The 253233-nt window shown below is 41.6% G+C and overlaps 4 protein-coding genes across 8 annotated transcripts in view; 1 reads left to right on the top strand and 3 right to left on the bottom strand.

The window, feature by feature from the left end:
• tmem258 (transmembrane protein 258) overlaps positions 1-5138 on the bottom strand; it is an 8069-nt gene extending 2931 nt beyond the window's left edge. Inside the window, exons 1-2 of the mRNA XM_043706028.2 lie at positions 5111-5138; positions 2521-2630 (exon numbers count right to left, since the gene is read on the bottom strand). Of these exons, the coding sequence (XP_043561963.1) occupies positions 2521-2630; positions 5111-5113 (113 nt within the window). The 5' untranslated portion in view covers positions 5114-5138. The remainder of the gene's footprint in view (positions 1-2520; positions 2631-5110) is intronic.
• Positions 5139-26355: 21217 nt separating this feature from the next.
• On the bottom strand, positions 26356-73704 carry LOC122557874 (acyl-CoA (8-3)-desaturase-like). Of its 4 annotated transcripts, XM_043706023.2 has the most exons (12): positions 73456-73704; positions 65675-65785; positions 64917-65114; positions 63320-63421; positions 61987-62115; positions 60190-60250; positions 53185-53261; positions 42923-43020; positions 38431-38527; positions 36633-36712; positions 33088-33213; positions 26356-29572 (listed from the first exon to the last, which is right to left on the bottom strand). In XM_043706023.2, the coding sequence occupies exons 1-12, from the start codon at positions 73624-73626 to the stop codon at positions 29521-29523; spliced, it is 1302 nt and encodes a 433-aa protein (XP_043561958.1). In that variant the 5' UTR covers positions 73627-73704; the 3' UTR covers positions 26356-29520. The 4 variants fall into 4 exon arrangements, with proteins under 4 accessions (XP_043561958.1, XP_043561960.1, XP_043561959.1 ...); XM_043706025.2 differs by lacking the exon at positions 33088-33213 and having other exon boundaries at positions 36606-36712; XM_043706024.2 differs by lacking the exon at positions 33088-33213.
• A 14187-nt stretch (positions 73705-87891) lies between these two features.
• fads2 (fatty acid desaturase 2) lies at positions 87892-142311 on the top strand. Of its 2 annotated transcripts, XM_043706019.2 has the most exons (12): positions 87900-88435; positions 104738-104848; positions 111366-111563; positions 120254-120355; positions 121933-122058; positions 123241-123301; positions 123395-123471; positions 125142-125239; positions 126583-126679; positions 134683-134762; positions 137869-137994; positions 140496-142311. In XM_043706019.2, the coding sequence occupies exons 1-12, from the start codon at positions 88229-88231 to the stop codon at positions 140545-140547; spliced, it is 1335 nt and encodes a 444-aa protein (XP_043561954.1). In that variant the 5' UTR covers positions 87900-88228; the 3' UTR covers positions 140548-142311. The 2 variants fall into 2 exon arrangements, with proteins under 2 accessions (XP_043561956.1, XP_043561954.1); XM_043706021.2 differs by lacking the exon at positions 111366-111563 and having other exon boundaries at positions 87892-88435.
• A 33581-nt stretch (positions 142312-175892) lies between these two features.
• Positions 175893-215287, bottom strand: spty2d1 (SPT2 chromatin protein domain containing 1). Its single transcript, XM_087996623.1, has 6 exons — positions 215155-215287; positions 193815-193929; positions 188608-190314; positions 186960-187116; positions 179117-179194; positions 175893-177281 (listed from the first exon to the last, which is right to left on the bottom strand). The coding sequence occupies exons 1-6, from the start codon at positions 215212-215214 to the stop codon at positions 177188-177190; spliced, it is 2211 nt and encodes a 736-aa protein (XP_087852749.1). The 5' UTR covers positions 215215-215287; the 3' UTR covers positions 175893-177187.
• Between the last annotated feature and the right edge of the window lie 37946 nt (positions 215288-253233).

Here is a 253233-nt window from a genome sequence, read left to right as displayed (position 1 = left end):
TAGAGTCAAAGCCTGATCCTACAACCCACCCAAAGCCAACATGAGCACTGCCAGACATGGATATGCTGATTGTGCCTTCATCCCCTTCTACAGCCCAAGTCCAGAGGTCAAATGTGGCAAGCCACTCCAAACACCAGCTGAAATAGGGAATCTAGGAACCATTCTATACTTGAGACCTTTACATCCTGTGACTTAATACTTCTGAAAATAATTTCGACACTATCTGCATAGAAACGTACTACTACTAATGATGAGAGGGAGGAACTATTGAGGAGTAGAATCAACTTTCACTTTAGCATTGAACACTTCCAAAAATAGCTTATAATTTTATAGCATCCTGAACATGAAGTGTCCCAGGGTGTTTCACAGGAACATCATGAAATCATCTTTGGCACTGAGTCACCATAAAACTATACCAAGACAGAGTATCAATTATCAGGGAGGCATTGGCCTAGTGGTATTAATTGTTAATCCAGAGACTCAGAATGTTGTGTGGACCCAGGTATCCCAATCTAATGACAACCATTGTCGATGATTGGAAAAACCCATCTGGTTCTCTAATGCACTTCAGAGAGGAAAATGCCATCCTTAGGGTCTGGCCTACAAGTGACTACATTGTGACAGCAACGTGGTGAACTCTTAACTGTGCTCTGGGCAATTAGGCATGGGCGATAAATGCTGGCCTAGCCGGGGGTATCCTCATCCCATAAGAGTAAAAAAAATCTTGGACACAGATGGAGGTTTAAGGAATGCCTTATATAAGGAAAGAACAGCTGACACATTTTCAGAAGAAAATGGAACAGGGCTGAGGCAGCTGATGAGACTGCTTGAAATGATGAAACACTTAAAAATTGTGATGCTCAAAAGGTCAGAATTAGAAAAATGCAGATAAGAATTTATATCGCTAAATCAGAGTTAGGGCAAGGCCCCTTTGATATTTAAAATTCTTGTTTTCACACCCAAAGTGTGGCTTTATCAGGAGCCAATGTAGGTAATCAAGCACAGGATGATGGGTGAACAGGATTTGACATTAGTAAGGACACAGACAGCAGAATTTGGACTATCCCAAATTTACAGAAGGTAGAATTTGGGAGGCTGATGGGGAGTGCATTTAAATAGCTCAGTGTAATAAAGATCTGCACAATGGTTTCAGCTACAGATGAGCAGGATGTTCCAGGTGTGGACAAAAGCAGCTTTGGTGATGGTATAGATGTGGTCAATAGCTCATCTCAGCGTCAAACATGAGAAGGTTGTAAATAGACTGGTTCAGCCTCAACCAGTTGCCAGGGAGAAAGATGAAGTTGGTAGCTTGTGTTATGAAGAGATGGGTATACTGTACCTTTAAGAGAATTATAAGCTAACAGAACTGACATAGCACCAAGTGTTCTGAATAAGGTAACAATGTAACACTTGGTCAAAAGCTAAATTAGCTGGTTGCCTGGAAATGACAAAACAGATTCAAATTAGGCCAATCAGTTTAAATTATACCCTGAAAAATACCAAATTCCAATCAAGTTTGAATTTAGTATACTCTCAATCTTAAAAGCTAATGATAATGCAATGCTTGGGTGTATAAAACAAGGGAAAACTGAACAGTTGGGAGGAGAACTACCAAACTAATGACACCTGCAGACTGCCCAGAGAATAGCTCTCTTAAAAGGTACCTTTATCGATCCGTGACGTGTGAAGCATAATCCTCAAGAAAGATGACACAGGAAGATCCAAATAGAAGATTCGACAGATGGCTGATTTTGAAAACTTGAATTTTTGTTAAATCTTAATTGGGGGGTGGTTTATTGGACTAGTTTTATAGAAGGGAAGATAAAAGAGAGGTTAGAGGAAGGAGTTGTAAATAATTGTTAATTATTCTCTGTTATACTTTAAGAAATAAAGTTATTAATTTTATTTTGAATAGTTCTTGGCACCTCAAATTTTCAGATTACTGTGTTGCTGGTGTAAATTAAGCAGGAAGGTTTACCCAGTGTCGTAACACTTGGGAACAGTTGTAACGGGGACTGATGACATTGCTTAAGTCTTCCTAATATTTAACTGGAGGGAGAATTTCTGCTCACTGAGTAATGGATGGTGGACAAATAGGCTGATAATTTAGAACAGTGAATGAGTTCAGAGCTGACATTTAGGCATAGTGGGAGTAGTCAGCATGTAAACAGTGTGCTTTTGGATGGTGTCAAAGCTCAGCAGACAGATGAGAAATTAGCTGATGTAGCAAAGAACTTTCCCTACAAAACCCCCAAAAAAGTATCATAATCTCAACCTCCCATTCTCTAGTAGTCTAGCATGAGCTGTTCATCCTGTTAGCATGACAATTGCTATCAAAGGCTGTCACCTAGGAAAGTAAACTAGGGTGACAGTTGAATAACCTCATTTCAACCATGGGAGAATCTTCTGCTTACTGCTCTAGAGCTGAACCTCAGTCTGAGTGAAAAGTGAATAAGCTAGCACATTAAGTCTCACAGGCATCATGATTGGTTTAAACCAGTAATGGTCTGAAAAGGATACACAAAGAACCATGCAGTAAAGAACATCCCAATTGCAAGAAGAACTACTGTCAAATGTGGGAAGACAGCAGGGTTGACTGGACTTGTATATCTGGTCATAGCCTCCAGCTCCTAAAAACAAAAATGCATGTGCAATTAATATACCATAGCAGTGATACATTCAGACCTTGTATCAGGCTAGTTAATTATCAAAAAAGGTCATTGGACTATTGAAAGCAGCATTACAAATGGCAACCCAACCCTTAGCTGATATCCATGTACATGTTCAATAATAGTCAATGAATAGGAGTTAGAGATTTACTACACAATGAGACCTTTCAGTGCAATTATTTGGTGGTGACACTATGAACTATCCAGTTTATTCCAATGTTCAAGCTCTTGATTTATATCCCTGTCGATTACAGTACCTCAAGTAAATCTTAAAAGCTTGCAAGTGTTTTCGTCTCCGCTAGCCTTCCAAGCAGTGAGTTCCAAATCTTCACCATTCTCTAGATGAAAAATATTTCCCACAATTCTGTTTCCTATCCTGAATCTACATCCTGATTGTGTCCCTGTTGGTTGAAGGATTCACAGCTTCCTATCCACTATCTAGAGATAAATTTTATACATTTAAATCACATTTCCTCCCAGCTGCCTGCTCTGAAGGAAACAATTCAAGCCTATTTAATCTGCCCAATTAAAATTCTTAAGTCCAGGTGATATTTGCATAAATCTCTTCTGCATCCTCTCTAGTACAAAGACATTTTTCTGAAAAAGATAGCAGCCAGTACTTTAAGTGGTACTCCAACTAGTACCGAACCAGACATTTGAGGTATTCCATTATAACATCCCAGCTCTTACATTCTCTGCCTTAGCTAGCTGAGGATTGCAGCTGTTCAGTGGCAGTTCATCACCATCCTCTCGAGTACAATTTGGATAAACAAATGCTAGCTCAGCCCACAGAGTACAAATGAATTTTTAAAAATTTAAGTACCCCATAAGCCTTCTTGACCATCTTATTGACCTATCCAACCAACTTCATGATGTTTTAGTAAGTTTGCTAAGTTTAGTAAGTATGCTACCATGTATTGTGCATTTCCTTGCCTTGTTAACCTTCCTCAAATGCCTTACCTTACACTTTTTTTGGATTGAATTCCACTTTCCACCATTCCATCCATTCTACCAGTCAACTGATAGCTTCCTTCATTATCAATCACATGACAAACGTAAAATCTACAGGCTTTCTGATCTGACTCCTACATTGGGAGTCAAAAATCATTGGTATTTACCATTAAAAGGAAGGAAATTACCACTTTGCAGAACCTCACTAGAATCAGTCATCCAGTCACAGAAACAAAACTGTTTGCTGCCTCCAAACCGATTTTGACACACCTACTTTACAGCCAATAGACCTTTACTTTTGCAACCAATCTGCCACATACAGCCTTATCAGAAGCTCTCTTCAAATTCATATGAAGAGACACATACCGTCACTGTTACCTCAAAAAATTCAATCAGGTTAGTCAGACACAATCGTTAGTTAACAAATTCACATTGACTTTATTTGCTTAAATCATGACCTTCTAAGTGAAGGACACAGAATTGTTTCCAATTTCCCAGCCTGGGATGTATTTGGTCTAAGCTGAGGATTCCTCTGGAATTTAAACTCCGTTTCTCATTATGGTAAGTTGGTTTAAAGTGTCACATTCCTCCCTCTGATTGCAATGTCTGCATAGGACCTCTCTTGTAAAAACTAAACATTGTAAGAGTGACCAAACCAACGTCCTGCGACTCCAGGTGTACAAGTTACTGAATGGCAACCACCTGAAGGAGCGGCACTCCGAAAGCTAGTGTGCTTCTAATTAAACCTGTTGGACTATAACCCGGTGTTGTGTTATTTTTAACCAACTACATGGTTTATTTATCCATGCGATCTTTATATTCTTCACGACATTAGTGAAATTACCATATCACTATCAGCGTAAACGGGACGGGACCAGCGCGGAGCGGGGGGATCACACTCCCGTCCGCCTCCGGGACGGGACCAGCGCGGAGCGGGGGGTCACACTCCCCTCCGCCTCCGGGACGGGACCAGCGCGGAGCGGGGGGTCACACTCCCCTCCGCCTCCGGGACGGGACCAGCGCGGAGCGGGGGGTCACACTCCCCTCCGCCTCCGGGACGGGACCAGCGCGGAGCGGGGGGTCACACTCCCCTCCGCCTCCGGGACGGGACCAGCGCGGAGCGGGGGGTCACACTCCCCTCCGCCTCCGGGACGGGACCAGCGCGGAGCGGGGGGTCACACTCCCCTCCGCCTCCGGGACGGGACCAGCGCGGAGCGGGGGGTCACACTCCCCTCCGCCTCCGGGACGGGACCAGCGCGGAGCTGGGGGTCACACTCCCGTCCGCCTCCGGGACGAGACCAGCGCGGAGCGGGGGGGGTCAAACTCCCCTCCGCCTCCGGGACGGGACCAGCGCGGAGCGGGGAGGGTCAAACTCCCCTCCGCCTCCGGGTCGGGACCAGCGCGGAGCGGGGTCACACTCCCCTCCATCAGCCCCCGAGTCCGTGTGATTATCAACAGCCGGAGCCCAGCTCGCGGGGCCGGAGACTCACCATCTTCGCTGTTTTTAGGCCACGTACCCATGCGGAAGATGCGTCACACACTAACACCGCAGCACTGCATCCTGGGTCGTGTAGTCTCCTATTTAATAACTCCTTTACGCTTCCACTTCCAGACCAACAGGACACTTTAATATTTTGAAAACAACACAGAATTCGAACCTGAGCAGCAAATGATATTCGTCGTTCCGCCTAACTGTGAATGACTACAATTCCCATGGGTCACTGCGGCATGTGCGCATGCGCATCCTGCGTGAGCGGTGACTGATCACGTGGGTATCTCTCCCTGATACAGAGAGCCCAGACTGTCACTCAGACTGAACTGAGAGGGAGTTTGTAGACATTATTAGAGCATGGACATAAATGTTCCCTGGTGTCTGTCAACACCCTAAAGTAGGTTAATAGATAAGTAGGGGAAGAGTGTACCCAATGTTGCCTACATCCTGATGCCATCTTTGTGTGCAGCTGTATTAGGCTGTGTGTAAATCCTCAGTGCGCAAAAACCAAGTATCAATACATATTGGAGTTCTACTTGTCCCCGATGTTAAGGCCTTGTTGCCATGGAATGCTACAACAAGTTAGACCATTCGACACCACCTGTCCTTTTTTGAGAAATTTGTAAAGATAAACACTTGACCATAAGTCCATCAGGAAGTGGTCAGCACATGGTGTCCTCGAGATCCTGCAGGAACAGCAGGGGTGGATCTTATTAAGTTGTTTCCTGAGCAGACTGTCAAACTCAATTGGAAGAACTTTCGCCAGAACTTTCCAACAAGTACCAAGACATCACTTGACAGGTAGTGAGAAGGGCACTACCTGTGAGATCCTTCATATATGCTCAGACTCTCTATGCCTTGGCACATTCCCCTTGAAGCAGCTATGAGTGGGTTGAGACTGTCACACCTCATACTGGAAGGATGTCTGATGAGAGATGTAATGGTTTTTTGTCAAGGTTTGTCCCGAGTAACTCTGTGATATAGGACTCTGTGCTTTACGGTCTGTTCCCTGACACCCACAACAAGAGAAACATTTACTGCATCTGGAGGACCATCAACTTGGTCCTTTGATCTGCCCAAAGCTTGTTGGTCTTCCAGTGCATGGAGTTGACCTGACTGAGTGTTGTGGACTGGCATGTTCCAAGATCCAGCTCTATGTGCTGAGGGACACACTTAAAGCTTCGAGCAGCTCTAAGGCGCAGTAGGGCAAGACTACCATCTAAGGTCTTTCTGTCAAAGTACCTTGCAGGTCTGTTCAGTTATCAGACCCTTCTGGTGCCTCAAATTATAGGATAGAGTTTATGGAAAGGGTTAGCAATCAAACTTCAAAGTACTGGACAAATGAATGGCAGTGAGAAGAGGGACGGTTAATACAGAACTGAAAGTGTTATATCTGAAGTTCAAAGAATAAGATAAATGAGCTTTTGGCACAGATTGAAATTATATTGTAAATTTGCTGGCTGAGCTGGTAGGTCTGTTCTCAGATGTTTCAGCACCATGCTAGGTAACATCGTCAGTGAGCCTCCAGTGAAGCATTAGTGCTCTGCCCTGTTTGCTGTTTCTATCTCAGTTTGTTGTGGTAGTGATAGCATTTCCAGTTCTGTTTCTGAGGGGTTGGTAAATGGGATCCAAATCGATATGTTTGTGAATGTAGTTCTGGTTTTAATGCCAGGCCTCCAGGAAATCCTGTGCATGGGTTTATTTAGCCTGTCCCAGGATGGATGTGTTGTCCCAGTCGAACTGGTGTCTCTCTTCGTCTGTGTGTATGGATACCAGTGATCGTTGGTCATTTCTTTTTTGGCAAGTTGGTGCTCATGTATCCTGGTGGCTAATTTCCTGCCTGTCTGTCCAATGTAATGTTTGTTGCAGTCCATGCAGGGTATTTTGTACATGACATTCATTCTGCTGGTTGTTGGTACAGGGTCCTTTACGTTCATCAGGGGCTGTTTCATTGTGGTGGTAGGTTTGTGGGCAACCATGATGCCTAGGGGCTGGAGTAGTCTGGTCATCATCTCTGAGGTCTCTTTGATGTATGGCAGGTTGACTCGAGTCTCTGCATGTGTTGTGTCCTCTTGTTTAGGTTTGTTGTGTAGGAATTGGTGGACTGTGCTTATAGGGTACCCATTGTTCCTGAATACATTGTACAGGTGTTTTTCCTCAGCTTTCATAGTTCCTGAGTGCTGCAGTGTATTGTGACTCATTTAAAAAATGTTCTGGTGCAGCTCCATTTGGGCGTGTTGGAATAGTTGTTCCTATAGTTAAGTATCTGATCAGTGTGTGTGTGGCTTTCCTGTAAACACTGGTCTGCAGCTCTCCATTGGCTTTTCGTTTTACTGCAATGTCTAGGAAAGAGAGCCTGTTGTTTCTTCCTCTTTAGTGAACTTCATAACGGTAAGGATGTTGTTCAGGTTTGTGGGTTTCTTCAAATCTGTTGTGTTTTGTGATGACAAAGCTTTCATCCACATAGCGGACCCAAAGTTTGGGCTGATCGTGGGAAGAGCTGTTCGTTCTAACCTCTACATAATTGTTCTGCTATTAGTGATCCCATAGGTGTCCCATTGATATGTTTGTAGGTCTTGTCGTTGAAGGAATGAAGTCAATAGTGAGGCACAGGTCTATTAGTTTTAGAATGCTGTCCTTGCTGATGGAGTGGGTGTTGTCAGGTGTTTGTGTCCTTGGTTCGTCTGGCAGTGAGGCCAGTGTTTTTTGGCTCAGGTGGTGTTTAATAATGTGAGTAGGGTGGTCACGTCAAAGGACAACCATGACCTTATCGTCCTCTACCTTGGTCTCTTTGATGATGTTCAGGAATTCCTGGGTGGAGTGGATGGAGTAGGTTGAGTCTTCTACTGGGTGTTTCAGTTTGCGTTGCAATACCTTTGTTAGTCTGAATGTCGGGTTGCTGGGAAGTGAGACTATGGGTCTGAGGAGGGTCCCCTTGTTTATGTAATCCTTAGAAATGGGGTGTGTTGGATCCTTCAGGTTTCATTCTTTGGAGAGCTGGCTTGTTAATTTCACTGTCTTGTGAAGTTTCCTCCGGGTTGCTGTAATGCAGTTTTCTAGCTGTGGAGTCAGGTCCATCGCCACCTGTTGGTAGGTATTGGTATCTGGAAGTAGTATGTTTGCTTTATCAATGTGTTGTGATCTGTTCAGGATGATGATCATGCACCCTTTGTCTGCCGGTAGGATTAAATACTTCTGTCTTTTCTGAGTTCGTCGAGGGCTTTCCCTTCCATTATGTTGAGGGTGTTCCCTTCTTTCCTTCTGCTTAGTTTTGGTGCTACTGTCTGTCTGATGGCCTGCTGGATTTCTTCCATAAGTCCATTGTCTTTCAGGGTGGATTCCAGTGCTGCTAGGAAGTTCTTTTTGTCTGCGTCCCTTTGGTTGAAATTGGCAGGTATTTCATGGTGGGCAGTGTTGAAACTTTATTGCTGGAACAGCACAGCAGGTCAGGCAGCATCCAGGGAACAGGAGATTCGACGTTTCGGGCACAGGCCCTTCTTCAGGAATCCTGAAGAAGGGCCTGTGCCCGAAACGTCGAATCTCCTGTTCCCTGGATGCTGCCTGACCTGCTGTGCTGTTCCAGCAATAAAGTTTCAACTTTGATCTCCAGCATCTGCAGACCTCACTTTCTCCTTTCATGGTGGGCATCACAGAGACGTGGCTGCAAGAGGATCAGGTTTGTGAGTTGAATATTCAAGGATATACATCCTATTGAAAAGATAGGCAGGTGGGCAGTGGTAGTGGGGTTGCCTTATTCGTTAGAAATGAAATTAAATCAACAGTAAGAAACAAAGTACAGTCAGATGGTGCAGAATTTGTGTGGTTAGTATTGAGGAACCTCCAAACAGTAGTCGAGCTGGGGCACGAGATACATCAGGAGACCAAAGAGATGTGTAGGAAAGGCAAAGTTACAGTGATCATGGGGGATTTCAATTTGCAAATGGATGGAGGAAATCAGGTTGGCAGTGGATTGCAAGAAAAGGAATTTGTAGGATGTTGACAAGATGGCTTTTTGGAGCAGTTTGTGGTGGAGGTCATTAGGGAACAAGCAATACTGAGTTTAGTGTTGTGCCACAAGGCAGACTTGACAAGGGAGCTTAAGGTGAAGGAACCCTTAGGAGGCAGTGATCATAATATGATTGAATTTACTCTGCGTAATGGTATTACAACTGAATAAAGGGAACTATGGAGGAGCTGGGTAGAATTGACTGGGAGAGGAGCTGAGCAGGTAGACACTGGAACAGCAATGGCAGGAGTTTCTGAGAATAACTCAGGAGACTCAATAGAGATTCAACCCGAGGAAAAAGAGGCGTGGTATAGGGATATAGGGAGGATGAGGCAACCATGGCTGACCAGGGAAGTCAGGGAAAGCATAAAAGCAAAAGAGAAAGCATATAATGTTGCAAAGAGCAGTGGGAAACCAGAGGATTAAGAAACTTACAAAGACCAACAGAGGGCAACAAAAAATGAAATAAGGAGGGAGAAGGTTTAATAGCCAGTAAGCGAGTCAATAATAAAAAGGGAGGCTGTAAAAGTTTCTTTAGATATATAAAGGGCAAAGGAGAGGCAAAAGTGGACATTGGGCCACTGGAAAATGATGCTGGAGAGATTGTAGTGGGGAACAAGGAAATGGCTGAGGAACTGAATAATTACTTCATGTCAGTCTTCACAGTGGAAGACACAATTAAATCCCAAAACTTCAAGAGACTGAGAGAGCAGAGCTGAGTATGGTGGCCATCACCAAGGAGAAGGTGCGAGAAAAACTGATTGGCCTGAAGGTGGATAAATCACCTGGACCAGGTGCACTACACCCTAGATTTCTGAGGGAGATAGCTGAAGAGATAGTGGAGGCATTAGTGGTGATCTTTCAGGAATCACTAGAATCAGGGAGGGTCCTAGAGGATTGGAAAATCACTGATGTGACACTCGCGTTTAAAAAGGGAGTATGGCAAAAGACCGAAAATAACAGACTGGTTAGCCTAACCTCAGTCATGGGTAAGATCCCAGAATCCATTGTGAAAGATGAGATTTCTGAATACTTGGAAATATATAGTAAAACAGGGCAAAGTCAGCATTGTTTCACCAAGGAGAGCTCATGCCAGACAAATCTGTTAGAGTTCTTCGAGGAAGTAACGAGCAGGTTAGACCAAGGAGAACCAATGGATGTTATCTACTTGAACTTCAAGAAGCCCTTTGACAAGGTGCCGCACAGTAGGCTACTGAATAAGGTAAGGCCCCATGGCGTTAGAGGCAAGGTGCTAGTATGGATAGAAGCCTGGCTGTCTGGTAGAAAGCAGAGAGTGGATATAAAAGGGTCCTTCTCAGGATGGCAACTGGTGACAAGTGGTGTTCGACAAGGCTCAGTGTTGGGACAACAACTTTTCATTTTATACATTAACAATCTAGATGGAGAAACTGAGGGTATTCTGGCTAAGTTTACAGACGATACATAGATAGGTAGAGGGACAGGTAGCATTGAAGAGGCGGGGAGGCTGCAGAAGGATTTGGACAGGTTAGGAGACTAGACAAAGAAGTGTCAGATGGAGTACAATGTGGGAAAGTGTGAGGTCATGTACTTTAGTAGGAAGAATACAGGCATGGATTATTTTCAAAATGGAGTGAAAATTCAGAGGCCTGAAGGGCAAAGAGACATGGGAGTTTTTTTTTTTTTTTTTTTTTTCATTAGATTAGATTACTTACAGTGTGGAAACAGGCCCTTCGGCCCAACAAGTCCACACCGACCCGCCGAAGCGCAACCCACCCATACCCCTACATCCACCCCTTTAACCTAACACTACAGGCAATTTAGCATGGCCAATTCACCTGACCCGCACATCTTTGGACTGTGGGAGGAAACCGGAGCACCCGGAGGAAACCCACGCAGACACGGGGAGAATGTGCAAACTCCACACAGTCAGTCGCCTGAGTCGGGAATTGAACCCGGGTCTACAGGCGCTGTGAGGCAGCAGTGCTAACCACTGGGCCACCGTGCCGCCCACTCTAGTCCAAGATTCTTTCAAGGTAAACTTGCAGGTTGAATTAGTAGTTAGGAAGGCAAAAACAATGATGCCATTTATTTGGAGAGAACTTGAATATAAAAGCAGGGATGTACTTCTGATGCTCTGTAAAGCTGTGGTCAGACCACATTTGGAGTATTGTGTGCAGTTTTGGGCCCCGTATCTCAGGAAGGATGTACTGGCCCTGGAGCGTGTTCACAGGAGGTTCATGAGAATGGTTCCAGAACTGAAAAGCTTAACATATGAGGAATGCTTGAGGACTCTGGGTCTATACATAATGGAGTTTAAAAGGATGAGGAGGGATCTAATTGAAACATAAAGAATACTGAATGGCCTGGACAGTGTAGATGTTGGGGAGATGTTTCCATTGGTCGGAGAATTTAGGACTCGAGGGCACAGCCTTAAAGACCTTTTAGAACAGAGATAAGGAGAAACGTCTTCAGCCAGAGAGTGATGAATCTGTGGAACTTACTGCCACAGAAGGCTGTGGAGACCAGGTCATTCAGTATATTTATGACTGAGATAGGTAAGTTCCTGAGGATCAAGAGGAGAAAGCAGGTGAATGGGGTTGAGAAAGTTATCAGCCATGATTGAATGGCAGACCAGGCTCAATGGGCTGAATGGTCTAATTTCTGCTCCTATGTCTTATTGCCTTAGGGTCTTAACTTTCAAGGATCCCTTTATCTCTGCATTAACAATATTCATAGGCTCTGCTTCTAGTAGCTTTTCAGAAAAAGAGTTTCAAAGACTATCAATGCTCTAAGAGAAAATAAAGGTTGCTTAATCTGTTTTAAATGGGTGTGTTCTTATTTTTAAGTAGTGACGCCCTATTTCTAGATTCTGCTGTAAGAGGAAACATGCTCTCCATATCTCCCCTGTCAAGACCCCCCGAGATCTGACATGGTTCAATCAAATCATTTCTTAATTTTCTAAACTTGCAGACACAAGGCTGTCCTGTCCAAATTTTCCTCATAAAACAACCCAAGAACAATTTATATCCTTCTTTCGTACTGCGAACATTACAGCAGACACGTTCTGGCTGCAACATAACCTCCCTACTTCTGTAAACCAAAGCAAAGAACTGCAGATGCTGGGAATCTGAAACCAAAACAAAAAGTGCTGGAGAAACTCAGCAGGTCTAGCAGCATCTGTAGACAGAGAAACAGAGTCCGGTGACTTCATCAGAACAGAAGAGCGAAGAGCCACTGAACTTAAAACATTAACTTAATTCCTATCTCTATAGATGCTGCCAAACTTCCTGAGATTCTCAAGCACTTTATGGTTTTGCTTAGTACTTTTTGTGTCCAATTCTCCATGATAAATCGTAACATTCAATGAGTGTTCCTAATTATTTGCTCTGCTTACACATTTTTTTTTTGCAATTCATGCTCAAGGATACCCAGATCCTTCTGCACTTTGGAGATCTGCAATCTGTCCCCATTTAGATAATTTTTAAAATTCTTCCTGCCAAAATGGACAATTTCACATTTTCAAACATAATAGTTCATTTGCCCACCGACATCTTTGCCCATTCACGTAACCTATCTATATATCGTTGCAACATCCTTACGTCCTTTTTACAATTATTTTCTTTTGCAAAGAAGAAGTGAAACTCAAGTTTTGCTCATAAGCATATGCTTTGGTGTAAATACTACTGTATTAAAAGAGGTTAAATGTGACTGTGAAATGCCAGTGAGACCCAGTCTACACAGGAAGCAAAGCTTTCTCATTTGATCTTGCTCTCTCTTGCAGCTTGATGGTACAATGAAGCCACGCTAAGATTAGAAGCTCATTCTCTCCTTATCTTAGCAGACTCTAAATATTCTTTAGCAGCAAAAATATTATATGGCAGCAGCTAGTGAAAGAACATTATGGAAAAATCTCCACCATTAGCAAAATTCTTTTACATGTTTCAGGTTCCAATCAAGCAGATGTATAGCTGAATTTGAACCAAAATTTTACAAGGTATTGCACCACACCTGACCTCACTGCGAGGTGAGGCAGAGAACAAGCCAGCACACTATTGTGTGCAATGCATGACTGTGCCACTATCCTCGTCCGGTTAAGGATTGATGAAGAAAACTCGGCATACAAGAGGGTTTAAAAAGCTCTTGGAAGCCTCATACAATGTGCAAAACAGCTATCATGGTTGAGAGAGCTCCATTTAATAAGTGTACCCTGTGACAAGAGGGAAGTATTTGTACCTTTATCAAAGATCTGTACAGAGAACTGAGAAAAGACAACTAAAAAGACAAACTACTTGTGGACAGCATTGTTGTTGAGTCTTAGGTGAAGTGTTGTCTCACCACCTGCAGTTAGGTGGTGACTTACCAAGAACAAAGGCATTCAAATGAGCACACAGGCTGCCAGGAAGGAAAAAAGCAATCTTTGACAGGGAGAATAATGACCGATTAATTGGAATATGCTAAGTTTAAAAGCAGAGAAGTGACTGTACAGAATGAGTATGCATCAAGTACCTCAGCTTGCTTAATTGGGAAAAGACACAGCTACAAAAATTGTCTCACTAAAGAGATACTATTGAACTAGTTGAAGAGATCTTCAACATTGTTGTTGGGCAGAATGCAATTATGGCCATAACTCACTTAAAATCCGTGACTGGTGATGCAATTTAACATGATGATGCCTAGATTAAGCTGACATTAACAATCATGTGGAAACTTCAAGTAGTAGAACAATCTGGATTCTCAACCATTTTGCACAGGATTACATTTTATACAGCTCTCTCCAAAACTTTGATTGACTTCTCTTCCCACAATCAGTCCTGGTGCAAGAAATGGCAAGTAACAATTATCTGCTACAAGCTAAGCTGCCTACTTGAACTAAGTTATATATTTTGAATCAGTAGTAATATATTAAATGCTGCCTGATCAGACAAACATCAAAGTGTAAATGTTTGAAGATTTATTTTTTAATTGATGGTTGTCTTAATGCTTATTGAAAGAGATGTCAAGAAAAACTAGTGTACATGATAATGGTATAGAGTTATAGAGTTGTACAGGACAGAAACAGAACCTTTGATCCAATTTGTCCATGTCAACCCAATACCCCACATGTATCTAGTCCCATTTGCCAGCATTTGACCCCTATCCCTCCAAACCCTTCCCATTTATATATCCGTCCACATGCATTTTAAAATGCTGTAGTTGCCCCAGCCTCCACCACTTCCTCTGGCAGCTAATTCCATACATGTACCACCATCTGCATGAAAATGTTGGCCCTTAGATCCCTTTTAAATCTTTCCCCTCTCAATTTAAACTTATGCTTTCTAGTTCTGGACTTCTCCACCTTGTCTATTTACCCTATCCATTCATGCCACTCGTGATGTTATAAACATTTATAAGGTCACCCCTCAGCCTCCGATGCTCCAGGGAAATCAATTCCAATCTTTTCAGCCTCTGCATTAGTTCAAACCATCCAACCTTGACAACATCCTTGTAAATCTTTTCTGAATCCTTTCAAGTTTCACAACAACTTTCCGATAGGAAGGAGACCAGAATTGAACGCAATATTCCAAACTTGGCCTAACCAATGTCCTGTACAGCCACAACATGACCTCCCAACCCCTTTTCTCAATGCACTGACAAATAAAGGCAAACATATCAAACACTCTCTTCACCACCCTGTCTACCTGTGACTACCCTTTCAAGAAACTATGAACCTGCACCCCAAAGTCTCTTCGTTCCGAACACTCCCCAGGACCTCACCATTAAATGTAAAAGTCCTGCTCTGATCCTATATTCACATCCAGATCATTTATATAAATGATAAAATAGCAGTGGACCTAGCACAGATCTTTGCAGCATTTGAATTCTTTGAGGATGAAACGTTCAGGTTAGATCAAGTAGACTAAACGGATGTTATCTACGTGGACTTCAAAAAGCCCTTTGACAAGGTGCCGCACAGGAGGCTACTAAGATAAGGGCCCATGGTGTTAGAGGCAAGGTACTATCATGAATAGAAGCCTGGTTGTCTGGTAGAAAGCAGAGTGTGAGGATAAAGGGGTCCTTCTCAGGATGGCAGCTGGTAACAAGTGGTGTTCGCAAGGCTCAGTGTTGGGAGAACAATTTTTTGCATTATACATTAACGATCTAGATGAAGGCTCTGAGGGTATTCTGGCTAAATTTGCAGATGATATAAAGATAGGTACAGAGAAAGGTAGCATTGAGGAGGTGAGGAGGCTGCAGAAGGATTTGGACAGGTTAGGAGTGTGGGCAAAGAAGTGGCAGATGGCGTACAACACGGGAAAGTGTCAGGTTGTGCACTTTGGTAGAAAGAATAGAGGCATGGACTACTTTCTAAATGGGGAGAAACTTCAGAAGTCTGAAGTGAAAAGAGACTTGGGAGTTCTCATCCAGGATTCTTTCAAGATAAACTTGCAAGTTGAATCAGTAATTAGCAAGGCAAATACAATGTTGGCATTTATTTTGAGAGGATTTGGTTATAAAAGTAAGGATGTACTTGTGAGGCTGTATAAGGCTCTGGTCAGATCACATTTGGAGTATTGTGTGCAGTTTTGGGCCACATATCTCAGGAAGGCCCTGGAGTGTGTTCTGAGGAGGTTCACAAGAATGATCCTAGAAATGAAAAGCTTAACATATGAGGAACATTTGAGGACTTTGGATTTATATTCGATGAGTTTAGAAGGATGAGGGGGGCGTCTAATTGAAACATACAGAATACTGAATGACCTGGACAGAGTGGATGTAGGAAGATGTTTCCATTGGAGAGACTAGGACCCGAGGGCATAGCCTTAGAGTAAAGGGAAGACCTTTTAGAATGGAGATAAGGAGAAACTTTTTCAGCCAGAGAGTGGTGAATTGATGGAATTCATTGCCACAAAAGGCTGTGGAGGCCAAGTCATTGAGTGTATTTAAGACTAAGATAGATAGGTTCTTGAGTATCAAGGAGATCAATGGGAGAAAGCACGAGAATAGGGTTGAGAAATATATCAGCCATGATTGAATGGCAGAGCAGACTCGATGGGCTAAATGGCCTAATTTCTGCTCCTTTATCTTATGGTCTTATGGCACACTGCTGGTCACAGGCCTCCAGTCCGAAAAGCAACCCTCCAACATCACCCTTGATGAAGATGATCAAATTAAGGGAAAAGCACATAAAAGAGAAACTGAGTTTTGGCTACAAAGGGATACAGTTGAATGTGAATTAAATCTTTTTTTTATTATTGTGTAGCTCTTGCTGAGACTGAAGAGCATGTGCATTAACAGTGATATTGCTTGTAAATATAGTTACAAATATTTACTAATGCTAATTATTTTTATGAAGAAATATATTGGTTTCCAGAAATTAACCAGAAAATGAAGTACAACTTTTTTCTTAAATTCCAAAAATTGCCTTAGTATTATTGCATGATAGCAATAATTGGCAGTGTATTAGTTACAACTGCCAATTAATTACACTATTCTGATAAATCAGTACATTGTGATAATACTATTTCAGAATGGTCACTAAATAAAGTGTGCAATCAAAGTACAGATTTCCTTTTAATGTTCAATAGGTGTCTTACTATTGTGTGCATGCACATAGTGCGTTGGTGTCAGCAAACATTTGATGTTTTATTCATTTATTTGTTTATGGGATGGGGCACTACCACCAAAGTTTTATTAAACCACTAAAGTCCTTGGGGCTGGAGGTACACCTATAGTGCTGTTAGTGAGCAAGTTCCATGACCTTGACCCAGAAATGGTGCAGCAACCAAGTTCCAAGTCACAAAATGATGTGACTTGGAGGGGAACGTGCAGTTGGCAGGATTCCTATGTGTCAGCTGCTTTTATTTTTTATGTTGCTAAGGATGGGATTTGGAAGGTGCTGTGCAAAGAACGCTGTCGAGTTGCTTCCAATGGTGTGTGGGGTACCAATCCAACAAATAGTTTTTTTTCTTAGGAGGCTGGAGGTGTTGATGGAGTTGTACTGATCCAGGCAATTGGTGAGTTTTCTCTCACGCTCCTGATTTGAGTTGCACTGGGAAACAGGAGGTGAATTAATTCCCAGTCTCTGACTTGCTCGTAGCTACAGTATGTATGTGGCAGGTCTAGTACAGTTTCTGTCGATAGTAACCCCCAGGGTGTTGATAGTGGGGATTCAGTGATGGTTAAGCCATTGAATGTCAAGTGGAGTTAGATCCCCCTTGTTGGGAATAATTACTGTTTGCCATTTGCATGGTGCAAATGTTACTTATGATTAATTGAAACCTGAATGTTTTCATGGTCTTACTGCTTATGGGCATAGGCTGTTTTCTTATATAAGAATTGCAAATGGAATTCAGCATAACAATCTTCAGTAAATATCCTTGCTTCTAGCCTTATGATGAAGAAAATGTTATAGATGAAGCAGCTGAAGACAGTTGAGCCTATGACATTACCCTGAGGCACTCCTGTAGAGATGTTCTGGGGCTGAGATGATTGACCTACAGTATCTACAGTTATCTTCCTTTGTGCCAGGTATGACTCCAACCAGAGAAGAATTTCCCACTAATTCCCTTTGACTCTAGCTTTGCTCGGACTCCTTAATACCATGCCCAGTCAAATGCTGCCTTTGGTTTCAAGGCCAATCATGCTCAAGCCACCTCTGGAATTCGGCTCTTTTCCCCATGTTTGGACAAAGACTGTAATAAAACTTGAAGTGATGTGGGCTTAGCAGATCCCAACACCAATTGGTGAGTAGGCTATTGCTGAATAAGTGCCACTCTGATAGCACTATAGACAACACCTTCCATTATATTGTTGAAGATTAGGAATTAATGGGCTGTTAGTTGGCTGGATTGGTTTATCTTTTTTTTGTGGGCAGGACATACTGTACCTGGGCAATTTTCCACATTGCCAGTTTTGTTGTTGCATTGGAACAGACTGGCCAGGGATAAAGCTCATTCTGGAGCACATTATTTCTGTACTGCAGCAAGGCTATTGTCAGAGCCCAAAGCTTCTGAATCCCGTGCCTTCAGCTCTGTCTTGAGTTCACCTGAATGACTCAAACTGTCTGACGATCAGCATCTGTGATGCTGTGGGACAGCTCAGGAGGAGGCTGTATGGATCATACATGCATCACTTCTGGGTGACAATAGCTGCAAAGCCTTCAGCCTTGTCTTTTGCACTTGACCTGCTGGGCTCTCCCGTCATGATGAATGAGGATATTTGTTGAGTTGCCTCTCTGGTGAGCTGTTTAATTACCCACCACCATTCACAACTGGATGTTACAGGACAGGAGATATGTTTATCTGATATGTTGGTTGTACATTGTTTTATATGTAGTATACTGTTTCCACTGTTTAATAAGCACATATTCCTGCCATAGAGCCATACAGCATTTAAACAAGCCCATCGGTCCGCCATGTCTATGCTGACCAGCAAACACCAAACTACACCAATCCCATCTACCTGCACCTGGTCCATAGCTTACTGTGCCCTGGTATTTTCAGCCCTTATCCAGACATTTTTTAAATGTTGTGAGAGTATCTGCCTCTACCACCTTCTCCTTCTTAATCTTAACATGTTCCAGAACCTCACCATCCAACTGAAATCACCAGCCACAATGTCTTTCACCTCTATGAATACAGATGAGAAGTATTCATTTAAGATCTTATCCAGGTTGCACCTTTGGTCTCTAAAATGTCCCACTCTTTCCCTAGTAATCCTCTTATTTTTGGTATATTTATAAAAAGCCTTAGGATTTTTCTTGACCCATCTGCCAAAGTTATTTTGTGGCTCCTCTTTGCCTTCCTAATTTCCTCTTTAAGCAACCTCCTATACTCTCTATGTTATTGAAGGGACTCCTCTGTTTTTAATCCGCTGTACCAGACATATGTTGCTTTCGATTCTTTGCAAAATTCTCAATATTCCTTGATGCCCTGGACCTGCAGCCTTTGTCCCTTACTCTTAGAGGAACTCACTGGTCCTGAATTCTCATCATACTATCTTTTAATAGGTTCCCACTTTCCAAATGTACCTGCAAGTAGCTGCTCCCAGTCTATGCTTGCCAGATCTTGTCTACCAATATTGAAATCAGCCTTCTGCCAATTTTGCACTATCTTTTGCACTATCCTTATCCCTTTCCATTATGACTTTGAAACCTACAAAATGAAGCTCACTATCCCCAAAGTGCCCATGCACTGACACTTCAACCACTTGACTGGCTTCATTTCCTAACATTAGGTCTAGCACTGCCCCATCTCTAGTAAGACTATGTTCTGGGACAAAAAAGCTCTCCTGGATGTACTTTAAAAAATTCCAGCCCATCAGATCCTTTCACAGTAATGGGATCCCAGTTAATGTTTGGAGAGTCCCTACAACTATAACCCTGTTTCTCTCACTCCTTTCTGTGATTTGCTGAAGTAACTGCCCCTCTATCTTCTTCTGGCTGTTGAGAGGCCTATAGTATAATCCCAGCAAGGTAATCATCCCTTTTTTATTTCTAAGCTTGGCACAGATAGACTCATTTGAAGATTCTTCTATGACATACTCCATTATTACTGCAGTGACCGTGTCACTTATCAATAATGTAATGCCCATCTCTCTTTACCTCTACTCCAAATCCTGCTTGAAACTTCTGTACCCTGGAATGATGAGCTGTCAGTCCTGTCCTTCCTTCTACCGTGTCTCAGCAACTGCAACATTATGATATGCCCACATGCTGATCGATGCTCTGAGTTCATCTGCCTTACCAGTAAAGTTCCTTGCATTCAAACAGATAAAATATAGCTTTCCAGATCTCCTATGTGCTATATCCTACCCATGTCTTCTCCACCTATTGGACTGTCCTTGCATTCCTTCTATATTTCCTTGGGCCTTGTTCCTGACTTTATACGTATTCTGTGCCCCTTCCCCCTGCCAAATCAGGTTAAAGATCCCTAGCATTATGAGCAAACTCCGCAGGAAGGATATTGGACCCATTCCAGTTCATGTGCAACCCATCCAGTCTTTACACACCTCACCTCGCCCAGAAGCTGTCCCAATTATCCAAAAATCTAAAGCCTTTCCTCCTTCACCAACCCTTTAGCCACATGTTCATCTGATCTATCTTTCTATTCCTATACTCAGGACGTAATTCAGAGATTATAACCTTAATAGTCTTCCTCTTTAATTTACTACCTAACTCTCTAAATTTCTGCTACAGGACCTCATTTTTTAAAAACCATGTCGTTGGAACTGACACGTACCACAACTGTTGGTTTTCACCTTCCCCTTTCAGAATGCCCTGCAAGTGGTCTGAGACATCCCTGACCCTGGCACCAGGAAGGCAACATACGATTCGAGAATCTTGTTTGTTGTAGCTTCAAATGCCGTTTGAAAATAAACCTGCATAAACTCTCCTCCATATCCACTGTTAAGAAATCTCAACTAAAAACATCACACATTTACTCATTCATGCTCCGTTATATGAGATCATATATATATATATATATATATATATATAAGAGAAACAGAAGCAAAATATATGAGGGTGGGAATTTCAGAGCTTAGGACCTGTGGGCAACTGAAGGCAAGGCCATCAGTGACTAAGAGAAGAACACTGAGTATGTGCAAAAGGCCAGAATAGGAAGATCACAGAAACACACATACACACACAAAACTCCTCACATGTGTCCTCAGAAGTCATCTAATTTTCCAAATCTTCATTAATTAGAAAAGCTCTTGAAGAAGATAATGGAATGTAAAAGTAATGAATAATTCTGCAAAGTTGTCTAAATTAAAATGAAATCAGAATGACTGTGAGCTTTTAATATGATGAGTTAAGTGCACAGCCTCACTAAGCTTCTTCTTTGGGAGTAGGCATTATTTGTGTTCCTGAAGCACTGCAACGATTATTAGTTCTGCAGCTTTAATTTTGAACTTATATTGTTTCACCATTGGTGTGCCATTCTGCCCCAGTGTGTCTTATTGACGCAATTTAATAGATTAGGCAGCAGGTTATGTTGGACAAAATTAAAATATTGTGGATGCTAAAAGGTCACTGACCTAAAATGTTTGCTTTATTTCTCTCTTTCCTGGATTTTGTAGAGACTGAACGTGCTGAACATTTATTTCAAGACATTGGCTCAGTACATCAGAGCTGACACTAGGTGGCAGCAGATGGGTGCTTGATGGTTTCAGTCTCAAATACTGTTGCGAGAGTCCTTGCGTTACGTGTTGACACTAGGTGACAGTAGAAGTGTGCAGCATATCAGAGCAGCTGTCAGAATGTGTCATGCAGCAGAACTCCGTTCCCTTCAAGGTTAGGTGTGGGTGCAAGTATTAAAATGGAAGAAACTTCCACCTCAGGGCAGGGCAGTTTACCTCACATAATCATATTTATGGGTACGTATCCATGCGTAAGTAAAACACTAGATTTTTATGGGCAGCAGGATCTGAAGTGATAAGATGAGAAGATATAAGAGCGGAGGTGGGCCATTCAGTCCATCAAGTCTGCTCCATATTCAATACGATTATGGCTGATCTGATTATCCACTTTCCTGTTTTTTGCCCCATAAACCTTGATTCCTTTTCTGATTGAAAATCTACCTTGAATGCATTCAAGTAAACAGACAGGAGGCTGGAAAAATACAGCAAGCCAGTCAGCATCAGGAGGTGGAGAAGTCGACGTTTTCAGCGTAATGAAACCTCTACAGTTGTCTGCAGTAAAGAATTCCACTGAATCATCAGCCTCCCAGAGACGAAATTCCTTCTCATCTCTGACCTAATTGAGCAACCCCTAACTCTAGGATTATGCCCTCAGACCTTTGATTGTCTCACAAGAGGAACCAACCTCTCAGTATCTATCTCAGTACTTAGAATCTTGGAGAACGTGAGGACTGCAGATGCTGGAGAGTCAGTGTCGAAAAGTGTGGTGCTGGAATGTTTTAAAAAATTCTCAAGGTCAGGTTCGTAGGAGAGTAGTCTGACACAGAACAAACGACCAAGAGGCGAGTCTGCTAGAATATGGGCATTTTATTCCCCGCAGCGTCGCCAGAACGGGTCTGGCTTATACTCACTCTACATGTTACCAAAACTGGGAGCCGTCAGTTCTCGTAGAGCGGTTGCCAACAACCCACGCTCGGCGGTTAAACGTAACCCCGGAGCAGACTCACCGAACTGGAGACTTTTCCAGCTGATATACTCTTTTCCAGATATAAACATTCATGTGAACAGCAGAGCAAGGCTAAAAAACACATTCCATTCTGGTTACATACAGATAAGAAGATTCACACGGGACTAAGCAACACCTCCATTCCGGTTAGATTCACACATGTATTGGGACATAATTTTTAACCGTTTCACCACATTCCACTGCTTGGAATTTTACACCACATTTGTTACATTATGATTATTGGGACATAATTTTACACCACATTCCACTGCTTGGCCCAATACATGTGTTACATTATGCTTAATTCAGTTCAATTCGTTTCAGTTAATTTCAGTTCAGTCAATTCAGTGTAATTCAATTCAGCTCAGTTCAGGTCTGTTCAGTTCAATTCAATTGTGTTCAATTCAGTTCCGTCCATTTCAATTCAATTTAGCTCAGTTCCATTTTGTTCCGTTCAATTTGATTCACTTCAGTTCCACTCAGTTCAGTTCAGTTCAATCCCATTCAATTCTGTTAACTCCGCTTCAGCTTTTTGGACATGCCCACATCCTCCGCTGTACCCCAGGCAAGGGGTTCTTCGGCAGGACTGGGATCCTTTCTCAAACAAACTGCCACGTACATGCCCACATCCATGCCATCCCGGGACGGTCGGGACCTCCACAGTTTGTTCTTCTGGTTTCTTAGTCTTTTTCCAAAACATTGTTCTGTATCAAAATCTCTCCTCAATTGCGATTGACCCTGCTCGACTACGCCAAATGTTTTAAAAAATTCTCAAGGTCAGGTTCGTAGGAGAGTAGTCTGACACAGAACAAACGACCAAGAGGCGAGTCTGCTCCGGGGTTACGTTTAACCGCCGAGCGTGGGTTGTTGGCAACCGCTCTACGAGAACTGACGGCTCCCAGTTTTGGTAACATGTAGAGTGAGTATAAGCCAGACCCGTTCTGGCGACGCTGCGGGGAATAAAATGCCCATATTCTAGCAGACTCGCCTCTTGGTCGTTTGTTCTGTGTCAGACTACTCTCCTACGAACCTGACCTTGAGAATTTTTTAAAACATGGAAAAGCACAGCAGGTCAGGCAGTATCCGAGGAGCAGGAGAATTGATGTTTCAGGCATAAGCGCTTAGAAACTTCGATGTTTTAGTAATTTGCTTCTCATTCATCTAAACTCTAATGAGTTCAACTCGATCTACTCAACTTCTTCTCATAAGAAAACACTTCAATACACAGGATCAAGCTAGGGGTTCAGCTCTTTACTGTCTTCAGTGCCAGTATACCTTTCCTTAGGTAAGGGAACTAAGACTGTCCACAGTATTCCAGCTATGGCCTCACTAGTTCCCTAGTTTTATAACTCCATTCCCTTTGAAATAAAGGCCAAAATTTTATTTGCCTTCTCTATTTCCTGCTGAACTGGTATTAAAGTTATTTGTGATTCATGCATGAGGATCCCCGAACCCATCTGTAATGTAACTTTCTGCTGTCTTTCCCCATTTCAGTAGTATTAAGCTGTTATATTCTGCCTGCCAAAGTGTATAACCTCACATCATATTTGATCTGCTAAGTTTTTGCCAACTCACTCAATCTATTTCATGCTTTGTGTCATCCTTCCCACTTTCCTTCTCACCCACCTACATCTGTTATACACAAACTTGACAACAGTATACAGTATGCGCTATACATATAGTAAATAGTTGTGACCAAAGCACCGAACCCTGCTGCACTTCACTGGTTACTTGTTGTCATCGTGCATAAGCACCCCCTGCCCCACTTATTACTAATCTCTGTTTTCTATTTGCTAGCTAATTCTTTAACCATGAGTTCTTCTACTACCTCAATACCATGAGCTCATATCCAATAAAGTAACTTTAAATGTGGTACGTTATGTGGAAACCCAAATATATCTTCTGATTCCCCTTTACCTCCTCAGAGAAGCCTAATAAATTTGTCAAACATGATTTTTTTCTTTATAAAGCGATGCTCTTTGATTTTACATACTTATTTTTAAATGCTGTGCTCTTACAATATACTCTAATATTTTCCCAATGACAGATATTAAGCTAACTGGCCTATAATTGCCTGCTTTTTGTCTCCTCCCCTTTTTCTATAAAGGTGTTACAGGAAGATTATAACCAGTACATCCAGTATCCCTGTAGCTACTTCCTTTCATAGGCAACACATAAGATCTAGGGGACCTAGTGGCCTTTAATCCCATGAATCTCCCTCACACTTTTTCCTCCAACAATAATTATTTATTAATTTCTTCTTCGGCCGCTTGATTATTCAGTATTTTTGGAATGTTATTAGTGACTTGAATCCCTATAGTGTAGAAACAAGCCCTTCTGGCCCAACAAGTCCACGCCGACCCTCCGAAGAGTAATCCACCCAGACCCATTCCCCCTGACTAATGCACCTTGCTGACACATCCCCATATGGGCAATTTAATATAGCCAATTCACCTGACCTGCAAACCTTTTGGATTGCGGGAGGAAACCAGAGCACCCGGAGGAAACCCACGCAGACACAGGGAGAATGTGTAACTCCCCATAGACATTCTCCCGAGGCTGGAATTGAACCCAGGTCCCTGGCACTGTGAGGCAGCAGTGCTAACCACTGAGCCACCATGCCACAGGAAGATGATGAAAAGTGTTTATTCAACTCTTCTGCCTTTTCCTGCTTCTTTATTAATAGTACCCACGCCTCATTCTTTAAGAACCATGTATAAAGTTTGGCCTATCTCTTCCTTATTACATATTTAAAGAAACTCTTGCTGACCTTTATGATATTATTTGCCAGTTTACACTCAAAGTTTATTTTCTCCCTTTTTTTGGTCATTTTCTCTGAGTTTTTAAAGCTTTCTTAATCCTACAGTTTATCACTAACTTTTGTCACATTGCATTTTTTTTTCAATTTGATGTTATTCTTAACATTTTTGGCTGTCTATTATGCGTTTATCTCCTTTTTTTAAATTCATTTGTGGGACTTGGTGTCGCTGGCTGGCCAGCATTGATAGCCCATCCCTATTTGCCCTTGAGAAGGTGGTAGTGAGCTGCCTTCTTGAATCACTGCAATCCACTTGCTGTGGGTTCTTTGCTGTGACTTTCTAGCGATTTATACAACGGAGTGAGTTTCTCGTTCTTTTTAAGAGGTCAGTTGAGAGTCAACCACATTTCTGTGGCTCTGGAATCATATGTAGGCCAGACCAGGTAAGGATGGTAGATTTACTTCTCTAAAGGACATTAGTGAACCAGATGGGTTTTTGCAACAATTGACAATGGTTTCATGGTCATCAGTCAACTTTTAATTCCAGGTTTTTTTTATTGAATTCAAATTCCATCAACTGCCGCGGTGGGATTCAAACCCAGGTCTCCAGAATATTATTCTGGGTTTCTGGATTAATGGTTGAGTGATAATAACACTAGGCCATCACTTCCTCTTAATATCTGGCAGTATCTATGGAGAGAAGTTCTACTGGACTCTATATTAACTCTATATTCACTCCCCACAGATGCTGCCAGACCTGTTGAATTTCTTGAGTGCTGTTTTTTGTGTCATGGCCACACTGTCAATGCAACCATCCTTAATAAGTTCAGGGTTTATTTTTTTCCCAAGTGTACAGTCTTACCGGAGAAGGATAGGGAAAATGATTTTCTGACACAGAATACACAGTGTCAACAATGGGGTGGGTAATCTCGACAGCAGGAAGACCAGCAAGACTAGCTCCCAGCGGGTACATTGGGTAAGGAGGACACAGAGGGTGGGATTGCAGAGTACTCAAGAACAAAGAAGAGTAAGTGGCATGAAAAAAAATAGACTCTTGGAAGAGTAAAGAGGTCAACATAAAGAACAAAAGCAGGAATCGATGGATGGACTTCAGATACAGAGAGGTGAAGGAAGACTTGTCTGGACTAGTTGGGACAAGCGACCAGTTTCTGTGCTGTTGAGACAATACAATTTTGTAATGCCTTTAAACATCTTGTATTGAAGCACTTCCAGTTGAGAACTGTGAAAACAGATTGAGAATCAAAGCTGGGATTGTCAGGTCATAGACATAGACCGAACCAAACAACAGACTTAAAACTGAGCCAATGAGTAGTAGAGTTCAAATTAAATGAAATACAGTCATCCAATTAATGTGGAATAATGATTTATGTACAAGCACATATACATAGTAAAAACCGAGAACAGTGTTGATGTGACTACAGTAATCTAAAAGAGCACTGATGTAAAAATGCTCTTTTATTCAGTGTGAAAGTAATAGTCATTTGCTGAAAAAAACAAGCCTGGATTAATTCTGTTTGATACTTTTACTTTAACAAAGCACATCCACAAACTAACTCTAATAACAATGCTCTTTTGTTTAGGCCCTCAAAATTACAGGTCTCGATTTCCTGCGATAGTAATCAATTTATTATGAATTGGTTACCATCAGCAATTTGATGAGAAAACTAGTGCTGTAGTGTCAATACTGTTAGAATGTTGATGATCAGATGACCTAATGGTTAAATGCACCACCTGCTGAACTTTCCAGGTCACAGTGTCAAAGGTTCAATTCACAGGATGTGAGCAGTGAACCAAATATAGGCAGTTTCAGTCTCTGGGGCCACAAGTATGAGAATCAGCCATAGCTCCTAATCCCAGTCACCACTGTCAGATCACCTGCCTGAATGGGTTGGCCTGAACAGAATTGGGATTGCTTACATTGCACCTACCATTGAAACAGGTAACTAACCATTCATTAATGAGTCTTCTTTGTGAAGGATGAGGTTCTGCAGGACAAAGGGCTACCAGAGGCTTAAACACTAAACTCTGCATTAGGAAAGATGAGGAAACTGGTACAGTGAAAGCCTTGACCATTGCAGCCTTTAGTCTGGGACAAACAAATAGGCCTCATTCTGGAGATATATTTGCAAGTAGTTGTGATGGTGAGTGGTTGTGTTTGAGCCACTGTGCAGCAGTATCTCTGAATGTGTACAGGTAGTGATTCTTAAATGTGACAGTTTGGTTCTTGTGCAACCCCATGTTATAGAAAAATCACACTTTAGATACAGCGCTTAAAGTGTTGGCGATGTAATCGCGTTGCAGCCATATTTTAAAAGTTCCTGCTTTAAAACAATGTTCCCAATTCATCAATTGTGTTACAGCGAATTTTCATTAACGAAACACGCATTATAGCAGAACGACCTGTATATGGATCTACAAATATACAGAGATTGTGTGTGATCAGTTGTGCATGTATGCATTCCTAATGTGTCTACATTAGAAATTAATTGCAACAGCTAACATCTCTGTTTACATTGTAATACTGATGCCCAGTGGGCCGTGCACCACCTGCTCATATTTCTTCTATGAATCTCTGAATGAATATTAACTAGTTATTTAGCCATAGGGGACTCGTATGTTGAGAAACTGATCCAATCCCTCTCTAGTACAGGCACTTTCCTGAAAGGGTCAGTAGTTAGCAATTATGAATAAGTGCCAATTCTCTTCCCTTTCTGTCAACAGGAGTACTGGCACCAATTGCTCTGCTCCCACTGTTATCCACAATGGAACTCGCTGATTCCACTGAGCTAAATATTGAACCTGCAGCTTTCCTGTTCTGTGCAACTCAGTCACTCACTGGTTAGGGTGAAGATTGACTACACAAAATTAACACTGGAGTTAAGTGAGAATCCAAATTTCTAACAATTATCACCCTGGCTTGGAAAAAATAAAGAACACAATCTTCCTTGTAATAACTGTACTACTGGATACCCCCACTTTCACTTCTCCATATCCTCCACAAACTGGAATGAATGCTCCATGTCATGGATGCTGTTGAATGATGACCCTGAGCCACCTTAGTTTAAGATTACTTCTTGCTGTCAATAAACAAGCAGAAGTTCCACGGCATTCTCACACCTACCTTGAAATATTGATAAGCTAGCAGACGTATAGCATGCAGCCCATTGGTGAATGCAGCAGTCCCTATTATTGGTGGATTCCACCATCAATTATAATACAATACCATTGCATAGACAGACTGTTACAATCAATCACTGACCACAAAACCAGAAATCATATATAAGCCTAAAGGTTATTGCTGTTCTGTTAGTGGGCAGTGAATTAATATTTGATCATGTTGCTCTGTCCATTTTTAATTGAGGCACTGACTTAAAATAACCAGTACAAGAAATACATTAGTTTGTTTGAATAATTATCAAGTGATAACTGAAAAGAGAAGTGGCTGCTGCAGAGTGTGGAAACACCTTGCTGCACCTCTGGTATTTTGGATGAAAGGATGCTGCTGCTACTGGCTGAATGAGTCTTGGAACAAATACAATTTCAATCCAGTTTGCACCTGCAGCACAAAATGCGAGATGGGAATGTATAATCTTGGCAGAGTGGACAGTATATTTCTGACACTGTGGATGAAGTACACTGCTGGGAAGAGTGTAGCGGACTTTGCTATCCATCTAATCATGTCATAAGTGACCCGACAGAGCTCGGCAGTGACCCTGAGCTGGGATTTTCTCCACTAGCTTCAGGATACTGGTGTCACGGTCAAATGGGGGAAATCAAAAGCCGACACTATGTGGGGAGTAACCCTAGGCAGTGATTTTCCCCTAACTGATTGATTAATGACCCAGAAGGGAGGCCTACGGTCAATTAAGGGCTCTTGAAAATGGTGAACCAATTCAGCACTGAAGCAGCAGCAGGCTGGCATTTCAGGTAAGAGAGAGGATGCAAAAGGTGGAGGCACACATTTTAAACATTCAAATAAAAAAAATGTCTTTGGCAACTAGACCACCATTACAGAGCAGGAGTCCCTCTGTCACAGAAGTCAGTCAGGCAGGCTGGAAAGCACATAGCCTGCCTGGCACCTACTCTGCAGTTTGACAAGATGCTACCATGCTGATACCACCCCCTATTCCTGTCTGACCTCCAGGAAAATGGCCTAGGTAAGGTGGAGCTGGTAATTTAACACGCAGGCCAGTAACATAAATTACTAGGCCCAACCCCTTCAGGGTGTAAAAATCAAACACTGGAATGGAAGATGTTCTAGTCTCCAGCACTAGAATCCTTTGCTAAGCACAAAACTAATTCCCAAACTTGTAGCATATTGAATTACATTTGTATTCTTATTGATAATAGCTCAGTTCCTTCAACCATAATCACATCCCACTAGAGTTAACAACATTTTTTCTGTGGTTCCTGGCACAATGTCTACAAAATGGCAGCAGCTCTTTCGGGCACTGGTTTTCATATCTGCAAGGCAGCAACTGTTTGAGTGTGCGGTTAGTTGCTTGCTGTGACCAATCACTTGTGTAGATAAGCGTCCAACCAGAGCTCCCCAGAATCTTTCAAGGAGCTGCAATAGAACACAAATGGCAATTTAATCCCAAGTATTCCTTCTCATTGGGCTGCCAGTTAATAATGACCACTTGACAAGAACTTCTTATTCTTTCCTTTCCAGGTATGAACATTTTTAACCAGAACGATCATATTGAGCTCTTACATGGAGTAATTGAACCAAGTTGTTTGGGTGTGTTAATGGGGAAGCCACATACGTATGAGAACAAATAATAGAGGGATATGCCCATGAGGCAAGATGAAATAAATAGAGTGGGAGGAGAGATCATAATCAAAGATTGACCTATTTATGTTCTATAAATTATTTGAAATTACCAGACAACTCCTGGTGATGTAATGATGCATTAGTGAGAGAGAGCCAGGAGTGATAGATTTAAGACAGATATCAGGGGTAGTTTCTTTACTCAGAGAGTAGTAGGGGTGTGGAACGGCCTGCCTACAACAGTAGTAGACACACTGATGTTTAGGGCATTGGATATACATATGGATAATAATGGAACAATGTAGGTTAGATGGGCATCAGATTAATTTCGCAGTCAGCACAACATCGAGGGCTGAAGGGCCTGTACTGCACTGTAACATTCTATGTTCTAAGCTCCTACAGCTCATTACAGTGCACCACTGCCTGTGATGTTTGACCTCTGGTCAGTATGTTCCTTGTAGGGAACAGTTCCAAGCACATGGCAGTGAGAGCTAAGGGGAACCAGGTCATAGTGTCATAAGAGACGTACAGCATGGAAACAGACCCTTTGGTCAAACATCCATGCTGACCAGAGATTTTAACCTAATCTAGTCCTATTTGCCAGCACTTGATCCATATCACTCTAAACCTTTCCTATTCATATACCCATTTAGATGCCTTTTAAATGTTGTAATTGCACCAGCCTCCACCATTTCCTCTGGCAGCTCATTCTGTACATGCACCACCCACTGCATGAAAACATTGCCCCTTAGGTATCTTTACATTTTTCACATCTCACCTTAAACCTATGCCCTCTAGTTCTATATTCCCCCACCCCAGGGAAAAGACCTTGTCTATTTACCCAATCCATGCCTCTCATGATTTTATAAACCTCTATAAGGTCACCTCTCAGCCTCCGATGCTCCAGCGAAGCTAGAGAAGTGATTGTTGGGACCCTTGCTGAGATGTTTATATCATCAATAGTCACATGTGAGGTGTCAGAAGACTGGAGATAGGCTAATATGGTGCCACTATTTGAGAAAGATGGTAAGGAAAAGCCAGGTATCTACAGGCCTGTAAGCCTAACATTGGTGGTGGGCAAGTTGTTGGAGGGGATCCTGAAGAGCAGGATTAACAGGCATTTGGAAAGGCAAGGACTGATTAGGGATAGTCAGCATGGCTTTGTGAGTGGAAATCATGTCTCCCAAACTTGATTGAGTTTTTTGAAGAAGTAACGAAGAGGATTAATGAGGGCAGAATGGTAGACATGATCTACATGGATGTCAGTAAAGCGTTCAAAAAGGTTCCTTATGGGAGACTAGTTAGCAAGGTTAGATTTCATGGAATACAGGAAGGACTAGCCATTTGGAATTGGCTTGAAGATAGAAGACAGAGGGTGTTGGTGGAGGGTTGCTTTTCAGACTGGAGGCATGTGACCAGAGGTGTGCCACAAGGATCAGTGCTTGGTCCACTGCTTTTCGTCATTTATTATAAATGATTTGGATGTGAACATAGGTGGTATAGTTAGTAAGTTTGCAGGTGACATCAAGAAGAAAGTTACCTCAAATTACAACAGTATCTTGATCAGATGGGCCAATGGACTGGGCAGTGGCAGATGGAGTTTAATTTAGATAAATGCGAGGTGCTACATTTTGGGAGAGTAGATCTTAGCAGGACTTATACACTTAATGGTAAGGTACTAGGGAGTGTTGCTGAACAAAGAGACCTTGGATGCAAGTTCATAGTTCCTTGAAAGTGGAGTCTCAGGTAGATAGGATAGTGAAGGTTTTTGTCTGGAAAAAAAAATCCAATTTTATCCCCTTCTTCTCCTTTTCAGTCATGAAGGAGCAACATTTTCTGGAATACAGTTTCTTCGGACACTGGCCTCTCTTGTACTTTGCTGAAAATGTGTTGCTGGAAAAGCGCAGCAGGTCAGGCAGCATCCAAGGAGCAGGAGAATCAACGTTTCGGGCATGAGCCCTTCTTCAGGAAAGGGCTGAAGAAGGGCTCATGCCCAAAACGTGGATTCTCCTGCTCCTTGGATGCTGCCTGACCTGCTGCGCTTTTCCAGCAACACATTTTCAGCTCTGATCTCCAGCATCTGCAGTCCTCACTTTCTCTTGTACTTTGGCCATTTTTCTGATTGTGAACAGAAATAGCCTATCTGACTATGTGTTGCATTTTTTTTAAACAAGATTAATAGCTGGTCATTGCAGTCCAAACAGCTCCCAGCCCAGGAAACTAAGATTCTATTATGATTAATTGAACTAGGACAATCAATGCTCCTTTCCTTTAAATGCTGCTTTACACAACAACGGTTCATGGAGACAAGCCGTTTCGAAAAGTTGTTATCAGTTCCCATCACTTCTTTTCTCTTAAGAACTCTCAAAGTCTTGACAGGGTCAAATGTCTATGGAGTTATAAATGTCTCCTCCACAATGATCATGGAGTGTCAGAGTTTTCTTTATCTTATCAGACTGTACTATTGCAAGAAAATCCCTTATTCATTCCTATCCATCTTGCAGCTTCCCAATATCACAGAATATGAAGTCATTTCTGAGGTAACTATCTGGACAACACAACAGAAATTCCTCCTCAATCAACAATCAATTCCTCATTCACTTGTAATGCTCAAATCTTTCTGTCTCAGCCATTCTCACTTTTACTAAGGCCATCTGAAATACTCTTCCTCCTCACTAGGACAAAATCAAGGCTTGTGATGCTTTGCTCTAGTCTAATGCATTTTTCTTGGACCTTGAAACTGTCCAACGCTTCATCACCCTCCCTTCTCAGTCATAATCGTCCTCTGTACTAGTCTCACCTCCCTTGGTCTTCATCACTCAGGGGTCTCAGAGTCCAACTCCTAACCTCCTTCAATTCTCACCTTCCTGGGTCCTCATTTTCTCCCATTTTGCAATCTGACCAGCACCTAATAGCCACCTGATTTAGTTCATCTTCACTTCTACTCTTTTCATCTCAGGTTACACCCTAGCCAATTGACCTGATCTTTGCAAGAGAAACACGGTGACAATTTCATAAATCTGACTAGCAGGGCTAAGGAGGCAGCATTCTTTGATCAATTTACCTTTTCTCCAAAAAAAAACAGAACAAGCATTGAGTGATGAAGACCATGATTAGGAAACCCAAGTAGCTGACTTAAGTTGCAGAAAATTATAGGAAGTCTGAGGTGGGGCAAGAGGTCACAAAATTCTGGAATCCTAAGAGGGGTAGGATTGGAAACAGTGCATTGAATCTTGGCTTCAATGATACACTGTGCGGAAAGGGTATTTTTACAGTTTAGAATTGTTGTATTGCTGGTGTTCTGTACTTACTGTACTATGTCTGCAAAGGCAGTGAATAAAGGCTTGGACTGGTATTCTAGGCCATGTTTGGCACACAGTGACCTTACCAATGGTGCCACCTTGTGCAAGTTGTGCCTTGGCATCGTAGGAAACAGGCTGTAAACACAGAGACACAGTTAGATAGCAAAGAGAAATCAGCTACTGCTAGGATAAAATTCCATCTCATTAGGATGCAAAATCAGGTGTTAGTGAATCAATTGCCAGTTTTTACACCTCATCAGATTTTTATTTACCTTGAATTCACTGACCCATTTTGTCTTCCCTTTAAGGTTGAATTTTAAACCCTATTGACTCTAATTACCCCATGAAACTTATTTTATTTTCTGACTCTCACTGTTACCGTTCTGGGTGATTGCTATGTATAAGATGTGGTCATTAGCACGCCACTTCATTAAAGTTGGTTTACATTTCAACACAACAAGGATTGCGCAGCAGTATCAAGAACTGTAGTGTATGAAGTCAATGCAACCCCTGTTCCTCACAATACATTGTTTTCACAGGGAGAACATCTCTGACATTACAACACTTACTACATTTCAAAATTACTTCATTGCCTGTAAATCACTGGGGAAATCAGGTGATCATGAAGGTGTGATATAGATATAAGGTAAGATAGCTCACTCGGTTAAGTGGACAGCTAGTTGGCAATGCAGATCCACACCAACAGTTTGGGTTAAAGTCCTGCAGTGGCTGAGATTACCATCTCATCCTCTCCCACTGCCTGAGGCATGGTGACCCTCAGTTTAAGCTACCACCAGTTGTCTCTCCCTAATGAGAGAGCACCAATATGATCTGGTAAGACTACGGTGACTTTATGTATGAAGGACATAGAAGGGCTTGTAATTAAAGTACTGCCAAGGACCTGGTTTCGATTCCACTCTTGGGTGACTCTCTGTGTGGAGTTTGCACATTCTACCCCTATCTGCCTGGGTTTCCTCTAGGTGCTCTGGTTTCCTCCCACAGAGATGGCAGCATCCAGGGAACAGGAGAATCGACGTTTCGGGCATAAGCCCTTCTTCAGGAATCATGCCCGAAACGTCGATTCTCCTGTTCCCTGGATGTTGCCTGACCTGCTGCGCTTTTCCAGCAACACATTTTCAGCTCTGATCTCCAGCATCTGCAGACCTCACTTTCTCCCACAGAGATGTGCAGGTTAGGTGGATTGGCCATGGGAAATGCAGGGTCACACTGATAGACTAGGGGGCTGGGTCTGGGTGGACTGCTCTTCAGATTGTTGGTGTAGATTTGATGGGGCGAATGGCCTGCTTCTACACTGTTGGGATTCTATGATTCACTTGAAATGGATATTCATCCTGACAACTTTAATGACCAATAGATACAAAGAGAGAGATCCTAAATTGATGTTCTAAAGAAAACTATACTCTTCTGCTCAAATGTTCTTAAAATGCTGAAAATTTTAAATGGCTGCTATCGAACTCAGAATGAGTAGGCTGACTGCCTCCAGAACTTTCTAACAATTGCCAGAGGCCAATAAAGTTTAAAGTTAGATGTGACACTCCTTGGATTGTATGAACACTCTAGCCATGCCAATACAAAGGGCTGGTCGATAGGATGTCTACCTCAGCCGGTGCTGAGCACAGGAGACCATTTAAAGCCAAGACTCAGTTTTAATCACTCCACAGTCATGTCCCCCAAAACCTATCTCCTTAACTGAGTAGCTAAACTTAAAGCCCAGTCACACGATCAAACCTGTTGGTTTGTTTTAAATCATCAGATATTTTACAATTTTTGATTTTATCATCAGTCTGCTTGTAATCTGTACTGCAACTGGAAAGTGAACCGATTCAGAGCTTACAACCACTCTACCTTCATTAACACTCCAAGTGTATCTAATCTCCTATGAAAGGGATTTCGGTACACAGCCCACTAAAGGAACCTCAAGTGGACATTGATTTATTAGTCTGTCTAGTTCACGTGAATTAATTCCAAATGGTTTGAAGTAATTTGAAACTTCCCTCTTTTCTTCCTTGGATGCATGTGTGTGATTACAGTTCCCGAAGCATTCTACCTTGCTTTGAATAAACCCTATCTTAGTCAAGAGTGTGGTCTTGGAAAAGCACAGCAGCTCAGGCAGCATCCAAGGAGCAGGAGAATCGATGTTTTGGCATAAGCCCTTCATCAGGAATGAGGCTTGTGGGTCAGGGCTGAGAGACAAATGGGAGGGGGGTGGGTTTGGGGGAAGATAGCCAGGAAAGTGATAGTTGGATGAAGATGAGGGAGAAGGTGATAGGTCAGAGGAGGGAGTGATGGATGGGTCCGGAGGGCGGTGCTGACTTGGAGACTTGGGACGGGAATAATGTGGGGGGAGGGGAAACGAGGAAGCTGTTGAAACCACATTTATCCCCTATAGTTATAGGGTCCCAAGGTGGAATACGAGGCGTTCCTCCTCCAGGCGTCAGATGGTAACGATTTGGCAGTGGAGGAGGCCCTGGACTTGCATGTTCTTGACGGAGTGGGAGGGAGTGTTGAAGTGTTCAGCCACGGGGCGTGTGGGTATCCCATGATCTCTGAAATGATCTTGGGACCCTGCAACCACATGGGATAAATGTGGATTTCAACAGCTTCCTCATTTCCCCTCCTCCCCACATTATCCCGGTACCAAGTTTCCAACTCTGCCTCCGTGGCTGAACACTTCAACTCCCCCGCCCACTCTATCAAGGATATGCAGGTCCTGGGTCTTCTCCACTGCCAAACCGTTACCTCCCAACGCCTGGAGGAATAACACCTCATATTCCGTCTTGTGACCCTGCAACCACACGGGATAAATGTGGATTTTGACAGTTTCCTCATTTCCCCTCCCCCCACATTATCCCACATTATCGCAGTCGCAAGTCTCCAACTCAGCACTGCCCTCCGGACCCGTCCATCACTCCCCCCTCTGACCTATCACCTTCTCCCTCACCTTCACCCACATATCGCTCTCTCAGCTACCTTCTCCCCAACCCCACTCCCCACCCAATTATCTCTCAGTCCTCGGCTCACAAGCCTCATTCCTGATGAATGGCTTATCCCCAAAATGTCAAGTCTCCTGCTGCTCGGATGCTGCCTGAGCTGCTGTGCTTTTCCAGACCACACTCTCAACTCTGATCTCCAGCATCTGCAGTCCTCACTTTCTCCTAAACCCTATCTTACTTTAACCTTACTGAGTTTTCTGTGGTTAACTTTAATGTTGGATTTCACAAAAACACATCACACAACTCCAAGGGCAAGAAAGAGAACCCATGTAATGGACAGGAGAGAAGAACAGTAAAAATGATTCAATTCAATTCACCTCTCTCTTTCTATGATACAACCCATCTCCCATAACTGTTTGACCCATGTATAATCGCCAGAATTTATTGTGAATGCAACACCACTCCCCTCTGCATTTTAATAACCATATGGTTCCAGGGTTAACTGTACCCTATTCACAGTCCAACAACACAGGATGGCAGTGCCTATTTGTCCTTTGTATAAAGCAAGTGTACCTCCTGCTGAAGGTTGGTGGTACTCACTGATGTTCAATCTGGAAGTTGAGGTGACCTGTGAACCAGTCATTGAAGACAGACTGATGGACGTTACAAGTAGCATGCAACTACAAGAAAAACAAACAGGTTAGTAGTGGTCCATAATCGTTACAAATATCACATTCTGAGAATCAGGTCCTAAAATACAGTAAACACTCAGCTGCTGCTAATGTAGTCAGCCACTTCAGTGGTGGCACAGCATACAGCCTAGACTGGCACATTGTTAGTTCTCGTTTCACCAGCTGTACGGATCAGTTCATGGTGGGAGGAAAACAACAAAGAGCTATTTGCAGGGCTAAGCCATTTACCTGTGGGAATAGAGCTGAAAACTAATTCCGGATAATCAAATGGGAGTCTCTTGTCTGTGAGGTACTGAGGAAATAAATAAAATAAAACAAAGAACTGTGGATGCTGAAGATCTAAACTAAGAACAGAAATTGCTAGAGAAACTCAGCAGGTCTGGCAGCATCTGTGGGAGTTAACAGTTAGAGAGGTAAAAACAATGACTGCAGATGCTGGAAACCAGATTCTGGATCAGTGGTGCCTGAAGAGTACAGCAATTCAGGCAGCATCCGAGGACAGGCAAAATCGACGTTTCGGGCAAAAGCCCTTCATCAGGAATAGAGCCTGGTGATTCTTTGTCAGAGCCAAGGAAACAAATATGGGCCAGGGATAATCACGTTAGTTATGGATATAACAACAGGACATATTGTAATGGATACAATATGGACTGGAGTCACATTTAGGTCCAATTGAGTACAGGTGACAAGTTCTAGTTATGGAAACTCAGCAGCTTTTATGGTCAGTTTTCTGGGGATAGCTCATGAATCACCAAACAACGGATATCACTGATTCTCCTGAGCTCCACATATCCCACTGCACATGCTGTCTTTTCCAAGCATTCCCATTCAATAATGTTCAAAATGCAGCCTCCAGGCTGTGAAAGCCCTTTAAATCCCAGGAAACCTGGTACAATTTGTGATTCAGGTTTGGACAAGGCTGATTCTAGGGCAATTATCTCATTGGCTGATTAGTTCTATGCCAGAACACCAGCAACTTCAGATACATGGACATCAATAGAATCTTGGATTTCTCTGTCAAGATGGCAAAACTGCTGTGGCACCTCATCCATGAAGATGAAAGAATAGACACCAAGGGGCTGTATAAAGCTATCTCCAATGCTTATTTTATATTAATTCAGAGATGTGCTCATTACTAGTTCCTCTTGAGGAAATGGTGGTGAGCTGCTTTTTTAAATCACTGTAGTCCGTCTGTTACAGGCAGACCCACAGTTTGGTTATTGTGGGAGTTCCAGGATTTTGATTCGGCCACACTGTAGGAATGGTGATATATTTCCAAGTCTATATATTTCCAGGGTGCTGAGTGGCTTGAAGGGGGACTTGCAGATGTTGTGATATACCTTCTGCCCTTGTCCTTCAAGATGTTAGTGGTCATGGGATTGCAAGGTGCAATCTAAAAGCAGCCTTGGTGAATTTCTGCTGTGCATCTTGTAGATGGTAGACACTGCTACTATTGACTGTGGATGGTGGACAGACTTTTCCAAGGCCGTGGAACCCTTCACCTTTCTCAGCCTTTCCTTTCCACCACAATCTTGAATTTTTTAAATTCAAAATTAGATTTCTGATGTACCATGTCATTGGTTTCATCTTTTAGTGTGATTTGATATTGAGGGCTTTTACATGAATGTCCAATGTGCATGAAAAGGTGGTGAACAGACAGAAGCCCCTGACCTAGGCCAGTGTCCCAGTGACAGTTAGGCTCTTACCTGCATGGTCAGCCAATCCTCTTTCTGATCATGGTCAATTATCATGGGAATGTGGTTCATCTGAGTCACCCACACAAACCAATTACTTTCCATAAATCTGCAAACAGGAATCGTGAAATTCATGATCTGACTGAAGGAATGTACTCCAACAAAATATAAATAGAATAAGACCACTAATTTGGTAATTAAAATGTAAAACAAACCTCACTGGTATGGTAACCTTCTGCTGATGCTGTCACTAAGTACAAAACCAATAAAAGGCTTTCAGCTACTGTTTTAGGTGTGTCTGCCCAGACTAATATTTATTTTCTGTTAACATTCATATTAGCTTCTCTAGCCAAACCAGGTATAACTTGCTGAGATGGTACATCTGAAATTAAAACTTTTAAATGGAAATGATATAATGATAGGCCTTGCCGTCAATGGCTGTGACTGTTTATTTTGGTAGTTTCTTCTAGTGTGGGATTGTCCTTAGAGGGCAAAGCAAATTGGTCTTATACTGCGTTGGAAACAAATGGTCTTTGTAGTTTGTGTGGATGACTATTAAATGTTCTGTCATTGCCAGAAGGTGCTGGCTTTCTCTCAATTCCTGCCAGTCCATTGCATTTATTTATAGAGTATGGTCAGTCTATGTCCCTCCCCTTCTGCTGTAGTAATTCCTTTGCCAAATCATATAGCGAAGATGATCAAGGAGTAACACTGAAATAGTGAGTCATGTTAGTTAAGTGATTATTTTTGACTGGTGTGGAAGTAATGGGCTGAAAGGCCTTTTTCTGTAGATTTTGACTCTATCATTTATCCACCTTTTGTAACTATTTATTCATCTCTTCAACTAATAAAAATCAATCATCAGTCTTGAAAGCTCCATTTGGTTCAACACTTTCTTCAGGGAGATAGTTCTAGATATCCTCCCTACCTTATGTGAAAACATGCGTCTTGATGTCAGTCCTGAATGGTCTCAATAGTCTTTCAAGGTTATCGCACCTTGTTCTACATTCGTTACCAGAGACAGTCATCTCTTTGTGCAGAATTGAACATTCCCACATTTGCAAGCTTGATGTTGGGAAGAGGACATTGAATCAGACAGGAAGATAGCTGTTGGGGATCCTGCTATTCTCCTGGCTCCACCCGATTGAGACTGTGCCAGGAAGGCCTATGCGTGACCTTGCCAACCCACCACCATTTGAGGCCCCTATGTGCACAGGCAGTGGATGCTCACTATGCAGCGTTGGTTTCAGTTTCGTGCCAGAGAAGGGGAAGGTGGATCTAATTCTGTGCCTGTTGAACTTGCTCATGATCTTGACACTGATTGATCTGTAAATCATTTCTCTGCTGGAGGATTTTTATCTCATGGCTATCCTTCACAGAAGATGTCATCCTATTAAGCCTGTTACTTGGCCCATTTCTCTATCTGGAGGAAGCTAGTCTCCTGAATTTATTTGCAGAGGAACTTGACCCTGCCAACTCAGATATTTGCCCCATAGTATCATCTGGAGGAATTTCATTCTCACAAATGTCTATTATGAAGAAGGCTGCTCTATGGAGACAAATAATTTATTTTTTTCCAGGTATCCTGGATTTCTGAGCTGGGTAATTTCTTCTTAACTATGTCCTGAATCTGTGGATGTTGGACTGACGTCCATGGAGTTTTATGCAGCTCATCTTCATTTTCTGAAAGTTCATCTCCATTGTCAATCTGCAGACACATCTGTGTTAAGCTTTACTTCAATTTGCTGAGGAGGTTGGGCATCTTCATTCATCCACTGTAGATGTCTTCCCAGACATTTTCCTAACCTTGAGCAGTTAATGGAGGATTGCTGCTTGCTTATCATCATCTGTCACTGGGACTGACACTTCATCTATGAAAGACTGAAATGTTGCTCTTGAACTTGTGTCCATTGTACTGTTTTGCTGTTTAAATAACTTCAGTGGAAGATTCATCAATGAGTTCAAGTGAGCTATGCTGCCTTTGTTTTGTTTCCCCTCATCTGCATCAAACTTTGCTGGTTTCTGTCATCTGAAGTTTGATTAGTGATGATGAGTATATTTTGTTCATCTCCTGTTAGATTCGGTATTCTTTATCTTTTAAATTGCATTTTTGTCACATTAAATTGCTCTGTGACATTCCTTATGTTGCAACCTCAGTATAAATTCAATTCTAGGTCCTTGACTTCAATACTGTAGCCGTGCCTTATGTTGTGTGCTCACTGTAGCAGTGATACTCATTGTGAATAACAAGTCTTTGTTTCCTTGACTTCTGTCTTTCCCGACCTAGCTCTTTATTGTCAATTTAAATATCTCCTCCTGAGCTGACAGGGATTCTTAACTTTACTGATTCAGCTCCAAAACAATCACTGTCCAGCTGAACCTCGAATCCAGGCTGACCAGCAGACCCTTCTTCTCTAAGGACTCTGTATCGGCCAAGTGTGGCTAACTGTTGAGCTCTTACTCGCTGTCACTGCTTCTCCTGCCAGGTCTGACGTAAAGGTTTTAGCCTGAACTGCTGTTCCTGCCTTGCTGTTCCTATCACAAATTCTGCTGATAGCCTGTTTGTTCAAGCACATGTAACTGCTGACTGACTGGCTCAACATTCTTAAAGGGGTAAAGTATTTAAAACAGTAAAATCACTTGTCATTGAAAAAATGGTTTCCTTGGATTATTCCCACTGTTGTTACTTGGTATTTGAGCTAAGATGTCAACTGTCAATCATAACCACAACCAGCTGAGTGCAGTGCTTCCCCACCCTCCTTTCTACACATTTTTAATCAATCTGTATTTACATCTCATGACACATCTCCCAGGCAGATGAAATTTGAACCTTCTAGCCCAAAGCTAAGGAAACAACACTACCACTGCACCACAAAGCCATTAGCAGTTAATGTAAGCAACTGAAATTAGTTGAATGCAATTGTTATATAATTAACATCCTAAACCTGCAACCCCCATTGCCTGGAAGGGCAAGGGCAGCATGGGAACACCACTGCTTCCAAGTTTCTCTCTCAATTGTATACCATCACTTTGCCTCATTATTAAGGTGATGAGACTCAATGACTGATGCAAAGTGACTGTCACTGTTTTGGACAAATACTAATGCGTTTTTCCCCAATATAGTCTTTAAGTATTTTCTTTGTCCTCCTTTGTGGCATGTTGCTCAATTCAGAGTTGACAAAACAGGTTCTAGCTGTGAAGCTGTCAAGGCACCTTATCCGCTCCATTGAAGTTGATTTTGCAAGAGGTTTGTGTGAATTCTTGTGCAACTGTATTTAAGAAGGACCATATGTCTAGATCATCACTGTAAACTCATTTTCACCTTTGTAGCATTGCCCAATTCAACCCCTCCATCAGCTCATTCACTGAAGCCTTATTTATACTTTTGTTCCCTCTAGACTTTTCAAGTGTCTCCTTGTATACTCCAGGGATTAAGCTAATAGTAAGTCTACTGCCCATGTCCTAAATCACATCAAATCCAATTCAGCCATCACCTGTGCTGGCTCTGATTCAGAAGCACGTCAATTGGAAAATTCTCATCTTTGCTCTCAAATCCTTCCAAGATTTTGCCACTCCCTATATCTGTAGCCTCATCCAGACCTACAACCCTCCAAGATCTCTGGACTCCTCTGACTCTTGCCTCTTGGCCATCCACGATTGCAATTTTCCTCTATTGATGCTTTACATTTAGCATCCAAGGCACTAAGCTCTGGAACTCCCTCCCTAAACCTTTTTGCTGTTCTACATCTCCTTTAAGATGCCCCTTAACATCTAGCTCATGACTGAGTTTAGTTGACGGTGCAGCTTCTCATTACAAAGAGGAGAAGGAATGAGAAAGAGCAGAAAAACAGGCAGTGAGAAATAAATAAATGTCCTGTGCATCTAACAAATAAACAAATGTACAAATCAATGCCACAGCTTCAGCAAGTAGAAGAAGTGTCGAATAAAGGCTACTGCAACCCAACAGCATTTAGCAAGAAGACTGGATTCTCAGTGGTGGATACAGCAGCTGTTAAAACATTACGTCAACTGTAGTGATCAGGATAAATATATAAATAGTCTGACTGAGGGCAAGAATAAATTTTCATTTATTAGAGACTGTTAATGTCGGGAGCTAGAGGGAGTGGCAAATGAGCAGCCAGACAGAAATAATTAGTGTCAGTGAATGAGGAACCAACAGACAGGCAGTGAAAACAGCAAAAGCAAAAGAAAAGGTAATGATTGAGAAAATAAAAGATTGACAGAGAAAAAAATCAGAGAAGAGGAGAAATAAAATAAACAATCAAGATAAACAAGGGGTCAACACTACCTAAACCTATTCAAATCGATTAAATCAAACAGGGAGCAAAAAGACCACAAACCACAACCAGTTCCCGGCAGCTCCAAATATGCTAGGCATTTGTTAATGGATGGTTAATGCAGTTCAGACACACAGTACCAATTACTGCAATTGTTCAACAGACAAACACATAATATAGGTAGTATTTCGACATGGGAACCCCACCTCACTAGAAAGAACATTAACAGAAAACCTTGAATGCCAAGCAGTGGGATGTAAGTCAAGCTGATACGAATGTAGAAAGACACCATCCAGGCCAAGTCCTATAAAGGGCAAAAAAAAAATTTTATTAGTTGACATATTCTTTTTCTTTCCAGTTTTGTGACTTCTCCCCTGACAGTGATTGTTGGTCTCAGGGTTCAGGTCCTTCTATCACTGCACCCCACTGACTGCGCTCCAGTTATGAGCTGAGACAGAGGATGTGAGCAGGCTTTTGAAAAATTGGGATGAGGAGTGCGAATAAAATCATAGTTAATCCTGTGCTAACCCACCCTGTACCCAGGAGCAAAAGCACTACATGGGTTCCAGCCAGCTCCTACTGAACATCAACAGTCAACTTCTTCCACAAATGAATCGCATGGAAATTGCAGGCTAGAAAACAAATTGTGAAAATATTCAGCAATGCAGTTACAGATTCAATCAGATGAGAACACTTTGATCTGTATAACACCAGTATGAGGTAGAATGGCCACTGGTTACCGACTTGTTGCTGGTAATGGGAATAATTTGAATTAAAAGAATCCCACAAGAACGAAACAGGTACAATATTACAATGATGGATTCTTCTTATAATGTATTAATGTTTATATATTACAGAATCTCAACAGCAGTGGTAGTTAAGATGGATAGCTTCTGATTAATCATTTTCCAATGTAGAACTCTTTCAGGAGCAACAGGGCTGTTCACTACACCAGTTATGGAGTGGGGGAAGGGTTCCCATTGTGTTCGAGCAGAACTCATGAGGAGCTGGCCCTGCAGCCCATGATATGCTTTGTCTGCATCAAATGAACAATGATGCACTCAGCACTGTTTGAATGGAGACTAATCAGGGAGTTTGCTGAGTTATTTAGGTCTGTCTGTGAATTTGTGTGAGAATTTGTGCTGAGATTTGTATTGGAAGTCTGTTTGAAGCATTGCAGGTTTCTGTTGGAATCTATGTGTGTGGATTTGTGTTGGGATGTGTGCACGAGGTTGCATTGGGATGTGTGTGTGAATTAGCGTGGGATGTGTCCGAGAGCTGGCACTAGAATCTATGTCAGAGCTGGTGCTGGGATATGAGTGACAGTTGGCGCTGAGAGTGAGAGAGATTTGGTGCAGTAGGTGTGTGTGTTAGCACTGTGATGTGTGCAAGAGTTGGTGCTGGGATGTCTGAGAACTGGCGCTGGGAATGTGTGTGAGTTGGTGCTGGAATATGTGTGACAGTTGGTGCTGTGAGTGTATGTGAGAGTTAACACTGGAACGATGTGTGTGAGTTGGTGCGGGAGATGTGTGAGTTAGCGCTGGGATGTGTGTAAGAGTTTGTGCTGGGATGTGTCTGAGAACTGGCTCTGGGAGTGTGTGAGAGTTGGTGCTGGAGGTGTGGGAGAGTTGGCGCTGGGAGTGTGTGAGAGTTGGTGTTGGGGGTGTGGGAGAGTTGGCGCTGGGAATGTGGGAGAGTTGGCATTGGGAGTGTGCCAGATGTGCTGAGTATTTTGGGGATTTTTCCAGGCTGGCACTAAGCAATTTGCAGTCATGCACATTTCATACTAATCAAATCCCAACAACAATGCAGCCCCTATAATTAATTCTAACACCAGGTCTGAATCCTGGAACAAACTCACAACTGAGGGTTATGTCACCCATAATGGAGAATTCTTCTGAGTTAGTAACAAAAAGGTTCAACTCTTCCAACATCTGACCATTTGGCACTTAAAATAAAAACTTCTCCTATGGTAACATTCATTTTAATGTTTAATGTATTCCTAAACAGAATTAATTCTATGTAGTACATTCTGTCCCTACAGGATAAAATGACTCAAATAAAGTGTGGGTGTCCCAAATTCCTAGGAATGCAACAATTCCTTATCCAGTCTCCTCCAATCATTGGCTTGTTACACCATCTGACTGCTGTCAATCAAATCAAGTAATGCATTTATCGAAACATTCAGCTGTCCATCATAAAGTGGGTGAGTCAGATGAAGCAGAGATTTGGAGCAACAGAGATGGGGTTGTTAGTGGAGCAAACCTGAGACCAGTGGGAAAACTAGCATCTTCGAGCAATTCCCTCTGCTGGACCGAGATTGGAGGTTGTGCTGGGTCCGTCTCCGAGGCTGTGTGGATTTAAGTTGAGGTTTGTATCAGGAGTGTGTAGGGGCTGTGTGGGTTTCTGTTAGTCTGTGTGTGGGCTTGTCTAAGTTTGTGTACAGTCTCTGCAGAATCTAACTGTAAGTTTAAGTCAGTGATCATGTTGTCCTTTGTCAATGTAATTCCTACCTTTATATCTCAGATTTAAATCCCTCCCCCTCCATTCAGTTTTCATTGCTGAACAAGCTGATATTTCCTTCCATTAAATATTGGGAAGACTGAGACCATCGACTTTGTTCGCCAACTCTAACTCCCTTCTCTAACCACCATTTCCATTGCTCTCTGTGACAACAGTCTGATGCTAAACCAAGCTGTTTGCAAACTTGTTGTTGTATTTGACCCCAAGATGAGCTTCCATCTACATGCCTGCCTCATTACTACAGCCGTCTATTTCCACCTCTGTAAAAGTGTCTGACTCCTGTGTCAGCTTCTGTGCTGCTGAAACCAACAGCTACATCGTTAGTATCTCTAAAGGTGACTAGCCTCATGCACTCCCAGCCAGTCTCCTACAGTCTACTCCCCGTAACCTGCAGCTCAGCTAATAATCTGCTGCCTGTGGAGTCGATTTTCCTGCTCCTCGGATGCTGCCTGAACTGCTGTGCTTTTCCAGCACCACTCTAATCTAGAATCTTAGCTCAAACCAAACCCTATTCAATGGCTCCTGACTCTGCGCAAGCTGACCTGAGTTAGCTAGTCATTCAGCAATGCCTCAGTGTTAATTATGTTTTCAACTGTCGCTATCTCCATAATTTTCCCATCCCTGCAACCCATCAAGATAACTATGATACTGTCCTTCTGCTCTCACATGTAGCTCAATTTTAACTGCTGTGCTGTTGGTGGTCTGCCCAATGCTCTGGAATTCACTCTCTAAAAGCCTCTCCATATCTTCACCTCACTTTCCCCCATAAAGATTACTCCTTAAAACCTAAATAAAAACCAAAAGAACTGTGGATGCTGTAAACCAGAAACAAAAACATGAATTGCTGGAAAAGCTCAGCAGGTCTGGCAGCATCTGTGGAGAGAAATCAGAGTTAATGTTTTGGGTCGACTGACTCCTCCCTCTTGAGGAAGGGCCACTTGACCTGAAACGTTAACTCTGATTTCTCTCCACAGATGCTGCCAGACCTGCCGAGCTTTTCCAGCAATTTCTGTTTTTGCTCCTTAAAACATACCTCCTCAATGAAGCTTTGTCTGACTTCCTGTCTCAGTATGTGATTCAGCATTTTATTTTATGTAATAAAGCTTCTTGGGATATTTTCAAATGCTGAAAGGCGCTATATTAATAGTACAGCAGTTGTTTTTGAAGTTGTACTATGTCTTTATGTAGTTTAATGCACTGGGTCTTTGTGTAGTTTACTGGAGTTTGCGTTGGCTTTGTGGCTGTCATATCTGTCTTGAAGGGAATAGCTTTGCCAAAATAGAACCTAAATCGATGTGTTGAAATACAGGCAGATACTATACAATCCAAATTGTCTGTAATTTAGCCAGATAAGGGTTCATTTGATCAACATTTTCAACATAGTCTGGGTTACAGATAGAGAGAAACTGTTTCTGCTGGCTGAGGAGTCTATGACCAGAAGACTTTGCTGAAAATTTGTGCAAGACTTTTCAGGAATGAAATCAGGAAACAGTTCTACACAAAATGGACAAGCAAAGAGTAGAACTCTCTTCTGCAGTTGATATTAGATTAATTGTTAATTTTAAAACTAAGATTGATTGATGTTCTTACCCAAAGGTATTAAGTGATTTAAAGAAAAGGCAGATAGATGGCATTCAGTTGCCAATCAACCACAGTCTCATTGAAAAGTGGTACAGTCTTCAGATGCAAAACAGCCAACTTCAGTTCCTTTTCAGGATTTGTGCTGCTCATTCAGGTACAAATTAGAGGAGTTTAATTTGGGGGTGATAGGGTTGTCTAAATGGAATTAGAATGTTTTGCACTGATTGGAGATGGGACAAGAGTTTGTTAGTGGAGGTACTGTGGGACCAACAGGAGTTAGTAGAGACCCTCTGAGTGTTCTTCAACAAAGGATAGGCTGATAGTTATTTAGTTATTTAGGTAACAGTGGCAGTTCACCAAATATAGTCACATTACTACATGGTCTTGGGGAGTAATGTGACATGGTCTTGGGGAGTGGGTACAAAGAAGTTTATGAGAATAGCATTTGGAATGAGCGACTTCAGTTACATGGCGAGGTAAAGAAGCTAAGTTGTTCTCCTCGGAGAAGAGAAAGTTAAGATTTAATACACGTTCCAAAATCCTAAAGATTTATTAGAATAATGAGAAGAAACATTTTCCTACAGGGTGACGTCAAGGTAACCATGGGACACAGATTAAAGTTAATTGGCAAAAGAACTAGAGGGTCAGGAGGAAACGTTTTATTAGATTGATGAAAAAAAAACACATTTTTTCTCATCTTGTGCTTATCAGCATTAGAAATCCCAATGTAAAGGGGAACAACATCTTTATACTGTAAGGAAATAACATGCTGTTTGATTGGCAAGTGAACTCTGATTAGATAAGGTGTTGCTGTGGAGAATGCACCAGTTAGAAGATGATGGACTGTTAATTGTGAGTCATGTATGATCTACCATGCACCATCTGAAAGGGTGGTGGAAGTAGTTTCAATGTTTAGTTTTAATAGGAAATTAGATTCACACTTGTGAGAAGAGAGAGTTGTCAATGGAACTAATTGGGAAGGTTTTTCAAAGTGCCAGCATAGATACAAATGGCTGTATTGTCTCATCCTTTGTTTTACTATTTACATCGAACAGTTGGTAGAGACACTATGGATACTGCAGGCATGGGTGATCACTTGTGACAGTGTATGACACAGAGAGAATCTTAAAAGTCTCTCAGCAGAAATTGCCTCTTCTCCTCATTACTGCTGACCAAGTTAATTTTTTTAAACCCTCTTAGTTTGGGCTCATTGCTCATTGATGACATGCAATCCCAACTGCCACAATGAGGCAAAGTTTCAAGAATGGGTGAATATCCAGTAAATCACACCACATCTTGTGACTTTGGAATTGGCTTCTGCCAAGTTGCCCACTATACCCTCATAGGATGGCATATGCTGGCCTAGTCTGGTCCAATCACACTGTCTTCTTAAAACGAAATCAGACTTCTCATTCGCATAAAATGCTTGTTTTGCATTCATAATTCTATTTTACTACATTTGCTCCACACATTAGTTAATTTTGCTGGACAGCTTACTATTTTTGCCTTGTTCATACTTACCTTTAACATTCATTGTTGCTATCATTTAAGAAAATCAAAAAAGGGAGTAGATTTAGAGATGCACATGAAAGTCTGACAGGGCTAAATGGATTTAAGTAAAGACCATGTCTTCATGGGGATTGGGTGGACAATCAATATAGGTGCAACACACTGAGGAGGTCTATCTACAGAGGTGCTTATTGACTCCTCCATATGTACCTGGAGTCCTTGGAAATCTGTCTTTAATATGATGTTATGATTAGATTAGATTACATTACATTACAGTGTGGAAACAGGCCCTTTGGCCCAACAAGTCCACACCGACCCGCCGAAGCGCAACCCACCCATACCCCTACATTTACCCCTTACCTAACACTACAGGCAATTTAGCATGGCCAATTCACCTGACCTGCACATCTTTGGACTGTGGGAGGAAACCGGAGCACCCGGAGGAAACCCACGCAGACACGGGGAGAATGTGCAAACTCCACACAGTCAGTCACCTGAGGCGGGAATTGAACCCGGGTCTCAGGCGCTGTGAGGCAGCAGTGCTAACCACTGTGCCACCGTGCCACCCACACCACACAAGCGTTAGAAGCAAAGTTTTGTAGCATTGTTTCCAGACCCTGAGAGACTACATTGACTTGGTGACTTCCTGCCATTTAAGCGTCACCTTACATTTATTGAAAATTTGCCTGCTTCTTTAAATAGGGCCATTAACGTTACTGCACTTCCTATAACAAGATCTCTTTGCTGGCCAGCAAAGTGGAACTTTCTACACGTCCCATTACGATCAATTAATTCATTTTCTACCACTACCTCGCCTTTAATAGTGAGTGGTAGCCCTCAAGGAGCCACCTCATCACTGAATTTTACACTCTCAGCCAAGTGTTCTGAAAGCCACTCTCTGGGAAAGCTATTCCTGTACGCTAATAGCCTACACAGTAAAACAAAAATAGTTGGGTATACACCTGAACAAACAATATAGCCCCCTTATCCTCTCATGCATTACTGAGTATATTAGTTATACCTCATTGGGCATTAACGAATAGAACAGTATTCTTGAATATCCAGTCATAATTGCTGGAGGTACTACTGAATAGAGCAGTTATACCATAAGACCATAAGACATAGGAGCAGAAATTAGGCCATTCAGCCCTTCGTGTCCGCTCTGCCATTCAATCATGGCTGATAAGTTTCTTAACCTCATTCTCCTGCTATCTCCTCATAACCCTTGATCCCCTTCATCCTCAACATCCTATCTCAGTCTTAAATATACGCAATAACCTGGTCTCCACAGCTTTCTGTGGCAATGAATTCCATAGATGCACCACTCTCTGGCTGAAAAAGTTTCTCCTTATCTCCATTTTGAAAGGTCTTCCCTTTTCCTCGAAGACTTGTGCCCTCAGGTCCTAATCTCTCCTACCAATGGAAACATCTTCCCAACATCCACTCTGTCCGGGCCATTCAGTATTCTGTATATTTCAATTAGATACTCCTTCATCCTTCTAAACTTCATCTAGTATAGACCCAGAGCCCTCAAACATTCCTCATATGTTAAGCTTTTCATTCTTGTGACCGTTCTTGTGAACCTCCTCTGAACATGCTCCACAGCCAGTACATCCTTCCTGAAATGCAGGACCCAAACTTCCAAATGTGTTCTGACCAGAGCCTTATAAAGCCTCAGAAGTACATGCCTACTTTTAATTTCATGTCCTCTCAAAATAAATGCCAACATTGCATTTGTCTTCCTAACTACTGACTCAACTGCACGTTTACCTTAAGAGAATCCTTAACTAGAACTCCCAAGTCTCTTTGCACTTCTGAATTTTCTCCCTGTTTAGAAAATAGTCCATATCACTAGTCTTCCTATCAAAGTGCATGACCTCATGCTTTCCCATAGTGTACTCCATCTGTCACTTCTTTGCCCACTCTCCTAACCTGTCCAAATCAATCTGCAGTCTCCCTGCCTCCTCAATGCTACCTGTCCCTCTACATATCTTTGTACTGTCGGCAAACTATGGCAAGATGTTCTCAGTTCCTTCATCTAGATCGTTAATGTATAAAGTGAGAAGTTGTTGTCCCAACACTGAGCCTTGCGGAACACCACTTGTCACCAGCTGCCATCCTGAGAAGGACCCGTTTATCTCCACCCTCTGCTTTCTGCCAGACAGCCAGGCTTCTATCCATGCTAGCACCTTGCCTAGGACACCATGGGCTCATAACTAACTCAGTAGCCTCCTTTGCAGCACCTTGTCAAAGGGCTTCTTGAAGTTAAGGTAGATAACATCCAATGGCTCTCCTTGGTCTAACCTGCTCATTACTTAGTCATAGAGTCATAGAGATGTACAGCATGGAAACAGACCCTGATATCCCAACCCTATCTAGTCCCACCTGCCAGCACCCGGCCCATATTCTTCCAAACCCTTCCTATTCATATACCTATCCAAATACCTCTTAAATGTTGCAATTGTACCAGCATCCGCCACTTCCTCTGGCAGCTCATTCCATACATGTACCACCCCCTGCATGAAAAAGTTGCCCCTTAGGTCTCTTTTATATCTTTCCCCTCTCACCCTAAACCTATGCCCTCTCGTTCTGGACTCCCCGACCCCAGGGAAAAGACTTTTTCTATTTATTCTATCCATGCCCTTCATAATTTTGTAAACCTCTATCAGGTCACCCCTCAGCCTCCGACGATCCAGGGAAAACAGCCTCAGCCTGTTCAGCCTCTCCCTATAGCTCAAATCCTCCAACCCTGGCAACATCTTTGTAAATCTTTTATGAACCCTTTCAAGTTTCACAACATCTTTCTGTTAGGAAGGAGACCAGAATTGCACGCAATATTCCAACAGTGGCCTAACCAATGTTCTGTACAGCCACAACATGACCTCCCAACTCCTGTCCTCAATACTCTGACAAATAAAGGAAAGCATACCAAACGCCTTCTTCACTATCCTACCAACCTGCAACTTCGCTTTCAAGGAGCTATGAACCTGCCCTCCAAGGTCTCTTTGTTCACCAACACTCCCAAGGACCTTACCATTAAGTGTATAAATCCTGCTAAGATTTGCTTTCCCAAAATGTAGCACCTCGCATTTATCTGAATTAAACTCCATCTGCCACTTCTTAGCTCATTGGCCCATCTGGTCCTTCCTCAAAGAATTCTAGCAGATTTGTCAGGCATGACCTCCCCTTGATGAAACTGTGCTGATGTTGCCCTATTTTATCATACATTTCCAAGTATTCAGAAATCTCATCCTTCACAATGGATTCCAGGGTTTTACCCACGACTGAGGTTAAGTTAATTGGTCTGTAATTTTCCATCTTTTGCCTTACTACCTTTTTAACAGATGTCATATTAGCAATTTCCAATCCTCTGGGGCCCTCCTTGATTCTAGTGATTGCTGAAAGATCATTACTAATGCCTCCACTATCTCTTCAGCTATCTCCCTAAGAACTCTGGGATGTAGTGCATTTGGTCCAGGTGATTTATCCACCTTCAGGCCAATCAGTTTTTCTAGCACCTTCTCCTTGGTGATGGCCACCATACTCAGCTCTGTCCCCCCTCTCTTGAATTTTTTAGATATTACTTGTGCCTTCCACTGTAAAGACTGATGCGAAGAACTTGTTCAGTTCCTCAGCCATTTTCTTTGTTCCCCACTACTCTCTCTCCAGCGTCATTTTCCAGTGGCCCAATGTCCACTTTTGCCTCTCTTTTGCCCTTTATATATCTAAAGAAACTCTTACAGTCTTCCTTTATATTACTGGCTAGCTTACCTTCATATTTAATCTTCTCCCTCCTCTTATAAGCTTCCCAAACCTCTGGTAACCCACTGCGTTTTGCACATTATATGCTTTCTCTTCTGCTTTTACGTTATTCCTGACTTCCCTGGTCAGCCATGGTTGCCTCATACTCCCTATACCATGCTTCATTTTCCTCAGGATGAATCTCTGCTGTGTCTCCTGAATTAATCCCAGAAATTCCTGCCATTGCTGTTCCTGTGCTTTTCCTGCTAGACTCCTCTCCCAGTCAATTCTAACCAGCTCCTCCCTCATACCTCTGTAGTTGCAATTATTCAGCTGTAATACTATTACCTCTAATTCTATCTTCTCCCTCTCAGATTGTAGAATAAATTCAATCATTTTATTGATGATTGCCTCCTAAGGGTTCATTCACCTTAAGCTCCCTTATCAAGTCTGTCTCATTGCACAACACTAAATCCAGTATTGCATGTTCGCTAATGGGCTCTACCACAAGCTGCTCCAAAAAGCCAACTTGTAGACATTCCACAAATACCTTTTCTTGCAATCCACTACCAACCTGATTTTCCATTTGCCTACTTAAATCCCCCATGATCACTGTAACTTTGCGTTTCCCACACATCTTTTCTACCTCCCAGTGTATCTTGCACCCCAGCTCCTGACTACTGTTTGGAGGCTTATACATAACTCCAACTGTAGTTTTTTTTGGCTTTTGTGGTTCCTCAATTCTACCCGCACAGATTCTACACCATCTGACCCTACTTTCTTTCTTACTATTGATTTAATTATATTGCTTACTAAAAAGGCAACCCATTTTCCACTGTGGAATACAATAGTTATGCCAGTAATATCCAATATCCTAAATACACCAGGAGTGCACTAATTACTCAGGCACAGCTTAATGATGTCAGTGGTTAACAATAAATTAGATTAGCATGGAGAACGGTTAGAACCTGGGAGTCTTTAGTTGAAATGGTTCAGTATACTTTAAGTAATGCATTTAGTCAATGGGAAGCTATTTCCACTACTGCAAGTTAAATAGTGGGTAAGTTGAAGCTGGGATTGAACAAGTCCCAGGATGCTGTTAGTAGATACTCACCACCCACTGCTTTCGTTGCACAGCGAAGTAAAAGATGTACCATTGGAAGTAGAGGGGAAGTAGTGCTGGAGGTCCAACTGTGACAAGATGACAAAGCAAATTATTTAGAATTACAAAAAAACTGTAGAACTTTCTTTATACAACTCAATGGGCTCCATCCCAGGCTCATACTCACATTTGACATGGAGCTGTCCAAGTCTCAATTGTTCCCATTTCTTCTCATTTTATGAGAAAACTGCCAAAGAATTCTCTACTACTGTCTAGTGCAAGTCTACTTTCTCTGGTCTATTGGGACTCCTACAACTCCACATGCTGTTAGATTGGGTATATTGGCAACGTCATAGATAGGGCCAAAGCGGTTTGGTCACCATGCAAGCTTAATGCGGAAATAGAACACACTGAAGCGATCCATCAGGACAATGGCTATTCCAGTCTGACCATTGCTTGCTGATTATCACATAAATTCTTGAATGGGCCTAAGTCTTGAAAAGTGCCAAGGGTTAGGGTACCACCATAGTTAGTCAAGGGGCTCATTCAATTATAATTTGAGGAATTGGCATCCATCATTCCTGTATGTCAAGTGCAGCCAGACTAGGAATTACAGATTGGTCAGTCAGGCTCAGTTGATACATCAATCCAGGAAGGTCCAGCAATTTTTCCTGCAGTGAGATAAAAGAAAGGATGACTATGATGCAAGTGGTGGAAGAGTTTGTCTGTGGTCATGCTTGAATGCTGAGTGATTCGAAAGCACAGAGTGGCAGGTAGGGTGAGTAGTTTGGGAGATTGAAATGGGTGTGAACACTTGAGTGGGCATGATGTATGCAATACAGAGGATTTTATCCATTAGCCTTAGTGAAATGTGTGCACAGTAGCAAAGTGAGAATGAGTGCTGGCCCTTGGGTGAAAGTTGGCCGAGAAAAGGTGATGGCACTTGCCCTTACAGAGGTCAGAAGATCATTGACCTTCTTGTGGCACTGTTGGGCATCCCTTTTGCTGCAGGATACAGCACTGATCCCTCGTGCATTTTCTGTCCAGGCTGCCTACATCTGGTCAGCAAGAAAGAGGACTACTCTCTAAGCAGCCAACATAATCGAAGACTCCTCCCACCCCAGTTATACTCTCTTCCATCCTCTTCTGTCAGGCAGAAGATATAAAAGTTTTACAACACGTACAAATAAATAGATTCAAGAACAGCTTTTTTCTTGATGTTATCAGACTTTCGGATGGACCTCTTAAACGTTCATGTTAACCTCTCTCTGCACCTTCTCAGCAGCTGTAACACTGTATACTGATCTCTGTTACCCTGATGCACTTGTATAGTACGATCTGCCTGTAAAGCACACAAGACAACTATTTTCACTGTATCTCAATACATATGATAGTAATAAATCAAATCAAAACAAAACAAAACCCTGTCCATCAACATCTATAGAACCCACTGTTCTAGGGAGCTAGCTAGCCTTTCAATTGTTAGTGTTGAGCACTGCAGTGTGAGGGGTCATTCCTAGCTTCAACATCTGAATGTACGCAGCTGGGCTTTAAATATGGTGCCAAAGGAGTGGAAGCTGGAAGATCTCACAAATAGTGAGCATTTCTGTCCCACTTACTACAAATTCCCTGAAAAATACAGCCAACATCTCAGTTACATAGTTAATTTGGTCTTCTAAATGCCACAAAGGTAAGTGCCATTATCTTCTCTCTGCTACCTCACCATCAAACACCAGGATTCGGTCTAACTCTGCCACGATAAGGGCATCTCACCAAGGCTCAGGGACAATAACTCCGAGTATTCTATGCATCAATGTTCACTCAAGGGCTTACACCCTAACCCTCAAGGGCTCATATTCCTAACTACTCATCCGTCCAGTCCTTTGTACTTCCTAATCGTTAATTATGCCATGTGGGCAGCTCGGTGGCTCGGTGGTTAGCACTGCTGTCTCACAGCGCCAGGGACACTAGTTCAATTCCAACCTTGGGCAACTGTGTGTGTGGAGTTTGCACATTCTCCCTATGGCTTCGTGGGTTTCCTCCAGGTGCTCTGGTTTCCTCCCACAGTCACAAAGATGCACATTAGGTGAACTGGCCATGCTAAATTCCCCACAGTGTTCAGGGAGGTGTAGGTTAGGTGTATTGAGTCAGGGATAAATGTACAGTAACGGGGAATGGGTTTGGGTGGGATACGCTTCAGAGGGTTTGTGTAGGCTTGTTGGACCAAAGATCCTGTTTCCACACTGTAGGGAATCTATTAACTGGAGACCATACATCACAGTAGCTGCTCTTACATCCACTTCCATCATACTCAATCCCTCCTTTTGTCTCATTGAGGAAAATACAGCGCAGCAGTCTCCATGTCCTATGTCCCAACAGCCTCCTGACTGACCAACCTATTTTCTCTGGATTGCACAATGAATGACGGGATAGTGAGAGGGACAGAGGAAGTGAGAGACTCTGGAGTGTTTTGCACAAGTCTTTGAAGGTGGCAGAACAGGTAGGTAAAGGTGTAAAGAAAGCATTCTTTTCCATTAAATCTTTCCTTTACTGTATGAGGTATAGAATACAAATGCAGGGATGAAATGGTGGAACTGTTTAAAATTCTGGTTAGTCCACAGCTGGAGTTGTGTGGACAGTTCAGGTCACCGTAGGAAGGACAAAATTGCTTTAGTTGTTGCTAGGGCTTGACAATTTGTAGATATGAAGAAAGGTTGAATAGGCTGGGTTCTTTTCCTTAGAACAGAGGAGGGTGAGTGGTGACTTAATTGAGGTGCATAAAATAATGAGGGGCTTGGATAGGGTGGATATGGAAGACCAGTTTCCCCTAGTGGAAGTCACAGATATAAGATGACTTGTAGAAAAACAAGGAAAAGGTTTTTTTCACCCAGATGGTGATGGGTGACTCGAGTTGACTGGCTGGTTTAGTGATGGAGGAATCAAGCCTCCAATCATTCAAACATGCCTAGATCTGCACCTGATGTGCTGGAGCCTGGCAAACTATGTATTGGGGATGCCAGAGGGTGGAATTAGGATAGATGGTTACTCTTTTCCAATTTTACTGCTCCTCGGATGCTGCCTGAAATGCTGTGCTCTTCCAGCACCACTAATCCAGAATCTGGTTTCCAGCATCTGCAGTCATTGTTTTTACCTACTTTTTTTCCTCAGTCAGTGCTGACACAATGGGCTAAGTAGTCTTTTTCTATGCACTAACATTTCTATAGTTCTATAGTAATCAGGTATTGCAATTGTTAAAGTCATTGCCAAGCTTAGGGTTACCCTCCGCAAACCACCCCCCCAAAAAAAAACAAAATCGCAGGTTCAAACTGCAGTCTGTGGTGAATTTGTTCAGATACAGGACAGAAACAATTCACCTCAGGGTGTCTGCTGTAATGAGTGGAGAATCAGACATTTTCCAGCTCATGTTCAGCATCTAATAACACTTGTATAGTTAGCAATGTTGGGTAAAGACAAGATCATATTTAATTGTGATGCCCTCCATAGCCAAACAGCATGCTGGCAGTTAAAGTCTTGGCTCACACATGTGTAAAAGCACTATGGGCCAGCCAATAACCACAGAACCTAAACTAAGAAAACCTGAATGCATTCATAGACAAGAGAAAGGGAGAGAACTGGAGAAAAAAAGATCAAATGTTTGCACAAAGAACTTTATTCAATACTAAAAGTTATAAACTCATCAGATTGTAAAGTCAGACTTTTGAGTGTTAACATGCGCAGAGACCAGCGTATAGCTTATAAAAAGCTCTGTCACATTTCTAGTTTCATGTACATGCCCCTGAAATTAATCAATACACAACAAATGCATGTCTGAGCAAATCTCACACGGTTGACAGGCTCCAGTCTTTGTGAGGTAAACATAGGAAATCCACTCTCTTAACGCTAGCTTAATTTACAGGGAAGTCAGGAGAGGAAGCTGGCCAATCAATGAGGAGGGAAAGAAATCTCACCACAGCCAGATACATCAGGAGATCTGAAATAACAGAGACTAAGTGTGAGACTGTCTGGGGCCAGAACTGGAGATGACTAAAGGGTACCAGGGCTCCTAAGAGTGACTCTAGCACTAAACAGCAATGGCATCCTCTGGCAGGTCTGATTTCTCAGGAGCTCTGGATGCTAATTCTTGCTGTTTTAATTTTTAATTACTCACACAGACCAAACTCTGCCTAGTTTCAAATGGTTGCACTAAATAAAAAGACTGCTCAGTAAAGGGCTACTTGTACTCCCTTGACCTTAACATTAACAGGACATACTGTTCTAATCTGATCATTAAATACCGACAGTTTATCTGTCCAATGTGTAGAATTTGTCTTCAGCTTAACCAACAGAAAAGTGACATGTAACTCCAGTGCAGCCAAACAAAGCAAGGATTCCCAATTGTTAAATCCCCTTTGCTTTTTTATCCAGGTCTCTTCAATTTTATAATAGGGTCTTTTCCTGGTGAAATTACAAGGAATTCCTTGTAACCAAGGAATGGTTATAATTTGTGCCCTTTCCAATTCATCTACTTACATTAACATTAAAAACAGTGTCTATAGAACAACCAAAGTTTGTTAACAACTGAAACTTGCAAGTTCCAGCCTGCTATGAATAGAAATAGAGTGCCAGAATAAATAACAATGTTTTGCAGAGGCTGGGTTCCCTGGTCCATGGTCTACTTTTGGCTGTGAGGGCTTTCTACCAGAATTGTGAATATGGCCTAGGAAGCCCCACCTACATGGAGCTATTGACCAATCAGAGCCGGGGATTTCCAGGACCCTGCAACAGTGTTCATGGCTACTGCCAACAGCTCCCCTGAATCTCTAGGTAGAGATCAGCAAGTGCTGCAAGGGGGCAGGTTCCAGTTTTGGGAAGCTGTGGGGAGAGGGGGTGGAAGGGTGTCTGAAGTGAGGAAATGGGATGTTCCTCAGAGGCCACACCATGCCCTAGGACAAGAACTTTGATATTGCAAAATTGAGTGCAGAGTGAAGGACCTATCCATAATGGGCACCCTCCCTGCACTGTTTTACTGGACTGGTAGGCCAGCTCTTTGTTTTTGTCTCTTGCCTGGAGCTGAAGTAATGTGGGAGTGCACCTTTAAATGGTTGGTGATTGAGCACTGAAGGGTAGTGGGTCAGAAAGCTCAACCATGGACATTCCCATCCAGAACTTAATTTCTGAGGTGGCAGAAAAGTGGTCCATATCTCCCTGCTGCCACTACCCGATTCTTTGCCCTTCATGCCATGTTCCACACAGCTTCTAAGTAGGAGAGAACCTTGAGCAACTTCACACCAAAGGCTGCTCAGTTTCCTCACCATACATTGCTGTCCTGAGTGAGAAAATACTGCACTACTACAACATACAGTTCAAGTCAAAACATCATTACTGAGTCCCAAGCATGGGAAAAAGACTCAAGAATGAAGGAGCAGACACAAAAGTCCTGAAAGAATTCATTTGGGAATCAGCTAACAAATCTGGACATAGATTTGCTCGCTGAGTTGGAAGGTTCATTTCCAGACGTTTTGTCACCCTACTAGGTAACATCTTCAGTGGGCCTCCGGGCAAAGCACTGCTGATAATTCCTGCTTTCGATTTATATGTTTGGGTTTATTTGGGTTGGTGATGTCATGTCCTGTTCTTTATTGCAAGGGGTCTAACACATCAAATTAGACCCCATCTACCACCTCCTGTGAAAAAGAACAGGACATGACATCACCATAAGAAATGATGTTACCACAGGAAATGACATCACCAACCCAAATAAACCCAAACATATAAATCGAAAGCAGGAATTATCAGCAATGCTTCGCCTGGAGGCCCACTGAAGACGTTACCTAGTAGGGTGACAAAATGTCTGGAAATGAACCTTGCAGCTGAGCGAGCAAACCTACATCCAGAACCCCATTTATCACCCCCTGAGAAAAAGAACAGGAAATTATATAAGCACAGGAAATGATGTTACCACAGGAAATTATATCACCAACCCAAATAAACCCAAACATATAAATCGAAAGCAGGAATTATCAGCAATGCACCGCCCGGAGACCCACTGAGGATGCACCTAGTAGGGTGACAAAATGTCTGGAAATGCACCTTCCAGTTCAGTGAGCAAACCTACATCCAGAACCTCAACCTGAGCTACAAATCTTCTCAAAACTCGCAGCTAACAGAGTTTCATTTTTAGTTGCCATTCATTATAGTTTCAAAACTTACTCAAAGCTTATAATACGAAGTCCTGCTTTGGGTACACTCAAACCAGCAATGAAAATACACAGTGAAGGGTGTTTCAACCTTTATTTCTAAATGTACCATGGTTTGCAAATTTGAAAGGTGTTAATAAACTTACAGCATTGGTGCATAATTGGCAAATATAAGAGAGAGAGGGACTGTAGTTTGGTAGTTTCAACACAGACAACAAGTTTAAATGGGACAAAAGACCTGAAGATTTGGAAGGAGTTGGAAAGAGTTACACTAATCAGTACAATAAACAACACAGGTTAATAAATCCATTTAAAGAAAGCAAAATCTAGGGGTCACTTTTAGAGGAATATAATTGGAAAACACAGAAGTTTTGTTAAACCCATACAAAAATCTTGATTAAAATATAATTAAAACTCGAGTACTGTGAATAGTTGTTATATACGTTATGCAAAAAATGAAGACACTCGACCAGATGGGAACAAAACTCCAAGTGTTGCACCAAAACTGAGAGGTAATACTTTAAAGGAAAGGTTGAACAAAGCGAGGCTCGTTTTTCTAGGAAATTTATGACTGAAGAGGTGAGCCAAAAGAGGCCTTTAAGATTATGAAAGGGTTTGATGAGGCAGACATTAGAGACCAGATGGAGCCAAAATAAACAGCCACTAATAAGCATACCAGAAATTTAAGGATTTTTTAAAAAGAATTATTACTCAGGGAGTGGTTTGTAATGGGAATTCTCGACTATGAGGTAGTTGAAGTGACTTGCATGCACATGCACTGTACTGACATACACTGGATAATTCTATGCAATTGACTTACTCAGGAAGAAATACTTGTGTTGGTATTGGTATGGCATATACTTCTTCTTCTGTATCCCCACCTGGGTTGAAGGAAAAAAAAGAAAAGTTTGAGTTATCATTTTGCGCACACACAATAATGAAATCAAGGCTTGTGAATTTATTATGATTTTGGGCTTCAGGTGTTACAGCTTCATATGATGGAAGTGAATGTTGGCTATCCAGGCTTAGAAGTCAGTACATGTCACTGTTTGTCATTCAGTTAGTTTTAAAATTCGAGGGGCTACACTGATATCCAAGTCCAAGAATATGACATACATCACACTCTGCCAGGAGCATAATTCATAAAATCTATCCCAGTGTTTAAATTGGTTTCCAACCCAGTTCTTTTGTAAACTACATACCACTACTGGCTACAATGGGTGCCCTAAACAGTCCTTGACTCCACAAAACTGCAACTGGTCATATTTCATATTTTACTTTATTCAGCCAGGCACTTCCAAATGAATTCATTATTTTTTAAAATCTCTCTCAGAATGTGGGTGTTAATCATTAGTTGAAAATGGTTCCAAACCATTGCTCCCATGTAATGAGATAATTCAGTATCACTGCATAGAGAGTTCTAGCAGCAGTGAAGCTACCATGAGATATGTCCAACTTAGAATGGCGTGAGAAGGGAGCTTGCATTTGCTACTGTTGTTACTTTGCTTGATCTTCTCGATTATGGAGGTCATTGCTTTGGAAGGTGCTGTTGAAAAAGCCTTTACTCTCAGCTAGTGCTCCTTCAGCACCTGGTGTTAAATATACACAGACGCACAGCGAGCTCATTTGTTTCCATTCACATTATTTAAAGCAAGTCTAACTGCCCTAGCAGAAATCCTAGGAATTGTTAAATCTGCCTAACTATTCTCTGTTCCAGTTGCAGGAATTACATACTGCATCTCACAATGGCAACTAAGATACAGAGATCATCTATGTAATTTCCCGTACACTGTTCCAGCCTTTCTCTCTGCAAATACAAGGTCTCACACTAAACAGACAAACATAATTTGAAGTAGACCATTTGACCCTTCCAGCTTTTTTCAAACTACTGAGCCAAGATCATAGCCAATCTTCTCCCTCAAACCCTACCTTTCCACCCTATTTCTGTATTCCTTAATTTTTCTGTACTCAAAATTGTACAAGAGGTGAGACTCTCATCTCAAAACTGATTTTCCCAGGGTTAGGAAAATCAGGTCTAAAATATCAATTCCAAAGTTGCAACTCAGAAGCTAAGTGCTGAAATGTAGTTGCTTTAAATGTGGAACCACTTGGAGGATTTGGTAGCCATCACTCATGCTGCTTCTTCCTCTCACCTGGAAACATCTCCCCTCTCCCCTGTACCCACCTCAATCCCACTGACTACCATTCCCCTTCCCTCACTCTGGGCACTCCTCCTCCCTAGGTACTGCTCATGCTACCCCCAACCCCACCCCATCCTGAGCACCATTTCCCCAACAATTGCTTATTCTCAAGCACCCATCCAGACCAAATTCCCCATCACCTTTCCTTCGTTGGACATTGCTTACACTCTACCATGAATATTTGAACCCCTCTCTCCGTCCATAGGCACATACTTTCCTCAAAACCATGTGCAGCCACACTCGATAATCCCAATTCCCAGACACCCCATCTTGCTGTTCATAACAGTTAAGTTCCTAAGTAATTCTTATAGGTTGTCCCTCATTCTTTCTGCCTGCATCCTACTAACCTCAACAGTTTCTAAAAGTCCTGCCAGGAAGATGCCAAGCAGCTGACTGAACATCTGTGTTCGACTTACCTCAATTGGGAGCTTCTTTCCCAAGACAAAGAAGATGGGATGCATGTTGATGTCAGGGTCTTTGCGGAAGCAGTTGGGCTTGGCATGATGCTGAAAGTGGAGGTGGTTCCACCAGCTGGCTGGGGCACCCTATCACCAGAGAAAAAGAGACAGAAATGATCAGGCTAACTTAAGACAGTCAAAGCCGAAATCACCCTGAGAATCTCAAATATAGTGCACACATCATTCAAGCACACAACCTGAACTAACACAGTCAGTAGCATCAATTCCTTTTGATTCTCCCCCTACCCCCTCAAATCCTAACATTGGTGTCCTAGACGATTGGCCTCTCTCTACTGTGAGAAAGAAATGGGAATAACAATTTTCTCTCCATGATTTTGGCTCTTCCCAGAGTATGACTCTGCAGGCATCAAATGCCCCCCAGCTGTTATCCCATGCGAGCCTCGTTGACAAGTGTCATTACACCTCGATCACATCCTGTCCTCACTGAACTAGCTGACGAGCTAATGTTCCAGTAGATGTGTCTGGAAAGGCACAAGGGATGATTTGATTAATCTCAGAGTCTCCAGACCAGAGTAACGTCTCTGTTCCCTAGTCCAAAAGGGTCCTGAGGCCAATTGCAATGCCCCTCCTGTTGAGTCGGCTGAGATCGAGAGATCTCCACCTACTAGGGATCAAATCTGGCCTCAGCCAATGAAGCTTAGCCAACTGAAACAAGTTAATGAGACACTGTATATTATTTGGTAGTACTTTAAGTCATGGAGTAAACTGGGGTGTACTTTAAGTCCCATAATGTAAACTAGAATGGGACAAGTGTACAGTGTAAACAATTAGCATGGGATCTATGTATGTAGAAAATTACAGGCATTGACATGGAATTGACTGGGAAGATAGACAGCAGGAAAAATGGCACACTGAAGACACAGATGCAAATATATGGAAGGCAACATAAAAAAGAACAAACTGCAGCTGATCAGAAACAGACAATGAAGGATAGAAAATAAGATGGAAACAGGGAGAGATGAGCAGAAATAAATCAGGAATTTCATTGAGGTTTCATTGCATGATTTTGTCAGATGTTTTATGGCAAACTTTCTTGAAACAAGTTCCCAGCCTTGATTATAAAAAAGACATGTAAGACAGGTGGAAATGTGAGGAGGAAGAGATAAAGAGAAAAGAAAAGAAAGCAATGATGGGCCAGAGATAGCAAACACAGGACAGGAAGTGAGAAGTTAGAGACACATACTACTGGAAAGAGATTGTGTTTGATACAGGAGTTATGGTAGATTAGCAACATGATAGTGCAGTAAACTCCAAATACAGTGTGACTCACTTTCAGGTGACCAATGATAAATTTGTGAACAATATGGTTCCACTTGGATTTGCTAAACACTGATAGGTGCCCAAAGTCATGCTGTAGCCAACCACCCTGTGCCTGCAAACAAAATCATAAGAAAGCACATTACAAATTAATACCAAGAGCACTGCATAGGTTATTGCAACAATACCCATCAACTAGGACATCCATGCTATCTTGGCCAGTCTCAGCCATACCAATTTAAGATTAAAATAAGTCTTACACTAATCACAGAGAGCAGAACATCCCATGTTGGAATCTGACCTTTGTCCAGCCTGATCTGAAATCTGCTGGTTGGGGAAATGCTGGCCTAGTGGTACTATCACTCGACTATAAATCCAGAGACCCCAGTGATGGTCTGTGAACCCGGGTTCAAATCATGCCATGGCAGATGTTGGAATTTGTATTCAATTAATATCTGGAATTAGGAATCTAATTATGACTGTGAAACCATTGTTGCTTATTGGAAAAATCCAGTCAGTTCTCTAATGCCATTTAGGGAAGGAAACTGCCATCCTTACCAGGTCTGGGGTACATGAGACTCTAGGTCTATAGCATGTGGATTAACACTTAACTAATACTTAACTGGGATAGGTAATAACTGTTGGCTTGGTCAGTGTCACCCTCATCCTGTGAAGGATTTAAGAAAAGAGACAACCAGACCTGAAGATATTAGGGTAAGTTACCAATTGTGACATGCAGAAATTGCTAATAACATACTGACTCATCAAACATAATTTATGACAGTTCATAAGGTAATTGGTGTCTACTTGATTCACTGATTATAATGTTGAAAGATTAAATTGTACTATCTCTCTGGACATTGATGTAATATTAAAGGATTAAACTTTAAAGGACTGTCTTTGGTGGGGCCGACAGTCATGCAGGAGTGCGAACGACTCCCCACTCAATTTAAACAGTTATTTGCTACTACTCCCCCTACTATTATCAAATTAAACTATCATTCAATCTCTTCCATTCAGTAATGCTTTCAAACCATCCTCCAAAGCTAGGTATGTCACACCTACATTGTCTTGGTGAATCACTGAGTCAGGAAATCATCTGCATAACGATTCCCCAGGATTAGGGCATTTACATTTGCATTATCTCTGAGGATGATCTCATCCTATCATTGTACCTGGGGTAACATGTGACTGTGAGGCTGGGAGTTATCTTGAGTGGCATGTGACTGTGGAGGAGTGGCCTGAGTATCTGTGAGCATGACCAACTGACCTGCATAAAGAGGATGTGTTTTCATTGTTCAGGGCCTCTTTTGATTCGATTTTGCATGCCTGTGAAGTATGCCAAAGGGGGCCACCTGGCTTGTACAGGTTTTAATAAACTTTAACTGCTTGCAGAAGTTGGTGTATGCGAATTACATCTCGTGTGTAAAACCTCGGGAAAAGAATCTAACATGGTGACTGTAGCTTATTAAGATTATGTAGCACACATGGATAGTCAGACCGAGTGATACATTTCCCACTTCATGTATTATATAGTTCCACCTAACATGACAATTAGGTTCCTACAGAAGGAATTTACCTAGTTATGTGCATGATAACTGCAAACCCACCTGCACAATGGCCAGAAGAGCTGTGCTGATCATAAAGGGGACAAAGGATGCACCAAAATACCATAGAGTGAGCCAGGCCGCAGCATCAAGGAGTAGTAGGTGTGCTAGCATTCCAGCAAAGAACAGCTTGTTTGGCTTGAGGAGATTCGTCTTTTCCACAAGTGCACGCAGCTCCTGGAAATCCTCTGTTATCAGTTTCTGAGACAGTGAAACAGAGAAAGAGACCATGAGTTTTAAAAAGACTCATGCTTAGCAGTGTGAATGGAATCTCACTTTGAGGAACCATTGCACAATGAGAAATTAGTGCTGCTTTGCATTTTTAATTTGTATGGAAAGAAAAATGCCAGCAAAATTCTTGTGAACAATGTCTAAAGTAGGTAACTATTATCTGTTTTGGTGTAAACAGGATAGCAATTGTTTATTCAAAACGTTGATTCTCCTGCTCCTCAGATGTTGCCTGTATGGCTGTGCTTTTCCAGCACCACACTCTTCGACTCTGATCTCCAGCATGTGCAGTTTTCTCCTTAGAAATTCATGGTGATAGAAACAACATAAAAGGCAGGAGGACTTGTATTTATACATATTTCAACCCCTTTATCCAAACCACTTTAAACAATAAAATACTTCTCAAATATCGTCACTATTCTATTGCAGGAATGCACACATCATGATTCTCATCCAATAACAATCAAGCTATTCTCTTTAGAGACGGCAATCTCGGATTGTTCTGCAGAACAGTGACCGCAAATGGTACTCACACTTTTCCAAGATTCCAAGCTGGGCTGGTCAGGAGCAAGCTCTCCAATCAACAGCGAGTTCAGATACTTGCTCACCAGTGTCTTATCAATGTGGAAGGCAGTGAAGGGATCCTAAAGGAAGAGACCGGTAGTTATCTGGAGTAAAGCACTTTATTTGTGGTAAAGTCTGTGCAAGATTTGAAAATGTTCCAACATTCAGAATTTTTTAAATAAAGGGAAACCCACAATGGAAACTTAAATCCAATCATGCAGGACATCACTCTGCTTAAGAAGAGTAAAGTTGGACATGAGGACAAGGTGGCTCACAACCATATTCTCAAGGATAGTTAGGGATGGATGCTAAATACTGGCCTAGTCACAATAGCCACATCTCAAATTTTTTTTTAAGAATTCAGCATTCACTGCACTCAGGGAATTAAAATGACAATGGAACACCAAGGCAGCACAGAGAGTTGAAAAAAGACTAGCACCTTCAGAAAGAACAGTGAAATTAATCAATAAGTCCACATACACCTTACTGGGTTTCAGATCATACCACTGATTGTTTATTGCAATACAGTGAAATAATTGAAGGTGAAGATTTAGCAACCTGTTATTCATAAAGTTAAGTGTCACAGGGGTTATAATAAATCTCATATCTCATGATAAGTGTAGTCAACAACATAAAATAGACAGGGGCACACTGCTTACATCAAGCATACTGCAGTTAAAAGCATTTTAGCATTGGATGGCTAAAGCAGATAAATATATTATTTGTAGCAAGGCATCACTCTACATAGACAGGAGCTGGGTGAGATATTCAGTTATAAAGGCATGTCCCATAGTCCAGAGTCCTGCTCAGAATACAAATGTACAAACAAGAAAGGAGAGTAGGCACTCCATCCTTCTTGCCTGCTCTACAGTTCAATAAAATTGTGGCTGAGCTGATTTTTAAACTTAACTCTACATTCCTGCATGCCTCTGATAATTCTTCACCCTCTTGATAATCAGGAATCTATCTGTGGCTTAAAACTATTTAAAAATTCAGCACCCACTGCCATTTGAGGAAAAGAATGCCAAAGACTCAACCTTCAGAGAAAATTTCTTTCCTTATGTCTGTCCTAAATAGAGTGTCTCCTTATTTTTAAATTATGACCCCTAGTTTCAGATTCTCCCACTGGTGGGAAAAGTTCTTTGCACATTCAACCAATCATGTCCTTGGGGCCATATGTGTAATAATTAAGTCACTTCTGATGATTCTAAACTTCAAAGGATACAGGCCCTCTCTAATTAGCCTTCTTTTTATGGTAATCTGCTCATTCCACATGCTAATCTAGTAAACCTTCTCTGAACCGTTGTTTGAAGACAGGATTACAACCTGCCACACTCCATCTCACACTCTGTCTTCAGTATTGCTCCTTGACAGGTCTGCAGGATCTGGGAGGTTGCCGTATGTTTAAAATGGTTGACATATTTCATAATCTCAGTATGTATCAATATCTCTAGCCTTATCAATGCGAGCAAATAAATTGAAGATATTTTTAAAATCATTAAGTAATTGGCAGGCTGCTCCAACAGTGCTGTGAATACCAATCTCAAGGGGAACTAACTGTAACCTGTGAAAAACTTGAATAAATTGTTTCTCATTCAATTTTTAAGGACAACAAAATTTAGGGGAGGCAATGGCCTAGTAGTATTATTGCTGGACTGTTAAATCAGAGACCCAGATAAATTTGCACGTGACCCGTGTTCTAATCCTGCCACAGCAGATGGTGGAATATGAATTCAATAAATATCTGGAATTAAGAATCTAATGATGACCATGAATCAATTATCAATTGTTGGAAAGAAAACCCATCTGGTTCACTAATATTCTTCAGAGAAGGAAACTGCCATCCTTACCTGGTCTGGCCTACATGTGACTCCAGGCCCACAACAATGTAGTTGACTAACAATTAGGGATGGACAACAAATGTTGCTTAGCCAGCAATGCTCTCATCCCGTGAATGCATAAAGAAAAAAAAAATTTGACCTGAAAAATTACTGAATGCATGTGCAATTTATAAACTACTGTCAGATCCTAATAAAATGCTAATGGTTATTTCAGAAATTCCACTACACAAGGGCCTTTAGTTAATTACATATTAAAACTGATTGATTTATTCACTTCAATAAAAAGGTGATTTGTACAACTGCATTGGGGGAGGGGGAGCTGTATATACACAAAGCAACTGTCACAATTCTAAATTATCAGAAATTCCATACAAACCACCCAGAAAAACAAAACACCATATAGTTACAGGAGGGCAGGGAACAGGTTATGTTTGTTGGAAAATTAACATAAATTGCTCTTGAAGTTGCAATGCTTAACTTTTCAGTTCACTCTCTTGCTAAGACACACTTGCAAAATCACAAAACTTAAATTTTCCAGGAACCAGAGCACAATGGTAGAATATAATTACTTTTCACTTTGCAACAAAACATATTCAGTGACCTATTTGAGTGGTAATCTAGTCCAGATTTAGTGCTGCAGTTAGAAACATGTTTATTAGAAAAAAGAAGCTTTTAAATAAGTGTCCAATCCTCCACTTGTACAGTAACCTCATTTGAGTCCTAATGACGGTCCTGCCTGAAACCTTGACTCTCCTGTCCCTCTGATGCTGCTTGATCTGCTGTACTTTTTCCAACTCCACATTTTATCGACTCTGACTTTCCAGCATCTGCAGTCTTCACTATCTTCAAGTAACCTCATTTTAAAAGACTTATAAACAAACTACAGTATTTTGAGCTACTAATCGTATCAGGGTATCTCAGTGCTTAGTAACAAAATACATTTAGAGTCATAGAGTCATAAAGTCCTAGAGATGTACAGCATGGAAACAGACCCTTCGATCCAACCTGTCCATGCCGACCAGATATCCCAACCCAATCTAGTCCCACCTGCCAGCACCCGGCCCATATCCCTCCAAACCCTTTCTATTCACATACTTATCCAATGCCTTTTAAATGTTACAATTGTACCAGCCTCCACCACTTCCTCTGGCAGCTCATTCCAAATCCATACCACCCTCTGTGTGAAACAGTTGCCCCTTAGGTCTCTTTTATATCTTTCCCCTCTCACCCTAAACCTATGCCCTCTAGTTTTGGACTCCCCCATCCCAGGGAAAAGACTTTGCCAATTTACTTTATCCACGCCCTTCATAATTTTGTAAACCTCTATAAGGTCACCCCTCAGCCTCTGACGCTCCAGCCTGGAAAACAGCCCCAGCCTGTTTAGTCTCACCTTATAGCTCAAATCCTTCAACCGTGGTAACATCCTTGTACATCTTTTCTGAACCCTTTCAAGTTTCACAACATCTTTCCGATAGGAAGGAGACCAGAATTGTACGCAATATTCCAACAGTGGCCTAACCAATGTCCTGTACAGCCACAACATGACCTCCCAACTCCTGTGCTCAAAACTCTGACCAATAAAGGAAAGTATACCAAACGCCTTCTTCACTATCCTATCTACCTGCAACTCCACTTTCAAGGAGCTATTAACCTGCACTCTAAGGTCTCTTAGTTCAGCAACACTCCCTAGGACCTTACCATTAAGTGTATAAGTCCTGCTAAGGTTTGCTTTCCCAAAAAGAAGCACCCTGCATTTACCTGAATTAAACTCCATCTGCCACTTCTCAGCTCATTGGCCCATCTGGTCAAGATCCTGTTGTAATCTGAGGTAACCCTCTTCGCTGTCCACTACACCTCCAATTTTGGTGTTATCTGCAAACTTACTAACTGTACCTCTTATGCTTGCATCCAAATCATTTATGTAATTCCTCGAATTCCATGAGCAGCAATTACCATTTCATATGCTGTTGCATTGTTTTGGAACTTTGTGGACAATGACCTCTTGCTGGCCCCTCTCCCCTGTGAGAACATTCTGCACCCTCTCTGAGACATCTTTGATCCCGGCACCAGGGAAGCAACACACCATTCTGCTTTATCGCTGCTGGCCACTGAAACGTCTATCGGTACCTTGGACTACAGAATTCCCTAACACAATTGATCTCTTGGAAGCCGATGTACCCCTCGTTGTATTAGAGTCAGTCTCAATACCAGAATTTCTAATGTATTTCATAGTATTCTAGTAGCTATTATTCAAATTTCTAATAGAGAAGCACAATGATTCATAAGGAATCTTAGAGTAGCACATAAACCACCAGACAGATCGTACTGTAAAGGGTTCTAAACTACTTCACTAAACACCATACATATCAAAAATTAGAAGTAACAAACTGGAAGTGGCATAGATGCAGGCAGGTCCCACCTCAGAATGGGGGGGGGGGGGGAGATATCCTCTGTCATTCTCCATTGAACAACTACAGAGTACATAGTGTTTCATGAAAGCAGGACAAATATGACCAGAAGTGAGTTTAGTCTTTCATATTCATAAAACGGATCCATTCTTTTAAGATCTGAATGCTCCAAGAGAGCTATAAGCAAACAGAAGAAAAAGCTAGTTTGGTATTTACATCCAATCCAGGAAAGAGGAACTCCTTTACAGGTAGTTACTCTCCTGGATCATTTCTGAGCTGTAACTACATACTGCCAAACTATCCAATTCTGGGAACAATTGTTCTTTCAATCGAGCAGTCTTTGAAGGTTAGGCAAGTTTCAGATCACATAGCAGTACTTGTAACAAAATTCTTTCTTTTCCAACCTGTATGGAAAACAGCTTCCAAAAGAAGTATACAGCAGCTGTGTTTCCTGACTTGAGAGCATTGAAGTTTTGCAAATATTACTTTGATGAGTTGTTACTGCAACAGAGATATGTTTTACGGCAGACAATTCCAGGTAATGTTATTCAATAAGCTGGAATTGTTTAAGGTCTAGAAGAATGGACTGCCGTAGAGATCTATAATAACTGTGAATATTTTATAATTTTCATGAAGTATTCACTTCCAATGCCCTCCAGCACATTCATGCAAGCAGATGTCATCTGCTTGGCTTCAAAAGATGACTTTAACCAACTGATGAAAGAGCAGCGCTCCGAAAGCAAGTGCTTCCAAATAAATCTGTTGGAATATAACCTGGTATTGTGTGATTTTTAACTTTGTAAACCCCAGTCCAACACCAGCATCTCCGAATCAAGAGATGGACATTGCAAAAAAAGATGAACAGAACTGGAATCATAGCATGTACTATTGGAAAACTTGTTTGCAAAGACCATATCATCATGCCTCCCCCTTAATAATATCAATGCTTAAGCCAAACTCAAAGTTTTGTGGATGGGAAACAGCTAGAACATGACCTACCAGTATGTTTAAGAGTAACTCTAAGTCAGACACTTGCCTCCAAAGAAAACTTTACCAAAGAAGATTTTAAAAAAAGAGCAGAAATTGCTTCTGAAATAAACTTGAGGGTACAACTTGAGGAGCTCATGTGCAAAAATGCACAACTTGTTTTCTATCTCTGCTAATTAGTGGAAGAATATTGCACTGCCTCAGTATTTGAATTATTTACACAAATACTAATGAGGTTAAATCAGACCTTGAAAAGAATAATGCTATTGGACATACAAACACCAAACAATTAAAAGTCCTGGAAAATATCTATATTCTTAACATGACATGTCATATTGCGAAGAATTCCTCAAGAGAAATCAGACGTCATAATTACTATTTTCAACTTGTTTCAATTTTTCAATACTTTTCACCACTGGCTCTTTGGAAACAAATCTACATGGGAATGAGTTGCATGCTCAATATGAAACGTTTTCCTCATTACCAGGTCTGATGAGAGATAGGCTGGCTTCAAGCTGTCACCCAATCTCTGGGAATTACTTTAGAAGTGGGATCATAGGATGTGTGGTAAAAGGACACTCTTGAGGACTCCAGAAGTTCTGCTAAGTAGCCACAGTGCAGTTGAGGATATCACAGATCTATTCAATGGCTCCTCAGTTTCAGAGGGTCTACAGCAGAGGTTTATCAGTTTCACAATGCTGATCCTAAGGCCCTGGATGGCCAAGTCATGTACCAACTTTACATGTCATGTTTGATACTTTCCAAATTTTTATATGTATTGCTTGAGTCTTGAATCTTATTCTCAGCCTTATTGTAATAATTCTGCATTCTCACATAATTTTTTAATTGTTGATAAGTGATCTTCATAATTCTGTACTTTTTAATTATTTCTCTGTGAACGCTCCCAGAACATTGATTTATACTTTTCTTTGATTGACACTAAGAACATTCTTTAATTGTTGATCATTATCCTGATGTTACTGAACTGAGATCACTTTTTCTCCCAATTGTTGGTTTGTAAGATGTGATCATCAATCTGTCTCTTTAAGATTCATCGATCTTTTATTCTGTTTTGATTCTCCATCAGTAAATGTTAATCATATTTGGTACAATAATTTCAGATGATCACACTCCCTGATTATGATTATTGACCTGTGACAGTCAGTCAAAATGAATCTTACTTCAATCATTGATCAGTAATGTTTGTGACAGTGAAGTCTGCCTCCGGAAAACAGGGTCAAAAAGTGTGCTGCTGGAAAAGCACATCTGGTTAGGCAGCATCCGAGGAGCAGGAGAATCGATGTTTTGAGCATAAGCTCCTCATCAGGAATGTGGGGAATACCCCAGAGGGCTGAGAGATAAATGGGAGGGGAGGTGGGGCTATGGGGGGGGAAGGTAACTGGGAATGCGATGGGTAGATGAAGGTGGAGGATGAAGGGCTTTTGCCCAAAACGTCGATTTTCCTGCTCCTCGGATGCTGCCTGACCTGCTGTGCTTTTCCAGCACCACTCTAATCTTGACTCTAATCTCCAGCCTCTGCAGTCCTTGTTTTTACCGAGATGAAGGTGGGGGGTAGAGGAGACCACATCGGGAGCAACAGACACAATGGATGCTGTGTGTGGAGGTGCAGGAAAATCTCTGCTGGATGTGGAAGGAGTGTTTGGGGCCTTGGATGGGCGCAGGTTTTACACCTCTTGTGGTGGCAAGGGAAGGTGCCGTGAGTGGACAGTGGGTTGGTGGGGGGGCATGGACCTAACCTGTCCATCTTCTATCCACTCCACCCCCTGCTCTGACCTATCACCATCACCCCCCACCTTCATCTACCTAAGCATTCCCAGCTACCTTCCCCCATAGCCCCACCTCCCCTCACATTTATCTCTCAGTCCTCTTGGGCATTCCCCCCCACGACCACCATCCCCTCCCCCACTCCTGATGAAGAGCTTACGCTCAAAACGTCGACTCTCCTGCTCCTGGGATGCTACCTAACCGGCTGTGCTTTTCCAGCAGCACACTTTTTGACCCTTCGTGAGTCTGATCTCCAGCATCTGCAGTCCTCGCTTTCTCTGGACAGCAGGGAATGGGCTGGCCATACCATCTGATCTTTAATGAAGATGATTTCGGGTTTATTGTTAAGCGTGAACTCGCTAGTCAATGCATATTGCCCATTATGGTTTAGATCACAGCAAAGCCGGTCTGATAATAAAGCAACTTTCCTGCTTGGAGCCCTACAGAAAGATCCAATACGTGAAGGACACTCTGCAATGACATGTCAATGAGTGATCTGTGTTTTTTCCTTGCATTACTCACTCTCTCTGATCATGGATCAATAGTAACAAAGCAACTCCACTCCATCAGCTTTAAAACAAAGATCCTCGGGAACTTGGCGTGGTACTATTTGAGATTTCGTCGGTCTCTGGTTGTCGCTCACTCATTTCGTTTTCCCTACTGCTGAGTGATTGCTTGGAGAGAGACCTCACTCTTTCACCCTCACTGCTGTCAATGCTCCAATCTTACCGTAGCGTCCTGCCCAGCGTAGTGCCCGATTACTCGGGCGCCTCCCGGGTGCCTTTTGCTGAACTCCGAGATATCATAGATCTTTCTGTGGATCACCAGCCAGCGATCGTTGCGGGTACAGTGCTTCTGCACCTCCTCCCAGGTGAAGAACCTGTCCAGACCACACTCCATCACTTTCCTCACTGCCCCGGCCGGCACGTATCTCAGTCCGGGAGTGATGCGCTGAAGCCCGGTCTACATCTCCCTCGAGGCCGCTCCCTGTACCTGGCTTTCTCCCCAATTTCAGAACCACATACAGCAACTGGCGCTGGGATCCCGCCCCACCGCCATCCATTGGATAGTGTTCACATCAATCACAACTACATTCCAGAGTGGTTGGCTCATGAATCCGTCAATCACACTTGCAGGTTCCCACGCTGCTATTGGTGGATATCTGAGGCGGTAATGAAACCATGTTCACATTCTATTGGCTGAAGGAGGCGCCCATTCCCCACATGCCAAATGCTATTGGAACATCTGGTAACGGGTCTCCCCTCACGCGGTTTTTTCATTGGTCACTGCACGGACAGCAGATTCACCGAGAGGGTGAGGGAAGGGATGGAGGTTCTTTGTCTGCTGCTGGCAACTAATATCAAACAAACATAAAAGAATCAAACAAGGCTCAGTTTGTGAGGAAACTGAGTCCACTAGCTCTTCAGGACGATCAAGATGCAAAGACTTTAAGGCTACGATCTGCCTTTAACTCCCCCCTCCATCAGCACATAAATATTGAGAAGTCAACTCATTTATTTCTTATTCACTTTTGCAGAAGACTTCAGTTAATCTCTCCACATTCCTCTGAAACGTGGCAAAGATTCAGAATGTAAATTCAACGCACCGGCCAATTTGTCAAAGGAAAATTCCAAAAAAAACCCGGCTTTACAGGTATCAGAAATCAGTGACAAAAGTCACCATCGAACAAAACTGATAACAAAAGGACCCTTATGGTCACAAGGTTTTGTGATTGAAAAATAACATGTTTAAACGTTGGAAATTGATATCAAAATGAAATGCCGTATATCAAAAACAGAAAACTACATTTTAATGTTTAAGGTGGATAACCCTTCAACAAAGACAGGCATTGAGTAATGTTGGGGGGAAAGAAGGATGCACTTTGGAGAAGTGGGGGTGGGGAAGGGAGAACTAATGCACAAATTGCATGGAAGGCGTTGACAGGTTGCTTGACTGGTAGCACAACGGTGGGGAAAAAAATGGACAAATAAGGTGGGCAATCAACCGGAGACAAAATACAGGATTAGATCCATGCTTAAGGGATAATCAGCAGTAATAAGTGACAAATGTACAAATGAAAAGCCAAAATAAACGAAACGCATTTTCCTGTGGTGTGATGTTTTAAAAGGCTCTTACGGCAAAATTGAGGCAGATTCGGCTCACATTGCAAGACAGTGCAGGACGTCGTTAAGGCTTGAAGTTACTAATGTCACTTTTCTGAGTTTAAAATGACAATGTTCTCCCTGCATTCCTTTCTTTAACAACGTGCTGGTGATTACTAAAATAAAGAAAATGGCGTGATTCTCTTGTTCCTGCTTTCCAAATGTTATTTACAAGGCACCTCATTTAAATTCTCTTGTTTCCCTCTGTTCAGCATTTCCCCCTTACTATCAGTCAACTTAATTCTGAAAGTCATCACAATCAAATCGAATGATCATTTTCTGAAATAATGACTAGATAATTATCAAGAATAAGATCACTTCTCCTTAACTCAGGAATGCTAAAAACTGAGCCACATTGTTTCAGTTAAAAGTTAAAAATCACACAACACCAGGTTATAGTCCAACAGGTTTAATTGGAAGCACACTAGCTTTCGGAGCGACGCTCCTTCATCAGGTGATTGTGGAGGGCTTGATCGTAACACAGAATTTATAGCAAAAAATTGCAGTGTGATGTAACTGAAATTATACATTGAAAAATTGATTGTCTGTTAAGCCTTTCATCTGTTAGAATACAGTGATAGTTTCACTTCTTTCATGTGTAAATCTCACCAAGACCTTCCCCACACCTCCACTACTTGCCTTCAAACAACCGCCAAACCTCAAACAGATCATTGTTCGTAGCAAACTGCCCGGCTCTCAGGACAACTCCATACAACCCTGACATGGTGGACTCTGCAAGACGTGTCAGATTGTGGACATAGATACCACTATCACACGTGGGAACACCTCCCACCTTGTACATGGCAGGTACTCATGTGACTCAGCCAACGTTGTCTATCTTATACGTTGCAGGCAAGGATACCCGGAGGCATGGTACATTGGGGAAACTGAGCAAAGGCTATGACAACGGATGAATGGGCACCGCACAACAATCAACAGACAGGAGGGTTCCCTCCCAGTTGGGGAACACTTCAGTGGTCCAGGACATTCAGCCTCGGACCTTCGGGTGACCATCCTCCAAGGTGGACTTCGGGACAGGCAGCAGAGGAAAGCAGAGGCTGATAGCTAAGTTCGGTACCCATAGGGAGGGCCTCAACCGGGACCTTGGGTTCATGTCACATTACAGGTGATCACCATTGCACTACACACACACACACACATATTCCTACACACACACACACTCTCACATACATACAGACACAGGTACACACAGACGCGCACACAGACACCCACACACACCCTTATAGACACACACCCTTATAGACACACACACTCCCACACTCACACATGCACCCCCTCACAAACTTAAGACACTCTGCACTCACTGCACACACATACACACTTTCTCACACTCACAACCCCCACCCCAGACAGACACACACACACAGACAGACAAAGACTCACATGCACACATATATTTTGTGTGGTGAATTTGTACTTGCAGAGTTACATTGCACTTTGCTCAAAAACTGCATACATTCATGTAGAACTCTGAGCTCAAAAACTGCATGAATTTATGTAAAACTCTGTTATCTCACTTTTTAGATTAGAATCAATCTAAACATTAGGTCATAGACAGAGAACACAGGGGGCTAACACCTTCAAAATATTGTCTAGCTATCACTATTGTTAACAGCTAACCTGAGAATGCAACTTTAAAAAAAAAGGGTTTTGTGATTTACACATGAAAGAAGTGAAACTATCACTGTATTCTAACAGATGAAAGGCTTAATAATCAATTTTTCAATGTATAATTTCAGTTACATCACACTGCAAATTTTTGCTATAAATTCTGTGTTACGATCGAGCCCTCCACAATCACCTGATGAAGGAACATCGCTCCGAAAGCTAGTGTGCTTCCAATTAAACCTGTTGGACTATAACCTGGTGTTGTGTGATTTTTAACTTGGTACACCCCAGTCCAACACCGGCATCTCCAAATCATGTTTCAGTTAAGTGATGTTAGCATGAACCTTGGACCAGGGGCTTTCTAGTTTATGTGGCTGAGTTATACTTGAGGTTACTAACCATGTAATTGCCCATGAAGTTAATTGCATAGTGCTTCCATAATTTCTATATTCCTCCCTAATTTCTCTTTCAGACAGACAATTTAAGTATAAATTTGTATAGTTTTGTGTAAGGTCATATTTAAGCCTGACTTTAATTGACAACGTGACCATATCAAATTGTCAAAACATGAACATTATAGTCTGAAACCTTACCTTATTGGCCTCCTTGAAATCTGAAAATTATTGAAAACTCAAGTTTCTTCCTGACTCCAACCTGGGTTGGTCCCATGTCTATGATGGTAATGCATTTAATTAGTGCTATTATTAGACTGGCCATGTATCATGACTGACTGCTATTAAATCAAACTTATAATTCAGGAAAAGAGTGAGAAGCAAATGAAGAGAGAATTGGATCACTGTTTGGTAAATGGAGTAAATGAAAGAGAAAAAAAGACATTCTATTGGTGTAGAATAACAGGATAGGAATTCTTAGCCTCAAGACATATATACAGAAGGACAAACTCAGTTTTATTTTATTAGTATATCATTAATTAATTTCTGACTGAATTTTACTGATGGTGATATCAGCACATAGATGTTAAACACAACTCTGTATTTTGTCTATGTTTAATGATTGTTATACTAACAAATGCTATTTAAATGCTTTAAAGATTCATTTTCTAAAATTATCAATGTTTTCTAGAATTACGTAGATAAAACATATTGAGTAGGACAAAACTACCACCGAAGCAAAAATAAGGTGTTTAGTTTTCAGGGATCAAGTTCTTTTCCTGTATCCATCTCATGACCATCCCAGAACATTATTTGTATCACACTGCTCATCCCCAAGCTCCAGTGTCTCACTTATTTAACATTGAATCTGAGGTTTCCATTTAGACTTACGTACCTTGCCCATGTACCCAATGCTTGTTGTGCTTCTTCATCTTATTTCTCATCAAGGGACATGGTAGCTGAAGATGAAAATAGGCATGTGTCACCTTGTGCAATGGCAGAACAATTAGACCATTCTATTCCTCAAGTAACATGCAGCCTACAATCACCCTTGTTTCTTTCAAGTATTTGTTTTTGTCACCCAGCAGGTTATTCTCTGCCAGTGGTATAATTAGTTTTCTTTTTCAGTGGACCTTCACCAGGTGACTGCTGGTCTTGCTGCCCTATTGGCCCTTCTGCTTTGCTTGTTGATAGCAGCCCCAGTTTCTCCTGGTGTACATTAGACCCTTCTGAGCACATCCACATTTTCAACCAGGCAAATCTGCTAGTAAATGGAAAAGAGCACAATGAATTACTGAATTGGTAATGTTTCTATTACAAAATTATCAACTGCTTGGTTTCCCGTGGCTTTGACTTCAGAGATTAAAAATGTTATATTTTAACTTTATGTATAAATTCTCATTTTTTTTAGTCCCCTTTCATTTTATAAGACAGACTATAAACTATAAACAATGTTTCTGTTTTGAGTTACATGGTGTGATCCATGTCAAGAGAAACTTTCTAATGTAATAAATTACTGATTATTTCTGGAATTATACAAAGCTGCATATCCTTAAAACATATGCCATCTTGTTATAAAAATTATAAATGATGTTTATTTTGCTTGTTGTCTGTATAGGGTCTTTTAAGTTCATTAGCTGCTGTTTAAATGTGTTGGTGGGTTTGTGGGCTACTATGACGCCAAGAGGTCTGAGTAGTCTGGCAGTCTTTTCCGAGATGCCTTTGATGTAGAGTAAAGTGGCTAGGGTTTCTGGGCACGTTTTGTCTGCTTGTTTAGGTTTGTTGCTGAGAAATTGGTGGACTGTGTTTATTGGGTTTTTGAACATGCCATATAGGTAATTTTCTCCTGCTGTTCATAGTTCCTCGATGTTGCAATGTGTGGTGGCTCATTGAAATAATGTCCTAATGCGGCTTCGTTTGTTGATGTTGGGATAATTGCTTCTGTAGTTGAGTATTTGGTCCAAATGTGTTGTTTTTCTGTAGATGCTGGTTTCGTTGATGACCATATCTCCAAGCAGCAAGACCTGGATAACAATCATGAATAGTTGGCATATGTTTCTGCCTTTAGTTTATTTCTCCTAGGTATAGTTAGGTATGAGAGGGCATCTCAGAGCTCAAAGATGTACATCCTGTTTTATGTGGAATCTCCAAAACACTGCAGTGTCCTGAAAAATGACATATGCAAGGAGTGCTGTCAGCTGAAGCAGTTCAAGCTTAGGAATTTGGACCTTGATTAGCAGCTAGAACCATTGTGATGCATTTGTGAGGTAAACCCCTACTTGGATAACATGATTCAGGCACTGATTACCTCCTAGCTAAGAATGTGTAGGCGAAGGGGGAATGGATGACTTCCAGACAAAGAAGAAGGACCATGCAGGTTGTCCAGCAGTGCTCCAATCAGTATCTCATTCTGAATACTGGTTAGGGAGATAGCAGAGTCAAGTCCACAACATCATAGTTGTACAGCTATATAGGAGCAGCAAGAACGAAAATCAAGAACACATCAGTATTCAATAGGCAGATCTGTACAACTACAGGTGACACTGCCTCCTTGGTACTCGGGTCTAGTTCTAGACTCCCCCACCCCAGGGAAAAGACTTTGTCTACTTCTCCTATCTAAGTCCCTCATGATTTTATAAACCTCTAGGAGGTCACCCCTCAGCCTCTGATGCTCCAGGGAAAACAGCCCTAGCCTATTCAACCTCTCCCTATAGCTCAAATCCTCCAACCCTGGCAATATCCTTGTAAATCTTTTCTGAAGCCTTTCAAGTATCACAACATCTTTCCGATAGGAAAGAGACCAGAATTGCATGCAATATTCCAACAGTGGCCTAACCAATGTCCTGTACAGCCGCAACATGACCTGCTTTGGGCTGTGGGGCAAAACTGGAGCACCCTCGCACTGTGAGGGAGCAGTGCTAATCATTCAGCCACCGTCCTGCCTCAGAAATACCTGGATAATCTGGACAGGTGCACCTTGAGATCTAGGGTCAGTGGCCTATAGAAAATGTTTCCTAGTGCTGAAGAAGGGGATGTAAATTAAGTTAGCAGAGATTATAGTTCTGCTATAATCGAGTTAGCTGATGGGCAGAAAACAGTGTGTGAGAATAAGGGGCTCTTTTTCAGGTGGCAAACTGTAACCAGTGGTGTTTCACAGGGATTAGTGCTCAAACGATAACTGTTTACAGTTGACTTGAAGAAATGAAGTGAATGCACTGTGGCCAAATTTGCAAATGACACAAAATTAGGTGGAAAGGCAAGTCGAGAGGAGATAAAAACAGTTTACAGAAAGGTTAGGTGTTGGGCAAAAAAGGTGGCAAATAGATTATAATGTGGAAAAATGTGAAGTTATTCATTTTTGATGGGAGAACAAAAGAACAGTATTACTTAAATGGAGAAAAACTGCAGAAAGCTGAAACACAGAGGGGTGGGAGGAGTGTTGTGGGGGGTGGAGGTGGTACTTGTCCATGAAACAGAAAGATAACAACAGGTGCAACAGGTAATCAGGAAGGCTAATGGAATGTTGGCTGGTTAGTGTTTGAATAGATTTTTGAAAAAGTCATGGTGATTTCAGTGCTGGGGAATTGCTCAGTTGTCCAAAAAATAAATGGAATGTTTTTCATTATTTCAATGGAGTTGGAATATAAGTGTAGTGAAATCTTACTGCAATTGCAGAAGGTGCTGGTGAGATCACAGCTGGAGAACTGTAAGTAATTTTGGTCCCTTATTTAAGGAAAGTATTATTTCATTGGAGGCAGTTGAGAGAAGAGTCACTAGGATGACCTCTGGTATGCAGGGACTATCTTGTGAGCAAAGGTTAAACAGATTTGAGACTGCACTCACTGGAGTTCAGAAGAATGAGAGGTAATCTCATTGAAACATATTCTTAAGGGGCTTGACATGGTTAATGCTGAAAGGAAGCTTCCCCTTATAGAAGAGTCTAGATCCAGAGGACTCAGAATAAAGGGGCACCATTTTAAGGCTGAGACAAGAAGAATTTATTCTCTGAGGGCTATGAGCCTTTGGAACTCCTTGTCATTGAGATCTATGGAATAAGGCTTTATATATATTTAAGAATCAGATACAGAAATTCTTGATCAGTTGAGGAATCAAGGGCTATGGGAAAAAGCAGGAAAGTGAATGTGAGGACTGTCACATCAGCCACAATCCTATTGAATAGCAGAGCAAGCCCAAGGATCCGAACACTGTAGTCCTGTTCCTGCTTCTTATGGTCAAAGATATAAGTCCAGGCTAGAGAATACAATAAAGTATAAAACTGGGCTGTAATACAGATGTCACAGAGATAAAACAAGTGAGAATCACTTTAAACTTAAAAATGTTCAAAGAGGAAGTGAAATGGGAAATAAGAAGGCAAAGAGAAAGTAGAAAAAAGACTGATCAACCAACACAAGAAGTAAACCAAATATATCTAATAGGAATATAAATAACAAACGTGGTAAGAGGAGGTACCAAAAGAAAGTGTTATGTTGTATATGTGCAGAGGACAAGGCTGAGAGCTGTAGTTGTGGTGTTTGCAAAGGACTCAGTGAGACTCAGGTAATTCATAAAACTTTGAGGATTGAGTCCTGATTGATAGAGATTATTTGTAGAGAAGAGTGTGTGGTTAGTTAAACAGCAGGATCAGGCTAATGGCCCCGAAATAGAATATGCCATTTGAACATGAACTCACTTATCTTTACAACTTGTGTTGGATCCTTAATTTCTTTGCTGCACTGCAGCCTTGTCTTTGATGTAATAGTTGTGGCATTGGTCTCTGCACCTTGTTGTACAAATGTCTCCTGAACATCTACCTGGAGTGCCTCCAGTCTCCTGCAGATGCAAGATGTCCCTCCTTCCCTCCACCTCTTCCACCAATGCAGTGCATGTTGTCTCACAAGTTCCTCAAAGTATAACAGTACAGATTCAGTTTCTAAATAACTTGCACCAATGCTTGAAGCTATAATTTCCTTTAGGAAGTGTAGGCTCACTATAAGTAGTGTAGCAACTCATTATATCAGGCCCAGTGCAGATTCCTGTAATCAATGGATAGCATTGTTTACTGTTGGCTACAATTGTAAAAAGCTACGGGCAGCACTTTTTTTTTAACACTGATTGCAATGACAAGGGAACAGACATAAGTTAATCAAGCATCATGATCCCTATACCCTTTCTCTGTGAGTGCCTAGTTCACCCTTCCCATGAAAATTTGTCGTAATGTGCTGAACTAAGTTATTGCCAAATTCTCTATTCTAAAGCCAGCCATGCATATGAAAGAACCTCACTACACTGAAAGCGTGCAACCATAATCTCATCATGTCTCAATTTTTATGTTGTGATGTCACCAAACAGTGCATATTATCATCACCCAATAGCTTGCTTAATATAGTTCCCTGAACAATTCTCTGCTCCCTTGCAGCGTTTCAGCCTTACAAACTACTCCTATGGTTTTTGTTGGACTTTCCTCACTTTTTACTCTTTGGTTCAGACTTATTGTATCAGACACACTACATATATATTTCAGCATTTATTTCTGACTTCCAGTGACTAGCAAAGCAACAGCATGGATGATAAGCAGCATTGGAAAATTCCTCTATTAGACAATCTACTAATCAGAATTCAGTGATTATCTCAGCCATGTGAACCATGGTTTTCTTCTTCTTGGAGGATTGATCCACTGTACTGTTTATATGCTGACTTGCTCCAGCTATACTCTTTCTTATTATTACCATTGTGACAGATATGGCTGACTGCAACTCCCCTTCTAGAGACTTGCACTAGACAATGATCCTTGACTGAGGACATTGTCATAGAATCCCTACAGTGTGGAAACAGGCCATTTGGCCAACAAGTCCACACTGACCCTCTGAAGAGTATCCCACCCAGACCCATTCCCTCCCCTATTACTTTACATTTCTCTTGACTAATGCATCCAACCACACATCCCTGGGCAATTTAGCATTGCCAATTCATCTAACCTGCAAACTTTAGGACTGTGGGAGGAAACCAGAGCACCTGGAGAAAACCCACACAGACATGGGGAGACCCTGAAGCTGGAATCGAACCCAGGTCCCTGGTGCTGTGAGGAACAATGCTAACCATTGAGCCACTGTGCCTTTTAATAAATTGATACATACAATTGCCTACCAAAAAACAAGAACTCCCTATCACCTGTATCGTGTTTCCATCTCTGATAATCTGTAGAATGCAGCACTGTTCTTGCACAAGCATATTTCATCCTTAGCAGTTTTGCCAAATTCTTAGCAGTTTTGCCGTGGGCGGCACGGTGGCACAGTGGTTAGCACTGCTGCCTCACAGCGCCAGAGACCCGGGTTCAATTCCTGCCTCAGGCGACTGACTGTGTGGAGTTTGCATGTTCTCCCCGTGTCTGCGTGGGTTTCCTCCGGGTGCTCCGGTTTCCTCCCACCATCCAAAGATGTGCAGGGTCAGGTGAATTGGCCATACTAAATTGCCTGTAGTGTTAGGTAAGGGGTAAATGTAGGAGTATGGGTGGGTTTCGCTTCGGCGGGTCGGTGTGGACTTGTTGGGCCGAAGGGCCTGTTTCCACACTGTAATCTAATCTAAAATCAAATTCCCAAGCTGGGGTTAACTAACACTATGTGCCCCTGCTATGTCAAATCCAAGCAACAGATTTATTTGATTGAATCAGAGAATGAATCAATTGTTCAAACACTGACTCTCAACTTTGGTCAGTTGTTTGAAGATTCTGCTACTGAAGGATTATGGCACAATTCGTGATCAAATGTTGAGAATGGATCTTGCAACAAAGTAACAAATCCTGAGTAGTATCTCTGTAAGAAATGTCATTAAATCACTACATCTAGATTGAAGAAATCCCTACTGTTACCCTATCATCCCTTTGCAAGCAGTTCCATTATCATCCTTAATTACCCTCAATCTCTTCTCACCACACCCTCCCTTTACTCCCTTCCTCACACTCACTCCCTCACACCCATTCACTGCTCCATCTTCATGAACACCCACCCCCACACCCTTGACTTTTCTTTGCCTCTTTCCTCTGTACCTGTCTGACCCATTGATCAATCTATATCACAATTTCACTGTCACTGATACAAAAAAAAGTGAAGCACTCCACGTGCTGTAAGACGGAAAACACTAAAAATACTCAACAGATCTGGTGGGATCCCTGGAGAAAGAAACATTGTTAATGTTTCAAATAAATGACCTTTTGTCAGAACTGGAAAAGTTTAGAGATGTAACAGGTTTCATACAAGTAGGAGGATGAAGATAAAAACTGTCAGTAGGACAGCCAGCATGCAGTCCTTGGCACTATGGAGCAGGCAGCTCTCTGAAGGGGGAAGAAGGATTCAAAACATGTGGCAATAGACACGTTTTCAATAATTAGGGAAAGACTGTGTTCAGCAAATAGGAAGTCTCACAGAACTGGGACATCCTGAACTGGAAGGAAAGGATATTTGAGAAGTATTTTTGATCCATGTTGGGGTCTGTACTTTAGGGAGAGTTGGCAAGGGGTCCTGTTTGGAAAGTGCTGGGAAATAGGCTCTAAAATGGAGAACAGATTGACCATTTATTAGCTTTGAAAAGCATCAAGAATATAGAGAAAAAGCAGGAAGGTGGCCCTGAAAAATAGGATCATATTGAATGGCAGAGCAAGATTGAAGGTCCAAATGTCCTACTTACTCCTGCTCCTAGGAAGGGTTATAATCTCTGGATTATTACCCTAGTCACACACAAATTCATACAAGGACAAATGATTACAGAGATGGGTGAAGGAGTGGTATGAGAAAGAGGGGTCCCTGACACTGTTACTGGGGAAAGAAGGGATTTTAGCATTGGGATGATATCCACCCAGTTAGCTGGTACCATGTCTGATTGGACAAGATAAATAAATTGGTCATAAAAATTTAAAATAGTAAATGGTGAATTCCTTAGATGAAAAGGTATGGTTAGTAAGTTTGCAGATGACTCCAAAATTGAAGGCATAGTGGACAGCAAAGAAAGTTATCTCAGATTACAACAAAACCTAGATCAGATGGGTCAATGGGCTGAGGAGCGGTAGATGGAGTTTAATCCAAATAAATGCGAGGTGCTGCATTTTGGGAAAGCAAATCTTAGCAGGACTTATACACTAAATGGTAAGGTCCTTGGGAGTGTTGCTGAACAAAGAGACCTTGGAGTGCAGGTTCATTGCTCCTTGGAAGTACAGTCACAGGTAGATAGGATAGTGAAGAAGGCATTTAGTATGCTTTCCTTTATTGGTCAGAGTATTGAGTACAGGAGTTGGGTGGTCATGTTGCGGCTGTGCAGGACATTGGTTAGGCCACTGTTGGAATATTGTGTGCAGTTCTGTTCTCCTTCCTACCGGAAGGATGTTGTGAAGCTTGAAAGGTTTCAGAAAAGATTTAGATGTTGCCAGGGTTGGAGGATTTGAGCTACAGGGAAAGGTTAAATAGGCTGGGGCTGGTTTCCCTGGCTAACAGATCAGCAATCTCTTTCTTAAATAGTATTTTGAAAACAAAAGAAATTGGAAAGGGTAACATTGGAAAACTGTGCTTTAGACATTAAAGATAAAGGGAAAACTAAACAATGATAATGAATAAAGTAGGGAAGAGGAATACAACAGGTAAGGGTAAAGCATCTGGGCAGAAGAACAGCTTAGGGTGGGTAGCTCAAATAAGACAAATGTGCCCTCAGTTTGGTCAGTGTCAATCTTTTTAAATAGTGGGGCAGGTTTGAGAAACCAAATGGTCAATGTCTGTGCTCCTGGAACAGTTTCCAAGGATTGGAATGTAGTAAACATAATTCGAGTTTTTAAGAAAGCAAATGGGCACATACAAACCAGTTACCTTAACAGACGTAGTTAACAAAATCCATGTTGAGATGTGATAATGGAACACTTAGAAAATAATAATATGATCAATTGGAGTGAACATCTATTTAGGGAAACTATGTTTGACAGATCCGTTACAAGTTTTATTTTGAGAGTGTAGCTGGTAAGATGGATAAGGGCAATTATGCATTTGTATTTTCTAAAAGCATTTAATAATGTGCCACATAAGACATTATTATGCAAAATTAGGACTCAAAACTGGGACCAATATATTAGAATAGGTTGAGGAGTAGTTAATAGAAAACAGGGTAGGAATACAAGGGAAATGTTCAATTTTGCGGGTTGTGATCAACAAGTACTACTGGATCAGTACAAGTGCTTGAAATATTTACAATCTATTTTAATAACTTGTGAGGTTACTGAGTGTTGTGTATCCAGATTTTACTAATACAAAGTTAATTAGGAAAGTGTGTGGTGTGGGAAATACATCAAGAGAGTAGAGAAATGTAGACAGGTTGGTTTGTGTGGGAAAGAACATATCCAGTGAAATGCAAAGTGGCAAAGTGTGACACTTTGGTTTGTTTTTTAAAAACAAAGAACTTTTGATTAGTAAGAGAGTGGGAAATATTTGTATTCAGAAGGACTAGGGTGTGCATAACGTGCAGGTATAGCCTTATAGTCTTACCATTTTGTGGTATAACATTTTCCTTTCCACTCCTTATAAACGGAGCCGTTGTATATTAATAATCAATTAATGGAATTGCTTCATTGAACTAATGTCTGCTCCATTTGCTTATTCATCAGTTGAATGATGACCTTCTAGGCTGCACTGTCAATACTGTACAGAGATATTGCTGCATCTTTTAAGAGAAAAGTCTTGTGGATGAGACATTAAACAATGTTGTATCAGTGATACACTTGAAAGTGGAGAGGAAATAAGTGCCAACACTTTGCGCTGAGCATCAAAAACAATCTTTGTTTTTCTTTTGTGGAATGTTGCTTAGTGAATCTTCATAAAACAACCATTGTTTTTGAAAGTAATGCATCAGATGTGGAATTATGTGGAAGGTGCTATATTTCAAGCCACTAGCCATACTGATAAGTATCGCTCTTCAAATCTGATCAAATCATAGAATCCCTCCAGTGTGGAAGCAGGCCATTTGGCCCATCAACTCCACACCGATTGTCTAAAGAGCATCCCAAAATTAGAGTGGTGCTGATAAAGCACAGCAGGTCAGGCAGCATCCAAGGATCAGGAAAATTGACGTTTCGAGCAAAAGCCATTCATAAGAATTCCTGATGAAGGACTTTTGCCTGAAACTTCGATTTTCCTGCTCCTAAGATGCTGCCTGACCTGCTGTGCTTTTCCAGCACCACTCTAATCTCGGCAGCTGCAGTACCCACTTCTGCCTTGAACAGCATCCCACCCAATCCTTATACCCCTGCATTTCCCATGGCTAATCCACCTAGCCTGCAGACCCTGGATTGTGGGAGGAAACCCACGCAGACACGGGAAGAATTTGCAAACTCCACGCAGACAATCGCCCGAAGATGGAAACGAACCAGGGTCCCCAGCGCTTGAGGGAGTGAGCGAACCAGTGAGCCACCAAAAGGAGAAAAGAAGCCAATATATTTAAAAGCGCCGAAAGAAATACCCATGCTGTAAATCAGAAACGAAAACGGAAGTTGCTGGAAAAGCTCAGCAGGTCTGGTAGCATTTGTGCAGTGAAACAGTTCTGAGGAAGTGCCACCGTTTCTGAAACGATAACTCTGATTTCTCTGCACAGATGCTGCCGGACCTGCTGGGCTTTTCCAGCAACTTCTGTTTATGTTTAAAATCGCAGTCCCTCATCAAAATATTAGCAAGTTCAAAATAACTTGAATGAGCAACCTTCTCTGATTTTTTTTTCCCAGTGTCTTGTGCTGCATTAAGCTGGCCAAGAGATGATCGGGAGCCCCGAGGGAGCAGGGTTTCAGGAGGAGAGAGGATGGTGCAGGCGGGGAGGAGTTTCTGAGTGCTGTTTGGTGCGAGGACGATGGATTACAATAAGTGGTATCGGCGGCTTCGCAAAGCAGCTGGGTGCCAGCGAACTGGAGGAATTATCAGTGAGACTCTGAATTCAGTGCCGCGAGTCTAACAGAGTACGAAGGGACTGGCTCACAGAAGTTGGCAATGTGTCCATTTCGGGAATCAAACTCCCAACGAGACGTTTTGGCTGCAACCCCATCGGACTGAGGTTGTCATGAACGCTTTTATGAAAGGATCAGCCCCCATACCGTTCGAAAGATCCGGATTGAACCAATGCTTGCCGTCGAGGGCAGCGGCAGAGCCACTTGATTGGTGCAAAAACTCTGCTGATCTCCTAGGATACAGCATCGTATTAATGGTTAATTCTTGTAGGATCTTGCTGGGCGGGCTGGAAATATAAGATGAACTGCTAAAGCCAAGAGGGCAGGTAGAGGGAGAGAAGAACGTGAAGGAAGGAGAGATGGGGAAAGGAGGAGAGAAGGGGGAGGAAGAAGGGGGCTGTGAGAAAATGTTAACGCATTACACTTGGGAAGAGATTCAGAAGCACAATAGCAAGACGGACAAGTGGCTTGTGATTGATAGGAAAGTGTATAACGTGACTAACTGGGCCCTAAAGCACCCCGGAGGGATACGGGTTATCAGTCACTTTGCCGGAGAGGACGCCACGGTAAGGAAATCACCTTTAAACAACAATTCAATCCAGCAGCTCGATTGCCCGCTTGCATTCGCTCAGAGAGCGCAGGCTGTATGTGAAGTCAGAATGCACTCATGTACGGATGCATTTCCCGTGCGCTGTTGCTGTTCTTTGTGATCTGTTTATCGATGTGAGCTTTGGAATACTCCTCGCTATTGCTATTCACCACTCACAGGCATCTCCAAGAACCTTATCTTCCCCGGCGCAAATGGTCTTGCGCGAGTTTTTTTTTGGTGGAAAATCTTGATCTTTAAGGTGCGGAAGCAACCCCTGGTTTCTTGGCAGAAGACCGAGGTTACTCGAGTTCAGGGATCGGGAGTTACTCGCGGTCAGATGAATATGGGCCATCACTCTTGATGGAAATGCAATCCTTCCAGCCCGGGAATTGCCCATAGTTACACTCTTGGCGAGATCTAGATTAGAATTATAAAATTGCTAAATAATAAAAAAAAGATACTGGTGAAGACTGGATAAGTATAATTCAGACTGAGCCAGAGATCGTCGAGTTTTTTTTAGAAAACGAAGACTAAGCACAATTAGATGGGTCACTGATCAGAGTTTTCAGAGAGTGCTTGAACCTAATGAATTACAATTTCCAAAATACCGATACTTCACGGTGAATCCAGTTATATAGTTTTAAAAAATGATTTTCTCAATCATCATTAAGCAGCAACATCATTAATACATACAACCGAATCCAATCTCCAAAAGGTCCTAGAACCTCAATAAAAACAAAACCTGACTAATTTGGCCATAGTAAATGTATTGCTGTTGATGAGGACAATACAAATGATTTGGTCTTCAATTCAAATTTGTGTTTTAATGCTAAAATATATTTGCATAATTAAATCTTCCAAGGGTTACTGTATTAATAATCAATATTCATTCAGAACCAATTGCAAATAACCAAGACACACTTTCCAACTCCTACCAATTTCCATAATTATTGTCTCTCCTCTCTTGAAAGAACTAACCTTTTGCAGGTTACAGTGGTGCTTGTCAGGTGGCCATCTTCACATAACTGAGGGATTATGTGTGTCAGTGAGCTGTTTGGTTGTGGGGAACAGTACATTGTAGCCAACGTCAACTAAGGTAGTCTGCGCATGCCTGCAGCAAGACCTTGATAAGGTTCAGTTTCAGCCGAGTGCCAGGCAATCATCATCTCCAACAAGGAAAGTCTCAACACCTTGCACTGATATACAATGGTACATGCAATTGCTAGATACTCCATTATCAACATCCTAAGGGCTATTATTGACCAGTGAATAAACTGGACCAACCCTATAAGCAATGTGGCTACAAGAGAAAATCAGAGACTTGAACTTGTGCAGTGAGTAACTCACCTCCTGACTCCCAAAGACATTTCACCATCTACAGGGCCCAAGTGAGGAATATGGATGATTCATTTGCTTGAATGAGTGAAAATTTAACAGCACCCCAAGGCTCAACACCAGGAGCTCAGTTGATAAGATCCCTAGCTGCTATTTTAAATGTCCACTTTCTCTACCACTGTGCATAGCATTTGCAAAGTATGCTATTATTAGCAGTGCTCACATTCTGTTAATGAATAAAATAAAGAATGGACTCTCTAGTCTGGAACTGGACATTTATCAGAATTTAGAATTCTTTGATGTTAATTTAGAGCTCAAAATTTTGGTACAATTTTGCATCTAGTAACTAACAATGTTTGGTTGAATAATCCTATGATGCAATGCGCTTAAGGGTGAGGGAGTTCAAGTATCAACTAAAACTAATCCAAATAGTTTAATATGATGCACAATTTCAAAGAACTGAGAGATTCCAGTTCTAACCTTAGTGTGTACTGAATGATTTCACCTCCGCAGTTGATCTCAGTGCACTAAACTAAGGAAGAGCATAAAATAACAAGGGATTCCTGATACACCTGATCAGTATTCAGAGACATGTTTTAGAAAGTGTGTATGCATGCAATGGATCGAATCTTGTGGTGCAGTAAGACTGCCCCTACCTCTGAGTCAGGTAGCCTGGGTTCAAGTCCCACCAATTGAAATAACATCTCTGATTAGGTTGATTTGAAAAATCTATGAATGAAGGGGAGAACAGCATTGTGTTTGCTTCAGTACTCTCCTGAGGTTGAATTGCATTCTAACTGGGATCATTTGGGAAGAATAGAGAGTTGGCTGAGGTTCTGGTGGGAATCATCTATGGAACTGTACAAGAGCATGAAATAACCCACTTGAGGGAAAATAGGATATAATATTAGCAACAATTCAGTAGGTAAAGTACACATACTGGATGTTGATTTTCTAGTAGTTGAGTTAAAATCCATTTGACTTTCCTTGATTTGCCACAAGTGGACTAGCAATGGGTCCCTCACGATCAACATTGCAGTGGTAGTAACTTGACTAAATTATATTGTAACAATCTCTCTAGTCTTAATGAATGTTTTTTATTTCTAAGCTTTTGTCAATAGATTTGGTAAATGGTAAACTCAGCATGGCTGTTAAGAAAATCTGAGTTGAAAATGTGCTGCTGGAAAAGCGCAGCAGGTCAGGCAGCATCCAAGGAGCAGGAGAATCGACGTTTCAGGCGTGAGCCCTTCTTCAGGAATGAGGAAAGTGTGCCAAGCAGGCTAAGATAAAAGGTAGGGAGGAGGGACTTGGGGGAGGGGCATTGGAAATGCGAAGGTGGAAGGAGGTTAAGGTGAGGGTGATAAGATGAGGGTGATAGGCCGGAGTGGGGTTGGGGGCGGAGAGGTCAGGAAGAAGATTGCAGGTTAGGAAGGTGGTGCTGAGTTTGAGGGTTGGGACTGAGACAAAGTGGGGGGAGAGGAAATGAGGAAACTGGAGAAATCTGAATTCATCCCTTGTGGTTGGAGGGTTCCTAGGCGGAAGATGAGGTTCTCTTGTGGTTGGAGGGTTCCGAATACTGTTAAGAAAATCTGCGTTGTGTTGAGATAGCTCATTGCAATGGAAGCAGCAAAAGGGATGATTCAACTCACAGAACCAGAAAATCTTACTGCAGAGGGCCATTTGGCCTGTTGTGCCTTTTCTGACTCTGAAGGACCAGTTCAGTTTGTCCTACTTCCAAACCTTTTCTTCACAATGCTGTAAACTAGTCTGCTACAAATAGATGTCAAAATACATTTTGACTAGTAACTAAGGAGTCTGATTCCACCACAATTTAAGGTAATATGTTGCATATCTTAGCAATCTTCTCTTCAGAGATTTCTCCTCATATACCTCTAGTTCTTTTTGCCAATTATTTTCAATTTGTAGTTTTTGGATGCTGGTCCACTTGCTAGATGATTTTCACCCCTTTTTGCTGTATCAAAACTTCTGCTTGTAATTTTAACATATCTAACCCTCCCATTAACCTTCCCTGCTATATGGAGGACAAGTCAGCTTCCTCAATCTGTGCACATAGCTGAACGCACTCAGTTTGCAGTGTGGCAGAGTAGAGACAATAGTTTTTAAAAGCCAAAAGCACTGCGGATGCTGGAAATCAGAAACAAAAACAGTAGTTGCTGGAAAAGCTCAGCTTGTTTGGCAGCATCTGTAGAGAGAAATTAGAGTTATGTTTCAGGTTGAGTCATCTTTCCTCAGGAGATAGTTTGCTGGATTAGAAATCAAAGCAGAAAAATAATATTTCAGTAGTATTTTGGCCATGTCCCATCTGGAGTACTGAATTCAGTTTTGGGTACAGAACTTCAAGAAAAATACATTTGATTTTAGAAGGAGTACAGTGCAGAGTCACCAGTATTATATAAGGTCATCAGTGGATAAATTATGAAGCAAGTTTCATATAATTGACTTGCATTCTTTTCCATTTAGAAAGGTAAAGGTTGATTTAATCAATGTGTTTAAAATGTTAAATATCTATCTGGTGGGGCATCCAGAGCAAGAGTGTATAATCTTAAAATTCAAGTTAGGCCGAACAGATGAAATTGGGAACCATTTTTCACACATGACATCATGGAACTCAGTCTGTCTTGGATACTGGTGAATTGAAATTTTTAATACTGAGATTGATAGTTCTTTTAAAATGATGAAATAAAAGCATGTGAGAGATCAGCTGTAATCTGATTGACCAATTGAATAGACTTGAAAGCCTGAATAGCCTACTTCACTTCCTGTCTTCCTGTAGTGATTGAGAGAGACTCTTAGTGATTTTTCTTTTCTCTCTCTGTAGTGTATCCAGTTGAGTTGGTAGTTCAGGGAAAGGCAAGAAAGTGAACCTGGACGTTTTCCTGGTCTGTATAAATCAACTACAGGAAGCTTTTATCATCTGAGCATTCTTGGAGAGGTGCTTTCACTTTGAGCAATGGTATTGTTGGCCAAGGAGGAAAGCAGGAATTAAACCTATAATTAAGAGATTGATTTGAGAAAGGTAACCAGTTATTTTGTGCATTGAGCATTACCACATGCTACATGGCATATTGATATAAGGTTTGCACACACTGAATCCTTTGGGCACACAAATGAGTTCTAAGTGAGCAGAGTTTATGCTCTGGTAGCAGAGCCACAGTGACAGAACTTGAGCAAGGAAGAAGGTGAAGGAGACTCTAGAGGATTAGATATTTTCTGTTCAGAGAAATGTAGTGTTCACATAGTAACATTGTTTGTACTTTAAATCAATAGCTCTAATTAATCACCCAGACTCACCTAATTTCATAATTGCTAATCAAGACAGACAAACTTACATTGCTTATTGCTAATGGTTTGGTCTGCTATGACCTGGTTTAAACAATGCTGAAGAAAAGAACATTTTGTCAAAGCTTTTTGCCTTGCATTAATCAGAACAATTTACAAGAAAAACATGCATTGACCTGATGAATGCAAGTCAAGAAGCTTCAACAAAGTGCATTTTTGTTTGTTTTGACAATACTCAAGTTCTGTACCGCCAAATATTAATTGGTTTAAAAAAATCCTGCACTGCAAATTACAATTTTTAAGGGATGATTGGGAAGGGGAGAATGTTGGTGTCATAATTAAGTAAAATAAACCTCCTGTGATGTTTTGCATGTTAAGTTAAAGGACACACTGTTTCATTTAAGGATAAGCATGTTACATAATGCATTATGATTTCTGGTCAGTCTGTATCTCTTAGACCACAATGTATCATGAAGTAAACAGCTGTTCAGACCAATTGGATCATCGTTGCTTGATAAAGAAAGATGCTTAAATTGGAAAAGGGTTCAGTTTCACTCTCTTAAGTCAGAAGCACCTGGCATCTAGTTACTGTCTTTTTGTTTCTATTGTTTCTGTTAGAGTGTGATATCTGGACTGTCATGAACAAACCGTGAAGCAGATGTTGCATATTAGACGTTGAAATGTTCCATATTCTCTTTTTACCTTTCCTCAAGCCACTAAACAGAATTTCATCAGTCAACATTTTGATATCCATATTTTGGGACATAATAATTGATGATATGTCTAAAACCTAATATATCAATTTATAATGTGGACTTAAAATGTTGACTTAGGCAGGTTTTAGTGAATGTGGCTTTAAAATCTGGTTTAACTGCACATGCTTGTACAATGGTAAAATCACACTGTATCAGCAAAGGATTAGTTGATAAACTAGAAATCCAATCAGATAAAAAAAATCATTCATATGTTGAGAAATCAATATTATAATGCATTCATCTGTGATAAATGTTAGCTGTGTTAATGAATGTCTTACATGCATTAAACATTCATAGTCAGCAATGCATGGATCCTATACTGTAAGGAAGCTTTCACTAAAGTAATACAGTCCATCCTCATCATCTCTTTGTTTATACTGTAATATCATTAAGTTCCATACTGTTTTTGCGAATGGGTTTCATTGTTTGCCATCACTTAAGCACTAAATAATGTGTGAGTTTATTAAAATATTCGTGAATTTGTCTGAAATTACATCAAACTTCAAAGACAAATAACTATAAAGGGGGGAAACTTTAGACAAATTACAAGATGAATCTGTATATTATACACAAATAAATGTGAGAAAGAGAGAACCAACAGCCCATCAAGTCTTACTCACAGTAATGATGCATGAATACCTTCTCCTCATCCCCAGCAGCCACAGAATGTCCTGGAGACAATATAAGAGAGAACAAATAGAATGGAATCAAAGTGGAGAAAAATATATATGTCTGATCCATTCCCCGCACCTCCAACATCAAGAAATCAAAATCATCCAGGCGACCACATTGACCACTTATACATTAATTGTTAGATCACTTCCCTTCTATGTGAGGTCTGCTCAAGCAAGAACTGACTCAGTTACCTCTTAAAGGCTCACCTACTGCATGAGCCAACAACAAATTTCAGAACTGAACTGTTCTCTGTGAAAAGAAGAATGGCATGGATTAAATGCATGACCTGGGCCAATACAATCTGACGAGTGAAGTAATATCTCAAAAGGCCCATGGTCTACCCTTTATATAAATATCTAACTTTGTCAGCCTGTCTCCAGGACTTCATTGTACTTCATTTTAACACAATGGTGTTGTGTTTTCATTGTACCTTTTTTTATGTGCATATTAATGAGATAAAAAGTTGCATGTAAACCTGTCATATTGTATTGGCATAATTTGTCCACTTAATGGCTCTGAGCATTCTTTCTATTCATGGCCAGAGCCTCCATTTAAAATGATGTATCATTTCCAGGAAAAAAAACTTACTGCTTAGAAATCTCTGTTATGCTTCTTTATTAAAAATTTCTTTGTGTTGCCCTGTCTCTTTCTTTTCTCTATAATCCAACAAATCTTTCATTCTCTTAGCTGTTTCTTTCTGCTGTCCATCACAGTCCTACACTGAACACTCCCCTGCGCCCCCAAACTCATTCTTCGAAAGCCCTAACACCCATGCTTTTGTCAGCATCACCCCAGTTCACATGCCAAGAATCTCCTTTCTCAATGTTCTCATACTCAGTCAGTGCCAAAGCTCTATCCATGGCCCTAGGATTACTCAATCAATATTAACAACTCATTCCCTATTTCTGGAAATTGGCACAGACAGCTCCTACATCCTGCTTTCCAGGAACATTTTGCCACAGGACCACCTTCTTAAAAAAAGTGAGAAAAAAATTAACTACGTAATTAAACATACATATGCAAATGATTACTGTCTGATTACTAATCCAGTTTTATACGAACACGCATGGAATAATGGAATTTGAGCTTGACAATATTAACACATCAGTTCTTTATTAAAATCAAAACTTGACTTATTTCAATCATCATTAAACTAGTTGCGATGATAAATTACAAGAGCTATAGATACATGACTCACATTAAGCAGCAGAATGAGAGATAAATATTACCTATTATGTTTAACTCAAATGATTATCGTGTAACTGAACATGGAGAGAAAACAGTAGGAAGAAATTTGTCTTTAATTGAAGTAGCAGTGTAGCCAAGGAGATGTGATGAAGGACATAAAGTTCAAATGTGACTTATTTATTGTTTCTTGTGGATGTTAACAGCACATGTAAAGTCTCCATTGCTCAAAAAAATCTGTATTGTTCCTGAAAAAGTTGAATATATCAAGAATGTGTTATCCATTTTTAGTGACTCTTAATTGTTTTTACAAATGTTTTCATTGGCTGCTAGTACCTCTCTTGCACTCCAGCACTTCCATTAGCTCAGTGTATCCTGCGACTCAGTGTGAGCACTACCATAAAGCGACCATACCACTGTCAGCTATGTTGGCAAAACCCATTGCCCAGACTGCAGCACTGACCTCACTGCGGGAAATTAGATGAAGTAGTGTAAAATGGCACTAATTGCAATTTTTACAGCCTTGATACATATGTGAATTAGGGATTGAGAGATACCACACAGATGCCCAGTTGATGTTTGGAAGCAACCATTGCATTAGTCCAGCTGTCTTGATGGCCACTGGGATAGGATGGCCATTCACCCTGCAAGTTCCAGGTCCTGCTGCAGCAGATGGCTGAGCTCTGTGGTGACATCCTGTGACAGCCGCAACCTGTGGTGTGCTGCACTTTGCTCACCTGGAGGAAATAGCATTGAGGATGATCGACTCTGTGACTCAGGTATTCCCTGTGCACTATTAGGGGATCTTCAGCTGTGATGTCTTCATGCAGAGGATGTTTGGCAGCTACTGAAGGTTGTTGCTGGTCCTGGGCTTGCTGCTGCATTTCTCTGTGCCTTCGTGTCACTGTGACCACAGTGACAATGACCCCTGACTGAGGCTGGATCCATTGGTCACAGTTCCAATGAACCTGTGTGGGGAATATCAGAAACAAAGCAACTCCTTAGTAATGTGAGCAATCAACATTCACATCACAAATGGTTTATTCTTGACCTGCATGCAGTGGCACATGAGGACTCCAAAAGGAGGGCTATGGAATGCCTTTTACATGGACCTTTGATATAGAGATGTTGTTCCAATGAATACAGCAGAAACCATGTCAAGTAAATACATTAGGCGCTGAATGATTTCTGACATCTTGTCACTCCATCCACATTCTATTTTCACAGAAGAAAGGCATACATTATATAAAGCATGTTGGCGAATACTTACAGTTTAAGATGAGAGGAAATCAGCACTGTTCCCTCATTCAGCCTTTGAGGTCTTGAGTTGTTCTTGTGAATTCTGGCCTGCAGGCTTTTAGTGTTGTCAGTGAGTACTTCTCCTTCACGAGATGACTGTGATTAACCGGTGGCATAGGGAAGATTACTTATGAGTAAGATTTGGATTCCCCATGATTGGACACTGCATACATTTTGCATATGGGTTATTGACTTCAATTTGAACTGTGAATGTACCTGATTAGTCCAATTACCACATTGTTCACAGACAGAAAAAAGAATGGGCTCACAAGGAAATAAGCATTCTGCCCACTCGGTATGTGGTGGCAGCCATTTTCCATTTTCACTCCACAATGAAGAATCACATGAGCGTGGAAGACAATGCAGGTTGTGATTGGCTTAGAAAGCCACCTGGTTATCCTGGTTATCAAAGCCACCCCACTCCTGCCAAGTTTCTTTCTTCCTTGCACACCCTGTCAAACCATCAGTTCTGAACTTCCACACATTCCTACACAGGTGTACGAATCATGACTTAATCTCCAACATTACACTCTGAACCCCCCTTAGAGCTGAGTCGCATGAACCATTGTCAAAGCTAGCCAGACCTGCAGGACTGACTGTGGCTCACTCTCTGGACTGTAGACATCTGGGTCCCCTGACCCTGACAATCCCAAATGGCCAACTGACTATGTCCAACCGCTGAACTGATTTTGGAGGCTGTCCTTCACTTACTGTGCTGTGGTTACCTGACTGAAGGATGTCTCTCTTGATTGAGAACTATTACACTCAGACTTTGAGACATGGCTGCTTGAATGAAGCACATACAGTATGTTTGCCATATAAGCTTCTGTCACATGGTGCAAATGTAACATTGAAGCAAGTTGATGTAAACAACATGTTCATCCCCTGAATTGATCACTGCTGACAATCATGTAAAACTGTTTAGCTTTGTGTCTGTGCTAAAAGGCAAGACAAGACAGAAATGCAATGAGCCTTTAATGTCTTGGAGAATCGGAATTTTACTTATTGATGTCAAAAATCTCCTTTCTGTTGATCTCACTATACTTATCCAACTGACTCACCATTGTGCACAGCGTTCAATTTGTTCTTTAATAAATCAGAAAGGCAGACAAAATAGCTTCAAATTGATTTCAGAAGTCAAGTTGAGAAATAAACTGATCTAACCTCTAATTAATATGAATGAAGCAAGGAAACTGTTTGTAACCTTTAAAATTATGCATTAAACTGCAGATACCTACATTTCACCAGTTAAAGTTTTAAGAATTTGTTGGCGAAATGGGTGTCACTTGGTCCATCCTTAGTTGTCTTTGAAGATTATGCTAAGCTGCCAAGAGCCGCAGGCAAACCCACAATGCTGTTTGAAATAGCATTTCAGGATTTTGATCCAGCAACAGTAAAGGAACAGCAATATGTTTCCAAGTCAGGATGGTGAGTGGCTTGCAGAGGAATTTTCAGATGGAGGTGTTCCCTTGTAACTGCTATCCTTTTTCTAGATGGCAGTGGTCCTGGGTTTGGAAAGTGCTGTCAAAGAACCCTTGATGAATTTATACAGTGCATCTTGTAGATGATACACACTGTCGCTCCTGAGTGTTGCTGATGGAAAGAGTGAATGTTTAAGGATGTGATGCCAATCAAATGAGCTCCTGGATAATGTCACACTCCTTGAGTGATATTGGAGCTGCACTCACCCAGGCAAGTGGTGAGTATTTCATCACATTCCTGACTTGTGCCATGTAGATAGTGGACAGGCTTTGGAGAATCAGGAGGCAGATTTCACATTGCAGAATTCCTGGCCACTGACCTGTTTTTGTAACAATAGTATTGAAATGCCTAGTCCAGTTCAGTTACTGGTCAGTGGTAATCCCCACAATATTGATAGTGGGAGGTTCACCTGTGGTAATGTGGCTGAATGTCAAAGAAAATGTTTCAATTCTGACTTGTTGGAGATGATCATTCCCTGGCACTTGTGTGATGCAAATGGCACTTGCCACTTATCAGCCCAAGTCTGATTCTTATCCAGGTCGTGCTGCGTATGGACATGGACTGCTTCAACAACTAAGAGTCACGAATGGTGCTGTGCATTGTGCAAACATTGGCAAATATCCCACTTCTGACCTTATGATGAAGCAGCTGAGGATGGTCGGGCCTTGGACACCTCTCTGAGGAATGCATTGCAGCGGTGTCCTGGGACTGAGATATTTAATCTCCAACAACTACAACTATCTTCTTTTGTGCATGTTATGACTTCAACCTAGGACATGGTGCTCTATAATGCTCCGATCCTTTATAAAACTAGAACCATGAGCAGTGTTTTGACAAATCATGTCTTGAAAATTTAAAAGTTTTCCTATACCTGAGGCACTTCATGCTTTACACTTGGTTCTCCAGTGATTTATTTTAGTGTTAACTTTAGCAGGAACATATAACTTAAATAATGAGCATTCGTCTTCCATGATCATGATGTACAGTACAATATAATCTGTCTCTAGTTGTGTCTGTTGATGGTGATGAGTTCTTTGTGGTTTAAAATGACAGGTCAAATACACCAGTTCAGTAACAGTAGAACCATACAATGTGTGCAACACTTCCTTTGTACTAAAACACTTTATCCTCCAGCTTGAAATGAGCAACACTACTGGAGATCGGCGTGCATCTGTAAAGATTTTTGAATTTGCTGCAATTCAAAACAATGTCTTTTCTGGATGCGTGAGATGGAGAGAGAAACCAGGGATTTACAATTACCTACCAATCAGTGTAGAAACAGGATCCCTTTCACCTCAAAGTGTTCTTAAAATAATTAGTCTGTAATTTAAGCTCAGAATGCCCCTAAATTCAACAATTAAACATTGTGGCAGTGGAAATGGTTTACCTGAGTTACTCATCTGATTACCATATTGCTGGAGATCAGCTAATATTCAAAGAGTAAATAGGCACTCCCTATTAAAGCAGAAAGCAGTCAAGTTGTATGAGTGAGAAAGATCAGCATTTATTTTTTGTTCATTCAAGGGATGTGGGCATCGTTAGCCAGACCAGCATTTATTGCCCATCCTTAATTGCCCAGACACATTAAGAGTCAACCATGTATCCAAGGGTCTGGAGGTACAAGTAGGCCAGACCAGGTAAGGATGGCTGTTTCCTTCGCTATGGGGTTTTCTGAAATCAATACTATTGACCAGTAAGCCTGATATCAGTGATGGGCAAGTTGTTGGAGGGGATCCTGAGGGAAAGGATTTACATGTATTCAGAAAGGCAATGACTGCTCAGGGATAGTCAGCAGGCTTTGTGCATGGGAAATTGTGTCTCATTAACTTGATTGAGTTTCTTGAACAAGTAACAAAAGAGTACATGTGAGGCCAGAGTGGTGGATATAATCTAAATGTACCTAATTCAGGCATTCGACATGTTTCCTCATAGTAGACTGGTTAGCAAGGTTAGATCACACAGAATACAGACAGAACTAGCTGTTTGGACACAGAACTGAATCAAAGTTAGAAGACAGAAGGTGGTAGTGGAGGGTTGCTTTTCAGACTGAAGGCCTATGACCAGCAGTGTGCCACAAGGATTGGTGCCAAGTCCACTGCTTTTCATCATTTATATAAATGATTTGGATTTGAACATAGGCGGTATGGTTATTAAGTCTACAGATGACACCAAAATTGAAGGGAGTGGACAGCGAAGAAGGTTACCTCAGATACAACGAGATCTTGATCAGATGGGCCAATGGGCCAGAAGAGGCAAATGGAGTTTAATTTAGATAATGCTGCATTTTGGAAAGGCAAATCAGGGCAGGACTTATGCAGTTAATGGTAAGGTCCCAGGGCCAGTTGCTGAATAAAGAGACCTCAAAGTGCAGGTTCATAATTCCTTGGAAGTGGAGTTGCAGGTAGACAGGATAGTGAAGACAGCGTTTGGTATGCTTGCCTTTATTGGTCAGTGTATTGGAGTTGGGAGGTCATAATGCGGCTGTGTAGGACATTGGTTAGGCCACCTTTGGAATACTGCATGCAATTCCAGTCTCCCTGCTAGAGGAAGGACATGGTGAAACTTGAAAGGATTCAGAAAACACTTACAAGGATGTTGCCAGGGCTGGAGAATTTGAGGGGGAGGCCGAATAGGCTGGCGCTATTTTCCCTGGAGTATTGGAAGCTGAGGGGTGACCTTACAGAGATTTATAAAATCATGAGGGGCATGGATAGGGTAAATAGCAAAGGTCTTTTGCCCTGGACAGGAGAGTCCAAAACTAGAGGTTTAAGGTGAGAGGGGAAAGATCTAAAAAGGGCCTAAGGCTCAACGTTTTAACGCAGAGGGTTGTGTGTGAACGGAATGAGCTGCCAGAGGAAGTAATGGAGGCTGGTACAATTACAACATTTAAAATGCATCTGAATGGGTATATGAAGAGGAGGAGTTTAGAGGGATATGGGCCAATTTATTTAGGATATCTGGCCAGCATGGACAAGTTGAACTAAGGGGTCTGTTTCTGTGCTGTACATCTCTATGACTGTTTCATAATCATTTTTAGACTTTTAATTCCAGGTTTTTATTGAATTCAAATTCCCTCATCTGCCATGGCAGGATTTCAACCCAGGTCCCCAGAACATTAGCTGGGTATCTGGATTAATAGTCTTGTAATAATACCACCAGGCCATTGCTTCCCCTGATTTGTTCTTTGCCTGTGCCCAGTTGGCAGTTGGCCTCAGGAGGAGAAAATCAATCAGGATTCCTTCTTTAACCATTATCCAGTGATTCCCTCTGTAAATCCCAGAATGATATCTTGTGGGATCTTGCTCAATCTGTACAATAATCTTTTAAGATGTTGAATGCAGATGCGAACTAAGTATTTGGCATGGATTCTCTGCTGGTGTGTTGTGCAGACTAGCATCTCTAATTAATTAATGCAGAAAATAAAACTCAGGCAGAGTGGAGACATGTTTTAAATATCCCATTGCAATTATTCAGAAATCAAGTAGTGAATTGATCTAAACACAAAGGAGTAGAAGTGCCTAATTCACTGTCAAAGCAAGGGAGACAAATAGAGATTATTAAAATTCAGGTATCACAGAAAAACATGCACATTCCAGCCACTTGGCTGCTGACTGTAGGTCACTGGGCTACAGCAACAAGAGGCTGATTGTATTTGACATGGGAATATAGGATTATGCCAAGACCATGTGATCAGCTGCTATTCAGACAGATTCTTCCAGGTTTGAGAGGCGAGGGAAGCTGATGAAAAAGAAATTGTCAGCTCCTTTTGCTTCATTTTGATTGTTAAGGGGAAAGGTACATGGTAGAGGGTACCACAGAGGTGAGAAAGAGGAGTGCAGATAAGGGAGATGAACAAGAGTTGATGCCAAACTTGGATTTTAAAAGCCAGTGGATCATGAGGGCGAGAGAAGACTGAAAGAGGCAAGGAGTTAGTTAGCCTTAAAACAGCAAAATACTCTCGGGTCAACTGGCATTTGTAGAGGGGGCAGATGTGCTCAGGTCTTGGGTGTAACACCTTTTCCAACTCAAGCTGTAGTGAAGGAACCTTCCTACTGCATCAGTGTGATTGATTCTCACACCAGCCATCTTCATGGTGACTCCTAATGAAACTCAGTTTACTCCCAAATCATGTCAGTGACACATTGGATCGATGGTGCAAAAATAATGATGTCAGGTTGAATAATATTCAGGATTTCAAAATATAATATTACATACCTGTACAGGGTGTGGTTAATAGACTGAAACAATTATCATGATAAGACGATCATTCTCACATTAGCCAATGTCAGGGAGTTGAAAGTGTCTTTAAATGTGATGAATGCTCACCTTCCTACAGTTTCTAAAGAAAAATGCAAATAGAGGGAATTTGATTTTTTTTAAATTAGCTGAAATTTCCTCGAGGCTGCTTCTATCCCATTGCAGCCACTCTGTAGCATGTAAAAATGATTTTACAGGTCTTTGGAGTGGGGTAAGCGATTTGATCCTTCAAACACACCCCTGTTGTCAGAAAAATCCTAGCACAGAACTGGAAAAACTCCTGGGAGGAAATTCTCAGCCGTGGAACATGCTTAAAAGAATGCATCCTGAAAAGAATGACTCGGATTGACTGGGAGATAGAGTGAGTTAGCACTCTGACCATTCACCTCTGGGATCTGAGTTAAAATCCCAGGGGTGAGGACATGGAATTAGATTTGGACTGTGGGATTAAATCACCCTTACTGATGCTCAATAACAACTCTTCTCTGAAACAAAATTGGAAAGCCTCGATCTATTAGTTTTCCTGTTGGCCTATACAGAGACATAGTTAACATTCCAAGTCGAATTTGACTTGGAACTTTAACACTCTTTCTCCCCACAGATTCTGCCAGATCTGCTGGTACCTCTGGCACCTTCTGTTTTTATTTCAGCTTTCCAACATCTGCAAGATTGTACTATTAGGAAGATAAGAGATGCCTTGGATCCAATTTAAGCACCACTTGGCTTGTCGGAATGTTATGTTAAATAAAATTACAGAATTTTGCAGCGTAGAACTAGGCCAATCAATTTCCATCTCAATGGTAATTGCCAAGTTTAAACACAACAGAACCAGTTAGATGACAAAGCCTCTTAAGTGGTTTTTTTAATTGTTCCCTCAGGTTTGCAATTTATATACTGCTTAACTACATGAAAATGTTATGGCAGAACACCAACTCCCTGTTTCTAAGCCATGCTTCAGGTTCTATTTATTTTGCAATAAGGTGCGGTTCTTAGTTTTATATTACCTCAGTATTCTTGCCGTGTAACTGCTGAAAGAGTAGAACAGCTACTTTCAGTCAACTACAGTTTCAGGGAAAAATGAATAAGCAGACTTAAGAATTGTGCGCTCACCTGAGCTCATAGGGAATGCTAAACTGAAGTCCTACAGAATTAAAAATCAAATTAGATCAACCACTGTGACCAAAAGTGCTGGTGACCCATTTAGATCAGGTCATAGATTTAGATATACCAGCAGTGACTGCTTTTTTGGCCCAAGTGCTGCAGCCACGTTATAACTGTGAAGAAAAAGGTTGCTAAAGAACTGGAAGGGTACATGTCAGGATGAAATTACAACCCAAGGACTGATCTTTTGCATTGCAACAACTTGTACTTCCATATCCCAGGTGCTTCCTAGCGGTCAAACCTGTGGAAGAAGCAGATGCTAAGCAGCGGTCAGCAGAAAATTAAGAAAAAAGGACCAAAGAACTAGCCAAAGATAATGTTTTCAAATGTGGGGAGAATGTAAATGTGACATTGTCAAGACAGACTCATGGTAGCTGAAAGTTCATTAAAGTATTGAAAATATTTTTGCGAGTATCTATATTTGGAATGCTGCTTTGCAGGGAAGACTAGGATAGTCCAAAAGTACTTTATATAATTTTGCTGAACAATTCCTTTGTCTTTTGTATGAGGATTATGTGTGATGAGAGTGGACAGTTTCATTGCTATTTGCAGTGTTTAAAGCTTGACTTTATTTTGGCATTAGGTGACAGAGATTTGTCATTTTCAGAGTATGATGCAGAGGCTTGGAGATGCTATGCCGTTGTTGTGGCTGGCCTTCCGCTGTGGTTTAGCTGGCGTATATTATTGAAGTAGGATTGAGAGAATTTTATAACCTGGGATTACTTGGTGCTAATGCAGAGGAACAACAGCCAAATCGTTCCCTTGCTTAGTTTGAACTAAGCTTGCTTTGACTGACACAAATTCACCATGTTAAATGTATTGTCTTTCAGGATGCATTCCAGGCTTTTCACCCAGACCTCACCTTTGTCCGTAAGTTTATGAAGCCTCTTCTGATTGGTGAGTTAGCTCCAGGAGAACCCAGCCAGGACCGACAGAAAAAGGTGAGCTGTTGTTTCCTTTCATGTCATTGCTTGTTTTGAACAAGGTTACCACAATTTCCTTGTGAATTCTTCGTAGCACTTTTTTTTTAACTATTTGAAACATTAGTATTCTCCTGGATACTCTTTTGTAATGACCCTTCTGATATGTTTCTTGTACATAATTTGTCCATTCACAAGATCTTGAACATAATTAAAAATGCATGAATGTGAGGGAATTTTGTTTACTCTTCCAGTAACTTTTGACATTTTGGGAGAAATTTAACCATGGTTGGGGGTGTAGGGAGTTGGAATCAGAGCCGTGGGCATCAAGACAAAACATATTGGGTATTGATGAGACTGTGAAATTGAGCTGGATTACTTTGCAATACTGAACCAGGACAGCTGCTTCCTCACCTAAATGAAAGATATTTTCTCCCAGGACTGGTTCTGAGAATGTGTTTCCATTGCTTTGGAGGTGATTTCCCATTTTGTGCTACTCAAACTTCTTATCAATTCAACAACACTTCTTTGCTGCCAGCTTTGCCACTTGTATCAGAGCAGCTTATACACCGCTTGAACCTCTCATGAGGAAAAGAGCAGCAATACCAACAACATCAAGAACAACAACAGCTAATGAACACAGCTCCCTTAGCAATCAGCTGCTCCATAGAACACTGAGGTGTCGGCAACTTCAACTCTGACCCCGAATACAGGTAATGGTTTGGCTTTCTGGACAAGGCTGAATAGCTGTGCATCAGGCAGCTCAAATGTACTTGACAGATGGTTGCTGAACTCCACATGCTCCTGGAACAAACCCTCCTTTCAAATGGACAAAGTAAGCATGCATTGCTGATGGTCTTCATGGCCAGGGCTCATACGGACACAGTTCAGTGAACCCAAATAGTTCAACTTGAAGCATTCTACATACAGCGTTCCTTCCCATTTTGATAGCACCAGTTGTTCATGTTCTATGCTGTTACTTAGAGACAGTGACGAAGATGAATGAACAATTAAGTCATGTTACAGTGATACTCTTGTAAATACCTGAGTATCCCTTGTAAAACTACAAAACATTTTTCGCTCTTTCCAGTGCTGCTTTTTGGTGCTATCTCTGTGGTTTCAGCAGTGTTTGAGTCAGGTTTCTCAGTTCCCAGTTTTGGCAACTGTGATGTTCATGGTCAGTGTCTTCTAGGTTTTGGAGCTCAGGAGGTCATAGTCAAAGAGTGTCCCAGCTGCACTTATACACAAGCAGGCTTAACCATCTGGATAGGAGGGAGTCCGAATGAGGAGTGGTGGGAAATGGAGTGAGAGTATGAATACTTTGAGCAGAGTCCCTACTTCCATGTGCTTTTTGACCATCTTCCTGCTTGTGACCCATCCACAATTCCCTAACAACCAAGATCTGGAGGTCACTTTGCAACACTTCTGTGCAACATTGAGCTAAGGTGAAGTCTTTCGGGTTCAGATGACAGAAGGCCCAGCATGCACTCAGTTGCCTGACACATCCATGCAACTGGCCAATCTTTCTGTGGAGATGGGCATTAGCAAATAACTGGAGCATCATGGAGCTTAAAATAGAGATAGACTCCTCCATTCTCTCAGACTGAAGTCACTCTGCTGACAGGAGGTCACACATTTTTTGCTGTTTCTCTAGAAGAGGCATCTTCATTGATGACATTATAAGTTCAGTATCTGCACTCATTTGAACTTAGTTTGAAGAGTCTTGTTCCCTCCATGAACCTCCATGCTGCTGTCTCTGTTTCCAATTAATCACATATCCTAGCCATTTAGGATATGTGATTAATTGTGTGACCACAAGACTTGGAGGCCTCAAGAATGGGTTTATCTGAGCCAGTTGAGGCTATACATCAATCCTGTTAAGACGGTGTCCCAAAATGCATGATGTCCTTTGAGAACACCTCACCCTTCTCTCATGCCAACTCCTACATCACTCTGTTGAAAGAAGCATGAGAGATTGAAGACATAAACATAACAAACAAAGGGAGAGGCTTCAAAGTGATAATTGAGCAGATGATCATATTTTAAAATCACACAACAAGTTTATTTGGAAGTCCAAGCTTTCAGAGTGCTTCTCCTTGGTTAGTTAGTTAGTGGTGACATCAAATCAAGATGTGTAAGTGTTGCCTGCCATGTGTACAGTGATATCAAATCAGTAGCCAGGTATCTGGGAGGCTCCCATCTCTCCAACCTCACTGGCCATGCATTCTGCCATTTTGTTGATCTCCCTCACCTCCTCTAGTGATCAGAGTGTCTCTTGGCGGAGGCTCAGACCCAGTTCTCTACTTCTAACTGAGATTCTGCATTGCCTTCTTCTAAAGACAGCAAGCAGAGAATTATGAGTATGAAGATTGAATTAATAACATTGATGCAGGGTGGGTATGAGTTGGCAGTGTGATGAAGGTGAATATTTAGACATGTGCGAGAGTAATGGTGGAGCTTCGTGTTTGTTCTGAGGAATGCTGCATAGGAGAATGCTCATGAAGTCAGAGTGTGAGGTGGGATATATTAATGTGGGATGCTGATCACTATTCCTGCTCTGGTTAGATCATCTGAACCTACTTTCACATTACATCCATGGGTAAGGTAGCAAGCACCTGAAATAACTGCATTGTAAGAACGAGAGTAAATCAAGAAACAATGTCAGTTTGTAAGAAAATAGTGCAATGTTTGTGAATGATTTTAATCTTCTGGATTGGGAAAGATAACATGAGGACCATTTCAACATGCATTCTGGACTTTTGAAGCTAGCAAAAGATGGCTTAAATAAATAGAGGTAGAAATTTGCATGAGAGTAAACTTGCAAGAAATGAAAAAGAGGCAATGAAAGCTTATACAAATACATAAAAAGGAGGAAAGTAGCTAAAGTAAACATGGGTCTCTTGGAAGGTGAGCATTTGCAATTAATAATAGGTAACAGAAATATTTCAAATTGAACAAAGACTTGGTATCTGTCTTCGGAGTAGAAGGTACTAAAAGCATCATAAGAATAGTTGAAATTTAGGGGGTAAAAGGGAGGGAGAAACATAAAACAACCACTACCAATAGAGGAAAACTATTTTTTTTTAAAACTGAAGGACCTAAAGATGAGCAAATCCTTGATGGCCTACATCTTGGGGTCTTAAAAGACATCGCTGTGAGATAGGAGATGTATTTGTTGTTACCTTCCAAAATTTCCTAATTCCAGGAAGGTTCCAGCAGATTGGAAACCACAAACAAAAATGCTTCCCGTGATATTAGTATGGTAAAGAATGAACTAATTAATGGCAAACCAATCTTGAAAAATGAGTCATTTTCAGTTTGGCAAACTGCACCTAAAGAGACTGCGGACAGCTGCCTCCCTTGTCAGTACAACAGCTAATTATTGATTATTTTTATTAACAATATTGGTTTGAGCCCTACCTTGGCCGCATGCTTCCAGGCGCTATTCATATGTAGCACAGTAAACAGTAACTGTTAGCTCTGTGATTGCAATGTCACCATTCTCCTAGCTGCATTGTAAATTGACACCATATTAAAGGGATTGAAGTCACTCTACTCATCATCTTAAATAATTGAATGACCAGTGAGATTATGGCAGTGGATATTCCGTGTTGTGATATTAGCGGCTTTCATATCACAGGAAGATACATTAAATATATTAATCAGAAACTACAAGTAGTGTCTCTCTTAATTTTTCATTTCTACCAGTATCTAGAGGTCCAGCTTAGCCTGGATACATAGTGGAAAAACAGCTTTTCTTCAATCTCAGCAAAGCTACAATGTGGATCAGAATTGCTAAGTATACAATGAGAGGGATCTACTTTGATCTCCAGTTTATTCAGTGCAGCTGTTCCTCTTTCCAACAGATGGCTGGCTGAATTGTGCGCACTCAGTGCAGTGCGGTCCATGTCCCCTGCTGAATGAAGGGCCAGCCTAGAGCAGTGCAGAGGAATCCAGTGCTGACAATCCATTTGGTCTGTGCCACCATCAAAATAAAGTGGTGCAACCACCAAGTTTGTCCAGCAGAACGTGTGGGGTCAGGTCATAACTAGAAACCCCATAGGTCAAAAATAAAACACTGTTGAATTTCTAGCTCTTGGTAGACACTTCTACAAAGCAGAGGAGAAACAGCAGCTTGGAACCCTGTGAAATACAAGTCAACTTTGTCTTATCTAGGCTCAGATTCTCCACTGAGCTCCAAGTACATGAATCTTACCAATTCCTCAAAGTGAAACTATGTAAGCACAGCCAATTAGGCCGCATTAATATAGCAATGGCATTTTTTTAAAAAAACTGCATTAGTTTTTGTCTTATATCTAGACTGTTTCAAGAATCAGTTATTTATTTGATGGCTGAGCATCTGTCACAGTGTTTGGAGAAATATTGTGATAGTTTTCACTCCTTCCAACATCTCTTCCCTCCTCACTCCCTGTCTTTTTCCCTCCACCATGCCCAGTAAACTGGGGAGATGATTCCCTTTTATGATATAAGGTACCTATCATTATAGGTACTGGAATATCTCTTAACAGCCTGTATATGCTGCACACTTTCATGTCAACGTATGCCCAGTCAATGTGGGGCATAGAATTACATCCAAATGTTATATTTGGAGCAATACTGTTTCACAAAACAGGTTTTTTTAATCCACACTTTCTAAAATAGAATCTTGGTAAATTTTAATGAGGTGTTTTTAGTTTCTGGGAATGAGAACAGAAAATCAATATTCTTCTCTTTCAAGTGAAATGAGTAGCACCTGTATAAGAAGCTCTGAGCCATTGAACAGCCCATAAATAAGAATCAAGCATGAATTGAGGCTCCAGTTACCTGTGATATAGAGATTCCATTATTGCACTCTATAAGGCTTGTATCTGCTTATCAATGCTGAATAGCATTGGTAACTCTGCACTGGTTGCTATTTCACCTGGAAAGGATTTTGTACAATAACAGACCTAAAAAGAATTTGATCTTCCTTTGTGCTGTCATGTAGTCTGTACTCGTGTGGATAGGAACTAGCACCTCAGCCCCATTGTAATCTTAGCAGTTTTCAGAATATGGTTTTATATCACGCACATTGAAGTCAGAATGTCAGTACTAGCATTTGGTAATATTTCCATTTTTAGTTTCAATCCTGTGAAGATCATGTGCTCATGAATTAGATTGACATAAATCTCCCTCTACACTATTATATCGCAGATCATTTTGGTTAAATACAGAGCTAAATGCTCTCCCCCCAAACATAATGTATTAATGGAGGGAAAAACTTGCCCAGTTGATCCAAACGCCTGCTTTAATAAACACGTATGTTTCAAACAAGATCCTTTGAAACAGCATAGAGAAGAGACATTTTCTCTCTTTGATCCATGTTGGTTTTAAGCTAACTCTTTTACCTGCTTATGTCAATCCAATCCTTCATTTTGTATTGCTCCATACTGTGTTAGTCACACATGGACTGACTGGATGCACTAGCTATTTCTGATGAATGGTTTTAATTTTGTTTCCTACACTTCAAAAAGTTGCCCAAACAGTGAATGGAATGATTGTGGTTTGAAATGCCTCGACAAATAGTAAAGGTTATAATTGAGCATAAGGAAATAGAACTGAAAGTAAAGTTGAGAAAGAGATGGAAATGTTTGCAGGAGGAGATTTAGTGGCAAGACCACAGTAGCTGAAGGTGCAGTGGCTATGGTGGAATAATGAGCAGAGAATGAGGATTAAAATGATGAGTGGGATAGGGAGGTTCATGCAGGAAGCAGGTTGGGGAAGGTAATTGAGAAAGGTGACCTATTTTGCTTAGTTTATGTTATTAATAGAGCATAGAAGTTTATAACAAAAGGTGAAAAGTGAAGATCAGTTGTATGGCTTTCAGTTGGGGACTGAACTAGACCTGCAAACATTAGACCAATAAACTCATCCCTTTAACCCTTTGCACCTGAGGACTGTACATTTTAAAAAGAATCCATGGGAGGTAGGCTACGTTGGCTAGGGCAGTTACGAATTAAGCACATTGCTGTGAACCTGGAGTCATATCTAGGTCAGACCAGGTAAGAGTGATAGATTTCTTTCCCTAAAAGATATGTGAACTAAATTCGGTTTTACAACAATCAATTAGCTTTTTGAACCAAATTTTTATTGAGTTCAAGTTTTGCCATCTGCCATGGTAGGATTCAAACTCATGAATATCACCATGACCATTACTAATGACATTACTATTACACTATCTCCTTTGATTCACCTTGTATAAAGACACTTAATGGTCAATTGGTTTTTGCACGGAAATAGAATGAGTTTGAATTCTACTTTTTATCTAGTGTCTCCAAGGTACCACACCTAATTTTGATCCATATTGAGAAAACCTGGCTGAAAACCCACCCTGTGAGTGGGTATTACAATAAAATGGTGTACTGAAGATTACCAGTACAAAACTGTCTTTAGTTTGTAACAAATTCGTCTGTTCTGGGAAACAGTGCCATAATTGATGGTTGTAATGATAAAGGAGCTTTTCTGAAGTTTGGCTAAGGAACTCTCTGTTCGCTTTCAGAGTGAGTTGGTTGAAGATTTTCGTGCCTTGCGGAAGACAGCAGAGGACATGAAACTATTTAAAACAGACATGGTGTTTTTCTCCCTCTACCTTGCCCATCTGTTTGTCTTGGAGTTTCTGGCCTGGCTAACACTGTCATATTTTGGAACTGGCTGGATTCCAACTCTCCTTACTGCCTTAATCCTGGCAACTTCACAGGTAAGAACCAATCAGAACCACATAATGGGATTGATGAAGGACATGATCCCAGGCAAAATGTGGGATGCCTAACCAGGACCTGGTAATGCACAGTGTTAGATGCTTTTCTCCAGTGTGCGAGCTCAACTTAAGAATGACCTCTTCAGCTACATTTTAGTTAATGTTCCTGGAGAAATGGAGGTTGACTAATCCCAATCTGGGACCAAATGGACACTAAATTTCACTGATCATATTTCAAGATTTTAAATTGTTCAGTTTCATTCAACTTATTCATTCTTTCCTCGCCTTACTCTTGACATAAAGTGACTAAGTGGTCATGATATGAGATGAAACAAGTGCTCTTTAGGAAGTCATGGATTAAATAAGGATTGCCAGTTCAGGATTTCAAGAAGAAGTTTGATTGTGACAAAGTTTTTTGAGGAAATTTAAGGCCCAGTCTTTGTCTGGGACAAGGAAGCCTGACCTGCACACTCAACCCATGTGTGATTTTATATTTTTTTTTATTTTTTACACAGTGATCAGGTACATAATGCGTTTTGCAATGAGGAGTGTGGCTGCAGAGACAGACTGGTTAGAAGGCCCACCTCAATTCTCTTAACACAGGAGGCAAGTTCCAAACATTGCTTGAAGCTCCCTTAAATGTCACCTTTAACCCCTCACTCTCACCCACCCATATCCCCATGCCCTCTCAAATCATTTATACCACTTCATAACCCCACTATACCTCTATTTATCCACCAATATCGTCCAGTATGCGCAGTGTACCTACCCTAGGGGCCATGCAATAGCAGTGGGAATATTTTAAAATTATGAAAAACGTTGAACTTGTATCAACTGAAAGCAAAGACATTAGCATGGAAAAACCAAGTGAAAAATCTTTTAATCCTTAAGTGTCTATTGGGCTAGCAAAGAAGCAACAATCCATATTAAAGGTGTGTTTTTATTATAAGCTGGTAAAAGTTTCAATACATCTGAGAGCACCTTCTGAGCTGTAGCATTTGAAACCAAGATTTGAGTGGGAGCTGCAGGCTGTGGAGGAGGAAGGATTAGAATTGTGTAGGGTTGCAGTGGTATCTGCAAGGAAGTGATATGGTAAAGCATGGATGGGAAGGAGTAGTGCAGAAGGGAAGTTCATCCATATTCAGGAGTATCCTGGCTTCTAGGGGGTCAGTGTATGATCACACCCGACATGGTCATCTCACATGCCAGGGGCTGGTGGGGGAAAGCTGGGCAGGTGCAGACTCATGTAGATGGTTTGGATGGGGACCCAGAGAGCTGCAAAGTCTGTGGGGTTAACGGGTTGGGTTACTGGAAAGGGGACTTGGATATTCAGGGACTCATGGACACTTTCAGGCATCGACATCATTTGCTCACCATCATTTTCCATCATGCCGGAAAACAAAACTGAGTAATGGGGAAGAAAGTGGCTCTGTCCAATGTTCCCTCTAAGCCAGTGTGCCATCCGCTATCGCTCACAGATCTTGGAGTTCCACACACCAGCAAAGCAAATGAGATGAATGTTGGCTGTGCCCACACTCAGAGTGTGAGTGATTCAATCTGTGAGGGAGGCTTGAACACCCACTCGATACTAGGGCTTTTAAAGAGAAAGAACAGTACAGAGTCACATGTACTGTACAGGACCCAGACCACTTCCTGGGTAACCATTACAAATTTCAGATCAGCCTACCCTGCCAGACTGAAACTGAGGACTGCAGGAAGCCATTTTTAAACTCCATATCCATGGAGCCAGGAATTCTCTCACTCTTGTGCACACAACCTGGAAGCAATCGTTGGAGCCATGGGTCTGTTTCCGAAGAGCTTCCAAAATCCTGCACTGCCAGATTGACATAGTATGTGGGAAGAAATCCATTTTTCATCCTCCATTTAAGATGTGGAACCTAACCTCAGCAGGACAAATGAGTGTTCATAAACTGCAAAAAAAAACACAGTGGGAAATGGGTCCTGCGTGGGAATGTGGAGGAATCCGACAGGCTGGATTTTATGTTTTGCGGCAGGTGAGGGAGATGCAATGGTACCTGAAGGAACCACTCATAGCCCTACTACTGTCTGTACGCTTCCAATCAAGCATTGAACAGCCAAATCAGAGGCTCCTAACCATACACCTTAAACCCTTCTCCTTTAGAATTTTGTATTTATTGTCAATTGAAAGTTGATAAACCCCCAGGACCTGATGGTCTGAATGTCATTGGTTAAATGATATCGAGATAATAGCGATAATCCATGCACTGGATTATCCTCAAAGATTCTGTAGATTCTGAAATGCTTTCTGCAGATTGGAAGATATCATCCCACAATTTGAGAACGAAACTAAAGACCTTTTAGCCATACAATAGGGAAAATACTACAATCCTTTTGAAAAGATATGATTAATAGACAATTGGATGATAATGATCTGACTGGGCACAGTCAGCATAGATTGTCAAACTTGTCAGAGCATTTTGAAGATGTTCCTAACAAAATTGATAAAGAAGACCCAATGGACATGGTATACGTGGATTTTGAGAAAGTTTTTGATAACGACTCCCACAGGAGGCTAGTTGGAAAAATTGAAGCATATCAGATAGGATCTAATGTACTGGTGTGGATTAATGATTGGAAAAAAGACAGAGGAGGATAAGAATAAATGTGTCATTCTCTCATCAGTAGACTATCTCTAGTGGGGTATTGCAAGAATTAGTACTTGGGCCCCAGCCGATCACAATATATAACAATGGGAGATGGGGATCACAGAATCATTTTACAGTACAGAAAGAGGCCACTCAACCCATTGTGTCTGTACCAGCTCTCGAAAGAGCTACCCAGCTAGTCCTACTCTCCAGCCTTATCTCCATAGCCCTCTAAAATCATCACTTTCAAATATCTATCAAGCTCTGTTTTGAAATCACAGATGCAATATTTTCAAGTTTGTGGCTGATAGAGAACTAGGTAGGAATGTGTATTGTGAAGAAGATGTAAAGCAGCCTCAGGAGAATTTGGACAGGCTAAGTGAATGAGAAAGCGATGTCGGATGGATTATAATATGAAAAAGTTGAAGTCATCTACTTTGGTACGAGGACAAATGTGCAGTAAAAGGTTGGAAAATATAAATATACTAAGGGACCTAAATGTCCTTGTCAATAAGTCACTCGATGCTAATATGCATGTGCAGCAAGCAATTGCGAAGGCTAATGGAATTAAATACAGGAATAGTGAAGTCTTGCTTCATTTGTACGGGAGCTTGGAAAGACTTCAACTGGAGTATTATGTGCAGTTTTAATCTCCTTGTCTCAGGAAATATATAATGCCATCGAAGGAGTATAATGAAGGCTCACCAGGCTTGATAGCAAAGTGGCAGGATTGACTTATGAAGAGAGGTTGGGAAAACCAGGCCTGAATTCTCTGGAATATTGAAGAATGAAAGGTCATGTCAGTAAAGCCTACAAAATGTTTGAAGGGGTGGACAGGGTAGATGGGGTGAAGATGTTTCCCCTTTTGAGAACCAAGGTGCACAATTTAAAAATTGTGGGGATTCAACTTAGGGGAAAGGTTTGTAATCAGGTTTGTGGAAGCTTTGGACTTCTATACCATATAGAGTTCTGGAGGCTCAGTCTTTGAGTATGTTTAAGGTAGAGATGAGTAGATTTCTGATTCCCAGTGGTGTAGAGGATTATGGGGATAAGGTAGGTACAAGGCTTTAGCAGGTAGGATTAAGGAAAACCCTAAGGCATTCTGTACTTATGTGAGGAACAAGAGGATGGCCAGAATGAGGGTAGGGTCCATCAGGGATAGTGGAGGGAACTTGTGCCTGGAGTCAGAAGAAGTAGGGGAGGTATTTAATGAATACTCTGCTTCACTATTCACTACCGGGAAGGACCTTGATGTTTGTGAGGACAGTGTGAAACACGCTGATATGCTCGAATACATTGATGGTAAGAAGGTAGATGTGTCGAAAATTTTGAAAAACATAAGCATAAGTATGTTCTCTGAGCCAGATGGGATATATCCAAGGTTACTACGGGAAGCAAGGGAAGAGATTGCTATGCCTTTGGCGATGACCTTTGCATCCTCACTGCCCACTGGAGTATTACCAGATGACTGGAAGGTGGTAAATGTTATTCCCTTGTTCAAGAAAGGGAATAGGGATAATCCTGGGAATTACAGACCAGTCAGTCTTACATCTGTGGTGGGCATATTATTGGAGAGGATTCTGAGAGACAGGATTTGTGATTACTTGGAAAACCATAGATTGATTAGAGATAATCAGCTTTGTGAGGGGCAAGTCATGCTTCACAAGCTTTATTGAATTCTTTGATGATCTGTCAAAATATAATGATGAATGTAGAGCTGTGGAATTGCTGTACATGGATTTTAGCAAGGCGTTTGATAAGGTTCCCCACAGTAGGGTCATTCAGAAAGTAAGGAGACATTGGATAGAGGGAAATTTGACTGTCTGGATACAATATTGGCCGGCCCATAGAAGACAGCGGGTGTAGCAGATGGAACATATTCAGCCTGGAGCACGATGACCAGTGGCGTTCCACATGGATCAGTTCTGGGACCTCGGCTGTTTGTGATTTTTATAAATTACTTGGATGAGGAAGTGGAAGGGTGGGTTAGTAAGTTTGACGATGACACGAAGGTTGGTGGAGTGGTGAATAGTGTGGAGGGCTGCTTAAGGTTGTAACGGGACATTGACAAGATGCAGAACTGGGCTGATAAGTGACAGATGGAATTCAACCTGGAAAAGTGTGAATTGGTTCACTTAGGAAGATCGAATTTGAATACAGAATACAGAGTTAAAAGCAGGATTCTTGGCAGTGTGGAGGAACAGAGGGATCTTGGGGTCCATGTCCATAGACCCCTCAAAGTTGCCACCCAAGTTGATAGGATTGTTCAGAAAGCATACAGTGTGTTGGCTTTTATTAGCGGGGGATTGTGTTTCAGAGCCGTGAGGTTATGTTGCAGCTCTGAAGAGCCCTGGTTAAATCACACTAGGAATATTGTGTTCAGTTCTGATCGCCTCATTATAGGAAGGATGTGAAAGCTTTGGAGAGGGTTCAGAGAGATTTACCAGGATGCTGCCTGGACTGGAGGGCATGTCTTATGAAGAAAGGTTGAGGGAGCTAGAGCTTTTCTCATTGGAGCAAAGAAAGATGAGCGATAACTTGATAGAGATGTACAAGATGTTGAGAGGCATTGATTGAGTAAATAGAGACGTTTTTCCCATGGCAGAAATGGCTATCACAAGGGGTCATAATTTTAAGGTGATTGGAGGAAGGTGTAGGGAGATGTCAGAGGTGGGTCCTTTACTCAGAGAGTAGTGGGTGCATGAAATGATTGCCAGCAGTGGCAGTAGAGTCAGATACTTTAGGGACATTTAAGCGACTCTTGGATAGGCACATGGAAGGTAGTAAAATGAAGGGTATGTAGGTTAGTTTGATCTTAGAGTAGGATAAAAGGCCAGCACAACATCAAGGGCTGAAGGGCCTATACTGTGCTGCGATGTTATATGTTCTAAGGCACTGAAGTATTCAATCAGTCATGAATGCACTGCATATGGTCGTATGTGTTTGTCTTTCTCAAGTCTCGCTTTAGGCTCACAAAATTCTACTCTTGTAATTTGGAGCTTCTATAAAAAAAGTGTAATATTTATCGTCAAATATGAATCACGCCTTGTTGGGAAAACATAACTTCTGTTTTCTGATGAGCTGTGATGCAAAATGGGGCTCCAAGCCCAAATGACACTGTTGGACAGCCTGTGTCAGAGGAGTAAATGTTGCACTGACAGCTAGACTTGTAAAGAATTGCTGCTCCTAAAATCATTGTTTATTAATCATTGAAGGCACAGAAATTATTTTTTAAAAATCCACTAAAATAACATGCAGACCATTCCCAGCCCAGTCTGCTGCAACATTTAATCATGATACCTGCGGCAGGTAATTTTTACTGTCTTTGGACTACCTCATTCTCGCTGATAGAAAAGACTCCCAAAACTCTTTATGTGCAATAGCTGGAAAGAATGCAGTGGACAATGGAAACATTTGACACTGGAAACTGGAAAGCTGCTTTTTGTCTTGCTGGTTACCTCTGGGCAGGCCATCAAAATTGAGCATGTTATTTTACCTCTCATACCCCAATCCTTTCCAATATTAAATGCAGGATTTTGCAAGTCAATTATCCAACTGCCTAAAGCAGTCAGAGTCATTTCTAAGCATGACATTTAAGGTTCTATTAAGTCAGTAAAAGGGGATTCTAATAAAGCAAAGAGAATACCTATTTCCACTGGTCACCAAGTCAGTTGCTAGAAGTCATAATATTTTGGCAAAGAAATAGAGAAGAAGGTTAGGAGAATTTTGAGAAAAATACGTCACAGAGTGTTGCTACTGGAATGATATAATACAAACTGAAATAGAAACAGTTATCAATAATGGCTTAAAGAAGACTGGTTAAATGCTTAATCAAAAAGAATTATGAAAACTATAAATGCAAGGAAATAGAAGTAAGTAACTGGCTCTTTTCGGAAACTGGTATGGTGCAATGTGCTAACATAGAGCCCGCTGTGCTTTACTATTTTAGAAATTGTGGTGAATCTAAATATGATACATACAAATCAGGGCTATACCCTGGGCAGTGTAATTTTGGGAATTTTGATGTTTATCTCAGAGATTATAACAATAGACAATAGGTGCAGGAGTAGGCCATTCTGCTCTTCGAGCCAGCACCACCATTCATTATGATCATGGCTGATCATCCTCAATCAGTATCCTGTTCCTGCCTTATCCCCATAACCCTTGATTCCACTAGCCTTAAGAGCTCTATCCAACTCTTTCTTGAAAGTATCCAGAGACTTGGCCTCCACAGCCTTCTGGGGCAGAGCATTCCATACACCCACCACTCTCTGGGTGAAGAAGTTTCTCCTCAACTCTGGTCTAAGTGGCTTACCCCTTATTTTTAAACTGTGTCCTCTGGTTCAGGACTCACCCATCAGCGGAAACATGCTTCCTGCCTCCAGAGTGTCCAATCCTTTAATAATCTTATACATCTCAATCAGATCCCCTCTCAGCCTTCTAAACTCAAGTGTATACAAGCCCAGTCGCTCCAATCTTTCAACGTAAGATAGTCCCACCATTCTGGAAATTGACCTCGTGAACCTACCCTGTACTCCCTCAATAGCCAGAATGTCTTTCCTCAAATTTGGAGACCAAAACTACGCACAATATTCCAGGTGCAGTCTCACCAGGGCCCTGTACAGCTGCAGAAGGACCTCTTTGCTTCTATACTCAATTCCTCTTGTGATGAAGGCCAGCATGCTATTAGCTTTCTTCACTGTCTGCTGTACCTGCATGCTTGCTTTCATTGACTGATGTACAAGAACACCTAGATCTCGTACTGCCCTTTTACCTAATTTGACTCCATTTAATTAGTAATCAGCCTTCCTGTTCTTGCCACCAAAGTGGATAACCACACATTAAACTGCATCTGCCCCTTTGATGTGAAGGGCAGTGTTTGTCACTGGCCACCCGGGTGTTTTCCTATCTTCCTGGTGGTGGAATTTGAATAAAGATTCGTGCACTTTGTGTCTTTCACTGTGTCTCACACCTGCACACACACACCATGGGTGCTGGGGAAAAAATAAGCACTACCGCAGTTAGGCGGTAGTGTGGGGGGTTAAAAAAAAAAGGATAAACAAGAAATTCACTTTGTGTCTCTCACTGTGTCTCACACCTGCACACACACACCATGGGTGCTGGGGAAAAAATAAGCACTACCGCACTTAGGTGGTAGTGTGGGGGTTAAATTATATATAAAAAAATAAACAGGAGATTAAATAAAAAAAAACAAGAAATTCAACCAAAAAAAAATAAACTGCATCTGCCCCTTTGATGTGAAGGGCAGTGTTTATCACTGGCCACCCGGGTGTTTTCCTATCTTCCTGGTGGTGGAAATTGAATAAAGATTCATGCACTTTGTGTCTTTCACTGTGTCTCACACCTATACACACACACCATGGGTGCTGGGGAAAAAATAAGCACTACCGCAGTTAGGCGGTAGTATGGGGGGTTAAATTAAGGGGTTAAATTTTTTAAAAAAGGAGAAAAAAAAAATTAAAGAAAAATAAACAGGAGTGTTTATATTGGAAAAAAAAAATAAACTGCATCTGCCATGCATCCGTCCACTCACCTAGCCTGTCCAGGTCACCCTGTATTCTCCTAACATCCTCCTCACATTTCACTCTGCCACCCGGCTTTGTGTCATCAGCAAATTTGCTAATTATACTTTTAATACCTTCATCTATATCATATACCTTCATCTATATCATAATCTTTTGAGTAGGAAGAGCTTTTAGTAGCTTTGAAATATCTCCAGTGTATAGCTATTGATCAATTTTCCTTTTGTAAATAGTGCACCAGTCTGTTATCAAATGAAAAGGCAGCTTCAGTACGTTCACAGATATTGCAGGCTTCAGTTGTAGACCACCTAATGTCTCAATAGAAAATAGTCCTCATGAAATATTGCTGGGTTTTCTTGTTGGTCAGCAATTGTGGGTTGAGAGTTCCGTGAGAGCCACTGAACTGTGCTTCTGGGTAGGAACATTGTTTGTATTTCTCTCAGTAAGAATATAAAGAGAATAAAATTAACTTTGCTATGCAAATACCAAGATAAAAGATGTTCATTTTGTTGGATTGCAGGCTCAGTCAGGCTGGCTTCAACATGACTTTGGACATTTGTCTGTCTTTCGGAGTTCAAAATGGAATCACCTGTTACACAAGTTCCTAATTGGTCACATGAAGGTAATCATTGAGCTGGGGATTGGGATGATAAGAACTGCTGGGATTTGAGACATGATCTTCTTAAACAAAAGAGCTGATTTTAAAAAAAACATGGGAATAACTGCTGGATTTCCTCTAGTCTATTCACATAGACTCTCAGCAAATTGGCATGGCTTACAATTTTATTAGAACTAAGTTCTGTTTTACTGTTGATTCTGAAGAGAGCTAGAGAAATTTCAGTTTTACTGCACTCAGCCTTGTTATTTGTCCATAACACGAGGTTGCCTCCATAATTTGCATTAATGAAAAATAACGCCATAAGTCTTTGAAAATTCTTAGTAAGTGAGATAGCATTATTGTAGAGTATAGACATGGTGACATTTCAGGCATGCAGACCCTTTATTATAATTTTCCGATGTCTGGACACCTGTTCATGTCCCAGGATAGAGCAGGTTGGTATTTGGTTGGAGGATCACAATGATGGTGATGTTGGAGCAATAAAACTACCTCCAAGATCCAGTGTTGCAACATTTCTGCTTCACACCCATTAGTGTAAACATAGGCCCCGGACCATTTTGTAGTTTCCCAGTTTTTTATTTAACTTACTTTTCTGTTCAACCTGTTCAGAGATGTTATTACACACCTCTGGAGTAGGTGGTACTCAAACCTAGCCTTCCCAGTCCAGGTATAGGGGCGCTAGCACTACGCCACAAGAGAGCCCTTTTCCAGTTTATCAGTTCATGCTTCCCTTTCCATCTGTCATTCCCCATTCCTTAGGTTATTCAGAAAATGTCTGTGTCTTCCCTCATTAAGCTCATTTTCACTTCATAATATTCTGCTCTTCCAGATCTCCTTTTCTGTTAATACATTTTCCATCTCTTCCCCATAGTTACTTTTAACAGCTTATCCTGCCTTGTCTGTTCTCTCCTATGATGCTGATTAATCTGGTGTATACTTCCAGAAATGTTTGTTTCTGTTTCAGATTTCCAGCATTTTTAGTGTTTTGCTTTACCTCATAATGTCCCGTTACAAAATAGTTTTGATTTCATACTGCAGTAAACTGCTGTGTAACTTGTGAAACAGTTTCCTTGGCACTCTTTGATCATACTCATGGCAGCAAATTTTAAAATGTAGGCAAAGCCGTGGTTTAAAAAGATTGACTAGATTACTCATGCTTTCATTATTTCTGCTCTTAAAGGAAACCCAAAAAGGGCAGTCACTAACCTTAACATTGGAGATAGGATTTTTAGAGCTTGCTAAATAAGTATGCACAGAATTTCTTTTTCCTCTTGAAGTTAGCAAATTGTGCCTACCAAACCTAGCCGTTTTTTGTGATTCAGTATTTGTGGCACAGCCCCAAGTAAAAGTGGGAAGGAATGGGCTACAATTTTGACAGCTGCCTAGAGATGATCCTGACAATGAGCAATCACTGAGAATAAATGCCTACAATTATTAGACTCTAAGACTAGTGGGAATTGAGTGAGATATTTTGGCTTGTGTGGTTAACTGAAAGAGAATTTGAAGCTCACACAAGAACTGGATTTCATTTCAGTATATTGCTTTTGGTATATTGTGTGATACGGTATCTCTGTTTCAAGGGGGCTTCTGGAAACTGGTGGAATCACCGACACTTCCAGCACCATGCCAAACCCAACATCTTTAATAAGGACCCTGATGTGAATATGTTAAAGGTATTTGTACTGGGAGACACCCAACCTGTGGAGGTAATTACCTTTTTGTTGTGAAACCTAGGTGAAACGACCTGACAAATCTAAGGTCAGAAGGAGAATGTGAGGTATATAGACTATAGATTGATGTAGGGAAGGTGGTTCAAGGAAGGCAAGACATTCCATAGCTTTAATGACCTGGGTAAAGAAATGCGTTAGAGTAGAAGGCGTACAATGCATCCCGGTTTCAATAAAGTAAGAATTCAGGGAAGAGAGAGCAAGTTGTGTAGACCGAGATATTTTGCTCAAAGCCAAAAACAAATTCAACATTAGTGTACGCCAGGAAACACATTTTATCATTGCAACGGCCTTATTATAGCAATAAAGGAAAATAAATCTATAAAAGAATACTATATATCTAAAAGGACTGAGTAATGGCCTGAAATCTAATCGAGGGGTGCAGGTAATTTATGTCGAAGAACAGCGATGGTGAGTTGTGGATGCGGACTTTCGTCTCAAACACATTTCCCACTGGAGAAATGGTAGGTCTGGGATCAACTTGCCTGCTGCCGAGATGTTCTTTATAAAAGCATAGTTCTCAGGTGATCACGGTTGGAAAATGACTGAAAGTGACATTAGAAGCCTTTTGTCAGACACCTCATTTGATGATGACAGCACTAACCTGCTCATTGCATATGAATAATAAGTAGATTTTGAAAATTCCTCGGGTGCTTCAATTGAATGGCCATTATGAATGAAAGGAAAAAGCATGAGGCATACTGTGAGGCAGATACAACAGACTTATTTAACTAATAGAAATATCAGGACGTTTGTTCATTCTCATTCCTACTGTTTTCAATTGCTCGTGAACTAACTGAAGCATCTGAATAATTGTATATAGAAGGGTGAGTTCACAGGCTGAATCCAGTTGAAAGTGTGGATGATGCATTTGCATGTAATATATATTTGATATTTTGTGACTTTATGTTTCTGGCGATTAACTTTGTTCATAGGCAGCATGGGTTGAAGAACCAGGGAGAAATGTTGTAACTCTATTGTTTCCTGCTAGTGTAGTACCCTCCTAGGAGTGTCAGACCACAAAACTACCTCAGTAGAATAATAGATACAGGGAAGAGAGTTGTGTGCTGAAGTCTAACTGAAGTTCTTAAATAATTTTATACTGAAGGCCCTGAGTGGCTACTAATCTGATTCCACCTAATTCCTCTTTCATCACTGTAGTTTGGAAAACGGAAGATCAAGTTTTTGCCTTACAACTATCAGCACGAATACTTTTTCCTCAGTAAGTATTGCTTGCTGGATCAGTCGGTGAGATGTTGTCAGTTATAACCATTGTTTACTGATGTGGTATCACTTTCTTGCTCTCTCTTTTTAGTTGGTCCACCCCTGTTAATCCCGGTGTATTTCTACATTCAGATAATGATGACCATGATTACTCGTCGAGATTGGGTGGTAAGTGCACCAGAATGTTTAATACGAGGTTTTGATTGTCTTCTCCTGCTTCCTACTGTATCCCACTTTGAATTTCATGCTTCCTTCCCTCCACAGACTGCCTGGTGGCAGACTGGTGCCCCTCATTCATGGAATGAACCCGAGAGGCATGTCTGAGAAATGCCAAAATTATCTAGACCTGTGGGGGAGGGGGGAGGCAGCATCGTGTTTCAACGGTTAGCACTGCTGCCTCACAGCACCAGGGATCCGGGTTTGATTCCAGCCTTGGGCAACTGTGTGGAGTTTGCACATTCTCTCCGTGTCTGTGTGGGTTTCCTCCAGGTGCTCCGGTTTCCTCCCACAATCCAAAGATGTGCAAATTAGGTGAATTGGCCATGCTAAATTCCCCACAGTGTTCAGGGGCGTGTAGGCTAAATGCATTCGTCAGGGGTAAATGTAGAGTAATAGGTTAAGGGAATGGGGTCTGGGTGGGTTACTCATCGGAGGGGTGGTGTGGACTTGTTGGGCCAAATGGCCTGTTTCCATACTGTTGGGATTCTGTGATTCTATGAATCTTCCCTGAAAAGAAACTCCACCTCTTCCTTGGTGCTGACACCTATCAGGTTGAGGCCTTAGTTATGAAGGAAATTCTGGGCTCCTGAACAGATATACCACTGTAGTTTACTGTGGCAGATGGAGGTTGTGTCAGCTTTTGCTTGTGTATAAAATGATGTAATACAGGATGCACTTGAGAGTCACAGGTTGGTACCCAAATCCTGGGACTTGGAACCAAGGAAAGCCGGAGTTTCAGCTGGATGCTCAGGTATTGTACATTGCCTGTCGATTCCAGCCAATTCCATTCCTCAGCTCACTGCCTCAGGAAGGCAGCTAATATAGTCAAAGACCCCTCCCACCCCAATTATAATCTCTTTCAAACTCTTCCGAAGGGCAGAAAATACAAAAGTTTAAACACACATACAAACAGATTCAAGAACAGCTTCTTCTCTGCTATCATTAGACTTCTGAATGAATCTCTCAAATTGTAAACGTAATGTTGATCTGGCTCTTTGCGCACCTTTTCTGCAGATGTAACATTGTATTTCTTGCTCTGTTTTATTACCCTAATGCATTTTGTATGGTACAATCTGCTTGTACTGCACACAAAGCAAAACTTCTCACTGTAATAATGTACACGTGACAATAGTAAATCAGTTCAAATCAAATAGTATCCTGCACTTGACTGATCACATAAGTCACACTCAAAAATGTTTCAAATTATGTAATTTGAATAGAAGTGATAGCATAAGGTAAGACCTGAGTGTTGCACCATCTGGAATGATTTCATTTTCCAGACATCAGAGCAAATGACGCTTTTTGCTTTAATTATATAATAGCAATAACACACCCTAAACCTTTAACACGTTTCAATTAGAGTGGTGCTGGAAAAGCACAGCAGGTCAGGCAGCATCCAAGGAGCAAGAAAATTGACATTTTGGGCAAAAGCCCTTCATCAGGAATCCTGATTCCTGATGAAGGGCTTTTGCCCGAAACATCGATTTTCCTGCTCCTCAATGCTGCCTGACCTGCTGTGCTTTTCCAGCACCACTCTAATCTAAATTCTGGTTTCCAGCATCTGCAGTCCTCACTTTTGCCCCTTTAACACATTTCGTCTACTCCTTTCCATCCTGCAGGATCTTGCCTGGGCAACAACATACTACATCCGCTACTTCAACACCTATGTACCCTTTTATGGATTTTTTGGTTCCATACTATTTGTCATCTTTGTCAGGTATGTTAAGTTCAAAAGAATTATCTCTGTCGTTTCAGTCACAGCCACCAATATTACAGTTTTTGGATTATAAACTGAAGTGATACCATGTTTAAAAAGTTGGACTGCGCATAAAGGCTGATGTAGCATTTTGGAGCAAGGGAGAGGAGATGTGACTAATGCAAAAAAATGTATAAAGGACACGTTTACTCTCCTTTTCTCTTATCTCCATAGGCTATGCCTATGATTTAACTAGTTCATTATCAGGCAGTCCAATTGCATGTCCAACTATCCAACCTGCTGTAAATTCCTGTTGTAATTGGTAAAGCCCAGTTCAAATGGGCTTGTGAAAACTGCTATCAATTTGAAGTGGTTCTGTAAAATAACATGGAAACTGAAGTCACATTTTAGCCCCTCTGCCATTCTGTGAGATCATGGTAGATTACAAAGTTTTAACTACCATTGTCTCATCCTTTTGATCAATAAAACTCCACCTATCTCAGTTTTATAATTAACAATTGACTTCTGTTTGTGGAGAGAGTTCTAAGCTCCAACCACAACCAAAGAATTGTTTCTTGAGTTCACTCCTGAATGGCCTGGCTGTAAGCTTTAAACAATATCCCCTAAACTGAGCCTCCCTAACCAGAAGAAATAGATTTTCTCTATCTACCTATGCCCTCCCACATTACTGTCAGTCTGGGTTTGATGCTGAAGTCTTTGAAGTGAGACTTGAAGCCACAGCCTTCTGACTTTCAGTGCTACCAGCTGAATCACAGCTGACACCGATGGCTAGAGAGCTGCTTCAATTGGTCTTCATTTCTGTCAGCTCAAAGGGAGAGAGAGAGAGAAAGAAACAAAGAGCTTCCTCTTCATGATTGCGATTTACTAATCCGTCTAAGACGTATTTCTGTGTGGTCATTTGCTGAGGACAGGTTCTTGCTCTGTGATACCTTTTGAAGCTTGCAGTGTCTGAACTCTCACAGAGCAAAGACTCCCAATGGTCAATCAGTTCCTATGAAATGAGGGTAGATGCCTTGAGGAGAAGGAGATTGAAAGGCAGGGAGTTGAAGGGAAAATGTTGTCTGGTCCTGAATGATGTCTGTTTAAAGCAAAAAGTGCACCTAAAAGTGGTTTCCAAAGCTGTTTAACAACTACAGACTCTTGTGCTATGGTGGTAATGTTCCTATCTCTGAGCCAGTGGCCTGGGTTCCAGAAATGTGTCGTAACATTTCTGAATAGGTTGATTTTAAACACAAAAATAGGAAATAAAAACAGGTACTGGCTGTATTGGTATAGAAGCATTAGCATCAGAAGAATTTTGATAGTCGTTCGATGCTTGACTATTGTGCTGGTTCTCTCTGCAGGTTCATAGAGAGCCACTGGTTTGTGTGGGTGACCCAAATGAACCATATTCCTATGACCATTGATGATGAAAAGCACAAGGACTGGCTCACTATGCAGGTAACTCACAGTTAGCTTTGGAACATCCTTGTGGCAGTTTGTGACACTTTACATCATAAAAACCCCCAAAGCATCTGAGTTTTTGTCCTGGGCTCAACACCCTGTGGTCAGGGGTAATTCAGTGCCCCCTACACCCCTGCTGTAATTTTTAATGAGCTAGCAATGTTAGTAACCAGGCTGGCTGCCCAGATAAGGGTGGGAGGGCGAGTTCTTCAAGTTGGAGGGCTTTTAAAAGATCAGCAGTGCCACCATCAGAAGTGGTCAGTGCTGATTTAGGTAGCCTCAAAATGAAGGCACCTACTAAAGAGATTTTATAAGGTGCTAAATTTTAAAAGGCCCAAGCTACTAGATTATCATTGTGAAGGGGAAACTCCTTCTCCTGTGGCTGCAGCTGTGAACCATAGCAACACTGGGGGTGGGAGAGAGGGGCATCTTCACTGCCACTGTGGGACCCTAACCTGCATCTCAGAGCAGCGCAACTAAACTGTCTTGGAGCTAGAGCCAGGACCATGGTGGGAGACCAGATGGTTGTGTGCAATTGTAGATCCATTCATTTCCAATTCTGTATCCTTGGGTGAATGAAAGTTCTGCTCTAAATGTTTGTAGACACTGCCAGATTAGAATTTTGTATTCTTGTTAAAACTGCTCCCACTAACTTGTAGCAAGTACAGACAAGGCAGATAAGGAGGGTAACTTGCAAAAATGACCATTTCATTGCAGCTTTTCCAAGTGTCTGAAATTGCTGTCACCATTAAAATGACTATCTGCATTATAGAGTGCAAACCTGATTGATTAATTGTCATCATAAAACTTGCTGCATCAGTGAAAGTTTGATAAGGAAATCTACATTGTTTATTTGAAAGTATATAATATGGCTGACTGGGGAAGGATAGGGCTATGCAGAGTCAATTCAGAATAGGATTGGCTTTGACCATAATGTCTCTCTGCTGATATGTCATTGTCTAGTCTCAAATGGAGGCTGACAATGTGAAAAGGTCCTGGAAGATGGTTTGTTGCCTACAGGACATCAGCAAAAGTTCATTATTTTCAGTAGAAACATGAGGAAACAAAGAGAAAAGAGACAAAACAGGAACTTTAATCAGCAGGATTCTTCCATGGGGTATTTTGTTTCTGTGAGTTTATTGTCACTTTGAGATGTGGTACATTAGATCCTCATTAATCTGCAGAGAAGCAACTTCAATTATTAATGGAGGCTAGCCTTTGTTCTGAGAAACAGATTGAATTATACGCCTGTTGCTCTTATCAATTTCAGCTTCAAATTGCACTTACTTTGTTCTTCAGAATATTAAGAATACAGAAAGGAGCTCATTAAAATATTCATGTAACATAATTAGAATGATTATGGTTGATTATAGTTTCATAATGATACAGAAGCGAGAAGACATGATCACATGGATCCATGTCAACTATTGTCAGAGAGAATTTGACAATTGCACAGGGCAGTGCTTCTCAAACTATTTTCCAATATAGCCCTATTTTAGCACTTGAAAATTAGCGTGACCCCTGACCTAGGAAAAACAACACAACATAGTTGCATTCAGTAACACATATAATCATTAATGTTCACAGGTTACAGATCAACATATTAATAGGTCAGTTAAATATGGAAATACTTAATGCACTTTATTTACTCATAAAAGTTTCAGCCATGCTATCCATATTCCCTTGTGGTGGAAGATTCAGTGACCCCTCTCTCTCCGTTCCCCCACATGCACTTTGCAAACAGCTTCGAAGGGTAAGGGGTGTTTGTGGGCTCACTGTTCGCCTCTTGCTGTTTAGTGGATATTCAGTGAGCCCATGATTGTTCTGACAGAATCTCCTCGCTACAGTCACTATTTCTGTCTCAGAGGACTGGGAGCTTGTCACCCCCAAATATAACCTCTGCAACCCCATCAGTATTCATGACCCAAAACCTCGGAATTCATAGAAGTAAGGGATCACAAATTGAAGGGATACTGCCATATGGTAAAACACAAGAAATCTTGATATAAAACTAAACAGAACAATGTAATTGGTGATCGATTTCATATCATATCATCAGATTTGCTGCTCATCAGAGTTTGAATAACTCAGCGTTGAAGATAACCAAATTCAGCATTAGTCATCCCAGTGGAAGCTAAGGATCACATTGGCTCAGTGTTACTGTGACAATTTGACATAGTTGCCCCAAAGATTCCATCAGATCAAGCTAAGGTTTTTACATTCTTGTTTAGCAGATATCTTTGTATCCTCTTTGGTCAGAGGTGAGGTCCCCAAAGACTGGAGAATAGCCAATGTTGTCCCATTGTTTAAAAAGGGTAACAGGAAGAATCCAGGAAATTACAAGCCTGTGAGCCTCACGTCAATGGTAGGGAAATTATTGGAAAAGATTCTCAGGGACAAGACCTATACACATTTAAAAACACATGGACTTATTAACGATAGACAGCATTTTTTTTTGTGAGGCAAGTTGTGCCTCACTAACTTCTACAAGGTTTTTGAGGAGGTGATGAAGATGTTTGAGGGAAAAGCAGTTGATGTTGTCTACATTAACGTCATTAAAGCCTTTGGGAAGGTCCCTCGGCAGACTGGTTCAAAAGGTGATATCACATGGTAATCGCGGGTGAGCTGGCAAGATGGACACAGGACTGACTTAGTCATAGGAAACAGAGGGAAGGATGCTTTTCAGAATGGAGGGTTGTGGCTAGTGGAGTTCTATCACAGGGATCAGTTCTGGGGCCTCTGCTCTTCATGGTCTGTATAAATGATGTGAAGGAAAACATGGCTAATCTAATTAGTAAGTTTGCAGATGACTCAAAGTTTAGTGGAGTTGCGGATAGTCAGAGGATACAGCAAGATATAGATCAGTTGGAAGCATAGGAAGAAAAATGACAGATGGAGTTTAATCCAGATAAATGTGAGGTGATACATTTTGGAAGGTCAAGTACAGGTGTAAATTATACAGTGAATAGCAGAACTCTTAGGAGTATTGATATGCAGAGGGATCTGGGTGTGCAGATCCACAGATCACTGAAGGTAGCAGCACAGGTAGATAAGGCAGTAATAAAGGTTTATGGCATGGTTGTCTCCATTAAAAGGGGCATTGAGTATAAAGATAGGCAAGTTAATCTGCTGATTTCCAGAACTTCAGTTAGACCACACTTGGAATATTGTGTACACTTCAGGTTACCACACCACCAGAAGGATGTGGATGCTTTGGAGAGGCTACAGAAAAGGCTTACCAGGATGTCACCTGGTATGGGGGATTTTAGCTGTGAAGAAAATTTGGGTAGACTGGGCTTGTTTTCACTGGAATGCAGGAGGTTGAGGGTTGACCTAATATAAGTTTACCAGATTGTGAATGGCATGGTTACAGCAGAAAGTAAAAGTCTTCTTCCAGGATGCAGGGGTCAATTACTATGGTACACAGGCTCAAGGTGCAGGGGTGGGGAGAAGTTTAAAAGAGATGTGTGAGGCAGGTTTTTCACACAGAGTGGTGAATGCCTGGAACATGCTACCAGAAGAGGTGAAGGAAGCAGACACAATAGCAGCATTCAAGAAATATAAGCATATTAAGGGAATGGAGGGATATGAAGACAGTTTTAGTATGGATGGGCAAAATGTATTAATACAGGCTTGGAGAGCCAAAGGGCCTGTTCCTGTAATGTATTGTTCTTTGTTCTTATATAGTTATATAAAAACAAAGTAGTGCAGATGAAGGAAATCTAAAACAAAGAGAAAATGCTGGAAAAACTTAGCAGATCAAACAGCAGATGTGGAGAGAGAAACAGAGTTAATGTTTTGGGTTCGATATGACATTTCTTCGGACCTTCTGAGCTCTCTTTCTCGCTCCACAGATGTTGGCAGGCCTGCTGAGTTTCCCAGCATTTTCTGTGTTTGATACAACATAGTGTCAGCCGTGCCTGGACTAGTGCAAGTAGAAGATATTCAATATCAGGAAGGCAATGATATTTCAGGTTAGTCACCATTAGGAACAACAGCATATAGAACAATACAGCACAGAACAGGCCCTTCGGTCCTCGATGTGCCAACCTGTAAGCTAATCTAAGCCCATCCCCCTACACTATCCCATCATCATTCTTATGCTTATCCAAGATCTGTTTAAATGCCCCTAATTGGGATTGAGTTAACTACATTGGCAGGCAGGGCATTCCATGCCCTTACTACTCTCTGAGTAAAGAACCTGCCTCTGACATCTGTCTTAAATTTATCACCCTTCAATTTGCAACTATGCCCCCTCGTACAAGCCGACATCATCATCCTAGGAAAAAGACTTTCACTCTCGACCCTATCTAATCCTCTGATCATCTCGTTTGTCTCTATTAAATCCTCTCTTAGCCTTCTTCTCTCCAATGAGAACAAACCCAAGTCCCTCAGCCTTTCCTCATGAGACCTTCCCTCCAGACCAGGAAACATTCTGGTAAATCTCCTCTGCACTATTTCCAATGCTTCCACATATTTCCTGTAATGGGGCAACCAGAACTGTACACAATATTCCAAGTGAGGCCGCACCAGCATTTTGTATAGTTGCAGCATGACATCACGGCTCCAGAACTCAATACCTCTACCAATGAAACCTATCACACCGTATGCCTTCTTAACAGCACTATCACCCTGGGTCAACTTTCAGGGATCTATGTACATGGACACCAAGATCCCTCTGCACATCCACACTACCAAGAATTTTTCCATTGACCCAATACCCTGCCTTCCTGTTATTCTTCCCAAAGTGAATCACCTCACATTTAGCTACATTGAACTCCATTTGCCACCTCTCAGCCCAATTCTGCAGTTTATCAAAGTTCCCTTGCAACCTGCAACATTCTTCCACACTGTCCACCACTCCACTGACTTTAGTGTCATCTGCAAACTTACTACCCCATCCACCAATGCCTGTTGTCCAAGTCATTTATATAAATGACAAACAGCAGTTGTCCCAAAACAGATCTTTGTCGCATACCACTAGTAACCGGACTCCAGGTTGAATATTTTCCATCAACCACCACTCACTGCCTTCTTACAGAAAGCCAGTTTCTAATCCAAACTACTAAATCACCCTCAATCCTGTGCCTCCGCATTTGTCCAAAAGCCTACTATGTGGAACCTTATCAAAGGCTTTACTGAAGTCCATGTACACCAAGTCAACTGCCCTACCCTCATCCACATGTTTGGTCACCTTCTCAAAAAACTCAGTGAGATTTGTGAGACACAACCTTCCTTTGATGAAATCATGTTGACTATCTCCAATCAAATTGTCATTTTCTAGATGATTATAAATCCTATCTCTTATAATCCTTTCCAAAACCTTTCCCACAACAGATGAAAGGCTCACCGGTCTTTAATTGCCTGGGTCATCTCTACTGCCCTTCTTGAACAAGGGCACAACAGTTGCAATCTCCAGTCCTCTGATACTAAACCTGTAGACAATGACAACTCAAAGATCAAGGCCAAAGGCTCCACCATCTCCTCCCTAGCTTCCCAGAGAATTCTCAGATAAATCCCATCCGGCCCAGGGGACGTATCTACTTTCACACTTTCTAGAATTTATAACACCTCCTCCTTAATAATCTCAATCCTTTCTAGTATAAGAGCCCGTATATCTGTCTTCCTACAGAAGAAACACAGGAACAAAATCTGAAATCTGAAATCAGGATTGGAAATACTATGCTAACTCTGCAGACTCGGTAAAGAGGGAAACGAGAGTTAATGTATCTTGTCTGTGACCTTTCATTAGAGCTCGAAAGAAAAATAAGAATAAGAGAAGAGAACACTGCAGTGGCCTATATCACTCAGGCCTGTATTCTGGGAGCATTGTGTGATGTTGTATTTGATTAATGTTCCTGTGTATGACGCTGTGAACTGCTCAGATGAGTTTTTGCTTATGATCCTCCAGGTTGTGAATTCCCTATCTTCAGTAAAAGTTCAGAAGTTCAAAACAAGCCAGTCATTGTTCCTACAATGCTTGATGATTTACCTGTTTTGCCAGGAAGATAAGTGTAGGTTTTGGGGGTCAAATGTTGATGCTAGTGTCCTAGGGAAAGAGGAATGATAACATCCATTGCTTGAATTAATCGCTTCATTTTCGGAGGACAAGTGAAATATTCTGCTGCTAGAACCATTAGATCATTATGAAACATCTTGATAGCTTACTTATAGATGTTCTTTTATCCCTTCCAAGTGAGACCTTTCAGTAAACAACTTAGAGACTGCTTGCACTATTTAATTTGCACTGATATGACATGGTTTGGGATCCGATCTGTAATTAATGTCTTAAGAGGCTGGAGGTCATTTTGAACCTATGAAACTAGTCATTTGGCCCAATGCATCAGTTTCTTTTCATGGCATTTAGTCTGAAACAACTTTTCAAAAGGGAACTGGATTCGTTCCTATGAATATTGCTGATTAAGTGAGATTAACAGTAGTGATGACAATGACCTCCTCAAATTTGTTTGATTGACTTTGGAGAGGATTCCCATTGTTATCCCTGAATTGTCCTGGAGTTTTCTTTTCCACTTTTTTGCTACTTCCAGGAAATTTCTGACAGGGATCATGTGTAAATGATGAATAGGGAATCTACTAAGTCAAGGTGGGGTAGACATGCTGGACCAGTTAACTCTTTCCTGACCTTTTTGCATGGTTTTTCTCCACATATCCATTATGCTCCAGCATTCCTCTTCTTCGAACATAGACTAGGCTACAGATGTCAGACCAACTTCAGGCAGATATAACACCAATAAAGGAGCATACAGCTAGTGAAACAGAAAAGAGTAGGACATTCAATTCTTTGAGTTTGCTCCATCATTCAGTTGGATGGCATTTCATCTGTATCTAAACTCCATCCACCCATCTTAGGTCCATAATTCTTAATAGTCGTGCTGAAGAAAAATCTATCAGTCCTGGTCTTCAAATTGTGGATATGCCTAGACTCAGCAGCTTGCTCAGGAGATAATATCAGTTTTCCACTACCCTTTGTGTGAAGAAATAATTCTGACATCATTCCTCATCAACTTAACTCTAATTTTAAGGTCCTTGTTCAAAGTTTCCCAGCAGCGGAAGTAATTTCTCTCTCCATTTTGTTAAATCTAAAACACTTTAAACAATTCAATTAGATCACTCCTCAAGGTTCTGTAATCAAGAGGATATAAACATAGTAAGGGAATTTGTCCTGATAATTTTACTCATTTAGCTCTGATATCATTCTTGTAAATCCAAATTACACTTTCTCCAAAGCAACTGTATCCTTCCTGATGTGCAGAGGCTGAATAAATGCAGTATTCCAGGTTGAGTCTAATCAGAACAAAGGGTGGTTTAGCCTGTAATTTAGAAACTTGCAGAGTAACACTGGTGTATCGGTCACGTGTCACTCTATACAAGTACAACGTCACATCCCATGAATGAATGGAAAGAAGTACCTGAATACGGCAACCCAACTCAAGAATTTGGTAATGATGTAGAACTTATTTCCAAAACAAACATGGTTGATAGTTCACTTGTCACTGTCTCCTGAACTACAAGTTGGGATTTCACAGAGCAAGTCAGAGAAGCACATAATGTGATTCAGCTGAAGTCAACAAACCTGCTCTGTATTTTTCCTCACTCTTGTCAACAAAACAAATATAGTGAGAGTAGCTTTGTAAGAAAGACAGCTCAATTGTCTGACATTGAACCAAGCAGAGCTCTAATATATTTAGTCAATGAGCTGTAGCATTGAAATGTAGAGGACATCTTTAGCAGTTCATAGCATCATAAAATCCCTACAACGTAGAAACAGGCCATTCAGCTCATCAAGTTAACACTGACCCTCTGAAGAGCATCCCACCCAAACCCTATAATTGTCTGGAGGAAACACATGCAAATGTGGGGAGAAAATGCGAACACCACACAGACAGCTGCCCAATGCTGGAATTTAAAGTTAGGACAACAGGTTTCATCATTGTCTTTCAGGATGGCTAATAATCTATATTCTATTTTTGACTCTCCAGTTGGACTCCACATGTAATATTGAACAATCTTCCTTCAATGACTGGTTTAGTGGCCATCTCAACTTCCAGATTGAGCACCAGTAAGTGAATAGGAAACATTTCTAAGATGGGTTAGGTTTTGTTGGTGGGGTGCTGGTGGTGATGGTGGCAGTGATGGTGTGAGGGTGTGCTGCAGGGGGAACGTTTGCAGCTACCTCTTGAAGACCAAGGTCAGAATCTAAACCTGATTGATTGGATTTTCTCAAAGACTTCTAAATAAAGTATACTTTCTGTGCCACAATTCTGTGCAAAATTGTGTTGTGTTGAGAAACTTGCTTTACCTTAATAAATGAAGCAATGACTTAAATAATTGATACATATATATGAAAATTATTTCCTGTTTTACTTTCCGAAATCTCTGAAACATGCTGTTTCATTGATGATTCTGATTTTAATTACTTATTTCATCGACTGCAATATTGTAGAACTACCTGAACAGAGTTATTAACACATAAATTCCATGTTTCATATTGTGAAGCTTATACTGACATTCATATTTTGTCAGATAGTTTACATATAAGATACACATTGAGTAACAGTTGACTGTCTTCTTTACCTGATCATGTCCCTATTTGGCATTGAGAGGCACTGTGAGAATGCCATTAGAAAATAGCCAATGTCAAGCCATAGAATCATAGACTCCCTACAGTGTGGAAGCAGGCCATTTGGCCCGTCGAGTCTACACTGACCTTCCAAAGAGCCTCCCACCCAGACACACCCCAACCCTATCCCCTTAAACTTGCAATTCCCCTGGCTAATCTACCTAGCCTGTACATCCCAAGGACACAATGGGCAATTTAGCTTGGCCAATCCGCCATCTTTGGTCTATGGGTGGAATCTGGAGCACCTGGAATAAATCCATGCAGGCACAGGGAGAATGTGCAAACTCCATACAGACAGTGACCTAAGGGTGGAATCAAACCCAGGACCCTGATACTATGAAACAACAATGCTAACTACTGAGCCTGCATGCCACCCTGAAGTGGTGCAGGTGCTGGAGAAACTGATGTTCATTCCAGAAAAGTTGGCACAATAGTTATCTAAACAGATTCTGATTATGTGGATCTATAGCATGTATGATACTTGCTTTGGTGCTTTCAAGCTGCCTTGGTGGTTAAAGGGATGCATCCAGTGTCATGGAGCAGGTATCTTACCACTCATTCTTCTAAATGCCAATGAAAATAGGCTCAACATGCCGAATCTAGCCTTATAAAATAACTCCTTCATCAAGCAAACCTTCTCTGAACTGTTCCTTTTACAAATATATTCCTTCTTAAGTAAGAAAACTTCAACTATACACCAGACCTCACACATGGGCTCAATAAATCCCTGTTTCGCAAGCAGAATCTCCCTACTTTTACAATTGGTTCATCATACAATAGAAGTAAATATTCAATTGGCCTTCCTAATCACTTGCTGCATCTGCATACCAACATTACATCATGTACCAGGACACCCAAAGTAGTGTCCTTGGTCTGGATTTTTCACTGGCCAGATAGTGGCAATACCAATGTAGACAGGACCCCATGGAATCCTCATCATAGCAGAGTCTGAAGGAATTGCCCAGAAAATGTAATTGTCCACTGAGATATTTCTCTAAATTTTGAATGTCTCCATTTTAATCAGAGACTTTAGATGTTTCTGATGAAATTACATAATATAGTTACTAAGGAAAAGTTAGACTATTAAATACATTGCTAAGTAACCATTGGCAGACTCTATTCTTAACACACACCCACAACGACACCTCTCCCAGACCATCTGAACCACACAGACTCTGACCCAGATGGGAATGGACACCCCTTACCCCCACCCCAAACCACCCCCCACCAAAATTCCTTTACTAAGAGATCATTAATGAATTCTGTCTGATTGTGCATTGACAGATCTAAAGTAGTCTGCTCCATAGTTCGCTCTAAAGTGTACTGCTGTAAGAAATTGTTCCAAATACACTCAATCAGCTCATTTTCCAGGTTATTGTTCTAAAATGATTCATTAAATCTCTATGAAAATTAAAATCACCCATGATGGTTGCAATGTCCATCTTACATGGGTGATTAATTACACAAAGCCTTGTAATAATCCACATTGCCACATGGACTGCAGTGATTCAACAAGGCACCACCCTCTCACAAGCAACCAGAGCTGATTAATATTGCCAGTCTCAACCAGTGACACCCCCATCCTGTGAATGAAGAAAAAGCATGGCTTGTTGCCAAGAACTCAGATGTTCCTGTCTGAGGAATATTTTATGAGGTGAAGGCTTTAAATGCTGATTGTGTAAGCTGTAGAGAACTTGCTAATAATTTGGAGGCTGCATTTTATCTCCACAGTTTGGGACTTAGCATACACTTTAACAATAGTTTTAGTTTACTTGCTTTCTTTGTAACAAAATAATGAGATTTGTTCATGATTAAAATGTGTGTACTGCTTTCTTCAACTGAGACTGATTTGGATGTTGTGAGAGTTATGGACCTTGAAGATATCTGTAACATATTCGAGCTGGGGGATGGGAGAACTGTCAGGCAGCTGGCCAGTTCCATTGGATGGTTTGGTGCATTCCCAAGGCTAGGCTCTTCATTAACATGCTGTTTGCGAGCTGCAGGCCAAACCTAGGCTTCCTACTGCTGCTCACTGGCTTTGGGACTGCAGAAAGGCTGACAGGAAAGCAGTCCAGGGAGACAAAGGCCCACCTTCTTTTGTGGAACTTGTATGCTCCCTGGATCCACAAAATAAATTTTTCACATAACGGTTTTTTTCTGGCTGTCTTGATACAACGGAACGTTACATCTGGCACAATGTATGGTATATGAGCCCGATTGCTAAGAGAAATGAAGTCTCAGCCTGATGCTGGTAAATGTCTAGGTCCTGCCCCAGAAGGCCCTGATAACATAGAGTGCTGAGCAGAATCAGTGCAGTAAGTTTATCAAATAAATTGATTTTGATTCTACTGATTCTGCTAGATGAGTTTCAACTCATCATGTTGCCTTAAGCAGCACCAAAGAAAGAAAGAACCTAAGGCTGGAATGGGGTTCAAGGAAAAGGGGCCATACTTCTTGGCTCCAGTTGAAATATTAGCCAAACACCTGCCTCCTTTATAAATGACAGCTTTTAATTGTATTTTCTGTAATCCCCATTCTTTTCCAGTCTTTTCCCAACAATGCCACGTCACAATTACTACAAAATTGCCCCTTTGGTGAAATCACTGTGTAACAAGCATGGCTTGAACTACCAAGTGAAGCCTTTATTGCAAGCCTTCAAGGATATTATAGGGTAAGTAATGTTCACACCATTATCACCATGACATTTGTTGTCAAATGCCCAGTTTTCATAAGTTGACATTTTAGCTCTCAATTGTTGGGAAATTAAAGATGGACCCTAATTTCCTTAAATAGTTTTAATATACACACATGCACACAACCTCAAGGTTATCAGGGTAAAGATGTTCAACCGTCTTCCTATAATACAGTTAAAAACTGAAAATTATTCTGTTTCAAAATAATGTGTTCTTATGATCTACTTGGGTAATTTGCTGAAGCCAAAGAGAGTCTTAAGAGAGTTAACTAAGCATTCATATAGATTGTCGCAAGTCTGCTGGAAACCATTCATGTTTAAGAGGAATCCAAACATCTAGCAATTTACAACATGAAAAGATTTCATATGTTTCAATAAAAATGTGTACAAAAAGAAATTAAACAGCACTAACAACTTAACACTATAACTCATAAAGTCCTATACTGTAAATTCAGTTCTATTTGTTACTTCCTCCAAGACTTCAATTTACTTATAAAATCTTGAAAGTTCATTCCCTTCTTTAGGGATCAACCCAAAGGTATGCCTTTGAAATTTACTTTCATTCTCCTCAGTATTCCAGGTTTCTCCAAGGTACAAGATTTTTGAGGATCAATCCATTCACGTTTAGCTAAGTGACATTCCAACATTTCCTTAAAGACCTAAGGTGCTTTGCTGGCTGCCAGAAGATAACCAATTTCCCTCTCTCAGTCCTTCTAACTTTGCTGATTGATATCTGCCACAAGGCTCTGTGAGGACCACTGGAGATCACTTTCTCCAAGTTTCAACTAGGCAAAACTTCCAGCTTCTTTGCCTGACATAAAATCTAACTGAGCTTGAGCCCTGATCCACATTCCATGTGGCGGAGGAATAAAGTTAGGATCATCAAGTGTACGCCTGCCTAACATTCGTCTCCTTTAACTGTGCCAAGTCAATGAGCTCCTGTTTATAGAGTCATTGGGATGTACAGCATGGAAACAGACCCTTCGGTCCAACCCGTCCATGCCGACCAGATATCCCAACCCAATCTAGTCTCACCTGCCAGCACCCGGCCCATATCCCTCCAAACCCTTCCTGTTCATATACCCATCCAAATGCCTTTTAAATGTTGTAATTGTACCAGCCTCCACCACATCCTCTGGCAGCTCATTCCACACACGTACCACTCTCTGCATGAAAAAGTTGCCCTTTAGGTCTCTTTTATATCTTTCCCCTCTCACCCTAAACCCATGCCCTCTAGTTCTGAACTCCCTCACCCCAGGGAAAAGACTTTGTCTATTTATCCTATCCATGCACCTTTGTACTAAGCCAAAACCACAGCTTCCTTTGTGAGGAAAAACAGCATAACCATCTAAGTCCCTGAGCTTATCTCCATGACAGTGTGGTATATTTAGAATGAGACAGAACATAAAAACAAGCTAATTAGCTTTACCTTCAACACAACTGTTTAATTCTGTAACCCATGTGAATAATTTATCATTAATGGAGTTTCATCACACCCCTCTCCTGGAAAACGTTGGCCCAGGTAACAAACCTTCACATTTACATGGCTTTTAACTTTATTTTCACCTAGAGAATACATGAGCAGTTTAATATTCTGATTTAAATCAAGGGTAGACCTTCTGGCTTCATTAAGCTCAGAGAAGACCCTGATAGTTTATTTGCCCACACCACAAACTCTGATTTTGTAAGATTCACATGGATTACCTTTTAACTTTTTGCCTTTACTTTAGGGGTCTTCATAATTTTTCTTCCCAGGGTTTTCTGTTATATTACATTTAACTTGAAACCATAAAAATAGATAATTCTGACGAATGTAAAAAAAAACTTGCTGAGATTTTCCAGCAATTTCTGTTTTTGTTTATGACAAAATATAGTTGGTAATGTAAAGTGTTGGCTGGAAGAAATTAATCATGCCTGAGCATACATGCCAACTGTGCTTTGTATCTGTCTCACTTTACTACTGTCTATTTGATATCCACTCCCAGTTAAATCCAGGCTAAAGGTTATGATATCTTGTCTAAGAACCCTACATTAGGCATACAGAATATGATGAAAAGCTTAAATCCTAATACTAATTCTTGGAGATACCATTCATGGTGACAATAAGTCCAAGAAGACCTCTTTTTATCCCTTCTTTTGTACATCTTTTGTTAACTGAATTAAGCATGCCTAACCAATTTGGTTATAGGCCCACAGGTTTAATTGGAAGCACACTAGCTTTCGGACCGATGCTCTGAAGTGTGTTTCCAATTAAACCTGTTGGCCTATAACCTGGTGTTGTGTGATTTTTAACTTTGTACACCCCAGTCCAACACCGGCATCTCCAAATCCTAACCAACTTGGATTTTGATTCACATGTGCTAACTGTTCATAAGCAATCAAATATAAGTGGTCCTATTTAAATTTCCTTAATATTTTGTGCATTGAGTTTAATTAAATGTGCCAATGATTTGTCTGATATGCCACTTTTCTCCTCCCAGGTCCCTGAAGAAATCTGGTGATCTGTGGTTGGATGCATACCTCAACAAATGAGGCTACTCAATGAATCCTCACTCCTCTCTCTCCCTGTCCCTGTCAGAATTCCAGTACTGCGTTGGAGTTCCTGTTTCTCTGAGTTTGTGTCCATCTCAAGTGGTTTTCTGCAGTATAAGAGGATGCTGCCACTGGCTTTCTGCATGACCTGACAATTGACTTGATTCTCAATTCATGGCTGGTGAAGAACACCTTGAAGTAAATTGTTCTGTTCCCCCTGCTCCACCGCCCTTCCCTGTTCAAGCATTGGCAGGTATCCACTGCCAATGGAGCAGACTATGTTTTAATTAGATGAGACAAATGTAGGACAATGGGCTTGATTTTATTTTAATTTAGTGTGTTTACTGACACTAAGCAAGAAAGTTTTTCATGTTGTGATACCTCTAGTGTACTTTGTGGAGTAGAACAAGAAGTTATTACTGCATCAGCTGTGTAAATATTTAACCTTCAGTTAAATGTGCATCTGACATGCTCCACTGTAACCATGACCATTTAATAGGGGAGATCATGCAGTCATACAGAACAGAAACAGATCCTTCGGTCCAATTTGTCCACATCAACCAAGTTTCTAAACTAAGGTGTCAAAGAGGGATTACGTTGCATGATGCCAGTTCATCTTTTCCATCTAACTCTGGCAGGTCATTGTTTACTTAAATTGGTCTTTTGAAGATGTTGTTGATATTAATGCTGACACCTTAGTCACAGGCAAAGGTTGAGAATCTGCATTCCTTCTCTTTCGCAAACATTCCAAATAGTAACAGGTTGCTGTGATAGTACTGTTTCCAGAGTGGCCCTTATGGATGAGGTTGGGCAGATGGGATGCGACCAGCCTGACTACCAGCTGTAGTTACAGCATTGCCAAGTGTGCTTCAGAGTCTTACAAAGCAGGACGACCTGGGGTTCATGTGTCCAGTGCGCACTGATCTCAGTTAAAGTGTCAATCTGATGATGTCTGTACATCTGTACTGGCACATGTTTCAGTGGAGTTTGTAGCATAATCAGACACCAAACTTCTGACTGATTTAGGCTGCCACATTTAATATTAATAGACCAGATCGAAGGAAACAATTGTTGATTCTTGCCCGTGAATTCCCCTGCTGCCAAATGCTTTTGTGTTGATCTAGTTGAGGACATGATTAGATGCTCCTTTATGTCCGTTGGAGTCACAGAGTTTGCGTTCATTAAATATCAAGACGGACGCCTGGGACGGGATACCAAAGGGCATCTATGCCCATTGCACCTATACCCCAGCACAAAGTGCTGCCTCATGAACAGGTTATAAATTGGGGACAGAGGGTTAAATGGCTGCTACCTCTTGTTCAACACACACATACAGAGAAACAGAATGGAAGTAACATATTACCCATACATTAGGTGGTACACAAAGTAGATAAAATCAAGCCCTGCAATCCATTTACAAGAAAATATTAAAATTTCTACAAATGACCTGAGGAATGAATGGTTCTGTGGCAGTTTGGAGTGAGTTTCAATGATCTATGTCAGTTTGAAGTATGACATTTGGAAAATGTCAGTTCAAGCTGCCATTGACTCATTCTCGCTAAACTCTATTCCTTCCCTGCTTTCTGCAACCATGATCAATAGGTTCCCAACTTCTGTATTTGTCATGTGTCTCTACACATGATTTCTTATCCTAACAGGCAAAAGTCTCTTTCAGTCGTGTCTGTCCATAATTTATAGTAATGAGGAGGACAATGGTATAGGTAATTTTTTAAAATAAAATTACTAATCCTGTTTCTGGCATAATTGAAATAATTGTTGATTCTTTTTAATCTTCCCCATTCATTATTGAATATTTTTAACAAAGAATGCATTCTTTAACTAACATTAACAGCAGCATTACTTACTCACCCTACTGGGTACACATATACTATGCTGAATCCAGTTTCTGTCTGAGTTGCTTTGACAATAAACACCCCCTCACTATGCTTTCTCAATATAGAAACTAGGTTCTACACTAAGAGTAGAAAGTGAGGACTGCAGATGCTGGAGATCAGAGCTGAAAATGTGTTGCTGGAAAAGCGCAGCAGGTCAGGCAGCATCCAAGGAACAGGAGAATCGACATTTCGGGCATAAGCCCTTCTTCAGGAATCCAGCAACACATTTTCAGCTCTACACTAAGAGTCTACAGTTGCTCTCAGTGGCACAGACAAGATAAAGACAATAATGTCGCTGAGATATGAAGTGACCACTAACTAAACGTGGTTGAATGTCTTTGCGTTATTGAACTGAGCTATGGCACATGGAAAGGAGAGACTGTTTCTGAATACTAGACTGACATTCAGAGGGATGGTGATGTCTGATGTGTGTGGACCCCTTGGAGTTCTTTCAACATTCTCCTTCGCTGTCACATACAGACAGTGCTCTCTGTAAGGCTTATAAACAGCTATCTTTGTTTTGGGAATAACACAGAGTATGATTTGCTGAATTTAAAACGAATGGAAGAGGAAAAGCCTGAAATATTGGTAATTTTAAGCTTCAAAACAGTTGATTTCCAAGAGTACGATTCCAAAAGTGATATGATCATTATGGAAAATGAAAAACAGGTATTCATTGTATGTTTTAAAAGAACGTCCCAACCCAATACTGACTGGCCTAAAGCATGCCCATCATAGCTTGGGTAACAACAGAGTGTGGCCTGACCATAGCGATTCCCACAATCAAGCTCTGATTCTGATGAGAGGTAATTGTCATTTGGACAAGTAACTTACGATCTGATGCAGGCACTACGCTGTATCCCAGAAACGATCTTCTGCACTCCTTACTAAATCTCCAGAATTAGCAGCATTGTGTCTGCTAAAAATAAGTTGTCATCAAGATGAAACTACAAATTCATGCTAAAACAGATAATGTGACATTTTGTTGTAGACAGTTCTTAAACCTTCCAACTCCCCTTGATATCCCATGGCATTGTCACTGCTGAGTCTCTACCATCAGGATGAGCCATGTACATATTACTCTTGTAGGTTAGAGGCTTGGAAATGTGTACCAAGTGTCTCGCCTCCTGTTTCCTCAAAGCCTATCCAGCATCTACACAGCATAAACTAGCTCTGTGCTGGAATACTCCACATTTGACCTGGATGGGTTCAGATACAACGCTACCACATGAAACTTGACACAATCTGAGGCAAAACAATTACTTGATCAGCAGCCCATCCACAGCCATAATTGTTACTTCCTGCAACTACTGTGTGTATGAAGGCTGCAATAAATATCATCCAAATGGGTGATGATATTGGATGAAATATGATCCAATATGATATTGAAGGAAAAGGATATGCAATTTCCTTCCACATGTATATTCCAAAATGCATTTGGAAGGAAATGAGCAACAACAATGTGGGAGTACCATCATCTCCAACTTCCCATATGTTATCCTGTTCATTGTTGCTGATCACACTCCCAACTTAACAGCATTGTGGGATATCTTCACCACACGAACTGCACTATGACCAAGTACCTTCACCCACAGAAATGCAATGCTTTTCTTAAGGGCAACCAGGGATGTGCACTACATGCTGGCTTTGCAGGTGAGGACTACATTCTGATAATAATTTAAAATAAGCCTGACAGGAGATGAGAGAATATCTGGTGGGGAATAGGTATTAGATTCTTCAATTTAATATCTCAGGACAATGTTCTCAAACATGTGGAATATATTGCAGTCAGCCATAATATGATTTTTATAGTCTGTAAACATTTAACTAAATTTTCTTCAATGTTTTCTGCAGTTGAACCACATTTTTTTTGTGTGGGAGCAAAATTGGCAGATTATCTATTGGTGTTCATATATTTGATATGATCCACATTTCAACAGAGAAGTGATGGAGAGTTCTGGTACAGCCTCCCTATGCTGATAATTCCGCCTGTTACACATACCTGGGCTCAGGGGAAGCATGAATGGTCCCAAGCAAGGGATCAATCTCTCAAAAGGTAACTGGTCAAATACAGGCCTTGACTTCCACACCAAAATTGTACAATGCCTTATCCAATTTCTCCCCATCTGACTTGCATTCATATTTTTGACATTTATATCCCTCTTGGATTCTGCTCCAATTGTCCTGCAGATAAGCCACATCTATTTCACCTCCCCAGTTATCAAAATAACATTTATGACTGGGTTAGCACAGCACTCTCCTAAACAATTCAACTGTAGTGCTAATAGTAGAACAGAAACCACAACATTTGGGCCCTGACTCTTTATGGCAGTGATCCAATCTATTTAATCATGACCCAGTGTCAGCACAGTCTGAACTGATTTTTGAAAGAAATTGTTCATGGGATGTTGGCATTGCTGGCTGGGCCAGCATTGATTGTTCATCTCTAGTTCCCCTTGAGAAAGTTGGGGTGTGCAGTCTTGTTGAACTGCTGAAATCCAAATGGTGTAAGTACATCCACAAATGGCCTTCAGGAGGAAGCTTCAGGATGACCCACTGACGGAACACCAATATATTTCCAAATCAGAATGGTAAGTGGCTTGCAGGTCGTGGTGTTCCCTTGCAACTACTTTCGCTGTTCTAGATGTTAGTGGTCATAGGTTTGGAAGGTAAAGGTGCTGACAAAGCAGCTTTGGTGAAGTTCTGTCGTGCATCTTGTAGATAGTATACATTGCTGCTACTGAGTGCCAGTGGTGGATGGAGCGGATGTTTGTGGATGTGATGCTAATCATCCTCCTGGCTTGTGCCTTGTAGATGATGGACAAGCTTTGGGAAATTAGGAGGTGAGTTCCTTGCTGCAGGATTCCTAGCCTTTGATCCACTCTTGTGGGCACAAAATGTTATTCTTGTCTGGTTCAGTTTCTGCTTAATGGTAAACCTCACAATATTGATAGTGGGGAATTTAGCAATGGTGATGTAGAGGGGAAAAAGCACTGATAAAATTATGTTTTTCTGCCAAGTGTGGAGGATAGGAAGCATGGGATAAGGCAACCCCCAAGGCAATATCAGAAGGATAGCTGGCCTCTTGTGGCACAGTGATAGTGTTCCTATCTCTAAACTAGAAAGTCTAGGTTCAAGTTGCACTATCCCAGAGGTATGCTTGAACTGGTTGTTTCAGTAGGACAGTGTCTAAGTGAATATGGGATAATAAAACAAGTTTTCCATCAATATGGTTAGAATCAAAAGCCTAATAACCCCATTGCTTTTTCACAGATGAACCCCCACCTTTCTGCTTTCTACTATACTATAAAACTCTCTCACCCGGCAACATCTACAATCGTCTCTTCTATCCCTTTAAGTTGTTCATTTCAGTGACTTCAGTCAGTAACTTCTCGGCAAGTTGATTTCTTTTAGAATGCAAGTTTCCATCTCACTGATCTCTTACTACAATGTTTAATTTGTATCTCCTGTTTTTTGAACAGCAACAATTATATCAATTCCCTTCAGTAATCATGGATTTTTTTTTCCAAAATTAAACAATCCTAAAGCCCTTCCTTTCCTGATATTTTGAAATTATCTTCTCAGTTGATATCCATGGAGGGGAGGATGTAAAATTCAGTCTCCTTCCACATAATAGCAGTGTGTGCAATTGATAGATGATGCATTTTTTGTGTTGCTGAGTACTCTAGCAGGTACTTGTCATTTATAGTTGGGTATTGTTACGTTAACAGTGCATGTTATTTATCCTTTGTAAGATCCACTGTGATATATTCATACATTTATTTAAAGTTGTAAATCCAAAGGTGCTTCACAAGGTAGCAATCAGACAAAAATACACACTAAAAGGATGATGAGTGACTAAAAGACTGGTCAAAGAAGTAAGATTTAGCAGATATTTTAATGGAGGGAGAGGAGTAGAAAAGGTGAGAGGGAACTTTTGAGCTTAAAGTCTAGGCTGAAGGCAAAATCGTAAATGGTGGGACAAAGGAAGTGGAGGATGCACTAGAGACCCAAATTAGAGGAATATTGATTTCTTGAGAGTTGTGGGGCTGGCGAAGGTTACAGAGGGAAGAAGTGTTGGTTTAATGCAATGATATGAACATTATAATGAAAATTTAAAATTTTCATTTATATATAGATACTGGTAGACTGGGAGTCAATGTAAGTCAATGAGCATAGAGGTGACTAATGAGTGTGATGGTGCATGTTACCCTATGGGCCACAGGATTGTGGATGTGCACAAATATCTGAAAGTTCGAAGATTGAATCAGAGAATGGTGACTTGGTCAAATCTGGAAGTAAAAGCAATATGGATGAAAATCCCGGCAGCAAATTATCTGACATATATGTGTCATAGAGTCCTACAGCTCGGATATAGGCCCTTTGGCCCAAACTGGTCCATGTCGATCAATGATAATATGATGCAGAGGTTGTAAACAGTCTTTTTCAGTCTGAGACACTAGAGAAAGGAATGGAATTGATGGTTATGGAGCCTCCGTCTGGGGCTGAAGGTTTTCTTTTCCTTTCCAGTGGAGGAAATTATGGTTCATCCAAACCTGAATGTCAGACAACGGAGGAATTAAGAAAGTTTGTGGTGAAGTAAAGTTGGGTGTGGTCAGAGTATAGCTGGAACCTGTGCCATGTCTTCAGATGATATACCAAGGAACAATATGTTAAGAAATAAAAGGGAATGAGGATACATGCATGTGGGACATCATAGGATGTGATGGGAAGAACAGGCATTTCAGTAGATGTTTTAAAGTGTGACTGGACAGGTAAAGGTGGAACTAGGTCAGGAAGGCTCTCTTAACTGGACAATGAAGGGGAGAGATTGCAGGAGGATAGTGTGACTGGCTATGTTAAAGATTGTAGAAAAGATATGAAATTTCAAGCGGAGTAGTGTACCAGAGTGACAGTCACATTGAGTGCGGTAGTGAATGTGTTTAGGGCCGTGTCAACTTTGTAACATGGGTGAAAACCTGATCAGAGAAATTCAAAATGGACTTGTAGGAAAAGTTGGTATGGATTTGGAAGGATGTAAGAGGAGACAATACAATCAAGGACTGTTCAAGAAATGAAATAATTTCCATAGCTTCAGGTTTAAAGGACAACTTAACATGATTAAAGCAATCATCAATCAATAATTTCTCATCAAGTAGGTTATTGTCGGAATGAGTATTTTGTGTCGGTGTTTACTATGGAAAAGGATATGGAAGATATAGAATATAAGGAAATAGATGCTGACATCTTGAAAAATGTCCATATTACAGAGGAGGAAGTGCTCGATGTTCTGAAACACATACAAGTGGATAAATCCCCAGGACCTGAGCAGGTGTACCCTAGAATTCTGTGGGAAGCTAGGGAAGCTGGGCCTCTTGCTGAGATATGTATCATTGATAGTCACAGGTGAGCTGCCGGAAGGCTGGAGGTTGGCTAACGTGGTACCTCTACTTAAGAAAGACGGTAAGGACAAGCCAGGGAACTATAGACCAGTGAGCCTGATGTCGGTGGTGGGCACATTATTGGAGGGACTGCTGAGAGACAAGATGTACATGTATTTGGAAAGACAAGGACTAATTAGGGATAGTCAACATGGCTTTGTGCATGGGAAATCATGTCTCACAAACTTGATTGAGTTTTTTGAATAAATAACAAAGAGGATTGATGAGGGCAGAGCGGTAGACGTGACCTACATGGACTTCAGTAAGGCGTTCGACAAGGTTCCACATGGTAGACTGGTTAGTAAGGTTGGATCACATGGAATACAGGGAGAACTAGCCATTTGGATACAGAACAGGCTCAAAGGTAGAAGACAGAGGGTGGTGGTGGAGGGTTGTTTTTCAGACAGGAGGCCTGTGACCAGTGGAGTGCCACAAGGATCAGTGCTGGGTCCATTACTTTTCATCATTTATATAAATGATTTGGATATGAGCATAAGAGATATAATTAGTAAGTTTACAGATTACACCAAAATTGGAGGTGAAGTGGATAGTGAAGAAGGTTACGTTGGATTAAAACGGGATTTTGATCAGATGGGCCAATGGGCTGAGAAGTGGCAGATGGAGTTTAATTTAGATAAATGCGAGGTGCTGCATTTTGAGAAAGCAAATCTTAGCAGGACTTATACACTTAATGATAAGGTTCTAGGGAGTGTTGCCAAACAAAGAGACCTTGGAGTGCAGGTTCATAGCTCCTTCAAAGTAGAGTCACAGATAGATAGGATAATGAAGAAGGCGTTTGATATGCTTTCCTTTATTGGTCAGAGTATTGAGTACAGGAGTTAGGAGGTCATGTTGCGGCTGTACAGGACATTGATTAGGCCATTTTTGGAATATTGCATGCAATTCTGGTCTCCTTTCTGTCGGAAGAATGTTGTGAAACTTGAAAGGGTTCAGAAAAGATTTACAAGAATGTTGCCAGGGTTGGAGGATTTGAGCTATAGGGAGAGGTTGAATAGGCTTGGGCTGTTTTCCATGGAGAGTTGGAGGCTGAGGGGTGACCTTATAGAGGTTTATAAAATTATGAGGGGATGGAAAGGGTAAATTGATGAGGTCTTTTCCCTGGGGTGGGGGAATCCATAACTAGAGGGCATAGGATTAGGTTGAGAGGGGAATGATATGAAAGAGACCTCAGGGGCAACGTTTTCACGCAGAGGATGGTGCGTTTGTGGAATGGGCTGCCAGAGGAAGTGGTAGAGGCTAGAATGATTGCAACATTTAAAAGGTATCAGGATGGGTATATGAATAGGAAGGGATGTGGGCCAGGTGCTGGCAGGTGGGACTAGATTGGATTGAGACATCTAGTCGGCATGGACAAGTTGGACCGAAGGGTCTGTTTCTGTGCTGTATATCTCTATGACACTATACACTAACAAGGTTATAATTAGCAACACATCCTGTTGATTCAGATCCAACATACAATCTGGGTATCAACTATTCTGCACTTTTAATTGCATTCCAATCACTTACATATCCTTATTATTCATTTACACATGAACCTTGAGATCCACAATTAGATCCCAGGCATAGAAGTTAATTTTCTGGTATGGATAAATAATCTAATTTATCTGTACAGATTTCTAAACCATTCAGTACATGTCATAATTAATAGATTAGTTTTGAATCGAGTCTCAGTAACAAGAAGTTGTGGTATTGTGCACAGACATTTACTCGTGGAAGAGGAATGTTAGTGGGGTAAGCTGTATGGTCTCAGGAATTCTTTAACCTGCCATTCCTGAACATGCAGCATTAACTTCCTGCAGCAGTGCAGACTTTATAAAACATGCATAGGCCTATAAATGTTACATTGTTGGCAACCCCATTAACAGATTTATGGTGGAATGTGTATAGTCAGAGACAACCTCTATTTTATCATTAAAGGTAGACCACTTGCACATAGCATCATTTCAAAGGCTACATTTTTCCAGCTCCCTGTTACATATCTCGAGAATTTACCCTGTGTTCTGATGTCTACAGTTTTTTCCTAGCTTGTTTGTGTCAAATTTCACACAGGTTCCTTATATTTGGTGATATGAATTCCAGGAACATGAAATATTTATAAATCCCTTCTATTCTAAATTTTCCATGAAATTCAGGCTTGTATGAATTAAAACAACACAAACAGTGCAGAGATTTAAGGGTCAGGAAAACAAATGTTTGCTTTTGAACATGTTGAAGCAGAATAAATTGTTAATATCTAGATAATCACATTATGAAGTTTGTTAATGTCTTTATTTAAGGTTAAGCAGAAACAGGAGGTTGCTATTAATTGTCTGAGCGCACGCGCGCACAAACACACACACACACAGACAACACCTGTCACATTGGGTAAGTCTAAGAAAGTCAATAAACTGTACACAAAAGAAAATATATATGTATCCTGATTTCAATTTCTCCAGCTGACTTAGAATGTATTCATGTACTCTATGCCATTGGTATGGTGGAATCTTTCTAATTTAAACCATTATTGAATTGCAGTTTTTGAGCAAAGTACAATGTAACTCTGCAAGTACAAATTCACCCCACAAACATATGTATGCATGTGGGTTTGTGTGTGTGTGTGTCTGGGGTGGGGGTTGTGAGTGTCTGAGAGAGAGTGTGTACGTGTGTGTGAATGTAATGGGGTCTAGGTCTGTGAGAGGGTGCATGTGTGAGTGTGGGTGTGTGTGTGTCTGTAGGAGTGTGTGTGAGTGTCTGTGTGCGTGTCTGTGTATAGGAGTACCTGTGTGTGTGTGTGTAGGAGTGTCTGTGTGTATATAGTGCAATGGTGGTCACCTGTAATGTGACATGAACCCAAGGTCCCGGTTGAGGCCCTCCCTATGGGTACTGAACTTAGCTATCAGTCTCTGCTCATCCACTTTTCGCTGCTACCTGTCCCGAAGTCCGCCTTGGAGAATGGTCACCCGAAAGTCCGAGGTCGAATGTCCTGGACCACTGAAGTATTCTCCAACTGGCAGGGAACACTCCTGTCTGTTGATTGTTGTGCTGTGCCCATTCATCCGTTGCCGTAGCCTCTGTTCGGTGTCACCAATGTACCATGCCTCAGGGCATCCTTGCCTGCAACGTATGAGATAGACAACATTGGCTGAGTCACATGAGTACCTGCCACGTACATGGTGGGAGGTGTTCCCACGCATAATGGTGGTATTCATGTCCACACTCTGACACGTCTTGCTTGCAGCACCTACCGTGACAGGGTAGTATGGAGTTGTCTCACACACACACACAAAGGCACTCCTACACGCACATACGTAAACACACAGGCCCTCCTATACACACACACACACATATTCCTACAGAAACACACACTGACACATGCACCCTCTCAGACTTAGACACCTTTACATTCACACACATACATATATACTCTCACAGACACAACCCCCCACCCCATACATGCACACATAAACACATATGTTTGTGGGGTGAATTTGTACTTGCAAATTTACATTGTACTTTGCTCAAAAACTGCATGAATCCATGTAAGACTCTGTTAACTCATGTTTTAGATTAGAATCAATCTAAACATTGTGGCACAGACAGGGAACGCAGGGGGCTAACACCTTCAACACATTATCTGGGCTGACACCAATTGTTAAAGTTAACTTGAGAATGTAACTTTAAAAAAATGTTTTGTGATTTACATATGAAAGAAGTGAAACCAACATGGTCATTTTAACAGATGAGAGACTTAACAATCAATCAAGGTATTTTTCAATGTGTAATTTCAGTTACATCACACTGTAAACTTTTGCTATAAGTTCTGCGTCTTACAATTGTGTACTCCACAACCACCTGATGAAGGAGCAGTGTTCCGAAAGCTAGTGCTTCCAATTAAACCTTTTGGACTATAACCTGGTGTTGTGTGATTTTTAACTTTGTACACCCCAGTCCAACACCGGCATCTCCAAATCATGTCTATAATCTCTGCTGCATCAAGGGAATTTGGTACTGGAGGAAAAATAGTATGCGAATGGTAGAAGAAGGAATCTACCCTGAAGAAGAAACCTTGAGAAGGATGACTCAGAATTTCTTGAAAATTGTTGAAATGGCTACATCATTGCTAGAAATACAATGCATTTTTGCACATTTATGTGGCCCAGATCTAATGTGGGTCCAGCAATGATTTCAGACCAACAATTTGAGTGTTTAAAACCTGCTATGCATGTAATAAGACCTGCTATGTTCTCCAGTATTTTCCATTTTTAATTTTAGGTCTTCAGCATCTGCAGTATTGTGCTTATGAACTAGTCGTTGTAGTCATTTTATAAAATAAAGCAATCTAATGTTGCAGCAGAAGAACAATATTGTTCAGAGACTATCAAGAGCTCTCAATGTCAAAATGACAGTTTACAATGGCACGTTGCTAGACATGGACGAAATGGCCATGAGATCAATATGCCCCGAAATTTTAATCCATTTTGAATTACCTAAACTCTTTGCATTGGAGGATAATGGACGACTTGATTTTAAAATGCTTTGATTGTCATTAAAGGTATCTTAGTGCAATAAATTAATTCAATAAACCATGCTACATATAGTTAACATAAGTTACCAGTGGTGTGCTTTTATCACATTTTAAAATGGTGACAACTGCAGAGATTCATATTACACAGCAGCATGTAAGTTGACCCTTGTATATGGATAGATTTTTGCAAGCTTTACAGGTTGACTTACATGCCGTGATTTATAGTAACTTGAAGTCACCATTGGGACTGATGAAAGAATTTATAAAGCACCTCTCACAAACTCATCTGTTTAAAACTAGCTGTACTGCTGCCAGTTTTACCAGGGCAATCTTCAGTCTGTCACAGGTTGAAGGCTTTTCTCACATATTCAATGCTTCATTACTTCGTGGGCGGCACGGTGGCACAGTGGTTAGCACTGCTGCCTCACAGCGCCAGAGACCCGGGTTCAATTCCAGCCTCAGGCGACTGACTGTGTGGAGTTTGCACGTTCTCCCCGTGTGTGCGTGGGTTTCCTCCGGGTGCTCCGGTTTCCTCCCACAGTCCAAAGATGTGCAGGTCAGGTGAATTGGCCATGCTAAATTGTCCATAGGGTTAGGTAAGGGGTAAATGTAGGGGTATGGGTGGGTTACGCTTCGGCGGGGCGGTGTGGACTTGTTGGGCCGAAGGGCCTGTTTCCATACTGTAAGTAATCTAATCTACTGGCAAACACTAAACAAAGCCGTAGCCAAGACCTTATTTGTTTCCTAAATCAATTATATCAAAGATTGAGGTTTCAAAATAGGAAAAGACAGTTAGTTACTTACTTAATGAAAACAGCTACTATCTATTTTGATTTGCATTCCATTTAATCTACTGGGGTATAACATTTTAAGTCTTGGTGTTTGTAAACAGTACAGTAAACAGTATCTCAGTTAAACAATTAATAAAATTCAGTTAAATGATGTTGGAACATTTAGTTTCTTAATTCTTATCATGTCTGGAATTCTTTAAAATAAGCAAAGTATAAAAATACATTTAACTTTTTTGATGGAAATCTATCCTTTAAACTGGCTCTGATGCCATTCTGATGGTATATCATGAATACTGTTAAAGTTCCTCCAGTTTCCTTAACTAATAATGAGGTTTCTATTAAATAACTAGATATTGTAAACATTGAACGTTGCTATGTATTACATAAGTTTTGAAGTTTTCTTTTAAAAATCAAAGTTCAATTTAATGCTTGGCAAAATGTCAACTTTGTTACCTATACAATGTTTCCATTCCAAACCCAGTCTTCAATAAGATCTGTACAGTCAGATTGCAGATGACATGAAAACTGGTAATGTGATAAATAGCAAGGAGAAAAATCTTAGACTACAATATAAACAGACTGGTCAGATGGACTGAACAATAGCAAATCGAATTTAATCATGAAAAGTCTCAGGTGGTGCATTTTGAAAAGACAAACAAAGGAAAAGAGGACATATTAACTGGTAGGACCCTAAGAAGTACAAAGGATCAGAGGGGCCTTGGTGTGCCTTTCCATAGTTCCCTGAAGACAGGAAGATGGGTAGATAAGGCAATTGAGAAGGCATATGGGATATTGACCTTTATTAGTTTAAACATTGAATACAGTAGTAAGCAGGTTGGAACTATATATATAATGTTAATTGGGTCACAGCTGGAATGCTGTATACAGTTATGAGCAGCAGCAGACTATAGGAAGGATGTGATTACACTCGAGAGGGTGCAAAGGAGATTCACCAGAATGTTGTCTGGGTTGTAGTGATTCAGATCTGGTGAAAGAGTGGATAGGCTGTTTTCCTTCGAGCAGAGAAAGCTGAGGGAGGACCTCATTGAGATAGACAAACTTGTGAGAGGTGCAGGTGGATAAATAGCAAGACGTTTCTCTCATTAATCAAGGGGCCAATTACCGGGAGGCACAATGTTAAGGATCAGGAGCTTTAGCAGGAGTTTGAGAAAACAAAAATTCACTCAGAGGGTAGTGAATTCACTGCCGAAATGGAAGGCAGGGGCAGGAACCTCCAAGACATTGAAGAAGTATTCAGATGAGCACTTGAAATGGCATGGCATACAAAGCTACAGAGGAAGTGCTGCAAAACCGGATTAAAATAATCGATGTTTGATGACATCATGGACACGATGGGCTGAAGGGCCTTTTATTTTTTAAAGGAGGAGAGTCCTTGCACACACACACACAGATCCAGCTCCCTCAGAGCCAGCTCTCAGAGTGAACACCCCTGGTTTTTATCCCCCACATTACTGCCTAACTGCTTTTTTTTCCCCCAGCATCCATGTTGTGTGTTTGCAGGTGTGAGACACAGTGGGATCCCCACCGCCCGGTGGCAAATGGGCACGCCAAGGCGTGTCTGGATGGTGGATGAGGGCGAAGAGGTGGACGGTGTGCAGCAGCAGTCTATACAGGGCCCGCCTTTTTACGTCCTTAAAAGGAACAAAATTAAAATTCCGGAGGCGGCTCAGGTTGTGGGGCACAGGCTCCTGCGGGAAGTACGGGACCTTGGGGCCAATGTGAAATTCCGTCCGGGCTGGGGTGAGCGCGGACAGGATCCCACCGCACACCTGAGCATCCTCCAATTGGTGCACTACGTCGGGTCCGAGCACCGCCGTTTTAAGGCGTCGGATGGCGGTGGCCACGTACTGGACGTCTACCGCTGCCCTGCTCGCTATGTCCTGCGGCAGCGTCCAGCCCAGGCCCCCGGCACCCAGTACGTCCCCGACCCTGGTCACCCTCGCCGCCACGGCTCTCCCCTCCGACAGCCACTCGAGTACGGAGGTGCGGATTCCTGAGCAACGGCTCCCTGACGACAGCCGCTACTCCTGCCAGAGGGTAGGCACAACACGATTCAACCATGTTCCAGACAGTGATCAGGTCCTGGTAACAGACAGGGTGTCTCTACTCCCCTTCTTGAATAAGGGGACAACATTTGCTATCCTCCAGTCTTCTGGCAGTCTTCCTGTAGATAACGACAACATAAAGATCAAAGCCAAAGGCTCTGCAATCTCCTCCCTAGCTTCCCAGAGAATCCTAGGATAAATCCCATCGGGCCCAGGGACCTATCTATTTTCACACTTTCCAGAATTGCTAACACCTCCTCCTTATGAACTTTAATCATGTCTGGTCTAATATCCTGTATCTCAGTATTCTCCTCGACAACAATGTCTTCTTCCTGTGTGAATACTGATGACAAATATTCATTTAGTGCCTCTCCTATCTCTTCAGACTCCATGTACAACTTCCCACTACTGTGCATGACTGACCCTAATCTTATTCTAGCCATTTTTTTATTCCTGACATACCCATAGAAGGCTTTAAGGTTATCCTTGATCCTACCTGCTAAAGACTTCTTGTGTACCCTCCTGGCTCTTCTTAGCTCTCTCTTTAGGACCTTCCTGGCTAATTTGTAACTCTCAAGTGCCTTAACTAATCCTTCATTACTTCTCTTTACACAGGCCTCTTTCTTCCTCTTGACAAGAGATTCAACATCTTTAGTAAACCACAGTTCCCTTGCTTAACCACTTTCTGCCTGCCTGACAGGTACATACTTATCAAGGATACGCAGTAGCTGTTCCTTGAATAAGCTCCACATTTCAATTGTGCCCATCCCCTGTAGTTTCCTTCCCTATCCTATACCTCCTAAATCTTGCCTACCCGCATCATAATTGCCTTTCCCCCAGCTATAACTCTTGCCCTGTGATATGTACCTATCCCTTTTCATTGCTAAAGGAAATGTAACCAAATTGCGGTCACTACCACCAAAGTGCTCACCTACCTCCAAATCTAACACCTGGCCTGGTTCATTACCCAGTACCAAATCCAATGTGGCTTTGCCTCTTGTTGACCTACCTACATACTGAGTCAGGAAACCCTCCTGTACACATTGGACAAAAATTGACCTCTCTAAAGTACTCGAACTATAGCTTTCCAGTCAATATCTGGAAAGTTAAAGACCCCCATAACAACTACCCTGTTACTATAGCTCCTATCCAGAAACATCTTTGCAATCCTTTCCTCTATGTCTCTAAAACTTTTCGGGGGCCTATAGAAAACTCCCAACAGGGTGACCTCTCCTTTCCTGTTTCCAACCTCAGCCCATACTACCTCAATAGATAAGTCCTCATCAAATGTCCTTTCTGCCACCGTAATACTGTCCTTGGCAACAGTGCCACACCTGCCCCTCTTTTACCACCTTCCCTGATCTAACTGTAACATCTAAGCTCCAGAACCTGTAACAACCATTCCTGTCCCTGCTCTATGCATGTCTCTGAAATGGCCACAACATTCAAGTCCCAGGTACCAACCCATGCTGCAAGTTCACCCACCTTATTCTGGATGCTCTGGTGTTGAATTAGGCACATTTGAAACCACCTTCTTGCCTGTCGGTATACTCCTGTGACCTAGAAACCTTATTCATGACCTCACTACTCTCAACCTCCTGTACACTGGAACTACAATTCAGGTTCCCAACCCCTTGTAGAATTAGTTTAAGCCCTCCCAAAGAGCATTAGCAAATTCCCACCCCTCCCGTCCCCCTGCCCAGGATATTGGTACCCCTCTATTTCTGGTTCAGGTGTAGACCATCCCGTTTGTAGAGGTCCCACCTTCCCCAGGATGAGCTCCAATCATCCAGGTATCTGAATCCCTTCCTCCTGCACCATCTCTGTTCAACTGCTCTCTCTCCTTATTCCTGGTCTCACTAGCACGTGGCATAGGTTACAAACCAAGGATAACAACTCTGTTTGTTCTAGCTCTAAGCTACCACCCGAGCTCCCTGAACTTCTGCCTTAAATCCTCATCCCTTTTCCTACGATGTGCCTGTGTGGACCACGACTTGGGACTGCTCCCCTTTCCCCTTAAGGATCTCAAAAACACAATCCAAGACCCTAGCACCCGTGAGACAACACACCAACTGCAAGTCTCTCATTCCCACAGAATATCCTATCTGTCCCCTTATCTATGGAGTCCCCAATGACTGATGCTCTACTCCTCTCCCCACTACCTTTCTGAGCAACAGGGACAGATTCTGTGCCAGATACATGCACCCCATGGCTTACCCCTGTTAAGGCCCCTCCATCAACAGTATCCAAAACGGTATACTTGTTATACAGGGGAATGGCCACAGGGGATCTGACTGCTTCTTAGCCCTTCTAACAGTTACCTAACTATCTTCATTTCTTAGAGTAACTACCTCCCTGTAGCTTTTATCTATAACTGTCTCTGCCTCCTGAATGTTCCTGAGTTCATCCAGTTCTAGCTCTAGTTCCCTAACAGGGTTTTCAAGGAGCTGGAGTTGGGTGCATTTCCTGCAGGTGTACTCAGCTGGGACACTAATGGTATCTCTCACCTCAAACATCCCACAGGAAGAACATTGTACTGCCTGCGCTGCCATCCCTGCTAACTTCCCTTACTAAGGAACAAAACAGAAAGAAAAAAGCTCACCTGATTTCCCTCCTGTGGTGTAAAGTTAGAGGCAGTTGGTGGGTGGGAGGCCCTACACCTGTAGGGGGAGAAAAAAAAGTCCCAGCAGCCTCTGCACTCTGGAAGGTTTTCAAATGAAGAATTTACCTTCCCGACAGCCCCCTGAGGACTGTTCTAAAGGAACATTGCTATTCACTGAGCTATAGCATTATCTCATTGGTCTTCATTTCATAACTAGTTATTCTAGTAAAAGGGTGTGTAAAATTCCATGTATTCCTTAAACAATAAGGTATTAGTTACTGCTGAGGTCAGAGGTACCAGATGTTACTTTGGTACCTGAAGATTGATTGCAGAGTTCTTTCATTTGTATCACATGATGCAACCTGTCAACAAAATTTAGGAATAGATGAAGGCTTGTTAAAGAAGCTGAGGTTTGATATCTGCTTTCTCCCTGTGTCCATTCCTCCTTCACTTGTTTTCACTCGGATGATGCCTCCTGACCAGTATCCATTGCAGTTTGTCTCTATTAATTCTTGCCCCATTCCCAAATATAGCAAATCTTTGCCCTTTTTTGTTTTGCCAGCAGATTTTGTGTCATTCATTAGTCTACGTGGCTCATGTTAAAAATTTTCAGCTCCTCTTGGGGAGTGTCTCCTCAGCTCTATCACTGTTTCATGACATAATCTGTCAACTGTATGTGTGTCTGTGTGTGTTTTGTGTGAATGTTTGTGTATCTGTGCATGAGCTGGGTGTTCCTCAGACACAGAAAAGCAAAAAACTGCATGTTTTGCTCTACTTATCCCCAAAATGCTCTATTTATCTACAAAAATACAGCTTCACTGTTCAGAGTAATGAGGCAAATTACAAGAAATATCCTCCAGTTACAAAAAGATAGCCAGCACATATTTACAAATACTCCATCATAATAAAACCATTTGGCTAGAAAATTGCCGTTAATTCTGTCTGGTGAATGACATACTCTCACGATCTGTGGGATGTTACTTGATTGTTAGTGATATTTATAGATTGACAAATGCTTAACAAATGTAGGAGATTTTTGCAAACAGAACTATTATTTTCATTCACTTATGGAATTTAAAAAAAAATGGTTCTGTTCCTTTGTGAGGAATGGGAAAAGAATAATTTTTTTATATAGAATCCCTACAGCATGGAAATAGGCCCTTTGGCCCAACAAGTCAACACTGAACCTCTGAAGACTAACCATCCAGACCCATTCTCCCAACCCGCTATTTACCTTGACTAACGCACCTAACCTACACATTCCTGAACACTATGGGCAATTTAGCATGGCCAATTCACCTAATCTGCACATCTTTGGACTGTGAGAGGAAACCAAAAGAAACCCACACAGACATGGGGAGAATGTGCAAACTCCACACAGACAACCACCCAAGGCAGGAACCGGACCCAGGTCTCTAGGGCTGTGAGGCAGCAGTGCTAACCACTGAGCCACCATACTGCCCCAAATCTTTGCCATAATATGCATGGGAAAAGATTTTCAAAATTTAGCAATGGTGTTGTTTAGCACAAAAATAATTCTGAGCAGGAATGTGTTGTGTAAGGGGTTAGATACCAGCCTGGCCTCTCTGGTATTTGAGGCCCTGCGTATTTCAGATTGATGAGGTGATATCCAGTCCAGTTAATGCCAAATCTCAGCAGTGAGAATGGCTCCACAGCAACATTCCTACAATTCTGCAACGACCCACCCAGGGCTTGTTCTATATAAATAATGGCAGTATAAATTAATTGTTCTGAAGAGATTAATGTTCATGTTACATTGGCTCCGTTCGTTCTACTGATGTTGCACACTGGTGGCAACAAAAAGTCCTACTTTAGTTTTCAGAGAGCGCGAATGTACCCATTAGCAGCTTCTCTAAGATCCTAGCAATAATGTTAGAGCAAATGTACATACTCCCACTCTGCAATGAACTTCCTAGTTATTTTGAGAAAAGGTCCTCTGCAGATACTCTGCAGTGGTTTACCCTCTATCACTTATCACTAGATTGGCCCAAGACAAGAGCAAAGGCATAGGAATGTTGATAAGCCTCAGTCAACACTACTGTTCAAGGTAACAAATGCTGCAGGAGTGTTCATCTATGAAAAGACTACACTGTTGCAATTGTGCAAATAGGTCTCTGAAGGAAAGAAGTTGTGCATAACTGAATTGTAAAGGGAACATTGATCCATTTAAGATGGGGTGTGAATCAATGCAGTTTGGTGTTCTCACTCTGGAAAGGCCAGACTGGATTAGTGGTACTGGAAGAGCACAGCAGTTCAGGCAGCATCCAAGGAGCTTCAAAATCGACGTTTCGGGCAAAAGCCCTTCATCAGGAATAAAGGCAGTGAGCTTCAAAATCGACGTTTCGGGCAAAAGCCCTTCATCAGGAATAAAGGCAGTGAGCTTCAAAATCGACGTTTCGGGCAAAAGCCCTTCATCAGGAATAAAGGAGAGATACGCTAGAGGAGGGTGGGGGTGGGGAGAAAGTAGCATAGAGTACAATGGGTGAGTGGGGGAGGGGATGAAGGTGATAGATCAGGGAGGAGAGGGTGGAGTGGATAGATGGAAAAGGAGATAGGCAGGTAGGACAATTGAGTGGCCTATTTGCTATACTTATCCCCAAAATGCTCTACTTATCTACAAAAATACAGCTTCACTGTTCAGAGTAATGAGGTAAATTACAAGAAATTTAGTTTATCTTCCACCCTATCAACCTTCGCATAAACCAAATCATCCGCTGACATTTCTGCCACCTCCAAAAAGACCCCACCACCAGGGATATATTTCCCTCCCCATCCCTTTCCGCCTTCAGCAAAGACCGTTCCTTCCGTGACGACCTGGTCAGGTCCACGCTCCCCTACAACCCACCCTCCCATCCTGGCACCTTCCCCAGCCACTGCAGGAACTGTAAAACCTGCGCCCACACCTCCTCCCTCACCTCTATCCAAGGCCCTAAAGGAGCCTTCCACATCCATCAAAGTTTTACCTGCACATCCACTAATATCATTTATTGTATCCATTGCTCCCGATGCGGTCTCCTCTACATTGGGGAGACTGGGCGCCTCCTAGCAGAGCGCTTTAGGGAACATCTCTGGGACACCCGCACCAATCAACCACACCGCCCCGTGGCCCAACATTTCAACTCCCCCTCCCACTCTGCCGAGGACATGGAGGTCCTGGGCCTCCTTCACTGCCGCTCCCTCATCACCAGACGCCTGGAGGAAGAATGCCTCATCTTCCGCCTTGGAACACTTCAACCCCAGGGCATCAATGTGGACTTCACCAGTTTCCTTATTTCCCCTTCCCCACTTCATCCTAGTTCCAAACTTCCAGCTCAGCACTGTCCCCATGACTTGTCCTGACTTGTCCTACCTGCCTATCTCCTTTTCCATCTATCCACTCCACCCTCTCCTCCCTGACCTATCACCTTCATTCCCTCTCCCACTCACCCATTGTATTCTATGCTACTTTCTCCCCACCCCCACCCTCCTCTAGCTTATCTCTCCATGCTTCAGGCTCACTGCCTTTATTCCTGATGAAGGGCTTTTGCCCGAAACGTCGATTTCATTGCTCCTCGGATGCTGCCTGAACTGCTGTGCTCTTCCAGCACCACTAATCCAGAATCTGGTTTCCAGCATCTGCAGTCATTGTTTTTACCTCAAAGGCCAGACTGGTTAAGTGCAGGTGGCTCTTTGAAAGCTGTAGTGAAACTATTTTCGGGTGAAGTTGAGGGTGCTTCACTTCGCTCTACATGACCTTGATAGCCATTCTTCTGTTCAACAACAGGATTTCCTCAGTGTTGAGTGGCAAAAGTTAATTTTAAAAATGAAAATTGATGCCATGCTCCTGTTAGAATTAAGGGGATTTTTGAAGTAATGAGCAGAATGGATAGTGTAAACTTGTTGGAACTATGGTAGTTAAGTCCTTTGAGCTATGTGAATAAAGTTTCTCAACTATGTAGTGTGACTTCTAAAGCTCTATTATAATCAGCTTTAATCTATTCTCGAGAAATTTATTATGGCAAATAACCAATGCGATATTGCTTCCTTTGTCAGCACATGTAGTTGTGCCTCAAAGAGCTACCAACCAACATTACCCAGTTGGCTTTTAGCCAGTCAAAAAACTGAATGCTGCATCAGTATTTAAAACCTTACTATGAATTATCGGCTACTAATTTCCTGACAAAGTACAGAACAACCCCATAATCCACTACAAAGTTAATTTTTTTATGAGATGATTGGGGATGTATTTGTGTCTGGTTCTACAAAATTTCACTGTCAAAGTTGGTCGCAAACAGTTCCGTCAAGAACATCACTGTGGTGCCAAAGAGAACACAATTGCAGGCAAAGAGAACACAATTGCAGGCAAATAAGCATCTTGGTATTCTGATGCCCCATCATAAGTCACTTGGATGAAATGTAGGGGAAACATAGCAGTTTTGTGTGGAACCAAAAGATAACTAGTTGAAATTGTTCATGTGGATTGCATGACACCAGCAAGGAATGAAGCAAAACACAAGGATGATCCATTTGATCACAAGCAAGAGTTTAGATTAATTCACAGGCAATGTCTGATGTACCAGTTTCTGAGAACAAGATCGTGCTTGAGTTTTGAACCAAAACCAAACTGCATAATACCTGACTCTGTGCCAAAACCTGTAAGGCAATCTGGAAGACTTTGTAACCCAGTCACTAAATTTGATTTGTAGGTGTGCTAAGAAAACGTCTCTAGTAATTAAACTACATCTGTACAATGGTAAAGATTTGTTTACTTACATATTACTTTTAGAAGCTGTAGAAATAATGAAGCAGGAAATAGTTTATTAAAGGGAAACAGAGGTATTTTTCTTTACAACAGGGGAGACAGTGTAATGTAGCTGAAAATGTGTTGCTGGAAAAGCGCAGCAGGTCAGGCAGCATCCAAGGAGCAGGAGAATCGACGTTTCGGGCATGAGCCCTTCTTCAGGAATGCCCCATCATTTCCTGAAGATTCCTGAAGAAGGGAATCAGTAGTTCCAACAAGTCCAGAACTTTTTGATATATCAATCCTTAATCTTTTCTTTATAGTATCATCTGTTAAATAAACTCCTCACTGCACTGAACAAATTCCCTGAACAAACTTCACCACATTCCTTCATAACAATTACAACTACTTTGTTTTAAAAAAAAATTCATAGAATCCTTACAGTGCGGAAGCAGGCCACTCAACATGTTGGGTCTACACTGACCCTTCAACCCACCCTCTACTACCCTATCCCTGTGTTCCTGCATTTCCCATGACTATTCCTGGACACAATGGGCAATTTAGCATGGCCAATCCACCTACCCTGCACAGCTTTGGACTGTGGGAGTCAACCCATGCAGACACAGGGAGAATGTGCAAACTCCACACAGTCAATCGCCTAAGGGTGGAAATGAACCTGGGTCCTGGTGCTGTGAGGTAACAGTACTAATCACTGAGCCACCATGTTGCCTTATCATTTTTTTGTACTTTTTAAAAAATCTTTCCTGTGAACTTAGATTCTTGATAACCTGGAAACAAAATATAGGTATAGCATAAATTCATTAATACATTTCTTTCCATGCTAATCATTATTTGGTCACAAGTTACAGGTTTGCTGTATATTATGCATTAAGCATGATGCATTGTGGTAGGAAATTAGCTCTACATAATAGCCCACTTTATGGATGATCTAGAAATTGATTCCAGGAAATGCCAGTGGAATTAATTTGTGGCTGCTATGTTGTGTCTGTTAGAATAGTTATGAAGCCATGTTTTGGGTGTTTCCTTATTCACACATAACTCTTCCAGCAGCCCAACAGAAATTAATATACACTGCCCTGCTTCCCCATTTTATTAGCAAACTTAGTACATACATAGATCACAATGTTTTTGCATTCAAAACCACCAAAAACCATTCAAAATGTGTCAATATCATTTATTGCAAAAGTAACATCATGCTACATATCTCCTCTTCCTATTGCATTTAATTGTGGGTACTGTTGACTTCTTGCATTTCAGATACAAAGTAAAATCTCAATGAGGAAGCATTTAGAGGGATATGGGGCAAGTGCTGGCAAATGGAACTAGATTAGTTTAGGATATCTGGTCAGCATGGACAAGTTAGACCAAAGAGTCTGTTTCCGTGCAGCACATCTCTGTGACTCTATAAGTGCCATTCAACTTCCCTGGTTTGAAGACAACTTTTCCAAGTGTGGAGTTTTCACATTTAATTTGACAAACATTTTAAACTGTAAATTTTAAAGCTTTTTATTTCACTTTTCCTTTTTTTCACTCTAAATCAGTTTTTCTTCCTTCTGATCTCGAAGTATCTTTGAATTCATCCATTCTAGTCTACTCCCTTTACAGTCCTCTGTCTGTAGACAATTAGTTGTCACACTGATCCCAATGACCAGTTTCCCTCACAGTGATGTTATTAGCTCAATGTTTCAACAGCATCCTATTGAAATTAAAAACCCAAGAGCAACTCTAACTATAGGTACTGTATCTCAAAATCAGCAACCCTGGGAGCTAGTCTTTGCCAAATTCCAAACCTTGCCTTTTTTTGCAGAAAAATTTGGAACTTTAATTGAAGTTAGTGAAGATGCACAAAATCAAGAGAATAAATTGACTTTTTATTTAAGTTTGAAAAAAATACACAAAAGTAAAGAAATAATGTTTGAAAACAAAGTAAATAATGGGGTAAGTAAGGCTGACTCACATTCTGTGCCAGGATGGGCTGTTCTATTTTGGTTGAACAGTTTGGATAAGACCAATGTGCCACTCTGTCAATAGAATTGCCGTGTAAGCTATTTTTTCGTCAAACGGCAATTAAAATTAAAGCACGGCACTTGCTAAAAATGCCTTTCTTTTATGGTTGTTGGATAGCTGAGTTTTGGATGCTGACTGTAATTGTAATTGATAGATGCTTTGCACAGCATATGTTTGGTGACCTGACAAAAGAAACCAAAAGTTAAGAATACTTCATTTATTGTCACAGCTGAACTAAAATTCTCAGACCTGGGAAGATTGTAGCCTAGTGGTCATGTCACAGGACTGGTGATCCAGACACCCAGGCTAATATATGAAAATATGTGTGCAAATCCGACCGTGGGAAACGCTGAAATTTAAATGCAATAAAAAATAATGATGATCATGTAACCACTGCTGATTTTCATTTTAAAAAATAACTCCCATTTGGTTCACTAATGTCTTTTAGGAATCTGCAATCCTTATCTGGTGTCTCTATGATTTACATGTGACTGTATAGCCACAGTTTGACAGTTCTGGGGAATTAGGGACAGGCAGTAATTACTGGCTTCGCCCACATCCTGTGAATGAATAAAGAAAATTCCAATCCCCCGGATTCCATGGAAATTTAAATCTACTGATCCACGTGTTTTGCAAATAGGGCTTGAGGCACAGGACTTAATAAAAGCTTATTCTGAGCCTGAGAACAATTTAAATTGTATTGAAACTACCAAACTTTGGAACAATAAATCATCACTTAGAAGTTTTGACTGAGATCTAATTGATGAGTCAAATAGCCTCTTCCGTACTGTATGATTTGATGAGCCACCATGCCACCTTATCATTGGATTAAAACTGAGAACAAAGGAATAAACGCATCATGCCTATATTTGATAGGTCTGCAATCTGATTATTGCTCTGGCAAAGACCTATATTGACAATAAAACCCAATTTTAATTTATTCAACAATTCAAACAGTCTCAATGTCAAAAATAGCAGTAACAAAGGAATTAAAGTGATGCCTCCCTGCCAACATTAATTCAATTTGATGTCATTCCTATTTTAGGAGTTTTGAGGTCTGCAGTGTAATTCCAGTTCTGCAGACATGGACAAGATTTAAATAGATGTTTGCAATTCAAATTTCTTTAACAGACAAGGGCTGGTCAATCTAACTTCAAAAATATTGGTTTATTTTTGTTGTATTAATTGCTGTGTTACTGGCAAATTACTCTCCACACCCATACTTAATGAATGAGTGGAAGGCGCCATGTTTTGAGCATTATGATAATAATTGTACTTTTTCTGAAGGTGGGCGATATTGGCTTTACTAGATGCTTCTGCCACAAATTTCAAGCTCTGCCACAAATTTTAAGCTCCCTCCCCCTCTCGACATCACCTTCAGACTCAACCTAATTCATGGAAATGCTGACTTGCAACCACAGTTACCAGTTTTTGTTACGCTTATGCACTCTTTTTATGGAGACATGGTGTGGTGCTCGTTCATACAGATTAGTAGGTCGCCAGTGCTAGTCTCTGCTCTTTACTGTTTTTTTATTTCAAAAATATACTTTATTCATAAAATATTTTGATGATCTGTACAATTGGTGGTGCCATTCATAGGTGCACCTTGCATGTCTTTACATACAGAGATCGGAATTAATCATTCGTATATACAGGTCTGTACATTTACCATCCATATGTTTAGCTGAGGCTTCAGCAGAACCCACTTACTGCGTGGGCCCCCTGTTCTTCTTAGGCAGGCAGATGTTACACGGTGGTCTTTCCCCACTGCACCTTAGCAGCAGCTGCCCCAAGCTTCAGCGCGTCCCTCAACACGTAGTCCTGGACCTTGGAATGTGCCAGTCTGCAACACTCAGTCGGGGTCAACTCCTTCAGTTGGAAGATCAACAGGCTTCGGACAGACTTTCACCGAGTTGATGATCCTCCAGGCACAGTTGATGTTTGTCTCGGTGTGCGTCCCGGGGAACAGACTGTAGAGCACGGAGTCCCGTGTCATGGAGCTGCTCAGGACGAACCTCAACAAACACCACTGCATTTGTCTCCAGACTTCCTTTGTGTAGGCACATTCCAGACGGAGGTGTGTTAATAGTTTCGTCCCCTCTGCAGCCACTTCAAGGGCAGCATGCGGTGCGGCAGAGTCCAGGCGTGCATAAAGGTGCCCTTTTCACCACCAGCCAAGCCATCTCTTGGTGCTTGTTGGAAAGTTCTAGCGATGAGGCATTCTGCCAAATGACTTTGACAGTCTGCCCAGGGAACCGCTTGATAGGATCCGCCCTCTCCTTTTCCCGAAGGGTCTCAAGGACACTAAGTGCTGACCACTTCCTCATGGACTTGTTGTCAAAGGTGTTTTTCTTCATAAATTTCTCCACAAAGGACAGGTGATATGGAATGGTCCAACTACTTGGAGCGTTCCGCGGCAGCGAGGCCAGGCCCCTCCTCCACAACACCCAGGACAGGTAGAACCTCAGTACTTGGTGACACTTGGTGTTTGCGTACCGGGGATCCACGCACAGCTTGATGCAGCCACACACAAAGGTGGCCATCAGGGTGACGGTGGCATTGGGTGTGTTTTTACCCCCGTTGCCCAGACCTTTATACATCGAGTCCCTTCGGACCCGGTCCATCTTTTATCTCCATATAAAATAGAAGATGGCCCGGGTGACTGCAGTGGCACAGGTTCTGGGAATAGGCCAGACCTGTGCCACATATAACAACACTGACAGTGCTTCACACCTGATGACCTGGTTTTTACCCGCGATGGAGAGTGACCGTAGATTCCATCTGCCCAGTTTCTGCCTCACTTTCCTGATACGCTCATCCCAAGACTTGGCGCACGCCCCAGTCCCCCCAAACCAAATACCCAGCACCTTCAGGTGGTTGGTCCTGACAGTAAGGGGATCGAGGATTGGTCAGCCCAGTTCCTGAAGAGCATGGCCTCACTTGCCTCAATTTACCTTGGCCCCCCGAGGCCCATTCAAACTGGTCACAGATGCACATGAGTCTGTGCACGGACAGCGGATCTGAGCAGAAAATGGCGATGTCATCCATGTACAGGGGGTGCCTTAACCTGTAGGCCCCCGCTGCCAGGAATAGTCACCCCTCTCAGGCTCGCATCCTTCGTGATGGACTCGGCAAATGGCCCTGTGCAGCACACAAACAAGGCAGGAGAGAGGGTAGCCCTGCCTGACTCCAGATCTGACTGGGAAGCTATCTGATTCCCACCCATTGATTGAGATTGCACTGACAATATTGGTATAGAGTGGTCTGATCCAATTGCAGATTTCCTCTCCAAAGCCCATTTTGGAGAACATATGTGATATCCTGTCAAAGGCTTTCTCCTGGTCCAGGCTGATGAGGCAGGTGTCCAGCCCCCTGAACTGCACGTAGGCGATCATATACCTGAGGAGTGCGAGACTCTCAGCGATCTTCCTGCCCAGTACAGCACAGGTTTGGTCAGGATGGATCACCGATCCCAAAGCAGATCTGACCCGGTTGGCGATGATCTTTGACAAGATTTTGTAATCCGCATTCAATAGTGAGATTGGTCTCCAATTTCCTCCCTCTCCCCCTTCCGCTTGTAGATGAGGGTGATGATACCTTTCCTCATGGATTCACTCATGATACCTGCCAGAAGCATACTGACATACACCTCCAGCAGTAATCTCTGCTCTTTACTGCTTTAGTTTAGCTCAGTTTTACCAGTGGGAGAAACACTTTAGTTTTCCCTTCAAGAATCAGAATCAAGTAATCCTGACCACTGTTTCGGGAAGGGTGATCAGATGAGAATAGGTACAGTCGTAATGTCACCCTGAAGGCTGACACTGATGTGTAGACTTAGACATAAAGAATAGCGGCTTCCAATAGTGGATAGTCAGCTCAAACACTGTGGAATTTTAATCTTTAAAAATTGATCCTCTGAGCAATGATGGAGGAGGAATGCATTAATCCAGGATTATTAACATGCTGGGAGTATGATCAGCAAATCTGCACCCAAGCAGAGTAAAGGACAGAAAGTTGTTTATTGACATCTCTCCAGTTTCCTCCTTCGTGTCTCAGTCTTCTGGCACAAGAGCAACACCCTGACTCTCTACTCTTCTTGTGAGTCTGAACAGTGAGTATCAGCAGAATAAATACACTATGGTCAAATCTGACTAGCAATCATTGGAGTGTGATCAGATGTAGCATCCCTACCTGTTCTTACCCCTCTCCAGGAGATCGGAGACTGCTATAATATTCTCAGTAATAATGGAACGTTACACTGCATTCTGCTAGAAACTGCTTAGGCTACACTTGACATCTCAACACTGAAGTGCAATGCGGTTTTAGGTGCTGAATGCAGCTTGCTCTGCATGATTTCTATCATTAAGGTTAAGAATGGAGAATCACATAGGGTGTGCTGACTTTGATGCTTGAACTTGACAGGGATCTTGGCGTCAGTATTACTCATTTATAAAACCTACGCCCAAAACTAGATTCATTTCAGAACCTTAAGTAATCCAGAGCTATAATCAACGTTGCTCAGTAAACTCACGAGTTAAATGCCCCAGATTCAAACTTGATATTTTGCTAAGCAACAATTGCCATTTTTAATGCAAGGATTCGTCATTGTCATCAAACGCATCTCCTCATAATAATTACGACAAACTACACACTTGGGTGGGAGTTCCATGATCTATTACCTTACGGACAACAAGTTTAACAGTATGTGCGCCATCCAATGAAATCCACAGGCACAAAGATAATATGAAATAGATGAAACAAAAACAGAAATTGCTGGAAAAGCTCAGCAAGTCCAGCAGCACGTGCGAAGAAAAATCCGAGTTAACACAGTTCTGAGGAAGGGTCACCAGACCCAAAATGTTAACTCTGATTTCTCTTCACAGATGCTGCCTGACAGATATGCCTTTCCAGCTATTTCTGTTTTTGTTTATGATTTATAGCATTTGCAGTTCTTTTGGTTTTTATTTAAGAAACAGATGAATATTGTGACCACCCATCGTGAGCCTTTTTTGTTAACTGTTGGGTGAAGAGAAATGGAGAAAAGAAAAAGGGTAAGTAAGGGATAATAGAATTCACAGTCTAATTAGTGCCCACAGTTTGTTGCTTTTATACATCTTAATGATTAGATTACTTAGTGTGGAAACAGGCCCTTCGGCCCAAGTCCACACCGACCCTCCAAAGAGCAAGCCACCCAGACCCATTCCCCTACATTTACCCCTTCACCTAACACTCTGGGAATTTAGCATGGCCAATTCACCTAACCTGCACATTTTTGGACTGTGGAAGGAAACCGGAGCACCCGGAAGAAACCCATGCAGACGCAGGGAGAATGTGCAAACTCCACACTGACAGTTGCCTGAGGTGGGAATTGAACCGTGGTTTCTGGCGCTGTGAGGCAGCAGTGCTAACCACTGTGCCACCCGTCATGTTTGTAGTGGAACCTCTGATAACAAAGCTATTGACTAAAAATGTACAGGTGCGATAGATACAATGTTACACCCCAGTATTTTTATTTATATAATTGGCCAGCAGAGTACTGTATATGTTGGAGCAAAACAGGTTTGTATCTTTATAAGATCAGTCAGATAAGTAGTAGAATTGACCTGGGCCTGATAGGAAGTTGGATAATGCAGTAAAGTGCAATATTAAATAACCATGTAGAATTTCTACATATTCCATAGATCATAAATCACATCACGATATGCTGTGTTTTGATAGAACTATTCCAGTGGCTGTATGCAGCTTTCCAGCATTATTGTCAGTTTTACCAGGGGTCACATAACAGATTGCTAGTGCACCTAGATAGGAGACCCTTAAACATTGAATGATACCAAAGCATTTACTAAAAGTGTGTTCAGTCACAGCTAAGATTTCACAGGGGTTGTGTTTTGTCTTTCACATCCCTGAGCCAGGTTCCCACTTCTGGTTACTACGCTGCAAGAAGCCTTTGGCTCGGATGATGGGGTTTAGACATGATGAAACCACGGTGAGACAACTGCTAATACTTATTGCACATGAATACCCAATTAAACAAACCACCAGATTTATTGACTTCATCCAATAATATATTTTCTGAAGGAAATAAACACGCATGCACTGCGAGAATGAAAACAATTTGAGTTTTGATGCGCCAAAGAGCTGTGTTGCATGCTTTAAATCTTATTGACTGGTTCCAAATTGAACTGTGAGCTCCACCCAGTGGCTGCAACGAGGAGCAATCCTTAATATTGCAGTTTTCACTCTTCCTACAGCTCTATCCATATGTGTGGTGAGCATTCCATCACACTCAATTACCCTTGTTAAGAGGCTTTGAGGAGTCAGGAGGTGAATGGTAATAAAATAAGGGGCGGCATGGTGGTTATCACCAGGTGGTTAGCACAGTGCTGGGTCTAATTTTGGGGCTCACTGAAGGCGTTACCTAGTGTAGTGACAAAACATCTGAAAATGAACCTTCCAGCTCCTCGCGAAAACCTGCATCCAGAACCTCAACCTGAGCTGCAAATCTTCTCAAGACTCGCTAAGTTATAGTTATCAGTGGTTCAATTCCCACATTGGGTGACTGTCTGTGGAGCTTGCACATTCCCCCCGTGTCTGTGTGCGTTTGCTCTGGTTTCCTCCCACAATCCAAAGATGAGCAGATCAGGTGAATTAGCCATGCTAAATTGCCCATACTGTTAGGTGCGTTAGTCAGGGGTAAATATAGGGTAGGGGAATGGGTCTGGGTGGGTTACTATTCTGGCGATCAGTGTGGACTTGTTGGACCAAAGGGCCTATTTCCATATTGTAGGGAATCTAATCTAAAAATGCATTCCAGAGCACTTTTCATCTCAATTTGTAGAAGTCCATCAAGAGATAGCACAGTGCTGGGTCTAATTTTGGGGAATAAAACTGGACAGATAGTCAAGATAGCAAAAGGAAAGCACTTTAATGGTAGTGACAATATCACATGACTTAATTCTTGTTATGGAAAAGGAAAGCAATGGCCTGCAAAAAAAAGTATTTTGGATGGAAGGCAAATTTTATTAAAAATAAAAAACAGAATTTGGCCAAAGTCGAACAGTGGCAAGTGAGGAAGGAAGTTCCCGCTTACAGGAAGATATAGATGGGTTGGTCAGGTAAATGGCAGATGGAATAGCAAGGGGGCATAATTTTAACGTGAAGGGCAGCAAGTTTAGAGGGGATTAGAGAAAAATATTTTTCATCCAAAGGGTGGGGGAAAATTGGGAATACACAGAGAAGGTAGCAGAAGTGAGAAACCTCAACTTTTTAAACAAGTATATGGATGAACTCATGAAATGCATTTACATATGGCATGTTCAATTCCTGTAAAAACTGTTCCTGCTCCAGGCAGTCAATACGTTAAATAATCATTAGGTGGAAAAGGTTTTAAAAAAACATTTAAACTTACAAATAAGTGTAATAAAGACCATTTAGCAAGTATGATGGAAGAGCAGACTAAAGATCATCAAATAAATAAACTAAACGATATGAAAGTAGGGTGGGAAACATTCAAAGGAACAATTAAAATGATCAACAAAAGCATACCCCATTGAAAATTAACAAGGTGAAAGATAATGCTGGATTACAAGAGCTTTATAATGTTGCAAAGAACAGTAGTAAGCCTGACAATTGGGAGCGTTTTCAAAACCAAAGAGCCACCAAAACGTTGTTAAAGAGAAAAAAAGAATAAACTAGTCAGTACTATAGTAAAGAATGTAAAGAAAAGGGGCTTGCTAAAGTTGGCTCCCTAGACACAGAGACAAGAGAAATCATGTGGTATGAGGAAATAGTAAAGGCACTGAATAAATAGCTGTAAAAATGTCTGATTTCATGATTCCTATGTTTTAGGAAAATAACAGCTTTGTACCAAATTATTGCAATTGAAATCTAGAGTACTCTGCAAGAGTTAGTATTAGGATCATTACTCCCTGGTGTATATTAGTAATTCAGATTTGGGTAATTTCAGCATTTGTGAATGACAAAACTCAAATTTAATGAAAATAGAAACTTCAGGATGATAAAGATATATAAGTGAAATATGGAGACTAAGAATATGAGAAGGACTTTTTAAAAAGCAAATGGAATCATTCACTTTATTTATAGTGGCCGAGAATACAAAAACAAGGAAGAATGGAACAGTGATAAAACACAAGGGAAGGCTCAGCTGATATACAGTGCCCAATTCTGGCCATTATGCTTTAAAGAAAGAGATCTCAAGAGTGCTCAGGTGTTTTACTTCAATTGTAGCAGGGAAGAAGAATCTCAGTAACATGCAGGTATCGGGCTTTCTCCTTAGAATATAGAAGATTTAGAGATTTGAAAGATATTCAAATCATGAACAGCTTTGAGAGTATAGGAGAAAGCATTTGCAATGACAAAGGATTAGTACCATCATCTTGAGCAGGCATCTTTACCAACTGCACAGCTGCATGCTGCACTCAAATGGAATCATAGCTTTTCATTGGATTATAACCCAGGAACACTGATAACTATAACTTAGCGAGTCTTGAGAAGATTTGCAGTTCAGGTTGAGGTTCTGGATTCAGGTTTTCGCGAGGAGCTGGAAGGTTCATTTTCAGATGTTTTGTCACTACACTAGGTAACGCCTTCAGTGAGCCCCAAAATTAGACCCAGCACTGTGCTAACTCTTGATGGACTTCTACAAATTGAGATGAAAAGTGCTCTGGAATGCATTTTTAGATTAGATTCCCTACAATATGGAATAAAGCACTGGTGGTGTTACCTGCTTTCTATTTATGTTTGGGTTTCTGTGGGTTAGTGATATCATTTCCTGTTGGCATAATTCCCTATGGTGATGTCATTTCCTGTTCTTTTTCTCAGTGGCCGGTAAATGGGGTCCAAGTCAATGTGTTTGTTGATAAGAGTTCCGGTTGGAATGCCATGCTTCGAGGAATTCTCATGCATGTCTCTGTCTAGCTTGTCCCAGGATGGATGTGTTGTCCCAGTCAAAGTGGTGTCCTTCCTCATCCACATGTAAGGATACTAGTGAGAGTGGGTCATGTCGTTGTGTGGCTAGTTGATATTCATGTATCCTGGTGGCTAGTTTTCTGCCTGTTGTCCAACTGTTTGTTACAGTTCTTGCAAGGTATTTTGGAAATGATGTTAGTTTTGCTTGTTGTCTGTATAGTGTCTTTCATGTGCATTGGTTGCTATTGTAGTGTGTTGGTGAGTTTGTGGGCTACCATGATATCAAGGGGTCTGAGTAGTCTGGCAGTCATTTCCGAGATGTCTTTGATGTAGGGGACAGTGGCTAGGGTGTCTGGACACATTTTGTCTGCTTGTTTGGGTTTGTTGCTCAGAAATCGGCAGACTGTGTTCATTGGGTATCCGTTCTTTTTGAATACACTGTATAAGTGATTTTCCTCTGCTCCGTGCAGTTCCTCTGCGCTCCAGTGTGTGGTGGCTCATTGGAAATAATGTTCTGATGCAGCTTCATTTGTGGATGTTGGGATGATTGCTTCTGTAGTTCAATATTTGGTCCATATGTGTTGTTTTCCTGTAGATGGTGGTTTGAAGTTCCCCATTGGCTGTTTGCTCTACAAATATTGTAACAAACACTACATTCGACAGACAGGTAGAAAACGAGCTACGAGGATACATGATCAACTAGCAACAAAACGACATGACCCACTCTCACTAGTATCCTTACATACTTAAGAGGAAGGACAGCACTTCACCTGGGACAACACATCCAACCTAAGGCAAGCCAAACACAGACATGGACAAGAATTCCTAGAGGCATGGCATTCCAACTGGAACTCTATCAACACACACATTGACTTGGATCCCATTTACCATCCACTGAGAAGAACAACAGGAAATGGCATCGCCATAGGAAATGATGTCACCACAGGAAATTACATCACCAACCCAAGGAAACTCAAACATATAAATAGAAAGCAGGTGACACCACCAGTGCTTCATTTCGAGGGTCACTGAAGATATTACCTAGCATGGTGATGAAACCTCTGAAAACGAACCTTCCAGCTTAGCGAGCAAACCTACATCCAGAACGATAACTTGATTGATTTGGAAACAATACCAAAGCAGCAGCTTTGGTTTGCAAACTAGGAATTCTAGTAACAGAAGAGTTGGATTGACTTGCAAACTCACAATACACTATTCTAATACTTTCCTTGTCAGTCTCTACCTGATATCCTCCATAGACTTGAACTCATCTAAACCTCTGAAACCCGTATTGTAACTTTCACTAAGTTCTACTTACCCATTTAATCTTTACTCACTAAACTTAACTGGCATTCTGGTTCAGCAATTCAATTTTAAAATTATTCTGATTTTCAAATTTATCCATGGCCTTTCCTTTCCCCATGGTTCCTCTGACCCTATAACCCATGTTATCAGAGTTCCTCCAATTTTGGACTTTTCATATTCCATATTTTCAGCACTACTTTCCCTCCCTAAACCTCTTCACCTCTCTGCCTTCTTTAAAATTTAAGCATACCTCTTTGAGCAAGTTTTTGGTATTGGTGTCCACATTCCTGTGCAGCAGTTTGGGACATTTTACTTTCAACTGCTATATAAATACAAGGGGCTGTTGTAGAACAAAAGTATAGCATAAATTAACAGATAACCCTTCTTGACTTCCAAAATGACTATTGATCCTAGGCTAATATCTGCCCTATGACAGCAACATCCATTGAATCCTATGTTGTTCAAACAATGCAAATGCCATTTTTAGGTAGGTCAAAAGATAGGTAGACAGTAACACCATGGCCCTTTTAAAGCATTGGTACATTGAACAAAACGTCCTCAAATAGCACGGTCAGTGCAGAAATGTAATGCAAATTAACCTTTTAAGCATCAATTTGATATCCTTCACCCTACTTTTAGATGAAAGTGGGAAAAGGTACAGGGAAAGACAGAGAGAGAGAATGCTATGGGGCGAGTTTTCACCTAGCCAGTGAACCTTGTATTGAAAACAATAGTTTTGTGCTGTTAAAACTGAACCAATGTCCCACAAGTTTAGCTCTTAGTGACCACTGCCATCCAAATATACTTTGAAAATGTGATGATATTCTACTAAAACAATACATTGGCACTAATTTGCCAACATCAAGATGCATTTGGAAACCATCCATCGAATATCATTCCACACTGAAAAAACATACTCAAGGTGAATGAGTCAATCATGTAACAATATGTTGCACCAATTTAAATGTGTATAAATGATCAAAATTGTTTAAGATGACTAAAAGAGGAGATATTACAAGATAATATGATAAACTATGTGATAAAAATTTATTGTACAGAGTATCAATTACATCTAATGAGTCTGTACTTGCAATATTCTCAAAAAATTACAAAATGTATTTTATTATACTTTTATTCAACTGTAATCTTTAACCTTTTCAATCGCAAACCTAGCATATAGGTTTGAACAAATCGCACTTCAGAGAACAGTAACCTATTTGGTTTCAGAAAATATTGTGCTCAAAGGTGATGGGAAAGTGCCATTCCATTTCAGGCACCTATTGCCAGCATCAAGCATGCCCAAAGGAGGTATGGCACAGTTGGATGCAGAGAAAAGCATTCTATAATATTTCACCAATGTGTCTTCAGCCTCAATCACAGATGAGCAGCAAAATTAGGGAATTGGACCAGAGGACAAAATTAAAATAGTGAAAACTAAATTTAAAATAGTTGCTAGGAAAAATGTCCTCGCTCAAAAATATCATGGTTTGGAATAATCCACGAGACAGCATAATGGAAACAAAAAAATCATTTAAAGTCCATATGTTGCTACATTTGAGATTTATAAGGATCTGCTTCAATAAGCCAAATAGTCTTACGATCTTTTAATATTTTTCCATTGACCACTTGAAACATTATGGGATATCGGTGACTGCTGCATGAAACAGGAAGCAGTTATGTACTGTAAGCTCATGTAATGAGGGAACTTAAACTCATTTTACATTTGGCCAGGAGACAGAGGAGCCATTTCTTCCATGAGCCTGGGATGAATTTGAATTCAGATGCGAGACAGAGACCATGGCTAATGTGCCACATCATCCATCTCGAACAAAAATGAAGCTGGGAAAAAAAAATCAAATTTTTAAATCAACCAGAGGCATCCAGTAGAAAGTCGAATGATAATTGATGGTAAATCTTTAAAGCACAAAATGGTTTTGCCTTTAAGCTTGAAATGCAAAAAACATTAACATTATACATATCAATACTTTGGAGCACCCAAAGTCCTTGGCTCCATAATTAAAATTTATGGAATAGAGAATGAAAGAGCAAATTTGCTGTTATGTGACCTTATCCAATACAGCAGATCTAGGAACTGAAAAGAAATTGGCGATGGACCATACAATTATGTAAAATTACTCCAGTTACCAGCAACCTATTTAAATGCTAACTTATATCTTCTATTGAATTGGTCAATCAGCTTAATGAGTTCCACAGTTCACAAAGCAAATTCTTTACTTTAGTGCATATTACTTTTTGTAAATAACCAGATTTTGTATATAAATATAATAAATAAATGTTTTGTGATTTTTTTCAATGAATTAAAGCCTTCGTTTCTTAGCTTTCATCTTCCTTCTCAGTTCTTCTTCCTCTTTCTGCAGTTCTTCTGCATCCTCCATCATACCCATCTGCAAGCTGCAGAGAGAAAGAGGCTCAAAATTTATAAAATGCAAACATTTGGTTTCTTCCTTCAAAATTCTTCCACCTCCTGCTACCATCTTTCAGATCCTCCAGAGTGTCCATTTTTAAGGACAAAGGTAGTTTAATGCCATTAGTTTGCAACTCTAAAGTTTCAAATGCTACTACATTTAAATAAGTTACTAATACTAAGAAAGTTGTTCCTTCAAAAACTTACTTTCATAATAAGCTTCTTGGAACACTTCAGACTACAAAACACTAAAAGCATTTCTGTGGCAAACATATTATTATAGGCCATTACAATAGCAATTTCAGTTTTAATATGAAGCCTTATTAAAATGTGAAATGTCACCAAGTTCAGTAATAGAATGCTCATCTTTGTCTATGGAATGAACTAATATTCCAGGATCTGAGCACATAATTTGACGAGTTCTAAAAATCTGGAATGCTCGGTTTGAAAAAGGTGAAGAGGAGGACCTTTTAAAAATGAACTGGATAAAATACTTGAAGAGGCAAATATTTCAGAACTGTGGAGAAAGCAAGGAAATAGGGTGAATTAAACTTCTGAGTAGCAGAAATATTGTGGACTAAATGGTCACTTACTGTAATGCAAGATCCTATGTTTCTATGACAATACATTGATAGAAGTGCCATCTTTTGGTTAAAATCCCATGTATGGTTTGAAGAACAGGCAATCTCCCCTCATATATTGATCAATTCTTATTCTTCAACCTAAACAAATGACTTACTTGTTTATCTTATTGCTGTATTCACCTACCTAGCAGTGATTATACAAAGTACTTTGGCACACCCAAGAACCTAAGGCACTGTGCAAACGCAAGTTTGCCTGTTCATAAAAATTAAAACCAATTTGCAAAAGGCAAAATGATTAATTTGTTGCAGTCATAAAAATAACAATGCTTGACACCAAGACGCTAATGAGTGGGCATCTCACATTACTCGGTTCAGATTTTTGTCAAACTAAGGGGTATGTACCACACTCCATTTCATGTACACTCCACTTCCAATTCCAAAACTGAAAGGATCAGTCTTAGAGATTTTGCTGTGTGCTTCTGCTAACAGGCATGAGAAGCATGAACAAAATGTGGAGAACAGGTTTTCCAGTAGCTCATTGTTTACTTGTACAACAGACAACTCGTAAGAAAACTGATGTGCTCCATTAAAGAACAGCTTTTAAGTAACCCAATTACAGATAAATATGAAGTATTAGATTGGGCCCAATAATCTTAGTTACTCAATTCTTTATACTGAGATTTCACAAAAGTCTAAGTAATCAATTTAACAGCTGGTGAAACATTAAACCAATTCACCGCAGCTTGGTGCTGAATCAGCTAGAGTGACAATGGAGCTTTCTAATTAGGAAGGTACAGATTAACACTGGTTCTAATGGTTATCCAGTAATCTGCTATCTGAATTGAGTTTTTGCATATGTTTCTAACAAAACTGCTGAAATTTACACTTGAACAGCCACTTCAGCAAGCTACAAAAGGACAACCTGTACCCAAATAAAGGACTACCCCAACAGAATTATAGCTCAAAAAGAGGGGACATTGCCAAGACAAAAGCTTGGCCCATTTAAATTGTGGACTATACCATTAAACAATGTGTGTGCTCTGCAGTTAAGCACTGAATACATCTGTCTTTGCAATAAATTAATGCCATCAGTTACAACACAAGAATAAATGATATGCCTCTTGGAAGGCTGAGAAAGCTGTGAATGACAAGCTTAGAGACTATTGTTAAGCATGGAAAGTCATCAGCAACACAGGTTCCAGGTAGGATCTGGAGCAGTACCAATGCTGAGATTTTACCTTTTGGCTTCTTCCTTCTGTTGTTCTTTCCAGCTACTTTCCATGTATCTCAAAGCATAGTCACTTTCATCCTTATACCTGTAACATAAAACAATGCTCAAAAATCTCACTGGGACCATCAGATTACAAATGCTTTTCAATCTTTGCACAGTAGAAAATGGCTGTGCATGAGTAGCTTTATACCATGAAATTTAATTCTTGCTTTATTACTGCTTGTTTTGCAACATATTGACAGTGCTATGGTGTGAATACATAATACTTGGAACAAAATGATAGGCATTCGAGTTCAACCTGAGTCAACTTCCAGTACTCCCATGTCAAATGATCATAAAAATACTCCCTTACCTTCACCAGCTTCAATGACTAGTCACACTAGTTATCTTGGGCTTTCTGCCAGAGATTGCCATTAATGTCAACTTTAGAAATACTTTTGTGCTGTGTGTTAATATTCACTGAAGTGAATTTGAAAGAGTCCAAACCAGTAATTGCTACTAAATTAGCTGAATTAAAATCCTTATAGTCAATGATCAGATTTTCATTCTATGGACTTGAAACAGGGTTAAATAATCTCATGGACAGAATACCTCCCAGTTGCTTTGGCATCATATTTGGCTCCACAAAAGTATAATGAGTTAACATTATCAGTAAGATTTTATAATTCATTATATGTACCAATTACTAAATTCATTGAATAAAAACTGAAAGTCCTCTTCCTACTAGACAATGTCTTATTAAATTATTTATGCAAGAGGTCCTCATTTACAGCTGAAGTTGATTTATTAAAAATTGAGATTTTCAGTAAATCAACTTCAAATGAATCAGAGTCCCATAGAAATCAATGTTAAATCTAGAGTTATGTTATTTCAGACATTTGCTATTCAGAAAATAAATGTTCATAGAGTCATAGAGATGTACAGCATGGTAACAGACCCTTCGGTCCAACCTCTCCATGCCAACCATATATCCCAACCCAATCTAGTCCCACCTGCCAGCACCCGCCCCATATCCCTCCAAACCCTTCCTATTCATATACCAATCCAAATGCCTCTTAAATGTTACAATTGTACCAGCTTCCACCACTTCCTCTGGCAGCTCATTCCATACACGTACCACCCACTGCGTGAAAAAGTTGCCCCTTAGGTCTCTTTTAGATCTTTCCTCTCTCACCCTAAACCTATGCCCTCTAGTTCTGGACTCGCCGACCCCAGGGAAAAGACTTTGCCTATTTACCCTATCCATGCTGCTCATAATTTTGTAAACCTCTATAAGGTCACCCCTCAGCCTCTAGGGAAAACAGCCCCAGCCTATTCAGCCTCTCCCTATAGCTCAAATCCTCCAATCCTGGCAACATCCTTGTAAATCTTTTCTGAACCCTTTCAAGTTTCACAACATCTTTCCAATAGGCATTTTCAATTTTCCAGTACACTCAGACTGCCAGTCAGTCACATGACAGAAACCTGCAAGCAAAACAGCTTTCATTCTCTCAAAAGTATAGTACACACCTTCAACTTCATAACACAAGGCTCCATCTCGTGGCTGTAATTGGTTAACGCATGTAGCAACTGAAGTCCAGAACCACCTACAGTGGCACTTGGTAGAACCAAGGACTTTAGTGTAAGTTTTGAATGGAAGCACAAGAAGGCAGTGAAACTTCCTATGGAGATTTTAAACATAAGAATAGAGGTGGGGTTGGGGGGGGGTGGGGAGGGGTTGGTGGTGGAGAGGAACTGTATTGGGGAAGGGCAGCATTAGAAAGGAAGTGATAGTAGAAGCAAAATGGGAATCAGCCCACAGCAGGGGTAGCAACTGACTTGGGGGACCTTACAAGTGAAAATAGAGAGTTGTAATAGAAGCTGGGGTAAGGACAACTTCAGGATCAAAGCTACAAAATGTTTAAAGAAATAGATAAGGTAGACTTATAAGAAAGGAAAAAGACCTTGTCTATTTATCCTATCCATGTCCCTCATGATTATATAAACCTCTAAGGTCACCCCTCAGCCTCCAATACGCCAGGAAAAACAGCCCCAGCCTATTCAGCCTCTCCCTGTAACTCAATGTTTAAAATATTTCCTCAGGTTGAAAAGTCTAAAACTGGAGGCACAGTTTAAAAATAAGGGGGGTTGTCATTTAGATTGGAGATAAAGGAGAAATTATTTTATGTAGAGGGTTATGAACTTTTGGAATTGTCTACCACGGAGAGCTGCAGAGGTTCAGTCTCTGAGTGGGTTTAAGGTAGAGATTAATAGATTTCTGATTGCCAGTAGCATACAGGACTTAGGGAGCAAAGGACAATGAAGTGTTTGATCAGCTAGTTCAACGGGGTGAATGGCTTACTCCTGTTAGAGAGAATTAGCCTCAACTTCTGGATTATTAATCCAGTGACATGATCACATCACTGTCTTCCTCCCAAAATAACTAAGTCAGTATGTGTTGTGGATTCCCAGCTCTTTGTAGTTTTGTATACCGAGCTCTAATCCTGTCAGTTAATCCAGTGGAACTCAAATCCATTGATACTGAAGATGGGTGGCCTTGTTCTCAGTTCTGCTTAAGCCATGTTAATATTGTACCTCTCAGTTTATGCTAAGCACCTGGTTTGTAGATAGTTAGTCAACGTCCCAGATATTGCATTATTCAGGAGGATGAAACAAAAGAAAACATTCTGGCAAACAATACTTAAATCGAGTATGTGTGCTCAGATAAAAATACAGAATGATTTAAAGCTCTCGTAATATTCTTCTATCAAGTACTTCGAAGATTAGTTGCAAAAAGTAACTAAAGCCTTTTCTGTTTCTAACCTTCCTCTAATAACATTCTGCGGTACATTAAATATTAAGATTTTGATAGTAGTTATCTCTGGAGGAAATCAACCTTGACAAACACAGAAGATAGCAGGAGTCGGCTGTGCAGGCATGGTCCACCACTGAATATGATCATAGTGATAGTCTATGTCAGTACACTGTTCCTGCTTTCCGCCCATACCTTTTGATCTCTTTAAACCTCAAAACTAAATCCATGTCTTTCTTGAAAAAATTCAATGCGTTGGCCCCAATCATATTCTGTGGCATACAATTCCACAGACTCACCACTCACTGGATGAAGAGAGTTCTCATTTCAGTCCTAAATGGCCTAACTCATCTCACTAGACTGTGACCCCTGTTGTTAACTTACAGCAACTATGAACTGAATTGAAAATGCTCAATCTGGATGGGTTTATGAATAAGAGGGTTTAGAGGGATATCAAAGAGTCATAGAGATGTACAGCATGGAACAGACCCTTCGGTCCAACTCGTCCATGCCGACCAGATATCCTGACCTAACCTAGTCCCATTTGCCAGCACTTGGCCCATATCCCTCTAAACCTTTCCTATTCATGTACCCATTCAGATGTCTTTTAAATACTGCAATTATACCAGCCTCCACCACATCCTCTGGCAGCTCATTCCATACATGCACCACCCTCTGCATTAAAAAAAGTTGTCCCCTAGGTCCCTTTTACATTTCTCCCCTTCACCCTAAACATATATCGGCTAGTTCTGGACTCCCCCATGCAAGGGAAAAGACCTTGTCTATTTGTCCTATACATGCCCCTCATGATTATACAAACCTCTAAGGTCACCCCCAGCCTGTTCAGCCTCTCCCTGTAACTGAAACCCTCCAACCCTGACAACATCCTTGTAAATCTTTTCTGAACCCTTTCAAGTTTCACAACATCCTTTCTACAGAAGGGAGACCAGAATTGCACACAATATTCCAAAAGCCCTCTAACCAATGTCCTTAACAGCTGCAACAAGACCTCCCAAACTCATACTCAATGCCCTGACCAATAAAGGAAAGCATACCAAACGTCTTCTTCACTATCTTATGTACCTGCAACTCCAAGGTCTCTTTGTTTAGTAACACTCCCCAGGACCTTACCATTAATTGTACAAATATACATAGTCATTTCAAGTATCATCCTTATAACATCAGAAAGGCAGCTTTATTCCTGAGACTGCATGAGCTTGAACAGGACCAATGCACTAAACACATGTATAATTTATTATCAATATGATACTTTAAAATACCTGCAGAGAGACAAATGTCTTCAGTTTTCATCACGTATTAGAAATAGTCAAGTCATAATTCTTTTGCAGTAAAACCAGAAAATAAAAAAAGGGAATTACAAATAACACAGCAGAACAGTGAGTTCCTCCTTTGAAAACCACAATAACTGGTGTTGCTTCAGCTGGAGGAATATGGTATAGCTCTTTCCTCAGCATGTGGTTTCTGAAATACCTCAGATTAAACAATTTAACTTTACCTTTTTTTAAACTTAACTCATCTCCTCATAGTGTTGTTTCAGAAAACAATTACATAGAATTGGCTACTTGACAGCATCTCAACCTAGAATCCATTTCTCATGCAGTAGCCTGAGTTTATCAGATGCCATCCATAAGCACTTCCCAGAAGCAGTTATATAACAGCATTCAGGAAAGGAATTCAGGACAATTTTTACTTCTCAATCACTGAGAAGTACAAAGTCCAAGTATAGCAGTCGAGATTAGCTAGCTCAGCACATAGCAAGAGCAAAAACAACTTTCTCATCTGGAAGGGTTCAATACTTTTACCTAACAAAACTTCAGGTGATAGGAACAAAGGAGGCAATTTAGCTTCATAACCTTGTTTTATCATTCAATCAGACTATATTGATCTACAAGGAGAAAGTGAGGACTGCAGATGCTGGAGATCAGAGCTGAAAATGTGTTGCTGGAAAAGCGCAGCAGGTCAGGCAGCATCCAAGGAGCAGGAGAATCGACGTTTCGGGCAAGAGCCCTTCTTCAGGAATGAGGAAAGTGTGTCCAGCAGGCTAAGATAAAAGGTAGGGAGGAGGGACTTGGGGGAGGGGCGTTGGAAATGCGATAGGTGGAAGGAGGTCACCCTCACCTTGACCTCCTTCCACCTATCGCATTTCCAACGCCCCTCCCCCCAACCTTTTATCTTAGCCTGCTAGACACACTTTCCTCATTCCTGAAGAAGGGCTCATGCCCGAAATGTCAATTCTCCTGCTTCTTGGATGCTGCCTGACCTGCTGCGCTTTTCCAGCAACACATTTTCAGCTATATTGATCTACACCTCAACTCCATTCACCTGGTTTCACATATCTTCATACCCTGACCTGAAAGTACACTCAGTTTCAAAATGTCGATTGAGCTAGCCTCAATATCATTTTTGGGAAGATAGTTCCAGGTTCCTAGTTCAATGAAGAATGGTGGGCCCTGCCAGAAGCAACATCAAGCATACCAAAAAATGAGCCGTCAACCTGCTAAAACTATAAAACAGGACTATTTGCATGCCAAAAAGCAAATGCAGCAGGCAATAGACAGGATTAAGTGATCCCACACCAAAGGTCAGATCTAAGTTCTGAAGTCCTGCCAAATCTAGTAGTGCCAGGGACCCGGGTTTGATTCCAGCCTCAGGCGACTGTCTGAGTGGGGTTTGCACATTCTCCCTGTATCTGCGTGGATTTCCTCCAGGTGCTCTGGTTTCCTCCCACATTCCAGGTGCAGGTTAGGTGAACAGGTGATGCTAAATTGCCCATAGCGTTCTGGAATATGTCAGTTAGATGCATTAGTCAGGGGTAAATGTAGAATAATAGGGTAGGGGAATAGGTTTGGGTGTGTTACTCTTTGAAGAGTTGGTATGGACTTTTTGGGTCAAAGGGCCTGTTTCCACACTGTAGGAATTCTATGATTTCCTAGTTGACAAAACAATAATAGGAGGCGGCCCCACAAATAATCTTCATTCCCAGTGATGGGGAAGCTTTGCTTATCAGGACATAGACTAGGTTGAAGTATTTGCATCCAGAAGAGCCAAGTGGATGATCCATTTTGGCGTCCTCTTGAGGCCCCCAACTTCACAGACTCCAGTCTCCAACCAATTCAATTCATTTTACCTTACATCAAGAAACAGCTAAAGGCATGGGATGTTGCAAAGGCAATCAGCCCTGACAATATTTCAGCATAGTTCTGGACCATAAATCTTCAGTACTTTCTGTGTCCCCGAAACAAGATGCTGGCAGCTGAGTATGGAAAACCACCCAGGTATGTTGTGTGCCCAAAATGCAGGACAAATTTAACCTGGTCAATTATAGTCTACTCATGAACATTAATAAAGAGATGGAAGGAGTCATTAACAGTGCTAACAAGTGGCAGTATCAAAGGAATAACCTGCTTGCTGATGTGCAGCTTGGTTCCACCAAGGCCATTTGGCTCCTGACCTTATTATAGCCTTGGTCAAATGTGGTCAAAAAAGCTGAATTCCAGAGGTGAGATGAAATAACGGTTTGACATCAAGGCAGCATTTGACTGAGTGTGGCACCCTGAGAAAAACTGAAGTCAATGGGAATTGGCGATAAGCCCTCCACTGATTTGAGTCATATGTAGCACAAAGAAAGAAAGTTGGGAATATTGGAGGTTGATCATTTCAGCAACTGGAGGAGTTTTACATGGTACTGTCTCAGGTCTAATCATCTTCACCCCAATGACGTACATTCTATCAATAGGTCAGAGAGGGAATTTCAATTTTCAGTATCATTCAAAACTCCTCAGATACTGAAGCAGCCCATTTCCATGTGCAATAAGACTTGGACAACATTGGGTTTCAGTTGATAAGTGGCAAATGTCATTCGCCCCATGCAAATGCCAGACAATACTCTTCTCAAATAAGAAAATCTAACCATCACCCTTGGCATTATCATTTCTGAATACCCCCTATCAAGATTCTGGGGATAACCATTAGCCAGAAACTGATTGGCAGCAACTATTTAAATATGGTGACTGCAACAGAAAGTCAGGGCTAGAAATTCTGCAACATTTAACTCACTTCCTTTCCAGAGCCTGTCTGCCACATACAAAGGCACAAGTCAAAAGTGTGATGGAGAACTGTCTACTTATCTGATGAGTACAACTAATTCCAATAGTCAAGAAGTTTGACCCCATCCAGGACAAACTAGCCATCTTGACTGGCACTTCAATCATCACCATCACAGCCACAGGAGTGTGCATCATCTACACGATACACTGCAGTAACATATTAAGGCGGTCACTATACCTCAGGCGAGGGGAAGAGTTTGAGAAGTAGCGTCCTGCATGGTAACCTCAGCTGGTGTGTGAATTAAACCTATGCCGTTGGCATCACTCTGCAGTACAAACCTGCCACCCAGCCACAGAGTTACTGATTCACTTGGATAAGCAGAACTAATATAGCACAAAAGGGGGCTATATGGCTCATTGCTCTGCACTGGATTAATGTCTTTGATTTATTAATTCAGAAGTCATGGTTTACAGCAACTGGCTGAAGGTTCTTTAGGCTTTTCTTCAGATTTAAACTGAGTTTTCTCACTGCAGAGAATAAGCAGGTTCTGGGCTGGGAGAAGATCAGCACTTTTCTTTTCCTCTCTCTCTAAGTTGTTTCCAGCTTTAAGCAGCTCAATATCCTGAGAACCAACCTCAGTTGTTGGCAAGCAAATGATCTGTTATTGATGCCTGTCACTAGTTCACAGACCATTCAATCAAACTCATCACCAACAACAACTACATCAGTACAAACTCAATTCCGGATCACCTACAATCTGTACTTCTATCATTCAAATAGTTCTTCACAATGTCTGTCGTGGGTATCTGATTACTTCCTTTCAAAGCTGCACCCTCTCTTTCAAACATTTATTTTAAAAACAGTTGTTTCATTTGAGTGTATAGCTTTTAAGAACACAAAAACAAAAGGAAATGGTCCTTACAAAAGTCAAACACATTTCTATGCCTATAAAAATATTCTCCACAATTCATCACAGTATAGTTTGCCTTACCTTGTGCGGTCATATCCAAAGATTGCCTTGATATGTCTTGAGATTTCATCTTGTGATACCCCAGAATCATCAATGAAATCATCCATTTCTGAATCATATTCATCATCATCCTCCAGTCTCCGCCTATAGGATATAGCCATAGGTGGCCTTGTAGGAGCTAGTGCAGCACAGAAACAAAATTAATGCAACTTTACAATACATATATTGACAATGCCAGTTATGGGCACTGTTCACCACATCTCTCAACCCCCCCAATGATAAATCTAAGTCTGTTTGATCCTTATATATAGCTTCCCTATAAATTCCAGACAAAACTGTACCATTTCAGAATGTGAGCATATCATCACCTGTCAAGTTTTAACTGTCGCTAAAGATCAGTCAAGAACAAATAATAGAGCAAGCAAAAGAGCTGCCATTTTGAACTCTACATTCAGTACTTTCTCAGCAGTCTTGCTCAGCTTCCCAGCAGGGCCCATGTACAAGTTGAGCTATTTGAATGCAGCTAAAGGGCAGAGGCCAGATTACAATGCTAGCTATTAATTTGGCTAAGATTAGCAAACAAAGAAAAGAAAATGAACCTTGCATCTTCTAGCCTGTGTAATATAATGGACTCTATAGACTGTAAAGGTGACTTTATCTATAAATTCTTTGCAGGAACTTCGATTGTCTTCCAATCTAAAGATTCCCATGCAGCCACATTGAGAAAGCATATCTGTAATTTACTTTTGTTTTCTGAATTCGTTTTCCCATACATTTTCTCAAATTCACTGGTACATAAGAGATCCCATTGAAAGAAAATCTTGGAGGCAATATTTGTTTCAAAGCAAATTGCTCATAGTCCTGTTGTATTATGAGCAGAGAATGCACAAATTTTCCTTAATAGCAAAATTCAATTTCCTACAATATAGAAGGCTAAACATATAAGGATCTACAAAAGTTTGGTTCATTCACACTGTCAAGATTCATGGTAATTCTCAATGGGAATATTTATGTGAACAGATGAATGACCATGTATGCTACAATGTAGCGATTTAAATATCTCAACGGGCAGAAAAATAGATACAACCTCAGGGAAGAAAAGGTGGTTTACAACCTTCTGGACTTAGTATCGAGCACTTTACAACCTTTGAACTTAATATAAGAATTCAACATCTTCAAATTGTGACCATACTCTCATTCTTTCCCTTTCTTTTAGCTTTACTAGTTACATTCTCTGTCACCATGTCCTCTCTTCCCTCTCCACACCTCAGTGCATCTTTCTGTTCCTTCCAGTCTGGTAGTTAGACACACCATTGTTCTGCCATCCTCATAATCCGATCACTTAATTGTGAACTATCAACACCCTTTCTTCCCCAGCACTCTACCACAACCACCCCTCCTTCCCCCTCCTCCCAACAATATAGCGTAAATGCTGCCCCTCCACAGTTCACATCAGCTCAGAGTCATCTAGACTCGAACATTAGCTTGCTTTCTCTCCATGGATGCTGCCTGACTTGCTGCGATCTCTAGCATTTTGTTTTCCGTCAAGAAAAAAGTGGTTATCGAAGTCTGCTTTCCTTTCCCCCTACTAAGCTCCAAGTGATTGAACACTACATTAGATACAAATTATTTCCTTTTAGCAACATTTGATATTATCTATTAGAAGTACCTGATGGATGTGCCAATGATCTGTAGCCTGGTGGTGCTGATCTTACATTGTTCATCTGCCCACTGTTGGGACGCGATGGGAAGTTCTTTGAAGATATTGTTTCTGATACAACAGTACATTTGGGTTTTGGCACTTCAACTCTGTTTCCAGGTCGCCCAGCATCAGTACTTGGATGCCGTCCAGAAACGGAAACAGAAGAATTTCCAGACCTTTCTGATCCAGAACTAGCTACCCGTACCGATGTACTCATGCCTCTTGATTGCACAGACCCAGAGTTACATGTATTACTCTGCCTTGACGGTCCAGAATTGCTTGTATCTTTAGGTCGCATGGAATCTGAGCCTCCCATTTTGTTGGGACGGGAAGCTCCATAATTAATTGCACTGCCGGATTTATGTTGGCCCAAATTGCTCAATCGTGCGTGGTCTGAACTGGCTGGTCGTTTTTGACTTAAGTTACTGGAACCTTTGGACCGCTCAGAAGCTGAGTCACTTGTGCTTTTGGAGTGCAATGCATTGGAACCACCTGTCCTTTCATGCTTTATGGAGGAACCATCATTTTTCCTGGCTGAAGTTGAGAGTTCAGTTCTTCTCTGACTGTTTTTTGAAGACACTGCAGAATGAGTTCCATTTGATCCAGGTTTCAATCCTTTGCTTGGCGTTTGTGAGCTAATTCCAGATTTTGCTGAACTGTTTAGGACAGGTTTTCCAACATTACTACTGGAATTTTTGGAAATAGAATGCCCAATTCCTACTGAAGACCTGGATTTTTCCTGTGTAGGTGTTTTGTAAGACACTGAAGATGAAGGTTTTTCACTTGATGCAGTTTTTGGCTTCTTGTTAACTCCACGAACAGATGTTGCTGAGTTACTCTCTCTGAATAAATTAAGTTTCTCTCCTGGGTCTCGTACCAATTTTGTGTTTTTACTGTCTTTAGTTGAAGATTCTTTCTTGGATGAGCTAGTTGGATGTGATAAAGTGCTCTCTTTCTCAGGTTTCCTTTTGTCATTTTGTTTTTGTCGTTTGCGTTCTAAAAATTCAATTTCTTTCAGTTCCTCTGCTGTGTACAGCTTCTCCTCTACTTTTTTAATTGGCTTTAGCTCTACTGGCTCAAACTGCTTTTTCTCAGCCAACTTCAGGAGATCTGAGAAGTTCATGGGTGCTGAAGGTGGTTTCTTTGGAACTTTAGATTTTTTAGCCTCCCTGAACAATTGTTCAGGTTCCTTAGTTGATGTCTCAAGTTCTTTGCAGTGTCTCTTAGGCTCCTTACTTGATATCACAGGCTCTCTGTGTTGATGCTTACGCCGTTTAACTGGTACCTCCATGTGTTGCTGTTTAACTGGTACCTCCATGTGTTGCTGTTTAACTGGTACCTCCATGTGTTGCTGTTTAACTGGTACCTCCATGTGTTGCTGTTTTACTGGTCTCTCATGCATAGGTTCTTCAAACTCTTCAGAATCCTCTACTTCAGATAGTTCATCTTCGCCCTGTGCCTCATCATAGTAATAATCTTCATTATAGTCATCCATTATCTGGTCCTTTGCCTCATCATCAGAAGTTTTCTTTTTGTTTTTCTGTTCCACAGGAATACCATCATAGCCTCTGAAATTGTCCTTCGTACGGGTAGCCATCGCTCTTGCTTTACGATCATGTTTTAATGCAACTCGCTTCGCAAGCAACTCCGCCTTCCTCCGTCTTTCTTCTAAATCTACATTAAAAATAATTAAAGGTTTGAAGTTGGCCCCTGAACAAAGCACTGAGTACAGTAAGTCCATTAAAGCCAAAGATTAAACTCTGATGTGCATATTGAATAAACCAGCTACAAATACCAGCATCGTGGCCGTTTTGATTTTCTACTGTAAAACCTCACACATTGGTCTCAACTACTAGGGATGGTTATTCTTTTTTCTAAGAATAAAAACATAAACACATACCAGGAGTATTCTTGTGGTTTTTCTTGCTACCCAAAACCCTCTTATGCCCTGCCAATGAGTTCCAGTATTGTCATCACCCAGCTGCTGCATTACCGCTCTATTTTAAATGCCAATCATTACTTCAAGCTGAAACACTACACAACTCCAAGAAATAATGCCGGGACACTCAGGTTGAGGATAGCCCATTGTGTTAAATAGCGCGAGTGTTTTTAAATGATTTGGTAGCATCTAGATTATTTTCTTATTCAAACTTTCCTCAGACTTTATTACTTCAGATCATAATGCTTTAAATATAAACCATTATTTTTAGTGTGAGTTATCATTCTGTGATGCAAATTACCAAGAGATCTTACTAGATTATGTGATTGGACAAAACTCTAGAAAAATCAAAGTTCAATATAAACAAGTGAGAAGCCATCCACTTTGGACCCAAACAGGATATATCACAGTATAGGTACTGACGAAATAAAGAAAAGCAAGAAACTGTGCAGCTCCAGAGAGATTTAGATGTCCAGATAAATAGTTACCTTTTCAATTGAACTCTCAAAGTCTGCAACCACTTGATTAAACTAAGTTAAATAAGTGGTTACTCAAATATAGAAAGGGATGTTCGGTTTTGCAACAAATAAATTACGAATAAGAAACCACGATAAATAAATGGATTCTCAAACATTTTTTGTACGCTTTTTAACAGAAGGTCAGATTGCATCTGTACTTACAGGGTCAAATTTCAGATGTTTGGTCTTGCAAATTGATTACATCCATTTGACAAAACAGAACTAACCTTGCTTATTCTCACACTACAGCCTTTTTTTTCATGGGCAGTTTGCATAAACCAGCTAAAATGGAATGGAGTTTGGAATTTTCTTGCAGGCACACAAGCCGTTGACCTGATGTCAGTGCAAACTTTACAACTAATGATAGTATTACATGCTAAAGGCCATCTAAGTCACTGATTTGGATCTAGGAAGCTAGTAAGAGTTGAACTGCTGGCATTTTATTTCTGAAGAATATCACCACTGCTAAGATCAAAAATATAAGAACTGGTGTAAGTCATTCAGCCTGTCCACCACTCAATAAAATCATATCAGATTTGCATCTTTGCCTTGGCTCCATATTCCTTAATAATTATGTCTGAAAAACAACAATCATAGTATTGAAATTTACAATTGAGCTTTTTTTTTTAAAAAGGGAATGCAGCAGCGGAAAGAACAGCTGTAGAATTCTGTTTTCACTAATGCTTACATCAGTGGACAACACAGCTCCAATAATATTACGCTATCTCAGATCAGAATCAGAACCAGAAGCATATACTTTTGTTCTCTATTTACTGGCAAATCTTTTAACCATCTTAAACATCCCAATTAGATCATCCCTTAATCTTATTTATTGAACTTCCTACATTACTTCAAATATTAGAGTCATAGAGATGTACAGCACGGAAACAGACCCTTCGGTCCAATCCGTCCATGCCGACCAGATATCTCAACCCAATCTAGTCCCACCTGCCAGCACCTGGTCCATATCCCTCCAAACCCTTCCTATTCATATACCAATCCAAATGCCTCTTAAATGTTGCAATTGTACCAGCCGCCACCACTTCCTCTGGCAGTTCATTCCATACCCGTACCACCCACTGTGTGAAAAAGTTGCCCCTTAGGTCTCTTTTATATCTTTCCCCTCTCACCCTAAACCTATGCCCTCTAGTTCTGGACTCCACCACCCCAGGGAAAAGATTCTGTCTATTTACCCTATCCATGCCCCTCATAATTTTGTAAACCTCTATAAGGTCACCCCTCAGCCTCCAACACTCCAGGGAAAACAGCCCCAGTCTGTTCAGCCACTCCCAGTAGCTCAAATCCTCCAACCAAGGCAACATCATTGTAAATCTTTTACGAACCCTTTCAAGTTTCACAACATCTTTCTGATAGGAAGGAGACCAGAATTGCATGCAATATTCCAACAGTGGCCTAACCAATGTCCTGTACAGCCGCAACATGACCTCCCAACTCCTGTACTCAATACTCTAACCAATAAAAGAAAGCATATCAAACGCCTTCTTCATTATCCTAGCTATGTGTGACTCCACTTTCAAGGAGCTATGAACCTGCACTCCAAGGTCTCTTTGTTCAGCAACGCTCCTAGGACCTTACCATTAAGTGTATAAGTCCTGCTAAGATTTGCTTTCTCAAAATGCAGCACCTCACATTTATCTGAATTAAACTCCATCTGCCACTTCTCAGCCCATTGGCCCATCTGGTCAAGATTCTGTTGTAATCTGAGGTAACCCTCTTTGCTGTCCAATACACCTCCAATTTTGGTGTCATCTACAAACTTACGAACTGTAACCCTTATGCTCGCACCCAAATCATTTATATAAATGATGAAAAGTAGTGGACCCAGCACCGATCCTTGTGGCATTCCACTGGTCACAGGCCTCCAGTCTGAAAAACAATCCTCCACCACCACCACCCTCTGTCTTCTACCTTTGAGCCAGTTCTGTATTCAAATGGCTAGTTCTCCATGTATTCCATGAGATCTAACCTTGCTCTGTAAGTCAGTCACTCAGCCCCTAATGACAGATTCTAGCAACTTCCCTACAGCGTGCTTAAATTGCTAGATCTGCAATTTCCTAATTTAACCCTCCTATCCTCTTTAAATAGTGGTGAGGGCCTTACCTAGATGTGCTATCTTCTGGCTTAGGTGGCCTAATAGAGCAATCACCTCACTTGTCCGACTAAAGGGGCTCTCCTATTATCATTTGACTGTCGTAGCACAGCTTGGCTGCATGGCTGGTTTGTGACACCAAGTGATGACAACAGCGCAGGTTCGATTCCCACACTGGCAGAGGTAACTGTGAAGATCCTGCCTTCTGAACCTCACCAGAGGAATGGTCATTTTCAAGTTAAACTCACCACCAGCTGACTGTAATGACAGAGCAGCTCTATGGCCCTCAAGGACTCTGGCAACTTTAGCTTCTTTAGGGCAATTGCCAGTAAAACTGGCATGAATTAGCACCCACAATGGAGATGGAAAGGAAAAAGTATAGCACCTGCACAGACAACACCTTTTTCTATTTAACTATGATACAATTAAAAACTATTTTGCTGCTTTGAATGACACTGCTAACATATCCTACCAGTTCTCAAATTTGCTCGTGATTTCTATCCTCAAATATCAGTTATTTGAGGCTGGTAAATGCACTGCAGACAGCTGAACAAAATGTAGCAGGAGGTTTGTTACAATAGAAGTCAAATACTAATTATTAGCATACCTTTATTTTTTAACTCTTCTTCTCTGCGTTTGAGGAATGCTTGCACCGCAGTGGATTGAACCACTTTCACTTGTGGCTTTTTCTTCAGAGGTTTCACTGACAAACTGTAACGCTTCTGTTAGGAAAAGAGGAAAAAGAAAATGGCAATAAGATGCCAAGTAGAAATCAGCCCAGCTACATCTTTGGAGAATGGTGGCTGTTAGTATTGTAATGTAAAGTAAATATCTAGGTATAAACAGTATCAAGCTATCCATGTGATATTTTGCCAAAAAACATCACCTTTCATACATCTTGAGTAGAAGTCAGTTCTAGCTTTTCAGCAGTCAAATCTCAAATTCTGAATTTAAGTATAACCCCGAAGATGTTAATGATCCAATTTCATTGTAATGAGAGGTACTACTGGTTTTGAAAAAAAGCTTAAAACATTTATTCAAACAAGTTTTATTTTTATTTATTTAAGCACATGGTGAGGACAGTGCAGGAGAGAGAGAGAGAGAACCTGCACAGTTACTGCTTTTGCTGTTTTTGAATTCATGTGTCGCTGGACATCGGAGTGCATCTGGAAAAATGAACAAACAGTAAATTTCACAACTAATCTTGGAGGAACTGGTTTGGGCGAAGTTTACAACACAGAATCAGATAAGTTAGTTGTTGTTTTAAGTCTGTCCAAGAGAAAGACTGTAGTAGTGAGTACAGTGGGTTCTTTCTTGATTATATGTTTTTGGAGATAAGTCTCTTGATTTAAACTTAAAATATATGCCATAGCTCTTAATTTAACCTGGTGCAGTGTTTTGTAGAGGAATAAGACGGTGTTATTTTCTGGGTGTGTAGATTGTGAAGGAGCAAAAATGGCCTTTGCAATGATATGTACTTCTTGTCAGATGTGGGAGTTTAAAGGGAGTTTAAAGAGAGTTTAAGGGTTACTGCGGATTATATCTGCCATAAATGCTGTTGGATGCAAATCTTATCAGATCGAATGGATCGGTTGGAGAGACAGATAGAAGCGATGAGGAATTTGCAACAGCAACAGTATGTGATGGATGGCAGTTATAGGAAGGGGGGAAAATCTCAGATACAGTCACATAGATAGGTTAACTCCAGGAAAGGTAAGAGAGGTAGGCAGCTAGTGCAGGAGTCTTTTGTGGATATACCCATTTCAAACTGGTATGATGTTTTGGAAAATATAGGGGGTGATGGATTCTCAGGGGAACGTAGCACGAACAGCCAAGTTTCTGGTATTGAGACTGGCGCTAATGCAACGAGGGGTACGTCGGCTTCCAAGAGATCAATTGTGTTAGGGGATTCTGTAGTCAGAGGTACAGACAGACATTTCTGTGGCCAGCAGAAAAAAAGCAGAATGGTGTGTTGTTTCCCTGGTGCCAGGATCAAGGATGTCTCAGAGGGTGCAGAATGTTCTCACGGGGGAGAGGGGCAACGACATTGGAAGGGAAATGGTTGAGATTCTGAAGGGAGATTACAGAGAGTTAAGCAGAAATTTAAAAAGGAGGACCTCAAGGGTAGTAACATCTGGATTACTCCCAGTGCTATGAGCTAGTGAGGGCAGGAATAGGAGGATAGAGCAGATGAATGCATGCTGAGGAGCTGGTGTATGGGAGAAGGGTTCACATTTTTGGATCATTGGAATCTCTTTTGGGGTAGAGGTGATCTGTACAAGGAGGACTGATTGCACCTAAATTGGAAGGGGACCAATATACTGGCAGGGAAATTTGCTAGAACTGCTTGGGAGGATTTAAACTAGTAAGGGGGGGGAGGGGGGTGGGCGGGGGGGCCCAGGGAGATAATGCGGAAAGAGATCAGTCTGAGACTGGTACAGTTGAGAATAGATGTGCATCAAACAAACAGTCAGGAACAAGGTAGGACTGGTATATTAAACTGCATTTATTGCATTGCAAGGGGCCTAACAGGGAAGGCAGATGAACTCAGGGCATGGTTAGGAACATGGGACTGGGATTCCATAGCAATTACAGAAACATGGCTCAGGGATGGGCAGAACTGGCAGTTTAATGTTTCAGGATACAAATGCTCTAGGAAGGATAGAAAGGGAGGCAAGAGAGGAGGGGGAGTGGCATTTTTGATAAGGGATAGCATTACAGCTGTGCTGAGGGAGGATATTCTTGGAAATACATCCAGGGAAGTTATTTGGGTGGAAAGGGATGATCACCTTATTGAGATTGTATTATAGACCCCCTAATAGACAGAGGGAAATTGAGAAACAAACTTGTAAGGAGATCAACTTGTAAGAAACAAACTGCAAGAATAATAGGGTTGTTGTGGTCAGGGATTTTAACTTTTCAAACATAGACTGGGACTGTCAGTGTTAAAGGTTCAGATAGAGAGGAATTAAGTGCGTACAAGACAATTTTCTGATTCAGTATGTGGATGTACCTACTAGAGAAGGTGCAAAACTTTACCTACTCTTGGGAAATAAGGCAGGGCAGGTGACTGAGGTGTCAGTGGGGGAGCACTTTGGGGCCAGCAACCATAATTCTATTTGTTTTAAAATCGTGATGGAAAAGGATAGACCAGATCTAAAAGTTGAAGTTCTAAATTGGAGGAAGGCCAATTTTGACGGTATTAGGCAAGAACTTTCGAAAGCTGATTGGAGGCAGATGTTCGCAGGTAAAGGGATGGCTAGAAAATGGGAAGCCTTCAGAAATGAGATAACAAGAATCCAGAGAAAGTATATTCCTGTCAGGGTGAAAGGGAAGGCTGGTAGGTATAGGGAATGCTGGATGACTAAAGAAATTGAGGGTTTGGTTAAGAAAAAGAAAGAAGCATATGTCAGGTATAGACAGGATAGATCGAGTGAATCCTTAGAGGAGTATAAAGGCAGCAGGAGTATACTCAAGAGGGAAATCAGGAGGGCAAAAAGAGGACATGAGATAGCATTGGCAAATAGAATTAAGGAGAATCCAAAGGGTGTTTACAAATATATTAAGGACAAAAGGGTAAACTTGCGCCCACACCTCCTCCCCGCCCCACTTCCCTCCAAGTTCCCAAAGGATCCTTCCATATCTGTCACAAATTCACCTGCAACTCCACACACATCATTTACTGTATCCGCTGCACCTCATGTGGCCTCCTCTGCTTTGGGGAGACAGGCTGCCTACTTGTGGAACGTTTCAAAGAACACCTCTGGAAAATCCGCACCAACCAACCCAACCGCCCCGTGACTGAACACTTTAACTCCCCCTCCCACTCCACCAAGGACATGCAGGTCCTTGGCCTCCTCCATCGCCAGACCATGGCAACACGACGCCTGGAGGAAGACCGCCTCATCTTCCACCTAGGAACCCTCCAACCACAAGGGATGAATACAGATTTCTCCAGCTTCCAGATTTCCCCTCCCCCTTTATCTCAGTCCCAACCCTCGGACTCAGCACCCCCTTCTTGACCTGCAATCTTCTTCCCAACATCTCCGCCCCCACCTCCTCTTCGGCCTATCACCCTCACCCTAACCTCCTTCTACCTATTGCATTCCCAACAACCCTCCCCCAAGTCCCTCCTCCCTACCTTTTATCATAGCCTGCTTGGCACACCCTCCTCATTCCTGAAGAAGGGCTTATGCCCGAAACGTCGATTCTCCTGCTCCTTGGATGCTGCTTGACCTGCTATGCTTTTCCAGCAACACATTTTTCAGCTCTGATCTCCAGCATCTGTAGTCCTCACTTTCTCCTAAGAGAATAGGGCCCCTCAAAGATCAGCAAGGCGGCCTTTGTGTGGAGCCACAGAAAATGGGGAAGATGCAAAATATTCATTTAGTATCAGTATTTACTGTGGAAAAGGAAATGGAAGATACAGACTGTAAGGAAACAGATGGGGACATCTGGCAAAATGTCCAGATTACAGAGGAGGAAGTGCTGGATGTCTTGAAACGGTTAAAGGTAGATAAATCCCCAGGACCTAATCAGGTGTACCCGAGAACTCTGTGGGAAGCTAGAGAAGTGATTACTGGGCCTCTTGCTGAGATATTTGTATCATCGATAGTCACAGGTGACGTGCCGGAAGACTAGAGGTTGGCAAATGTGGTGCCTCTGTTTAAGAAGGGCAGTAAAGACAAGCCAGGGAACTATAGACCAGTGAGCCTGACCTCAGTGATGGGCAAGTTGTTGGAGGGAATCCTGAGGGACAGGATGTACATGTATTTGGAAAGGCAAGGATTGATTCAGGATGGTCAACATGACTTTGTGTGTGGGAAATCATGTCTCACAAACTTGATTTGAGTTTTTTGAAAAATTAACAAAGAAGAATGATGAGGGCAGTGCAGTAGATGTGATCTATATGGACTTCAGTAAGGCGTTCGACAAGGTTCCCCATGAGAGACTGATTAGCAAGGTTAGATCTCATGGAATACAGGGAGAACTAGCCATTTGGATACAGAACTGGCTTAAAGGTAAAAGACAGAGGGTGGTGGTGGAGAGTAATTTTTCAGACTGGAGGCCTGTGACCAGTGGAGTGCCACAAGGATCGGTGCTGGGTCCTCTACTTTTTGTCATTTACATAAATGATTTGGATGCGAGCATAAGAGGTACAGTAAATAAGTTTGCAGATGACACCAAAATTGGAGGTGTATTGGACAGCAAAGAGGGTTACCTCATATTATAACAGGATCTGGACCAGGTGGGCTAATGGGCTGAGAAGTGGCAGATGGAGTTTAATTCAGATAAATGTGAGGTGCTGCTTTTTGGGAAAGCAAATCTTAGCAGGACTTATACACTTAATGGTAAGGTCCTAGGGAGTGTTGCTGCACAAAGAGACCTTGGAGTGCAGGTTTATAGCTCCTTGAAAGTGGAGTCGCAGGTAGATAGGATAGTGAAAGCAGCGTTTGGTATGCTTTCCTTTATTGGTCAGAGTATTGAGTACAGGAGTTGGGAGGTCATGTTGTGGCTGTACGGGACATTGGTTAGGCCACTGTTGGAATATTGCATGCAATTCTGGTCTCCTTCCTATCGGAAAGATGTTGTGAAACTTGAAAGATTTACAAGGATGTTGCCAAGGTGTAGGATTTGAGCTACTGGGAGTGGCTGAACAGACTGGGGCTGTTTTCCCTGGAGTGTCGGAGGCTGAGGGGTGACCTTATAGAGGCTTACAAAATTATGAGGGGCATGGATAGGGTAAATAGACAGAGTCGTTTCCCTGGAATCGGAGAGTCCAGAACTAGAGGGCATAGGTTTAGGGTGAGAGGGGAAAGATTTTTATAAAAGAGACCTAAGGGGCAACTTTTTCACGCAGAGGGTGATAAGTGTATGGAATGAGCTGCCAGAGGATGAGGAGGCGGCTAGTACAATTGCAACATTTAAGAGGCATTGGATGGGTATATGAATAGGAAGGGTTTGGAGGGATATGGGCCGGGTGCTGGCAGGTGGGACTAGATTGGGTTGGGATATCTGGTCGCCGTGGACAGGTTGGACCAAAGGGTCTGTTTCCATGCTGTACATCTCTATTGGCTCTATGAGTCCATAAATAAAAGTAATCTGATGAATAATAATTATGGTAAGATTAATTACTTAGTGATGCTGGTTTTAACTCCATTACTGGTGCTTTATTTGCATTTCACTGGACCCAAATCATGCCTTACAAACATTATCTGCATAGATATTGGTTCCATAAGCTTTGACCCAAAAAAGCTTAAATCTTATATGAGAATATGGTGAACAAACAAAATCAAAGTAGTTCTACCACCTGCCCATGATGAAAAACAATGCACAGAGATGCAAGGCCTGACAAGATTCGTGGTCAATTCCCAGCCTGCATCAAGTTACATTAGATGCAGTGTGGAAACAGGCCCTTCGGCCCAACTAGTCCACACCGACCCTCCGAAGAGCAACCCACCCAGATCCGTTCCCCTACTCCTAACACTGCGGGCCATTTAGCATGGCCAATTCACCTAACCTGCACATTTTTGGACTGTGGGAGGAACCGGAGCACCCAGAGAAAACCCACACAGAAACGGGGAGAATGTGCAAACTCCACACAGACAGTTGCCTGAGGCGGGAATTGAACCCGGGCCTCTGGCGCTGTGAGGTAGCATTTTCCATGGCCAATTCACCTGACCTGCACATCTTTGGACTCGCAGATCTAAAACTGAGGAAACTTAGTCGCCTAAATGGGTCCCTAACAACATTCAAAGGGAAAATGGTATTTATTCCACCACAAACAGTTGAACACAAATATACAAAATCAGAGAAGCATACCATTCGACCCCTCAAGCCTGTACCGACATTCAATAAGATCATGATTGATCTGATCATTCCATATCCCTGCCTACCCCAGTATCCTACTGCATCCCCACGCACCCCCAGCTTATCAAGAACCTATCCATCATTGATGGATAGTGAGTTCCAAACACAGTTGGTTCTGATATAGTAGTTCCATTCTCGTGCAATCTTATGTTAAGAAAACCGCACAATAGCCACGCCTTTTAAACTAATAGGGCTGGAATCACATTGTAACCAATACAGATAAGGAAAGTTTGCATTCTACAAATAATGGTCTAAATTCTCCAATCACTTTAAAGCCAATTCGCATTGAGGGAACATGCACTATAGCAGAACCGACTTTACTCGCAACCCTGAGAAAAAAGGGTTGTTTAAATGGATGATCCCTTTGTTTTTAAATAGTCAACCTAGTTCTAGATTTTCCAACAAAAGGAAATATTCTTTCCACATACACCTGTCAAAACCACAAGATCTTACACGTTTCAATCGACTCACTTATGGTTTTAAACTCCAGTAGATACAAACCTAATCTATGCAATCCTTCTTCATAAGGCAACTCACCCATTCCAGATACTGATCTAATAAATCTTCCTCCAACTACTTCCAATGCATTTAAAATCTTTCCACAAGACCATACGAAATAGGAACAGGAGTAGGGCATCCTTGAGCCTGCTCTGCCATTCAGCAGGATGATGGCTGATCAAACATTCTATTTTCCTGTGTTTTCTCTGTAACCCTGGTTTCACCTAATGATCAAAACTTTATTTATCTCAGCCTTAAATATACACATGACAGCTTTCCCTATCAAAGAGTTCCAAAGATTCTTAACTATCAGAAGAAATTCCTCACCTGTTTTAAATTGGCACCCTTTTTATCCAGAGGCTGTGTAGTCTGGTCCGAGACTCTCCCATGAGGGGAAACGTCCTCTCAATATTTACCCTATCAAACCCCTTCAGAATCTTATATGTTTCAATGAGATTACTCACTAGAGTTTAGAGGAATGAGAGGCAATGTCCCAATCTGTTCAGCTTTTGCTCATAAGACAATCCCTCTATACCAGGGGACCAAAACTGTTCACAGTAGGTGAACCAGTGTTCGAATCCCACCATGGCAGATGGTAAAATTTGAATTCAATAGAAATCTGGAATTGATGTGGTCTAATGACAACTATGAAACTATTGTTGCTTGTCAGAAAAACCTATCTGGATCAATAATGTCCTTTAGGGAAGGAAACTCGCGTCCACATTAGTTCTGGAGTAGGTGACCCCGGACTCTCTCTCTCACTCTGAGTACTAGATGCTAGTTAACTTGACAGTAAAAAGACTCTCTCATCCTAAATGCTGGAATTCAAATCACAGTCAAAAGAAATCAAAACTACAGAATCTCAAAGAACCTACAGAATTAAAAGATAGTGAAACTGACTGTTTAATCACTGACATCACCACCAGTCAACTCCACTGGAATGGCTGCAACATTGCTCTTCACAAACAATTTAAAGACTGACCAAAATAAACATGTTTTTAAAACTTCTTTCTTTTGAGGCTTAATTATTATTTCTATTCAATGTGCTGTGTTGGTATTGTTTCTGCAGTTAATAAACTTTTTTTTATTAATTTCTGAAAGTCTGGTTAAACTGGCTCCTCAAATCAAAATGTCATGTGATCTGGGAGCAGAGTATTCACAACAGCAGAGGTTCTTTCTAAATTAAGCTTAATGCAATCAATCAAAAGGATGGGTGAATAATGATGGGGAGCTAGTTCATGCTTCCTTTCCCCAGACCTTCACTTTGGGGTATTCTGTATGGAGCTATAACTAACTGAGAAACCTTGCGCAAAGTCTGATCGCAACATTGGTGCAGCTTTATTAATCAGTAATCTTGTAGTAAAGGGTCCTTTGGGGAAAAAAAAGTGATCGATTAAAAATGAATTATGTATCAAGTTTGTGTGTAACATTCAAGAATGCAAAACACGACTTAAACTTAACTAGTAGGTATAGGTACGAGGGGGAGCTAGTTAAGGTTAATTTTTTAAATACACTCAAAAACATAGCGACAGCTAAACAACGGGAGTATTCAAAATGATTCAAAATATTTAATATGAAATAAGTTCAATTTAAAAAGGTTTCAGCAAAAATGTTCATCTGTGGCTTACGAAGATTGTTAAGGATAAGAGTCTTGCAAGACCTCAAAGAAAACTTGAAAATTGGAAGTTTTAGAAACCAGCAAGCACTGATTAAAAAGAAATAGAGAGTCATCTAGCCAGGAGCATAAAAATGAATTGAAATATTTTTAACAAGTATATAAAAAGTAGCTAATACAAACATGATCCTTTACAGGTGGAAACAGAAAACAAATGGCAGAAATATTGAACAAACAAATTCTTTGCTGTAGGAAACATAAATAGGTGGTCAAACACTGCTGTTCACATGATCTCCTTTTGAAAATTCACTTCTCCATACAGATCATACACTACATGTCTTGTCCTCCCTTATTCACACCTCCTGGAGGAGATTGGAGTATATAGTGCAGTCGGTCACATTTTCAGTTTGCAAAAATTATGTGTTTTTTGAAGTAATACGTACAAATTGTGGTACTTTGTAGCACCGAAAATAGAGGGCAACTGAAGGAATGATAAGATTGAGGAATTTTAAAAGTCACAGTATCAAACTAGAAAACATACTGATGAAACGTGAACAACCAAAAGCCACTAAATCTCACAACCTGATGGCATGTGGCTCAGTCGTTAGCACTGCTGTCTCACAACGCCAGGAACCCGAGTTCAATTCCAGTCTTGGCAACTGTTTGCAGATTCACCTTGTGTCTGCGTGGGTTTCTTCCGGGTGCTCCGGTTTCCTCCCACAATCCAACGATGTGCAGGTTAGGTGAACTGGCCGTGCTAAATTGCCCATAGTGTGCAGGGATGTGTAGGTTAGATGCACTAGTCAGGAGTAAATGTAGAATAATATGGTAGGGGAATGGGTCTGGGTGGGTTCTCTTTGGAGGGTCGGTGTGGACTTGAGCAGTAGGGCCTGCTTCCACACTGTAGGGATTCTAATCTATTCTAATCTATTCTAATCTACATTCTTGGATTCTAAGAGATTGCTGTTGACAGTGGATCCACTGGTTATAATTTTCCAAATTCCCTCAGTTTGAGAGTGGTGATCAGATTTAAAATTAGCAAACTAAATTCCATTATTCAAGAAAAGAAGAAGTGAGAAAATGGTAACCTGCCATTTGGTTAGATTGACAATCATCAGGAAAGTGTTGGAATCTATAAAGGAAGTTTAACAATAGAAAATCATAGTTTATAAAAGGAGCTTGCTTTTGATAATTTACAGTTTGAGGAAATGAGTGCAGTGGAGAAGGAGAAACATGAATAGAATATATCTGAATTTCTGAAAGGCCTCCAAAAGGTGCTACACATGATGTTAACATATTATTCATGAATCCTTATTTTGTATATTTACATTGCTGGAGAATAATTAATGGATAGGAAACAGACAGCAGTGATAAACAGGGATTTTCTAGTTGGCAGATTGTAACTCAGCATCACAGGGTCTGTGCTGAGCAATTTATAATTTGAATTAATAACTCAAACAAAGAGGCTGAGAAAAACGTATCCAAGTTTGATAATGATGCAAGTTTAGGTGAGAATTTAAGCTATGAGATATAGAGAAGTTAAATGAGTGAACAAAGGTAGCAGATGGCATGTGTTGTACTTTTGAATATTCAACGTTGGGATAGATAGAATTTTGTTTTGTCAGAAAATCAAGGGATATGGGGAACAATTAGGAAAGTGGAAGATCACCCAAGTTCTATTCGAACGCAGAAGAGATTTGGGACCTGATTTGTTCTCTTTTTATGATGTCCAAGATATGAATTGTCATTTTGAAGTGTGCCATACCCCTGTTAAACAAAACTGCTCATTGTGTCAAGCAAAGTTGTGAGTCGGTGCCAGAAATAGGCACATCAAAGCCTGTCTAATGCAAAGAGGCTACATAATAAATGACATGGTGACAGAATGAAGATAGCACAGAGCACTTTCACTGAAGATCAAGCAAATACGGTCACACCAAGATTCAATGATAGTATTTGATGGCAGGAACTAGGTTTTAGTACATGAATAAAGAGGGGACAAAACAATTTCTTATAAATTGGAATCAAAATCAGGACATGAGTACCAGATCAGGATCAATTTGAGTTTATGTTGCACTAGCTGATCTTAGCTAGGCCATTTTGGATTGCATAATTTGCCTCATTTTGAAGAGAATGAGGTAAATTGGAGTTCACTGCTAAGGATACTGAAAGTGGATCAAGTTTGTTGGGGGTTGCAATACCCACCACGGGAAAATAGTATGCCTATTGCTCATTCACTGAGCTCACACAAAGATGGTGGTTTGGATGAAATAATATTGAAAGCTGCCAATTTCCATGGTATCAGAGTGTGAACTATTTCAAAATGGGGGTGGGCAAGAGGAGAGAAGAGAAACAGATAAAATTGGTTGAAAAGAAACAAGGATTGAGATCCAGTTAGAGGCAATCACTCCAGTATGGACAGGCCTGCACACTTTTTAAATCTATTTGTTTTCACAATGAGATCATTGAATATCTCCTGGGAAACTTGCTCAATTCCAAGCACAGACAGACTTATGCCAAGAAGTCTCAGTGTATCAGCACATTACTCCCACAGGCAAATGTGATAAAAAAATGCCACAAGTTCAATGTAGATATATAAATTCTTGAAAACTGAACAAGTCACATTGAATAGCCACAGTCAAAAAGTCACTGCGACAGCCAAAGTTTCTAATTACTGTAGAGTTACTTCAGCTAAAAGCTAACAAAGCCAATAATAGTTACAGTAGCAGTTCTGCTTTTAGAAGGATTTTCAGTTTGGTCTGTGAAAATCTTGGTCAATTTTATAAAAATACATGGATTCTTTGTATGATGCAATTTTCACATCTGTCCTTGAATGTTATCTCTGAAAGGAGTGAAATAAACTTGTTTGTGTACATTGTGGGGCAAGGGTGTTGTCACACTCTCATGAACAGGGGTTTTATGCGCTTCTTGCATTGTGTAGCAAATGTTGTGTACAGCAGCTCAGAATATTATCTAATCACATGTAAATCATTTACTAGCTTTTTCCAATTTTAAAAAGGTTGGACATCCTCAGATGACAAAATATTAAACTGTCTTAGGTCTTCTAAGTGAATACAAGTCTGGTATAGAATGTCAAAATTCATTTTAATTAGAATTATGAAATCTAATGTTTCAAACAGATAAATCAATTGTTGGTTAAATAACAGCTAGTTTGAGTTTTGAATTAAAATTAAGTTGTAACCAAGATAGTAAGCCAATAGGCAATTGTAACATAATACAAAAATAAAATATTGTCGGTGCTAGAAATATGAAACAAAAACAGAAAATGCAGAAAGTAAATATTCGGTTAGGTAGCATCTGTGAAAACAGAAGACAGGTAAATGAGATTTCATTACAACTAGAAGAAGTTAAAGATATACTAGATTTTAAGTACAGAGGCAGGGAAGAGGCACAATTGGAGGTACAGGTGGGAGAACGAAATAGAAGGTCTGAGAGAGTGGAAGGCTGGAGACATTAAAGGACAGAGGCACTGTTTTAAGGGAAAAGGAGATAGCAATGGGACAAGTTCAAAGAATGGTCTATAGCATTGGGAAAAAGGAATTTCAGAATCATTAACATTGCAATCAGCTTCCCCAGTTACATCTTTTATTGAGAACTCCTACTCATTTGTTCATTCCTGGTCTGTCTGGCGAGATTGTCTCAACAAGAAAATTCGTATTCAGGAAAGATTCTAGAGCAAAGTACACACCTAGAAACAGAAACAAATCTGCAAGCTCAGCAAGCAAACTTACAACCTGAACGGAAACACACATTCCTGAACTTCGAAAACCACTTGTTCGTTGTAAAGGGGCCTCAAGAAACATTGTGTGGAGAATTAAATCACATTAACCTCGAACTCGGCCTTCTTGGCTTCAAAAAAAAAAGGAGGCAATGAGCTTTAAACATCTGTTAAACATTTGATGGAAACATTGTCTAAAAAATGTTGATCTAATAATTTTGCAAAACCCAAGTGAAGATTTGATATGTCTACTTCAATAAAAACTTGGTGACCTAGTTGTATGCTCTCTTCAGTACAAAAGCATGTAAGTTCAAGATCCATTCAGGCAATGCTGAATTTGTAATCCACAAAGTGACTGATTGGGACAGCTGCATTTTGGTGGTGAATTTTGGTCATACAAAAGTTTAACCTAATATTTCATCAGGCTGTTCAAATTGACAAGGTGGTCAAAAAGACATTTAGCAATCTTGCCTTCATTACTCACTCCTTTGAGTATAGGAATTGGGAAAGCATGTTGAGGTTGTCCAGGAAATTGGTGAGGCACCATGTCCAGTTCTGGTTGCCCAGCTATGGGAAGGATGTAGTTAAGTTAGAGTGGGTTCAGAAGAGATTTATCAACATATTGCCAGGTATGAACAGTTTGAGTTATAAAGAAAAGTTAGGCTGGGACTTTTTCACTGGCGTGTAGGAGGTTGAAGTGGCCTTATAGAGGTTTATAAAAGCATGAGGGATATAGTTAGGGTTAATGGTAGGTGTCTTTTCCCTAGGATGGGTGATTTCAAGACGAAGGGACATATTTCTAAGGTGAGAGGGGAAGATTTGAAAAAAAGATATGAAGGGCAAATGTTTTACACAGAAGGTGGTTCGCATGTGGACTGAACTCAGAAAATAACAGGCATAGTATTTGCAGTGTAAATTTCTCAAAGTCCTAAGCTTCTCAAAACAGATTCAATGTCCAGAATCTAATTCATCCAAAGATTGGAACCATTTTAACAAGTGTCTCTTAATAGATAACCTCATCTAGTCACTTTCTCAATGTGTTTCATTTCCTTCTCTCTATACAAACCCATCTAATAGCCTCAACACTGCCTATGCTGTCTATTGCAGGAAAATAAGTTTCCTTCTTTCAATTTAATTTTCAGTTGAATTCCTGATACTTGAAGGGTGCCTTCAATGAAAGACTCTTTTCATTCACAGTCAATCTTTAAACTGCCACAAAAACTCTGAGGTTTTAAACAGCCAACTGCTAATTTGAATAGTTGGAATCATTAATACTGTCCAAGGGATTCCACCTGGAACCAGAAATACTATTTTTGAGAATGCTGTAGGTTTATATAGCAGTACAGACAGATGGTGCTTTCAGAGATGAGCACTACGATTAACTCATTTGTATATTTTAAGTGCATTTAATAACAGCAACAGTTTTCACCCCCAACTAGTTCTCCTATGTTCTGCAGATGTGAAGAACTTTTTCACTATTACAGAACTTATGGTTTTGACATATATACCGTCATTAATAAAGATAATACTTCTAGGAAAACAGATAAAATACAGATCTTTCTGTTAACACAAGATGCAGCAGTGCTTTTGTACTGTGACTGGTGTGTGTTGGGATATGCAGCTGACAGCATTATCAGTATAGCTAAGGTTGGCTGTGGGAGAATCCTTTTTTAAAACTCTTTCTGAATCCAGTAAGTTATCTCTGGGATCATGATTAGATATGCAAAATAAATGCATCATCACCATCAATCACTCTCTATGCACAAACTAAATGGAAACCAACATGTATACTCTGCATATGGGGACTCATCACCCTTGCAGTTTAATAAATTGTAAACGGCATAGATAAAAATCTAGGTATAGACAAAATAAAACTATTAAGTTTAAGATCAGTCTTACAAAGATATTACAACTTTTTAACCTATCATCAGCACTACTTTGACAGCATTTTACAAAAGCAATCCTGATTTTATCTTTGCAACATACTTGATACAGTGCAGAAGACTAAAGGATAGGAAGGGCGTACCCATCTTAATGTGAGTAAAGGGTATACCAGTTAAATATCATATATAAAACAAAAGACTGGATTCTTTGCTGGCCATTCTACTCTCTCTACAGCTGGCACACTATGTCCCTGGAACCTTACCCAACTCTGAGTGTGTACTGCTGAAAAAGCACAGCAGGTCAGGCTGTGAGGAGGAGAATAGATGTTTCGGGCATAAGCCCTTCATCAGTCAAAGCTCAGACAGTAGTTTTAGAGTCTTAGAGTCACAGAGATGTACAGTGAGGAACAGACCCTTCGGTCCAACCCATCCATGCCGATCAGATATCCCAAACCAATGTAGTCCCACCTGCCAGCACCCAGCCATATCCCTCTAAACCCTTCCTATTCATATACCCATTCCTTTAAATGTTGCAATTGTACCAGCTTCCCCTACTTCCTCTGGCAGCTCATTCCATAAACGTACCATCCTCTGCATGAAAAAGTTGTCCCTTAGGTCGCTTTTATATCTTTCCCCTCTCACCTTAAACATGTTCCTTCTAGTTCTGGAGTCCCCACTTTGTCTATTTATCCTATCCATACCCCTCATAAAAACCTCTATAAGGTCACCCCTCAGCCTCCAACGCTCCAGGGAAAACAGCCCTAGCCTGTTCAGCCTCTCCCTACAGCTCAAATCCTCCAACCCTGGCAACATCCTTGTAAATCTTTTCCGAACCCTTTCAAGTTTCACAACATCTTTCCCGATAGGAAGGAGACCAGAATTGCACGCAATATTCCAACAGTGGTCTAACCAATGCCTTGTACAGCCGCAACATGACCTCCCAACTCCTGTACTCAATACTCTGACCAATAAAGGAAAGCATACCAAACGCCTTCTTCACTATCCTATGTACCTGCTTTCAAGGAGCTATGAACCTGCACTCCAAGGTCTCTTTGTTCAGTAACACACCCTCGGACCTTACCACGAAGTGTATAAGTTCTGCTAAGATTTGCTTTCCCAAAATGCGGCACCTCGCATTTATGTGAATCAAACTCTATCTGCCACTTCTCAAACCATTGGCCCATCAGAGCAAAATCCTGTTGTAATCTGAGGTAACCTTCTACCTCCTTCTGGAGGGAGAGAGAACCATCGCCCAAGTGCACAGAGACATGAGTTCTCAGTATTCTCTTGAACAGCAGATCCTTAGTGAATTATATAGTCACTTACAGAGAGCAACATAAGGATAAGGCAACATTCATATTGAGCGTTACAATCAGAAAGTGCCAATAGTAGAGATTAAGTCATTTGGTGTTATACAATGAATGTTCTTAACCTTAACTGGCTTCACATAATGAATGCTTTTCACCTTGTTTAACTGTCTTAATAATAATGAATGCTTCATCTTGTTAACTGGTTCGAATAAATGAATACTTTTTCACCTTGTTAACCTACTACCCTTGCCTCCAGCACCTCATTGTTTACTGGAAGTTCTTATCTGATTCAAGTCACGCTAGCTGAGCCTTTTGCCAAGCAACCTTAAACTTAACTCTTTCCCTACCTGCTCATACCATATCCACTTTCTCATCAGCACTACACTTTCAACTCTGATGTTCAAAATCTGCAATACTCACTTTCTCCCACCTTATTCAACTTGCCTGCTGTGAGTCACCTAAAATTTGGAACTAACAATTTTACTTAAAAAGAGTCAACATGCATTTTTGCTCTGGGAAACACATGATAGAAGGCAAAATCTTATATTTACTTAGAACCTCCCACATCCTGAGAATGCACAAGGCTATCACTTTGAATTGTAAAAATTTTGTAGGCAAGTGCAGTAATCAATTTACACACTGCTGGATTCCATAAACTGCTGAGAGATAATGTGATAGAAATTTGTAAAATCCAAGTATCAAGTTGTTACTAAAACTGGACAGTGTGTTCTAGACAAGGCTTGACTATGGTCTTGCACCAGGACCCACATCGTGATGTTTTATAATGAACTGCTCTTGACATGTGCCATTGTTCTCAATGCCTTATAGGCAAAATGTGGGAGAAAGTATTTTGATTGCATAAATGAACCAAAATGGGCTGAACAACCAACACCATTTTATCTGGTCTTGGGAAAATCATATTTGCTTAGACAATTTGCATTTGTACACTGCATTTCACAATCCTGGTGTCACAAAGTGCTCAAAGTTAATTAAGCACTTTTGCACAATAGTCAGTTATATTGAGCAGAATGTTTAAAGCAGGAAAAGGTTGGACTAACATGAAGGATGGGGTGGGTGAGTCCAGAACTAGAGGGCATAGGTTTAGGGTGAGACGGGAAAGATATAAAAGAGACACAAGGGGCAATTTTTTCACGCAGGTGAATCTGTGTGCAGAGGATGCAATAGATGATGTGTGTGGAGGTGCAGGTGAATCTTCACCTGCACCTCCACACACATCATCTATTGCATCCTCTGCACCCGAAATTTGTAAAATCCAAGTATCTGGATGTGGCCTCCTCTATATTGGGGAGACAGGCCGGCTACTTGCGGAGCGTTTCAGAGAACACCTCTGGGACACCCGGACCAACCAACCCAACCACCCTGTGGCTCAACATTTCAATTCCCCCTCCCACTCCACCAAGGATATGCAGGTCTTTGGACTCCTCCATCGCCAGACCACAACAAAACGACGGTTGGAGGAAGAGCGCCTCATCTTCCGCCTAGGAACCCTCCAACCACAAGGGATGAACTCGGATTTCACCAGTTTCCTCATTTCCCCTCCCCCCACCTTGTCTCAGTCTAATCCATCGAATTCAGCACCGCCTTCCTAACCTGCAATCTTCTTCCCGACCTCTCCGCCCCCACCCCAGTCTGACGTATCACCCTCACCTTGACCTCTTTCCACCTATCACATTTCCGACGCCCCTCCCCCAAGTCCCTCCTCCCTACCTTTTATCTTATCCTGCTGAACAAACTTTCCTCATTCCTGAAGAAGGGCTTATGCCCGAAACGTCGATTCTCCTGTTCCCTGGATGCTGCCTGACCTGCTGCGCTCTTCCAGCAACACATTACTGTGCTGAGTCAACTAACAACAGTGACCATGATTCAAATAATTTAACAGTCTTGTACAAAGTTAATCCTCTGCTGCAGTTAGCTGCCTCGACATGACACAACACGATTTGCTTCATGAAACAGGCATCACCAATGATGCAAAGAGAAAGCAATCAAAACATTGTATTGATTTTGCAAAGTTACTGGGTTATTCATGATCATAGTCATCAACAGAGACAAAAGAAAATTTAGGTGGAGCCAATCCAACCAAGAAAAAAAAAGTGAATATTTTGGGTGGCCATAAATCTCCAGGGTTTAACAGCTGTTTGCTGTTGCATGACGTCTCGAGAAAAATGTGCTGCGTAGTCAAGTTTTTTTCTCTTTCCATTCAAGACCAGCACAGCTACACATTAACAAACCCAAAGAAACAGCTGCAACTCTCTGTCCTACCCAATGTCACATTACAATTAGCTGTAGCACATTATGACTTTACCTGCAGTAAATTATTCAAAGCTGCATTGTAAAAAAGCAAAAAAAAAGTACTCCAAATCAATTCCCAAATATGCTTTAGGTTTAGATTAGATTATTTAGTGTGGAAACAGGCCTTTCGGCCCAACAAGTCCACACCGACCCGCCGAAGCGTACCTACCCAGACCCATTCCCCTACATATACCCCTTCACCTAACACTACGGGCAATTTAGCATGGCCAATTCACCTGACCTGCACATCTTTGGACTGTGGGAGGAAACCGGAGCACCCGGAGGAAACCCACGAAGACACGGGGAGAATGTGCAAACTCCACACAGAGAGTCGCCTGAGGCGGGAATTGAACCTGGGTCTCTGGCACTGTGAGGCAGCAGTGCTAACCACTGTGCCACCATGCCGCCCATCTCCTAAATGACTAAAACTAGCAAAAACAGATCAGCAACTTAAAGAACCACAAATAGAAAAAGGAAGATGCGGAGAGCTGACTCAATGAGAACCTCATCTTGGCCAGTTCCTAGGTAGCAGTTTGGTATTTCCATATGCTGTCAATCAACTTTGAAGCTTTGTTTGCTGTTCAGCATGTTTAGATCATACTTACCAAATGTGATACTACATGAATTTACCTCAAAAGCTTGTTCTTCCAAACAACTAGCTAAGCACACAAAATCCCAAAACATTTAGAACATCAATTTCAGCTTTATGTTGTTCATAAATAAAATGTACCCCCTCTCTCCCTAGGTTGATCTCTCCCTACATTTGTCAGAATAGTCCTTCGCTGATTTTATTTTTGACTGGTGTGCCTGATTTCACTCTTCTGTACTCAACAGAAAATGCTGTCTATTTATATTCTCCAAAAGCAGTGTTGTGTGTCAAGTCTGACAGTTACTAATTTCATGTAACATCCTTCTTCATTATCAATTGTTACCTCAAATACAGCAGATGTGGAAATTCTATCACTGAAGTTGCCTCATAAGCTTTGGCATCATGTTCTTTTTGGTCATTCATGTCTTTTTTTTTAATCAATTCCAATTCTGTCTAATACTTAATCCCTGCTCAATACTGAGACTCCTCCTACAGCCTTCTAAGACTTCCAAATTGTGATAGTTGTAATTCAGTCACAATCGTTTTTTTTCCTTACAATCCAGAGAATACATAATAATTAAGCAGTCATCATTTAATCAACAATTCCAGATTTACATTATCATTTACTTGCACCCCCCCCCCCCAAATGACAGTGCTCACAACATAATGCAGGTGCCAATTTGATATATTTTTTCACTTGAAATTTATAGTAGCTTTCAATCTATGCCTTTCACTGCCTGTACAGTATCACTGCAGAAATTCTGGATGTAACTGAAAAATATTACAACGAAACTGAAGATGTTTTGTGCAATGAAACAAAACTTATTTAGAAAAATAGTTTGATACAGTCATAGCTTTAACACTCATTCCCACGTTGATGAATGGGCAGCATTTTACAGAGTTTGCAGACCTACTCTTAACAACAGTATCACATCTTTACTAATGCACTTGGGCCTATTATATTGCAAGCAAAAACAATTCAAGAAAAATGCTTCTGCTTCAGTTAAAAAAAATAATTGCATAGCATCCCTTGAGAAAAGGCTATAATGTAAAGGGACTTGCAGAGTCACATTGCACTTTGCTCAAAAACTGCATACATTCATGTAGAACTCTGAGCTCAAAAACTGCATGAATTTATGTAAAACTCTGTAATCTCACTTTTTAGATTAGAATCAATCTAAACATCAGGTCATAGACAGAGAACACAGGGGCTAACACCTTCAATATATTGTCTAGCTATCACCATTGTTAACAGCTAACCCGAGAATGCAACTTAAAGAAAAGGTTTTGTGATTTACACATGAAAGAAGTGAAACTATCACTGTATTCTAACAGATGAAAGGCTTAACAGACAATCAATTTTTCAATGTATAATTTCAGTTACATCACACTGCAAATTTTTGCTATAAATTCTGTGTTACGATCGAGCCCTCCACTATCACCTGATGAAGGAGCGTCGCTCCGAAAGCTAGTGTGCTTCCAATTAAACCTGTTGGACTATAACCTGGTGTTGTGTGATTTTTAATAATGTAAAGGGATTTTTTTAAAATTCTGAACTCAGGCAATTTGCTGTAATATTTTCTGCTAACTGAAATGCTGTAGTGTCAGGCCACACCTGGTCTACAGTTGGATTCATGTCTGGTCATCTTATATCTAAGGGGATTACAGAAATCATGACAGAAATAGAAACCATTCCAATTTGTATATTGGAGGGGGAATCTCAAAAAATGTGATGAATTAAATTTAACAAAGTTCAATTTATTTTACTGATGGAGGAGCTACTTTGTGAAGGTTTAAAAGGAATCCTAAACATTAAAACATTGAACAGCAGAGATAGGGCACATTTAGAAAAATTCAAAGTATATTAGCCCAGTTGAATCAAAGTAAAAATATAGAAGTGAAAAATCAATTTTAGATGTTAAAATGAATTATCTCACTCAATAATTTGAGGAATAATCAGTCAGGAAACAGAAAATATTAGGTATTAGGCTCAAATTGCAATTATTGTCATTTTTGTTCAAAGCTGCTTTCCTAGCCCTGGCTAGTTATTATGAATGCACTGAATGGCAAAACAGGCTTGAGGAGCAGAATGGCCTATATCTGCTCTTAATTCTTGCATGAAAAATCAACATTAAAAAAAATTAATATGAAATATTTAAAGTAAAGGTTTCAATCTTCTCAACCCTCGACCATAGACTTAATAAATTTATATGGCTTTATCCTGGGAGCAAGTTTCAGAAGTGCTACGTTATTTTGTTGAATCCATTTCAATGAGAACACAGATTTATTATGAATTACTTTTTAAAAATATATTCTATATATCCTACAGCCTGACTAGCCATCTACGACACTTAAATAACAACTGCTTTGGGTAATTAGTGACAAAATATAATGTCACATGCTGGGAACCTAGAACGTTTTAAAAGATGAGACTTTCATCTGGCACAGTGGTATTTAACACTAAAGGTAATGGTGTGGAGATGATATTGCTGACAACATTTGGGCAAATAAGAATGGAACCAGATGACAGCAGTCCTACCCAGCTAGAGAGAGAAAGATATAATGTTTGATTATGTCAAAGTTTACAAACAGGTCAAAAATGATAGGGTGGGAGAGTTTATTTTTGTTACTAATATGCACCATGGTGACTTGTGGTTTGGAAAGAGCTATTTCGGCTTTTTGACTTGTTGAAATTTTGATCTGGCAGAGTTCAAAAACGGTATTCCGGGAAAGACAGGCTGTGATTTAGGAAGCAACAACATACTCAAGAAACTGAGAAGAAAGGACTTGGGAAATGGGCCTGCAGTTTGTAAACTAACGTTAAAGGGTCAGTAATCTGAGGTAATAATGCGCAGGTCTGACTCTAAATATCAGAAAGTTATAATGAACTCTCTAAACCTGTCGCTGCGTGGAATGACTTTTGAAGGGATTCATGTGAACAGTACGGCTCCAGGCCGGACACTGGGTGTTGGAGTATTTAAAGGGTTTAACGTTATCTCTGCCAAAGCCAGAGAAACGGTATGTATGGGTTATTTAAAACCATAACCATCCACAGAGGTGCCCCTGAGTGCAGTGTATTTAAAGGGGAGGGAATCACACCCTCCAACTTTTAATAAAGTTCGCAGCTGTCACTCACCGGGACCTGCGAGACCACCTTGTTTTCCGATGCTTTGCTCAGGATGCTGCTGAAGTCCATTTCTCCGGGGCCTATCCGGCAGCGGCTCCAGATTCAGGCACCATTCACCACGCAACGTCGTCACTACCGGAAAACCGAGCATCACTTCCGGCCACGGAGAGCACACGTGACCGACTATGATGTCACCCAATTCGCAACCGGCCGAAAAAAGACACGGGATGGAACGAGATACAATCCTGCTCACACCCAGAGTCTATTGCAGAGACACCCTAGAGCTAACATTCAGTGCACGCACATAGTAGAGACACCCCAGACCCAACACCGAGCCTAAACACATTGCAGAGACAACCCAGACCCAACACCGAGCCTAAACACATTTTTGACGTACCCCAGACTCAACATCGAGTCTAAACACATTGCAGAGACACCCCAGACCCAACACCAAGTCTAAATACATTGTAGAGGTACCCCAGACCCAACACCGAGTCTAAACACATTGCAGAGACACCCCAGACCCAACACCAAGTCTAAATACATTGTAGAGGTACCCCAGATCCAACGCCGAGTCTAAACACATTGCAGAGACACCCCAGACCCAACACCGAGTCTAAACACATTGTAGAGACACCCCAGACCCAACACCGAGTCTAAACACATTGTAGAGACACCCCAGACCCAACACCGAGTCTAAACACATTGTAGAGACACCCCAGACCCAACACCGAGTCTAAACACATTGCAGAGACACCCCAGACCCAACACCGAGTCTAAACACATTGTAGAGACACCCCAGACCCAACACCGAGTCTAAACATATTGCAGAGACACCCCAGACCCAACACCGAGTCTAAACACATTGTAGTGGTACCCCAGACCCAACACCGAGTCTAAACACATTGCAGAGACACTCCAGACCCAACACCGAGTCTAAACACATTGCAGAGACACCCCAGACCCAACACCCTGTGCACACACATTGCAAAAATACCCCAGACCAAAACCCAGAGCACACACATTGCAGAGATATCCCAGACCAAAATCCGGAGCACATACATTGCAGTGATACCCCAGAGGAGAAAGTGACGACTGCAGATGCTGGAGATCAGAGCTGAAAATGTGTTGCTGGAAAAGCGCAGCAGGTCAGGCAGCATCCAAGGAGCAGGAGAATCGACGTTTCGAGCATGAGCCTGGGGTTCCTGAAGAAGGGCTCATGCCCGAAATGTCGATTCTCCTGCTCTTTGGACGCTGCCTGACCTGCAGTGATACCCCAGACCCAACACCCTGTGCACACACACATTGCTGAGATAGTCCTGATCCAACATCCAATGTCACACACATTGCAGAGATACCCCTGAGCCAATACCTGTTGCAAACACATTGCAGAGCTCGAAGAAAGTGAGGACTGCAAATGCTGGAGGTTAGAGTCGAGAATGTGGTGCTCGAAAAGCACAGCAGGTCAGGCAGCATCTGAAGAACAGGACAGTTGACGCTTCAGGCAAAATCCCTTCATCGGGAATTCTGATGAAGCCCTGATGAAAGGCTTTTGCTGAAACATTGTCTTTGCGGCTCCTCCGATTCTGCCTGACCTGCTGCGTTTTTCCAGCACTACTCATTGCATAGCTAGACCAGACTCAACACCCAGTGTACACACATTGCAGAGATGGTGTCGACCCAACATCCAGTGTATACACGTTGTAGTGTTAGCCCACACCCAATGCCCAGCGCACATAAATTGCAGATGTGGGATATAGGTAAAGCAGTGTTACTTCTGCAATCATAATTACTTATGCAAGGTAAATGAACTCACACCAGTGTATAATTGTTTCAGCCAAGAGTTGAGTCAGCAAGAATGAAAACTATGTGAAGGAAATATATAATTGTTTTTGTATTAGCTAAAATGTGCATACAAAAATGAAACATGCCTGCAAACAATGGTAGATGTTGTAGACAAATAGATAAGGTGCTGTGCGGGGAGGGGGTTAAGTTAGATATGCCTGTACAAACAGTAGTTTAAGCATCTGTTTCCCGCTTCTGCAAAAACAAGAACAAATCACAATCAAGAAGTCATGAGGTCATAAGGTCATAACAAGTAAGGGAAATAGATGGTAGTGAAGGAGGATATACCTATCAATGGACCACATCAGAATGTGGTCAAATGGCCTTGTGAGGCCAGAAATAAGCATTTTGTCACAGACAAGGCCGGATAAGGCAAGGGATGAACAAGAGTAATGGGCGCTGGTCTTAGAGAGGTGGGAGATGTAAACAGGGGAGGAGCAATGGGAGGAGAGAATAGGAACAAATTATGTAAATATTGTGTACTAGTTGAATTCAGTGTGTGTGTGTCCCTGCCTTGTAGACAGTGGACACAACACCCCTCTTGCAAGAGTGTAATAAACGATACTACTGATTCAGATCTTGTCTTGGACTGAAATTATTGAAGTGCGTGAGCTTCGTTTCTCACAATTGGGGGCCGTCAGGATATTCTTCCATTGCCGGGGGGAGTGGCATCTTCCCTGGACACTGGGAAGATGTGTCCCATTCCCGATTGAGGAGCGGTCTCGTGTCCCTGTTTGGTTTGCTCCCTTGGGTGACTGGTACGAATCCCACAAAAGAGACATCTGAATCAAACAGTGAAATGAGGTTGATAGGAAATAAGGCAAAAAGGGGCCAGGCAACGCTGTGCACAGACCAAGGTAAGAAAATTGACTTTTAAGTACTGCCTTGGTGGCTGGGATTGAGTTTTAGTAGTTAATAAGGGACTAACAAAGGAATTCAATATGGGCTGTGCCATGGGTAAGGAAAAAGCCTCTGGGGAAACAAAAGAAAAAAAAAGGCATTGGAAATGGAGGTGGGGTCCCTTACAATATACCTCCAGAAAGTCCGTTGGGCAGGATGTTGTGGAATTGGAAAAATAATACTTGTACAAGGGAAAAAGATAGGAAAAAGATGATTAAATATTGTTGCTTTGTATGGACTAAGGAATCCATTCTTCGTCCCGCCGTCTTCTGACCAAAGTACGGGTCGGACGAAGACTGGGTTTGTAAATATTTGAATTTATATGTCAATGAAAAACAGCCTTACAGTCAGGGGGAATTAGATTATGCTTCAAGTCAGAAGGGCTAGTAGCTGAAGGGCTACTGAGGGTACACTTTGGAACCAAATCATGGCCAGACATACGGAAAAATATTCAACAGATAGAGGGGTGGAGCGAGGAGCACCTAGAGGTGTTGTTGCGGGAAGCTCAGAAAGTGTCTGTGAGATACGGTGTGTGTGTGTGAGAGAGAGAGAGAGAAGAGCTGTACAGCTGGTAGAAAGTTTAATCCTTTGTGATTTGGTCTGAATGCACATTTGTTTGTTGGTGATTGAGTGTTTGTGCTTTGTTCCCTGGAGCTTGAGTTCCAGGACTGTTTTGAATCTGTTTTTTATTATGGAAATTTAACAAGATTTGTTTTAAGCTTAAGGCTTTTACAGTGATTATGAAATAAAATGTTAACTCCTGTTCTTTTTACAGGTCATGACTGCCTTACTATCAGTTTCGAACTAATCTCTTTTATCCTTGCATAAAAGCAATTTATGGAGGACAGTTGAAGTTTCAGTTCAACATTAGATTGTAGTAAAAAAAATCCTGTGCACATATTGCAGAGATACTACAGACCCAACATCGAGTGGGCACACATTGCAGAGATACCCGAGACCCAACACCCAGTGCACACGAACTGTTCAGATACCCCAGACTCAACATCCAGTGCACATGAATTCTGGAGCTACCCCAGTCACAAAACCTGGTGCACACACATTCTAGAGATACGCCAGACCAAATACTAAGTGCACACCTAGTCTAGAGATAGCCCAGACCCAACATCCAGTGCGCCCATATTGCAGAGATACCACAAACCCAACACTCAGTGCACACACATTGCAGAGATACCCCAGACTCAACACCAAGTGCACACACATTCTGGAGATAGCCCAGTCACAAAATCCAGTGCAAACAAATTCTTGAGATACTCCAGACCAAATACTGAGTGCACACCCATTCTAGAGATACCACAGACCCAAAACTCAATATACACACATTGCAGAGATATCCGAGACCCAACACCCAGTGCACACAAATTCTAAAAACACCCGAGACCCAACACCCAGTGCATCTACATACTAGAGATACCACAGACCCAACACCCAGTGCACATACATTGCAGAAATATCACAGACCCAACATCCAGTGCACACAAATTCTAGAGATACCCCAGACCCAGCATCCAGTGCACCCAGTGCACACACATTGCAGAGATAACCCAGACCCAATAGCCAGTGCACACAAATTCTGGAGATACCCCAGACCCAACACCCAGTGCACACACATTGTAGGGACACTCGAGACCCAACACCCAATGCACCCACATTGTAGAGATACCCCAGACCCAACACACTGTGCACACACAATGCAGAGGTAGCCCATTAGCCAACATCCAATGCACACACATTGCAGAGATACCCCTGAGCCAACACCCAGTGTACACACTTTGCTGAGCTAGAAGAAAGCGAGGACTGCAGATGCTGGAGATTAGAGTCAAGACTGTGGTGCTGAAAAAGCACAGCAGGTCTGGCAGCATCAGAGGAACTGGAGAGTAGACGTTTCATGCAAAATCCCTTTATTAGGAATTTTGATGAAGCTCTGATGCAGGGCTTTTGCCTAAAACATTGACTTTCCGGCTCTTCGCATGCTGCCTAACCTGCTGTGCTTTTCCAGCACTACTCATTGCAGAGCCAGCCCAGACCCAACACTCAGTATACACACATTGCAGAGATAGCCCAAAGCTAGCACCCAGTGTACACACATTGCAGAGATAGCCTAGACCCAACATCCATTGTACACACATTGTAGTGTTGGCGCAGATCCAATGCCAAGTGCACACAAATTAAAGAGATACCCCAAACCCAGTACCCTACGCACACACATTGCAAAGATACACCAGACCTAGCATCCAGTGCACACACATTGCAGAGATACCACAGACCCAAGAAGCAGTGCACACATACTGTAGAGATACCCCAGACCCAACACCCAGTGTAAACACATTGCAGAGCTAGCCCAGACCCAATACTCAGTGAACACACATTGGAGAGATAACCCAGACCCAACATACAGTGTACATACATTGCAGAGATAGCCTAGACCTAACACCCAGTGAACACACATTACAGAGTTACACCAGACCCAACACCCAGTGCACTCAAATTCTAGAGATACTCCGGTCCCAACACCCAGTACACACACCTTCTAGAGATACTCCAGATCTAATATCCAGTGCACACATATTGCAGAGATACCACAGACCCAACACCCAGTGCACACGAATTCTGGAAATAGCCCAGTCACAAAACCCGGTGCAAACAAATTCTAGAGATACACCAGACTAAATACTGAGTGCACACCTATTCTAGAGATACCCCAGACCTAACATCCAGTGTGCACATATTGCAGAGATATCACAGACCCAACACTCAGTGCACACACATTGTAGAGATACTCCAGACCCTACACCCAGCGCGCACACATTGCAGAGATATCCCAGACCCAACACCCAATGCACACAAATTTTAAAGACACCCGAGATTCAACACCTGGTGCACATACATACTAGAGATACCACAGACCCAAAACCCAGTGCACCCACATTGCAGAAATACTCCAGACCCAACGCCCAGTGCACACATATTGCAGAGATTTTCCAGACCCAAAACCCAGTGCACACAAATTCTAAAGACACCCGAGACCCAACACCTGGTGCACATACATACTAGAGATACCCCAGACCCAACATCCAATGCACACATATTGCCGATACGACAGACCCAACGCCCAGCGCACACACATTGCAGAGATGCACCAGACTCAACACCCAGTGCACACACATTGCAGAGATACCCCAGACCTAACACTTGGTGCACACACATTGCAGAGATAACCCAGACCTAAAACTCGGTGCACACACATTGCAGAGATACCCCAGACCTAAAACTCGGTGCACACACATTGCAGAGATAACCCAGGCCCAACAGGAGGTGCACACAAATTCTGGAGATACCCTAGTCACAAAACCCAGTGCACACACGTTCTAGAGATATGCCAGATCCAATACTGTGTGCATGCCTATTCTAGAGGTACCCCAGACGCAACATCCAGTGTGCACATATTGCAGAGATACCTGAGATCCAACACCAAGTGCACACACATTCCAGATATACCTCAGACCAAACATCCAGTGCACATACATTGCAGATATACCCCAAAACCAACAGCCAGTGCACACACATTCTAAAGATACGCCAGACCCAATACTGAGTGCACACCTATTCTAGACATACCAAGACCCAACATCCAGTACACGCATACTGCAGAGATACCACAGACACAACACCCAGCGCACACACATTGCAGAGATACCCTAGACCCAACTCCCTGTGCACACACATTACGGACATAGCCCATTAGCCAACACCCAATGCATTCACATTACAGAAATACCGTTGAGCCAGCACCCAGTGTACACACATTGCAGAGCTAGGAGAAAGTGAGGATTGCAGATGCTGGAGATCAGAGTCAAGAGTGTGGTGTTGAAAATGCACAGCAGGTCATGCAGCATTCAAAGAGCAGGAAAGTCAACATTTCAGGCAAAAGCCCTTCATCAGGAATTCTCTGAGGGGATTTTGCCCAAAACGTCAACTCTCCTGCACCTCGGATGCTGCATGACCTGCTGTGCTTTTCCAGCACCACATATTGCAGAGATAGCACAGACCTAACACGCAGTGCGCATTGCAGAGATACCCCAGACCCAACATGAAGTGCACACACATTCCAGATATGCCTCAGACCAAACATCCAGTGCACATAGATTGCAGATATACTCTAAACCTAACACCCAGTGAAAACACATCGGAGAGATACCCACACCCAATACCCTGTGCACACACATTGCAGAGATACCCCAGACCCAATACAATGTACACGTATTATAGAGATACCCCAGATCTAACATCCAGTGCATACACATTGCAGAGATACCCCAGACACAACACCCAATGCACACATATTCCAGAGATACCCCAGACGCACACCCAGTGTACATACACTGCAGAGATACCCCAGACCCAACACCCTGCATGCACACATTGCAGAGACAGTCCAGATCCAACATTCAACGCACACACATTGCAGAGATACCCCTGAGCCAACACCCAGTGTACACACATTGTAGAGCTAGAAGAAAGTGAGGACTGCAGATGCTAGAAATTAGAGTCATGCGTGTGGTGCTGGCAAAGCACAGCATGTCAGGCAGCATCCGAGGAGCAGGAGAGTAGACGTTTCGGGCAAAATCCCTTCATCAGGAATTCTGATGAAGCCCTGATGAGGAGCTTTTGCCTGAAACATTGACTCTCCGGCACCTCAGATGCTGCCTGACCTGCTATGCTTTTTGGATACCACTCTATGCAGGTCTAGCTCAGACCAATGCCCAATATGTGGTGCTGGAAAAGCTAGACCAGACCCAATATGTGGTGTACACACACTGCAGAGATAGCCTAGACCCAACACTCAGTGCACTCACATTCCGGATATACCTCAGACCCAACATCCAGTGCATACACATTACAGAGAGACCACAGACCAAATATCCAATGCACACACATTACAGAGATACCCCAAACCCAACACCCAGTGCACACACATTCCAGATATACCTCAGACCCAACAGTCCATGCACATTAATTGCAGATACACCCCAAACCCAACAGTGCACACACGTTCCGGATATACATCAGACCCAACATCCAATGCATACACATTACAGAGAGACCACAGACCAAATATCCAATGCACACACATTACAGAGATACCCCAGACCCAATACCCAATGCACACATTGCAGTGATACCCCAGACTCAACTCCCTGTGCACACACATTGCAGAGATAGCCCATTAGCCAACATCCAATGCACACACATTGCAGAGATTGCCTTGAGCTAGTACCCAGTGTACATACATTGCAGAGCTAGGAAAAAATGAGGATTGCAGATGCTGGAGATTAGAGTCAAGAGTGTGGTGCTGGAGTGTGGCCCTTCATCAGGAATTCTGATGAGGCCCTGGATGACGGGATTTTGCCCAAATCGTCGACTGTCCTGTGCCTCAGATGCTGCCTGTCCTGCTGTGCTTTTCCAGCATCACACATTGCAGAGATACCACAGACCCAACAGACAGTGCACACATATTGCAGACATACCCCAGACCCATCACCCAGTGCGCACACATAGCAGAGATACCCCAGATACAACACCCAGTGCACACAAATACTAGAGATTCCCCAGACTCAACACCCAGTACACACTCCTTCTAGAGATACCCCAAACCCAATATCCATTGCACACTTATTATACAGATACCCCAACCCCAGTATCCAGTGCGCACATGTTGCAAAGATACCACAGACTCAACACCAAATAGACACACATTGCAGAAATACCCCAGACCCAATACCCAATGCACACAAATTGTAGAGTTATCCTAGACTCAACAACCAGTGCACAGAAGTTTCAGAGATACCCCGGTCAAAAATACCCAGTGCACACACATTGCAGAGATACGCCAGACCAAATACTGAGTGCACACCTATTCTAGAGATACCCCATACGCAACATCCAGTGCGCACATATTGCAGAGATACCACACATGCCAACACCCAGTACACACATATTGCAGTATACCCCAAACCCAACACCCAGTGCACACACATTCTCGAGATACCCAAACCCAACATCCAGTACATACATATTGCAGAGATACCACAGACCAAGCACCTAATGCACACACATTGCAGAGATACCCCAGACCAAACATCTTGTGCACAGACATTGTAGAGGCAACCCAGATCCACGACCCAGTGCACACACATTGCAGAAATATCCCAGAACTAACACCAGTGCACACACAGTTTAGAGATTACCCAGATCCAATACCCAGTCCACAAACATTGCAGAGATACCCCAAACCCAACACCCAGTGCACACACATTCTGGAGATACCCCAGACCCAACACCCAGTGCACACACATTGTAGGGACACTCCACACCCAACACCCAATGCACACACATTGCAGAGATACCCCAGACCAACCGTCCAGTACGCACACTTTGAAAAAGACCACAGACACAACACTCAATGCACACACATTGCAGATATACCCCAAACCCAACACCTAGTGCACACACATTGCAGAGATACACAGACCCAATACCCAGTGCACACATATTTCAGAGATGCCACAGACTCAACACCCCATGAACACACATTGCAGAGATACCCCAGTCCCAACACCCGGTGCACACACATTGTAGGGACACTCCAGACCCAACACTGAATGCTAACATAATCTAGAGATACTCCAGACACAAAACACAGAGCACACACATTCCAGGGATACCCCAGACCAACCATCCAGTGCACACACATTGCAGAGAGACCACAGATAAAACATCCAATGCACATACATTGCAGAGATACTGCAGACCCAACACCATGCTCACACACATTGCTGAGATAGTCCAGATCCAACATCCAATGCACACACATTGCAGAGATACCCCTGAGCCAACACCCAGTGTACAAACATTGCAGAGCTAGAAGAAAGTGAGGACTGCAGATGCTAGAGATTAGAGTCAAGAGTGTGGTGTTGGAAAAGCACAGCAGGTCATGCAGTATCTGAGGAGCAGGAGAGTCCCTTCATCAGGAATTCTGATGAAGCCCTGATGAGGAGCTTTTGCCCAAAACATTGACTCTCCGGCACCTCGGATGCTGCCTGACCTGCTGTGCTTTTCCAGCACCACTCTATGCAGGTCTAGCTCAGACTCAATGCCCAGTGTATACACATTGCAGAGATAGCCAAGACCCAACACCCAATGTACACACATTGCAAAGCTAGACCGGACCCAATGCACACTGCACACATTTTAGAGATAGCCCACACCTAACACCGAGTGCACACACATTGCAGAGATACCCCAGACCCAACACCCAGTGTACACACATTGCAGAGTTAGCCAAGACCCAACATCCAGTGCACACAAATTGCAGAGGAACCACAGACCCAATACCCAGTGCACACACATGGCAGAGATACCCCAGACAAAACACCCAGTCCACACATATTCTAGAAATACAACAGACTCAACATCCAGTGCACACAAATTGTAAAGATACCCCACTCCCAACACCCAGTACACACACTTACTAGATATACAACAAACACAATACCCAGTGCACACCTATTATAGAGATACCCCAGACCCAACATCCAGTGTGCACATATTGCAGAGATACCCCAGACCCAACACCCAGTGCACACTAATTCTAAAGATACCCCAGTCACAAAACCCAGTGCACACAAATTCTAGAGATATGCCAGACCCAAACACTGAGTGCACATCAGTTCTAGAGATACACCAGACCCAACATCCTGTGCACACTTATTGCAGAGGTACCACAGATCCAACACCCAGTGCACACATATTGTTGTGAAACCCCAGACCCTATACCCAGTGCACACAAATTGTAGAGATACCCCAAACCCAACATCCAGTGCACACATATTCTAGATATTCCTCAGACCCAACATCCAGTACACATACATTGCAGATATAACCCAAACCCTACACCCAATGCACACACATTCTCGAGTTACCTAGACCCAACCCCCCCCGTGTACACATATTCTGGAGATACCCCAGACACAGCACCCACTGCGCACACATTGCAAAGACAACCAGACTAAACACCCAGTGCACAAACATTGCAGAGATACCCCAGACCAACCATCCAGCACACGCACATTCCAGATATATCTCAGACCCAACACCCAGTGCACACACATTGCAGACATAGTCCAGACACAACACCCAGTGTATACACATTGCACAGATGCCCAAGACCCAAAACCCAAGTACACAACACATTGCAGAGATACCCCAGACCCAACATCCAGTGCGCACATATTGCAGAGACACCCCAGACCCAACACCCGGTGCACACACATTGGAGAGATACCTCAGACCCAACATCCAGTCCACAAACATTGCAGAGACACCACAGACAAAACACCCAGTGCACATACATTGCAGACATACCCCAGACCCACCATCCACTGCACACATATTGCAGAGATACCCCAGACCCAATATCCGGTGCATACACATTCTAGAGATACTCCAACCAACATCCAGTACACACATATTGCAGAGCTACCACAGACACAACACACCATGAACACACATTGCAGAGACAGCCTAGACCAAACATCCAGTGCACAAACATTGCAGAGATACCCCAGACCAACCATCCAGTGCATGCACATTCCAGATATATCTCAGACCCAACATTCAGTGCACATACACTGCAGATATACCCCAAACCCAACACCCAGTGCACACACATTCTAGAGATACCCATACCCAACACCCAGTGCGCACATATTCTAGAGATACCCCAGACCCAACACCCGATGCATACACATTGTAGGGACACTTCAGACCCAACACCCAGTGCACACACATTGCAGAGATATTTTAGACCAACCATCCAGCGTCCTCACATTCCAGATTTATCTCAGACCCAACAACCGGTGCACATACATTGCAGATATACCCCAAACCCAACACCCAGTGCATACACATTCTAGAGATACCCAGACCCACACATATTCTAGACACATTCCAGACACAACACCTAGGGCACACACATTGCAGAGATAGCCCAGACCAAACACCCAGTGCACAAACATTGCAGAGATACCTCAAACCAACCATCCAGTGCATGCACATTGCAGAGATACCCCAGACCCAACGTCCTGTGCACACACATTGCAGAGATATTCCAGACTCAACACGATGTGCACACACATTGCAGAGGTACCCCTGAGCCAAACGCCTGAAACGTTGACTCTCCAGCTCTTCGGATGCTGCCTGGCCTGCTGTGCTTCTCCAGCACCCAACACCCAGTGTACACATATTGCAGAGATAGCCCAGAACCAATAACCAGTGCACACATTTTGCAGAGAATCCGCAGACACAACATCCAGTGCACAAATATTCTGAGATACACCACACTCAACACCCAGTGCACACACATTCTAGAGATACCTCAGGTCCAATATCCAGTGCGCACCTATAATAGAGATACCCCAGACCCAACATCCAGTGCACACAAATTGTAGAGGTACCCCAGACTCAACACTCAGTGCACACAATTTCTAGAGATACTCCAGTCACAAAACCTGGTGCACACAAATTTTAGAGATATGCCAGACCCAATATCAGAGCACACATATTGCAGATATACCACAGACTCAACACCAAGTGAACACACTTTACAGAGATACCCCAGATCAACACCCAGTGCACACATATTCTAGAGATATCCCAGTCCCAACACCCAGTGCACAAAAATTCTAGAGATACGCCAGACCCAACACCCAGTGCACACAAATTGCAGGGTTATCCCAGATGCAACATCCCGTGCACACAAATTCTAGAGATACCCGAGACCCAAAAAACAGACCACACACATTGCAGAGATACCGCAGACCAACACCCAATGCACACAAATTCTAGAGATACGCCAGTCCGAATACCCAGTGCACACCTATTCTAGAGATACCCCAGACCCAACATCCAGTGCGCACATATTGCAGAGATACCCCAGAACCAAATTCCAGTGCACACACATTGCAGAGACATGCCAGAACCAACAACTAGTTCACACACATTACAGAGATACCACAGACCCAATACCCAATGTATACTTATTGCAGACATAGCCCAGACCCAACACCCAGTGTACACAGATTGCAGAGTCACCCCAAACCCAACACCCAATGCACACACATTGCAGACATAGCCCAGACACAACACCCATTGTATACACATTGCACAGATGCCCCAGACCCAACACCCAGTACACACACACATTGCAGAGTTAGCCCACACCCAACATCCAGTGCGCACATATTGCAGAGATACCACAGACGCAACACCCAGTGTACACACATTGCAGAGACACCCCAGACCCAACACCCAGTGTACACATATTGGAGAGACACCCCAGACCCAACACCCGGTGCACACACATTGCAGAGACACCACAGACACAACACCCAGTGCACACACATTGCAGAGATACTTCAGTCTCAACACCCTGTGCACACACATGTTGCAGAGATAGACCAGACCCAACATCCAATGCACACACATTGCAGGGATACCCCTGAGCCAACGCCCAGTGCACACAAATTGCAGAGCTAAAAGAAAGTGAGCACTGCAGAATCTGGAGATTAGAGTTAAGAGTGTGGTGCTGGAAAGGCACAGCAGGTCAGGCAGCATTGAGGAGCAGGAAAATCAATGTATCGGGCAAAAGCCTTTCATCAGAAAATGAGGCTGGGAGCCTCAGGAGTGGAGAGATAAATGGGAGGGAATAGGACTGGGAGAAGGTAGCTGATAGGTGGATGGATGTGGGGGTAATGGTGATTGATCAGAGGGGAGGGTGGAGCGGATAGGTGGGAAGGAAGATAGACAGGTGGGACAGTCATGGGGGCCAGTGACAAGCTGGAAGGTTGGAACTGGTATAAGGTGGGGGGGGGGGGGCGCGGTGGCGCCAGGGGTGGAATGAGTAAACTGATGAAATCCACTTTGATGCCATGGGATCAGAGGATCCCAAGGCACAAGATGAGGCTTGCGGGTGGACGAGAATGGGGATGGAGGAGGCCCAGGACCTGCGTGTACTTGGTGGAGTCGGAGGGGGAGTTGAAATGTTTGGCCATGGGGTGGTGGGTTTGGTTGGTGCAAATGTTCTAGAGGTGTTCTCTGAAACGCTCTATGAGTAGGCGTCCTCTCTCCCCAGTGTAGAGGAGACTGCATCGGAAGCAACGGATACAGTAAATGACATATGTGGAAGTGCAAGTGAAACTTTGATAGATGTGGAAGGCTCCTTTGGGGTCTTGGATGGAGGTGAGGAGAGAGATATGGGCACAGGTTTTGCAATTCGTGTAGTGGCAGGGGAAGGTGCCAGGAGGGGATCATGCATTGTTGGAGGGCATGGACCTAATGAGGTAGTCGCGGAGGGAATGGTTTTTACGGAAAGTGGATAGGGGTGGGGATGGAAATATATCTCTGGTGGTGGGGGCCATTTGTATGTGGCAGAAATGGCAGAGGATGATGCGATGTATACGGATGTTGATGTGGTGGAAGTTGAGAACTGGGAGGGTTCGCGGGCAGAGGTGCAGGAAGTGGATGAAATGCGCTGGAGAGCATCATCAACCACGTGGGAGGGGAAATAGCAGTCTTTAAAGAAGGAGGCCATCTGATGTGTTCTGCGGTGGAACTTGTCCTCCTGGTAACAGATGCAGCGGAGGTGGAGGAATTGAGAATAAGGGATAGCATTTTTGCAGGAGGCAGGGGAGGAGGATGTGTAATCCAGGTAGCTGTGGAAGTTGGTGGGTTTGTAAAAAATATCAGTGTTGAGTTGGTCACTGTTGATGGAGATGGAGCAATCCAGGAAGGGGAGAGATGTGTCAGAGATGGTCCAGGTGAATTTAAGGTCGGGGTGGAATGTGTTGGTGAAGTTGATGAACTGTTCAACCTTCTCGTGGGAGCACGAGGTGGTGCCAATGCAGTCATCAATGTAGCGGAGGAAAAGGTGAGGGGTGGTGCCAGTGTAACTGTCGAAGATACACTGTTTCATGTAGCTGACAAAGAGACATACTGGGGGCCATACAGGTGCCTACAGCTGCCCCTTTCGTCTGGTGGAAGTCCAAAGATTCAAAGGAGAAATTGTTGATGGTGACAACTAGTTCAGCCAAATGAATAAGAGTGTCAGTGGAAGGGTATTGGTGGGGATGTTTGGAGAGGAAAAAAACAGAGGGCTTGGAGGCTCTGGTCATGGTGGATGTAAGTGTATAGAGACTGGATGCCCATGATGAAGATAGGACTTTAGGGGCCAGGGAAACCAAAGTCTTGGTGGAGGTGGAGGGGATGGGTGGTGTCCCTAACATATGTAGGCAGTTCCTGGACCGGGGCATAGGACAGTATTGAGGTATGTGGGGATGAGTTTGATGGGGCAAGAGCAGTGCTGAGATGATGGGCCGGCTGGTGTAGTCAGGTTTGTGGATCTTGGGTAGGAGGTCGAACTGGGCAGTGCAGGGTTCCCAAACTATGAGGTTGCAAGCTGTGGGTGGGAGATCCCCTGAGGTGATAAGGTTGTGAACAGTCTGGGAGATGATGGTTTGGTGATGGGTGGTGAGGTCATGGTCGGGGTGGGGGGAGGCAGTAGGAGGAGGTGTCTTCAAGTTGGTGCCTGGCTTCAGCGGTTTAAAAGTCAGTGCAACTGATGCTGCCTGACCTGCTGTGCTTTTCCAGCACCACACATAGCTGAGCTGGCCCAGACTCAATATCCAGTGCACACACACATTTCAGAGGTAGCCCAGATCCAATACCCGTGCACACACATCGCAGCTATACCTCAGACCCAACATCCAGTGCACATACATTGCAGATATATCCTAAAGCCAACACCCAGAACACACATTTTCTAGCGATACCCCAGACCCACCTTCTAGAGATACCCCAGACCCAACACCCAGTGCACACACATTCTATAGATCCCCAGAACCAACACCCTGTGCACACTCTTTGTGGAGATACCCCAGACCCAATGCACACACATTACAGAAATATCCCAGACCCAACACCCAGTGCACATACATTACACAGATAGATTGAAGGTGTTAAGACTTTTTTTTTGGAGAGATAAAGGATGAGAGGAGATTTGATAGAGGTTTCAAAAATCAGGCGTGGTTTACAGAGAGTAGATAGGGAGGAGTTGTTCCTGTCCATAAAAGTAGCATAGATAATGTATTTTTAAAGTGGTTTGAAAGAAGTAAAGGTGATGTGTAAAAAACTGTTTTCATACTGTAAGTAGTTAAGTTATGGAATACACTGTCTGGAAATTTGATGGGGGAAGGTCCATTTTGGCTCTCGATTGTATAAAATCATTATTTGGATAGAAATAGCATTTTTGGGTGTTGGGGAGAACAGGAGATTAGCACTCAGAAATGATGCTTGTATGAAGAGTCTGTGCAGTCATGATAGGCCAAACAGCCACCTTCTGTACTGTAACAATTATGTGATCTTTGCAAAGCAGATGTTGAGTTAACTGGCCTGTAGGTACCTTTTATTTTGTCTGCTTCTTTTTTTGAACTAGTGTGTTATGTTGGCAGTTTTCCAGTCCCCTGGGTCTTTCTAGATTCTAATTATTCTTGAAGATTACGTCAAGTGTGTTCACCCTCTGAGTAGCTACGGACTTCAATATACTAGGTTATTGCTCTTCATCACTGTCCCCATCACTACTCCTACTTTCTACCCTTGCCATTTTAAATCAACTTTTCTCTTTTATTGACAACTTTCAAAGTTCAAAAACTATCTCTTTCTCCCTTGTTTCTGTTTTTAATCGTAACTCAACTGTTTCATTTCCTTTTCATGTTCAAGCTGTTTTAACCCTTTTCCTCTTTGTTCCACTCTGACTATCTGAGTCTCTTTTTTGCTTTTGTCTCTCTTCCTTTTCCTTTTTTGTTCTGCCAGGGCTATTCTTTCTATTGCTTTTTCCCTTGCCATTGCCTCTAATTCAAACTGCTTCACTGACAATTGAATTTGAGCAATTTCCAATGATTCTGAATGCATTCCTTGCAATTGTAAATGCCAAGGTATTGTTGCAATTATCTCCCCTTTTCTCATAGACACAAGCACCTCCAACTTCAACTTGTTCGCCAATTCTGAAAGTTTTGCCTTGCACACTTCATGTAAAACACCTTCAGTGACTTCTTCCACCCCTCAGAAACTCGTAAGTGATTGAAAGAGCCACTATTATACAAGACACGCCCTATTTAAACCAACCAAATACACACATGAAAAAACACACTCACCACTCACTGTCTTTGAGTCCAATAATCCCAAACCCAATGTTGAAGCAAATTACTGCAGGTGCTGGAATCTGTGCTGAAAACAGCAAATGCTGGAGATCACAGTGGGTCAGACAGCTTCCATGGAGAGAGGGCAAGCTAATATTTGAGTCTAGATGACTCTTCATCAGAGCTGAAGTGAAGCCCTAGAGGGTCATCATTTCTGCTCCAGTTTGGGGGTGGGTGATTGGAATGTGAGAATGGCACAACAAGAGTGTGTCTAACTGCCAGACTTGAAAGAGCAGACAGTCCCACTGGAGTGAGAGGAGGAGAGCGAGGACATGGTGATAGAGAACATAACAAGCTAAATGAAAGGGAAGAAATGGTTCACAATTTGAAGGCCAGCCTCCACATTCAAAGGCAGCATCAAAGGAGCAGGAGAATCGACGTTTCGGGCATAAGCCCTTCATCAGGAATGAGGCTCACAGACACAAGCATACCTGAAACGTCGATTTTCCTGCTCCTTTGATGCTGCCTGACCTACTGTGCTTATCCAGCACCGCACTCTCGACTCTGATCTCCAGCATCTGCAGTCCTCACTTTCTCCACAATCAAAGGATCATCCTCTGCCATTTCAAACAACTCCAGCAGATGCATCTTCCTTTCACTCCCCTTGTGCATTTCACAGGAATTGTTCCCTTTGGGACTCCCTAGTCCATTCCATGACCACCAACACCAAGTCCTGTTTCAATGGCATCTGCTATATAACCACAGAGGTGCGACACCCATCCCTTCACCTCCTCGCTGTTCACCATCCAAGGGCCTAAGCAGTCTTTCCAGGTTTGAATTTTTTTTTCGTTTGAATACGAAGTGTTTTCGAGAAAAGTTCAATAATTTTGAACAAGCAAAGCAAACACTTGACAGGCATATCTCTGAGTTCACAACCAATGCATACATATTACTGGTATTTTCTGACTGAACAATCGTTGCACAACTGGTGCTCATACATTTCAGGGATTTCCCTAAGTGAACAACCAATGCATACATTGTAGATACATCCCTAACTGATCAATCAGTGCACACAGACTTGTATATCCATGACTGAACAACCTGTGCAGGAATATCATTGATACACCATTTCTGTGTTATAGAGTCATAGAGTTGTATAGCACAGAAACAGACCCTTCGGTCCAACTTGTCCATGCTGACTAGATATGCTAAACTAATCTAGTCCCATTTTCCAGCACTTGGCCCATATCTCTCTCAACCATTCCTATTCATATACCTGTCCAGGTGCTATTTATCACTTTCCATACACATACCACCCTCTGCAAGAAAAAAATGCTCTTTACGTCTCTTTAAAATCTTTCCTCTCTTACCTTAAACATACGTCCTATAGTTTTGGACTCCACAATCCTGGGAAGAAGACCTTGCTATTCACCCAATCCATATTCTTCATGATTTTATAAACCTCAAAAAGGTCATCCCTCAGCCTCCAAAGCTCCAGGGAATATAGCTCCAGCCTATTCAGTTTCCCCATAAAGCTCAAACTCCCCAATCCTGGCACGTCTTTTCTGTACCCTTTCAGCTTTAACAACATGCAGGGCATGTAGCATCAGAGGAGATGGGGGGGTTAACGTTTCAGGTCGGAACTTTTCATCAAGACTGGGGGAGGGGAATGCGGCTGCGAAATAAATAGAGGGAGGCATGGTGAGGCTGGGGGAAAGGTGGATGGGGTGGCGATAGGTGGATGCAGATAGGAGGTGGCTATGATTGGTCAGTGGGAATGGTGGAGCAGATAGATGGGAAGGAAGATGGACAGGTAGGGTCAGGTTAAGGGGGTGGAGTGGAGAAGGAGAGCTAGGCCTGAGATGAAGTAGGGGTGGGGAGATTTGAAAGATGGTGAATTCTAAGTTAAGGCTGTATGGTTGTAAGCTGCCAATGTGGAAGGTGGGTTGTTGTTCCTTCAGTTTGCATGTGGCCTAATGTTGATTGTACAGGAGGCCCAGGATGGACATGTCGTTGGGGGAATGGGAGAGGGAGTTGTATCCATCTTCCTTCTTATCAACCGTTCCACCCTTCCCACTAACCAATCACAGCCACCTCCTGTCTGCAACCACCTATCGCCACCCCACCCACCTTTTCCCCAGCCCCATCCCGCCTCCCTCTATTTATTTTGCTATTCCCCATCCCCTCTCCCAGTCCTGATGAACGGTTTTGACCTGAAACGTTGACTCCCCTTCTCTGATGCTGCTTGACCTCCTGTGCTTTTTCCAGCTGCACACTTTACCCGCTCTGACTCTCCAGTTCTCACTATCTCCAAGTTAAACAACATCCTTCCTATAGCAGGGTGACCAGAATTGCACACAGTATTCCAATTGTGGCCTAACCAATGTTCTATACAAACACAACATCACCTCCCAACTCCGATACTCAATGCACTGACCACCGGGCGGCATGCTGGCTCAGTGGTTAGCACTGCTGCCTCACAGAACCAGGGTCCCAGGTTCGATTCCAACCTTGGGTGACTGTCTGTGTGTAGTTTGCACATTCTCCCAGTGTTTGCGTGGGTTTTCTCCGGGTGCTCCGGTTTCCTCCCACAAAGATGTGCAGGTTAGGTGAATTGGCCATGTTAAATTGCCCATAGTGTTAGGCGCATTAGTCAGAGGGGAAAAAGGGTTTGGGTGGGTTACTCTTTGGAGGATCGGTGTGGACTTGTTGGGCCGAAGGGCCTATTTCCACACTGTAGGGAATATAATCTAAAGGCAAGTTTACCAAATGCCTTCTTCACTAGCCTGTCTATCTAAGATTCCACTTTCAAGGAACTATGAACCTGCATCCCAAGATCTCTTTGTTCACAAACACTCCCCAGGAATCTACTATTAAGTATATAGGTCCTGCCCTAATATGCCTTTCCAAAATGGAACATCTCTCATTTATCTAAATTAAACTCTATCTGCCACTCCTTGGCCCATTGGAGCATTGGCCCACCTGGTCAAGATATTATTGTACATAGAACATAGAACATTACAACACAGTACAGACCCTTTGGCCCTCAGGGATATGCCTGTCAAGTGTTTGCTTTGCTTGTTCAAAATTATTGATCTTTTCTCGAAACCAATCTGAAGCCCATCTAACCTACACTGTTTCATTATCATCCATATGTTTATCCAATGACCATTTAAATGCCATTAAATTTGGTGAGTGCTGGTGCAGGCAGGGCATTTCATGCCCTTACTACTCTGAGTAAAAAACCTACCTCTGACATCTATCCAAAAAACCTACCTCTGACATCACCCCTCATTTTAAAGCTATGTCCCCTCATGCCAGCCATCACTATCCTAGGAAAAAGGTGCTCACTGTCGACCCTATCTAAACCCCTTGTATGCCTCTATTAAGTCACCTCTTAACCTTCTTCTCTCTAACAAAAACAGCCTCAAATCCCTCAGCCTTTCCTCATAAGACCTTACCTCTATACCAGTCAACATCCTGGTAAATATCCTCTGCACCCTTTCAAATGCTTCCACATCCTTCGCATAATGTGGCGACCAGAACTGTTCGCAATACTCCAAATTCAGCCACACCAGAGTTTTGTACAGCTACAGCATGACCTCATGGCTCTGAAACTCAATCCCTTTACCAAGAAAAGCTAACACACCATACACTTGCTTAACAACTCTATCAACCTGGGTGGCAACTTTCAAGGATCTATTCACATCGACACCGAGATCTCTTGGCTCATCCACACTACCAAGAATCTCACCATTAGCCCAGTACTCTGTATTCCTGTTACTCCTTCCAAAGTGAATCACCTCACACTTTTCCACATTAAACTCCCATTTGCCACCTCTCAGCCCAGCTCTGCAGCTTATCTATGTCCTTCTGTAACTTGCAACATCCTTCTGCACTATCTACAACTCCACCGACTTTAGTGTCATCTGCAAATTTACTAACCCATCCTTCTACACCCTCATCCAGGTCATTTATAAAAATGACAAACATCAGTGGACCCAAAATAGATCCATGCAGTACACCACTAGTAACTGGACTCCAGAATGAACATTTCCCATCAACCACTCCCCTCTATCTTCTTAAGGTTAGCCAATTTCTGATCTAAATTGCTAAATCACCCTCAATCCCGTGCCTCCGTATTTTCTGCAATAGCCTACTGTGGGGAACCTTATCAAACTCTTTACTGAAATCCATATACACCACATCAAATGCTTTACTCTCATCCACCTTTTGGTCACCTTCTCAAAGCACTCATTAATGATTGTGAGGCACGACCTACCCTTCACAAAACCGTGTTGACTATCCCTAATCAAATTATTCCTTTCTAGATTATTATAAATTCTATCCTTTATAATCCTTTCCAACACTTTACTCACAACCAGTGTAAGGGTCACTGGTCTATAATTACCAGGGTTTTCTCTACTCCCCTTCTTGAACAAGGGACCAACATTTGCTATCCTCCAGTCTTCTGGCACTATTCCTGTAGACAATGATGACAAAAAATCAAAGTCAATGGCTCTGCAATCTCCTCCTTTGCTTCCCAGAGAATCCTAGGATAAATCCCGTCCATCACAGGGGATTTATCTATTTTCACACTTTCCAGAATTGCCAATACCTCCTCCCCGTGAACCTCAATTCCGTCTAGACTAATAGCCTGTATCTCAGAATTGTCCTGAACAATATTGTATTTTTCATGTGTGAATACTGACAAAAAATATTCATTTAGCGCCTCTTCTATCTCTTCGGACTACACGCACAACTTCCCACTACTGTCCTTGACTGACCTTAATCTTACTCACGTCATTCTTTTATTCCTGACATAACTATAGAGTCATAGAGATGTACAGCATGGAAACAGACCCTTCGGTCCAACCTGTCCATGCCGACCAGATATCCCAACCCAATCTAGTCCCACCTGCCAGCGCCCAGCCCATATCCCTCCAAACCCTTCCTATTCATATACAATCCAAATGCCTCTTAAATGTTGCAATTGTACCAGCCTCCATCACATCCTCTGGCAGCTCATTCCATATACGTATCACCCTCTGCGTGAAAAAGTTGCCCCTTAGGCCTCTTTTATATCTTTCCCCTCTCACCCTTAACCCTATGCCCTCTAGTTCTGGACTCCCCGACCCCAGGGAAAAACTTTGTCTATTTATCCTATCCATGCCCCTCATAATTTTGTAAACCTCTGTAAGGTCACCCCTCAGCTCCAGGGAAAACAGCCCCAGCCTATTCAGCCTCTCCCTGTAGCTCAGATCCTCCAACCCTGGCAACATCCTTGTAAATCTTTTCTGAACCCTTTCAAATTTCACAACATCTTTCTGATAGGAAGGAGACCAGAATTTCATGCAATATTCCAACAGTGGCCTAACCAATGTCCTGTACAGCCGTAACATGACCTCCCAACTCCTGCACTCAATACTCTGATCGATAAAGGAATGCATACCAAACGCCTTCTTCACTATCCTATCTATCTCCGACTCCACTTTCAAGGAGCTATGAACCTGCACTCCAAGGTCTCTTTGTTCAGCAACACTCCCTAGGACCTTACCATTAAGTGTATAAGTCCTGCTAAGATTTGCTTTCCCAAAATGCAGCACCTTGCATTTATCTGAATTAAACTCCATCTGCCACTTCTCAAGCCATTGGCCCATCTGGTCCAGATCCTGTTGTAATCTGAGGTAACCCTCTTCGCTGTCCACTACACCTCCAATTTTGGTGTCATCTGCAAATTTATTAATCATTCCTATTCAGAAACTTTGCAGAACCTGTTTCTTTAAAAGACATAGGAGAAAGTGAGGACTGCAGATGCAGGAGATCAGAGCTGAAAATGTGTTGCTGGAAAAGCGCAGCAGGTCAGGCAGCATCCAAGGAACAGGAGAATCGACGTTTCGGGCATAAGCCATTCCTGAAGAAGGGCTTCTGCCCAAAATGTCGATTCTCCTGTTCCTTGGATGCTGCCTGACCTGCTGCGCTTTTCCAGCAACACATTTTCAGCTCTTTAAAAGACATATTCTAGCTTTAACCCAGTTTTAACAAACAGACAATGCACATATATGATAGGTATACACATAAATTAGCACACTATTGGAGCATGTCTGACTCACCTCTAAGATTTAGTCTGCTTATTTGTTCTATCACCTAAGGCCACCTATTTCAATTTCCATAACCTCATCATGCTTTGTCCCTGTCTTAATCCATTCACAACTGAAACCCACACCCATGCCTTCAGTATATATAAGCTTGAGAATTCCAATGCACTTGTGGCTTCTCTCCTGTATCCTAAAATATGTAATCTTGAGGCAATCTAAAACTCTTTTTCGCTTGTTTTAACTTGCAGCAAGAACTGTTTCCTCATCACAATCCAACTCATTGACCTCTGGCTTCTCGTCAGGCAGAGACTTGATTTTAAAATTGTTATTCTTGATTATAAATCTCAGAGTGGACTTGCACTTTCCTAGTCTCTGTAACCGTCCAGCCCCACAATCTTCTGAGACATTAGCACTCCTGTAATTCTGATCTCTTGAACATGTTAAATTTTAATTACTTCACTACTGGAACCATGCTCTTGAGTTCCGGAATACACAACCTAGACCTCTTTACCTCAGTTTCATCCTTTAAGACACTCCTTAAAATCTAACATGGTCAACATTGGTCATTGGTTTAGGAAATTTCATTCCATTAACGTTCCTTATAAATATAAGTTGTTATTGTCAAGACATAATCTGGTCTGTTATGCAGCTGGTGTAGTTCATTTTCTGGTTAATGGTTACTCCAAATATGTTGACAATGGTGAATCTCATTTTAATAATGTTATTGGATGTCACGATGATATCATTGAGTTTACATTTGTTAGAGATGGTCATCATTTGACACTTGTGTGTTCCAAATGTTACTTATAGCTAATTCTAAAGCCAGGCATATCAATGTAAGGTGTATATTTGGTATCCTGACTGATCTTGATACATGCATGCAGAAACTCCTTGATTACTTGAGGAGTTGCAACTTCTATTGAGTGTTGCAAACATCATTGAACAACCATACCTGTCATTATGATGGGGTGAAGATCACTGATGAAGCTGTCAAAAATAATTGAACGAAGGATACTGCCCTGAGCAGTTTCTGCAGTAATGCACTGGGGCAGATATAATTGACCTTCAATAATCACAACTATTTTCCATTGTAACAATTATGATTCTAGCTACAAATGTCAATGTTAGTCACTCTTACATCACCTCTCAAATTCAGCTTTTAAGTTCATCTTTGGACCCAGGTGTAATGAAACCTAGAGTTCAATACTGCCAGCAGAACCTAAACTGAGCACCAGAGAATAGGTTATTGGTGAGTAAGTGGCATCGGCACTTTCTGTCACTTCACTGATAATTGGGATTAAGCTAATACAGTGGTAGTTGGGCAAGTTGGATATATCCTACTCTTGTGAACAAAAATGTAGGAACTGTCATAAGGCACTTGCACAGTGCTGTTTGTTAGATTTACAGGATTTTGATCCAGCGGTGATGAAAGGCATGGTGTTTTATTTTGAAGTCAGGATGATGTGTGACTTGGAGAGAGTCCTGATGGTGATGATCATCCCATGCACCAACTGCCCTTATCCTTTAAGGTGATGTCGGCTACATCCTTGAGAGAAGCTGACAAAGGAGTTTCAGCAAGTTGCTGCAGTATATCATGTGTACCTGAATGATATATATCCCCATGTATTCGTAGGGGATGGGTTACCAATCAAGCAGTCTGCTTTATCTTGAATGGTGACAACATTTTGTACATTGGTGGAGCTGCACTCATTCTGTGGAGACTACTCATCACGTTGCAGATTTTGGAAAGGCCTTGCAGAGTCGAAAGCAGTCCTGATGGAACCCAGATTAAACATCAAAGAGCAGGTGTTTTACGAGTAAGTGTCACTGATAGCACAGTCAATTATTTTGCTGTTGATTGAAAGTAAACTGATGGGTGTAATTAACTGGATTGGATTTGTCCTGCTTTCTATGGACAGGGCATGTCTATACAAACTGCCAATTTATTGGATGGATGCCTGTGTTGTAGCTGCCATACAGTACTGTTTTTTTGACAAATTTTTGTAGTTTATAATCGCTTTTGCGACAATCCTGTTGTAATTATGCCACTACATTAAATATGCAAATAATAACCACTGACACCATGTTGTATCAGATAAAAGGTGAGTTTTGCCTCTAAAAGTGTGTTTTACCAGATGGGGCAATGTTTATCTTATCTCCTATAGCATAAGAAGCTGGGTATGAATGTCATGGTCTTGCAGAATCCAATAGTCTGTGATTAGAACTAATTATTATGTATAAATATTACATTTTTCAGGCATGAGTGCCAAGATCAATATCTCGGATTTTATATATAATGTGAAGATAACTGGAGCTGGTTTCTGTCCTTTTGCAATGTAGCACCATGATCTACAAAACTTTGTGTGATCTGGCCTTGTTGAATATTCGAAAAAGCATTGTTGGTATCCAAGGATTTTTAATTCTAACTTACACTTACTGCCCAGTGAGCAGATAATTTTCTACTTGCTCGCTTGTTGCGGATCTTTTTTTCTATTCTGCCATTGAAAAAGATTCTCCTGTATCTTGGGATAGTTAGATAGTGATTGCTGGGCAACATTATTTACATGTATCTTCTGAACATAAGTTGTGCTGGGGATGGTAATTCCATCTCTATTGTATTGAACAAAAATATGGCAATGGAATGCAAACATCTTGTTTTGTTGTTCAACTCTTTATGAGTATTAATTTGATTGTACATACTATATGTCCTGCTGAGCTGTTTGAGAATGGATCAAGTGTGGTTTGAGAGTGAGGTGACAAGGTGATATGGGTCATTTCCCACTAAGTATACATATCTTGAAATGGTTTGCCAATAAATTGTTTTGTTGTTAACACTGCCAGATCAGTGACAATGAATAACCTGAAAATTGTACTGATCGTGTCAATGAGCGTCATACTCATTGTGTTGCTAAGTCATTGAACAATGGGAAATTTGAAGAAAGGATCCATTGGAAGTGTGTAAATGCCCCTGTTCACTGAATTGCTCTATTGTTACTTTTGTCCAAGGGATGGATGGAAGATTGGTTGGACGTAGAAGGTCCTCTGCTGCTTGTATTGATATGATTGACATGCCTCACAAGCATTCATTTGTTATTGAATATCTTGATTCATTTTTGACTAGTACACAGACATATGAAAGCCAAAACTCATGTGTCCCTGTTGTAATATGGATATGATATCTTGCCATAATGGTTTTGGCATTAGGAGTTGTTTGTCTTTGAAAGTAACTTATCATGATAAACCAATTCATTTTTATATGGCATTAAATGAATTAATCTTCTTTGGTACTTCTTTAATACTGTCAGGCCAAACCTGGATTACAATCTTCTACAATTCTTTTAGTTGCTCATCTTCAATAGTTGTTAATTGCAATAATCACATTAGCTCTGGCCAAAGTATAACAGGTCAACATTGAGAACTTCTTCAACTTCATAGTCTACAGCATCAACATATAGATCTAGAGGAATATCTTGGCTTTTGTGAGGGTTGGGTGAGATTCTAAGTGTGTTAGATATGATTATTTTAGTACCTGGCTTATCTCTCACTTAGAGTCAGAGAGTCATACAGCATAGAAATAGACCCTTTGGTCCAACTCGTCCATGCTGACCAAGTTTCCTAAACGAAACCAATCCCACTTGCCCATATCCCTTTAAACTTATGTATTTATGTATCTATCCAAATGTCTTTAAATATTGTAACTGTACCTGCGTCTACCACTTCATCTGGCCTTTTGTTCCACATATGAATCAACCTCAGTGTGAAAATGTTGCCCCTCAGGTACCTTTTAAAACTTTCTCTTCTCACCTTAAAAATATGCCCTCTAGTTTTGCACTCCCCTACCCCATGGAACAGAACTTTGCTATTCACCTTATTTCTGCCCGTCAAGACTTTATAAACCTCTACAAGGTCATCCTTCAACCTTCTACACTTCGGGGAAAAAATTCCCAGCCTATCCAGCATCTCCTTATAACTCAAACACTCCAGTCCTGGCAACATCCTTGCAAATCTTTTCTGAACTCTCTAATTTCATTATACCCTTCTTATAGCAGAGCAACCAGAACTGTACACTGTACTCTAAATATGGCCTCACTAATGTCCTGTACAACTTCAACAGGATGTCCCAACTCTTATACTCAATGGCCTGAGCAATGAAGGCAGCATGCTAAACATTTTCTTGACCATCTTGTCTACCTGTGATGCAAATTTCAAAGAATTATGTACCTGAATCCCCAGGTCTCTCTCTATTCAACAACACTTCCCAGGGCCCTACCATATAAGTCCTGTTCTTGTTTATCTTACCAAAATGCAAGATCTTGCATTTATCCAATTTAAATTCCATCTGCCAATCCACAACCCATTGGCCCAAATATTCAAGATCTCTTTGTAATCTTACATAACCTTCTTCACTGTGCACTATACCACTAATTTTGGTGTCATCTGCAAACTTACTAACCATTCTTCCTAAATTCTCATCAAAGTCATTCATATAAATGATGAACAGAAGTGGACCCAGCATCATACCCTGTGGAACACTGCTTCTCGTAGGCCTCCAGTCAGAGAAACAAGCACCCCCCCATCACCCTCTGGCTCCTACCATCAAGCAAAATTTATCTCCAATTTGCAAGCTCGCCCTGAATCCCATGTGATCTAACTTTACTAAGTTATTTCCTTGCACTTTGACAAGCACATGCATCTAATAGTGGTACGCTCCTTAATGGTTTCAACGTATCATTTCAAATGGCTTATAGTCGATTTCAATGATGAAATTCTTGCCAAATAAATATATATGTGAACTGCATTATACTGAACACTGGAGCTAATGTCTTGGGCTTTATTTTGAATAGTTGGCTTTCACTGTTGACAGGATTTTCAAATCAAAATCAAGACATTTCTCATCTTCTAAGTGACTTCAGCCACTTTTATGACATATCTATTTTGAAAACTGTACTTTCCTGGATTGTAATATTGCAACTGGCAAGACTTTGCTGACAGGACCTCTGAGAGAATCAAAGACATATTGATCATTGTCATGTGACACATGCTTCTTGAGCACATCTCACCATGGAGATAACTTTTCCACAAGTTGGGAATAAAGGCTGAGAGGAAATTTTTACACAATCAAAAGTAAAAACTCTATCTGCTTTAGTCTGCAGGGTACATGTTTGTTAAACACCTTGATCTTCCCTGAATTAGGATGAATTCCATGGGTCAAATTGCGGACACAATGAAGTTTATCTGCCTGAATTTGACCAAGAACTTCATACTGTTAAATATCATCCCTGATCATTTTACTGCTGTCATCTGCAGGTGAAGGTTGTTGTTATTGCTTTATGACATGGTGGCTCAGTGGTTAGCACTGCTGCCTCACAGCACCAGGGATCCAGGTTTGATTCCAGCCTTGTGTGAATGTCTGTGTGGAGTTTGCACATTCTCCACATGGCTGTGTGGGTTTCCTCCAGGTGCTCCAGTTTCTTCCCACAGTCCAAAGATGTGCAGGTTAGGTGAATTGGCCATTCTAAATTGCCCATCGTGTTAGATGCATTAGTCAGAGGGAAATGGGTCTGGGTGGGTTACTCTTCGGAGGGTCAGTGTGGACTTGTTGGGCCAAAGGGCCTTTTTCCACACTAGAGGGAATCTAATCTATGTTGTCCTGCTGTTTTGTTTGCTTTGCAACATCTATACATACATTACCAGAGGTAACCATGAAAAATATTAAATATCCAAATGATGTCCAAAACATTGTGAGCTCATTGAATTATTTTGATTGATGTACAGACCAGCATCCATGCTTTGCAACTTGTTTGGAAAGAATCTTGCTTTGGAAAATATTGGATTTATTTTTACTAGCATTGGTATTATGTGTAGATAGCTTCTAAATGCAAAGTTGAGCTTTGGATCTAGACATACCCTTATGGTGCCATCTTTCTTTAATAACATGTGATGGAGCTACATCAATCTGTATGGTCATCAAATTATACCATTTTCCTCCATCTCATTTAGTTCCACTTGAAATTTCCCCTGAATGTGCATGCTGTACTTCCTGGTCCTTTGGTATTTCCCAAGTATACGATTTCAGGAAGTCAATATAAGCTTGTGAATTGGCACTGCAGTGTGATTCGGCCAATGCACAGAATTGATGATCTATTAAATGTTGTGAGGCAATCTGTCAAAGATGAAGTGCCATTTGCTGAGGTATAAATCTTTCAGTATTGCCATAATATATTGTTACTACTGCCGTGTTGATATTAGTTTTTAATGCGTGCCATCTTCCCTTTTCAGGACATATGATAACAACAGTTTTTGTTATTATCATATGTCCTGAAAAGGGAAGATGGCACACATCAAAAACATGCCACCTTCCCTTTTCAGCACATATGATCACAAAATACCATTGTCATACTGAGATAACTGCAGAGGCCAGTATTCCATCACCAATTCACCCTTTATTTGCATGGGCACAGTACATGGTTCTGACCAGCCAGTGCCTAGAATGAGGAGAGTTTCTGAATCTCTTATTTATATCTGTCAGCCAGGACTCCCTGATTGGCCCAGGTTAACAACCTCCAATCAAGGATCTCATAGTCAATGGTCCTCATTCCAATTACTACACACAGTTTTTAAGGCTGACAATATGAAAAGCTTGGACGTCTTCTGAAATGTGCCTTTTGCTTGGTTAACTTTGAACTTCATTGACATGCTTGCATTTGATACCTGCTTAACACTTTTCTTACTGTGTCTTTCGCTGCCTTATCTTTCTTATACTCTTTGCCTTGCGGTCAGTATGACATGTACTAGACTCTGTTAATCCTGAAGTTAGTCCTTACCTTGAGTTTATGTCTATGTTTCCTAGTGGCATATTGACCATGAAGCATAACACAATAATAACTGGAAATTTGACTATTATAAGGTAGATTCACTACCACCATCTTCTTTTTTGACTGAGATCTACAACACCTACTTTAAATAGTGGGTGGAGGAAAACCACTTGAGGGTATACAAGAAGAGGGTCCTATATTAAACAAGGCAAGGCATGTTAGCAATTGCGATTTTTCAGATTTTCTGTCATCAGTTTGATCCTCTTTCAGGATTGATCTGTGATGCTTCTGGACTTCTGTTTCACTCAGCATCTGAATGGCTTCCTCCAAAGTCAAACCTTCTTTGGACTATAATCTGACAAAGACTCATCAGCAATTCTTTCAACAATTCTCTTTCTTATGAATTTTGATTTCAAATCTCTATAGTCATATTTTTCACTAAACTGTATGGTTGTTAATTAAATTATCCACAGATTCCCTTGATTGCTGCACTCTTCTGTTACATGTTGCACTTTCAATAATTTTATTAGCTCAAAGATTGAAGTCATAAGCTTTTAAAACTTAACCAGAAGTATTTGTGTCTTCTCTAATGCCTTGGTAAGTTATAACTTCATCAGTTATAGCCTAGGTGAATACAGATACATTCACTTGCATAGCTACAGATTGAGAGTCAGTTTGGAAGCAATTTCAAGAACTGTTTTCTCCAGATGGTCAATTCTGTGTTTTATTTGGCCTATCTCTGAAATTAAATTTTACTGGTAGTATCACTTCTTCCTAAAGTTATTATTTATTCTTCTTACTTTAAAGCTTTTCCATTCTGCAGCATCTCAACGGATGGATTTCCTGCATGTTTGCAGCTAAAATGGAGGTTTATTGCCCTTTGTGGCTAAAATGGAGGTTTCCAGTCTTCTGTGGATTATAATAAGAGGACTAGTATTCAGAAGTCCAGGCTAATGCTCCAGAGGACAAGGATTCAAAACCTACCATCCTATGCAGTGGAATTTAAATTCAATCAATAAATCTGGAATATAAAAGTCAGTCTCAGTTTCATGATCACCATTACTACATTGTTAATTGTAAAAACACATTTGTTTCAGCAATGCCATCTAGGAAGGATATTTTCCATTATTGTTTAGTCTGCTCTACATGTGATCCCCAGATCCACATGTGTTGGTTCTCAACTGTCCTTTAAATGACCTTTCAAGTCACTCAATCCAAAGACAATCAGGAACAGGAAACAAATGCTGGTCCAATGACAACCACATTCTATGAAGGAATAAAGAAAAGCTTCTGCTTTGTTTAACCTTGCCACAATTTTGTCGGCATCCGATTGTTCAACTCATTCCACTGATGACTGCCTAAATCTCTTGAAACTGTAATTAGAAGTTTCTTCTGGATTCACTGGAATTTGTTCAAATTCTAATCTGTACTTCTGCATGCAATGTTGAAGTGGAATGGCTAAATTAAATCTTCAGATGACCACCACTGTCACTACACTATGTGAACTAAATGGGCCCTTTGGTCATGAATAGGTGGATCTGCAGTTACCATTTTCTTCTAAGATTGGCATCCTCAAGACCTGCTCTGTTTGATGTGGTAGAAGAAATCCATTTCATAGTCTAACTCGAAGAGGCTCTTGTCATAAACAAGATGTGGTTTCTGAATAATCACAATTAGATACAAGTTGTTACAATTAGAATGGGCTGAATTTTACCAGAAATTAGCTAAGTGTCAATTTACTGCATTTTGAGGATGGTTTCTCTCCACAAGGCTAACAAGTTTTCTCATACTATCTTTACAAACTCTCCTCATTATCTTCGGTCAAATATCACACAACACCAGGTTATAGTCCAACAGGTTTTTGAAATCACAAGCTTAAACCTGTTGGACTATAACAAAGCATCATGTGATTTTTGACTTTGTCCAACCCAGGCCAACACTGGCACCTCCACATCATCCTTATTTTTGCACAGTAATCCTATGGTGCCCCACCTTGTCGTATCCTCCCACTCACCACAGTACTTGTCATTGCTTGGAAATACCAGAGTTCCTGGTGCCAGTACCATCTTTGAAGGCTAGCTATGCACCTGGTCAAATGCTGATAATCCAGAGTTATCACAGAGATGTACAGTACGGAAACAGATCCTTCGGTCCAACTCGTCCATGGCAACCAGATATCCTAACCTAATCTAGTCCCATTTTCCAGCACTTGGCCCATATCCCTCTAAACCCTTCCTATTCATTTACCCATCCAGATGCCTTTTAAATGTGTAATTGCACCAGCCTGCTCCACTTCCTCTGATGGCACTTTCCATGTTAACACCACCCTCTGCATGAAAAAGTTGCCTCTTAGGTCCCTTTTAAATTTTTCCCCTCTCACCCTAAACCTATGCCCTCTAATTCTAGAATTTCCCCACCCCAGGGAAAAGACCTTGTTTATTTATCCTATGCATGCCCCTCATGATTTTATAGACTTCTATAAGATTGCCACTCAGCCTCAGACGTTCCAGGGAAATCAGGCCCAGCAAATTCAGCCTCTCCCTATAGCTCAAATCGTTCAACACTGGCAACATTCTTGTAAATCTTTTCTGAACCTTTTCAAGTACCACAACATCCTTCCGATAGGAAGGAGACCAGAAATGCACACAATATTCTAAATGTGGCCTATCCAATGTCCTGTACAGTTGCAACTTGACCTCCCAACTCCTATACTCAATGCTCTGACCAATAAAGGAAAGCATATCAAATGCCTTCTTCATTATCCTATCTACCTGCAACTCCACTTTCAAGGAGCTATGAACCTGCACTGCACCAGAGGAAAGCAAACAGTGCTTTTCAAAACATGTAAAAGGCTGATACGTCCTTACACATGTAAGTGCGCATTCTTATATCTATCGCTAATTAAAAACCAAGCCACACAGCTTACCCATCCTTCGCTTCATCCCTACTGAGTACATTGCCAAGGTGAGTGCTACCCTTTCCTCAGTGCCCAGCATAGCCCAGAATCTTCCTGTTTTCAGTGTTGGATAATCACATACAGGAAAGTCTCAAATGGTTCAAATGTTTATTCAGCAACAGCAGAAGCAAACAAAAACAAACAGAACCTGAATTTTCCTCTGGGAGCAGAAATACACTGCTTGCCTTTCGAGTAACAACAACTTTACAGACAACAAACTATCACTGAGGGGAGAAAGTGAGGACTGCAGATGCTGGAGATCAGAGCTGAAAATGTGTTGCTGGAAAAGCGCAGCAGGTCAGGCAGCATCCAAGGAATAGGAGAATCGAATTTTCGGGCATGAGCCCTTCTTTAGGAATCCTGCAGATTCCTGAAGAAGGGCTCATGCCCGAAACGTCGATTCTCCTGCTCCTTGGATACTGCCTGACCTGCTGCGCTTTTCCAGCAATACATTTTCAGTTTCGAAACTATCACTGCACGCAGTTCTACTGGAACCAGGTGCCAATTAATTCATACCTGGTTTGTGGGACCTAATGCTACTGTGCTCTAACGTGCAGAAGATGATGTTCCTCCAGCGCAATGTTTCATCTTCCTTCATGTTCTCTCAGCTGTTTAGGTTCCAACACATTCTCTTTGTCTGCTGTAATTGTGCAGAGCACAGCATGCTAAGATTATGTGGCGGATTATGTCTGGACTGTACACTAAAGCTCCCAAATTAGTTCAAGCATCGGAAACTCATTGTCTATTCCACCATGACCCTGGTTGAAGAATGGCTAGCATTGTATCTATGCCCAGCCTCAGTCAGAGGGTTATATAATGAAATCATCAACTATGCTTGCAAGGGGACCTCTTGTCTTTCACTAACCATCCTTGTAAAGCACAGTCCACAGGCATAGTTATAATTGGGTTAAGAATAGTTAGATGGTTGCTTTTGACAGGCACGGACTCGATGGATCGAAGGGCCTTTTCCATGCTGTAGACTTCTGTGGCTATATAAATGAAGCATGAACATGAGTTCCCAAGGATATAAGCATCATGGAATGGAAAAATTAGATAAACTCCGCTGTGTTATGACATGACATTCTCAACATGAAGTGTGTACAGTCTATGATGTCCTGCACTTTGTGAAACCTAGTTATCCAATGCCTTGGCTACAGTACTGACCTCATCACAGGGAACTGCAATGAAGTGCTGTGACCTGGCATCAATTGTATTATTAACAGCCTTGATATATTTGTGGGTGGACAATTGAAGATCCCATCTGAATTACCAGTGAGAATTCATTCAAGCAATTGAATGAAGCCAATTGCATTAAACTTTTGTGCCCCTGTCACCTGGGACACTGTCATTGCATTATGCCAACTGTTGGAGTAGGACCAGTGAGCTGAAGGGGTGGGCACCAAGATGACAGGTTAGGATGGCCGCCCACCCCTTCAGCTCATAGGTCCCACTCCAGCAGTTGGCATAGTGCAGCGACAGTGTCCCAGGACATTTTCAGTGGGGTGACACTGAACCTTGCACTGCAGGAATGGCGTTGAGCATGATGTTCTGGGCCTCCTATACCTCCTGAGGGGATCTTCATCTACAACTTATTCATGTGGAGGCATTTCAGCAGCTGCTGGAGTTGCTACTCTTCCTGGGCTTGGTGACGCATCTCCTCCTCAGTTTCTCTGCACCTTCATTGTTCTACAGCTAGATAACATCTTTTTTCTGATTGTTTGGTCAATTTTCCAATGAACATCAGAAACAGAACATATCTTCAGTCGTATGAGCAGCTAGCTTTTGTCCTACTGACAAATGTCTGTTGACCATACACGTCCACACATTGGGACATAGTGTATTCACCCATTCAGTGAAAAAGAATGGTGCTGAAAAGCACAGCTGGTCAGGCAGCATTGGAGGAGCAGGAGAGTTGTTGTTTTGAACATAAGCTCTTCATCAAGAATTCCTGATGAAGAGCTTATGCTCGAAACATTGACTCTCCTGCTCCTCAGATGCTGTCTGACAGGCTGTGCTTTTCCATCACCATGCTTTTTGACTTGTGATCTCCAGCATCTGCAGTCATCACTTTGTCCTATTTATCCATGCAGGCAAGGTAGGAGAGCTTTGAGTATCAAAGTAGGTATTTTGTGAGAAACTGCGAAAACAAGTGAGATGCCCTGAGATGAACCCAGGTCAAATCCATGAAATAGGTGCCTGTCCCCGCAGACCCATAATGTCATGACAGAAGTATTCCAATGGATGGTGCTGGTGCACCCCAAAGGGCAGAACTATGTTACAAGTACATGCAGTGAGATTGATATATTCCAGGTGGCCTCATTTATGGTCATGGGATGGGTGTGATCAATGCAGATGGTGCATGCCCTGAGATGCTGGTGCCTGGTTAGATTAGATTACTTACAGTGTGGAAACAGGCCCTTCGGCCCAACAAGTCCACACCGACCCGTCGAAGCGCAACCCACCCATACCCTACATTTACCCCTTTAACCTAACACTACGGGCAATTTAGCATGGCCAATTCACCTGACCCGCACATCTTTGGACTGTGGGAGGAAACCGGAGCACCCGGAGGAAACCCACGCAGACACGGGGAGAACGTGCAAACTCCACACAGTCAGTCGCCTGAGTCGGGAATTGAACCCGGGTCTCTGGCGCTGTGAGGCAGCAGTGCTAACCACTGTGCTACCGTGCCGCCCACACATGGAAGTCTGGAAAAGCAAACAGCAAGTTGGAGTCAGCAGATAACTGCCCTGACTTTCATGTTGGGGATTGTTGTGGTCTAGTTTCTATCCAACGGGTGCAAAAATGGGAAACTGAATATCAATCAGGTATTAATGAAATATTAATGCATGCTAACAGTCACCACTCACTAGGGAGATTCTTATTTCACCATTCATCACTTGATTGGGAAATGAAACTTTTTGCTCTGGATGTCAAGAAGCTCCTTGCTGGCTATGAGAGGTGGGTTTTCCCAGCTTTCTCACCAATGCTTATTTTGTTCAGTGCCCAGGAAAATTCTGCACTATGAGAAAAGGTACATGGCAGCTTTGTATCCGTCAAGTTCTGTCTTTACCCAACCAAGTCATGATGATTTCATCAGAATGGTTGGACTTTAATGCAGAATTCAGGATTAACCCTTTCAGAGCCAATTACATGATTAGATTCCCTACAGTGTAGAAACAGGCCCTTCAGCCCAACAAGTCCACACTGACCGTCCAAAGAGTAACCCACCCAGACCCATCTCCGCACATTTACCTCTGACCAGTGTACCTAATACTATGGGCAATTTAGCATGGCCAACTCACCTGGTCCTTGGGGGGAAACCAGAGCACCCGGAGGAAACTCACAGACACAGGGAGAATATGCAACTCCACACAGTTGGTCACCCAAGCCGGGAATTGAACCAAGGTCCCTGGCACTGTGAGGCAGCAGTGCCAACCACTGAGCCTCCTTGCTGCCCCTTATAGAACAAATTATAGAACATTATAGAACAAACCCCAGATCAGGCATACCTTTTAAATGATTCTTCTCAACTTTATAATGAGACAGACCAATGATAAAGATGTTAAATGGGTGTAAAGGACCAATGAATCTCCTCTAAAGTTAAAGGAACCCCCACCCTTTGCATCTGCCCAAATTATTACCATCCTAAATAGCTTATTTTCTAAGTTTCAACAATATTATAACATTCCAGATACTACTCAGTAACATACACTCCACCAAAGAAGGTTCAGAGTTGAGTTCTTGGATTAGTGATACAAAGAACTATGTGAGACAGTACGTATTCTAAAGTAAAGCCATATATTTAAAAACTAAACATGTTATTCAAACACAGACGATAACAGTTATTTTGATCTTTAAATAGGATCCAAGAAAAAGAGAAAGAATTCTGTCTTATTTCAAGCAGAAAATCCAGCTTTAAATTTCAGTTTTGTTACAGTAAAATATTTTAAGTAGGTTATCCATAAGTTATTAACATAGCATTTATCTTAATTCCCCAAATGAAGATTGAACAATAGAGTTAGTGAGATAACTCTATTGCAGTTAAGGAGAAAGCCATCTTCACTGAGATTTATCAATTGGATCTTTACTTTGAGATAACGACACCTAAACAAGTTAAGTAAATCCACAAATCTTATCGCTGGTCTCAACAGTCAGCGTTTTTGAGGCAGTTCAGTTCATTACTACAGGGATAATATCTTAATTGTAATTAAGACCAGCCGCTTAATATTTCAAAACTGGTCCTGATCACTATTTATTTCTACTCAAGAACATTCCTCTTTGATTTTGTGAAAATTATCTGTCAAATGCTACACATGCAATTGGCCTCATTGATTCTTGGAAAGCCAAGCTTGCTAGGACATGTGATGATTAATTTCCATTAGTTAAACAGTCTGCAGTTTACAATTATAACTTGGTGCGAGGTTGAAAGACTTCCAGCTGACTGTAATCCATGTTACCAATATCAGCTTGTTTGATCAAATACTACAATATGTTGTCCTTTCTAAAGTAACCAGAACCAAATATGCTAGCATGCAGTTTTTGGACTTGTTTATTTTTATTTGTTTATAAGATGTAATTGAGACTAGCATGTATTGCCCATCTCTAATTACACTGGACCTACATGGTTTGCAAGACTATTTCAGAGGACAGTGAAAAGTCAACTACATTGCTGAGGGTCTGGAGCCACAAGTGGACCAGTCTAAATACAGATGACAGATTTCCCTCCTGAAAACACATTAGCAAACCAAATCTTTTTAAACGACAATTGATAGTGGATACATTATTTTTTAATCATTTTTTTGTGTATTCCTGGAAGGGTAAATCACAAATATGTCTTTCACCCAGAACTGCTTTTCTTTCAACTCATTGTATTCGTGGCCTGGGACACAGCTTATCGCTCAGCTTTTTCAGTGGCATCTTTCATTTTGAATTGTTAATGTTTGAAGCCCTCTTAACACTCTTCAAGTGTGACTTTTGATTCCTCTTCCTCTTGCTTTTCTAAACAAATCTCTGCAGTAATTTGTCTTTATGTATTGTATGTGTGTTTATGTTTGTGGAATTAAGGAAATATATTTTAATTCCAAATCATAGCATATATGTTAATCAGTAGCCGCTGTTTGCTCATAATAAACAAATGTTTAAAATATATTAATTAAACAAGCTTGGTCTGCATTTCTTTTATTCTGAGCAACAGTAAGGAA

The sequence above is a fragment of the Chiloscyllium plagiosum genome, unplaced genomic scaffold, assembly GCF_037043375.1.
Source record: "Chiloscyllium plagiosum isolate Xiang-an unplaced genomic scaffold, Cpla_swu_hap1 HiC_scaffold_18, whole genome shotgun sequence".
Taxonomy (NCBI): domain Eukaryota; kingdom Metazoa; phylum Chordata; class Chondrichthyes; order Orectolobiformes; family Hemiscylliidae; genus Chiloscyllium; species Chiloscyllium plagiosum.
Note: the sequence above shows the minus strand (reverse complement) of the source record. Positions and strands in the feature narration are given on the sequence as shown.

Coding starts and splice junctions, on each gene's coding strand:
- LOC122557874 (XM_043706023.2), bottom strand. CDS start 73,626: ATGGAGTGTGGTCTGGACAGGTTCTTCACCTGGGAGGAGGTGCAGAAG. Junction 65,115..65,674: donor GCTTGGAATCTTGGAAAAGT/GTGAGTACCATT, acceptor TCACTGTCTCAG/AAACTGATAACAGAGGATTT. Junction 29,573..33,087: donor GCCTTTGCAGACATAGTACA/GTAAGTACAGAA, acceptor GTTCTATTGCAG/CTCCTTGAAAGATTCTGGGG.
- fads2 (XM_043706019.2), top strand. CDS start 88,229: ATGGGGAAAGGAGGAGAGAAGGGGGAGGAAGAAGGGGGCTGTGAGAAA. Junction 104,849..111,365: donor GCCAGGACCGACAGAAAAAG/GTGAGCTGTTGT, acceptor GTTCGCTTTCAG/AGTGAGTTGGTTGAAGATTT. Junction 126,680..134,682: donor AGGACTGGCTCACTATGCAG/GTAACTCACAGT, acceptor TTGACTCTCCAG/TTGGACTCCACATGTAATAT.
- spty2d1 (XM_087996623.1), bottom strand. CDS start 215,214: ATGGACTTCAGCAGCATCCTGAGCAAAGCATCGGAAAACAAGGTGGTC. Junction 187,117..188,607: donor ATCATTGGCACATCCATCAG/GTACTTCTAATA, acceptor GTGCTGCACTAG/CTCCTACAAGGCCACCTATG. Junction 177,282..179,116: donor CAGAAGGAAGAAGCCAAAAG/GTAAAATCTCAG, acceptor TTCTCTCTGCAG/CTTGCAGATGGGTATGATGG.